Source organism: Hippocampus guttulatus, chromosome 1, assembly GCF_054856545.1.
Source record: "Hippocampus guttulatus isolate MCC_2025c chromosome 1, RoL_Hgut_1.0, whole genome shotgun sequence".
Taxonomy (NCBI): Eukaryota; Metazoa; Chordata; class Actinopteri; order Syngnathiformes; family Syngnathidae; genus Hippocampus; species Hippocampus guttulatus.
In genome coordinates this window covers 14,571,181-14,779,400 of record NC_141261.1, presented here as the reverse complement: position 1 = coordinate 14,779,400, position 208,220 = coordinate 14,571,181, and the positions used below count along the sequence as shown (strand labels likewise).

General features: G+C 46.3%; 22 protein-coding genes, 3 long non-coding RNA genes and 1 pseudogene across 40 annotated transcripts; 16 read left to right on the top strand and 10 right to left on the bottom strand.

Annotated features, from left to right (window-relative positions):
• The first annotated feature begins 3,113 nt into the window (after positions 1 to 3,113).
• On the top strand, positions 3,114 to 9,785 carry bcap31 (B cell receptor associated protein 31). Its single transcript, XM_086112578.1, has 8 exons — positions 3,114 to 3,272; positions 4,180 to 4,275; positions 5,212 to 5,312; positions 5,415 to 5,559; positions 7,204 to 7,339; positions 8,015 to 8,141; positions 8,425 to 8,525; positions 9,028 to 9,785. Exons 2-8 carry the CDS (start codon positions 4,184 to 4,186, stop codon positions 9,052 to 9,054), a joined length of 729 nt encoding a protein of 242 aa, XP_085968704.1. The 5' UTR covers positions 3,114 to 3,272; positions 4,180 to 4,183; the 3' UTR covers positions 9,055 to 9,785.
• A 252-nt stretch (positions 9,786 to 10,037) lies between these two features.
• slc6a8 (solute carrier family 6 member 8) lies at positions 10,038 to 25,893 on the bottom strand. 2 transcript variants are annotated; one of them, XM_086112568.1, is made up of 13 exons: positions 25,089 to 25,893; positions 20,383 to 20,514; positions 19,454 to 19,721; positions 18,537 to 18,669; positions 16,399 to 16,533; positions 15,299 to 15,402; positions 15,079 to 15,203; positions 14,819 to 14,931; positions 13,842 to 13,979; positions 13,665 to 13,767; positions 13,005 to 13,105; positions 12,606 to 12,776; positions 10,038 to 11,608 (listed from the first exon to the last, which is right to left on the bottom strand). In XM_086112568.1, the coding sequence occupies exons 1-13, from the start codon at positions 25,405 to 25,407 to the stop codon at positions 11,474 to 11,476; spliced, it is 1,977 nt and encodes a 658-aa protein (XP_085968694.1). In that variant the 5' UTR covers positions 25,408 to 25,893; the 3' UTR covers positions 10,038 to 11,473. The 2 variants fall into 2 exon arrangements, with proteins under 2 accessions (XP_085968694.1, XP_085968695.1); XM_086112569.1 differs by lacking the exon at positions 25,089 to 25,893 and adding an exon at positions 20,603 to 20,790.
• On the top strand, positions 18,207 to 20,099 carry LOC147210563 (uncharacterized). 2 transcript variants are annotated; one of them, XR_015101076.1, is made up of 4 exons: positions 18,208 to 18,377; positions 18,486 to 19,501; positions 19,577 to 19,785; positions 19,915 to 20,099. It is a non-coding gene; the product is annotated as an uncharacterized LOC147210563 (long non-coding RNA). The 2 variants fall into 2 exon arrangements; XR_015101075.1 differs by having other exon boundaries at positions 18,207 to 18,377; positions 18,486 to 19,785.
• A 1,547-nt stretch (positions 25,894 to 27,440) lies between the features above and the next one.
• On the bottom strand, positions 27,441 to 37,214 carry slc35a2 (solute carrier family 35 member 2). The gene is made up of 6 exons (XM_086112571.1): positions 37,067 to 37,214; positions 35,609 to 35,791; positions 34,740 to 34,891; positions 34,284 to 34,406; positions 32,396 to 32,949; positions 27,441 to 27,608 (listed from the first exon to the last, which is right to left on the bottom strand). Coding segments are annotated over exons 1-6 (1,041 nt in total). The 5' UTR covers positions 37,068 to 37,214; the 3' UTR covers positions 27,441 to 27,580.
• A 15-nt stretch (positions 37,215 to 37,229) lies between these two features.
• LOC147210560 (uncharacterized) lies at positions 37,230 to 39,964 on the top strand. Its single transcript, XR_015101079.1, has 2 exons — positions 37,230 to 37,366; positions 39,732 to 39,964. It is a non-coding gene; the product is annotated as an uncharacterized LOC147210560 (long non-coding RNA).
• Positions 39,965 to 41,037: 1,073 nt separating this feature from the next.
• Positions 41,038 to 54,620, bottom strand: otud5a (OTU deubiquitinase 5a). Its single transcript, XM_086112570.1, has 9 exons — positions 53,726 to 54,620; positions 49,636 to 49,729; positions 48,591 to 48,655; positions 47,704 to 47,860; positions 47,101 to 47,249; positions 46,021 to 46,206; positions 45,493 to 45,697; positions 44,841 to 44,912; positions 41,038 to 42,976 (listed from the first exon to the last, which is right to left on the bottom strand). The coding sequence occupies exons 1-9, from the start codon at positions 54,332 to 54,334 to the stop codon at positions 42,840 to 42,842; spliced, it is 1,674 nt and encodes a 557-aa protein (XP_085968696.1). The 5' UTR covers positions 54,335 to 54,620; the 3' UTR covers positions 41,038 to 42,839.
• Positions 43,402 to 44,708, bottom strand: LOC147210559 (uncharacterized; annotated as a pseudogene).
• A 691-nt stretch (positions 54,621 to 55,311) lies between the features above and the next one.
• Positions 55,312 to 57,914, top strand: creg1 (cellular repressor of E1A-stimulated genes 1). The gene is made up of 4 exons (XM_086112591.1): positions 55,312 to 55,662; positions 56,694 to 56,813; positions 56,961 to 57,074; positions 57,155 to 57,914. Exons 1-4 carry the CDS (start codon positions 55,384 to 55,386, stop codon positions 57,227 to 57,229), a joined length of 588 nt encoding a protein of 195 aa, XP_085968717.1. The 5' UTR covers positions 55,312 to 55,383; the 3' UTR covers positions 57,230 to 57,914.
• A 1,449-nt stretch (positions 57,915 to 59,363) lies between these two features.
• Positions 59,364 to 62,012, top strand: LOC147210556 (high affinity immunoglobulin epsilon receptor subunit gamma-like). Of its 2 annotated transcripts, XM_086112602.1 has the most exons (8): positions 59,456 to 59,847; positions 60,251 to 60,351; positions 60,423 to 60,461; positions 60,559 to 60,621; positions 60,811 to 60,843; positions 60,936 to 60,989; positions 61,607 to 61,636; positions 61,736 to 62,012. In XM_086112602.1, the coding sequence occupies exons 1-8, from the start codon at positions 59,754 to 59,756 to the stop codon at positions 61,799 to 61,801; spliced, it is 480 nt and encodes a 159-aa protein (XP_085968728.1). In that variant the 5' UTR covers positions 59,456 to 59,753; the 3' UTR covers positions 61,802 to 62,012. The 2 variants fall into 2 exon arrangements, with proteins under 2 accessions (XP_085968735.1, XP_085968728.1); XM_086112609.1 differs by lacking the exons at positions 60,811 to 60,843; positions 60,936 to 60,989 and having other exon boundaries at positions 59,364 to 59,847.
• A 1,211-nt stretch (positions 62,013 to 63,223) lies between these two features.
• Positions 63,224 to 67,270, top strand: dnajc27 (DnaJ (Hsp40) homolog, subfamily C, member 27). The gene is made up of 7 exons (XM_086112538.1): positions 63,224 to 63,847; positions 64,374 to 64,456; positions 64,532 to 64,601; positions 65,664 to 65,828; positions 65,897 to 66,019; positions 66,099 to 66,259; positions 66,595 to 67,270. Exons 1-7 carry the CDS (start codon positions 63,761 to 63,763, stop codon positions 66,725 to 66,727), a joined length of 822 nt encoding a protein of 273 aa, XP_085968664.1. The 5' UTR covers positions 63,224 to 63,760; the 3' UTR covers positions 66,728 to 67,270.
• A 2,490-nt stretch (positions 67,271 to 69,760) lies between these two features.
• On the top strand, positions 69,761 to 89,982 carry LOC147210554 (xanthine dehydrogenase/oxidase-like). Of its 2 annotated transcripts, XM_086112512.1 has the most exons (36): positions 69,764 to 70,088; positions 70,374 to 70,544; positions 71,377 to 71,434; positions 74,057 to 74,153; positions 74,263 to 74,371; positions 74,586 to 74,712; positions 75,627 to 75,688; positions 75,995 to 76,081; positions 76,143 to 76,223; positions 77,344 to 77,488; positions 77,588 to 77,680; positions 77,775 to 77,926; positions 78,178 to 78,271; positions 79,162 to 79,271; positions 80,069 to 80,253; positions 80,327 to 80,489; positions 81,401 to 81,490; positions 81,588 to 81,757; positions 81,909 to 82,032; positions 82,108 to 82,227; positions 82,739 to 82,835; positions 82,984 to 83,108; positions 83,175 to 83,308; positions 83,373 to 83,460; positions 84,598 to 84,684; positions 84,759 to 84,950; positions 85,031 to 85,176; positions 85,241 to 85,322; positions 86,052 to 86,147; positions 86,225 to 86,428; positions 86,499 to 86,551; positions 86,626 to 86,740; positions 87,812 to 87,877; positions 87,954 to 88,142; positions 89,160 to 89,327; positions 89,424 to 89,982. In XM_086112512.1, the coding sequence occupies exons 2-36, from the start codon at positions 70,464 to 70,466 to the stop codon at positions 89,472 to 89,474; spliced, it is 4,041 nt and encodes a 1,346-aa protein (XP_085968638.1). In that variant the 5' UTR covers positions 69,764 to 70,088; positions 70,374 to 70,463; the 3' UTR covers positions 89,475 to 89,982. The 2 variants fall into 2 exon arrangements, 1 of the variants encoding a protein (XP_085968638.1); XR_015101046.1 differs by lacking the exons at positions 87,954 to 88,142; positions 89,160 to 89,327; positions 89,424 to 89,982 and having other exon boundaries at positions 69,761 to 70,088; positions 86,499 to 86,555.
• A 1,052-nt stretch (positions 89,983 to 91,034) lies between these two features.
• LOC147210553 (xanthine dehydrogenase/oxidase-like) lies at positions 91,035 to 99,219 on the top strand. The gene is made up of 17 exons (XM_086112527.1): positions 91,035 to 91,226; positions 91,983 to 92,079; positions 92,228 to 92,352; positions 92,419 to 92,552; positions 92,617 to 92,704; positions 93,842 to 93,928; positions 94,003 to 94,194; positions 94,275 to 94,420; positions 94,485 to 94,566; positions 95,288 to 95,383; positions 95,461 to 95,664; positions 95,735 to 95,787; positions 95,862 to 95,976; positions 97,048 to 97,113; positions 97,190 to 97,378; positions 98,396 to 98,563; positions 98,660 to 99,219. The coding sequence occupies exons 1-17, from the start codon at positions 91,146 to 91,148 to the stop codon at positions 98,708 to 98,710; spliced, it is 1,974 nt and encodes a 657-aa protein (XP_085968653.1). The 5' UTR covers positions 91,035 to 91,145; the 3' UTR covers positions 98,711 to 99,219.
• A 989-nt stretch (positions 99,220 to 100,208) lies between these two features.
• Positions 100,209 to 103,792, top strand: LOC147210552 (tetraspanin-7-like). Of its 2 annotated transcripts, XM_086112550.1 has the most exons (7): positions 100,209 to 100,463; positions 101,318 to 101,506; positions 101,934 to 102,008; positions 102,110 to 102,205; positions 102,660 to 102,815; positions 102,918 to 103,001; positions 103,173 to 103,792. In XM_086112550.1, the coding sequence occupies exons 1-7, from the start codon at positions 100,383 to 100,385 to the stop codon at positions 103,239 to 103,241; spliced, it is 750 nt and encodes a 249-aa protein (XP_085968676.1). In that variant the 5' UTR covers positions 100,209 to 100,382; the 3' UTR covers positions 103,242 to 103,792. The 2 variants fall into 2 exon arrangements, with proteins under 2 accessions (XP_085968676.1, XP_085968685.1); XM_086112559.1 differs by lacking the exon at positions 101,934 to 102,008.
• Positions 103,793 to 104,981: 1,189 nt separating this feature from the next.
• On the bottom strand, positions 104,982 to 108,598 carry LOC147210551 (uncharacterized). Its single transcript, XM_086130427.1, has 4 exons — positions 108,080 to 108,598; positions 107,598 to 107,828; positions 106,737 to 106,835; positions 104,982 to 106,310 (listed from the first exon to the last, which is right to left on the bottom strand). The coding sequence occupies exons 1-4, from the start codon at positions 108,332 to 108,334 to the stop codon at positions 106,200 to 106,202; spliced, it is 696 nt and encodes a 231-aa protein (XP_085986553.1). The 5' UTR covers positions 108,335 to 108,598; the 3' UTR covers positions 104,982 to 106,199.
• An 843-nt stretch (positions 108,599 to 109,441) lies between these two features.
• Positions 109,442 to 117,336, top strand: LOC147210550 (uncharacterized). The gene is made up of 11 exons (XM_086112500.1): positions 109,442 to 109,579; positions 110,476 to 110,678; positions 110,859 to 110,918; positions 111,593 to 111,685; positions 111,765 to 111,863; positions 112,050 to 112,173; positions 112,258 to 112,531; positions 112,604 to 112,739; positions 113,571 to 114,090; positions 115,373 to 115,828; positions 116,769 to 117,336. The coding sequence occupies exons 1-11, from the start codon at positions 109,576 to 109,578 to the stop codon at positions 116,972 to 116,974; spliced, it is 2,175 nt and encodes a 724-aa protein (XP_085968626.1). The 5' UTR covers positions 109,442 to 109,575; the 3' UTR covers positions 116,975 to 117,336.
• Positions 117,337 to 117,915: 579 nt separating this feature from the next.
• On the bottom strand, positions 117,916 to 124,801 carry f2 (coagulation factor II (thrombin)). Its single transcript, XM_086112489.1, has 15 exons — positions 124,639 to 124,801; positions 124,391 to 124,471; positions 124,235 to 124,314; positions 124,133 to 124,157; positions 123,871 to 123,936; positions 123,671 to 123,779; positions 123,463 to 123,599; positions 122,009 to 122,302; positions 121,809 to 121,925; positions 121,573 to 121,699; positions 119,821 to 119,988; positions 119,549 to 119,722; positions 118,551 to 118,729; positions 118,386 to 118,456; positions 117,916 to 118,281 (listed from the first exon to the last, which is right to left on the bottom strand). The coding sequence occupies exons 1-15, from the start codon at positions 124,697 to 124,699 to the stop codon at positions 118,135 to 118,137; spliced, it is 1,836 nt and encodes a 611-aa protein (XP_085968615.1). The 5' UTR covers positions 124,700 to 124,801; the 3' UTR covers positions 117,916 to 118,134.
• Positions 124,802 to 126,973: 2,172 nt separating this feature from the next.
• fbxo3 (F-box protein 3) lies at positions 126,974 to 134,666 on the top strand. Its single transcript, XM_086112434.1, has 12 exons — positions 126,974 to 127,109; positions 128,039 to 128,128; positions 128,734 to 128,897; positions 129,416 to 129,530; positions 130,590 to 130,794; positions 130,904 to 130,949; positions 131,044 to 131,128; positions 132,223 to 132,345; positions 132,414 to 132,529; positions 132,616 to 132,723; positions 133,757 to 133,836; positions 133,915 to 134,666. The coding sequence occupies exons 1-12, from the start codon at positions 127,024 to 127,026 to the stop codon at positions 134,050 to 134,052; spliced, it is 1,356 nt and encodes a 451-aa protein (XP_085968560.1). The 5' UTR covers positions 126,974 to 127,023; the 3' UTR covers positions 134,053 to 134,666.
• A 760-nt stretch (positions 134,667 to 135,426) lies between these two features.
• LOC147210547 (uncharacterized) lies at positions 135,427 to 139,658 on the bottom strand. 2 transcript variants are annotated; one of them, XM_086112446.1, is made up of 3 exons: positions 139,632 to 139,658; positions 137,259 to 138,191; positions 135,427 to 135,889 (listed from the first exon to the last, which is right to left on the bottom strand). In XM_086112446.1, exons 1-3 carry the CDS (start codon positions 139,645 to 139,647, stop codon positions 135,528 to 135,530), a joined length of 1,311 nt encoding a protein of 436 aa, XP_085968572.1. In that variant the 5' UTR covers positions 139,648 to 139,658; the 3' UTR covers positions 135,427 to 135,527. The 2 variants fall into 2 exon arrangements, with proteins under 2 accessions (XP_085968572.1, XP_085968581.1); XM_086112455.1 differs by having other exon boundaries at positions 139,532 to 139,650.
• A 1,386-nt stretch (positions 139,659 to 141,044) lies between these two features.
• nhsl1a (NHS-like 1a) lies at positions 141,045 to 154,180 on the top strand. 4 transcript variants are annotated; one of them, XM_086112392.1, is made up of 11 exons: positions 141,045 to 141,885; positions 145,569 to 145,679; positions 146,373 to 146,518; positions 146,789 to 146,863; positions 147,497 to 147,725; positions 147,898 to 148,035; positions 148,437 to 148,723; positions 149,219 to 152,459; positions 152,536 to 152,602; positions 152,684 to 152,714; positions 153,067 to 153,216. In XM_086112392.1, the coding sequence occupies exons 1-10, from the start codon at positions 141,267 to 141,269 to the stop codon at positions 152,706 to 152,708; spliced, it is 4,938 nt and encodes a 1,645-aa protein (XP_085968518.1). In that variant the 5' UTR covers positions 141,045 to 141,266; the 3' UTR covers positions 152,709 to 152,714; positions 153,067 to 153,216. The 4 variants fall into 4 exon arrangements, with proteins under 4 accessions (XP_085968518.1, XP_085968511.1, XP_085968503.1 ...); XM_086112385.1 differs by having other exon boundaries at positions 152,681 to 152,714; XM_086112377.1 differs by lacking the exon at positions 152,684 to 152,714 and having other exon boundaries at positions 141,050 to 141,885; positions 153,067 to 154,180.
• Positions 154,181 to 154,520: 340 nt separating this feature from the next.
• sh3yl1 (SH3 and SYLF domain containing 1) lies at positions 154,521 to 160,586 on the top strand. The gene is made up of 11 exons (XM_086112466.1): positions 154,521 to 154,630; positions 155,943 to 156,053; positions 156,504 to 156,617; positions 156,809 to 156,873; positions 156,966 to 157,078; positions 157,875 to 158,003; positions 158,106 to 158,250; positions 158,465 to 158,543; positions 159,123 to 159,182; positions 159,305 to 159,337; positions 159,676 to 160,586. Coding segments are annotated over exons 1-11 (1,044 nt in total). The 5' UTR covers positions 154,521 to 154,629; the 3' UTR covers positions 159,870 to 160,586.
• Positions 160,587 to 160,718: 132 nt separating this feature from the next.
• LOC147210543 (solute carrier family 22 member 6) lies at positions 160,719 to 170,216 on the bottom strand. Of its 2 annotated transcripts, none has more exons than XM_086112412.1 (10): positions 169,875 to 170,216; positions 168,020 to 168,117; positions 166,689 to 166,843; positions 165,552 to 165,720; positions 165,336 to 165,462; positions 165,138 to 165,265; positions 163,931 to 164,142; positions 162,877 to 162,985; positions 162,557 to 162,790; positions 160,719 to 160,913 (listed from the first exon to the last, which is right to left on the bottom strand). In XM_086112412.1, exons 1-10 carry the CDS (start codon positions 170,109 to 170,111, stop codon positions 160,871 to 160,873), a joined length of 1,512 nt encoding a protein of 503 aa, XP_085968538.1. In that variant the 5' UTR covers positions 170,112 to 170,216; the 3' UTR covers positions 160,719 to 160,870. The 2 variants fall into 2 exon arrangements, with proteins under 2 accessions (XP_085968538.1, XP_085968546.1); XM_086112420.1 differs by having other exon boundaries at positions 165,336 to 165,438.
• Positions 161,531 to 168,108, top strand: LOC147210544 (uncharacterized). 2 transcript variants are annotated; one of them, XR_015101041.1, is made up of 3 exons: positions 161,531 to 161,738; positions 166,693 to 166,857; positions 167,976 to 168,108. It is a non-coding gene; the product is annotated as an uncharacterized LOC147210544 (long non-coding RNA). The 2 variants fall into 2 exon arrangements; XR_015101039.1 differs by having other exon boundaries at positions 167,270 to 168,021.
• A 2,468-nt stretch (positions 170,217 to 172,684) lies between the features above and the next one.
• Positions 172,685 to 174,811, bottom strand: LOC147210542 (uncharacterized). Its single transcript, XM_086112365.1, has 2 exons — positions 173,971 to 174,811; positions 172,685 to 173,019 (listed from the first exon to the last, which is right to left on the bottom strand). The coding sequence occupies exons 1-2, from the start codon at positions 174,133 to 174,135 to the stop codon at positions 172,882 to 172,884; spliced, it is 303 nt and encodes a 100-aa protein (XP_085968491.1). The 5' UTR covers positions 174,136 to 174,811; the 3' UTR covers positions 172,685 to 172,881.
• Positions 174,812 to 175,343: 532 nt separating this feature from the next.
• Positions 175,344 to 178,976, top strand: lipt1 (lipoyltransferase 1). 3 transcript variants are annotated; one of them, XM_086112343.1, is made up of 4 exons: positions 175,344 to 175,414; positions 176,148 to 176,698; positions 177,177 to 177,398; positions 178,029 to 178,976. In XM_086112343.1, the coding sequence occupies exons 2-4, from the start codon at positions 176,170 to 176,172 to the stop codon at positions 178,439 to 178,441; spliced, it is 1,164 nt and encodes a 387-aa protein (XP_085968469.1). In that variant the 5' UTR covers positions 175,344 to 175,414; positions 176,148 to 176,169; the 3' UTR covers positions 178,442 to 178,976. The 3 variants fall into 3 exon arrangements, with proteins under 3 accessions (XP_085968469.1, XP_085968460.1, XP_085968478.1); XM_086112334.1 differs by lacking the exon at positions 175,344 to 175,414 and having other exon boundaries at positions 175,544 to 176,698; XM_086112352.1 differs by lacking the exon at positions 175,344 to 175,414 and having other exon boundaries at positions 175,544 to 176,698; positions 178,099 to 178,221.
• Positions 178,977 to 180,378: 1,402 nt separating this feature from the next.
• On the top strand, positions 180,379 to 192,942 carry eif5b (eukaryotic translation initiation factor 5B). Of its 2 annotated transcripts, none has more exons than XM_086112321.1 (26): positions 180,379 to 180,475; positions 182,060 to 182,170; positions 182,250 to 182,313; positions 183,337 to 183,492; positions 183,627 to 184,116; positions 184,195 to 184,328; positions 184,415 to 184,492; positions 185,556 to 185,706; positions 185,797 to 185,892; positions 186,784 to 186,870; positions 186,947 to 187,006; positions 187,088 to 187,386; positions 187,469 to 187,576; positions 188,372 to 188,482; positions 188,596 to 188,663; positions 188,793 to 188,934; positions 189,009 to 189,140; positions 189,288 to 189,470; positions 189,542 to 189,703; positions 190,448 to 190,579; positions 190,671 to 190,802; positions 190,911 to 190,987; positions 191,065 to 191,229; positions 191,311 to 191,449; positions 191,909 to 192,070; positions 192,369 to 192,942. In XM_086112321.1, exons 1-26 carry the CDS (start codon positions 180,441 to 180,443, stop codon positions 192,474 to 192,476), a joined length of 3,582 nt encoding a protein of 1,193 aa, XP_085968447.1. In that variant the 5' UTR covers positions 180,379 to 180,440; the 3' UTR covers positions 192,477 to 192,942. The 2 variants fall into 2 exon arrangements, with proteins under 2 accessions (XP_085968447.1, XP_085968439.1); XM_086112313.1 differs by having other exon boundaries at positions 186,781 to 186,870.
• Positions 192,943 to 197,386: 4,444 nt separating this feature from the next.
• Positions 197,387 to 205,201, bottom strand: bco1l (beta-carotene oxygenase 1, like). Of its 2 annotated transcripts, XR_015101017.1 has the most exons (12): positions 205,054 to 205,201; positions 204,223 to 204,351; positions 203,339 to 203,468; positions 202,788 to 202,935; positions 202,561 to 202,708; positions 201,011 to 201,231; positions 200,676 to 200,942; positions 200,171 to 200,276; positions 199,304 to 199,398; positions 198,191 to 198,302; positions 197,903 to 198,108; positions 197,387 to 197,766 (listed from the first exon to the last, which is right to left on the bottom strand). XR_015101017.1 is itself a non-coding variant. In XM_086112297.1 (11 exons), the coding sequence occupies exons 1-11, from the start codon at positions 205,142 to 205,144 to the stop codon at positions 197,954 to 197,956; spliced, it is 1,602 nt and encodes a 533-aa protein (XP_085968423.1). In that variant the 5' UTR covers positions 205,145 to 205,201; the 3' UTR covers positions 197,789 to 197,953. The 2 variants fall into 2 exon arrangements, 1 of the variants encoding a protein (XP_085968423.1); XM_086112297.1 differs by lacking the exon at positions 197,387 to 197,766 and having other exon boundaries at positions 197,789 to 198,108.
• Between the last annotated feature and the right edge of the window lie 3,019 nt (positions 205,202 to 208,220).

Sequence of the window (208,220 nt, the reverse complement as noted above, 5' to 3'; positions counted from 1 at the left end):
ACAGGTCGTCAGACTGGACCACTTTTCATACTTGCTGCTTTGCCCAAGAGCAGAAACCGCAAATATGCGACTGAGGAAAAACTGCACAGAGAGCAGCGCTCCGACTTGTCGTGCAGTTTTTAGCAAGTGTTCTGTCCCTGGCTGTGGCAAGTGCCATGGGTGCTAGTTTTGGCTTTGGCCTCTCTTGCCCTCGTCACCAGCTCATCAGTCAATCAGCTGTGACTCCATCATTTTGATTGACTTAGCAATGGAAGTAATTTAGAGTTTGAGAACGAGCCATACTTTTGAACGGCTCTTTTGGGGGGAACAATGAGAATCGATTCGCAGATGTTCGAGTCGTTGGTTTCTTTTGTTTGATTGTTTGTTTGTTCTTTTTGTCAATTTGGTATGGTATCTGGTAAACATTGAAACAATTTGGTTAAATGTACAAAATATTACGTACAATTGAAGAAAATAACACTTCTCCAATTCCTGGGGCGGTGGACTTTATTTGTGAATGTTATGATTACTTGACTCCTACTGTAGCAGATGAAAAAGTCCTGGGCAATAAATTAAAGCAAAGAATGGGAACCCTGATATATGCAACAAAATAGATGAGCCTAATACATGTGACCTCCCCCCCCCCCCCCACACACACACACACCAAGGCAGAGATTGGATTGGGAAAGAATGCCTACATGTGAATGGCTTTAATTCATAAATCAATAAGTGTAGCCCCGGTGAACAGTAAATATACGGTATCTTTCCACTGATTTTTCAATCTTTGTGACAAACCTGTAACCCAGCAAATAGACAGTGTCACTATTGACATCGGTATCAGAACTTCTACCACAGCTGCAGTCCAGCAAATAGGCAATGTCGCTGGATGCTGACATCATCATCATCCTCTCAACAGAGCGAATCGGTTACCATAGTAACCTGTAATCCATGAGGCATGACATCATTTCAGCACAAAATACTGACGTTGCCGAGATCTCTCACTCGGGCAGAAAGTTACACGGTACTTTGACACAATGACGTCATTGTGGGCTGACGTGTTTTGGGGGGGGGGGGGTTAAAAAACTCCCATCCTTTCGAGGGATTCAAGTGAAAGCATGTTGAAAGGATTGGCTACTTTCTTTCAGGGTTGTTCAGGGTTAATCCGCCTGGCAACAGCCAGCCGGTCCATCTTGTGCATCATTTATGATTGGGTGGCGGCCAGTCACATGACCACAGCTGCCATGTTTAATAAATGATAGGCAGCCTGCTTGGAAATGGAGAAACAGAAGGCCAGCAGGGCTAATATCGTTAGCTTGTCAGCGGGTCTCCTGTCTGTGTGTCCTTCGGATGTTTCTTAATCATTTGAACCAAGCACCGTGACACCCCCGAGCTCCACGCCCCCTCCCCCAACACGAAGCCATATTAGCCTAAGAATGAACTGCCAGGATTGGGGTGCTGCATGTTGCTGATAACAGCACTCTGGGGAGGTGGGGGAAACGGATTATGGAAGGATTGAGGGGGGCGGGGAGGGGGTTGTTGAAAAGACGCCAAGTTAAATAAAAGTGGGGCAGCAACATGGCCGCTGCTTCACGCTGAACAAAATGTGTCCTAAAAAACACTACCCATCCTCCCAACACACACACACACACACACACACAGTACCCTGTAGATCAGGGTTGGCAAACCTTTTCTTTTTTTGCAAAATAAAGATAAATATAAATTATCATTTTTATTTGCATTATTTATGTATTTATCAACAAAGCAACCATTTCACAGACAAATGCTTAAGAAAATATTACTGTTTAATGTAGATATAAATTTGTTTGTTTTACTATTTTTATATTTTATTATATCATCATGAACTTTATATTTGATAATAAAGGAAGCAATTAAGTACAGTACAAATGTAAACTTGTTTATATTGATATTTTGTTGTTTATTTACAATGAAAACATTAAGCAATTATGTAATTCGCATCAAAATTCATATTCCAGATTCTTTATTTTAGTATTTTATTGCGTTATTTATCCATCCATCCATCCATTTTCCGAACCGCTTGATCCTCACTAGGGTCGCGGGGGGTGCTGGAGCCTATCCCAGCCGTCTCCGGGCAGTAGGCGGGGGACACCCTGAATCAGTTGCCAGCCAATCGCAGGGCACACAGAGACGAACAACCATCCACGCCCACACTCACACCTAGGGACAATTTAGAGTGTTCAATCAGCCTGCCATGCATATTTTTGGAATGTGGGAGGAAACCGGAGCACCCGGAGAAAACCCACGCAGGCCCGGGGAGAACATGCAAACTCCACACAGGGAGGCCGGAGCTGGAATCGAACCCGGTACCTCTGCACTGTGAAGCCGACGTGCTAACCACTCATTCATAAATTAACCAATTCTTGAAAGTAATTTACAATGCGAAATATGAATACATTTGATGAATAGGAATTTCATCAAATGTATTTTGAAGACGATTTGTTTAGCTGTTTTTGTTTAGAATAACGGCGGCACGGTGATCGGCTGATTAGCACGCACGCCTCACAGTGCAGAGGTGAAGGGTTCGATTCCAGGCTCTGTCCTTCCTGTGTGGACTCTGAATATTTTCTCTGTGCCACCATGGGTTTTCTCCAGGTACTCATGTTTCCTCCGTCATTTCAAAAACATGCAACTCTAAATTTTCTAAAAGGTGTGACTATGACTGTGAATGGTTGTTTGTCTCTGTGTGCCCTGCGATTGGCTGGCAAGCAGTTCAGGGTGTACCCCGCCTACTGCCCCAAATCAACTGGGATTGGTTCCAGAACGCCCGCGACCGTCGTGAGGAAAAACAGTTTTAGAACATGGATTGGTGGATGGATGGATACTTACTGGATATACTGGATATGTGTGGACTGTGGCTCCCTCTGCTGATCGTCAGACGAATTTAGTCCCGTGACGCTCATTGACGCTCTCCAAACGTCGACTCAGTGTCATGTGACGTAATGTAAAAGCGACGCGTAAGTGAACAAGTGAAAATATCCATCATGTTACACGTAAATTGTATTAAATCGAAATAGCATCATTGCAATTCTCATATTGACGCAACACGAACGCAACAATTGTTGTCGCGTGTAGCCCCGCCTCTTTTCCCGTACATAACCAATTACATGGCTCCCTCGGGATGAGCTGGCATTTCTCCCGGAAGTAGGAAGTGTTGACTCCATAACAAGCTCCAATCCCCAAGCTGCAAAAGGGCTTGACCACTCGTATCACATTTGATTATTACTTATTAGCGAGTATTAGTGATACAACTGCAGGTGAGTGTCAGAGATTAATCTTTGCTTTTTTTTTCTATCACCGTCTTCTCCTGTAGCAAGTTTAGGGGTTTTACCTCCACTCTCTTCCAGTAAATAGACGGCGCCCGTTCAGCGCAACTCAGCACGTAGATATTTTTAAAACCAGTTCTTAGTTGTGGGCAACATAGTTAACATTTTATGACAACTGCTTGTGTGTACGACGGAGCAAAGAGAGAGCCTGTTTCGTGGCTTCTCCATTTTAACTGGCTTAGCGAGCAGGCTGTAATCGCTTCTGTTGACTTTATTGACGTTGGGACTCAAAAGAACACAATTTCCTCATGTTTGTCTTTACACAGCAACACAATATAAGCGTCTCTCGAACTGACTAGTCTCAAACGAGTTTAGCTTGAGTTTTAGAATGAGTTTGCTGAATTGAATTGAATACAACTTTATTGTCAAATGTGCTGTACGTATGTGTAACATACAGCACAGATGAAATTTCTTCACTCTCAACATAAAACAAGAGGAGCCGCTGCGGGTGTCCGCGCCGCCATCAAAAGAAACGGATGAAGACCGGATTTCAACTTAGTTTTTATCTGCCCTCAGATAAGTTTGGTCAGATCAGCGTGGACTCGAGTTCAGACTGAATTTCAAATCATTTTAGATCACATTTACACTACATTTAGATCAATGGCGTTTCGAGTGAGTTTTGATCTGAAGTCAACCATATTTTAAATCAGGTCTAGACTGTATTTCAAATGCCTTTCAGATCAACTTATGCCCCAAATGAGTTTCGATCAGGTTTACACTGCATTTAGATTAGATTTAGACGGCACTTCAAATGAGCTTGGCTCAGGTTTATGCTGAGGTTTAGACAAAGACATTGATGACACTTCAAAGTTAAAGTGTGTGTGTGTGTGTGTGCCAGAGTGATGAGTCTCCAGTGGACCGCAGTGGCCACCTTCTTGTATGTGGAGGTCTTCTTGGTGCTCCTCCTCTGCATCCCCTTCATTTCCGCAAAGAGGTACGCGCTTCCACACATGTTAACGGGGTGCGATGTTAAGCAGTTTTTGGTGGTGTCCTGCGTTTATATTAAGATAAGATAAGAAACCCTTTATTAGTCTCGCAATGGAGAAATTCCCAATTAAGCAAATGTGAATGGAATGTCACCAAACATTCTTGTCCTAACTTGACAAATTGTGGCGAGGGTAGGAATCATGTGAGCCGCCGTCTTTCAGGTGCTTGCTACCATTCAGTACGATTTTGATAAGATGACCAGAAGATTCACCCTGACTGTCATCCGATTCACTTCAATACAATACAGTTATGTTTTGAATCTGATGTGGTGGACTATCTTTCCAATAGAAGTCACTGCAGTTACCATGCAAGTTACTACTAGATGATACAATTCCCAACGATTATTATTTCATGTACGGCAATTTGACCGACCACGACGACCCTAATACGGTTCACTACCATTACGGTCTGATTCAAGGACCATAATGATGAGTCGGCGATTACAAGTCACTCTTATTGTGATCCGGTTGATTTTGATTCTGTTGCCATTTTCTTTATGATTCACCACAATTCCTGTCCAAGTTGCTGGGATCACGATACAATTGGCTCGGCAAATCATCCGCTTCACACCACGATGATGAGGAGTCACCGACTGCTCGCAGCAATTGACAATGCCATCACCTCCAGTTGCGCTACAATTGACTCTGATTGCAGTTCACTGCAATTACGATTCGATTCACTGCCGATTATTTTTTCACTCCAATTGTATGATGAGTCATTGAGATTCACTGCAGTGACTCAAAGTTTCGCTCTTGGTATAATTCACTTCAGTATGACTCCAAATTCACGCTGAATTGGATTCACTCCAATTATAGAGCAGCTCACTCTGCTCACAATCCTTCATGGCTCCCTTACAAACGTGTGTGTGTGTGTGTGCGTCCAGGTGGAACAGCATCTTTCGATCTCGGCTGGTCCAAACCATTGCCTTATATGGCAACACTTCCTTCTTGGTGGCCATGGCCATCCTTGTCTTCCTGCTCATCGGTGAGTGCGCGCGCGCGTGCGTTTCGTTGTGTACGTGACAAGAAGTCGCAGGAGTGAGTCGGTTCTGTCCCCTCTGTGCTTGGGCTTTGTCGCGTGGCATAGATGCCTTCCGCGAGGTGAGGAAGTACAGTGTGACCGAGAAGGTGGACCTGACCAACAATCCCACCGCCATTGAGCACATTCACATGAAACTATTCCGAGCGCAGAGGAATCTCTACATCGCTGGATTTGCACTCCTGCTTTGCCTGTGAGAGCACACCTACACACACACACACACCGAGTCCATCTTTGTTTTTGCAATCTTTAAACGCATTCCAAACCGAATTTAAATGTATTTGAAACCCACTCCAAAACTTGGTTTAAACCAGATCCGAACTCATTTCAAACCCAGTCCAAACTTGGTCTATGCACAGATAAATCTGCTCTACTCTCAGTCCAAACTGGACCGAAACACCCCCCCCCCCCGATCCAAATGTGATCAAAACTCATTTGAAAAGCCGTCTAAACAAGATCAAAATGCATTCTAAATTGAATCTGAATTTCGTCTAAACCGGATGTAAATGCTCTCTAAGCCAGATATCTAAACGTGGATGAAACTGTGCAAAGTCAGGTTTACCGTTTTTAACTCCGTCCAAACTGTCTCCAAACTCGGCCTAAACTGGATCATCACGAGATCACTTCTCTTGCTGCAAAACGTGATTCATTATTCCATGGAATTCAATTAATACGTTTCGAAATGGGCTCACGATGAGCAAAACCGAGCCCGACATGATACATAATGGCAAGAATCGGTACCTGGAACACATGCTAGTGTACTAAGATGGGCTTCCAGTAGGGGGCGATGTACGCTCACACTCACAAGCTGTGCTTGAATGGACGGCGACTGTTGGATTTCCATGTTGGGAGTCACACAAGTTAACGGAAAGTGCCGGCAGCTGATCGGATATTTCCGGACCGTCTATGACCCTGCGGCCATATTTGGACGGCCTGAGTCACTTCCTCCCGACTGTTTGCGTCTCCTCGATAAACGTAACCCAGGAACGCGTCGTCCCGCCGCGCTTGCCCTTTTTTGTTCCGTCTGTGACTTGACGTGGACGACATTCGGTCAGGTCACGTTACTTGAACCTCACCAGCACCACGTGTTGACACCACGAGCTCCGGCCACGCGTCCCGCTAAATATAAGTTGACGAGCCGCACGACGTTTCGTCCGGAGCGCCGTCCTGCCTGTGCGAGCACGTCTCGCTCATTTTGGACTCTCCTCGTTTCAAGTGCAGCTGAGCGTTGATCTCAACTCATTTGAAACTCTGTCGAGGCCTCTTTCAAATCATTTTCAAGCAGCCCTTAAAAAAAAAAAATCGAAACTCATTTGAGATGCGGTCAAACCTTGCTCTCAACTTTGAAATGCAAACTAAAATGAGTCAACCCAAACCTGATCTCAACCTGCGGCCGACCCTGTTCTCAAACACGGTGTAAACCCAAACCACGGTTGAGCTAAAATCCGTCGGGCGGATGTCGGATCCGTGCAGACCAGGACTTCTTAACGTCGTTCAAGGTGCTGCACCCCAAGTTTCACAAATGTGTCATCTCACCCTTCATAATCGGAAAAACAGAATGTGATTTTTATTTTTTTTTTGGGGCGGGGGGCGGCACATAAGATACTTGTTAGCTCAGGGGCCAGTCTAACGTTTGTTGTTGCCTCCCAAAGGGAAGTTGAGGAATGCTCGGCTTCACTTTGGCCAGGCAAATTCCTTTTGCAACGGCTTTCGATGATCGCTCGCAACGATACCTTGTAAAAGTTGCAGGAACTTGACGGTCCTGCGATGCCAAAATGCCGAGTCCCAAATCGTACTTAAGCGACTTCGTGTGTGTGTGTGCGTGCGGCCCGCGCAGGTTGCTGCGTCGCCTGGCCACTCTTCTTTCCCAGCAGGCCTCCCTGATGGCGTCCAACGAGGCCTTCAAGAAGCAGGCGGAGGGCGCCAGCAACGCCGCCAAGAGCTTCATCGACGAAAATGAAATGCTGCAAGAAGTGAGTGGGGGGGGGGGCGCTTTATTTTCCGCCACTGCTCGATGCTGCGCGTACTGCTACCTCTACTTGCTTGTTGAAAGATGCTCCGCCGAGGTGTTGTCGAATGATTTCCGAGTGACTTTTCAGCAGGAAGATGGAGAAACCGCCGAGCATGTTGGCTTTCAAAATAAAAGATTTCGCTTTTCGCTCCGGTCAACACCTTTTACTTTTTCATCCTTTCCCTCGCTCGTCACTTTCTTTTTGCAGTCTTGTAAATTGAACTCTCCACTTTTTTTTTCCGCGACCAACTTAAACTTTATCTTCTCCTCTTTCTTTCACGACCAAGTCATTTACCGACAGTTAACTGTCCACTGGTCCGCAAATAAACACGCAGAGTAAAGGGGGGGGGGGGGGGTTGGGGGGGTGCTGAGTCCCGGTGGCGTCAGTGCAGGAAAGTGAGATGATGCTGAAAACGACGCCTTGGCAGCTGTTTCGATTCCGTCGCCGCTCAGCTGCTCTTGTCACTCGTCCGCGTCGCCTTCGTTGACCTTTTCTTTGACACTTGATGACGACATGGCCAAATCACACGTGCCCATTGTGTCGCAATAACGCGTCGCGGGCCGTTTTGCTTTGAGGCTTGCCGCCATTTTTCTCGCCCTCTTTCAAACATGACCCGGGCTCCTCTTCTTCCGACAGAAACTCCGAGAAGCCGGTCTGGAGGTGCCGGAGGCGGGAAAGAAAGGAGGCGGAGTCCACCAAGAGAACAAGACTCTGAAGGAGGAAGTGAAGAGCTTGACGGAGGAACTGGAAGCCACCAAGAAAGGTGAGGAGGGGCTCAGGACCTGAAAGGTCCGCACTCGGAGGCCTCGTCTTGCGCCGCGTGCTGACATTGGCTCCCTTTTTCAGGAGTGAAAGAATACGCTCATTAAAGTCCCTCCGTTGCGGCTTCAGGGTTGGTGGTCCGAGTAGTTTGCGGATTAGCGTTGGGGCGGACACGGAATCCTAAAAAGTCACTTTTCCGACACGTGCGAAATTCTCCATTGTGAAACAAATGAAGGTTTTCTTGTCTTATGGCCTCGAATGAAGTTTTGTGCGTGTGTTTGCAGCCCTCCGCAAGAGCGACGGCGACGTTTCTGCCATGAAGAAACAGGCCGCCAACTTGACGCTGGAATATGACCGACTGCTGGACGAGCACAGCAAACTCCTGGTGCGCGCTCCTTTGCCTTTTGCGCCTGGCGGCCATTTTGTCGCACTGTTCAAATGTGTACAGTCCAGGTCCTCTTCTCAGTGTCGTGCTCTTTCTTGCCTTTTTTTCTTTTCTCTCTTTCAATCTCCTCGTCTTCCTTCCTCCCATTTACTGTTTTCCTCCTCTTTTGTCTTTTCTCTTGACTTTCTTCTTTCTTTTTTTACTCTCTTCACTTGTTTCCCCTCTTTTTGTCTTGTCCAACTCTTTCCATCCTCTTTTGGTTTTCTTATTGCTTGACTCTTTGCGTTCTTCACTCTTTTTATTCTTTCTCACCTCTGCTTCTTTTTCCTCCCTGTCCTCTCTCTCTTTTTCATTTTCTTCCATCTTGCCCCTTTTCTTTCTTGACTCTTTGTGATCCCTTTCTTCAGTCTCCCTTCCACTTGCTTGTTGACTCATTCACATGCACGCTCACACGCCGTTGGGAGTGCTCCAGCCTTGATATTTTTTGTTTTTTGGTCTGTAGGCTAGTGGTGACAAGAAGTCCGACTGAGGATGATGAAGATGGACGCTCTTCATATTCGTGGGCCTGCTTTGCGGTGTGATGTTACGTCCTGTTGCCGCCTCAAAGTTTTTGGTTTTTGTTTTGTCTTTGTTTTCTTACAAATATAAGGTCATATTCCTGTTGTTGAAGGTCCCAAAAAAACTCCAATAACAAACAAACAAGTCGGGGTTGCGCAAAAAGAGCACGAGCCAAGCGGCCCATCGACTCAACAGGTGTTTCGCTCTCTCGGCTTTCACGTAGCCTTTAGCATGAACTGTTAGCCACACTCATTTCTGTGACGCTTTTGGGTGACTTGTGTGTCACATTGCCATGGAAACAGCAAACACGACCTGTAATGTGTCACCGCCAATACACAACTTGACACAAACTTGTGTCTTGTGTGTGTGTGTGTCATTGTGAGTCTGCGTTTCTACGAGAGCGTACGTGCGTCCAACGTGCACATGGTGGCTGGAAAAGGGATCGGGGTGTTGAAAGGCAGCTGTTGGCCTTCTTTTAGAAAGGCCTTTTTTTAGGCCCCCCACCCACCCGGGATCTTGTTCCTCAAAGTGCTGACTCGAACCGGCCAACGGAGTTATATTTGGCGTCGTCATCCCCCTCGCCGGTGACAGCGGTGCCATATTGGGAAAGAAAGCGACACTCCGGGGTGGACATTCAACGCTCCCGGACAACTCGACTTATTTGCCTTGATTTGCTGAATAAAACTGAAATCACTTCTGCAATACTGACGTGATAGTGAGTTATTATTATTAATATTTGGTAGCCTTGTGGTGAGCGTGTCTGCCTCACGCTTCTGTTTTATTATTTATATTGCTTGATGGTGAAAACCAAATATACAATGAAGCAATATCGCAAGTTTTGAAAAGGAGCTGGTTTTTTTTATAAGTAACTGATGGCCATTGAAATGCGTTGGGGGGGCCATTTGTTTTCCATGAAAATTTGAGTTGGCGGGTTTGTTCAACAGTAACAAGAAAAAAATCAAAACTTGCTTTTATTAATAATATGAATTTTTACTTGTTGATTTAGTTATCGATACAATCTGTTAAGGTTTTCATTGTGGTTAACCCTCCTGTTAAGTGCCGGGAGTTTTTTGAGTAAATAATGTAAAAGCTGTCCAGTTGAACCTGGCTTCAAAACCCGATGACAACGTTTTCACCGCCACAACGTTCACATTTCAAAGTCCCGATTTCACGTCATTCATTTTCCATTTGCCGATTTCTCTTGTATGTAAATGTAAACTTAATGAAAACGACAGGATCTTCGTTGCGACGAACCGCCGGCGCGACCTTACGAACAAAATGTTCGGCGCGGGATTTGCCTCCGTTGCTACGTTGTAACGAGTTTCTACTGTATTTGTTATGGCTTGGTTAATGTAATCATCTGTAATTATTGCTATTAATTGAGTTAATCATGAAATGCAAACAATGTTTACCGGGACTTTTTTTTTTCTTTACACTTGAGGGTAATTATTAGCACGGCCCAGCAACATTATTGCTGTTCCTGACATCCAAGAGGGTTAAACACCAATTCCTGCCAGTCACATTTTCACAGTAAAACAACATTATTTACAACTTGTTCACACTTTCTTTTCTACTTACGGATTTCAAGTATTTTTGTTATAACTGCCATACCACTTGCTGGTCATGTGTAAAAACTTTGAACAGCAAAAAAAAAGGGGGGGGGCTACTAAACGTCATCGTGACGTCATTTACAGACACAAAAGGTGACCGGAAGCATGAGGTGATTGCCTCTCCAATGTGGAATTAGAGTAGATCCGACATCGGTCTTTGGTACACTTTCTGATTTTGGTGACGGGCAATTTACAAAATGGACTGCATGAAAGAAAATTAGCGAGCTAACATTATTCAAATACTGAAAAAGTTTTCACCATTTTGAACGCTAAGGAAAAAACTGTTTACTCAACAAACAAACCAAAAAATTCCCTTTGAGTCAGTATTAAAGAGGACATATGGAAAAGTGCCCTATTAATGTTACCATCCAAATAGTTGTAAATAAAATATGTCTCTGATTATTGTTTCAAGGGGCCTTTTGACAAATGTTCTTTCAATTCAGAGGAACACTTTTAAATTGTGTGTGTGTGTGTGTGTGTGTGTTGGGGGTTAAAATGTCTCCTTTAAACCACCAACAAGAAAATCCCTTTTTTGCATCAACAAAAGAAAAGTCTGCTGATTGGCTGGTGAACAACGAATGGCATTAAGACAACATCATAAGGCAACGCGCACGACCACTCTTTTTGTCTTCCAGTGCTGGTATTTTCTTTCTGGGCTGCCGGGTGGGGGTCCCGGTCCTGGAGCAGGACCAGATGCTTCACAGTGTTTTCAATTTGGCGGGTCAGACAAGAAGACGAGCGTGATAAAGTGCGAGTGAGCGAGCAGGCTGACGTTCGGGATCACATGACGCTCTCGAAGATGATGACTTTGTTGTCATCGCTGGCGGGCGAAAGCGAGCTGAGCGGCTTGACGTCGGGCGCCATGTACTCCAGGTGGTGGCTCCCCCACACCGGGCTGGTCAGACGAGCCCAGCGCTGTACACACAAAACAGGAAGTCAGGGGGAGCAAATCCGCCAGTGCGCGCAGTCTTCCGGATGTCACGTGACTGGTCACCCGCGTGCGTGTATTTGTTTCCACTGCCGTGCTGGCAGAATTGTCGGGGTGTTGGCAGGCGGAAGATTTACAATGAAGAGCAGCGATAAAATTCAGTCGAGATTCCGTGCAAGTGAATTCTCGTCTCACTCTGATGAAAAGGTCAGAATGAGACACAGGTGGAAGACGGGACAGGTTGGATACCAAAATCCGCAAAAAACAAAACAAAAAAACAAAAAAACATTTTGATTAAAATGAGATAAGCGGTTGAGATTTTGGATGGATGGTCAGTGGAGTGCACTTTTCCAGCGCTTTTATCTTTTACAAAACCATATCGGCTTATCCCATTGAAACGTATTGGAATGTTTCAATATTTCAACGTATAGATATCAGCCTACGCCGAGGTTTTTCGTTTTTTTAGTTTAAAACAACTTACTTTCACCTCCAGGCTCCCGTAACAACAGCTGACTGAATCTTTTTTCAGTTGTGTTCCATTTTAAATCCATCTCTGATGTGCTGTATTAGCCTCATGCTAGCTTAGCACTCAGCTTAGCTTAGTTCGTCCTAAACATTCCTCTTTTGAAGACAATGTGCCGTGACCACTCTGACTCCAAGGGGAAAATTTGGACCTACGTTTCCAATGTCAAACTGAGGTCGTTTACATTTGGCGCAGTGCATTGTGGGATGTCTGACTTCAACTTCATCAAAATGACACAGCGCCACAAAACTTTTATGCACCCATTTTCTGCGGTGCTTACCGTGAGGACCGCTTTCGGGTGACCGACTCTCGATGAGGCGCAACAGAAAACGAGAAGTGTGTCCAGTCACTTGTTCCGAAAAGCGCCGCGGCGCTAAAGTCACATTCCAACGAATTGCCCGACGCAGGCCCCGCCTCCAAAAACACGCGATTATTTTTGTGACCCGGTTGCGAACTCTGACCTGTGCGAAGGAGCCTTTGGCGCGGAAGAGTTTGTAGGCCAGACTGAGCGGGATGCACAACATGGACGAGAGCGCCAGACACCAGCCAATGACTTCTCCCCACCACGGGTACACGTACGTGTTATTGTACGTCAGCGCCTTGTAGTTGACCAGATGGAACAGGAAGATGCCCTGCAAAGCACACACTTTGCATTCGCCCACGTTTTCTAACCAGCGAAGGCAGATGTTTGACGCACTGCCGTCTTCCTTCGCACATTTCTCCCACAGCTGATTCCGACTTCAAACTGTTCAGCCCGGCTCACGGCCCGATCGGAGGCCGTTGGCAAAATTCCAACATTTGCGGTGAACTCCCGATCGGAGGCGCGCTCGGAATATTTCGTCATCCCGGCTGTGACTTACCATGCACACGCACGGCGTGATGAAGGACCAGCACCACTTCATCCAGGGCAGCGGCCTGTAGCCAATCATACGCGCGATGTCGTCCATGAAGCGGTCGGCGCCTGCCGCGGGATGACGACGTCGTCAACAATCGTGCCAAAACATCAGCAAATTTGCACAATTCATTGAAAAAAAAAGATTTAGAATTAATAGAGTATGTACAACATGCCTAAACTTGTGAATTTTACCGATACATTTTTATTATTTAGAAAAAAAGGGACACATTTTAGAGTCTTCAGAGACACAAAATCATGGCATAGGCCAGTGGTGTCAAAGTCAAGGCCCGGGGGCCAGATCCAGCCTGCCAGGTCGTTTTATGTGGCCCGCGAAAGCGAGTCAACTTGCTAAAATCTGCCCCTAAATGTCAAATTAAAATATATCTTTTTTTATTATTTATAATAATAGAAAAATATATGATATAATTAAATATATTTATATTTAATTTTTAAAAGACTAAAATGAGTTTGACACCACTGGCATAGGCATTCACGCTCGGAGGCAAACGATATGCTTAATCATTTGGATGATGGCCTCTGACTCCCCAGAGCATTTAAAAAAAATAAATAAATAAAAATAAAAGGTATCCTGTGTGTGTAACGCCATGATGTATTGCGCTCGTACCGTAGACCCACGACACCACCATGCATTCCCAGAAGGCCTGCCACAGGAGCGTCATCCCGCTGGCTGAGTAGTAGTCAAACAACTGGAAGACGTACATTCCTCCCTGCGAGCGCAGCAAAGTCGACTGTTGGACCGGCCGGGCCGACGCGGGGCGAGGCCGACGTGCCACCCACCCACCTGCGTCACCATGGAGATGTCGATGATGAAGCACAGCAAGCAGCAGAGGGCGACGGCGATCTCCCTCTTGTAGCGGTGTTCGTATTTGCCGGGGAACAGATCCAGGATGCCCGTCACGAAACCTTCGACGCCCACGAACTGAAATCACGCGCACACGTACACCAATCGCATTTTAGTGTCGTGCAGGGGTGTCAAATTCATTTCCCATTGTGGGCCACAAACGGCCTCAGTAGATGTCAAGTGGGCCGGACCATTAAAATTATACTCTGCTATGAATAACCAAAATAAGATGGCTTTCCTTTGTTTTGGTCTAAAGAAGCACAAGAACATTCGAAAAATGTTGACATTTAAAAAACACGTCTTTTACAAAACATTTCATGAAGCACCTTAGATTTCCTTCGACAAATGTGCAATTTACTTTTATCATTCACATATCTGCATTGCAACGGATTCCCACTGATTGTACAAAGGCACAAAACCTTAACAAGTAATTTGTATTGAAAAATATAGTCATGCAATTTAAGATTAAATGAGATTTACAAAGACAGGAATTTTTAAACCATTTACACACGTGCATATGAAATCAAAATTTAATCCCCGCCGACACCTTACCAACTACGGAGAGTGCTAGTAAATGTGTAAAGAAGATCATGTCCTTGATAGCGTCTGCTGTGTTGGGTCTGTCTCCGTGACAGACGAAGACTGTTGTTGTCTTCTTCTCTGATCAAAACAGTGTGTCCCCCTAGCGGATACTCCACGAATTGCACCTTATTAAAAATATTCATTCCGTGTCTTATATGCATTTTTTCACTTTTGAATTATCCTGCGGGCCTGATCGAACCTCCTTGTGGGCTGGTTCCGGCCCGCAGGCCATATGTTTGACACCCCTAGTGTAGTGTGTGTGTGTGTGTGTGTGTGTGTGTGTGTGTGTGTGTGTGTGTGTGTGTGTGTGTGTGCGTGTTGTGTTTGTGTGTCACCTGACTGTCCAGACCAAGCAGCAGCAGCATGAAGAAGAAGAGTCCTGCCCACAATGGCGCCACTGGCATCAAACTGACCGCCTTTGGATATGCGATGAATGCCAGACCAGGACCTGGGGTGCGCACACACACACACACACACACACACACACACACACACACTTTGAAACCCCAAACTCGGCTAAGTTAGCCCCACAAGGTGAAAGCTTGACCAAACATTGAGCCTTTAGCATTAAGCTAATGTGCGAGCAAGTGGTCACCTGACTCGGCGACCTGCGAAATGTCCACGCTCTGCTCGGCCGCCATGAAGCCCAGGATGGAGAAGACCACGAAGCCGGCAAAAAAGCTGGTGCCGCTGTTGATCAGCGCCAGCACGAAGGCGTCTCTGAAGGGGCGGGAAACGGCAAACGCTGAGCGGCGGGCCGCTCCCCCGTTCCGCCCCCCCCCCCCCCCACGGCGCACGCTAGCGCCAACACGTACTTGTAGCAGTCGTTGTTGAAGCGGTTGTAGCTGCCCAGAGCCGTCAGCGCTCCCAGACCGATCGCGTAGGAGAAGAACACCTGCGTGCCGGCGTCGATCCACACCTGCGTGGTTCAAGCCTCATAGTTGAGCAGCTCGGCAGCTCGCTAACTTTTCCTGTGCCCTCACAACTCAACACAGACTTTAGAATCTGAACTGTCCTCAACAAAAATCAGGACACCCCCCAAGTGAAAATCTCCATATTGGGCCCAGTGAACCATTTTCCCTCCCTGGTGTCATCATGTCAATTGTTTAGACTTCAAGAGTCCCTCTGGATTAGAACCTTCTCGCAACGGCTAAGACCTTCTCGGGACGAGTGTCTTCTCATTGGACTGGAATCTCCTTTCAGGAAAAGAAGCTTCTCTGGCCACTAGTAGCTCCTCCCTGGACTCAAACTTTCACTCGGAACGACATCACCCTCTCCGGCCAAGTCCTTTCCCCAAGTCTTGGGATACGAGGACCTTCTCAGAAGAGTGCAACCTTTCCTGGGGACTCTCTCTCTCTCTGGACTGTAAACCTTCTCACAGGACTTGTACCTCTCTGCATTAGATCATTTGAGGACGAGAACCTTCATTTAGGCCTAGTTTCTCCTCTCTTGATGAAGTCTTTGATTGGGACAAGTACATTCACTTGAGACTTCAAGTAGTACTACATACAACCTTCTTTAGGATGACAACCTTCGCTTGGGACTCGTATTTTTTTTCTCTCAGAGTAGAAGCCATACATGGGGCGAGAATCTTCTCGGGACTAGAACCGTATCTTGCAAAAAAACAACAACCTTCATTTCAGACTAGAACTTCTTCTCTCAAGACCAGAACTTTGTCTCAGGACTACAACTTTCTCTTAAGACCAGGACTAGGACCTGTCCCCTTTTGTTGCTTTGGCGCTTGGTAGAAAACATTGGCGATCATCACGCCTTCAAAAATGAGAGGCGTTCACTCTGAGCGCTTTGCAAGTTGAGGCAGTCCTTTGACCCGAGTGAGTTGACGAGGCGGATCCGCCACATCCAAGATGGCATACGGCGTTCACGTCACAGAACGTCCGAGTGATCCCGGACTGACCTGGGCCTCCTCCAGCTTGGACCAGTCGGGCTTGATGTAGTACATGATGCCGTCGTACGCTCCGGGCAGCGTGACTCCGCGGACCAGCAGGATGATCAGCACCACGTACGGGAAGGTGGCCGTGAAGTACACGATCTGAAACGCAAGCCCCGCGCGCGCGATCACATGTCTGCCTGCAGAGGGTGACTGCGGAAAGCGGCGAGGGAAAACCAAAACAAGACACGCGGGGAGTTGAGGGGAAGGCAAACATTCTTCCCGACTCTCGCCATCCGACCCCCCCCCCCCTCCGAGAGCAACGGGTGAACGCTTGGCTGGGAACCGGAGCAAATGTGGTGGGAACGCAGCCGGCCAATCAAATGACATCATCTTCGATGGCGGGTCGATTTCAGGGTGAGCGACGAGAGGTGGATTTCCATTGGGTAAATGGGTGAGATTGAACGAGCTGCTTACACGGTTTACTCCTTTATGACTTTCTTTTAATTTTTTTTTTTTTAATCAACATTCAATTTTACTGCTTTTGTTGTCGTGTGGGCTTGAATGAACCCAGTCAACTTGAGTGCCTCGTGTAGTTTTGTGCCGCCTGCCGCTGAACGCCATCAGGGATGTTTGTCTTGAGAGCTGAGCCCCGTGAGAGTGCGCGCGCGCGCACGCGCGCGCGCACACACACACACACACACACACACTTACACGGCATGATGTTGTTATCGGAGGATTGTCTTACTCACCGTTTGACGTTCTAGATAAGGCCGCTCACACCCGGCCCATTCTTGGATTCACTCTGTCCCACTTCGCATTTGCACCTTTTCAAAAGTTGCGAAACTTGCATTCGTTTGACAATTTTTGAACCCTGAAAATGTGTTGATGGAATCACATTTACAATTCCTTAATTTAATTGTTGGAATGCCAGGGAAGAGTTGTGTTCTGGTCTGTGATTTTGTTATTAGTTCTGTCAAGCGCTTTTTGATACAGCTGCAGCGGTTGTGAAAGCGCTTTATCAATACACTGATCCCTCGCTATTTCGCGGTTCGTTTATCGCAGCTTCAGTGCATCGCGGATTTTTTTCAACATATTCATAAATAAAATAAAAAATTCATATACATGGAGTTCATATAAATGGGATATTGGTCAATTTGTTAAATACATTTTATTATTAAAATAAACAATTCTACGTCTGCATTTTACATGCTGGTGTTAATTTTCTTTCATCATTGGTTCAATGAATTATTTGGAAGTACAGTACATCCTTTTAAAACAAGAATGATGATTTTACTTCCGAAGCCACACACACACATTTAATATTGTTTGTTTTGTTTACTCAATGATTGGTAAATTGATTGAATCAGAATTTACAACCCCCGGGTGAGGACGGCACGGTTGGCGACTGGTTAGCACGTCCGGTTCACCGTGCGGAGGGGCAGCGTTGTGTGGAATTTGCATGCTCTCCCCGCGACTGTGTGGCTTTTCTCCGGGTACTCCGCTTTCCTCCCACATTCCCCAAAACATGCACAGTAGGCGAACTGAGCACTCCAAATTGTCCCTTCGTGCGAGTGTGAGGGCCAAACGGTTGTTGGTCAAAATGCGCATCCTCCGTGCAGAAGTCCAAGCTACTTTGTGTGATGCGATAACAAAGGCGGACCACACTTACCATCTTCATGTGACGCGTTATGTAACACACACACACCCGCACACTCACACACACACACACACACACACACACACACACACACACACACACACACACACACATCTCTCGTCACGTCCCACTGCAGGGTAAATGACCCCTCCCCCTCTCTACAAAGGACAAATCACAGGCCGCCACATCACAGCCTGGCCGTGTCCCTTCTCAGGCCTCCTCCCAGCATCATTGGTATGTGAACGCTTAGTCTGCCATGTGACCGCGTGCGCAGCGTGTGTGTAAATGTGTGTGTGTGTGTGCGTGCGTGTGTGCCTGTGTGCGGACGCTGGGACACCGAGACAAGGTGAGCATGATTTAGGCCCTTGTGTTCATTGAGTCTGACTCAAGACATGCCTCTCTCTCTCTCTCTCTCTCTCTCTCTCTGACGTCGCTCGCTGACGATGCGAGCCAGTGGCGAGTCTGCGTCATGTAGTCGTGTGAGCGTGCGGTCGACGTGCTTTACCTTTCCGGTCGATTTGACGCCTTTCCACACACAGAAGTAAATGAGCAGCCACACGGCCATCAGACACAACAGTAACTCCCAGTTGATTTGACCCGGATCGTCCAAGCCGGATGAGATGTTCAGAACCTTGTTTCTGCAAGCGCACGCACGCAGACACACACACACACACACACACACACACACGCGCACACACACACACACACACTGATATTATGTGCCACATCACCTTCGATATCATATCACTTGTCACGAGGCAGGCAGCATGTTACAAACTGCCACACGCAGTGCATTTGACACACTACATGTGACGTGTCACATTACACGTAGCGCGCCACGTGACACGTTACACGACACGTTACATGACACAATACCCGAGGTGACACATTACGCCACATGTCGCATCACACCGCGCGCGACGTGACGCCGCGTGTCCCGTTACGAATCGCCACATCATACGTGGCATTTCATCTCTTGTCACATGACACACACTCTACGTACTGTAACGTACTACTCGTAACAACACGCATGACACACTACACGTCACTCGACACACATGTTTGAAATGCTACTTGTAGATCACGTGACACAATGATCACATGCCACGCGTGACATCAAAGTGCAGGACAAGATGCGTGACACACTACATGACACATTAACTCACACGACACGTGGGACATGACAGTACGTGACACACGACATGTCGCGTCATCCCACACTACATATCGCACAGCGCGTCGCGTGTCGCGTGTCGCGCATCAACTGAGACATTACGTGCCAGGTGACATCTTACGCAATACACGACGACACAGCTAGGTGACACTACGCGACGCACTGCGTCACACGACACACACGCGGCGCATCGCGCACTACAGGTCGGGCGACGCATTCGAGTCGCAGGTGGCGCGAGCGGGACTCACTCCCAGAATTCGATGATGGGCGATCTGGCCTGGGCCACGTGGGCGCAGGTGAGGTTGCTGCCGGCGAAGGTGGCGTTGTCACTGGCGTTGTTGCATTGGTGGAGGCTGAAGGCGTCCACGCAGCTGTTGGTGTTCCAGGGGTTGCCGCAGGAGGACCACGGCAGCTGGCTGCTGAACGACTTGATGAGGTAGTAGAAGGCCCATGCCAGCACCATGATGTAGTACGTGTTGCAGAAGAACACGATCACCATGGACGCATAGCCCAGACCTAAACACCACAAGCACAGGACAGCGGTTCTCCAACTTTTTACGCTTCCAAAAATGTTTGCCTTGTACGTACAACCTCAATGATCAATTTTAGAAGTGACCGAAAAATCCTGTGAGAAAACAGGCATTCAAATCAACCTGAAAAATATTTTTTAACCCCCCCCCCCCCCACCCCCTGTCCTCTTGCATTTAAGACAGACCCCCGATTGCTGGTATCACTTCTGGTCAGAACACGGACGGACGAGGTGGCCATTGGCAATTTTAGGGAACAGTAGTGGACATCACGCCCCCCCCCCCCCCCCGCCCTCCCACGCACCCCTGCCAATGATTACGCTTCAGCGCATGTTGGCCGAACAAATTTACCTGACTGCATATAAAAATAAATAAATCTAAGCCATTGTGACATTTTGTACAGTTTGATGATTTAATTCAGAGATTCTTTTACCTACCACTAGGGGGAGCCCACATGTCACGAGTGGGACTCATACCACATTTTGCTCACCGGCGGTCTACAACATTTGTGGCTCTTTATTTTCACCATGCACAGCACCCGGCGAGTCCTCTTTATGGGAAACAAACTTCAACTACCCGATGACATGATGATCTCCGGAAGTGTGCGTGTGTGTTTGACGGCTGGGGGGTGTGTGTGGGGGGGGGGCTACCTTTGAATAGCGGTGCGATGTTCCACACGTTGATGCTTCCCGCCTTCATGAACTGACCCAGTGAGATCTCCAGGAAGAAGATGGGCACCCCGCCCACAAAGACGATCAGCAGGTACGGGATGAGGAAGACGCCTGACCGGGAAGGCGGAAGAAGCACAAAAGAGATCCTAAGTGACCTCGTCGGGTTAACCATTAACCTGCTCTACTTTTGGTCACGTACGCCTTTTCGGCAGTCGCCCACAACGGTTACGGCACGACAAACGCATGCACTTTGTACACTAATAGACAAAACATGATCGTTAGCGGAGCTGGTGTAGTAATAGTGCCGCCGTTGCGATGAACGGAAAGACATCGCGTCGCTGGTCAAGTGCACGAGTGGCGCTCTTGGTCTTGAAGTTAGTTGCGCAAACGGATCACGTGATGGTGGAGTGGCCTTGACTCGTTGACCAACGCTCCCAGTTTTGAGACCAGCTAAGAAGCAGCAAGATGAAAATGAGGACAGGACTATGGAAATGAGGTGGTGGCGCTGATGTAAGCGGTACGCTATTGATGTATGAAGAGTTGAAGTTGAAAAGGACAAATTCAGGCAAAACAAAAAGGACGCAAATGGCCAGCTCGCAGCCCAAGCGGACACCTCGTCGATATCGATGACACCACGTCGACGGAGTTCAGCCGCTCGCTTGGCTGAGAGCAGAAAATGAGACGCATCGGCGCGCTAAGCCGCGGACGCTGCTACAGTTAGCAAGATAATCTGGCTAATCCCAGCTAAATGGCTGTGCTCATTGAGTTTTTATTTTTAGAAAAACACCATTTACAAGACAAAATGAACAACCGGACGTCGTTACAACCTGACCAAGACAAGCCACCTCAGCGAAAAAAAAATCTTCAGATGATGAAAATAAACTGGTGGTGGGTAAGAATAGCGATTAGCCTAGCTAAATTCTGCTTCCGGTTGCCTCGATTTGTGAAAGATAAATAAGGACCGGCGGCGGACGAGGGCAGCGACGCAAAAGTGAAACGCTGTCGTCGTCGTCGCCGTCAACAAAATGTTCTGTCCGATAATGCGTCGATGGCTACGTGCTAACGAGAACTTTAGTCATCACATAATGCAAAGGATGGCGCTACACCAGGGAGAGAGGCGCCCGCCTGCAGCCAGTTTAGCCCCTCCAACATTTGATTTAATATGCCATAATATAGTTCGAAATTATTTTCTCAGCCCCCCCGCCCCCCATGGATCCATGATTCAGTCAAGCTCACCGCCGCTTAACCCCGGGAGAGAAAAAAAAATCCTGGAGCAATCTCTGGATAGTTAGGTAGATCACACCTCAACATCGCAACGTACACAGCACTGACGTTAGCGTCCAAGCGTACAATTTGACCAAAAGGGACATTGATCCTCAAGTAAGAAAAAGCACAAGTGAAATGGAGCAATTCTTTTTTTTTGGGGGGCGTAGGGGGGCTTGTCCTAAAGTGATATGAGCAGCTTGCAGCGTTAGTTTGTGTTTTAGCAAATAACGTCTATGAGCAACAATGTTCCCGTTAGCACACAGCGCTTGTCTGTGAACAACAATTAACAACTTGACAACAAAGATGGAGTTTCACTTTGTGCCCCCCCCCTCCCACGCGCTGGTCTGAATATTTCAAGATTAGCAGCGATCATCACATCCGCCGCTATCAAAGCTAACGACAACGTGCACAACAACAACAACAAAAAGTCGTACGTTCTTCAACTTCTATGTTGTCATGCACATAAGCTAGCTGGAATAGCGCTAGCCTGGGCGCCGGTTTGGAAACAATTGATCCAATTTAATTAAGTGGGCGAGCCAACCTGTGTGACGAGTCAGCGATAAGCGTTCGATCGTTGCGATTTTTCGCCACCGGCCGGATGATTCCCGGAAGTAAGCAGATAATTTGATGCATCCCGCTGAGCTGTCATCGATGCCATTGGACGTCGACGTCGGAACTCCCCGCCGGCAGGTGGCGCCGGTCGCCCGATTTGCGGCGGCGCCACCTGGGCTCTGCCGATAGGATTAAAGGATTATTGTCAACTGGCGCTAAACTGCGACGCACGTGGCGTCAGGGATAACCGCGTCACGCTCGTACACGCTGAAAATATCCTACGCCTTTGAACCCGACAACATCCCGGGCCGCGTCACCACGGCAACGGACCGTCAATTGACGGCAGAGCGGGGGCAGGGCAAGAGACGGGTTACCCTGGCAACCAGACTGATGACTCAGCCGAAAGACTCCTGGATCCTGGAATCTCTCCAGAAACACGCCGGGCGCACGCGCGTACACACACACACACACACACACACACACACACAAACAACCCACAATTGCGCACACCAACATCCACAAACAAGTGCACAAATGCAACATCAACTCACAAAGCACACCCACACAAATACAAACACACTTACACCAATTTTTACATAAAACACACAGCACATGCCCGAACAAACACGGCTACCCCCCCCCCCACACACACAGACGCACGTACCCAAAAATAACACGCAAATGACAAAAGCGCATGCAGCACACACAACGCAGAGATTATTTCATGATCTGCAGGCTTCAAAACTGACTTGAGCTACATCATCCAAACTGTGTGTGTGTGTGTGTGTGTGTGTGTGTGTGTGTGTGTGTGTGTTTAGCGGACGAGAGAGATCCTTAGAAGAAAAAAGAAAGGGAAGGAAACGAAAAGGAGCGCAGAGTTTTGCTGCTACCAAAGGTCCGAGCCGATGCGGCCACGCAGAGTCGCTGATAAATGGCAGCGTGACCTTCAAAGGCAGCGTGACCTTCAAACGGCGCCAAAGTCAGCAGGAGTGCGGTGACGCGCGGCAACTTTAGGCCTCATCCAACTGACCTTCGTTGGCGTGAACAGGCTGTAAACGACAGCGGAGACGACGGCTACAAAGAGAGCAAAGAGTGACCTTCATCTTCGTCCTGTGAGAGCGAGCGGACCTTTTCATCTGCCCCTCCCCCCCACACACACACACCCAGTCATCCCGTAACACCTTTCTTGTCAAACACTGCTGCTGCGTCAGCACATTGTGTGTGGATGTGGATGTATTTTTATGTGACTGGTGTGCGCACGCGCGTGCGTGTTTGGGCACACACACACACACACACACACACACAAAGCATGAGATGAAAGTAGACGAGTAGAAAATTACATCAGATGGCAGATGCATGCCCCCCCCCAGGGTGTTTTGTCATCCCCTGACCACCCTGCTGAAGAATGCTTTTTGAGCATATGTTTTTGTCCACGCTTGCGTGTGTGTGTGTTTATATGCATGGGGGGGCGGGGGTGGAGCCGATGGGGGCGGAACAACTGACAACTGACTGTGGTCACTCTCTGTCAATCAATCACCCAAGTCCTCAAAGATGACATATGACCAAAAATGGCCACCGCTGGTGGGCGGGATTAAACGTTTTTGTTAAATTCCAACACACACTAGAAGTCTTTATGACCTCCAACATACGCTTGGCCTTCGGCTCTCACTTTTGTCCAAACGTGCATGTAAAGATGATCCTAAAAGGTCATATTGTAAACGTTCAACAACTTAACACCCTGAACCGGTCGCCAGCCCATCGCAGGGTCCACATTGACAAAACATTCACAGTCTCAGTCACGGGACAATTTGAAGTGTTCAATCAGCCTGCCATGCATGTTTTTGGAATGTGGGAGGAAACCGGAGCACCCGGAGAAAAGCCACGCAGGCCTGGGGGAGAACATGCAAACTCTACACAGGAAGGCCGGAGCTGGAATCGAACCCGGTACCTCTGCGCTGTGAGGTCGACACGGTCACCACTCGACCAGTGGGCCGCCCGCCATGTTATTAGTGAAAGCAACCAAAAAAAAATCAGACTTGATTTTCTTTTGCACGTCCAATTATTTGCTCATCATCTTCTTGATATTGTTCTTGTTTTATTAAAAGTCTTTATTTTGGGGGGGGGAGAGAGTGGTGTCTGGGAAAAATATGACGGCTTGTCTTGTTTTATTATGAATTTTTATTTGAAAAAATGTAATTTGATCGAGGTAGCATGATGACTTTTGTCTTGTTTTCTGCTCACTTTTTATCTTGGTGAAAAAAAGGGATTTATTCTCTTAATTTTGATTTTATTTACAATGAAGTTTTAATTTTTTTTATTAAATGCAGCTGTCGTGGCAATGTATTTTTTTCCGGAGAAAAAAAAAATCCTTGATGAAACACATGACTTTATTCTCTTCATACTGAGTTTCTATTCATGCTTTACTATGAACTGTTCTTGTGATAAAATACATTCTTGTGTTGTCATCACTTTTTCCTAAAAAAATCATTTTTCTTGATTTTGTTAAAATGTATTTAATTGTTTAATTTAATATGAATCTTTAAAAAAAATCCAATGTCGTTTTGGTCAGACTTTTTTTTCCTTCAATAAATCTATGTCTTCATCTCTGCTTTTAGTGCAAACTCTTATTTGGAAAAAAACGTGACTTGTTTCACGGAGCATGATGCTCTTTTTCTGCTCTGTTTTATTTATTTATTTTTTTTGTTTCTTGGTGAAAAAATATGACTTTATTCTATTCAGACTGACTTTTTCTCATCTTGTAAAAAAAAAAAAAAGACACAACGTCCTTTGGTAAAGTTTCTGTTTGCCTCTCCTGCCACCGTCACTGTTTGCAGTGCGGTCGGCGAGCGCTCGACTTTTTCGCTCACCTCCTCCGTTCTTGTAGCACAGGTAGGGGAACCTCCAGACGTTCCCCAGGCCGACCGCGAAGCCCACGCACGACATGATGAAGTCCATCTGTCTGCTCCACGTCTCGCGTTCCTGACGCACCGGCGGCGGCGGCCCCACGACCACGCCGCCTTTCTTGCCCTCGGCTCCGGCTCCGGCTCCGTCCGTCCCGGGTCCGTTCGGGCTGGCCGCCGCAGCCGCCACCGCCATCGGCCCTCCCCCGAGCTGACTCCTGCTGGTCTCCTCCGGGGGCAGCAGCGAGCAGGTGGGGGAGACGGGCGGCGCAGTCTGCCTGTCCATCAATTAAAAAGGCGCTCGGTCAAAAATATCCAAAAGCTTTTCTTTTCTTTTTTTTTTGCCCCTCTCTCTCTCTCTCTCTCTCTCTTTCTTCTCTCCCTCCCTCTCTCTATCTCCTCTCGAGTGTCAGCCGTCAATCAAATCAAAGTGGCAACGTTCCAGAAGAATCAAACCAAACAAAACGTCCAAAGTGTTCCGACGTCGAGATTCAGAAACAATCCACAAAACACTTGAACGTCAGCTTGAAGAATCTCATCGGCGGGCAGACTGATGGGAAGGAAGGCGGGCGGGGGGGTGGGGTCACCGCTCGACGAGCATGGGGTCGCCGAGTCTTCCTTCCAGTACGAATGGGGTGAGGGGCGCGGGGGTCCTTCACCGGAACGCGCACGTCTTCACCGAACGAGACGCAAGCAGGGTGGGGGTTGGCTTATCCCGCCGCTGATCCTGTGAGCGGCCGCGCGGCCAGCGCGAGCCTTTTAAAGGGGGGGATGCTGCGCAAGGTGGCAGTCGCCGCGCCGCGCACGCCCCGCCCCAACCTTTTTTTTCTGACGTCACAGTCAAGGGTCTCCCTCGCACGGTCGCGCTCCGGAATGAAGGGCAGCGTGAATGAATGAGCCTCATTATGAATGAATGAGCCAGGATTGTTGTCATGCGCGTAGTGGAGCATGTTTGGATAACACGCGCGCACGCGCACACACACGCACACAAATCAAGTAAACATACAAACAACGTTCACAAGCGGGCTAATACCCATGCACGTTCAGACACACGCATGCACCCATTACAACAGTTCACTGGCGCAAACGCACTCAAACCATCACACACACAAACTCACACTAGCACGAAGACAAACGACTCCCCCAGCACACACACATACACACACACACACGCACGCACACACGCCTAACAGTCGTGGAATCATACACTGCACACAGTTGCGCACGCACGTGAAAAAAATCACTCGCACACACTCTCTCACTTAGATTTAATCACCCGCTCATGCGCAATCACACACTCACGCACATGCACTCACAGGCTCACACGAAAGACACGCACACACACGATACACAAATACGCGTGAAAAACTACTCAAGACGACTCAAACACAAACACTCTCACTCACGCGCACACGCAGACACACAAAACACACACACACAGACACAAACAACCCACAAATGCACACACTAACATCACTAAACAAGTGCACAAATGCAACATCAACACACACACACACACAATCGCATGCGTACACGCACACACACACACACACACACGCGCACTTTTTTCCAGCTGCGTGTGTTGGTTCTTGTCGAAACCTTTCCACTTTGTCCTCAGGTCCCTTGAACGACGTTACATAAATCGATTTTATTTCAATCTGGAGCACTTGATAAACATTGAATGACTGTAATCGTGTCACCAGCCATCAAAAGCGCAGCCAGCGACGTAGGGGCGGGACTTAGACATGACGCTAGCACTAAATGGTTTCGCTTTCCTCGTCCTTCAAAAAGTGTTTGTCTCCCTCGAGTGGTCCGAAGTGGAAACTACAACCATGCGCTCTGATAATATGACAGGAGGTCTTGCCAGGATTCAAAAGGTAACTTGAGAGCCTTCGTTCAAACCCTAAACTTAAGCCACGCTTGAAAAAATAAAAATAACTCATAACCCTTGTTCGGCTTGAATCCCTAACGGCAACTTTTAGCCTATTTGAAAAATGTATTCCTTTTTTAAAATCCCCCAACCTACCTGAAAACATTGGCATTCGTATGGGGAATTTGCGCTTCCTTGTGGAGTCGCCCTGTGTAGAAGAGACGCGTGATGAGATCGAGGATGTGAGGGGTCCTTTTGGGGAATGACAAGTAATGTAGTTACAACGTTAATCATATGCATGGAGGGAAAAGGGGAAAACCAGCACTGGGTCCTTGACGAAAATTTGGGTTATTTTAAAACACGAACTCCAAATGTGCCATGTCAGTACGTGCTTCTGTCATGTGAGAACCTCAAATATAAACACATCTATCTCAACACAGAGTCGTGTGTATCAAAATATTACTTTTAATTTCGTTTTGAAATGGTGGCGGAGCTAAATATTCAGTCATTTCAAATACTGTATCAAGTGAAAAAATGTAAGACAAGTCCTACAAAAGACCACGAGGGGGCAGTGCTCTCGAGTCTCGTCTTACGATCCTTTCTCCTTCGTGTCGCACCTGCACGATGGAGACAGAAGAGGAAAAAGAGGAACGAGAGGTTCATAGTTAGAATCCTGGAGGGAAGCAGGTCCAGGATGTCACTACTTTATGTTAAAACATATTAGTAAGCAGTTTCTTGTGACTTGATGGGACGTGCGAGTTCAGTTGGACTGGAAGAAAACAACAGATTATTGACTTCTACCAGGAGTAACAAACGTGCAAAGGGTGTAACATGACACATTCCTGCCTTTTTATCTAGCGCCCTCGCTCCCTATGTGTGTACAAATCCAATTCCAATCAAGTTGGGAGCTTGTGTTAAATAAAATACACTGATTTGCGAATCATGTTCAACCGATATTTAATTGTACACGCTACAAAGACAAGCTATTTCATGTTCAAACTGAGAAACTTTACTGTTTTTAGCAAATATTGGTAAACTTGGAATTTTATAGCGGGAACATGTTGCAAAAAGTTGTGATAGGGTCATGCTAACCACTGTGTTCCGTCACCTTTTCTTTTCACAACATTCAATAAACGTTTAGGAACTGAGGACGTTAATTGTCACAGCTTTGTCGGTGGAATTATTTCCCATTGTTGCTTCATGTTCGGCTTCGACTGTTCAACAGTTCGGAGTTTCCGTTGTCGTATCTTACGCCTCATAATGCGCCGCCCATTTTCAATGGGAGGCGAGTCGGGACTGCAGGCAGGCCAATCTAGCATAAGCGCACCCTTTCAACAACGAAGTCACGCTGTTGTAACACGTGCAAAATGTGGTTTGGCATTGTCTTGCTGAAAATAAGCAGCGGCGTCCATGAAAAAGACATTCTTTGGATAGCAGCAAGTTTCTTCAAAACCTGTATGTGCCTTTCAGCATCAATTGTGCCTTCACAGGTGTGTAAGTTACCTATGCCACACGAACACAGGCCCATACCACCACGAATGCTGGCTTTTGAACTTTGTTTCCTTAACAGTCCGGATGGTTCGTTTCCTCTTTGGCCCAGAGGACACGACGTCCGCAATTTCCCAAACCGATTTGAAATGTGGACTCGTCAGACCACAGAAGACTTTTCCTCTTTGCGTCAGTCCATCTTAGAGGAGCTCGAGCCCAGAGAGTGTTTCTGGCTGGTGTAGATGAATGGCTTTTGCCTGTCATAGGAAGTAGAGTTTCAAGTTTCACTTCGGGAGGTCGTGGCGAACTGCATTTACTGACATTGGTTTTGTGAAATCTTCCTGAGCACACGCGGCGAGATCCTTTGCAACAGGTTGGTTTTGGGGGATTTAAAGTTGGTTTTTGGCGTTGCCGCTTACATGCGGTGATTTCTCCAGATTCTCTGAACCTTTTGGTGACTGTAATGAAATTCCTAAATTCCTTGCAATTGTACACTGAGGTACATTGTCCTCAAACAGAATATTTTCTTAGGCAGTTGTTGATAAGGAGGTGGTGAACCTTGGCCTATCTTTGCTTGTGAATGACTGACTAATTGATGTAAGCACCTCAACTCTCAACTCAACTGTATTTCTGGAGCACTTGAAAATAACCACCGCTGTATACAAAATGCTGTACATGGAGCAAATATCACATGTACAAAAATATACAATCAATGAAGAGCGAAGACAGTAGAAAGCACAAAACAGTCAAACTCAAAATCAAGTCTCATGTTGAGTCAAAAGCCAAAGAATAAAAATGAGTTTTGAGGTGAGTTTTAAGTTGGGCATCGAAGCGAGGGGCTTGCCTAACGTTCAGCGGGAGCGGCAACGGAAAAGGCTCCATCCCCTCGGAGCCTCCGCTGAGTTCTTGGTACCTCTAATAGTGTCTGGTCCACAGACCTGAGGCAGCGGGCAGGTGCCTCAGGTCTGCGGAGAGAGGTAAGGTGGGGCCAGGCCAATTCAAGATTTGAAAACAAATAATAGGATCTTCAAACTAACTCTAAAATGTATCGGGAGCCAGTGAAGGGATGCCAGAGTAGGAGTTATGTGCTCCCTCTTACGAGTAGCAGTCAAGAGGGGAGCAGCAGCATTCTGGACCAACTGGAGACGCTTGATGGAGGATTGTGGCTGACTCCAAAGTAAAGTGCGTTACGGGCAATCCAGCTGGGATGTGACGAAGGCGTGAATTACTGTTTCAAAGTGCTCATGAGAAAAGAGGTTTTATTTTGCCAGCTGCCTAAGAAGAAAGAAGCTGGATTTCACAACGGCACCAATTTGCCTTTTCCCAGTTAGCCTGTTCAACTGTGGGATGTTCCAAACAGCTGTTTGATGAGCATTCCACAACTTTTTGGGAACGTGTTGCAGGCATAAAATCATAAGTTCATTTTTCTTTGCTAAAAACAATAACATTTGTCAGTTTCAACATTAAATAACTTGTCTTTGGAGGGTATTTAATTAAATATAGGTTGAACATGATTTCCAATTCATAGTATTCTGTTTTCATGTTGAACACGTCTGCGTGTGTGTGTAAGAGAGTGAAAAAAGTTAAATCAAGTACAAATTCATTGATCCACCTTCCCACAACAGCATTCAACATTGACAAAATACGTTGATCTCTGCGACTTCCTCAAGAACTTGTAGGTGGCGACCGGCTTTTGTCCATCTGCAATTTGCTCGTGTGTCACTCCAAAACATTCGACACCAATTGTGACTTTTGATCCGAATTCAACAGGATTCATTCCCTTCAGCAAACAACCCGTTGCTTGGGCTGGGCGATTCGACAGATTATTATTATTTTTTTTTTTTTAAATCAAAGTGATTTTTTTAAAGCCGCTTCCACTAAAATGGCTGCCAAAGAAACTGGTACGAGCAGGACTTTTTTCATATTGTTGTGGGGATGAGAACAAAGGAGCCCAGCGGAAGGCAATCAGCCATGACATTGCGGAAGCAGTCGGTTGTCTACATTTCAAAGATTTGACCCGAGGTATGTGCAAACAAGTCAGAAAGGCCAAGGCCATCCATCTTGCCTTACTTGTAAACTTCATGGGGGGCGGTGGAGGGTTGAAGGGGTGCATGCAACGTTCCTTTTTGATCCATTCAGTTTCAAGCGGGAACATTTAAAATAGATTCAAATCGGAAAAATTGATTAGTGTGTGTGTGTGTGTGGGGGGGGGGGGGGGTTTCAGGTTTAGGCCCAGTCTGATGTGCGCTTTGTTCTTTTCACCCACACACTGAAACACGAGCTTGCATGAAATGCAAATCATACACTTACAAAAATCATAAAGAATCCCTCCTCCTTCAATGACACCATTTTGAGATTTAACCTTCTGTCAGTCACTTGATAGAGATTAGTTGTATGAAAATAAATCAAGATTTTGTTTGATCGACGCATCCATTTTTTTTTTTTTTTAATGTCCTCATTTGGGTCGTAGGTGAGCTGGAGCTCATCGCAGATGATTGCGTGACAGGTAAAGGACTGGTCGCCATTCAATGTTAGAGCATATGAAAAAAAAAATAACGTGGTCGGCAGATGCAGACAAAACGGGGGGCAGGTCGCTGGCCAACGTAAGGGCACGTGCAGACAAACAAAATGTTTGCCAGTAAACGTCACATTCAAACAAATGACTGGTCGGCAAAATATATCAAGGGCACAGAAATGAGGATTTCATGCGGACAGCTGCTGGCGCGCTCAAGTTCGTCGCCACTTCATGCTGTGGCCGGAGATCACGTGACTCAACGGGTATAGCTCGCGTCCGGACGAGAAGGCATCAGTCTCAAGTCCGCAGGCGGTGCCGCGTTCTTCCTTCTTCGGTCCAACGAGCTGCTCGATAATCAAGCGATCGATCCTTGGCGCGAGCTTAGTGCATCGAGTATCAACAACAATAAGGCTTCTTCCTCCACGTAAGGAGCCTTCTTCTGCCACACTTGTGCTTTCTGCGGCCAGTTAGTGGGTTAGGCGGAAGGTCAAGAGCAGGCAGGAAGTGAGCGGGCTGTGATCGAAAATCACTTTCCACATTTCCCCCCCTCCAAGTTCCCCGTGAAGAGCCAAACCACAAATTCACATGCAAGGTTTCCAACTTTCTGGGATTTTTGCTCCCCTCTAGACCAGGGGTCCTCAACATGGTGTCAGCGGCTACCAGGCGACCCCCACGGATCCCATGTGTAGCCCATGGGCCCATTATTTAAAACAAAACAAAACACACACACACACTGACTCAGAAGAGAGGGGACATTGTAATTTGCAAGAAATGCTGTAGAAGGGCTCATCTGAAAATGTAAACTCAACACTTGCTTATTTAGCCGTCTCTTTCTTTGTTCAATCTTTTAATTATTTGTGAGAAATCGTGATCACGATTACTGTACGCTGTCATCAACGACGTAGTCAAACGTGGCGACAGAATCGGCGAATGAGTGCGTGAGTAGAAACACCAAATAATTTCTCATTTTATAGTTAAGTGCACGACATCCAAGTCGCTACTCTGTGTTCCCCTTGCATATCGAGGAGTCGTTTCATACTCACGGTATCACCGATACCTGATACAATTTTTTGGGACTCGCGGGACCGGGACCGATCATCTACCATTTGTTTTCAAAACTCACCTATTTGCTCTTTTCACAGCCAAGAGGAATATAAAAGTATTGCTTTGGCGCCATCACGCGGCATCTATACGCGACTCGTAGCTTCTTTGGCGGAGGGTGTGAATTACTCGCATATTTGAACAATCGACAACACGGTTCGGTCGCCCCCCCACCCCCATCTAACACAGGCTAGCGATGAGGGACGAGGGAAAGAGTGAAGGTTTTCCGAACACAGCCCCGCGAGAGAAAAAAGTTAGAAGAGGAGAGGGGGATTCAAGAGTCACTTGAGCACCACTGACTTTGTCTGAAAGGTCTCCGCCACGGCTCCGTCCTCCGTTCTCGACGTCGAGGGAGACGAATTGAGGTTGGGCGACGATTTCGGGAGGCTGTACATGTAGACGGCCGCGATGACCAGCCCGGCGCCGGCGGCAAACAGCCCGTCCACGCGGAAAGCAAACAGGTAGATGGACATGACGGTGGAGATGATGATGGAGAAGGAGGTGGCGAAGCCTTTCAGGATGTTGTCGGCGTACTTGACCACCACCGCCACCAGGAGGCCGCCGAACGCCTGGTTGAGGATGACGCCCCACACCATGTAGGTGTAGCCCGAGAAGAAGCCGCGGCGGGCCACGGCGGCGCCGTCGTTCAAGTACAGCGCCAACGTGCCCAGCGCCGTGCCGAAGATACCCAGCTGCACGTTGCGCACCCACACCGATGCCGAGCTCCCCTTCAGGATCTTCTCAAAGTAGACGCCGGCGAAGCCCGACGACAGGCAGCTGACGATGACGGCCGTCAGGCCCGCCACGTAGTTCTGATCGGCTCTGTTCGTCTCCTTGCTGGCCCCCTGCTGCACCTGCCGAGCGAGACGTGGCGAAGAGGTCTGGGTCATATAGGACCACCCACCACAGCCCCTTCATCCCCCCCCCTAGAAATTAATGGATAAACTCTCATTCAATCATTTCACATCTCAGTCTGTGTTACTTCTCTACTTTTCTAGCCAAGCTGCTTATAACACACAGCTCACTTGTTTTCTGCGTTTGGTCATGTGACGTTCGCGAGCCAAGCTCTTTGGACACTGTGATGTCATTTTCAGATGGGCAGCAAGCGGAAAAATGGCTGAGAAAAAAAAAAAAAGGCCGATTTGACTACTTGATTCGTATTACTACTGCGTTTAGATTCGTGAGGGCACAAAGCAAATACTATGGTGAAGGATTTTTTTCCCCCCACTTGAATTCCCATTTACCGGTAATAGGCTCGTGGCGGGTGACTCGACTTCAACCGGAGGCTGACCTGACCGCAATCACGCCGAGCGAGCTGCAATACGCTTCATACGGAAACGCACGCCGACATCGTTGAATCCGTTACACACAAGATGGTTTTCATAAATATAGTGAAACTCCTCTACAACGAAACCTACATGGGCGAAAAAAATATGGGGGGGGGGAAGTCATGCATGAAAGCCATTCCCACTTTTCTGCTCCCCCTACAACGAAAAATCCCCCTGTTCCGTGACACGAAATCTTTTTCTCTGCTCTTGCCTCGCGACGGGATTCACTACAACGAAAATAAGACTTCCGCAAAAGTCTAATCCAGCTGCTTCGTTCGGAAACGGCAACAGACAACACCAAACTGGTTTACACCTGCACAGTAGTCCAGGAACTATTTGTTAGTTTTAGACGCAGCAAGAACGTTGCATTGCTAAAATGGTAACAAAACGGACCTTTGGATGTCAAGCAGCTAAGACAAGAAGAGTTCTGACGCCGGAAGAGAGGGTAAAAGTAAACAAAATGAAAGACGGAGGAATCAAAATAAAAGACATTATCCAAGAAATTGAGAAGTGTTGGGAAGCAAAAGAGTATAAATGACTTTTTAAAACCAACAGACAAAGTGGAGTGATTAATATAAAACAATTGTATGTTAATGCTAAACAATATCAAATAAGTGTATGCTCATATTTATGCACTATGTACAGTATTGAAATAGAAATAAAGAGGACATATATACGTTTTGTGTGTGTGTGTGTTTACATCTGAGATCAAATTTGCTACAGTGAAAAACCCCCCGTTGTGAAAAATGACTTGCTGCAAACATGATTTCGTTGTCGAGGAGTTTCACTGTACCCGTGCGCTGCTTATGCCCCCCCCCCATTAGTGGAGTGTCAGAAGACGAGGGCGGGGGTTGGCCTACCTGTACAATCGCAACACCAACGAAGAGCAGCAGTAGTGAAAACCATTGCACTTTGGACAAAGTCTTCTTGAGCATCACCACACTGAAGAGCGCCGTGGTCAGGATCTTCAGTTGATACGTCACCTGAGAACCCACCGCCAGATTGACACCCATCACCATCAAGTGTTATACTGTTCCTTTGTATACCTTTGTTATTCGTTGAGTAACTCAACTTCTCTCTGTTTTGTGTGTAGGCCAATCTCCGATGTGATATAAAATCCATCTTGGGGTAGTTTGTTGGGGAGAGTATACAGTGATTTGCTGCCATCTTGCAGCAACTAAAGGCTATTATTCACTTTTTTGGAGGAGAGATGAAGAAGAGGTCTATTCCTGGCTGATTTTGACGGAACGGCGATTGTAGCAAACCCATTTTCATTCATTCGTTTGCGTGTGTCTTGTGGTCGTTCATGTAGTGACCTGGAAGGTGGCGGCGGGCAAGTTGGAGATGGCGATGTACTGCAGGTTGTTTTGCAGCGTGTAGATGAGAGACGGAACAGCCAGCTTCAGCGTGTCCCAGTATTCTAAGAAGATGGTGTCCACCAGGAACAACGCCATCTCCTTTACGTTGACTGATTGACCGCATGGCGCGGGCACACATGAAACGTGAGACATTAGTTTCATGACTTGACAGAAATAACAACAACAACAACAGTATTTATAGAGCACTTTCAAACAGCCATCGCTTCACCAAAGTGCTGTACATGGAGCAATTTAACATGCACAATAAACAGTAAGACATGAGTTATTTTCAAGATCCTCTTATTTGTTTTCAAATCTCTGAATAATCTCGCGCCACCTTAACTCTCTGAGCTCATCCGCCCCTACACACCTGCCCGGCGCCTCAGGTCTGTGGACCAGACTTTATTAGAAGTACCAAGAACTAAACTGAGGCTCAGAGGGGATCGAGCCTTTTCTGTTGCTGGTCCCTCTCTCTGGAATGACCTCCCACTGAACATTCGGCAAGCCTCCTCGCTGCCCATCTTCAAAACCCTCCTCAAAACTCACTTGTATTCTTTGGCATTCTACTCAGCATGACTTAGATTTGTTCTTGGTTTTACTGTTTGGTGCTTTCTACCGCCTTTATTACCGATTTGTCTTAAAAATAAGACCATTTCCTTAGAAAAATAATAATAAAGCGGGGTTTGCCGATTTTATATTTTGTGGCATTCAAAACCCAGTCAAATGTTCTGCAATGATTTTGCCAAATGTACCTGCAATTTTTCTCGGTGTACACTTATTTTCAGTGACAAAACCAATAATTGCGATCAAAGGGACACGAGACTTACATCTCTTCTGCAGCAGGATGATGAGGAGGCACGCCAGCACCTTGAGGACCTCCGCCATGACCACGGCCGACGTGGCCAGGAAGCGCTCGCCCGGTAGAGTGCGCACGTAGTGGATGCTAAGGATGAGCGACGCATTCTGGACCACCAGCACAGCCAGACTGATGTACTTAAGCTTGTGGTTCACTGACACACCAAAACACACATACACACACACACACACACAAACATCTGATCACTGTCTCATCACCGGGACACCAGCTGTCCTCATCAAAAATTCAGTAAATTCAGTGACATCCAGACTTTGATTTCCAACACACAGGACTAAATTGGTCTTGAGGAGAATGCATCCTTTTTGCTCAGCGGGACATCAATCTTACTGTCATCCACAAAGCGGTGGAAGGAAACACCACGTTTTTGTAGGATGGAACCGAGGGGAAGTAAATATAATGAAAACAGCAAGGGCCCCAGAACAGAACCTTATGGAACATGAAGTGTGTCTTCTGCCCATATCTAGTCTAGCCTGTATAACTTTCTCATGCCCGCAGTAAAACCAGGTGTGTCCTTGTCGCAATCTGTTCAGCCTTGATACGCTGCTTACTGGAGACTTTGTGGAGAATGCACAGAGTGTAGCAATGCGGCAGTTGATACAAGCCAAGAATCGGTTTGGGAGAGACCAAAGTCCCGATGCCGCACCATAAGTTTCAGTACCGCCCTTTCTGATTATATAAATATGTTGTGAATGCACTTGTGATTGGTTTTGTGTATTTTTTTGTCTGTAGTTAATTTGTGCCCGGAATATTCTGCAAGCCACCTCTATATATATATATATATATATATATATATAATTCTAATTGGTGAGCATACATGTCTATGTGTATTTCTATCCTGGCTTGAGAAAAATCCGACGCACGTTTTTTTTTTCTGAATGCATTGCCTAAGTATCGGATCGGGACGAGTTATTGGCAGATACTTAAAACCAAAGACTGGGTAATAAAAAGGGTTAGCCCTAATAACTACGTGAAAGTGTTGTCGAAAGCCATGTAGTGTTCGGCACAGACTGAATGGCACCGTGTTTCAAGAAACCGTTGAAATGGGGTGACACAAAAGGCCCTTTATAGTAATATTGACTCAGCCCATGTTTGCACTGGGAAAGCGACGGCAGCAACTCGCGTTCACTTCCGCGACACTCCTCGCTTGCGTGTAGCACGTCACACAACTAGTACTGTACTAGTAGTACCTGTTCCTCGTCCGCACCTGCTCACGGCACTTTTTTTTTAAAATGCGAACTTCACGAACACTTAAGTGACATTCAGACTGAGCCACTTGTAAAAGTGTTACACCAACAACGGGCACAGCTAGTCACTCATGCCCCTGCCTCACTTCTAAAAGGGGGTAAAATACGACTAACACGGCTTCTATAGGAACAGCAAAATCTTTCTTCACACAACCTTCTCTTACTTTCAACGTGTCGCAGTCTCGTCGTCCTGTCTTCGGCCACTAAAGGTTTTCCATCAGCTATGCTAGCGCTTGCCCGGCTAACGCCCCGCTAGCAGGGACTCACGGCGATAAGACAAACGCAGAGCCTCAACCGGGGTAACGGACGAGCGTTGGGTCCAAGAGACAGCGTCTTAACCAGGGAGAAGACCAACAGCAGTACCAGGGAAGTCACCGGGTCTGCCGGAGGGAGAAATCCCGCCGAGGAACTCTGACGTTCGGATCGCAGACAACACGTTGGACTGCGAGACACCCGATGGAGAGGTATCACTTTAAGTAAAGAAAGCCTTTGGACAAACCTAGGAATATCAACAAGGTGGGCGAGTTCTGTACAAGAGTGAGATCTCTTCTCTGATCCTACAAAAAAAGCGTTCCTTCTCCGTCTCAGGGAGGAATTCTATTGGCTACTGACGTATAAAGGAATTGTATTGGCTGCCCGGCGGGTTCACCTGACTTCTCTGATTTCCGACTAGGAAACGTCTTTAAGGGGGAAACATATTAGTGATGGGAATTCCGGCTCCTTTTAGAGAGCCGTCTCTTTTGGCTCGGCTCCCTAAAAAGAGCCGGCTCTTTCGGCTCCCAAATGGCTCCTCAGTTTTTTTGTTGCTTAAATTAATTTACTACCAAAAATAACGTAATATTATGTGTAAAACGAATTACTAATGCAAAAAAATTGACATTATATCAAATATTTATTATTTATATGGCTTTATTTATATTCGTCTGAACATACTCAACATGGAGTTCAACATGGAGTGCTACAAAAATAAAAACAAAGTACAAAGACCCATCTCAAAACAAGGTCGTGAAAAAGTTCCAATCTCTGCATGTGTATATTTATAAGCTTTTAACTATTTACAGTAAAACAACATAAGTAAGCGTTGAATACCACACAACAAATTATAAATTAAAATTTGTAAAACAAAAAGAAAAAAGCAGTATCCAGGTAAAGGTTTTAGCTTGTCTTTAGCGAAGATTGGCATTAAGAAAAAACAAGTGCCTCAGCTTTGAGGGGTTGATCCTGTTTCTCCTCTCTGTTAATATTTGCCCTGTTTTGGAGAAGATTCTCTCTGAGGGGACAGACGTTGCGACAACACACAGCCAACACAAAATGGCTGAAAATCACTTGCAATCATTTTACCCAGTTCCTCGTCAATTGTGTTCTGTTTTGCTGGTTTTATAGCTTTTTGCATAAGTGGCTCATAGAGCTCTGGGTTGTACATCTAGGCAGTTGTGACATCGCAGCAGCAGCAACAGTTGCAGACACACTAGCACCTTCATTAATAGCTGGTTCCCTTGCTTGTCATTTCTCTTCAAATTGTACTGATGGGTGGACTTTTCTGATGTGCCTGTGCAGGTTATTTGTGGAGCCTGATCTATGGGATATGTTAACCATGCACAGTCTACACGCTGCCTTTGAACTATCAATTAAATTGAAATGAGTCCAAATTTCACTGCGTTTCCTATCCATTTTCTCACCTTTCCGCTTTCCACCGTGGTGTTTTTTTTTCGCTAACTAGCTCCCTCGTCTCCTCGTCTGTCTTGTTCGCGTGCTGGTCAGTGTGCTGCTGTGTGTCTCTTCTCTAACCCCTCCCCCTTCTCTAAACTGCAGCGTGTGTGTGTGTGTGTGTGTGTGTGTGTGTGTATAACCCTCCCCTTCCTCTTCTACCACGGATCTTGACCAATCACGTGCGGCTTTAACAGAAGGGGGGAAAAAACAGGAGAAAAAAAAAAGTCGGCTCCTATTCGGATCGGCTCCCAATCAGGAGCCGGCTCCCATCGTTCACTTCAAAGAGCCGGCTCTAAGAGCCGGCTCGTTCGCGAACGACACATCACTAAAACATATGGAAGAGACACAACATGGCATCGACTACCACCATTTTAGGTTGGAGTTGTTATTTACGCTGGACGACAGGTGCAAATCCGCTGCAAACAGGAATGCTGCAAAAATAATAAGAAAAAATGCAAATAAAGACAAACACACACAAAGCGACTGCAAAACAAAAACGCCTCAGAAAGAAATGTTCAAAAACAAAATCAAAAACACATCAACTCGAAAACGCAAGAAAACATGAAAGTTCACGCCACTAAACAGAACTTTAACCATGCCACTAGGGGGCATCACAGGACCAGTCATGTGAGACCAGGCCCTGCCCAGTTTCTGGTCTCACGTGAACTTCCATTTGCTGTACCACCATCCTTGGTCTATCGTCTAATTGTACTTCCAGTATGTCTTGCGTTAATTAGATATCTCCAAACTTTAATAAACAAACATGTTTCAAGCCATGTAACGATGCTGCTCTATCATAATATCATGAAATAATAAACGACAGCGTCCATGTTTAAAAATACAGGACGGATCCCTCAGTGGCCTGGCAAAACGTCCATTTTTTGACGTGAATTTGCCTCACTTTTTTTCTTGCCGTACTTTTTGAGTTGGTGTCTTGGATTTCCGCAATGGGTTTTTTTTTTGCATTTGTTTTGTGATTTGTAATGTTTGCTTCCACTTGGTTGCTGTGATATCAGCAGTTCTTTCTTGCCTTTTACTTTTTTTTCTGTATTTATGTGTTTGCATCATTCGTGTATTTGCAGCATGTTTTTCTTCACCTTTGTTGGATTACATCATTAGGTCGAGGAGATGGACGAAGTGGAGCTGGACGAAGTGGCTCGGCTGGAGAAAGGGAAGTCTGGACTTCCCTACTAAAGCTGCTGACCCGAAATGACCCCGAATAAGCAGGGGAAAATGGAAGAACGGACAAAGCCAGAATTTATTAACCTTTACATCATAGAATGATGATTATTTTTGGCATCTGAAAACTATGCCACATTTATGCTATTACATTAAATGGTGCAAAAACTGTTTCAGATGAATCTGATATATATAAATATATAAATTCAAAATATGCAAATTACGGCAAACTGGTCCGGAATTAAAACTTTCTCTCGGTTGTCATCTCTGTGTACAGTATATGCATGATAAAAGCAGATATTATTTTCGTACTCACATTTCATACTGCAGTATCTAAAACAGGGGTGCCCACAACCTTTTTTGACCGAAGATCTACTTTTCGATCAACCAACCTCCAGCGATTGACCCGTTACCGCGCATGCGCGCATACACACGCATGCCATGATGAGCAATAGCCTGACCCTGAGGCATGCGACGCATTTAAGCAGCCTGTTCACGATCGTAGCTCACACGTACCGTTTTAATGGCTAAAGCGTTAGCCACCGCGTGTAGCCTCTACAACGCGATTGAAAGAGCACCGGCGGCAACTATCCACCCTCCCTCTATCCTAACCACCTCTTGTGGTTTGCAATTCATTCTAACTTGCAATAGGAAGCGTTATTTAGTAGTTGAGTCACTTAAACCGGTTCTACTTTGCAGTGGCACGTTGCACTTTAGCTCTATGAAGCGTGAGACGACCCCAAATTTAGGGAAGTTCTCCGTCGTCTTACTCTTGGCCTCCTGGCCCGCGCTTATTGCTACAGTAATGAGTCAACAGTAACACACGGTGTGTGTGTGTTGGAGTAGGGGGGGTCAGCACAAAATCCTGCAATATACCGTAGCGAATAAATTATTTTAAGTTGCAATAAATAAATAATAAGAATCGAAAATGGACTTAATCTGCCAAAAGGGAACCGCAATATAGCTATGTGTAGTTTTCCTGTGAAATTTTTGAGGAAATTATGAAGGGCAGGGGCGATTCTAGGGTCACCAATTTAGTTTCGATTGGGGACAACCCGTATTACACACTCGGCACACCAAATCGCAATAAAGCTACAAGGCACTTGAAAATGAGCAGGTCAGGGAGTGATTCCAAACACAGCCAACGACTCGGACAGGATGAAGCAGAAGGCCTTGAACAAGTTGTTCCATTTAAGTGGCACACCCGCATCTGTCATCGTGCAGCTTTTCAAGAATTAGCAGCTCATTCTGTCTGAAACAATTTTCCTCTTTTTATTCCAAGAAAAAAAAAACTGATTTTTTTTCATCCCAAGAGATAAAATAAAAGCAAACTTATATTATTAATAATAACAATAATCAAACATAAAGAGGATAAATGTGACAATTCTGTTCTTGTCTCTCATTTGTCACTTTGTCTCCATGGCAATATTGGTCATGATGAAACATGCAGCTAAGGATGATGATGATGGAGGTAAGAAGAGGAAGACAGACATTTTTAAAAAATAGATATCCAAGCTATCAATGGAACTCAAACACACTGGTTGCCAACAGGAAGTCCTATCAACTTGTACAAGTAGACTTCAGGCGTGAAGAGTGTAGCATGAGGCCTTGCTGTCTTTTATGTCCTATTAGCCTTGCTCACTTTGTTGTGCTACATGTTCAAGAACAATCTTTCTCTACAAACCAGAAGGGAAACTTAAATTTGCCTGTCAGCGGATAACATGCTAATGCTAAGTCGTCAAAAAGAACCGCTACAACTAAGCGATGACATTTTAACATTGCAGTTAGGCGAGTTACGCCAGCTCACTGAAGTAGAACGTCAACGTCTTGAGCGTTGAAAACATTTCAACCTGCAATAAATTTCCCTTTGTCCCAGCAAGCTGATATCAGCTCACACGGCGCCAAGAAATCTCATTTTCACCAGCAAAAGACTAGCGAAGCAGGTAATTGGCAACTATCCTTTTTAAACGATAACCTCGTGAGCTTGCTCGCTTTTGTGTTTTGGCTACTGTGGACGAAATAAACTCGTAGTTGGGCTGACAGCCAATCAGAAAGAGGCGATCGCCGTGAGCTCCTCTCGAAATATATTTACACAACTCACAATAAAGTTTGAGATATTGGGCTTTCAGCCAAAATTTAAGGATGAACCTCAAATACGCTCGAGCTTTTTCTGGTGAACTTTGACCCCTACGCTTTTAAAACGACTCAATTCAACTGTTTAATGTTTCAGTACTTACGAACTTGCTGTTCTCAAACTAGAAACCGAAGGGCAACGTTCACACGCGTTTTCTTATTTTTAATTTCCAAGGACATCGACTTCTTTGCCTTTTTGTGACACTTCCAGTCTCTCTGCTGCAATTGACTCTAAACTCGGTGGCTGTTTGCCATTTAAAACCTTGCAATGGCGAGGTACACAATTGCGAGGTGTTGTTAGTGCGATAAAGAGAACCGTTTGAAGATCAATTCTAAGGAAACGTATAGGTCCATTCTGCATCTAAACAGCTGCCAAGTTTGCCTGTCGTACGAGGAAAAAGTTGTGCAAACAGCACTGAAGATCAAATGCAATTTCACCTGGGAAGGTTAAGAGTGGATCTCAGGTTCTTCCTGAAATTGTAGCCAAACGCCCATCACTCCGAAATTTTGTGAGTGGTGTAGTTTGTGCAAACCAGAATAAATTAAAACAAATTCAAAAATCAAAAGTGATGTCATGTGGCAACATTGTTTCTTGCGACAAGAGCTGGCTTGTGGTCGTAGCCGCTCAGCGGTCAAATAAAAAAAAAAGGCGGAACATGCGAGCAGAAGAAGTGTGCGTGTTTTGATCCCGTGGATTAGATCTCTCCCGTGATTTGATGCGTGGTTAGCCCATTTCTGACTGCCTTGTTTGAGACAGAATCCGCTCAAGTTCCCGCTCGGAGGAAAAGACAAGAGTGAGGGAAGGATGGATGAGATTTTGAAAGGGGGAAAAAAAAACTGCATTTCTTTCTTCTGGCTTTGTCTTCAGTGGTTCACGGGGGCAGTGGGGGTTCATTTGTGGCTTATGTGCGTCCATCAGCTGCTGTCTGGCGATGCCTCTCGCTCTCGATGCTGAACGGAACCGCTCTGATGTTTCATGCTGTCCAAATATTCCTGCTGGGACACAGCCAGGACTGATGCCAGGATCTCGTCATCCTCCCAGTCGCTCAGACCTGGGGGAGCAGGGGGGGGTCAACACACATTTACCATTTACATGACATATAAGCAGCCTATTTTATATCCATCCATCCATTTTCCGAACCGCTTGATCCTCACTAGGGTCGCGGGGGTGCTGGAGCCTATCCCAGCCATCTCCGGCAGTAGGCGGGGGACACCCTGAATCAGTTGCCAGCCAATCGCAGGGCACACAGAGACGAACAACCATCCACGCCCACACTCACACCTAGGGACAATTTAGAGCGTCCAATCAGCCTGCCATGCATGTTTTTGGAATGTGGGAGGAAACCGGAGTACCCGGAGAAAACCCACGCAGGCCTGGGGAGAACATGCAAACTCCACACAGGGAGGCCGGAGCTGGAATCGAACCCGGTACCTCTGCACTGTGAAGCCGACGTGCTAACCACTGGACTACCGGGCCGCTCTATTTTATATATAGATATATATCTGTGTGTGTGTGTGTGTGTGTGTGTCTCTCTCTCTCTCTTTCTCTCTCCCCTACAACCCCCTCCCCCTAGGTTAGAGGCCGGTAATTTGATAGAGTTGCTCCCATGATGAGGACTGTCCGACCTTGGGTTAGCCATTGTGAGTTGGTCCCGGATGCTAACAGCTGGTTGGTCCCTTTGTGCTGCCGAGCGTTCATGAAGAGCTGTTAGCTTTTTTTTTTTTTTTAGCCAGAAGCCATGAATGATGTCGGGCCCCGGTGCTGTCCACCTCTTCATCTGCCAATGTTATATGATGATCGGTTCTTGTTCTGGGACATTGCTGTGCTCCGTTTGTAAAAGTGATATTTTGCGACGCTTCCCAGATACTGTTTCAGTATTGCACGGTCTCGGCCTTGGGTGGGTCTGTTTCGGTGTTGCTACCTTGCCGCTGAGAGGAGAGCTGAGCTGGGCTGTTGGAGAACATCAAGTTGATTCTCCTGGCTTCGACCGCTCTCGTGTACCTCTTCAAGCGAGCAGCGAAGGCTGTGAGTCGTTGCTTGGTAGTCTCAAGTACCTCATCCGTGGACATCCTGGCTGTATTTCTTGGACAGTTCTTTCTTCAGTTTCACACCTTTGCTTCGCTTTGTTAGGCTAACTTCTCTCCGGGTTAGGCTAAGTTCTCTCCGGGTCGCCCTTACTTTTACCTCATGCCTTCTCTTTCATGCAGGTTGTCCGTCTCAAAAGTAAAACATCACTCGGATAACTTGTTTGGGTAGGGATGGAAAGGAGGGGGTTCCGCATTGTAGAGTTTTCGTCTTTGAGTCGAAAATCAATAAATACATTGAAAGTAATATTCATCAAATTAACAAGAATAATAATAAGCAGGCGGCCCGGTAGTCCAGTGGTTAGCACGTCGGCTTCACAGTGCGGAGGTACCGGGTTCGATTCCAGCTCCGGCCTCCCTGTGTGGAGTTTGCATGTTCTCCCCGGGCCTGCGTGGGTTTTCTCCGGGTGCTCCGGTTTCCTCCCACATTCCAAAAACATGCATGTCAGGCTGATTGGACGCTCTAAATTGTCCCTAGGTGTGAGTGTGGGCGTGGATGGTTGTTCGTCTCTGTGTGCCCTGCGATTGGCTGGCAACTGATTCAGGGTGTCCCCCGCCTACTGCCCGAAGATGGCTGGGATAGGCTCCAGCACCCCCCGCGACCCTAGTGAGGATCAAGCGGTTCGGAAAATGGATGGATGGATAATAATAAGCATCCAAACATGTGGAGTGACCAACAGTATCAATTTGTGAAAACATACGAAAGTCAGAAAATTGTTACAGAATGGGGGTCCGGCGTGTCGGCAACAAAAAATGCTTGGGGGGTAAAAAAAGAAAAGGAAAAAAAAAATCATCCCTCCCCAGATCATGGACACATTTGATCTTTCTCACCAAATGCCGTCGGTGACATCTCCTGCATAATGGCTCTGTACTCTAAATGATGACGACTCTGATTACTGGGACCTGCAAACATACAAACAAATTGTAACAAACATTAAAAACATGCTAACAAAAAGGTGCGTCACCTGTAGGGCTGCAAAATCCCTGAGATTTTTCAAGTCGGAAACTTCTCATGGGATTGAATGGAAATTGACGACACAACATAAAAATAAAGCAGGAATTTACCCAATTGAAAGTTGCCTCTTGAGCTATTCAACTGCGCGGGGGTCGACATTAACAGTGGCCCGATGGCCCGTGGCCACCACGTGTCTGAGGTGGGCCACTGCAAGTTTGCTAACGGTGGCCCAAATCGTCCAACAGTAAAATTTTATTATTTGGACAATTCTACTTATCTTTATATACTCGAACATTTGCAGCAGCTGCAATCTTTGATTATTTGCCAAAATTGTTAACAAAAAGTCAAATACAGCTATGAGTAGTAATAATGATGATAACATGCATTCATTTATTTCAACTACACCCAAAACTAACATTTGCTGGACTGCTTCTTGACTTTAATGTTGTAATCTTTTAATTACCCAAAAAATGAACCCGTCATCTGACTTGAATTGACCAGACTAATCAGAACTTTATTAGACATTACCTGGTGCACAAGGTGAGGGCGGTTTGTTGAGGATGAGTGCGGCACCGGCGGGGGAAGGCGGCTTGATGACAGTCGACGGGGCGCTGGTGAGGTCCGAGTGGGAGGGGTCGGCGTCTCGTTGCCGCGGCGACCGAGCCGCCCAGTCCTCCGGGCCACTGGAGGCCGCCGCTGTGGCTGAGCTGCAGGTGGCGCTGGCTTTCCTGGGCTGGAGAGACGAAGATTACAATAGGTAGGTGTTCCTCCACAGTTGCATCTTTTTTTTTTTAACTTCAATTGAGTGATGGGGTAACTAAAGCGCACGCGTACCTGACGTCTAGCTCATAACACAAAGCAAGATAATTAAAAAAAAAAAAAAAAAAAACCCAAACAAACAAAAAACATCCAAAGGATGACTCGAAAAAGTCATATGTTGGGACACTCGTTGATCAAGCTTCCACGGTAATTGTCTTTTATTTGACCTTTGTTCTCATTCTGTATCAACGTAAAGCCGTTGTGTCAATCAAACATGACAAGCAAAAATGCACTAACCTGTCGGGCCTGCTTCTCCTGGTCCCGGAGCCACTGCAGGTACGACTCCCTGGCCACCTGCTCCTCGATGGCCTCGCACGTCGCCTCCCAGTCGCTTGCTCGCTTCTTGTCCTCCAACATCTGCTGTTCGATCCACGATTCCTCGGACGTCTTAATGGCCGATTTCATCAGGGATTGGTCCGCGTACTAGGGATGTGATTTAAAGGCATCATAATATGGAAGGTGAGTTTTTAACGTGTTTTATTTTCATAGTTGGGTGTCAAGAATGTCTGCCCACTCATTTATAAAAATTAAAATAAAGATGGATTTAGTGACGAGTCAAACAAGTCAATCTTTAGTTAGCAGACTCTTTCCCCAGATGTGTGTGTTTTCTTTTTTTTAAATCAGCCAATTCTGAGTTGAGGCGAGTGAGTGAAATACTGCCAGTACAGTTAATGAAGGTGACAACCTGGATAAAATGAATTACAAAAGTTAAATGCAGATTTTAAAACTTTTTTTAAAAATTACATTACCTGTTAGTTGTTTTTTTTTGGTACAGCAAACACTTCAAAGGAAATTATGATATGGCGAGTGTTTAACCATTAATTTTTATGAAATAATTGGATCAGTGAATTTCGGACAATACCATCAACCACTGAAGAAAAAAAAAGGTGGGGGGGCAGTAAGGCATTTCTGCCGCCCTTCTTGCCTATTGTGTCACTGCTGGATCAATATATTAATATAATGCAATTCCTAATATATATTGTGTATATATAATACAATACTATGTACCTGTATATATATTTAAATATATATATTTGAAATATACAGTACATATACACACACATATATATATACTGTATATATTTTTTTAATCTATAAAATAATTGGGCACTGCACATTTGTTTAAAATGCTTTTTTTTGTTTTAAATTAATCTATCTCCAAACATGCTGGCTGCTCTGTTTGAAAACTCACATGCGGCCCACTCTTAGCCACGGTAAACCGCGGAGTAATTTGTCTATAGGTGGCGTCTTTGTGCAAGTGCACCTATTAGAGAAGAAGCAAATAAATAAATGGCGTGCGAGCGTGCAGGTTCGTACCCCCGGTTTGAAGGCGGGCAGGCCGAGGCCCACGCCGATGGTGGCCTTGTTGGGGTTGACAACAGAGTTGTAGTGGATGTTACGGTGGTAGCTCACTCGGATGGGCTCGTCGTTATTCTGTTGGATGCCGTGGAAGGTGTTGATTGGCTCTGTGAAAGGAAGAGGCGGGGCTTAGCCTGGAGGCAGCTGATTGTCAGTTACAATGAGCATAATGAAATTAAGTTGGGCTGCAGATTTTGGATATTGTTCGAATAAAGAATTTCACCGATTGTACCACTGATTAATCAGAGAAAGACTGATTTCGCATGAATAACCAGAATCAGGTGCATGCGAAATGCAAGTACGATTTGTGTCCACTTGATCAGTATCCTCACGTTCTACAGCAGTAACTGCGTTTCTGAGTGCGTATGGCTTAGAGAGGAGGGCCTGGCCTGGTGAGTGACGTGGGCATCAGCTGTTATTTTGTGGTGGTGATTGTAGACGTGCTGTTGTGGTACAAATTGGATTTTATCTTCATGCTAACTTATTTCGACATGGACTGGTGAGTCATTACAGCCCTAAAAACAACAACTTAGGAACAAGGCGAGAACGAGCAGAGGACACCTGTGCCGTACTGGTACACCTCCACAGGCCGGTTGTACATTTCTGCCATGGCCTGCATCTCAATGTGGTTGCCATGGCAATTGTTTTTCCTTTTCCGGTTGATGTATGTGGTGAAATCCTCCGTCACATAGTTGGAAAAATAGTCTGCGTTTTTCATCTGCGAGGGAAAAGCCAGAATAAAAAAAAACAACAATGCTCATAAAATGTGTTTTTACACACACACACACACACACACACGCACCTATCTTACTTGAAGCTTTCTCCCTAAAAATAAGTTAACTCATTCACTCCCAAAGACGTTTTTAAACGTCTTTTCAGACTAGGTCCAGAATTGGCTGGTACTGAATGTGTTAATAAAAATGCATTTATTGAATGAAAAATATGAGTAAGATAATACACATTAATTTAGCCATTTCTTCCTAAAATAGTTTTAATTATTTGATTCATTGTAACTAAAAAAATCCATTTAAAAAATCACCCAGATGTAACAAGTCTCAATTTGTTTCAATAAAATTGGTAATTAAAGCAGATGTCAAGCCTAACATTTTCTTTGCAATAAGATGTCGGCCGCAACTAATCTCAACGCGGCATTCTCGTTAATATTGTGTTTGTGGAATATGAGTTAAGCATATTTCTGCCTTTTTGTCAACCGAGAAGGACAAAAACAACCGCAATATTAATTACAATGCCTTTCGTGTTTAGACTTGTGGGACTGCATAGAACACATTATTTCATTGCATTGTCCATCGTTCCATTATCTGAACATAAATAAAACAACATTTTAATATCCAAATGAATGATCTTATTCATCAAAGTATTTGGCAAAATTTACACACATTGATTTTAGTTTATTTTTTAGGAATGACAAGAAGCTAAGTGCCACTCACCAGGTAGTCCATGCAGTGTTTTCTCACCACCTCGTGCATGTCCTGATCGCCATAGACCTGGTCAGCTGACACACACACATAGCTGCTAAATGGCGTTGCCAATTCCGTGGTAAAATATGAAAATGTGTTCAGATGACTTTGTCATAGCGCATTTTTCGGCTCAACTTTGCTTATGGAGCACTTTGAAACAACCACAGCTGCCTACAAAGGTTTCTGCGCAGTATCCTTGCTGTTCCCAGCACTGCACATTTCTGGACTGAGATGTCCGATGTTGTTCCCGGGATCTGTTGCAACCACTCATCTAGTTTGGGGGTCACTGCCCCGAGTGCTCCGACCACCACAGGCACGACTGTCACCTTTACCTTCCAGGCTCTCTCCAGCTCCTCTCTGAGCCCTTGGTATTTCTCGAGTTTCTCGTGTTCCTTCTTTCTGAGGTTTCCATCACTTGGGACCGCTACATCCACTACAACGGCTTTCCTCTTCCCTTTATCTATGATCACGATATCTGGTTGGTTCGCCATTACCATCTTGTCAGTCTGGATCTGGAAGTCCCACAGGATCTTCGCTCTGTCATTCTCCACCACCTTCGGAGGTGTTTCCTATTTTGACCTTGGGGTTTCCACTCCATACTCCGCACAGATGTTTCGGTAGACTATGGCAGCCACCTGGTTATGGCGTTCCATGTAGGCTTTCCCTGCCAGCATCTTACACCATGCAGTTATGTGTTGGATCGTCTGAGGTGCCTCTTTGCACAACCTACACCTTGGGTCTTGTCTAGTGTGGTATATCTGGGCCTCAATGGCTCTGGTGCTCAGGGCCTGCTCCTGAGCAGCCAGGATGAGTGCTTCAGGCAGTACAATGCCATAGCTACTGATTCTTTTTTATTTTATGTGAAATGTTGTGGTCAGCGCTTTGTTACAGCTGCAACTCATGTGAAAGCGCGATACGTAAATAAAGATGTATTGGCTCGTAAGAACTTGTCAAGTGATTCTTTCCACGCACCACAGTGACACCTGGTGGCCACCGGAAGAAGCATTTGACTCACCGACAGCTCTGAAGAGACACGCACCGTCCTCCTTCATCTTCTTGATGACGAAACCTTTCTTGTCCCGCAGAGTTTTTTCAAACCAGTGCTCTTGCTGGGCGCGCACACACACACACACACACACACACACACACACACACACACACACACACACACACACACACACACACACACACACACACACACACACACACACACACGCACGCACGCACGCACACACAGTCAGAATGACAGCTGTGCGGAGTGAAAACACTGTACAAAAAGTCGTCGGTTCACCAGCGAGTTCTGTTCCCACAGCGGCACTGTTCCCACAGTGACACTGTTTCCACAATTTTACCTCCTAATACGAAAAGTCGAAACGCCTGGCTCGGGGAGGCCCGTATGATTTTCGCAAGCTCTCTCACACACACACCTCTCTAAAGTGGAGGAGTTGTTCAGGTGAAGCAAGGGACATAGCTTGGATCAAGGGCGATCAATGAAAAACTGTATGTACGGGGCAAAGGACCAACGTTGCCTATGAGGCCGACATGCCTTTTTTTTTTTACATTCACAGCAACGACATGCAAATTGCACGTAGATAAGTACACAAGTGTCAATGCAAGGCAGCAAAAAATATGGAAATAAGCAACTAATATTATATATGTCTGTGATTGGCTGACAACCGGTTCAGGGTGTCCCCCGCCTACTGCCCGAAGACGGCTGGGATAGGCTCCAACAACCCCCACGACCCTTGTGAGGATAAAGCGGATCGGAAAATGGATGGATGGATATTAAATGTAACATGGCAATGAGTCAGCCTGGCCTGACTTGTTTTAAATGAGGGGTACCTCAACATGACTCTGCATTATTTATTGTACCATACTTGCACCTTATTTAATGATCAGTATAATTCTAATAGAACATATTTTGGGGAATAATTAATTCACACCGTTTTTTCATAGTTTGGCTGTTTCTGCAATTTATACCCAGGTATGACTTGTGGGGAATAAAAATTAGACTTCCACCGTCACCCACTTTCTGTGCATTACTGCCACCTTCAGTCCACCGTTGGTAATGCACCAAAGATATTTGGTAATTACCAAGATAAGGAAAGAGAAGAAGAAAAGGAAAAAGGAAGAGAAGACAAAGGGCGCATCTCATTCCTCGAATTGCACATTCCAAAGTCCTCGCGCTATTTTTATTACCGGTACATGCGAGCACCTCCCACCAGAAATTCCATCGAGGAGGGAGGAGACTGACAAAGGAGCAAGCACAAATGTTTTGGGGTAATGAGACGTCCATAATTTTATGAAGATGTCTTCTTAAAATGACATTATATCACTGATGTGTGTCAGAGGTATTCCCATCACTACAAATGTCCACTTTATGCTTTCGGTGTCAAGTGGGATTAAATTCAAATCACACAACCACACTGTTCGGCTTCACAGTTTTGCAGACGCAAAGATGAGTGCGATTGGTCTGTGCCAAGCGCCGCCCCCTTCATCCCCAATACGCGTAGTGCAAAAAATGTAACGTTTTCAATTTTCCGTATGCGGCCAAATGCGTTTTCGAAATAGCAACCTAGCGTGATGCAAACTTTTAAAAACAAGTTTGGTTCAGCATAGTTACCATGAGCCATCATAATCAAGTCTTTTTGGTATGAAGCAAGCGTGGGCAAGATATTTCCTCATCGATATCGTCAATGTTGCTTTCACGATGAGCCAGATCACATTAGCGAGTGTTAATACTGGCTCGACCAACGAGTCACTTGATGGCGGCAAAAAGGGAGGAAGTGATGGAATCCTCATTGGGCAAATTAGCGGGCAGGATCCAGTCACGTGACTCTGCGAGAGCAGCTGAGCGAAATGATTTGGGGTTGACACGACTGATATCGGTTGGAATACAACTGCTAGCTGCGCCGAAACGGTCGCCCGTGAAGAGCGTTTCTGTTCCACCGTGAGCCATACGAATCACGAGGAAAACTTTGCGTCACCACAAGCACGCTTAAGAAAAGCTAAGTAAACACCCACACTTGGAAAACCCTCGTTCAGCAAAACACACACACACACACATACACACACGCTGTACTTTAGGGGAGCAACTAAAACGTGACAGCCAGGATATCGGACATTGGCTTAACATTCAGATTCCACACTCGTAGTCCGCATCATAACTGCAATTGCGACTATATCGCGTGTGGTATGTGTGTGACAATTTTGAGAACTGTCTTGGTTGTCACGACAAAGGTATCTGGAATAACAACGCTCGACGCTGTATGTCCCTTACCGTCTGCGTTAAGGACCGCCCACAAATTACAAGACCTGCATTCCAGGGCGACGCCTGTAGTGCAAATCATCATATATTGAATTAAAAAAGATTTGTTTTCATTCTCACGGCGATGGTAAACATCTTTTCTCCTTCTGATTGCTTGTTGGCAGTGATAGACAGACGGCTCGAAATGCGATGATGTCTGTCAATAGGGAAAAATAGGAGCTGTAAATATTCCCCAAAATCAATGAAAGTTTCGACATAATTGGAAGTTCTTCACTGTTAAATATTGCCGTAGAATATCGTTGTACACGGTTTTGCAGATGTACGAAGCAATTTAAAATACAATTCTGTGAACGAAATGCAAATTTACAACATTTTTGGGGGGGAGAATATCATCAAATTATCTATGACGTATGTTTGGTCCCTTTGTTCCTCTTACTTTTTCTTTACTGCTTCGTCTTTCATTTCTTGGCGGATTCTCTCAATTTCAACTTGCAAATCAATGTTAGAAGGGGGGACTCCGATCGGCTCGAGTCGCGTACATTTCCACCACTGATGGAGTCAATTTGCTGACTGTCTCCGTGCGGCTCGGTCCCAATAGGGCCGTGGCCCGGTACCGGAAGTTGCGGACCATTGACTGACACGGCACATTAACTGGCGGATAACCAACACGTATCAGATGTTTGTCCACATTTGGAAGAATAATTAAGAGTCAATCCAGCCCAAGTGACTTTCAGCAGTGCTACAAGTGGGTGTGAAGTGAGCAATAATTCTTGGGCCTGTGTGTATTTTGGCCAAAGAATACCAGAGAGCCTTGAAGACTCCTGGTCAAAGCTCACGCATAAACAAACGTCAATGTCATTTGACAAAGGCAGCCCAATTGAGACAACACGTAAATGGACCGAATGATCAATTTGGCCTTCTTCTCGACCGGCGTAGGTTGTCAGCCAAAAAGGAAATTGCTTCAAGGCGAGACAGACCGATGGCACTGATTTACATTTTAAGTGGAAAGTTGGTTCAAAAATAGAGGTGGTGGAAACTCGGAGACCGTTAACTTGACCATTGAGAGAAGTGTCGAACTGATTTTTCCACTGCTCTGACGAATTGCACAGATGTGCAGGCTTACCATTACGTTTTGAAATGACTCAATGACAATCAAACCAAGCACTCTATGCATACCTGTGAGAAAATACCTGAAACGCCAAACCTGTTGATGGATGCTTATCCCACTCTGTCACTTATATAAATTAATTTTTTCAGGAAATTGGGGGAGAGCACACACACACACAATTATTTTCTGGTGTCTACTCTATATGTGTTAGTGTTATTAATTTGTGTTTGAATAACTGTTTTCACTTTTTATTGTTGTATTATGATTGTTATTTTACAATATATGTAAAGTGCTTTGTTACATTTTAGCTGTTGTTCAAGGCGCTATACACATAGAGCTGTATTGTATTGTACCGTGCATGTTTTTGGAATGCAGGAGGAAACGAGAGTACTCGGAGAAAACCCACGCAGGGACGGGGAGAACATGCATACTGCACACAGGAAGGCCAGGCCCCAAAATCGAACTCATGACCTCCTCACTGTGAGGCAAATGCGTTAACCAGTCGAGCACGTGCCGCACATTACTTCAATAGAGTACTGTGGTATTTATATTTCATTACTGGCTATCAGAAGTGTCTTTGAGTGATGGCTAGCCCAGCCATGTTGCCATGGCGACGACGTGATTGACATGAGCCTAAAACAACCTTCATTGACTCACTCCCACGTCCCGGAGCGTCCATTTTAGACGCGATTCAAGACCCCTACACTGTATTGAATTTCCGGCGCTTACCTGCTCGGCGGTGGCCGGGTCAACTGCCTGCAGGCGGGCGGCGTTCTCGTACTCGTCCTCGCTGTTGTTGCCGCCGGCTCCCTCGTCCGGTTCTTGGCTGGAGCCCACGCCGCCGGGACCGCCCACGCCGGCCTGCCCGCCTCCGGCCAGCGCCGCCGAGCCGGAGCAGGTGCCCGCTTGCCGCCGCCTCTTACTGAGTCCGGGCCCGGAGCAGCAGCCGCCGATACTCCCGCCGCAGCCCACCACACCGGCCTGCACCACCAGCTCCCCGCGGGAGGTCGCCACCAGGCCGCCGCCGCCGACTCCGCCGCCGCCGCCGTCCCGACCGTCGCACGGCCCCGCGGAGGCCACGGAGCCGCCAGGCGGAGGAGAGGCCTGTTGCGGCCGGGAGCCCGCTTCGATGCTCCGCCGCTCATCTCTGGTGGAAGGCGGCGCGGGCTGGTACGTCCACGGCGGGGGAGAAGCACGGGGCCGGGCTCCGGTCCTGCCCGCGTGAGGGTGGGGGTGCGGGTGCTGGTGAGGGTCCGCGACGCTCCGCCGGTCGGTGTCATCAGCGTGATCCGCGACCCCGACCCCCGAGCTGGGTTTCTTTTTGGGCAGGATCGTCATGGTGGGGAGGAGGAGGGGTGGGGGTGAGGTGGAGGGGTAGAGGGCGACGAGTCGGTCCGCCTTTTTGGATCAAAAGCTTGTCTGTGTTTGGCGTCGAGCTACGTGGCTAGCCGCAAATCATCGAGCGAATGTTCCCCGTCGAGAACACGACGATTCCCATCGACGTTTGGACGGAACACAACATACAAACGAACGAGAAAAAAACCTGAAATACGTCTCCTTCTTCCCGGGCGAGAGCTCGTGCACAAAACATCAACACAGTCTGACGGGCCCAAGCGCGTCACTTCCGGGTCAGACTTCGTGCTTACGTCACCGCGTCGACGTAAATGCCGCAAATACAAAAAAGATTTAAAAAATAAATTACTGATATCGCCCAACGTGGGTATGCCGCTAACCGCGCTGCGACCTATTATTTAGAGCTGAGGGCATTAAGATTTCTAGTTATTTTTATTTTCATTTGTGAGTACCTGTAGTTGTTTCTTTTTAAATTATTAATGTTACGTTAAAATGAACAGATAATAAACAACTACGTGATTAAAAATGTTCTATTCTTAAAAATTATTTGAAAAAAGTAGAATTGTGTTCACACCGATAAAACGATAGATTACATTTACACAGACAGTAGTGTTAATACTTATACTTAATATATATCTTTTGTTCGTATATTTTATTGCATTAGCAGTAAATACATCTGAAGGTGTTTGTGAGTAGTTGCTTCTTTTAAATCAATGCTACAATAATATTAACAAATAGCAAATCACATCGTATAAAATGTTCTGTTCTTTAAAATGACCTGAAAACGGTAGTATTGATACTCGAAACTCATCCAAACATGACAAATTTACATACGCGCGCGTGCGCGCGCACACACACACACACTTCCACTTTGGTTACGTGTACGTTTGTTAGTTTGTTTGCGGAAGTAATTGCTTTCATTTTATTACTTTGAAAATCTGCACCGGATCTTCCCGTGACTCCGTTGTTTACATCTTTGTCCTGCGCTTTCTTTGCTTACGCTTCCGACTGGTGGTTGAATTCTACAGTCGACCATGAGAGCTCTCTTGCCGGGTGTTTTCCTGCTACTTTTTGGGCTCGCCGTGGGCTCTTTCCGGGTCCGCGTGCCCCCACACGACCAGGTCGCCCGGGTCGCCCGCTTCGTCGCCCACCAATGCGACTGGGCTTCCATGGCCACCATCAGCAGCCACAAGCCGGTGGTGGGGCAGCCTTTCTCCAATGTGTTCTCGGTGAGCGACGGGCCACCAGGCTTCGGCTCCGGCGTGCCGTACATGTACTTGACCCGCATGGAGATCTCCGTGCAGGACCTGGAGGTAATTTTTCGATTAAATGTGGCACATAATTTCAATTGTTCCTAAATCACATGTGGCCTCAGCTGTCCTGTGCACGAGACTGATGTCATTTGTTAAATTTGGGAATTCGATTATAGTCGTATTAAAGAAGGCAAATAAGAAACAAATTGGAATAACTCTTAACTGTACGCCAACTTTTGCACCCCCCTACATGGTTTAATAATTTATCATTTACGTCATATATCAAAAATGGCATTAAAAATGAACATTTGTTGTCTTGTAGCATCACACCCCTCATTTTAACTTCGAGTTTCATAGGCGTGCTTTACACTCGTGTAAACGTGCGCCGTTTTTGCTCACGTGTGTACGAATTACCGCGTCAACATGTTACATGACTTTATGCAACTGCGCAAGTGTCACCATGACTCAGCAGCTTTTCAACTGTGCCTCAGCATTTTTGCCGTAGTCACATGCTTGAGATGCAGCCATTTGCCTTTAAATATGACCCTCCCGCTGATCAGATGACTTTTTTTCGTTTGACTGCCCAAAAATATAGGAGGGGTCAAAAGTAAGTCAATATTTCATGTGATCCAAACTGTTTCACAAGAGAGCAACAAAGGTGCATCTCAATAAATTAAGATAGTTGCCTATTTGTTCATTTTTGAATGGGTTGGATAGGGGAGATGAGCCATAGTTAACGCAATATTCATGTTTTAGTTCTTCAATGAAAGAAGTTAATGTCCCCAAAATGTTTAAAACTTGTTAGAACAAAGTTTAATTCCGATTCAAATGTTCTTATAACTTTCAAGTCCTTTGCTGTAATTCATATCTTTATTTTTGTAGGTGCTAAAAGGCACCCCCAAAAAAACTGTTATTTTATTTATACATTTTTAAATTTACGTACCAATTAATCAGTTGTCCCAATTTTATTCTGCTGGAAATTGAAATACTGGATGTGCCCTAAATCAAATGGAAGTGATGCACTTTTATTTTTAGTTGTGCGTCCTGTTTAAAGCTTGAGAGAAGTGAAATGAAACCTTGTCTCCGTGCAGGTGAACCAACAGGCATCTTTGTCAATGTCTCTGGCTCAGACGGCCTACTGCCGCCAGCAGGGCTTGGATCCTCAGAGTCCTCTGTGCGCCCACATCATCCTGTCCGGATCTGTGCTGGAGGTATATCCCCCCCACACACACGACACTAACACTCAGAAGGCAGAGCAACAGGAGCATTTGCGAGCATAATGGTGGCACCGTCGAGCCCCGCAAGTTGTTGGTGTTTTATTGTCAGACCATTAACAGACACCTGCTCATCTTCTTCAGGTGAATGGCACCGAGGCAGAGTTTGCAAAGAAAGCCCTCTTCACTCGACACCCCGAGATGATCGGCTGGCCCTCGGACCATGACTGGTTCTTTGCCAAGTTCAACATTACACAGGTAGTTTGGACCCCCAATAGCGCATTTGTCAGGTCCTGGGCTTTTATCTTCATCGCCATGCCGCCTGCGTTGTGTTACAGGTGTGGGTGCTGGATTATTTTGGCGGGGTGAAGACAGTCAGTCCGGAGGAATACTACCAAGCCTCTCCCAACTAATACGCGCAAATGACGTTCATGGGGGCTTAGTGTGTTTTTTGCAGTGAATCATATTGTGAATTCCTTCCAGTGAATCCACTTATCAGCTATTATTTCTGAGTGCCATACATAAAACAGCAACAGGAGTGTTTGGATTGGCTTGCTATAACTATTGAAGGACCGTGGACAATTGAAATGAGGTGTTGTTGGAGTGGAAAGTGATAGAGGCACGCAGGGACGCCCATGGACAGTTGCACTTCTCAGGGAAGTTTTTTATCCATGTGAGTTGTCTCCCAATTTCCTACAAATGTACATTGTAGTGTGTAAAGCATATCAAAAAGTTGCTTTTTACTTGAATTGACTAGTCTTGTGCCTGCTGGTATTATGATTGTGTTGAGCAGGGTTCTGCACAAGTGTGCATTTTATTTCATGAAACCCTGACTGTGGATGATATGATAAGCAATGACTTCTCAGTTCTAGAGTGGGTTATAGGAATGCAACCGTCCAGGTTCACACGCTTCTGGCCACACATCGGTAAAACATTGTGTTGCTCTGGCCAACGCAATGAAAAATGTCTCGCTATACCCCTGCAGGCCCATTGACTTGATGATTATTATATATTTTTTCAGAAAAATAGAATGATTTATATTTTTCGGTAGAACATGAATACAATTTTTGTTAATAAAGTTTGTGTCATGCAACAGAATGTCCACACCTCCTCTGTTTGTAAATAATATGAACATGAAGTTGAGATGCTGTGATTGGAAGACAATCATCATGGTGCCATTTTGGATACTTTGTAGAATTCAAAATAGCACGCAACACTGCACAGACCCCAACTAAAAGTGTAAAAGAACATTTTGTAGCGCTACCTTTGTCTTTGTTGATTTGTACAATCGGCAGTGTGCGTTCTGACAAGAAAAAAAAGCAAGGCACTTGGTGGCAGTCAATGACCGGCTCACCTGTTTTCCGCGTTTCGTCATGTGACATTCACAACGCTAGCTGGAGGGCACTTTGACCTCAATTTCAGTCGACCAATCACTGAATTACTTAAACTTGGAGTACAGTGAAACTCCTCTACAACAAAACTTACATAGGCGAAAATGCCCCCTAGTGTGAAAAAATGTTCATGCATGAAAGCCAGTCCCACTTTTCTGCTCCCCCTACAACAAAAAGCCCCCCTGTTCCGTTATACGAAATCTTTTTCCCTGCTCTAGCCTCGCAACGAGATTCACTATAACGTAAACAAGCCTTCCGCAAAAGTCTAATCCAACCTCAGCATGCCACAGCGAACTCTACTGCTTCGTTCGGAAACGGCAACACCGACCACCACACTGGTTTACACATGCGCAGTAGTACAGGAAGTATTTGTTTCATACGCAGCACGAATGTTGCATTGCTAAAAATGGCGACAAAACGGACCTTTGCATACCAAGGAGTTAAGAAAAGAAAAGCTTTAACGCTGGAAGACAGGATAAAGGTAATAAAAATGAAAGATGGAGGAAGCAAAATAAAAGAAATTCTGCAAGAAATTGATGTAAGTGAAAGTAATGCTGATCGTAAATACCGCAATTTCTTTCCCTTTTTTTCTTTCTACGCTGGCTATATGAACTGTCAAATAAGTGTATGCTCATACTTATGCATGATTGGAATAAAAATAAAAAGTACACATATACTGTACGTGTTGGTGTTTACGTCTGAGATAAAATTTGCTACAGTGAAAAGTCCCCTGTTGTGAAAAATGTCTTGCTGCAAACATGATTTAGTTGTCGAGGAGTTTCACTGTACTCAAGTGCGCTCAAAGTTTAAAACCCAACTTCAGACTCCTTTGCATGCGCTTTCATTTTGTGGAGCTTCTCTGTTGGTCCTCCCCCCTCCTCCCTGATCTGGAGAGGGGCCTCGGTGATGAGGATTCAATTGGATGTCGCCGTACCGATTCTGCTCCGATCGGCACAGACGTGATTTGCACCGACTGAGCTGGACAAGAGCTGGCTCGGCCACTCAGGGGCTCTGCTATGAAGATCTCTTCATTGACCAGGTTCAGAGGGGGGCTCCCTCTCCGAAGGCGTCGCCCTGCAGCGTTTTCATCTTGTTCAACGGACTTTGACATCATTCTAACGAACATTGTTGACCAATATTGGGTCAGATTTTGTCCACTGGGCATCCATTGCAAGCCTGTTCATCGTGGAAGGGGGATTCTCCCATCTGCGGCCCCTTTTCAAGCTTTCTCATTTTTCACCCAGATGGGGCTTTTTGGGGGTGTTTTTCCTTGCCCTGCTGTGGGCTGAGATCAGGGGATGTCGTGAATATTTGCCAAGTGTGGGCATGTGAAGCGCTTTGAAACAGTTTGTGATTGAGTGCTATCGAAAAAAAATGTGACTTGTCGTGACAGGACTCTCCCCCTCTGTTCTTGAGTGCTTGGAGGCAGTAATGGTAATTTCAGTCAGATGCTTCCACGACTCCAAAACGTCTTAACTGTGTGTGATTTGACGCGGGTGCGACGTCACCCATCACAGCAGCTCCTCACCACTTCCTGTCCCACTTCATGGCCCAAAGACTTTGTTTGAGAGACTCCGAGGAGTTCAGGATGGTGTTCTGGTGGACATCGGGTCTTCTAGTGTTGTTGGTGCAGCCTGCAGGTAAAACCAAACCATCAAACTCAAATTGTCGTATTTTGGTGCTTGGCTGTTATTTGAAGTGTTTCAGATGTTTCTCTTCGTGGGTTAAAAAAAAAAAAAGAGACACCCAACTTTTTTGGAAAATCTGTCCACATTTTAAACTGTCCACATTTTAAGAACGCAGTCCAAACTGATTCGTTTGAGTTGAAATCGTCTCAAATAATCATCAGACTATGAGATTGCTTGTTTGAGGCGACCAACCAGGAAGCGACTTTGTGGTTTTAAGCACCTCGGCTGCTCAGGAACATGCTTTCGTCTTCGAGAAGTAGACCAACACCTTTTGCGCAGACAAAAGAAGGCAAACAAACGAGCAAGGCGGGAGTTTATTAGCAGCCATGTTTGCTGACCGCCACTTCATCCGCAGACGCCATGTTGACGCTGTACGACCCCAGGCTGTGCTACATCCTGGACGGCTTCCTTGGTCTGTACGGCCTGGTCATCACGGCCATGTTCATCAAGGAGAAGGTCAGTCTGCTGATGACACAACCCGCACGCAATCCACTCCATCCATGTCACCTCTAAACATCCCTGCACAGTTCTTCAAAACAAAGACGGCGGCTGGCGGCGCCGGCACGGTGAGACTCACGCGAGCCGCAGCGGAGCGTCTCCTTGCTCTCCGCTCGCCATTTTGATTCGTGACAATGTCGGTGCTGTCTCGTTCACTCGATCAAGGGCGGAAGAGGCCAAAGGGACGACGGTGACTTGCAGTTGAGAGGAGACCCGGAGAGAGAACGTGTAAGTATCGTGGGGAAAGTCATCGGAGGAATATTCTTGAAAATGCCGGGGGAAAAAAAAGAAAGAACGGTTCCAATGTTCAACGTAAAATAATGCAGAAACCTTTAAAACTAAAGAATTCGACTTAGGAGTGAATAATGTATATGTCGATCACGTTTCACAAAGTTCCCCCTTTCATCTGTCCCACAGAACCGCTGGAATAATGATAATTCGACATACACGGTACAAGTACATCTGAGTTCGGTTTGGCGTTTGAAAACAGAACAAAATAAAACAGTGTGTGTGTCTGTCTGTCTGCACAAACTCTGTTTTAGCACTTGAACAGAAGAACAGAAGATGAGTACAAAGAACTTCCTGTAAAAAGAGAAGTGCGTCTGCGTCGTTGTTTCAGACTCATACGCGGCAATCCAAGTATCATTCGTTCTTTCCATTTTAAATCGGCATTTAAAAAAAAAAGATGGTAAATTTTTCAAATAGTGATTATTTTGTTGTTGTTGTTTTATAATCTAACACTATAAATGGCCAAAATGTCAGGTTTTTCGTCAAATTGGTGACTTGAGATACTCGGGCCTTTCAAAATACGTTTTTGTTGTGAGATCCAAGCAGAAATGTGAGACATGAGACTGCCGCCAGTTTACGTTGGCAGCAAACATCTCCATCTGGCCACCGTCAAGTCACATTGGTTTCCTTGGAGAATCAGGCCAATATCAGTTGGAGGTGCGAATGCACTTTGAAGCTAGTTTGCCAACTGCCACTGGATAAAACATCCAAGACAACAGTCTTAGTGGGATGTGGCGGAAGCAAACGTGACTGTTTCTGACCACCTTTGTCTTTTGGTGTTACATTAACAAACGCAAAACAAAATAATCAGTCATTACTCAATGTTGTTTTCATTTGTGAACGAATGACGCGGATTGTTGATTGTTGAATGCCAAGGTGTGACTCAAATGATGTTAACCATTTACGTTCGTTTGCCGCTTGCCAGCGACCCAGAAAAAACGATCAGGTTTACCAGGTGAGCACAATCTCCATCTCAGAAAGAAAGCGAATGTCATTTTCATCAACATTCCCACCACGGCCAAACGCAAATAACCTCCTTGAAATGTGACTTCAGGGTCTCAGCAGAGCAACCAGAGAGACCTACGAGGCCCTCCAGATGCAGCCGTTGCCAACCCGCTAGAAAGATGGCGTGCTCGCCCCTTCCCATGTCGAAGCAATCAAGTTCTCCTGTTTTATGTCATTTTATGATACATAGGATGGATTGCATCATGAGCATAATAAACATTGGCCTTATTTCTGTTTAATCTTCTTTTCCTCCAGCGTGTATACAAAACAGAACAGTCAAATTAATGTATACAATTAAATGTCTTGCTTTCGGTCAACAACAACAATGGACTCTGTTTTTTTTTTCATTGAAGCTTCATCAAAGAAGGAGAACTTTTGCTGTCGGTGGAATTCTATTAAGTCAGTGTACTTCCTTGAGTTTGTAGGGGAGAATCCTCTGCTGACGGAAAACATATCAGTGAGGGGAAAGGGGACGGAGTCATCGACACGCCAGTATAGTGGTGACGTCTATGACCTCAACATGCAAAACAACACCAATTCGTTCAGAGTGCTTTTTTCATTTACTTTATTCGCCAAAATGACTCATTGAAGCCCGCTGACCAAGTTGATTGATAATGTACAGGCTTGTTTTTTTTAAGATACTGTAGCTTTATGGTGCTGAAGTTGGACTCCAACCATAGTTGGTCTGTGTTTTCGTGTAATCAAGTTTGTGCAGGAGAGCAAAAAATTGTGAAAATGGCAGGAAATCCACAGGTATCAAAGATTTTCCCCAAAATGGGGGCGACCAGAGAGTGTCTAGGGGTGGTCATGGCCACTGCAAGCCACCACGTGGCTCCACCCCTGCATATCTGCAGCCAAAACAAGTAAACAACAAAAAACATATTTACAACTCTCACTTTACCGCTAACATGCTTTCTCAACCCAGAATATCGAGCTTTTGGAGAAAAGAGTCACTTTGACAAGCCAGCAAATACTACGTGTGGCTGCCTGGCTCAATTTGATTGGTGAAGTGGAGGCAAACGTCACGAGTTTCATTTGTGAACAGCGCCAGAGCAGTGAATTGTCACGAAGACACACGCACACACACAAAATTGATTGGACAATCAAAAAAAGAGAATCAATAGAAAAATGTACTGGAGTAAAAGTGCTGTTTCTTCTGAAAATATGTAAGAAAAAAAATAAATATATTCTTAAGTCAAACTAAAAAGTATGTTACATCAAAACTACTAATTTTTTGAGGCAATTACAATTCATTTCCAGTTACTTGTGCAAATGTAATGGAGTAAACCCCGCCTCTGCTTATTGGTCTTTGTACGTGGAAATTAAGTGTGTACGTGTCATGGTTAATGACATAATTATTGACACGAGCCCATGATACATTTAATCAATTGTTCAAAATCGGTTTTTTATCGTTTAAATTTAAAATGAAATACACCTTTTAGTAACTACTTCATTAAATTTTTATTACTTTAAATTTTGCACGGTTGGTCCTCAACATCGTTTTATTGTGAAAAGAACGAGCGGAAGTACGTCTACGACAGCTGCTCACGGCGTACAGTATTTGGATTTAGGCTATGGCGCTAGCAAGTCCCCTCGCTCTGTTTATGCCGCCCTTGGTGACAGATTGCCAAATCATGTCACTCATGTCCAATTTAATCGTGATTACATATTATTAAAAATAACACAACGGTAGTTGTATCGTAGATCCAGTCGCGCGTTCATGGATCGTGCTAGCGTTCTCCGTTAGCCGCAAGGGTGTGTAGTTACGTAGTCTTCATTCCTTCCTTCTAAAGTTTTAAGTTTTCCATCCATTTTCAATAGCGCGCTTATCCCGAACAGGGTCGCGGGGGGCGTGTTGGAGCCGATCGCAGCCATCTTCGGGCGAAAAGCGCACTACACCCTTAAGGTCGCCAGTCTGTCGCAGGACACAACATAGAGAGACAAACAACAATTCACACCCACATCCACACCGTCACCGTGTGGAAACCGATCCCACGCTGCCCGCACACGAGTCCGGCGAGTGGACCACAACACCGTCAGCCACCTCTTTTAGTTTTCAAGGATTAAAAAAAAAATGGAAACAAACGTGCCGAAGAGACGAGACAACAAGAAGCCGCTCCGTGTCAAAGTCATAAGCCTCGGCAACGCTGAAGTCGGGAAGGTAAATTCTCAACTTAATTGTCAACATTTAGAAACGTCGCATCATTTGACGACGTATTGTTTGCATGCAATCAATTCCTAATTCAATGCCAGTCGCCTACCCCCCAAAAAGCCACCAATTTAGTTTCGTAACGTGTTTTTAATCAAGGACGCTATCACTATAATATACGAATAAATTTTTTTAATGGAATGGTTATTCTGCGTGTGAGCGACTGGCCGTCAGTTGTGGCTAACAGCAGCTCTTTGCATGTACAAAGTGTTCTCATTTTGTGTTTGTGTTTGATTATTTACCGGATTCAATAAATGGTTGACGATATATGGGTGAAAAAAAAAGTGTCATACAATGAAATTGCAGTGCCAGATTTACAGTACGCAATTTCAAGCCTCCTATTGTAACTATGTGGTGTATTTTTGAATATGTTGTATTCAATAAACATCAATTCTACTACATTTTGATGTCAATTAGAATTTGATTAGTTGTTCATTTTTGGATTTAAATGTAATGGCACTCTCATTTCTCCCTGCAGAGTTGCATCATCAAACGCTATTGTGAGAAGAGGTTTGTTCCCAAATATTTGGCTACGATTGGAATTGACTACGGGGTCACCAAGTAAGTGTGTTCCCTTTTGCAATTACGCATTTGTATGTGTCTGCAATATGACCCTATCAAGGCATGTGTTGTCAGGGTGCAGGTTCGCGACAGAGAAATCAAAGTCAATATCTTCGACATGGCTGGGCATCCATTCTTCTACGAGGTGAGTCTGAAAATGTTCATTGGGAATGTTTATTTCCCAGAAAACGGTAAAAGCAAGTGATAGGGAACGAGCTCCGCTGGAAATAGCGCAAAACCTTCTGTAATTGATGTTTTGAACTGCCAATATTAACTCATTCACTCTTATGGAACTGGAATCATCATCATCAACATCAACTGGAATCCTGGCATTTTCCATTGTAGACATCTGGCGATGTGAAGTACGTTTTTATTAATCGGTAGGTGTGGAGAAGGGTCTTGGCTTGTCTGTGAATATTAAGTTTGTCAACTGTGGTGACAAAACATGCCTGTCGGCGCCGGCATTCCGGTGCTTTGGATTTGAAATGAGCACAGCTTTTGCGTCAAAGATAAAGATCAGAGGGTGAATTTCAATTTGTCCCATCAACTATGAGTGGGAGAAAGGCCAACATATTGAAATTAGGTCAAATTTAGGCACGTCGCACTCAAACAGTATGTGTATTTATGTCATAAACAGAGTATGAAATCTCATCTGCGCTGTATGTTACACATTTGACAATAAAGCTTATCCAATCCAATCCAATCCAATCCAATGTGTCACGAGAGGTAAAAGGTAGTGGCGAAATGCAAATAAGGAAGTCGTGTGTCAGTGGTATATATGCATAAGATGCACCGGGTCAGAAGGTCCGTTGTTTTTGGAAAGTTTTTAATCATAGTTTATTCAAATTTTACCTTACGTTTATTTGAGAATTAGCGGTTTTATGCTAGGTTCAGACCGGACGTGAAACATAGGGCAGCGCTGCATCTCTCGCTTGCTTTTGTTCGCCGTGCAACTACACAACCAGAGAAGAGGGAGGCGATCCTTCAATAGACAAAAAAATAACTAACCAAAAAACAAAAAAAACAAAACAAAGTAAATCTCGTCAATCTGGTGACGGAAGGTTGTGTTATTATGGTGGCTAATGCTAAATGCGATCTTGGTTGACAGTTCAACAGCCTTGAACAAGTCAATGCACTCATCAGGAATTTGTAAATAACGAACTGCAAATAGTTGTGCTCTGATATTAATCCATCTCTTCTCGTGCAGGTGCGGAATGAGTTCTACAAGGACAGTCAAGGTGTGCTGCTGGTGTACGACGTCGGTCTCCGGGACAGTTTTGACGCCCTGGATAGCTGGCTGGGCGAAATGAAACAGGAAATGGGCTCGCAGGCCAACATGGACAGCATCGTGTTCATCGTCTGCGCCAACAAGGTCCCACTTCCCTCGGGCCGATTGGCATCGACCTCCCGAGTCAGGAAGTGACCCGATTGTGTCCGCAGGTGGACCTGTTGAAACGGCGAGTGGTGGACGAGGGGGAGGGCCGTCTGTGGGCCGAGTCTCGAGGGTTTCATTACTTTGAGACGTCGGCGCAAAGTGGAGAGGGGATCAATGAGATGTTCCAGGTGGGAAGTCGTACCGGCGTCTCGCCTGATCCCCAACCGGAACGTCGACTCAATCTGTGGTGCCTTTGTGTGCGTGCAGGCCTTTTTCTCCTCCATCACCGACATGTGTGAAAACGGCGGGAAGCGCCCCGTTTCTGAGGTCAGCGTAGGCTTCACCAAAGAGCAAGCGGACACAATCAGACGCATCAGAAACAGCAAGGACTCCTGGGATATGCTGGGGGTCAAACCCGGCGCCACGCGGTAAGTTGACGAGCGAGGGCCAGACCGATGAGAGGTTCACAAATGTCTTAATATTGCCATTTTTTATTCCTCACAATTCCCAGCTGTCCTGGTGGCTGTGGTCTGTGACTTGATTTTTGTCAAAATACCCCAACAATCAACAATTACAGGACGCTTTCACGCCATTTTTCTTGTCGGGCTGACAAGATTAGTAGACTCATTTCGGCGACGTCGACAAGCAAAATTAATTTCATCATTGATGAGTCGTTCATGTATTTATTTATTCATTTTCTTGGAAAGATGAGTGGATCAAATCCTTTTTTTTTTTTCCTCCCTTCCCACACGCTTGTTTCCAGGGAGGAGGTCAACAAGGCATACAGGAAACTGGCGGTACTCTTGCACCCAGACAAATGTGTGGCCCCCGGGAGTGAAGATGCATTCAAGGCGGTGGTGAACGCGCGCACCTCACTGTTGAAGAACATCAAATAATGGCAACTCACGTCAAACATCTCACGGCTCTTCTCTCAGCACTTTGCGTTCCACCCCTTGGGTGCCGTGTTAGTCTCCGTCAAACCCTTTTGACGACGTCTCTGAACACATGGGTGTACTTACATTTTCACATGAAATCATCTCACTATATTATGTAGGATTGATAATGGGGAGGAGATTGTTTTTTAAAATTTTATTTATTTATTATTTTTTAATGTTTGTCACTTCTATTTGTCATATATATATATATATATATATATATATATATGTATATATATATATATACACATACACACACACAGCAAAGAAACAAAGTATTGATAAAAAAAGTCATTTATGAAATAATGATATATCTTTTAGTCGTCCTGCAAAAAGGATGAGAAGTCAGCAAATGGTTCCTTCTGTCCAAATGTGTTCGTGTCGCTGTGCACCTACCTGTGAGCAATGCATGACTATGAAGTTGCGTCGGCATCATGTGAATATCATTTGATGTACAAATGTGTTTTATATTTGAATCAAAAGAATAAAAGCTTTGAAGGTCAAGAGATGAATAGATGCTTTTATTCTGAGGACAAATGTAATCCGTTTACTGGGAGTCACTGGCTTTCTCCAGACTCCAGACCAAATGACTGGCTGTTGTTCATCTTTATTTGATTTAAAAAAAAAAAAAATTGCAGATTATTTGTGCCGTGATAACTCGCAAATTTTGAAGCAATCATCTGATGTGTTTTTCCAGTTGTCCAAAAGTATGCCACACCGCACCGAGCTCTATTGGATGCAGATTTTAAGAGCAGAGAAGCAGAATGCTTTGGTTGATCTTTTGAGAGTTTAAGTATGTCATGTTTAATTCGATTGTACGCGATGCTGCTTCGTGTATGTCACAGTAGCAATTGTTTGAATGTTTACAATTAGCATCAACGCTCTTTCCCGTCAGGCCGATGATGGCATTTTGTATTTCTGTACGTTAGCATTGCGCTCGCAGACGTAGGTTATTTTCCTATTTCAACATACATTTGATTCTCTTTTGTTGAATGTCAGAGTAGACCTCAGCTGGGAGCTACAAATCCACAGCCTGAAGTCATTTTCATGGCAAACTTCACCTGAGAGATACTTGAAGCACGCACGCTTCGCACCTTCTTTGGGAGAGTGACAACTAAGGAATACTGTATCTTTATTGCTCAAATGATTACTATTACGACTAATGAATACTTTAAAAGTGCTTTATGTGTGTTTTTAGGAGTTCTAAGGGTGTGGAAATGTTGAAACCATGTAAGAGATTTTTATCTCCTCTGTCCTCTCCGCTCCTATCTTGGATGCTTTTGGAATAGGAAGAGGCGTGTCTTATTCGCCTGGTCACAAGCTGAGCATGGGTTGCCGCAACAATATGCGTGACTCGATGGATTTGGAGCGAGGACGTGATGCAATGTGTGACGTGACGGAAGATCATTTCAAGTCAACGCCATGGCGCATGCATGAACCCTTTCGGCTTGAAACCCGAATGCGAAATGTCATCGGAATCATGCGGGCCGCCAAAGCGTCTCGTCCTTTGCTAGTTTCCACAATCAATGGAAGCGGTCGTGTTGGCAGGGCTCCATAACTTGACTTAACTATTCAATGGTGCTTGCGGAACTGTTGCGGCCTCTTATCACAGCTGTGTTAAACTGCACATGGCACGACATCACTCGACCGACTATCCCATGAACTGTTGCTTGTTGACGTTGGTGTTTTGGAAAAAGTGGCACATGGTCATGTTGATGAGGCAACCCGTGCTCAACTTGTGACCGTCCTGATTTCGCACACCTCCGAGGCGCTTATTCGCTGGCCTTGAAAAACCCGGACGTCGGTCGCTTGTATCTCAAGGCACCGCTGTTTTTTTTTCATCCACCCACATCAATTTTGTTCCTGAGTCAACCACAGGCTCATGAATTATTTCATCCTTGAAAACCATTTTGAGGTTTCATTGTACAGTCAAGACTTTTGCTAACAATTCAGCCCTTCCTTCCAACTTTTGTCAGCTGACCTTTTGACACCTTTCCTATGAATTAAACAGTGGAGGAAAAAAAGTGCATATGAACCATGTGATGGTCTGACTGGGCGGCGACTGTGTGCAACGTGACAAAATGTCATCCCCGCCTTTGTTTGTTATAATTGCTGAGGAACACTGTTTTCTTTTCACTTGAACCCTTTCCATACTGTTCGTTTTCGACGCACATATCCTGCTCATATCTTTATGGTATCAACATCGTTCTAATGGTCTACATCCATTCGTGTAGTACGGACAAGATGTGTCTGCCATTAACTCACTTGACTGTTTCAGGAAAAAGGGAAAGTGTATTTTTTTCGGCTTGACGTCACTCGTTTTGGGACAAAAACTACAAACAACGCGGTGTCCTATTTTGCCTACAATGTGCAAAATGACGTCACGCAAATCTGACTTCCTCTGTGATCGCATTGATGCTGTTTCACTCTTTCATTGTTTCCAGATTCCCCCCCCCCCCCCCCCCCCCCCCGTCAGAGACTAGCAGGTGCATGCTTTTGTGGGACCCTTTATAAATGTGGCGGGAACGCAAAGGGTTCTCAAAAATGTTTGAAGCTCCACTGTGAACACCTTCCCCAATGTCGCCTAAAACTGTGCACATTTATGGCACATCAAGTTGCTGGTAAGTGTCACATCCGTTTGAGTACACATGGGTCACATTTGACCCCAAATAACCCCAGAGTGCAGAATCTTTGTTGCTGCTTTCGCAAAGAATGACATTTTAAAAGACTTTTGTGTTGGTGTATTTTGGGTCGCTTGGAGAAACGTCCCGCCATTCTTCCTGCTGCAAAATGTCAAAACTGTGATGTTAAGAATTAACTGTACTTTGACTGGATTCTTTAACTTTCCCCGCCTTGACTATAAACAGATTCACAGTAGAGAGCCGGCGATGTTTTTGGACCTTTGTCTCCAGACACGGGGCCAACTGTAAATAATTATACAGTGCCCAACATCTTCCAGGTGTCAAAGTTCTCCTGCAGCGCTAGATCAGTTTTACCAAGCGGTGAGACGGATTCCAGGCGACGCTCTTCTTTGTGTGTGAGATCTGCTGGGCCCGTTCAAGCAAATAATCCTCCCTCATCCCCGGAGCACCCCAAGGCTGTGTACTGAGCCTCCTGCTGTATTCCCTCTACCCCCATTGCAAGGGCAGCTCAGACTCCAAAATTATAATCAAGTTTCCCGATGCCGCAGCTCGGTCACGGCTAAGATCACCCATCCATCACCTTGCGTTGAACACCAACAAAACCAAGACGCTCGGAGTGGATTTCTCCACAAGCAGAAGAGGAGCTTGATTCCTCTCATCATCGTTTGGAAATCTTCCAGGTAAATCTGCATCAACATCTTCCAGGACCTTTCTTGGTCATGCCACCTCAGCACTCCGCTACAGAAAGCCTCCCCCCCCCGTCAGACAACTGACAGGGTGAGGAGAACTTTCTTGCCATAGGCCATGAAGCTGCTATTATTTGATGTGGGTCATTTTATTTTTTATTTTTTGCATTGATCTTTACCCTGCAATGATACAAAAGCATTTCAGTACGGGCCCTAACTGTACATAACTGAGCCTGTGACCGATAGAGATGAAACTTGAAACTTGTTGGGTTGTTGCAGGGGGGGCGGCGCTAGAACCACACGCCCCCTCCTGACGCCCGACGCCGAGAATCAGTGAAGACTCTGGAGGGGACAGAGACGTTTCACAACATGAGAGACCTGGACGGAAACATGACGACGTGTGGCCAGTCCTCGTCCGACGACCTCGTCTTCTTCGTGAATGGGAAAAAGGTAAACAATGTCATTTGTTTAACTTGAATAATATTGACAACAGTTTACTCATATGTAAGATGTTGAGTGTATGCAATTACTCGTCAGGGACCACGTACAGAAAACATTCAAAAGGAGAGATGCTTTTTACCAGGATGATAGGGAAGAAATTTAATCTGTGCCGTATGTTACATGTTACACATACAGTAACATTTGACAATAACGTTTTATCCAATCCAATCCAATCCGATAGCTTTCTAGCTAATTTGCATCTGCAAATGAAGAGCCGAAAAGTTCAATTAGTATAGAGGCATAGCATGACACGCATCACATCACGCAACAGTCACGCATGTATCACGCACATAGATGACATTTCTGTCTCTGAGCCCTTTCAGGGACTACAGTGGACAGTTTATCATGCAATCCGGTTACAAGGTGCATGAAAGGGTTCATAAAGTGTATTTGTCAAAGTATGTGCAAAGATGTCAAACTGAATGACATTACTGTCCTCTCATCTCATACGTTACGAAATGTAGTCATCAGTCAATGCTGACAGCCAGTTTCTTCAGATCTTTTTTTTTTTTAAGTGCTTGTTTGTAAAGTGTTTTATAACTTGTGACGGTTTTTAACTCGTGAATGAAGAATACCGAAGACAGTAAATGCGACGGTGGTTAAAGAGCAGGCGACAGTGTGATCCGCACACAGGCCTGTGGCTGTAAATGAATAACTGTTCACTTTTTGGGCCGGAACGTCTGCTCAACGCAATGTCGCCTTAAATTTCATTTCATCGCATGTCAAGCTAAATGTGTTATTTCACATGTGCAAGTTTTTGTTGTTGTTGTTGTTGTTCCAGGTTGTGGAGACAAATGCAGATCCCGAAATGACCTTGCTCACCTATCTGAGGAGGAAGTGTACGTCTCACACACACACACACACACACACACACACACACACACACACACACACACACACACACACACGCACACACACTTAGGATCAGACCAAAAGCATCAGAAGTACTCACGCTCTATGCTTCAGTAGAACAGGTGATTGTGTAAATTTGAAAAAAAAAAATTTGTAATCGGCTATAATGAAGTTGAAATCAAGTAGTGGATGATTTCGTTGACATTTTTGTTTTCAGCGCACTACGGCATCCCCAACTTTTGTGATGCCATAGATTGGATTCTCAAATATCAGGACTCACCTGTTGTCTGGGTTTGGTCAAGTGAAATCAATTCACAGTAGAGGGCGGGATAGGACAAAATGGCCATGCCATGACAACGGACGGATTCTTCTGCTTAATTCAGCCGAGATGCGACAAAGGCGTAGATTACTGTTTCAAAGTGCTCTTTGCAATAAAGAGACTTTACTTCAGCCAGCTACCTAAGATGAAAAAGCTGTCTTATATAAGTAAGTAACTAAGTAAGAAAACCTTTATTAGTCTCGCAATGGAGAAATTCCAGATTCACAGCAGCAAAGTTATGAAAGGAAGAAGTAGAACAACAAAATATAGGCGCTGCTGGAAAGGCAGCCACTCACGCGGCGCCATTTATACAGTATCACAACAGCACCAATTTGCTAGTCCGTTTTAAAATCACCGTCCAGTTTTTGAGACTGTTGGCTTTCGATAAGGCGCTAGCGGGCACAAGTCAGCAGGATGGGATGTACAAGGGCCACTGGGACCAAACACCATCACTTCTCTTTTCATTTCATTCAAATTCAGGAAATTCAGTGCTGTCCAGGCCTTTTTTTCCTTCAGACAGGACAAAATTGGCCTCCATGAGAAAATGTGGTTTTGCTCAGCGGGACGTAGATCTCACCGTCCTCCGCAAAGCAGTGGAAGGAAACAGCATGGTTTTTTTTTAATATCAAAGGAGAAGCAGATACAATGAAAACAACAGAGGCCCCAGAATTGAACCCTGTGGAACACCGTATGACAATGGGGCAGTGCGAGGCTCAGAGCATCCAAGGCTAACGCAAAATGTTTTTTCAAGCAAAGAGGATCTAAGCCACTCGAGAGCACGACGACGAATGCCCACCTGGTTTTGCAAACGAGCCAACAGAATACTATGCAACACCGTATCAATCGCTGCAGTTAGACCCAACAAAGCAAAACATACATCGTCTCCAGTGTCATGAGCCAGGAGGATGCTATGAAAAACTCCTAACAGGGCTGACTCTGAGCTATGCATCATTCTAAAACCTGACTGGCAAACCTCCTTGATGTGAGAGGAGCGGAGTCACAAGTGGAGCTGGATGGCTTCGTCTGACAAACCACTTCTTCAAAAAAAAAAAAAATTCAAGGAAACAGTCTCAAAAGGATTTAACACAGACGATCAAGGAGAGAGCTTAACATCTGTCAATGGCAATCCGGAGCGGCAGATTTAACATCATCAAAGATTACAGTCATCTGATCAGAAAATCACATTGTCCAAGACGTTCAAGTTTGACACTGGTACACCAGAGGCAAGAAGTAGGTCTCAAGTATGTCCTCGTTCATGTGGCTCGTCTCATATGGCGCCAAATTAAATAGGTCGCTAGGGCTTAAAAAGTCCTTTGCCAATCGGTTTGTCAGGACAGCAGACATGAATATTAAAATGCCATCGAACACCATGCGAATACTGTGAGAATCGCCGGGGGCCCGTAGAACATACGAATACAAAGAAGATTTTTGACTTGGGTTCACCTATACTGAATGCAGGCAGACCGTTTCAAATAAACATTGGTTAGCTAACTCATGTTTACTTAATCAAGTCAGCTCTGCTTTGCGGTAGACCCGCTGAACTTCATCCTCTTTTTATGCGTGACATGATCCCAAAATTAAAAACAAAAAAACATTCTCAGTCTTTTACACAATCTTTCCTCCTGGTTCACACTTATTGTTTTGTGAGTCTACACTGTAGACTTTACAGTCATGGAAAAATGCTGCAATACAGCAGAAAAAAATATCCATACTATGAAATTTGATTTTTATGATTCCTTCTCGGAGATTTTCGCTTTTCTTTTTCCTCACATGATGTTTTTAGTTTCTCCTTCCCTGGTTGGTTGGTTTGTAGGTTGGTTGGGATCGCTGATCTTTGTCAGCTGTAGGCCTGTGAAGCCCTTTGAGATTGTTTTGGGCGATGCAAATCAACTTAACTTTAAAAATCTGCGATATGGTGAACTGCGATATGGCCAGGGGTGAGTGCGTCTGTTTTCAAATGTATTTATCAGAAAAGAAAACAAAAAAGCAGACACTTGAAAAAGCTTTCGGTACAATCACTAAGAATGACTTGCCATCCCAGGACACATGTGCGGCGTCACATGACATCTTAATTTGAATGCCGTTCTGCACATTTTAGCATTTCGGCAGAATTAACGTGCCACTCGTTTGGTCTCACACAAACCTTTCACGTCACGCCGCTTGACTTCATTGCCAGCGGAAATCGATCCGTCCTACTCGGACACGACATGAATCACTTGTTACCTTGTGACCCTTTGAGGACTTTGTCATGCCTGGTGGCGCACGCCTCTTTCGATGTCGTCTCTTTCAGTGGGCCTACCAGGGACCAAGCTGGGTTGCGCCGAAGGTGGCTGCGGCGCGTGCACAGTGATGCTGTCCAAATACCAACCTCACACGCACAAGCTGCTGTATCCTGCCCCGCCCACGCAGTCGTATGTTGCCCAAATGACGTGGGCCGCGAAACGATTTCAAGCTGACAGATTGTGGCGCAGGTAACGAGTCCTTAGCTGCGCTCAGTCATTATGCCGTCAACGCCTGCCTCGCCCCGATCTGCTCCTTGCATCTGGTTGCTGTGACCACTGTGGAAGGAATCGGCAGCGTTGCGAGGCAGCTGCATCCCGTTCAGGTATAGGATCCGATCCAGATCAGTCCAAAATGTAAACACTCGTAATAAGTGTTCATACTTAGTCTGTTTCCTACCTTGTTAAACATTTAGAGCACCTTTGTTATGCTACAAAGTATGGATCAAACTGGAAGGCCCTCATATTGATCAGTAAACGAGAAGTAGCAGCGAGTTTTGAAGAGGTTGCTGACCCCCCGATTTCTTGTGTCGTCTTCAGGAGCGGATCGCAAAGGCCCATGGCTCGCAGTGCGGTTTCTGCACCCCGGGTATCGTCATGTCCATGTACACTCTGCTCAGAAACAACCCCACCCCCAAAATGGCTGATGTGGAGGAGGCTTTCCAAGGTAGGGGATAGAGAGGATGGCAAAATCTTGAGCGAGAACAAACGATGCTCTGGCATGTCATTTGTCCGAAGTCAATGAGAAAACAGGCCATAGCTTCAAGGTTATTTTAGCCTTTTTCTCTCCCGTCGTAGTTTGAATGTGTCAAGCGTCAGTCGAAAGCAAGATGGTACATGAGAAAATGGCGGCCATGATGGAAATAGCATAGTAGGAGAGCCCTCCCAAGAGAGATCAGCAAGGCCCAATCCCTACCATACGCAGTGTTGATGCTGCATTGCTTCCCTGTCCTGAGACGCCAGAAGGTGGAGCAGAAAACTCCTCCGGTGTCCAATTTTTTGCCTGGATGACTGCCGAAGCTGCGTTCCTCTTGGCCAGCCGGTACCCGGCGGCTGACATTCCACGTCTTCCCTCCAGCCAGCTTCTGGAGCTGGGAATAGGATCGCCAAGATCCCGGTCATCGGCCACATCCCAACACCTGAGCACTTTGGCTCCTCCCACTGGCTGTGAGCCAATGGGAATGAGGACCTAGGTTACCCTTCCATTGCCGCATGGGTGCGACCCCAGAGGGGGGCTCGGTGATTTGCGTTTGGGCAAGTGAAAACGGAGCCCAACATTTTTAGGGGTTTCCGAGCTGTCCTTAGTCCGCTCCCTATTTGCCAAATGGATTTCTGTTTGAATTTTATTTTATTATTGGCAGCAGCTCGGAAGTGCGCAGCCGGTTCGCTTTGGAACTTCATTAGAAGATACACGAAATGAGCTTTCATCAAACAAGCTGACATCAGTGAAAGTATACACCCCCTCTATCCCTGCAGGGGTCGTGTGTGGGTGTACGAGAGGAAGTGGGGGCACGGCTATGTAATTACTGGGCCTGTCATTATCTGATGTGTGGTTCATTTTAACGACATACTCATTTTTAGGAAACCTTTGCCGCTGCACTGGATATCGGCCCATCCTGGAGGCCTACAAGACCTTTACTGTGGTGAGAAACTGTCCGATTAGACCCGAGTTTCCCGCTATTTTTTAAGCCAAGGCACACGCAGCGTTGCCTCAAGAAACAAATTCAATTTGTTCTATGATCACGCTCCTAACTCAAAACACCCGCATCTCACATCATCGTTCCCCATTGAAGTGATAGATGAACGATTTGGAGTAAATCAATAATTTTCCAGTCAATGAACTGAAATTGGCGCACGTGATGATTTCTCACAGCACAGTGGTTGAAAATCACGGGTTTGGACTTTATCCCACCGTCTGTCAATCACTCGGTTTATGATGTCTCCCGTAGGAGGGCGGATGCTGTGGGGGGAAGGGACGAGAGAACGGCTGCTGTATGACCAATGGGGGAGCCGAGGAGAAGGAGGCGGACGTGGACGTAAGTGTGTCTGAAGAAGGCGCGTTCTTGCGAGGGGAGTGACAGCGCGCTCCGTTTTCAGGCGGCCTCGAGGCTCTTTAACGCTGCTGACTTTGCGCCGCTTGACCCGACGCAGGAGGTCATCTTCCCTCCAGAGCTGATGGTGAGAAACAAATCACACACGTGCGGCAGCGTGCATCCAGAGTCGGCAAAAGTACTCTGTCCTGAAGTAGAACTACAGACACTTTTATTACAAAAAAAAAAACAGACAAAGAAAAACTCTACATATACTAATTCAACTCATTATCTGAAACAAAGGCAAAAGAATTTCGGACTTTGGAATGTACTTCAAGGAGGAATTTGCTTTTTTTTTTTTTCCCAAGAATCACTTTTTTGTTATACCGTATTGGCCCAAATATAAGACGGCCCTGATTATAAGACGACCCCCTCTTTTTCAAGACTCAAGTTTGAAAAAAGACTTTTTGAACACCAAGTTAATTTTTATGCAGAAAATAATGACAGTACATCTGAAACAAATGATTCTAACAATATATTTGAGAGAAAAAGCATGTCATTTTGCCTCATTCAAATCTTAATATCTGAACATTTAAATATGTAAACTAAAGTGCACTCACATTCGTAAATGAATGGCTCCTGGTTTTTTAAATGTAAATGACATCATTTTCCTCAGCTGCCGGTTAACCTGGCCGATATTCGACCCACTTTTCTCCAGATTGTCACTACGTTTTCCATTTTCTGTTATCTCTACTATTATTTTATTCTCTTTTCTTTCTTACTGCTATTTTTTATTTTTCTTCTTCGTGTTACCGCTATTTTTATTTTTATTTTTTGTGGCAGAGGTTCACTTTGGCTTGGGGAGTCAAGTTCAGCATTCGCTTCATTGACATCTGGCGCCATCTAGCGTCGTGAATGGGTATAATGTCTAGACCCCGAATATAAGACGACCCCCACTTTTTCAGTCTTATTTCAATGCAAAAAACACCGTCTTATATTCGGGCCAATACGGTACATTTTAAATGGTCAATATGACAAGACTATTTAGTTTGTGTTCAAAGTTGTTACCCGCTGAGTATTCTTCAAAATGTTACTCGAAATTGACTTCAACTCCAGTACCCAACCAGAAAAAGGGCGACCGGCTGCAGCTCTTCAGCCCACCCAAATCCAATTTTCATCATTTCCCCAGGTCCAGATAATGAACCCGACCGCCTGTATAAGTCCTGATTCCTTTTTCTTTTATGTGTCTACGCTTTTGCTCCATGTAGTCCCTGAGCAAAAGTCAGAAGACTCGCTCGCTGCATTTTTTCAGCGACAGGACAATGTGGCTGCAGCCCGCCGACTTGGACGAGTTCCTGAGTCTGAAATGGGAACATCCTGATGCCCGAGTGGTGGTGGGAAACACTGAAGTGGGTACGTGTTCACTCCCGTGCACTCAAACACACACAGACGCAGTCTCTCAACCCCCTGCTCACTGCGTGTGTTCGTGCGTGCGTGCCTGTGTGTGTGTAGGTATAGAAGTAAAGTTCAAGAATATGTTGTATCCGGTCATTCTGGCTCCAGCCTTCATTCCGGAACTCCACAGAGTGACGCACACCGATGAGGGTGACTGCAAAGGCGGATCTTGACTTTCAACTGCTTAAAAATGGAAGAGGGAAAGGTGGTCATAAAAACCAGGCCGTGCGGGTCCTGTTTGCAGGTATCGTGTTTGGCGCGGCGTGCACCCTCACCCAAATGGGTGATGTACTGAAACAGGCGGTGGATGAGCTCCCTCTGGACCAGACCCAGTTCTTCCTTGCCATCCTGGAGCAGTTGCGCTGGTTTGCGGGTCAGCAGATACGCAACGTTGCGGTGAGCCCAGGCGGAGCCCAATGCTCAGCCTTTCATTGACACCGCTGGTGCTTTCTGGTCTGTGCGTTGTATGCGGCCACTTAGGGTGGCATAGAGGGGCAGAAACGGGTCATAAAATGAAAAAAAAAAACACAAACCCAGCGTGAACTACATTGAAATTGTCATTTACGGGTACTTTTGAAAGCCAGACGGGGTCGTACCAGTGGGATTTTCCGTGCATATTTTAAAAGGGTGTGTTGGATGCATTTCAGGCTGTCGGTGGGAACATCATGACCGCCAGTCCCATATCAGACCTGAATCCCGTTTTCATGGCAGCCGGCTGCAAAGTCACACTGATGGACAAAGGTAAGACACAAGAGCAAACACGCGAGATGAAGTGTCCTTGTTAAAATGACGGCGTGCTTTGAAAGATGTTTGGAGTATTTACTTGAAATTCTGCTTCAGATTTGTGTCCTCCCGGATAGGGCAGTTCGGTGAGCTTTTCTTCCACTTGTGCCTTTTACGCTACTGTGTGACATTCCGGCACAGAGGTAAAATGGCCAATGTGCACTAGTAGAACAATAACAGCTCACTAGTAGAACAACTTTGTCTTCCTCAACTGCCTCGCACTGTTGCCTGACTGTGCACGAGCAGAGCGATAAGGTCATGCAGTGCACTAATAGAGAGACAAGGGCACACAAGTAGGAAGATGAGCACACACTATACTTGGACAAGCATTAAGACAGACTAGTAGAACAATTGGTCGGGTGGTTAGTGCATCGACCTCACAGTGCAGAGGTCGTGGTTTCAGTCCTGGCTCCGGCCTTCCTGTGTGGAGTTTGCACGTTCTCCCCGGGCATGTGTGGGTTTTCTCCAGGTACTCCGGTTTCCTCCCACGTTCCAAAAACATGCATGGCAGCCTGATTGAACATTCTTAATTGTCCCGAGGTTGGAGTGTGAGCGCGGATGGTTGTTTGCCCTGCGATTAGCTGGCAACCGGTTCAGGGTGTCCCCCGGTTACTGCCAGAAGACAGGCTGGGACAGGTTCCAGCACCTCCCGCGACAATTTGTGAAGATAAAGCGGATGAGAAAATGGATGGATGGATAGTAGAACAATTACAATTACAATTACATGTATTCGTAAAGCAGCACTTTGCGCTAGTTGACGACTGCATGGTTCTTGTACGCCAAGTGACATGAAGACTACATACTGAAGCCTATCCTGTGACCTATCCTCTCCCCTTCCCGCTCATTAGATGGCAGCCGCGTGGTTCCGATGGACGACAGTTTCTTTGTGGGTTACAGGAGGACCGTGCTGCGACCACAAGAAATCCTGCTGTCCATCGAGATTCCCTATAGCAGGAAGGTAGATGCATCGCTCAAGCTAACCGCTCTCCGTCACTCTGAAACCAAAGCCTTAAAAAACAAACAAAAAAACGGAAAAATGAGAATGCGGACTTTGTATCGGTCTGTCGCGGTGAAGAAGGAGCTGAGCCAAAAGGCGAAGCTCTCAATTTCCCGGCGAATCTACGTTCCAACCCTCATCTATGATCACAAGCTATGGGTTGTGACCCAAAGAACGAGATCCCGGATACAAGCGGCCGAAATGAGTTTTCTCCACAGGGTGTCCAGGCTCTCCCTTAGAGAGAGGGTGAGAAGCTCTGTCATCCGTTAGGGGCTCAGAGTTGAGCTACTTCTCCTCCACGTCGAGAGCAGCCAGATGAGGTGGCTCGGGCATCTGATTAGGATGCCTCCTAGACGCCTCCCTGGTGAGGTGTTCTGGGCGTGTCCCAGGGGATGACCTAAGACACGCTGGAGAGACTATGTCACCCAGCTGGCCTGGGAACGCCTCGGGATCTGCCAGGAAAAGCGGGAAGAAGTGGCTGGGGAGAGGGAAGTCTGGGTTTCCCTACTAAAGCCGCTGCCCCCGCGACCCGACCCCAGATAAGCAATAGTGGATGCCTGGATGGACAAACAAGAATGCTATTGAAAGAGTAACCAGGTATCAATTGGTCACCTAGCAGGGCTATACTTCCACTCACACTCGGGTCCTGTGAAAGTAAATGACTCGCAAAGTAAAAACAGAACAAGTACCCTTCCACATCATTCCCGTGATTTCCCCCAAGCATTTCTGTGGCGACTGTTTCTGCCTGTCCTCCCTAGAATCAGTTTGTGTCAGCCTTCAAGCAGTCACCTCGCCGAGAGGACGACATCAGCATCGTCACCGCCGCCATGAGCGTGACTTTCACACCCGGGACGTGCGTCGTGGAGGATGCCAGGCTGAGCTACGGCGGGATGGCGGCGACCACGGTGCTTGCGAAAAATACAGCGGCCAAACTGTTGGGACGGTAAAAAGCGCGTGCCACAGAAACGAATAGCGGAAGGAAGAGTCGGAAGGTTCCACCCTCCCATGTCATCCAGATGCTGGGGGGAGGAGCTGCTGGCAGAAGCTTGCTCCTCATTGGCAGAGGAGATGACCTTGGATCCCTCGGCGCCGGGCGGCATGGTGACATACCGACAAACTCTGACCCTCAGCCTGTTCTACAAGTTCTACCTGACAGTGCTGCAGAAGCTCCGAGGGCAGGTACCCAACGTTCCGCTTGGCAGACGCACCTCATCTCCGAATTGTTGTTGTCAAGTGTCGGAGCTTTACCCGGACAAATTTGAACAAAAGAACTCGACTCAGGGGAGGTTGTTGGTGCAGTCCGACGGGAATGAATCTCTCGGAACGAACGGCAGGCAGTTGCTCCGTGATCACATTCAAAGTCCCTCGTGTTCCTCGCCGGTCTTTTATTGTTTACATATGCAAAATACAAGCAAGACACTGCCCCCGATATTTGCATACTCCGCCCACAGTCCGGCCCCTCGGTCGGCGATGCGACTAGCTTTTGTCGAGCTTTGAACCACAGATACTTGAACACCGTCTCTCCAAATAAACAAGTCGCAGACTTCGCAGATGACAAATGGTCGCCGGGGCTGCGACCAGTTCCCAGACTGTCCTTTGATGTTCTGTAACACTTCGTTTCTAAACTGTTGACGGAGTCTAGCCTCCTTCTATCTGTTCGCACTCTTGCGGTAATGTGGTTACTGTGGTTTCAAAGATCCCTCCGTTCGGACGGCCCGACACCCTCGCGCAGACATTTGGGGGTGCTAAATACACAACCCGTCTAGACAGGCCCAAATGAAATGGAACTTTAAACACGATATCATTCTGTTTGTAGATTCCTCTAACATCAAGAAACCTTCATTGTCTTCTGGCATAAGTGACAACTAAAACTGTGATGCCAACTATCTTGCTGGGATTTATTAGTTAGGGGTAGCGGTTGCTTCGTCGGACATCGCCTAAAATGGCTTCAGCCAAATACGACTCAAGTCTGATCCGACTCAAACCATGTGACTTGAGTCGCCTCTCCTCTCATGACGCGTTTCCAAGAAACGGTATCAGTCTACTCGATCATCTTTCAAAGACTGAACTTGAGCTCGGTCGTCTCTCAGGGTCTGAACGTGGAAGAGGTCAGATCTGATCTCTTGAGTGCAACAGAGCTTTACCATCAAGAGACGCCATCCAGCGTTCAGATCTACCAGGTACAAGCAAGCAAACACCCGTGGCCTGATTTTCCCATTGTCCATGAAGCACATAAAGTTTAAAAAATAAAAAACAAATAAATGATTTCATCTGCAGGAGGTGCCACAGGCCCCGAACCAAAATGACGTGGTGGGCCATCCCATGATGCACCTCTCCGCTCTGAAGCAGGCGACGGGCGAGGCGGTGTACTGCGACGACATCCCGCTGTTTGAGAACGAGGTCTACTTGGCGCTCGTGACGAGCAGCAAGGCGCATGCTCGCATCCTGTAAGACTCCCTTCATTCACAGAGGCACACTCATGCTCAGACATGCTGTACGCCAGCTGCCCCCGACCGTTTTTGGCAATAGTTTTGACAAACTGCCATCGAAACAACTAAAAGTGAATCAGTGAAAGTCGACCTGGGTTTTGCGCCGCAGCTCCGTCGACTCGTCAGGAGCCGAGCGTTCGCCCGGCTTCATTTGCTGTGTCTTCGCCGACGACATTCCCGGCAGCAACGCCAGCGGGGTCAAGCATGATGAGACCGTCCTTGCTGATGGCCAGGTAAGCGTTCGTCTTAGTCACTCGCGAGGCTCGCGTTAAGATCTGGCCGTTCGGTTGACACTTCTCACGACGCAGGTCACATGTGTGGGTCACGTCGTTGGCGCCGTTGTGGCTGACACTCAGCTTCATGCCCAGCGAGCCGCCAAAGCCGTCAGGATCCAATATGAGGAGCTGCAGCCTATTGTCACCATTCAGGTGAGAGCACCTGGGATCCGATGGCGCCAGTTGTTGTCGTGCGCAGAAATGATCGAGACGCGAGCAAACGTCGAGTTGAAATGAGTTTTGGCAACGTGGCTCCTTCTGGTTGACTGGCTACATGTCAGCCGGAAGATCGTTCAGAACAGGGGTGTCACACATACGGCCTGCGGGCCGATTCCAGCCCGCAAGGGGGTTTGATCAGGCAAGGTGCAATTCGTGGAGTATCCGCTAGGGGGACACACTGTTTTGATCAGAGTATAAGACAACATTTTTTTGATCAGAGAAAAATACAACAGCAGCCTCAGTCTGTCACTGAGACGGACCCAACACAACAGACGCTATCAAGGACGTGAACACTTTCTTCTTTACACATTGAAAATGAGTTTGACACCCCTGGTTCAGAAGCTGCAAAATTGCATTCCCCAACACGCATTATGTCGAATGACAGATTTTTTTTTTCTGGCCTCTCAAAAACGTTCTTCTGGAAAACTTCTGGTCTGCTTGACAGGAAGCCATTGCCGCCCAGTCCTTCTATCAGCCAATCAGAACACTTCAGAAGGGGGACCTGGAGGCAGGATTCAAACAGGCAGACCACATCCTGGAAGGTGAAATCGTGAGCCCGCAAATGCAAAACAGACTTGATCCGGCTGCTCATATTACCTCATTCAGTACCAGCCAATTCTAGACCAAGTCTGAAAAGACGTTTAAAAACGTCTTTGGGAGTGAATTAGTTGCCGTCTGACTATCTGACAGGTGAGATGCACATCGGCGGTCAGGAACATTTCTACCTGGAGACCAACGTGACAGTGGCTGTCCCTCGAGGGGAAGATGACGAAATGGAGCTCTTTACCTCCACTCAGAATCCCACCGAGGCGCAGGTGAGGGAAAACTTTGGTGAGAACCTTTGACCATTTGACCGAGGCTTGGATTGTTTTGCACGGCAGTCTCTGGTGGCCAAGGCTTTGGGCGTCCCCGCCAACAGGGTGGTGGTCCGGGTCAAAAGGATGGGCGGAGGTTTCGGCGGGAAAGAGAGTCGGACCACCTTACTGTCCACGGTGGTCTCCGTGGCAGCACGCAAGTACGTCCGTCGGTCTCTTCTCGTGCAGCCTCGTTGCTTTCACGCCGACACGTTTTTCTGTTAGACTGCGACGACCCGTCAGGTGCATGTTAGACAGAGATGAAGATATGTTGATCACCGGAGGAAGGCACCCCTTCTATGGAAATTATAAGGTACAAAGGCACCGTTTCAAGGCTCCTAACAGATTGAACAAGTTCAGAACCGCATTTCTTCACTTATAAAGTTTATGCACATGCGGACAACACTGTTGGCACTACTCTGTCAATGAAAAAAAAATACCACAGTGGTCACAGATAAAACTTCTGACACAAGTCCATCCATCCATTTTTTGATCCGCTTATCCTCACAAAGGTCGCGTTGAACATCGGGCATTGCCGGACAAAATTCACGGTAGCCTTCACTTTCACAACCTTGTGAGGCAATCGCTGGAATCAAAGGATTTTTGGAAGTTTCAGTGATCCTGGTGTGTGCACCTTGTGGCGATAAAACGCTCACATACAATTGCAGTCCAGATGGAGACAGAGGCGAGTCAGCAGTAAAAGTCTTTTTTTTTTTTGCACAGGATAAGAAGCAGGTGGCGGCGCGGTGGGCGACGGCTTAGCTTGTCCGCCTCACAGCGGAGAGGTGCAGGGTTCGATTCCAGGCCTCGGCCTTTGCGTGTGGGGTTTGCATGTTCTCCCCGTGCCTGCATGGGTTTTCTCCGGGTACTCCGCTTTCCTCCCACGTTCCAAAAACACGCGTGGCAGATTAATTAAACACTCCAAATTGTCCCGCGGTGTGAGTGTGAGTGCGAATGGTCGTTTGTCTGTGTGTGCCCTGCGATTGGCTGGCGAACAGTTCAGGGTGTACCGTGCCTACTGTCCGAAGACAGCTGGGGCAGGCTCCGGCAACCCTTGGGAGGATAAAGCGGATTTGAAAATGGATGGATGGATAAAAAGTAGGCCAATTGTTATTTTACTGTATATGTCTACATGTGTTGCTTCATACTCCATTTGCATCAAAGGTCACAACTGCAACACAGGCCTTCTCAGCTAGCCAGCGTCTACGGCGTTTGTCATTAAGACTTGAAGCTAATGGAGGCTATCTCGTTGTTTGAAATACATGCGGAAGTCACTTTTTGTTTCATGTCCAGTTTGACAGCAAACGTCAACTGCGAGTGACGTGAAAAACATCGACAAAGAACAATAGCCTTTGATCCTAAATTGAGCCCCCCCCCCCCCACACACACACGTCTTTTCCAAGCTCATCACTAAAGTGAAAGCACTGAAACCACGCCTTCCTCCCTCAAGGTGGGCTTTCTGAAGAGCGGGAAGTTGGTGGCCCTGGATGTGTCGTTCTACAGCAACGTGGGAAACTCCCTTGACCTCTCTCTGGCAGTGAGTATCCCTCGCCACGCACGGTTGTGATGACGCATCGACGTCGTTCCCTCGCTGATGCTTTTGTCGTGGAGGTCATGGAGCGAGCTCTGTTCCACATGGAGAACTCGTACAGTGTCCCAAACGTGCGCGGTCGCGGCTTTTTATGCCGCACCAACCTGCCGTCCAATACGGCCTTCAGAGGCTTCGGAGGTCCCCAAGGCATGATGATTGCCGAGAGCTGGATCAACGACGTGGCTCAGAGCCTGGGCTGGCCGGCCGACAAGGTCTGTCGATTTCCTGCTGATAAACGGCAAGCTTGTGGGAAGGCGGTGTTGGCGGGACCGTCCGTCTCTTGCTCTTGCAGGTTCGACGCCTCAACCTTTATCAACAAGGCGAAGTAACACCGTTCAACCAGGTCCTGGAACAGTACACTTTGGATCTCTGCTGGGATGAGTGCCTGTCCCGCTCGCGGTACCAGCAGCGGAAAGCTGCCGTCGAGCTTTACAACAGGTGGGAGGCGTTATTGCCACTTTCAAAGTTTTCGCCTTCAAACAAGTCGCTACCTTTCCTCCAGGCAGAACCGATGGACCAAACGAGGCCTCGCCGTCATACCGACCAAATTCGGCATCAGCTTCACCGCGACTTTTCTGAACCAGGTATGTGCCGCTTGCACGTTCGAAGCCATCTCTGCCGGCCCAAACGAGATCAGACGCGCGGAATTACATTTACAACTTGAAGAAGTGCAAAGAAATGATTTCCAACAGTCTTTGGTCTTCATTTCATAGCGTCTCACACACACACACACACACACACTGAGAAAGAGAGAGAAAGGCGGCCCGATGGTCGAGTGGTTACAGTCCAGAGGTGCAGGGTTCAATTCAGGCTCTGGCCTTCCTGTGCGGAGTTTACATGTTCTCCCCGCTCCTGCGTGGGTTTTCTCCGGGTACTCCGGTTTCCTCCCACGTTCCAAAAACATGCATGGCAGGCTGATTGAACACTCCAAATTGTCCCTCGGTGTGAGTGTGAATGCGGATGGTTGTTGGTCTCTCTGTGCCCTGCGATTGACTGGCAACCGGTTCAGGGTGTCCCCCGCCTACTGCCCGAAGACAGCTGGGATAGGCTCCAGCACCCCCCGCGACCCTTGTGAGGATAAAGCGGATCGGAAAATGGTTGGATATACTGTGTATATATATATATATATATATATATATATATATATATATATATATATATATATGTATATAGAGAGAGAGAGAGAGAGAGCTAGCTATGTGTTGAATGATACAACACACGCTATAGATGGATGGTCAGATGAGGAAACAGCAATCGCATGACGGATGCACAATAAAACGACGTTTTGATTGATATTTGTATTGTGTGGACAGGCCGGAGCGCTCGTTCACATCTACACGGACGGGTCGGTCCTCCTGACTCATGGCGGGACCGAAATGGGACAGGGACTCCACACCAAGATGGTTCAGGTCGTTCAGAGACAGAGCAACCGCGGTTATGACAGTCGTTTCGGCACCAGAGTTTTTACAAAATTCGGCTGTTCCAGGTGGCCAGTCGGGTTCTCGGCATTCCTTGCTCAAAGATCCACATATCGGAGACCAGCACCCAAACGGTCCCAAACGCAAGTCCGACTGCTGCTTCAGCCTCCTCGGACCTCAACGGAGCTGCTGTGAGAAATGCCTGCCAGCTCCTCAACGAGCGCCTTGAACCCTACAAGATCAAAAACCCCAAAGGATCGTGGGAAGACTGGGTGAGCGTCATTCCGAGCGTGACTTGGCCGAAAGCTTTGCCGCCATTGAGCGGCTGCCTCTGTGTTTCAGGTCAAAGCGGCGTACTTTGACAGAGTCAACCTGAGTGCCAACGGCTTTTACAAGTGGGTCCGTGTTTGAGCCGTGCGCTGTCGTCGTTTGGACGAGGCCGGTCTCACTGTTGCCTGTCTTGTGTCAGGACGCCAGAACTGGGATACGACTTTGAAACCAACTTTGGCCGAGTGTTCAACTATTTCAGCTACGGCGTCGCCTGTTCTGAAGTGGAAGTCGACTGCTTGACCGGAGCTCACAAGGTCACAAGGAGAATGCTTTCTGAGATGCATTTCATTGTCGTTTGTATACTACAGGGATATGGTGTTACATTTTGCGTGATGGTTGTGTAGAGGAGGACCCCAAAAAGCAGCGTGGAGCAGGGTGGCTGACCGAGATGTATTGAACAAAAAAACGCAAACAGGAGAAACTAACTCAAAAGACTCACTCAAATAAAGTCCAGAAAATCTGAGGAAACAAAGTAGCAAACAAACCTAAGACAGAAAACAAAAACATGACACATGCACAGAGACGCACACGACTGCAACAATGACCCGACGCCGACCGGTCGGGCAGGGGGTGCTTTTAACACAACATGAACTTATGACGCAATGACCAGCAGGTGTGACACTGCAGGAGGAGCCCTACAGTGCCACCTGTTGGTCACAAACAGAACCACCTGTTTATATCTTGTGTCAATCTTCCACAAATGTATGCAGAAAACTTGTTGGCTAGTAGGGTATAGCAAGATAGAGATAGAGCCATCAGTCTGCTGATTTTTTTTTACTTCTTGCTTGGATTCGGGAGCAAACATTTGAGATACATTTACACTTTTTGTTATTAGCCTCTTATTTCACGAGCTGAATGATAAAGCTAATTCACATTTATGTTGTGTTGTAATGCTATCATCATTTCAGCAATGCGTTGAACACAAACGGTACAGCTACATATGTAGATGGACAATTTATCAGTACCCATTCATATTCTTTGTCCTCTGCCAAGAACAGTAGTAGTAGTGTCATACTAATTAGCTGGGAGGAGTTGAAATGTTTCAATGACCAGGACAATGAACCCCGGCACATGGTTCCGCACCCACGGATTCACCTATTTGCAGTTTTTTTTTGGGTCGATATTTTCAAGGGATTATTTTTAACCATTTTTTCATGGGAAACACATATTGGAGCCTTATTGGGGTTTTTAAAACAGTTTAGGGGGTTTAGAAAAACAAAAGAACAACTTATTTCCATCTACATTTCGACAGGCGTCGATGATACGTGAATTTTCGATATTCCTGTTGTCCACTCAGTCTGACATTCTACTTGTGCTTGATTTAGAACCTGAGCACCACCATTGTAATGGACGTTGGTGTGAGCCTCAATCCCGCGATAGACATCGGACAAGTACGTTAGCAAGTCGACAAATTCAAGATGTTTTATTCTTTGCGGGCGGCTGCGAATGTTGTCTATTTGTGTCAAGGTGGAGGGGGCGTTCATGCAGGGTCTGGGTCTCTTCACCCTGGAGGAACTTCACTATTCCCCCCAGGGCGTCCTCCTCACCCGCGGCCCGGGTTCTTACAAGATTCCAGCCTTTGGTGACATACCCACCGAGCTTACTGTGTCGTTGCTTCGTGACGCAGCCCACGACAAGGCCATCTTCGCCTCCAAGGTAACTGTCACCAAGAGGTGAGGCACTCGAGCCAAATGAGTGTCGTTGCCGCGACTCAACGGTTTTATGTCTTGAAACTTTCTTAGCAAATCACATATTCCTCATCGAATGTGCCGTTTGTCCTTGAAATAAAAGTCATTTTATGTCTCATGGGTGCCACCGGTTGGCTCAGGGTCACTCATTGGGCAATTGTCACAGACGACGCGCTTAAAATGAATCGGAGAATGGATGGGCGTATTATCTCAGTATATGAAGATGATCGTAACGCAAGGTTTGCCACTCCAAGGTACACAACATCTACATTAAACTTCCTGTCAGACGCAGGTACGCTAGCTGTTTCAATGGTGAAGCCAAGCTAGCTAGCGGGCTTATCTTGACAGCTTAGCTCATCAATAGCCGGTCAAATATGAACCAAACTTTATCTATGTCGTTGCATTTAATTGAGAAGACCATAAAGCGCTCGAAATTATGTAGACTGTAATCTTGAAACTCGTCCAACCAATAAGCGATCATGAATGGAGCATAGACGTGTGTCCTGGTTCTGACTGTCTCCGCCATATTTGATGTGGTCGGACACCCATGAACTCAACTCATCTGTATTTCTAGAGCACTTGAAAACAACCGCCGCTGTATACAAAGTGTTGCATGTGGAGCAAAAAGAATTTGGACAGCAACAAACAATAATACACTAAATTAATAGCGAAGACGGTAGAAATCAAGTCTCATGCTGAGTGATGAGTTTGACACCTCTGTACCAGTGCAACCTTTTAGTTGTACTAGCCGCATGTGTGTATTGCACCAAAAAAAAAAAAAAAAGTCTCCTAATTGCATTGGTTCTTAACTCATTCAGTACCAGCCATTTCTGGACCATGTCTGAAAAGACGTTTAAAAACGTCTTTGGGAGTGAACGAGTTAAATGTGAACTGCAAATGATTTGAACTGAAAGGTCCAATGGAGCCCAATTTTACGTTCACTTGCTGGCCTAAGATGATGAATGTGATGTCTTCTCTTGGTCAGGCTGTGGGTGAGCCTCCTTTGTTCCTGGCTTCATCCGTTTTCTTTGCCATCAAAGACGCCATTAGTGCAGCGCGGGCCGAGTCGGGCATCACCGGCCCGTTCAGGTTGGACAGCCCCGCCTCTGCAGAGCGGATACGAAACGCTTGCAAGGACCGCTTCACCAAATTGGTAAAAACAACAACAACATGTTTTTAATCCATCTGCAGACAGAACGGATTTTCTGGTTGTTGTGGAAATCAGCAACAGTCCATCTTTGTGTGTCAGTGTCCCACTGCAGACCCCGGGACCTTCCGACCTTGGTCAGTCCAAGTCTGAATCTTTTGGAAACCTGAACCGCATGCCAGCAGATGGAGGAGAGTATCTTCAGGAACCCACCAAAATATATTGGGCAGAGGATGGCGACATGAGCGGACGCTGAAAAGACCTTCCCGTCACACCACAAGTGATTGCTACGGCACCGTTTATCGCAGCGCTTTAAAATCGCTCTGACTAGAAATGTGTGATTGTCAATGAAAGAACAAATCCTTAATAGCAGGAGCAACTGCGGCTTTTGCACCTCTCTCACTCTGGCTACCATTCCGCGTAAAAGTGTGACTAAAAGTAATTCCGTGTCACTGTGCAGGTGAACTTTCACCACCACCGTTTTTTTTTTTGTTTGTTTTTTGGTGGAAGGTCGTTGACATTTGGAATTGTCGCTCGCCCGCACAGTTGTCCAAATGAGAGGCGAACGTGCTTCGAGCTGTTTATTTGTCATTCTTACGTGATGTTTACTCAGAAACTGACACATAAAGCAAACAAGAATTAAACACATTTGAGATCCGCATGCTGAATTTGTGGCAGTCAATTCTTTGAAAAAACCCCCAAAACAAACAACTTTTGTCGGTCAAACTAAACATTTAACAAGGAGAATTACACGTATTTAAGAGAAAAACGTAGAGTTGCTTAGCCTTTAGCCCCCTAGCTTGATGCTCATGCTAACACATAATGGCCAACGCTTATCTAACCCTTTAAGCAACAGATTTTTTTAAACAAAACCGGTGCAGCAACACAGTGTGGAGGACCCAAGTACATTGAAGCAGTGAGCGCAGTAGTCTCAAAAAGTATTTATTTACAAAAAAAGAACAAAAAACAAAAAGGCAACAAGGAATGTGCAATTATGCAAAATGCTACAGGAATGAAGTCAACGACAAAAACAAAAAATAAAAAGAACGAACACAGGGAAAGGACTCACCAGACCTCTTTTCGGACGACGCCCGTGCCTCTGTGAGTTAGAGCAGGAAGTACAACTACAGTATGTACCAAGTCGATCAGGAGCGTTGGTAAGCAACGCAGGCGAATCCCGCGGCGAACATTTTGTTCATAAGGAAGGTCGCGCCGGTGGTTCGCTTCCTACGGTTCGCCGCAATGAAGGTCTTTTCACGATTTTGTGGAGAAAACCCGGTCGCTATCATGAAGTTCACGTTCTAAAGGTGTTTGTTGTAAGCAAAATCGGCAAATGGAAAATGGATTCGGTGAAATCGGGACTTTGAAATGTGAATGTTATCGGGGTGAAAACGTAAACTTGGTTCGTTGAAGCGAGGTTTGACTGGATGGTATTTTTCTTCTTTCCCCCGCCCAAAAAAGAACAGATTCCAAAATATTTGGGGTTTTTTGGGTGTGTGGAGCTACGACATTTGACTGGCATCTCGTTTCCTGAAGACAAAATGAATTGAAATCTCGTAAATCAGGATGCACGTTGGCGCCCAGTGGCCGGAGATGCTTGGCGTGCTTCACGCCGATGCTAATTGTGTGGTCTGGGTGTGAAGTATGAGCTCGTCCAGCATATGAAGCTTCGTACGCCACCGGCGTGCTCAGATGTGAGCATGACAGGCGAATGCGCGCGGCTGCCAAACGGAAAGTAGGTCCCAGTTACTCTTCGCTTGCGGTTCAAGTCTGACGGCCAGAGAGAGAGAGAGCGAGTGAGAGAGAAAGAAAAAAAGTGGAGCGATGGCACCGAGGAGGATGGAAACCAAACCGCTCATCTTTTGCGTGAAGATCCTGCTACTCTTCTACTCGTTCATCTTCTGGGTGAGACAAAGTTCGCAATCCGTCGTTTTCATCTTGAGCTGAATGCTTCAAAGAAACGTTGGCAGTTGACTGATCGAGTTTTGGCGAGCGATGTCGTTTCTGGTGGGGTTCAAGCGGTTTATGAAAAAGCCGAGGTCAGAGTTCAGCCATGGAATCATCTGAGGAATGACGCGAGACGGGGCGAAGCGATCTCACCCACTTGGTAATGAAGCCGGCGTCTGACACGGGCGTGTCGCAACTTTTGGCTTCCACGGGCCGTATGTGAAATGGAAGGATGCGGGGGGGGGCCCACTTGGACATTCCTGACCTTTGTCGTACCGATCCACCGGTACGATGCGGTTTTGATCGCGGCTCATATACCAAGTCGGTGCTCTATGCTTGGCGTAACCTGTAAAAAGATAAATAAATAAAAATCCGTGGCGCTTCAACTCTAAACGTCTTTAACCCATTCACTCCCAAAGACGTTTTTAAATGTCTTTTCAGACTTGGTCTAGAATTGGCTGGTACTGAATGAGTTAAATACGGGCAGACTGAAAATGGATTTGAATTAGAAAGTTGACTTTGATGGAAATGAAATGTCTTGATCGCAATACCGCAACGTATCCGAATCGTCTTTGACGAGATGTGCACTCCAGGTATGAATTGGTATCAGTTTGACATTGCCGATGATGTGTTGCCATGTTACGGTTTTGACAGATTTTTTTTTTCTGGCCTCTCAAAAACGTTCTTCTGGAAAACTTCTGGTCTGCTTGACAGGAAGCCATTGCCGCCCAGTCCTTCTATCAGCCAATCAGAACACTTCAGAAGGGGGACCTGGAGGCAGGATTCAAACAGGCAGACCACATCCTGGAAGGTGAAATCGTGAGCCCGCAAATGCAAAACAGACTTGATCCGGCTGCTCATATTACCTCATTCAGTACCAGCCAATTCTAGACCAAGTCTGAAAAGACGTTTAAAAACGTCTTTGGGAGTGAATTAGTTGCCGTCTGACTATCTGACAGGTGAGATGCACATCGGCGGTCAGGAACATTTCTACCTGGAGACCAACGTGACAGTGGCTGTCCCTCGAGGGGAAGATGACGAAATGGAGCTCTTTACCTCCACTCAGAATCCCACCGAGGCGCAGGTGAGGGAAAACTTTGGTGAGAACCTTTGACCATTTGACCGAGGCTTGGATTGTTTTGCACGGCAGTCTCTGGTGGCCAAGGCTTTGGGCGTCCCCGCCAACAGGGTGGTGGTCCGGGTCAAAAGGATGGGCGGAGGTTTCGGCGGGAAAGAGAGTCGGACCACCTTACTGTCCACGGTGGTCTCCGTGGCAGCACGCAAGTACGTCCGTCGGTCTCTTCTCGTGCAGCCTCGTTGCTTTCACGCCGACACGTTTTTCTGTTAGACTGCGACGACCCGTCAGGTGCATGTTAGACAGAGATGAAGATATGTTGATCACCGGAGGAAGGCACCCCTTCTATGGAAATTATAAGGTACAAAGGCACCGTTTCAAGGCTCCTAACAGATTGAACAAGTTCAGAACCGCATTTCTTCACTTATAAAGTTTATGCACATGCGGACAACACTGTTGGCACTACTCTGTCAATGAAAAAAAAATACCACAGTGGTCACAGATAAAACTTCTGACACAAGTCCATCCATCCATTTTTTGATCCGCTTATCCTCACAAAGGTCGCGTTGAACATCGGGCATTGCCGGACAAAATTCACGGTAGCCTTCACTTTCACAACCTTGTGAGGCAATCGCTGGAATCAAAGGATTTTTGGAAGTTTCAGTGATCCTGGTGTGTGCACCTTGTGGCGATAAAACGCTCACATACAATTGCAGTCCAGATGGAGACAGAGGCGAGTCAGCAGTAAAAGTCTTTTTTTTTTTTGCACAGGATAAGAAGCAGGTGGCGGCGCGGTGGGCGACGGCTTAGCTTGTCCGCCTCACAGCGGAGAGGTGCAGGGTTCGATTCCAGGCCTCGGCCTTTGCGTGTGGGGTTTGCATGTTCTCCCCGTGCCTGCATGGGTTTTCTCCGGGTACTCCGCTTTCCTCCCACGTTCCAAAAACACGCGTGGCAGATTAATTAAACACTCCAAATTGTCCCGCGGTGTGAGTGTGAGTGCGAATGGTCGTTTGTCTGTGTGTGCCCTGCGATTGGCTGGCGAACAGTTCAGGGTGTACCGTGCCTACTGTCCGAAGACAGCTGGGGCAGGCTCCGGCAACCCTTGGGAGGATAAAGCGGATTTGAAAATGGATGGATGGATAAAAAGTAGGCCAATTGTTATTTTACTGTATATGTCTACATGTGTTGCTTCATACTCCATTTGCATCAAAGGTCACAACTGCAACACAGGCCTTCTCAGCTAGCCAGCGTCTACGGCGTTTGTCATTAAGACTTGAAGCTAATGGAGGCTATCTCGTTGTTTGAAATACATGCGGAAGTCACTTTTTGTTTCATGTCCAGTTTGACAGCAAACGTCAACTGCGAGTGACGTGAAAAACATCGACAAAGAACAATAGCCTTTGATCCTAAATTGAGCCCCCCCCCCCCCACACACACACGTCTTTTCCAAGCTCATCACTAAAGTGAAAGCACTGAAACCACGCCTTCCTCCCTCAAGGTGGGCTTTCTGAAGAGCGGGAAGTTGGTGGCCCTGGATGTGTCGTTCTACAGCAACGTGGGAAACTCCCTTGACCTCTCTCTGGCAGTGAGTATCCCTCGCCACGCACGGTTGTGATGACGCATCGACGTCGTTCCCTCGCTGATGCTTTTGTCGTGGAGGTCATGGAGCGAGCTCTGTTCCACATGGAGAACTCGTACAGTGTCCCAAACGTGCGCGGTCGCGGCTTTTTATGCCGCACCAACCTGCCGTCCAATACGGCCTTCAGAGGCTTCGGAGGTCCCCAAGGCATGATGATTGCCGAGAGCTGGATCAACGACGTGGCTCAGAGCCTGGGCTGGCCGGCCGACAAGGTCTGTCGATTTCCTGCTGATAAACGGCAAGCTTGTGGGAAGGCGGTGTTGGCGGGACCGTCCGTCTCTTGCTCTTGCAGGTTCGACGCCTCAACCTTTATCAACAAGGCGAAGTAACACCGTTCAACCAGGTCCTGGAACAGTACACTTTGGATCTCTGCTGGGATGAGTGCCTGTCCCGCTCGCGGTACCAGCAGCGGAAAGCTGCCGTCGAGCTTTACAACAGGTGGGAGGCGTTATTGCCACTTTCAAAGTTTTCGCCTTCAAACAAGTCGCTACCTTTCCTCCAGGCAGAACCGATGGACCAAACGAGGCCTCGCCGTCATACCGACCAAATTCGGCATCAGCTTCACCGCGACTTTTCTGAACCAGGTATGTGCCGCTTGCACGTTCGAAGCCATCTCTGCCGGCCCAAACGAGATCAGACGCGCGGAATTACATTTACAACTTGAAGAAGTGCAAAGAAATGATTTCCAACAGTCTTTGGTCTTCATTTCATAGCGTCTCACACACACACACACACACACACTGAGAAAGAGAGAGAAAGGCGGCCCGATGGTCGAGTGGTTACAGTCCAGAGGTGCAGGGTTCAATTCAGGCTCTGGCCTTCCTGTGCGGAGTTTACATGTTCTCCCCGCTCCTGCGTGGGTTTTCTCCGGGTACTCCGGTTTCCTCCCACGTTCCAAAAACATGCATGGCAGGCTGATTGAACACTCCAAATTGTCCCTCGGTGTGAGTGTGAATGCGGATGGTTGTTGGTCTCTCTGTGCCCTGCGATTGACTGGCAACCGGTTCAGGGTGTCCCCCGCCTACTGCCCGAAGACAGCTGGGATAGGCTCCAGCACCCCCCGCGACCCTTGTGAGGATAAAGCGGATCGGAAAATGGTTGGATATACTGTGTATATATATATATATATATATATATATATATATATATATATATATGTATATAGAGAGAGAGAGAGAGAGAGCTAGCTATGTGTTGAATGATACAACACACGCTATAGATGGATGGTCAGATGAGGAAACAGCAATCGCATGACGGATGCACAATAAAACGACGTTTTGATTGATATTTGTATTGTGTGGACAGGCCGGAGCGCTCGTTCACATCTACACGGACGGGTCGGTCCTCCTGACTCATGGCGGGACCGAAATGGGACAGGGACTCCACACCAAGATGGTTCAGGTCGTTCAGAGACAGAGCAACCGCGGTTATGACAGTCGTTTCGGCACCAGAGTTTTTACAAAATTCGGCTGTTCCAGGTGGCCAGTCGGGTTCTCGGCATTCCTTGCTCAAAGATCCACATATCGGAGACCAGCACCCAAACGGTCCCAAACGCAAGTCCGACTGCTGCTTCAGCCTCCTCGGACCTCAACGGAGCTGCTGTGAGAAATGCCTGCCAGCTCCTCAACGAGCGCCTTGAACCCTACAAGATCAAAAACCCCAAAGGATCGTGGGAAGACTGGGTGAGCGTCATTCCGAGCGTGACTTGGCCGAAAGCTTTGCCGCCATTGAGCGGCTGCCTCTGTGTTTCAGGTCAAAGCGGCGTACTTTGACAGAGTCAACCTGAGTGCCAACGGCTTTTACAAGTGGGTCCGTGTTTGAGCCGTGCGCTGTCGTCGTTTGGACGAGGCCGGTCTCACTGTTGCCTGTCTTGTGTCAGGACGCCAGAACTGGGATACGACTTTGAAACCAACTTTGGCCGAGTGTTCAACTATTTCAGCTACGGCGTCGCCTGTTCTGAAGTGGAAGTCGACTGCTTGACCGGAGCTCACAAGGTCACAAGGAGAATGCTTTCTGAGATGCATTTCATTGTCGTTTGTATACTACAGGGATATGGTGTTACATTTTGCGTGATGGTTGTGTAGAGGAGGACCCCAAAAAGCAGCGTGGAGCAGGGTGGCTGACCGAGATGTATTGAACAAAAAAACGCAAACAGGAGAAACTAACTCAAAAGACTCACTCAAATAAAGTCCAGAAAATCTGAGGAAACAAAGTAGCAAACAAACCTAAGACAGAAAACAAAAACATGACACATGCACAGAGACGCACACGACTGCAACAATGACCCGACGCCGACCGGTCGGGCAGGGGGTGCTTTTAACACAACATGAACTTATGACGCAATGACCAGCAGGTGTGACACTGCAGGAGGAGCCCTACAGTGCCACCTGTTGGTCACAAACAGAACCACCTGTTTATATCTTGTGTCAATCTTCCACAAATGTATGCAGAAAACTTGTTGGCTAGTAGGGTATAGCAAGATAGAGATAGAGCCATCAGTCTGCTGATTTTTTTTTACTTCTTGCTTGGATTCGGGAGCAAACATTTGAGATACATTTACACTTTTTGTTATTAGCCTCTTATTTCACGAGCTGAATGATAAAGCTAATTCACATTTATGTTGTGTTGTAATGCTATCATCATTTCAGCAATGCGTTGAACACAAACGGTACAGCTACATATGTAGATGGACAATTTATCAGTACCCATTCATATTCTTTGTCCTCTGCCAAGAACAGTAGTAGTAGTGTCATACTAATTAGCTGGGAGGAGTTGAAATGTTTCAATGACCAGGACAATGAACCCCGGCACATGGTTCCGCACCCACGGATTCACCTATTTGCAGTTTTTTTTTGGGTCGATATTTTCAAGGGATTATTTTTAACCATTTTTTCATGGGAAACACATATTGGAGCCTTATTGGGGTTTTTAAAACAGTTTAGGGGGTTTAGAAAAACAAAAGAACAACTTATTTCCATCTACATTTCGACAGGCGTCGATGATACGTGAATTTTCGATATTCCTGTTGTCCACTCAGTCTGACATTCTACTTGTGCTTGATTTAGAACCTGAGCACCACCATTGTAATGGACGTTGGTGTGAGCCTCAATCCCGCGATAGACATCGGACAAGTACGTTAGCAAGTCGACAAATTCAAGATGTTTTATTCTTTGCGGGCGGCTGCGAATGTTGTCTATTTGTGTCAAGGTGGAGGGGGCGTTCATGCAGGGTCTGGGTCTCTTCACCCTGGAGGAACTTCACTATTCCCCCCAGGGCGTCCTCCTCACCCGCGGCCCGGGTTCTTACAAGATTCCAGCCTTTGGTGACATACCCACCGAGCTTACTGTGTCGTTGCTTCGTGACGCAGCCCACGACAAGGCCATCTTCGCCTCCAAGGTAACTGTCACCAAGAGGTGAGGCACTCGAGCCAAATGAGTGTCGTTGCCGCGACTCAACGGTTTTATGTCTTGAAACTTTCTTAGCAAATCACATATTCCTCATCGAATGTGCCGTTTGTCCTTGAAATAAAAGTCATTTTATGTCTCATGGGTGCCACCGGTTGGCTCAGGGTCACTCATTGGGCAATTGTCACAGACGACGCGCTTAAAATGAATCGGAGAATGGATGGGCGTATTATCTCAGTATATGAAGATGATCGTAACGCAAGGTTTGCCACTCCAAGGTACACAACATCTACATTAAACTTCCTGTCAGACGCAGGTACGCTAGCTGTTTCAATGGTGAAGCCAAGCTAGCTAGCGGGCTTATCTTGACAGCTTAGCTCATCAATAGCCGGTCAAATATGAACCAAACTTTATCTATGTCGTTGCATTTAATTGAGAAGACCATAAAGCGCTCGAAATTATGTAGACTGTAATCTTGAAACTCGTCCAACCAATAAGCGATCATGAATGGAGCATAGACGTGTGTCCTGGTTCTGACTGTCTCCGCCATATTTGATGTGGTCGGACACCCATGAACTCAACTCATCTGTATTTCTAGAGCACTTGAAAACAACCGCCGCTGTATACAAAGTGTTGCATGTGGAGCAAAAAGAATTTGGACAGCAACAAACAATAATACACTAAATTAATAGCGAAGACGGTAGAAATCAAGTCTCATGCTGAGTGATGAGTTTGACACCTCTGTACCAGTGCAACCTTTTAGTTGTACTAGCCGCATGTGTGTATTGCACCAAAAAAAAAAAAAAAAGTCTCCTAATTGCATTGGTTCTTAACTCATTCAGTACCAGCCATTTCTGGACCATGTCTGAAAAGACGTTTAAAAACGTCTTTGGGAGTGAACGAGTTAAATGTGAACTGCAAATGATTTGAACTGAAAGGTCCAATGGAGCCCAATTTTACGTTCACTTGCTGGCCTAAGATGATGAATGTGATGTCTTCTCTTGGTCAGGCTGTGGGTGAGCCTCCTTTGTTCCTGGCTTCATCCGTTTTCTTTGCCATCAAAGACGCCATTAGTGCAGCGCGGGCCGAGTCGGGCATCACCGGCCCGTTCAGGTTGGACAGCCCCGCCTCTGCAGAGCGGATACGAAACGCTTGCAAGGACCGCTTCACCAAATTGGTAAAAACAACAACAACATGTTTTTAATCCATCTGCAGACAGAACGGATTTTCTGGTTGTTGTGGAAATCAGCAACAGTCCATCTTTGTGTGTCAGTGTCCCACTGCAGACCCCGGGACCTTCCGACCTTGGTCAGTCCAAGTCTGAATCTTTTGGAAACCTGAACCGCATGCCAGCAGATGGAGGAGAGTATCTTCAGGAACCCACCAAAATATATTGGGCAGAGGATGGCGACATGAGCGGACGCTGAAAAGACCTTCCCGTCACACCACAAGTGATTGCTACGGCACCGTTTATCGCAGCGCTTTAAAATCGCTCTGACTAGAAATGTGTGATTGTCAATGAAAGAACAAATCCTTAATAGCAGGAGCAACTGCGGCTTTTGCACCTCTCTCACTCTGGCTACCATTCCGCGTAAAAGTGTGACTAAAAGTAATTCCGTGTCACTGTGCAGGTGAACTTTCACCACCACCGTTTTTTTTTTTTGTTTGTTTTTTGGTGGAAGGTCGTTGACATTTGGAATTGTCGCTCGCCCGCACAGTTGTCCAAATGAGAGGCGAACGTGCTTCGAGCTGTTTATTTGTCATTCTTACGTGATGTTTACTCAGAAACTGACACATAAAGCAAACAAGAATTAAACACATTTGAGATCCGCATGCTGAATTTGTGGCAGTCAATTCTTTGAAAAAACCCCCAAAACAAACAACTTTTGTCGGTCAAACTAAACATTTAACAAGGAGAATTACACGTATTTAAGAGAAAAACGTAGAGTTGCTTAGCCTTTAGCCCCCTAGCTTGATGCTCATGCTAACACATAATGGCCAACGCTTATCTAACCCTTTAAGCAACAGATTTTTTTAAACAAAACCGGTGCAGCAACACAGTGTGGAGGACCCAAGTACATTGAAGCAGTGAGCGCAGTAGTCTCAAAAAGTATTTATTTACAAAAAAAGAACAAAAAACAAAAAGGCAACAAGGAATGTGCAATTATGCAAAATGCTACAGGAATGAAGTCAACGACAAAAACAAAAAATAAAAAGAACGAACACAGGGAAAGGACTCACCAGACCTCTTTTCGGACGACGCCCGTGCCTCTGTGAGTTAGAGCAGGAAGTACAACTACAGTATGTACCAAGTCGATCAGGAGCGTTGGTAAGCAACGCAGGCGAATCCCGCGGCGAACATTTTGTTCATAAGGAAGGTCGCGCCGGTGGTTCGCTTCCTACGGTTCGCCGCAATGAAGGTCTTTTCACGATTTTGTGGAGAAAACCCGGTCGCTATCATGAAGTTCACGTTCTAAAGGTGTTTGTTGTAAGCAAAATCGGCAAATGGAAAATGGATTCGGTGAAATCGGGACTTTGAAATGTGAATGTTATCGGGGTGAAAACGTAAACTTGGTTCGTTGAAGCGAGGTTTGACTGGATGGTATTTTTCTTCTTTCCCCCGCCCAAAAAAGAACAGATTCCAAAATATTTGGGGTTTTTTGGGTGTGTGGAGCTACGACATTTGACTGGCATCTCGTTTCCTGAAGACAAAATGAATTGAAATCTCGTAAATCAGGATGCACGTTGGCGCCCAGTGGCCGGAGATGCTTGGCGTGCTTCACGCCGATGCTAATTGTGTGGTCTGGGTGTGAAGTATGAGCTCGTCCAGCATATGAAGCTTCGTACGCCACCGGCGTGCTCAGATGTGAGCATGACAGGCGAATGCGCGCGGCTGCCAAACGGAAAGTAGGTCCCAGTTACTCTTCGCTTGCGGTTCAAGTCTGACGGCCAGAGAGAGAGAGAGCGAGTGAGAGAGAAAGAAAAAAAGTGGAGCGATGGCACCGAGGAGGATGGAAACCAAACCGCTCATCTTTTGCGTGAAGATCCTGCTACTCTTCTACTCGTTCATCTTCTGGGTGAGACAAAGTTCGCAATCCGTCGTTTTCATCTTGAGCTGAATGCTTCAAAGAAACGTTGGCAGTTGACTGATCGAGTTTTGGCGAGCGATGTCGTTTCTGGTGGGGTTCAAGCGGTTTATGAAAAAGCCGAGGTCAGAGTTCAGCCATGGAATCATCTGAGGAATGACGCGAGACGGGGCGAAGCGATCTCACCCACTTGGTAATGAAGCCGGCGTCTGACACGGGCGTGTCGCAACTTTTGGCTTCCACGGGCCGTATGTGAAATGGAAGGATGCGGGGGGGGGCCCACTTGGACATTCCTGACCTTTGTCGTACCGATCCACCGGTACGATGCGGTTTTGATCGCGGCTCATATACCAAGTCGGTGCTCTATGCTTGGCGTAACCTGTAAAAAGATAAATAAATAAAAATCCGTGGCGCTTCAACTCTAAACGTCTTTAACCCATTCACTCCCAAAGACGTTTTTAAATGTCTTTTCAGACTTGGTCTAGAATTGGCTGGTACTGAATGAGTTAAATACGGGCAGACTGAAAATGGATTTGAATTAGAAAGTTGACTTTGATGGAAATGAAATGTCTTGATCGCAATACCGCAACGTATCCGAATCGTCTTTGACGAGATGTGCACTCCAGGTATGAATTGGTATCAGTTTGACATTGCCGATGATGTGTTGCCATGTTACGGTTTTGACCTATTGATCGCTGTTTTGTTCATCGCCATGCTAGTGTAGCATCTGTCGTGCCATACCGTTGCACTTTTTGAATCGCCAACACATTCGCCAGTGGTCTCAACTTTCCGTCTTTCCGCTTTCGTGCATGCTGTGAGAGGACTTTGCACGCCTCTGTTGACAGGTGACAGGCGTGGTCCTGCTCACGGTGGGTTTGTGGTGGAGGTTCATGTTGAGTCCTTACACGCTGTTGATCTCCAGCGCACCGTCCAACGCTCCCTTCGTCCTGACCGGCACCGGCGTCGCCATCGTGCTCTTCGGCCTCTTCGGCTGCTTCGCCGCGTGCAGGGGGAACCCTTGGATGCTCAAACTGGTGACTTTGATTTTCCCATGTGATTTTGGTTTTGTTTTTTTTCAATTCAGAGTTTTGTGAATGGATTAATTCCGCAAAGCAAGAATCCAAGCAAACTTGGCCTTCAAAACACCATTTCCTGATGATTTCCTTGACGGTGACAGTCAAGCGCTTGGTGTTATTTATTTGCGTATTGGTCTGTTATTGTCGATATCAGTCATCTTGAGCGGCGTCGCTCCAAACATCGCAGTCTGACGCACGACCACAATCATTGAACTGATGCATCGGCCATACTTGAGCAAGGACAAAGCAATTTGAAAATCAGCGCAGTCGGCTTAATGCGTCACTTTCCAACGTTTGAATTGTTAAACGCACAGGACCAATCGGAGCCGTTGTGGCCATACGTGTCGTCCTAACCTCTGCCTGCTTGCGCGTCTGACCCCAACAGTATGCCGTCTTTCTGGCTTTGGTCTTCCTGATTGAGCTCATTGCTGGAATCTCCGGCTTCATCTTCCGCCACGAGGTTCAAACTCCGCAACGGAAATCAAGCGTTTTCCATTTGATAAGCCGGTCTTGCCGTGAAAGTGAGCGATCGTTCGTTTGTTTGTTTGTATGTGTGTTCAGATCAAAGGCACGTTCCTCACCACGTACAGCGAGGCTGTGCTGAGATACGACGGACGGAGCGACAGGAGCGTGGCTGTGGACGATGTCCAGCGTAAAGTTCGTGCTTGCGCACGCGGCAAAACAAAGCAGTAGAGTCGGTTAGATATACTTGATGGTGAAACCTCATTGACCTTTTCCCAACCAGACGTTAGCTAAAATCTGAAGGTGGCGCTTTGGTTTCCCCAATCCGTCCATCCCTCTGTGAAGCAATCTTCTCTGTACAACTATTGACAAAAGACTCATTCACAGTTATCGCAAAAGCTTTCGTTTATTTCGTTGGTACATCCAATGAGTGGATCCAGGGTGCGATTACTTTTTCACTTGTGAGACAACATCACACCGCTACTAGCTCTCATGCTAGCTGGCCAATGCTAGCTTCTTTTTTTTCTTTCTTTCTTTTACATTTTTCAAAAATGTTGCTGGCTAAACAGACCTTCGATCCTGGAATGACCGACATGCCACCGACAATACGTCAACTCGCATGTCATTTTGCTTTGTCGCGTCTGTGCAGTTGCAATGCTGCGGTGTTCATAACTACACCATCTGGTTCGCCAGCGACTACTTTGCAACCGGGGGCATCCCAGTCAGCTGCTGCGTTAGTTTCTCCGACTGCAAAGAGGGAGACTTGAAGAACGCCACTCTGGCGGCGCGCAAAGTCCACAAGCAGGTGATGGGTGATTATGTCACAGGTTCACCCTGGTAAAATGAACGAATGTTTCAATAAATAATCGGTCTGAATGAACACGCGTGCGCGTGCGTGTGCCTGCAGGGCTGTTATGAGCTGGTGACGTCCTTCATCGAGAGCAACATGGGAATCATCGCCGGGGTCACCTTCGGGATCGCCTTCTCTCAGGTGCTCTCTCACATTAGCATCGTATCAACAACCATGCTAACCAAAAAAAAATCTCGATGCCTTGAGATACAAACTAAATATTTCAGTGACCAATCTTGTAAATCAAAGTTCCACTGTCAGGAAAATATCGTATCGAACCAATTGTGACAAACAACATTGTCTGCGCCCCAGCTCGTCGGCATGTCGTTGGCCTGCTGTCTGTCTCACTTCATCAACACTAACCAATACGAGATGGTCTGAAGAAGCAACGATGTTTCACCCTGGAAGCCTGTGGAATCACGTACGACAGTGTGTAGAACAAAGATGGGGTCAAGTTGAGGGAAGGAGCTGATTGTTGACTCTTTTGCCAAGGCCAAGGAATTCACCTTACATTTTAACAACAACAAATGTTTTCGGAGTGTCTTGAGTGCTAATCTGAAAGTCGTGCTATTTCACAACAGAGTTATAGTATCGTAAATTTACCGCGCAAAGGACTCCATTTTAGTGTGGAATCACCATGAAGTTTCTTAAAGTCATTCTTTATTTTTGTTTAACTGTGAGCTAAGATCTGGTTCAGTTATGTCTCACATAACTGTGGAGCCGACATTGACACGAGGGGTCAGGGTTTAGGCTGATTTGCAAACTGACTGACTCTATTGTCGGATAAAGTAAGGACCAAAAGAGTCTATGACAAGAATGGGTGTATTTTTTTATTTTTTTAGACCCCATTTGGTATAGAATGTTGGCATACAGCTGTCTCCTATAAATTTAATCTGGTACTTGATGTCAATAAAGAACCATTTGTTCATCAAGCTTGTGTTAGCACTTTTCCTTCAGCACGTCGCTCGTTTTCTAATCCAGGAAAGGTAGATCATGTAAAGTTTCGCACCATTTAGTGGCACTGATAAAGAAGGACGAACCATCACCAGGTTGTGGTAAATGAGGTACATGGCCATGAAATCCACATTGAAAACTAAAATCTGTTTTAAATGTCGCTTTTGGTTTTGTTGCTATATTTCAGCAGTTTTTGTGTTACAATTTCGATGCTTATATTCTCAAAGCTCATCTCCTCTTCTACCTCTATTTTAGTCTTTGGTATATTTGTTTTCCAAAGGGTATGCGCTTCATCATTCCATCGTCTCGCCGCGTGTTTGAAAGTGTGCTGCCACTTATCCTCTAAATAGCATTAGCGGGCTAATTTTAGCCCGCCATAATACAGACGTGACTCCCCCAGCATTCGTCATTGTGGGGGGTGTTGTTTTGAGCGGCGGCGTGAGAGTTGGAGAAGGATGGCCTGGAGGAGGCTTTCCACTTTAAAATAAGCGCACAAAGCAAGTTCATGACAGAGCTAAACGACTATTTGCCACAATGGCAACTTAAAAAAAGAAAACTACCAATGCTGGATTTGAACCTGCTTTTGTCAATTGGGAATTAAGTGTGCTAACTGCTATCCTACCACCACACCAACAAGTACGCGCCGAACGTGCTAGCTAGTGAGGGTCCCTAGCTAGCATGCTGGCATTGTCATGATTCGGTTTAGGGACCAACAGGTGGCACTGTAGGGCTCCCCCGGCAGCTGCACACCTGTTGGTCATTTGGTAATTAGTTGTATAAAAGGACTCCTGCCCGAACACTCGGTGTCGGGTCATTGTTGCTTCTTGCTACTGTCATGTGTGTTGCTGTTTGCGCTTAGTTTCTGTCATGTTTAGTTCATTGTTATGTTTTAGCTTTAGTCATGATTTTTGTTTGATACTTTGGACTTTGTGTGTTTGGGATTTAGTTTTCTTTGTTTTAAATACAATTCTTCAAATACACCCTGCTCCTCCCTCCTGCCTGCTTTTTGGGGTCCACCACCACCTCGCAACGTGACAGGCATTTGCTCAGAAAACGTGACATTTTTTGTCAAATATAATTTTTTTTAAGAACGAGTGATGTGACACACACACACTTAACTGTGAGTAACCACACAGCGTCAGAACATTACCATGCTAGGAATCAATGTTAGCAATCTTCACTTTAATAATGTAGTGGTACAAGTAGATGTAAAACAGAAACAGCACATATAGCACTGCAACTTTGCCCCGCTTGACCCAAACGGGAATTTGAAATGTTAGCACCGAACACAGAAATGCCGTATGCAGCCAGCTTGGGCGCTGTAATGTTGATTTTATCACTCTGGGGAGGAGCTACTGCACATGTCAAACTTTGAGCGATCGAGAGTCAATGGGAAAATATTTTTGTGCCTCAGAGGGCGTGTGTACCTCATTAAAGCAAACACAGAGATGAATGAAAGAACTTTCCTCATCATGACATATGTACTATTTATCCTATTTGACAATATAGATTTTTTTTTTTACTTCAGGCGGTGTAATGCGGCGCCCTCTGCCGCAGAGACTGACTTGATACTTTCACATCCAACCAGAACCACCTAATTCTTTAACAGACACATCAGTCATTGGTTCAGAAACTCGAAGCCAAGTTTCAATCTCTTATACAGGTTTGCGATAAGAATCCAAATTTGGCTTGCCTTTTTTCAACAGAGTTGATCAAATTTGTGTTTTTGTGTTTTGTGTTTTTTGTTATTGTAAAGTGTCCTTGGGTGTCTTGAAAGGCGCTTATAAATAAAATCTATTATTATTATTATTATTAAATGTTATTAAAATAATGATCTCACCAACAGAGTGAAGTTCCTGCGGTTGTGAGCTTGAACGCACCCCATTTTTATGTTTTTCCTTCCTCTGGTCATCCCAGCTGACCGGTCACGAGGTGAGGTACAACCAGGGCTCGCTGGCCACATACAACTACTACATTAATACGATCACACTGTCATTCGTACCTATGGACAATTTAGAGCACCCATGCATGTTTTTTGCTAGGCAGTTTATGCGGTGACAGAATTACTCTCCCTGTTTATTTACACAATGTGCTCACAGCAGTTTGCGATAATGAGCCAACAAATCAGAACAAATTAAATGGAAGCGCGCAACTATTATTAGAAACAGTCATGATTAAAAGTGGTCATCTATATTCTTTAAATGTCCATAAAATAACTGTCAATATCAAGGAAGTCTCCCAGTGCCCACAGAAGTCTTGTATATGGTTTTCATCAAGTCCCCCCGCCGCTGACCCTGTGACTGTGACTTGATGTGTGGGAATTTCGAAGGCCGCTGCAGCCTTGACGCCTTCCTGGTGGAGCTCCAGCGGGTGTGGATTTGTCTCTCAGGGCACGATCACCCTGGTGGAGCTCCAGTAGGCAGCCTGCTGCGGCGTGAACACTTGGACGTGACAGGTCGGACATGACTGTTTCCTCCATAACCATTCCTCTATACACTGAAACACAGAGACGCCCATTTCACCCAACAACATCAAAGATACCATCAGGCGAGGTAGTTAAGACATGAATCATAGATGGGGGGGGGGGGGGCATGATCTTTAACCAGAATTTAAAAGCATTGACACTTGGGGGTAATTTCACCTCTGTTGGAAATGTATTCCTTTTGCGTGCAGCATAACAGCTCAATGCTGATTCACCATGTTTGCCTTATTGTGTCAAGGCACAACAGGAAGCACAAATTTGTCTTTTTGGTGAACATTTGCGACAGCCTCATTTCACATAAGAAGTGGCAGTTGCTGACTTCCTTTGATCATTACCTTCTTTCTTCTTCTACCCACAATCTTGCTGCTGTAGACTATAAATTTCCCCATTGTGGGACAAATAAAGGATATCTTACCTTATCTTATCTTATCTTATCTTACCTCTCTGTGGAAGGTGTGTGTGCACTGAAGCTCTCGGACCCCGCCGGCTGCTCGGTTCAGGTCGTGGTGGCAGATCAGACACATGCTGTCTGCATCGCTCTGCAGTACACACAAGCAGACGTCTGTTCTTGTACGCAAAACAATTCGAACGTAAGAACATTTAAGCAATTTCAGCCTCGTAAAATCGCGCTTTCTCTCTTTAGTTGTTTCCTCTCGGGCGTAGTGATTTTTTTTTTGTTTATAAATTTAGAGGGACATGGTGGGGCCAGAGACAGCTTATTTTTTCTGGACATCTCACTTGATGTTTTTTTGGGGGAGGGGTGCAGGGGGGTTATCTATTCAGGTGGGAAGTTTAAAATAAAAACCTGAGATACACGGCGGTGGACATTCTCATAACTGTGGATGTGGATTTAAACTCATGTTAATGTGAGTCTGCACACACCTGCCCCCCCCCCCCCCATTTAAAAGTGCCTTCAATTAACCCCAAATAACATTCAGCTGTTCTAGAAGCCTTTTTGCTGATATATATATATATTTTTTGTTGCTTTCTAGCAGGCTCCAGTTACAGCTGAAGAAGAAACGTTGAGCTTCCACCACCCTGTTTATGCTCTACGATGTTCTTTTGGTGCTGACCAGTGTTGTGTTCGGGCCAAACACACCTCGCCAAATTATGGCCAAAAAATTCAGCATTGTCTTCATCAGGAACATTTTCCAACATGCGCATTAGAGATTAGTTTCTTTTAAAAGGTGGCAATAAACCCAAAGTAGATCTTTTTGGACATCATGACAAAAAAAAAGGCTCGGTAGGTATCACCTTGCAAATGTACTCGGGAGCCAGAGCTCTCTCTCTTTCTCACCCACCAAAGACATGACGTTGCGTCTCCTGAACTGGCTCTTTCTCTCAGGCATGTTGGCCTCGGGGATGGTAGGGATGAGAGATGATCTTCTCTCGGCGGCAGGGGCGCAAGCGGCGCCCTCCTGCTGCGATGGCAGCAGGCGGCGAGAGGAGGAACGGCGCAGCAGGGTCTTAGCCGTCACAGGGGCCCGGGTGCACGAGTGCAGACGAGCGAGCTGCATGGTCGTCAGGGTCGCCTGCGCACACCAATCATGGTGGATCTTGTTCACTGGAACCAACCACTCATTACTCATGCTATGTACTAAAGATGGTGGTAGAAGTATTGATGAAGGAGTGAGGAATAAGTAAATTTTGTTTTTAAATGAAGCCAGTTCAGGTAAAAAGCTGCCTGAGAAATGAATTATCAAGTCAAGTCGGGCCACAGATACATGAAAAAAAAAAAATCCACTTCAGTACGGCAACGGAGATTCTACGGGTTGCATGTTACCGGACACGGCAGCGATGATCGTCGCTCGGTTTGAAGACGTGCCGCAGGCTCGGCGCCGATTGTGCTTTCAGCGTTTCCTTCTTGCCGCTCCTCGTCCGTCGTCTTCCGCTGCTCGCCACCTCTGTAGCGCTGCATCCAGGCGTTGAAAATCTTGGCATCCTCCTCCTCCTCGTTTTCCTCCTCCACGTCTTCCTCCTCTGAAATCAGAGTGGTCCGGTCCACTGCAAAGACCTCGCCTTCATCTTCAGAATCCATGAAATCAAGAAAGGCTCTGGTCACCTAACTAGGGGTAATTAACAGGCCAGCCTTCAGGTCCTATAATATGGACATGCCTAAAAGGTCCCGGTAGCGGTAACTTGGCCGTAACAAAGTCATACAATGCGCTACCCCTGCTTCAATCGCTTTGCTTGTGTTGCTTTCGCCAAAAGCCTGATAATCCATTTAGGCAAAGACGGATAAAGCTGGTTTAGTGTATCTGTGTCAAAGTACCCCAAAGGTGAGAAAGGAGCGTCATGTGACAGTTTGCTTGCCAAAATAATTGTATATTGATCCGCAAACCCAAATTCCAAAGAAGTTGGAACACACTTTTCAATATATTCAATTGAATACGACAAGTTATTGAATTTTCAAACGGATACATTTTATTCATTTTTTTAAAATTTTCGTGCAAATGTTGACGTCTTATCCTCATGAGGGTCGCGGGTGTGCTGGAGCCGATCCCAACTGTCTTTGGGCAGTTGGCGGGGTGCACCCTGAACTGGTTGTCAGCCAATCGCAGGGCATACATAGACACAATCAAGGCAATTTAGAATGTTCAGTGAACCTACGGTGCATGTTTTTGGAATGTGTGAAAAAATGGAGTACCCGCAGAGAAGCCACCGAGGGATGGGCGGACACGCTCACAGGAAGGCCGGAGCCGGAATCGAACCCTGCGCCTCTGCTCTGTGAGGCGGACAAGCTAAACCGTCGCCTACTGCACTTCAATGTCGACAGTAAAAAAAAATGCAATTTTGCTGTGAAGAACGGGGTCATCCTCTTCTAACCATGGACAAGAAACACATTTTTCGTTTAGAAAGTTGAAGTTGCCTCATCGGGCTGTAGAAATACTGTCCTGTATAACAAAAAAACAACAACAAATAAATAGGAATGTCATATCAATGACAAGAACTGACATTGGAAGCTTCATACAGTAAAAGAACCAAAAAATATTCAAGAATCACACAGCGCATCTTTAAAAATGTTTAAATTGGACAAGGTTTTTAAAGACGCGCTGTGTATTATAATTTTATTTCGGAAGACCAGCCTTCCGCTCAAGTAATGTTCCGGGCGGTCCCATAACGTCATCACGTCGACGTACGTCGGGCCGGATGTGAACGCTAACCACATTTTAAACTTCCGGTATGATGGCAGTGCAATGTTGGGCTGTATGATAAAGCGAAGCGAACTTGGCAGCATTATTTCTCCCTTGAATTTCCAGTCTGTGACCTAAACGCAAAATGGGTTCGTGTTGATGCGTTTATATTTCTTAATGTATTTCCTGACATTTCGCCACTTTTCTGGGCTAAGTAGCTAGCCAACTAGCATACAACTGTGTCTGCTCGCTTGTACTCACGGGCCATCAAACAAAACATTAGACATCAAAAAGTTTGGTGATTTTTACATTCAGTTTGTTAGATATAGGATCGGTCATACTTTGAGTCATCGACATGTCTGTTAAATAATGTCTCATTTGTTTGCAAGCACATTGATTGTTTGCCATATTCACCCATCCATCCATCATGCGAGTTGCTTTTCCTCACAAGCGTGGCGGGCTTGCTGGAGTCTATCCCAGCTGTCTTCGGGCAGCAGGCTTGGCACACCCCGAATTGGTTGCCAGGCAAACTCAAGGCACTCGTAGACAAACAACCATTCACACTCACAATCACACCTAAAGACAACTTAAGAGTGATCGAGTCACCTACCACAGATGTATTTTGGAATGTGGGAGGAAACCGGTGTACCCGGAGAAAACCCACGCAGGCACAGGGAGAACATGCGAACTCCACACAGGAAGGCCGGGTCCTTGAACCGAACCCTGCACCTCTGCACTGTTTGATGGCCTTGCTAACCAGTCAATCATCAGTCAATCTCCCAAAGAAACATGAGAAAATGTCTTCAGTCAACAGTCTTTGCTTCAAAAAAACAGCATGTTTCGCATGACTGCGCTATTTTGAAAACTCTTTCTGTGTGGGAGGGGTCACAAAGGTTTTGGATGTGGTCATGTGATTGTGGCTCCTCCGATTGGTCAAATGGAGTCAAACGTCGGCGGGGGTGAAGTTACAATAAAACTGCCCCGCTTCTCACTTGCCTCCTTTGACTCGCCTTCTATTTTCTATTTTGGTGCTCCGACTCTGCAGCCGCTGCGCTCTCCTCCCCCTCGCTGCGCCTCCTCGTCCCCCCTCTTCGTCTGCTGACGGCGGCAATGTGGCAGGTGGCGCGGCAGAAGAGCGTCAAGGATTACGGGATTCTGGAAGACTTTGTGTCTCTGATGACGGAGGCAGTTCCCCAGTTGCTGACGGAAAAACAGAGGAGCCTGCTGCTGCTTGCGCTCAGGGCCCAGGTGTGTGTGTCTCGTCATCGCCCGGTTCTTATTTACAAATTGTGTTTGTCTTCTTTCTGTTTTTCCTTTTCAACAAAAAGCAGCGGTTGTGATTTTTTTTGTCTTTATCACAACACTGAAATCGCGCGTGCGTCTTAATTTCAAGAAATCCAAGCCTCAACATTTCCTCTTTTACCACAGGTGAGCCTTTACGATGCGGAACCGTACCAGGACAGGATTCGCTCCATCTCCACGGCACCGGTGAGCGACTCACGCACTCTGCTTTCAGCGTTCACTTTCAGTTCGTGGCAGGTTTTTTCAGCTTTTTCACAAACTTCAAAAAGGCTGTCACTCACAGATTTATCCCCGTAACTCTGGGCAGAATTTTTTTTTTTTGTTGACTCATTTTTGTGGTCTACTTAGCCTATTTAGATGAACCCCCCCCCCCCCCCCCAGCCCAAAAACTAAACTTTTTAAGTGCATGTAAACGTTTTAATCAAACTTGGAAAACTGGGCCCCCCAAACTATTTGTAGATAAAGTCGCACCTTAACTTAATTGTTGTCTTCATTCCATGGTCATGCTTGTAACTCACATCACTCATATCCCATTGAAATGAATGGATATGCCACTAATCTGTTCCAGCCGGCCAAATAACCCTGCACACTTTCGTGATGTGTTTTAATAAAGACAAACAGCACTGTATTGGTCACATATACAGTAAGTATAAAAAGATAGCAAAAAAGACAATTTGGAGAGTCTACCCCAGTGCACGTCAACTGGGGCTTCACAAAAAAGTGTGGGGAAAAGCAGAGAGACCAATGTGATTGTGTAAAGTAACCTGATTCATTTGTGTTTGTGAACGTCGCTATTGTGAAGTTGGCATGACTAAACTGTGCTTCGCTTTTGTGATTTATTTATTTTTTTTGTATCCCAGCTCAATGCAGGCACCCAGCTGCTCGACTGTGATTCCGCCTTATTGACTCTAAGTGAAAAAACGAGCCCGGTGGATAGACAGGGCCTGTTGCAGGTCAGAGTCGCATCAAGAAGAAGATGGCGCAGCTTAAGATGAGTTCTTTCACGCTCTTTTGTTGGCTTTGCTCTTGAAGGATGTTTTCAACCACACCTTTGACGAGGCCCTCCAGACTCTTCTCTCCGACTTCCTGGCCCGACTGGAGCATCTTTTTCCGGTCCCTGACTTCAAACAGGTACTCTCCGATTCTTGACCTGGGAGCACTTTTTGTAAATTCGGAATCTGTGGGAAAAAGTGGACGGAATAATAACTGCAATGGACTAACAGACTTCATGGCCTCTCACCATTCGCACAAAAACTGTGAAGAGATGCTGCTCATTATGACCCACGCAGACAAACTAAGGGCAATTTTTTTTTTCAGGCTGCGTCATGGCTCAGTGCTGCCCCCACTGGCCTGGCTGACTATCTCAGTCTGGCTGACAGGGAGGACCTGAAAATACTTCTGAGTCATCCGAGCTGTCGGTTGGGTCAAGTCACTCCCGCAGGTAGGAATCCTCCACCCGGCGGTGCGTCTTGTTTGTTTGAAGCCACGTTTGGAAAAACACTGGTCTTTTTTTTTTTTTTTGTAGTTGATTGTGACAGTGAGACCATCCTCCACTCTGTTTGGTCCCACCCTCTCCTCACAAAGCTGACCAATCCTGAGCCTCCTCACCTCGGCGAACAATCAGATTCCCACAGTGACACGGGGAGTCCCGCCCTGGATGACAATGTGGAGGAAACTGTGATGATGGAAGGTGAAAAAGTGGAAAGTGTGGCGAGCCAGACGCCATCGCCGGCTGAACCCAAATTGGACCTCAGCTCAGCCGCCGATTCGGTCACTCGTGTGAACCCGGAGGCTGACGGGTGAGACCTATTCATGCCCGATGTCACTCCTTGCGCAGTTGACAGGTCTTTCTAATCGACTTTCCCAACCAGAGCAAAAGACGCAAACCAATCGGGACATGCGTCAGATCAGCCGCGCTCTGATGCCATCTACAGTATTTCCCAACATTCCCAGCGAGTGGCTCACAAATGTCCACAGTGTGGGAAATATTTCATCTACCGCTCTCACGTGAGTGTTGCTCCCCACACTGGAAGATTGGGCGGTATGTTTTCCACACACACCCGATTCAAATGATCGGGATGGTTACCAGGCGCCTGCAGAGCTTGCCGATGAGCTCATCATTTGAATCGGGCGTGTTACAGCGGGCAGAATGGAAAACATGCCGCATAACGGGGTTTGACCCCGACGTTCTACATGATCGTCAATTTCTGCATTCCGCAACGTCAAAGAATGTGGGCGCCGCTCTTGCGCTGAATTTAAAGAGAATGAAGGTGGAGCCTCTTTCATTGGCCAGAGTTGTCTGTGTTCACTCCCACAATGGCGTAAATGACAGATGCTTTTTTTTTTTTTAACCTGTAAACACATTACAACACAAAACACAGATAATGACATTCAACCCCCTCCATCCCCAAAAATGAATTGGCAAAATGTTGGCCAAAGCAAACAAATGCGATTGTAAAACTGTCAAATATTCTGCCTGGAATTGATACCTTCTATATACAGTCATACCTCGGTTTTCGACCAAAACCCATTCCAGAAGGCTGTTTGAAAAGCGAGTTGTTCGAAAACCGAAACCATGTTTCCCATTATAATCAATGTAATAAATTTTCATCCGTTTTGGTAGAGAACAGAGACGTTCGAAAACCGAGGTTTGACTGGATATTGCTGTCAGCATTACGGGGACCCAAAAATAATGAATTCTTTTTCAGTAAATGTGTTTTTTAATTCATCAGATGATCTATCTCTTGTGCACAATGTCAGCGTCGGCCACTGTAAAAAAAAAACCCCATATGGGTCGGGCACTCGCCGCGACAGAACTCATGAGCTGTTTGTCCGCAGGTGATGCGTCACCTGAGCACCAGCAAGTCGTGCGGCTCCACCTTAGCCAAAGCCGTAACGGCGCGCCAGGCTGAAGCGCACGCCGACGACAAGGCGCCCCCCTCCTCGGAACGCCAGCACAAAAACCTGCGCTGCGCCAGAAGCCACATGTGTTTCCAGTGCGACGATGTCTTCGGCACCAAAGCCGAGCTGCTGTCGCACCAGCGCAGCCACCGTGCGCGGCCCGTTTTCCGATGCGGCCGCTGCGACAAGGAGTTCCTTCACCTGTCCAGTTTGACCAATCACAAGCAGACGCACCGGGGCAGCGGCGCTTACGTCTGCGGCCAGTGCGACAAAGACTTCGGGTCGGCCAAAGAGAGGGACGCCCACCGCCTGCGTCACCGGCCGCCGGACCTCACCTGCACCGTGTGCTCCAAGACGTTCGGCTCCCAGTCGCAACTCTTGCGACATCTTCAGACGCACACGGTGGAGGGCGCCAAGTTGTGCTACCGTTGCCGTTTCTGTGAGCAGACCTTCTCAGGTAACTTGGACAGAAGTGCCGAAGTAGAAGTACGGATACTTTGGTAAAAGTAGGAAAACAGTGGTACCACTTGCGATACGCTAAAAAGACAAACGGTGGTTGAACTTACTCAATTTTATTTTAATCATCTGTACCCAGATACAATTTTAAAGTACATATACAGTCTCCTTCCAAAATATATCTGAATTTTGATGATTTTAATGTAATTTACACTTCTCGGTGTGCCAATTCATTCGCATCTCAAATCATCTCTCCTGCTTGAAATGGATGAAATTGCAGTTGACCCCCACTATTCACTTTGATTTTATTTGTTGTTTTTCCAGACAACCCGCCAAAATTAAAAAAAAAAAAATGCTGCTGAACATTCAATTAGAATTTCCATGTAAAAAAGAAATCCTAGGAAAAAAACGGCAACAAAAAAGAAGTATTAAAAAGTGCCGAACTGCAAGTATGCAACTGTGATCTGTTCTAGCCTTCCAAACGAAAAAAAAAAAACTGTTTTGTTTTTTTCTAATTAAATTGCCCCGCATACACTAAACTTTCTAAAAGAATACAGCAATGACATCATTGACTAAAATTCAACAGTTTTTTTCAAAATCTGCTTCATTTCAATTGACATGACGATTCTTCGTCTGGTATGGCCGCCTTGGGCAGTATAAGGTAGACATACAAAATGCATATTTATAGACAGTCTCAGCTCCTCAGTACGACACTAATATTAGTCATTCTTTGGAGAGGATAAATAATACCTGACTCTGAGTACTGTCATTTGCACCCACACCGCAGATGTTCTTCATTTGCGATCCAGCGGTGTTTTGCGTAAACATGATTCACGCAGAATTGAAAGCAAAGTGGTTGTTTGAAATACCGATGTCAATTTCTTTGCCGTATTCTGCGTTTGACCGTGAACTTCAACTGGGAGTGACACTAAAACGGCTTTTTTGAAGAACCGGTTGCTATTTTCCAAAGTCTTACTCATTTGAAATGAGTGAGCGCCACCGAACACAGCGCTAGCACTCAAAGCAAAAATATCGTCCGGACGATATTTCATATCGAAAAAGTTGTGTCACACGTAGCTCAAGGCACCACTACTATTACTATTTCATTAATCGTCCACTTCGCTGATTCTCCAAATGTGGTAATCGTGCCACTAGTGGCACTCGCTCACTCAAGTGGCCCTTGAAAGAATCCCTTCTAAGGACAGTTCATTTCTGTGTAACATTTTAACGTTCAAACGGGACGTACGGTTCGTTGACGTTGTACCGTGTCCGATCCTCCGCAGGCGTGACTCTGCTTCGTATCCACCAGCGCTCTCACACGCCGCGCTCTTACCGCTGCAACAAGTGCGACAAGATGTACGCCTCGCTCACCGGCCTTCAGTCCCACCGGGCGAGTCACAACAAAGACAGCCGCTTCCTGTGCCCTCAGTGCGGCAAATGCTTCAAGACCCGCGACGGGCTGGAGGGCCACCTGAGGACGCACAGCGGCGAGCGACCGTATCGTTGCCCCTACTGCTCCAAAGATTTCACCGCGCTGGCCGGCCTCAACGTGCACGTGCGGCAGCATACCGGCGAGCGGCCGTACGTGTGCACGGTTTGCGGCAAGGGCTGGCCGTCCGGAGGCGACCTGCAGAAGCACATGAGGGTCCATACGGGCGAGCGGCCGTACACCTGCCAGGAATGCGGGAAGTCCTTCGCCAACTCCGGCCACCTGAGCGAACATCGCCGCATCCACACCGGTATGTTTGACTGCGTCTCGATTGGCCTGATTTACGCACATTTTTGCACCAAACCGATTGTCGGCGCCGAGACTTGCCATGTTGACGCATAGCTACATTTTTTTTTTTAATCTGCCGGCCGATAAGAGATCGTCTTCAAATTGGGTAAACCTTAGGGAATTATTTGTTGATTTAAATTTTCCTGCCGAGCCTGGGGAACTTCCTGCACGTTTTGTTTTCGTTGGAGCTCATCGAAGTGAAGTCAAACATGAACAGTCCGGTCCTACCGAAAACTTTATTTCCCGTAAAAAACTTCAGTGAGCTATTTATTGTTTTACGCTTTCAGTGAAATCCTTTGAGAAAGTTTGGATGCATATCAAAGGATTAACATTTTTGCGTGACTCATGATGAAAAATTTTAAATGCATATTCGCGCAATTGGGGCATTCCCCCCCCCCCCCCCCCCCCAAAAATTAATGGCCATCGGTCCTCACACCTCAGCCCCATCGAAAACCTGTAAAATGAACAAAAGATGCGAGAGAGCAGAGCGCGGTGGATGATTTCGAGAGATTGTGTCGAGTTGAATGGCGGAGGATCCCTCTCAGACCTCAATGCGGTCTTCGTGGAGCTGTGGCTCACGGGCTCGCCTCAACTCCCCCGACATTATGATGTCATTCGCATCGCACGAGCCCGTACTTTCCTTCGAGCTGCCGCTCACCTCCTCGTCCTCATTGTAAGTCAAGCCAGGGATTTCTGTGGAAATTGTGACAGGTAAATATCGCTGAGCTGCGGCCGACTTTACGGCCCAATCAGAAGAAAAAGGCAGCAGGCTACTTCCTGTTCGGTTGTTTGGAAACCGGCGCTAAATATGGGCTCGCTTGCACTAGCTAGCAGTCGGCACTGCGCAAAGTCCCGGACGTCAACGCGGCTGATTGGTGTTTGCGAAATGTTTTGTCGTCCAGGCGAGAAGCCCTACTCCTGTCCCGAGTGTGGGAAATGCCTACGGAGGAAGTTCGACTTGAAGAAACACTTGTTGTGTCACAGCAACAATCGTCCACATGCCTGCTCTTTGTGTCCCAAGAGCTACACGCGCAGGACTCACCTGAACAGACACCTGCTGACGCACGGGCCGGCCGGCGGCGAAGCCACGGCACCCGACCGAGCTTGAAGCGCTTTTTTTCCGCTTCGCCGTCTTTGAATGCCATGCGGCTTTTTCATGAATTCCTTCCTAAATTATATTATTTTGTTGTGGCATCAACAACTATATTCTTGTGTGGTATTCAGGAATTTTACTTTTTTTATTTTTTTAAACAAAGCTGCCCACATTGCAATGACAACAGTGTCCTTTTGGGACAAATGACGAACAATTCATTCATCACGCACAACTATGCCACAAAAAAAAAAAATAATAATAATAATGATAGGTTGTTCAAATGTGCAATTTCTGGAGAGATCTTTTCCACCGAAAACATCTTTGCCAATCAAATTCCATGTTGAAAACTCAACCATTAAAATTGTAAGTCAAAGTTGTTTCTTTCTGTCATTCGTTTGAGGATGCAAGAATCGTCTCACATCAGTTTGGAGGTGCGCTTCTCACCGCCCGTTCAATCTCTTCATTTTAATGACGCCCCCCCCCCCCTTTTTTTTTTTTTACACCAGCACGGTTCCGTATGATGTCAAATAGTTCATAGTTGGGGAAGGTGCGGTTCTTCTTTTTATACCAACGCATGTAGTGGTCAGTTTTCAGAGGACACTAGCCCCCCCCCCCCCCCCCCCACACCTCCTCGCAAAAAATGAAAATTAAAAACGTTGCCACATCTTTGCTGATTTCGTAGCCATGTTGAGACATGGCGGCCATCCACCACGCTTGGAAAACATGGTCCATCTTGATCATCCAAAGTCACATGGCGTTCGTCAGGAGATCAAAACTGGTTTTGTTTCACCTTGTGTGCCCGAAACAGATTTATTTATGAAAGGAAACACTTTTGAAGAATCCTGCATTTCGAGGCGATTGGGACTCCAGAGACCCCCCCCCCCCGCCTTCAAAGATTCCCTCCTAACCGAAACTCGATATTGGAGAATGACAATGACCAACTACGCGCAGAAACGTACGCAGAAAACAAACTGTTTATTGAACAAATCGCGCATCATTTGTAGCGCCAAGCACATCAAACCGCCCTCAGCCAGTCTTGAGACGGCTTTCATAACAGCATGATTGCTCTTCTGTTTGAATTGAAACGTGCACGCGCCGCCTCGGGTTGTGTTCGATCAATTGAAGTCATTTTTGAGCGGGACAAACTTTTTATTTGCCTCAATTTGCTTCACAATCTACTTGTCATCGGAGTTTTCGATGACTTTCCTCATCCACCTGCTCATCCTGAAAACATGCGTGAAGAAGCCGTACTTCCCGTCGCGGTCGCAGCCTTCGCCCCACGACACGATGCCGATCTGGTACCAACGGTTTTCGGCGGGATGCTGCAGCAACAACAACAATGGCAACAAGGAAGCGTTCAAATCATCTCTCTCCATAATCGCCGCGAGTGGGTGGATGATGATGATGATGACGATACTCCTTTCACCTTCATCACAAAGGGTCCACCGCTGTCTCCCTCGCAGGCGTCACCTCGCTCCGAGTCTTCGGGTTTATATCCTAAAAGGGATCAGCGTCGTTGGCCCGGCAGATTCCAAAAGAAAGCAGAAAACAAAACAAAAAAAACGCCGGAGTGGCCCAAACAAATGAGTACCGGCGCAGAACATGTTGTCCGTGATCCTGACGGAAGTGGAGCGTTTGCAGGTGTTCTGGTCTGCGATGGGCAGATGGATTTGCTGAAGAACCGTCGGCAAAGCTCTCTCGGAGGGGCTCCAGGCTTCCTTCAGGTTTCCCCAGCCGGTCACTCGGCCTTTGAAGCCTGCATTCATCAGCCTGTTTGAAAAAACACCAGTCTGTCATTTCTGATCGGACCGTGAAAAGCAGCCGCGCACGCCGTGGCACGGGCATTCTTCGGTGATTCAAATTTTGAATTTTTTTTTCCCAAGATGGCGCCCGAGTAGGCAGCCGTCGGCGAGTGCTCTTCAAGAGCCTTGGTTTGTTTTGTCTTTGTTGTTGTTTTTTTCTTTTGTTTTGTCACATGGTGGTGTCGTTACGTCGTGTGGACCTGATATGGACTGTTTTCAGCAATTTTGGCGACGGCATTCGTCAAAGAAGAATCTGCGCTTGGTGGTTGCACGTTCTCGGCGGCATGCATGTACCAGCACCGATTTGGATTGGGAGGAATGTCGGCGCCGGGGCGCTTGTGTCTTGCGCCTGAAGTAGGCAGCATTTTCACAGCCCCGCTTTGTTCAGCGGAAAGGTCGGTGCTAGTGGACAGTCTGCGGCTGGATGGATGCAGAGCTTGAGGAGCCGACGATGAGAAGAAAGGGGCGTTGGCGCAAAGCGCCGATGCGTATGTGGAACTGGGAGTCGAAACTTGGAATTGAAGCGGATTTACATGGGACACGAGATGACAGCCAATCTCTGGTTTTCGTTCATGGATGCTACAGCTTCTTGTTGCTTCAAGCTTAGCTTGTAGCGGACGCGTGCACATTGCAGCATGACGTCTTTGATCCACTGGTGAAAAGGAAATTTCATCTGTGCTGTATGTTGCACAGACAGCACAGATGAAGTTTGTGAAATGTGTGTATGTTGCACGTACATCACATTTGACAATAAAGTTGTACTTGACTCGTGTGTGTATGGTCTCACATTTTGGCCACCTTCTTGTTGGGGAGGCAAACGGGGTGGATCTGGTCGGTGAAGGCGATCGGCCGCCTCATGTGCAGCAGCGCGATGTCTCGGTTCAGATTCACCCTCCAGTCGTACTTGGGGTGGACGATGATTTTATCGATCGCCACGATCCTCTCAATGTTCTGCTCAAACCTGCAAGAAGAAAGACGCGAAAGGCACACGGACAGGATTGCCGAGGCGCCGCCCTCAAACGGTCACGCGTGGCGGCAAAGGGAAGGCGCGGTCGTAACTTGGCCCTGTTGTGTTTGCCCAGGCGCACTAAGATGTCCTTGGTGGTGAAGTTCTTGTTCCAGGGCGGGTACAGGATGCAGTGAGCGGCTGTGAGGATCCACTGGTCGCTGACGAGGCTGGCGCCGCACAGTAGCTCCTGAGGGCTTCGTTTGTAGAGCATCACCTGCCTGAAGGGCACGGAAACGTTTCACCTCCGATGGCACTCGGGACCGTTTTAGTCAATCAAGGGCCCAATGCAAAGCTAATTCTGGGGCCTGCCGCGTCCGTGTACTGCAGAAATTTAGCCCGTCTTTGTGATCACTCATGTCATGTCTGCACCTTATGTCTACTACGTGCTCCTCAGCTGACACGGACAGCTGTTGGTTAGGTTCAAGCGTGTCAGTGCTAACGGCTACAAAAAAAAAAAAAAAAAAACGGGAGTCGTCATGAGATCTGTTTTCCTCTCACCCTCACTACTTCGTTTTCCACACAACGGACGACAAATTTGTTGTTCTAGTGTCTATCCTCTGGACGTGCCCAATCCGACGGAAGAGTTCATTGCATGAGAAGAGAGGCCGCAGCACCAAACACTCCTATTTCATTGTGCATTTTGACATGCTGAAGTAACGAAGACATTTCCTATAATCGTTGCGTGAAATCCAAGAAAACTTAAGGAAACGTTTTTTTCCTTTGACATTTGGGGGTCCCGGGCTCATGGTGATTTCGCCCGCCCCCAAGTCAGACTTGCGGCCCGGTAGCCCTGCGGATAGCGCATCGACCTCACACTGTAGAGGTACCGGGTTCAATTCCGGCTCCGGCCTTCCTGTGTGGAGTTTGCATGTTCTCTCCGTGCCTGTGTGGGTTTTCTTCGGGTAACTCCCGGTTTCCTCCCACATTCCAAATACATGCATGGCAGGCTGATTGAACAATCTAAATCAGGGGTGGGCAAACTTTTTGGCTCGGGGGCCGCATTGACTTTTAAAATTTGACAGAAGGGCCAGGTCAGCACGAGCTATGGTACATTAAAAAAAAACTGCACTTGTTGACAGTCCATATCAAACATCAACAGAACAAAAGCATGCAAGTACGGTATTAATATACTTTTTTTTAAATGACAAAAGTGTTGTTGATGACCTATTTTAGCCTGTGCATCGCTGCAGATGGGTTGTGATCAGACCAGTAGAAGTAGAGCGATACGGAGGTACTAGGTGGTCGAAAAGATTGCCCCGCCCCCCCGTGTTCTGCAACTTCAAGTCAATGCGCCACCTGGCGGTGAAATGCCTGTCATTACAAGTCCAATTGAAATGAATGCAATCATTCACATCGAACCTTAATTGTGGACCAACCTTCGGCGGGCCGGATTAAAAAGACCAACGGGCCGGATTCGGCCCGCGGGCCGTAGTTTGCGCACTCTGATCTAAATTGTCCCTCGTGTGAGTGTGAGCGCGGATGGTTGTTTGTCTACGTGTGCCCTGCGATTGGCTGGCAACCGGTTCAGGGTGCCTACTGCCCGAAGACGGCTGGGATAGGCCCCCCCGGCAACCCCCGCGACCCTTGTGAGGATAAGCGGATCGGAAAATGGATGGATGCGTGGACAAGTCAGACTCTGACAGCGGTGTGACTTGATTGAGGTCAGAAGAAATTCTACTCAAGATCAGTCATCGCGTGCAGCGGACTTCCCACCACCAACTAAATGGAGCCTTAGTAATTTGGGCAACGGGGCCGTGATTGTTAATTCCCTCCGATTTCAAACGTCATTCAAGTCCGGTTACCAGGGCGCAGAGGACACCTGGGCGTCTGTACCCCCAACGATGCGCTGTTGCTGGTAAGATTCCACCAGCTCCTTCTCATTGGCATCCTCCTTGTTCTTCTTTTCAAACAGGGGCCGCATTCCGCATGCTGCAACACAGCCAGCTCAGGAATGTCAATTTTGCTGACAGATGTGAACCCGCGTCATTGTGCCTGCTTAAGTCGTTGCTGGCAAAGAAGAGGAGGAGGAAGATCTTACTGGTCTCCCCTTGCCCAAAGGTCCGAGGGTTGAAAAAGGCCTTCCTGGCGGGTGCGTGGACAGAGCGCTCGCGGCCTTCGGACTCTGGCGGCGAGTCGTAGTCAATCAGCTCCTCTTCTGCATGCGGAAAAGACACAAGGGCGAGAGCCCCCGTTGGAGCGCTGTACCGGTTCCGGCGGTGCCGCCGGGATGACAATTACCACACAGCTGGAGGTTGCAGTAATCCACCGTCACGTTCCCAGATACATCAACGTAGCACCACGGGCCCTCGGGGTCGTTGTCGGGGTTACGACACTTGTTGCCCACGAGACTGACATCAGGTAAAAAGTCCTTGTCCTGGCTCAGCTTCTTGACTTCCGGCAGGGACCATTGGAGGCAGGCGTGGCCCCCCAGGGAGACAGCCAGGTCGCCAGTGTAGTCCACGCCATTTTCCAGTAAACAGTCACCCGCACTCTTTGGTGCCGGGGCCACGGTGGTGGGGACAAAGGTTTCCCCTAGAAGGCAAAACAATACGTGTTACGGCATCTGGCCCTAATATTGCGAACACTACAGCTCTGGAGCAGGGGTGTCCAAACCTTACGGTGGATGCAAATGCACCCCAACTACAGAGGCACCATCGAAGTGAGAAAATCAGAGAGAAGGCACTCCCGAGGCACACAGACGCAACGTTGCGCACAGTCTGACGCACTAAGACAAACTAAACTGAAAAGCCACCATGCCTCCTGGTCCAGCGCGTGACTTACAAGTACCGTATTTTCCGCACTATAAGGTGCACCGAAAAGGTCTTCCATTTTCTTAGAAGCTTCCAGCGCGGCTTAAAATCCGGTGCACCTTGTGTGTGGTCATTACGGTAATATGTCGACCCCCAAGATGGCTCCTTGCTGGAAACATGCTTACAATGTTATAACTTGCTGTTGGTTCAGTGAACCCTGTGGCCGCTTTGCTAAATACGTTTTTGTTGCATCTCCTTAAAAGGCAGAGCTGTGGTGTTGTTCTTTAAAACGCACACTTCATTAATGGTTTTCACAGTCTCAACAAATACAGGTACGTCTTTTGTCCGTCTCCGTGCCTTCTCTTCTTCCGTTTGACTCGAGAGGCGTTCATGACCGTCTCCGAAAAACGTAAATTAACGATTCCTTCGATGAAACTACGAACATTAAAAATAATGCAAGAAAACAGAAAATCAAGCGAGGAAATCCATCGATCCATCCATCCATCCATCCTCGTTTGTGAATACAGTGCACAACAAAGGAATAAATGACAAAACACTTCTGCATTTGACTGACATCTGATCGTTCTGTTGGAGCTACGCTGAAGAAAATGCCAAAATAAATTCTGTAGGGGGCTATAGAATTTATTGTGTGATTTCCTCGCTCGGGTTATTGGGTTTTTTTTCAATTTTCTGAGTTTCATTGAAGTACAGTAATCGTTAATTGACGTTTTTCGGAGGCGGTCATGAACGCCTCTCGAGTTGAGCGGAAGGAGCCTAGCTCCATCTAGTGGATGCATTGTAGATTGCGCTTTATAATCCAGTGCATCCAATATATGAAAAGAAATAGGCCATTCATTGAAGGTGCACCTCATAATCCAGTGCGCCTTTTAGTGCGGAAAATACGGTAAACTGTACTTGTCATCCTTCGCTAATGAGACTTGCCACATATCGGAACCCTGCAGGTCTCCTTGGGCACCATCGGGTCCTGCGTGAAACACCAGGGCCCTTCATCTTGTCCGTCCGGGTTGCGGCAGTAGTTCTCCTTTAGGATGCTGTCGGGTTCTGAAGCGTTGAATTCCCTGCGGGGAGACGCCAAAAGCGCTTTGAGCTCATATTTGTGTTTGCGGGACTCACTCGATTGAGCCGATACCTTATGATGGGATGCGGGAAGCCGCTAGTCCATCTTTGACAGAGTCTACCAGATTTAGTGATGTGGATTTCTCCGTTGTAGTTGAGTCCTTTGCTGGAAATACACCGACCTGGGCCACCCCCCCCCCCCCAAAAAAACCCCAAAACTGACGTCATGGTGCTTAAATCACATGAACCAGCCTTCTTGATGTGCGCTTTTACCTGTTATACAATCTTTGACCACGTCGATGTTGGACTGTGTCCGTTCCAGTGTTGTTCCCTTGCAGTCTGAAGAGAGTTTGTGCGCTTGCGTGAGTTCAGCTGCTCTGGACTTTGTTCGTGTTTGATTAAACTTCTCGACGAGTCAAAGAACTTGAATCGAACGTAACCAGAAACTTGTGCCGCCGAGCTAGCTTCATCTTCCCGGTGTTTTTTACGCAAGTAGGATAAGACCGGATGCCAAACGCTACAGTGTACTACTCACCCTGATATTTCTGCCAGAAGAGTTCCTGAGGAGGAATACGGACTCATCGTTAAACTCCGAGCACCTCTCACAGTCACCCGGTCGAAATGAGTGCAGTCGTACCGTTTTGTCTGGTTGTTCAAACACTTCTCTGGCCTCTTCGTGGTCACAGATTTCCTCATAGCATTCTCTCTCCAGGTTCCCTGAGCGCAACAGTCAAACACGGGGCCCGCATCAGTTGGGGTTGTTTCTTTTATCTCGGGGAGCGGGACGGCTTACCCGGTTTCATTTCCTCAAACATCTGGTTGGCTCGTCGCGTTCGGATCAGAACCTCTGAAGCCTGTTGGCTGTCAAGAAAAACTACACAAACAAATTGCAAAAGTTGCCTTTGAGTACATAAACCGGCCACTTGGTCTTGAGTCAGCATTCGTGAAATCGATTTCTGTTGGACCCGAGGTCCGAGAACCAGCCAGCCATTTTCACTTGACTAGTGCTAGCAAAGGAAGCACAAGCATCGAATACCGTACCATGTTCTGCCAGACAGCCTTGCACCAGGAACAGAAGTAGAACAGCCGCCGGTCCCACCATGATCTGTACCTCCAAACAGAATCTCCCAAGCAAATCCAATACTTTCCCGTGAAATCGCTTTGTATACCCGAGTCATCTGGTGGGCGGGAATATTGACTGTCAGGTCAAAGTATGATTCAGGGTGATGAGGCACACTTTTTTTTTTTTTTTTTACTCAAACTCATCCAGCTCCATAGACCTGATGTTAGCGCTCAGACTCGCACCCAAATTGTCCATTCGCCATTTGCGTTAGCGTCGGCGAATGACATTCGAAATCGATTCGCGTCTTGTGCTTTTTGGAGAAAAAAAACCCATCATAGCATCATTTGATCAAAACGGGATCCAGTGGGCGTCTGGGTAGTACGCTGGCCTCACAGCGCAAAGGTGCGGGTTTCGGTTCCGGCTCCAGCCTTCCTGTGTGGAGTTTCCATGTTCTACCAGTGCCTGTGTGGCTTTTCTACGGGTACTCCAGTTGCCTCCAGCGTTCCAAAAAACATGCGTGGCAGGTTAATGGGACACACTAAATTGTCCCGCGGTGTGAGTGCGGAAGTAGTTGGTCTACGTCTGCCCTGTGATTGGCTGGGAAGCAATTTAAGAGCTGGGATAGGCTCCAGCACACCCACGACCCTCCCGAGGATAAGCCGATTCGAAAATGGATGGTTGGATGGTATCTGGCTTTATCTTCATCAAATGTTTACAAAGCCAGGTTCCCTTTTCTCATTCAACTGGATCTGAGAGTATAGGCTACCGCGGCACATTGCCCAACCCACTTCCAACGAAGGCTGAAGTGACAGACGAAACCATCAGCGAGAGTTTTTCTCAACACCCAAAATTGTCTGGAAAAAAAGGAAACCACACAGACGGCTTGCAAAATGATCTTCAACCTGCCGCCCCCATTCTGTCATCCCGGTGACCTTTCTGAACTTTTGTACTCGAGTTCTTTATATGTGCCAACAGTATAAGTGCTCAGCTTCAGAGGCCCCTCTTATGTTCTCATCTTCACTTTCCCATCAAGCAGCCAGGTGATCTCCATCATTTATAAACCTTGGTGAAAATAAAAGACAGAGTGGAGAGCCTCCGTTGTCTCACTTGAACCTTAACAACTTTATCTCGAGTGTCCGATCAGCCCACGTAAGAGCAAATATTGACGGAAAGAGGAGAGCATACTGAGAGCAAAAGGCAGGAAGGACTACACTTCATTCAAGTGGTTTATGTGAGCATTCAAAAGCCACAAAATCAGTGCGTCCCACAGCTCGAAAATTTGGCCAATGGTTGCAAGACCCAAGAAGACAGAGGAATCTCTTCAGTGATCATTATTTCTCACGTATCATGAAGCATTGTGAAATAGTTAGCCTCACAGCCAGTAGATTCGGGTTCTAATTTTCCTCTTACATCCCGACAACAAGCTTCTTGGGTCAACTGAAGATTTGACTTTGAATGGGGAATGGTTATGTTATGCAGGAAATCCAGGCGTTTTTCAGTTGTTTTTAGAAAATGTAGCTTTTGTTGTTCCTCTTACTCAATTCGAACAATTAGCAAATGGGACTAAGTTATTTTAATAACATCAAAAGTCAAGCTCAGCCTCGGCTTGGGAAAAAAAATTTAAATACACAAAGTGTGTTTTTGCCGACGTCATTTTTCAAAACCTCAGTTCCCAACATGAGCATAGGTATATGAACAAATTGTTTTCATAGCATGACCTACGCGTGCCCTGCGATTGGCTGGCACCCAGTTCAGTGTACTCTGCCTACTTGCCCGAAAACCGCTCCAGCACGCTCGCGACAATCGTCAGGATAAACATTTCGGATAGCAAGTCGAGCTAACGCGTGCTCGTGACTGATTATAAAAACACACGTGATGTAAATTAATAAAAGAGGAAAACCATGTCATTGCGCCAAGTTGTGAAAAAAAAATGGTATAACTGGTATTAAAGTTTCGTTTTTATTTTTGTACTTGTACTGTTTTTGTTCGTGTTCAGGTGTTTACCAAGAACTACTTGTTTTACCCTTTTTTTTTTACATCGTACATATGCTCAAGTGTGAGTATTTTGACACATTTGATGCTAAGTATTAAAACTACATGAAAAACAATGCCGCCTTGCGCTTGCTACGGTTATCTTCGAATTCGAAGGGAAAGGGACGCTCTCTCGCAAGGGGATTATTTTTTCTAATGGGCGGCGAACCTTCTTTTCACCATCTGCCATGATAAACTCCAGACCCATCTGTCGTCCTGTTTTTTTTGTAGGTGGTTCTATCGTCCAGATGAGGGCGACACCGCACCTTAAAATGATTTGCCAACAGTTGACTTGGCCGTGGAGGAGGAGAAGAAGAAAAAGATTGTCAACAATGGCGACCGAGTTTCGAATGGAGTTGCTACCTTCGGACCCGCTGCTGCACATATTGTCCTTCCTTGACTTTCGAGACTTGGTCCAGTGAGTATAAGATACCGACCGCTTCTTCCGGCCACCGCACATACAAGGCGGTAGTGATGTTTCTTGCCGAAGACGAGCGGAAAGTAAAGAGGTCCCGTGCAGCGAAGACGGCTAACAACAACAGTTAGCATTTTGCCAGCCAACTTGTCAAGTTATGAAATCAGCAACGACAGCGGTTGATTAAAAGAATGTTTGTGTCTTATTACAACAAACAGTAAAAACGGAGCCGATTACGAGGTGCTGAACTTTAATGCAAAAGACGAACATGTCATGGTTTCATTACTTTAGCCAGCCATGACCGACTATGAAGAGGTTGCAAAAGTACTCCCACCCCTACTGCAGTTGAAGTAGATGCTTGTGGAAACGTCTGGACTGGTTTGTGTGTTGACTCAACGCTGATATCATGTTAAATAGAAAAGTGGTGTAGTAAACGCAGTGAATTTTAGATGCAACCCCACGGAATGGGACTATCTTGCTTCTCCCACTCCAGAAAAGAGGATAATGTGTCTTACTGTAAACTGCCTTACACAACAACATTCCTATGCAGACTCAATTTAATTTAATCATTTTATTGAACAAAAGCCAAAGGCGATAAGCATAAACAAGTTTCTATGGCCCACAAATGTTGCTCAGTCATTCTGACTGGCTAAAAGTTTGCCACTCTTATGCTGCATTCGAGGAAGGTGGGAAGTCGGACGTTTCCCACTTCTGACTAGGAAAAGTCTTTGAACTGGGAGCTCTGAGTTGCGAAGTCGGGGAAAAAAAGGACTCTGAGTTCACAGTGCTATTCTGAAGCAAAGTACAGATATTAGAAATGCGCACTCAAGTACAGTTATGAAGTTGAATCTTATTGCGACTTTTTTACCACCACTTTGCTATTCAAACTAATGCAATTTCTGAATGTGTTTGCATGTGTGCTTGGTCTACAGCATCAGTTCCACCAACAGGAGGCTGAATGAGTTGTCCAAACACAATCCGCTGTGGAGGTCGCTGTGCTCCAAACACTGGCTGCTCACAGAGTAAGTTACACAAGCTTTGAAAGTTTTTTTTTTTTTTTTTTTGCTGCATCAACTTGCATCAACTTCCAGAGAAACAATATGAACAAATACATACTTGGGTAATTCCATGCCAAATTACTCAGTGGATTTAACCAATACAAATCTTGATGTTAATGAAACTTGCTGTACTGGTTGCCAGTCATGGCGCAATGCAAAATCTCATAAGGTCAAGTTACTAATTTATGCACCAATCTTCTAAATGATTGCCGATTTGGATTCCTTGTTGAATTCCCTTTCCAATGACACTTTCTGAAGAATGACCTGGAGTAGTTGTAAGGGTTTGAAGCCACGCCCCTTTTTGCCAGTCTAATTCAAATTCGGTGGGCCCTGCTCCGATTGGCCTAAAATTTGAGATTTTGTGTTGCGCCATCACCATCAACAAGTACAGTAAGTTTCTTTCAAATCAAAATCCGCCTGGTTGTATTCCTCAGATTTTTTTTGGGGGGGGGGGGGTGCAATGAGGCATGGTATCAGCCACTTAGGTTTGGTAATGTGCTAAATTGTGCAGCCCTACTTGGTTGTTGTTGACCTGCACAAGTTTTGTTGAAATGTGCTTCGATTTTTAGCTCGGAGCGGGTGCAGAGCGGGCGGTCCTGGTTCAACCTCTTCAGGGAGTACTACGATGACCTGGGCCGCTACATCCAGTACTACTCTGTGTTGAAAAGAGCCTGGGAACAGCTGACCAATTTCCTGCGGCAGAGATGTCCACGAATGATCGCGTCACTTAAGGGTGATGTCATGAGACGCTCTCATTGCATTCGCACCCCCATATTATTCAAACTTTGCAATCTACCGCATACTAGGGCTGGACCATTCATCAAAATGGAATCGTGATTTCAAGTTTTCATTCTCTCGATTCTTTAAAACACCGTCGTTGGAAAAAAAAAAAAAGCAATGAATGTGCGGAGCGGTGCGGCATGTTTCCCGATGTTATGAAAGTACCCTGAATGCAAGCGTGTCGACTATGTGATTCTGTGTGTGAACAAAGCGGCAAAAACACACGAAACTAAACTCATGACATTCACATTCCTGTGACTGTCTCACAAAGTGTCTCAGTTTGTTTTTTTCTAACCCACCCGAAGACTTATTTCAGCATGGGCGACCCCGCCGGGCGGCATAAAGCCCCAGGCAAGGTGGCTCCTCGGCTCATCAGTCATCGCCGACGGCTTACTGCAAATCCACCCTTAGCGTTTGTCGTCCTTGCTACCTCATGTTGGGTTCCCCCTTTCTGTTTGTTTGGCGGTCCAGAAGGTGCCACCGAGGCAGAGCTGGGCAGCATCGAGGCTCAGATCGGCTGCCGCCTTCCGGACGACTACCGTTGCTCATACCGCATCCACAATGGCCAGATGCTGGTCATCCCAGGGTCAGTATGTTCGCAGCTGCGTCGTGCACGTGCGCATGCGTGTCCTTGTGCATATGTCGCAGTACAGTGAAACTCCTCAACTCAACTGTATTTATAGAGCACTTTCAAACAGCCATCGCTGCATACAAAGTGCTGTACATGGAGCAATTTAACATATACAACAAACAAAATCTACAACAAAATCATGTTTGCAGCAAGAAATTTTTCACAACAGGGGGCTTTTCACTGTAGCAAATTTTATCTCAGATGTAAACACGAACACACACCAAAATGGTATATACAGGTATGTACTTTTTATTTTTATTCCCATAGTGCACAAGTATGAGCATACACTTATTTGACACTTCATATAGCCAGTGTAGAAAGAAAAAAAAAAGCGAAAGATACGGCGAAATTTACGATCAGCATTCACTTTCACTTACATCAATTTCTTGCATGATGTCTTTTACTTTGCTTCCTCCATCTTTCATTTGTATTACTTTTATCCTGTCTTCAAGCGTGAATGCTTTCCTTTTCTTAACTCCTTGGTCTGCAAAGGTCTGTTTTGTCGCCATTTTAGCAATGCGACGTTCGTGCTACGTCTGAAACAAATACTTCCTGTACTCCTGCGCATGTGTAAACCAGTGTGGTGGTTGCTCTTGCCGTTTCCGAATGAAGCAGTAGAGGTCGCTGTTGGATTAGACTTTTGCGGAAGGCTTGTTTTCATTGTAGTGAATCTCGTTGCGAGGCAAGAGCAGAGATAAAGATTTCGTATAACGGAACGGGGGGGGGGGGGTCCTTTTCGTTGTAGGCGGAGCAGAAAAGTGGGAATGGCTTTCATGCATGAACATTTTTTCACACTAGGAGGTATTTTCGCCCATGTAGGTTTCGTTGTAGAGGAGTTTCACTGTATGTCCCTTTTGAGTGTATGTCTGTGGGTGTGAGTTCCGGTCCGTATGTTCTGGTGCGTACGTCTTCCTGAGCGTCTGCGTCCTGCGCCGCTTGCCTGGATGCGCGCGTGTGTGCGTATTATGGCTGCGTGCGTCCTCATGCCTTTGTGTCCTTGCGTGTCCCCTTCAGGCTGATGGGCAGCATGTCGCTGTCCAATCACTACCGCTCGGAGGTGCTGCTGGACGTGGAGACGGCGGCGGGGGGGTTCCAGCAGAAGAAGGGGATGAGGCGCTGCCTTCCGCTCACGTTTTGCTTCCACACGGGCCTCAGCCAATACATGGCCCTGGAGCACACCGAAGGGCGCCGCAAGTTTGAGAGCTTCTACCCCTGCCCTGTTTGTACAACCTTCATGCCAGCAGGACCCCCCCCCCCCCCCAAAAAAAAGGGAGGGGAGTGTTACATCATGGCTGCTTGTGTCATTGTCACTTTTCTCTCTCTGTCAGGATCAGACAGCCCAGGATCCCTCCGTCATAGACATGTTTATCACAGGTGGGTTTCATGTTACTACGCCCTCCCGCCCCCCCACACGTGTCCACACGCTGTTTTTGTGAAAAAGAAACAAGTGTGTACCGGATGTGTTCAGGTTCCTCCTTTTTGGAGTGGTTCACCACCTACGTCAACAACGTGGTCACGGGCGAGTACCCGATCATCCGAGACCAGATCTTCAGGTACGCAATCTCATGCTATCTGGAGGTCTTGGGGTCTGCGCTCTGCTGCGAATAGCAACCCCCCCCCCCCCCTAAAAAGTCATTGATTCCCCCACCATCCCCCAAAAGCTTAATAATTGCCTCCATTAATTCATTGTCAGCTGAAAATATATTCGATTGTGAATCACTTTTAAAATCATTTCAAACAAGATGCGTCACTTCAACACGGACATCCTTGACACGTCTTCGGGTATTCATTCATTCATCTTCCGAACCGCTTCATCCTCACTAGGGTCGCGGGGGTGCTGCAGCCTATCCCAGCTGTCTTCGGGCAGTAGGCGGGGGACACCCCGAATTGGTAGCCAGCCAATCGCAGGGCACACAGAGACGAACAACCATGCACGCCCTCACTCACACCTAGGGACAATTTAGAGTGACCAATCAGCCTGCCATGCATGTTTTTGGAATGTGGGAGGAAACCGGAGTACCCGGAGAAAACCCACACAGGCCCGGGGAGAACATGCAAACTCCACACAGGGAGGCCGGAGCTGGAATTGAACCCGGTACCTCTGCACTGTGAAGTCGACGTGCTAACCACTGGACTACCGGGCTGCCCCGTCTTCGGGTACTACTTTCCTATTTCGACAGGACTGTGGAGGCATTTTAGAGTGTTTCAGAGACAGCACAAAAAAAAAAAGCTCCCAATGGGTACATTTGTCAACACTGAACCCAGGTGTGTGTTCTTTCTCATCTGGAGGAACAACAACGGCAATTTAGTGGAGGACCTTTTCCACCTCTTCTATAATTTAGGATGCATTTACATCCAAGAGAACTATTGGGAGTTTTGGGGAACAGAAAGAGATCCCCCCCCCCCCCAAAAAAAAAACGGATTCTCTGCAGCGTCCGAAAGTACAATCCTACCGACGTGCCCTGCTTAGACTACAAATGTCGCAGGTAGAGAGATGCTATTTTCCAAAAGCGAGAGCGATGTGTCTGGAGTTGTTTAGAGCAGTGAGTGTACCGCGAGAGTAATGTGACGACAGGCCCCCACGAGTGCGACACGAAAGAATTACTGGCTAGTTCGGTTGTGTTTAACTTTAAGTCACTCCCCGCAGGTACGTGCACGACAAAAGCTGCGTGACCACCACCGGGGATATCACCGTCTCCGTTTCCACCTCCTTCCTGCCCGAGCTCTCCTCCGTCCACCCGCCGCACTTTTTCTTCACTTACCGCATCAGGTAAGGTGCGTCAGCTCAGCGCCGGCCGCCCCGCCCCGCCGCTGACCGGCCAAATGTGTGCCGCTCAGAATCGAGATGGCGAGCGGCGCGCCGCCCGAGGTGGCCTGCCAGCTGGACAGCCGCTACTGGAAAATCACCACGTCCGACGGCAACGTGGAGGAGGTGCAGGGGCCCGGCGTGGTCGGTACGCTGCTCGACTCGCCGGGGGGCGTGGGTCGACTCTGCTTGGGGGAGGCAAGCGATTAAGTGTGCGTTTGTGTATGAGAGCAGGAGAGTTTCCGGTCATGACGCCGGGAAAAGTTCACGAGTATGCCAGCTGCACGACTTTCTCCACGCCATCCGAGTACATGGAGGGACACTACACCTTCCACAGACTTGGTAAGACAATTCGAGAAGCTCACGCAAAAAAATATCTCTCTCACGTGCACAACGAAATGCTCTCACATTCGGAGAAAACATTTGCACTCTGCAGGCTTTTTGGACTGACTGAAATTGTTCAGTCTTATAAAATGCTGACGCACTCTCTCTCACTCTCGCGCTCTGACTGAAACACTCTCATGCTCGATTTTGAAACGCTCTCATATACACAACGGAAGTGTTCTGTCACGCTCTGGCCGGATTTTTGTTTTGCTTTTGCTTCCATTCATGACTGAAATACTCTCTCACGCGCTACGCACATTGTTTTCACCTGAGAGACTCTTGAAACGCTCTCTCACAAACTACTGAAATTAAAACACAAAAGCAACTGATAGGCTCCCTCACACGACTGAAACACTCACGCACGATTGACACCCCCCCCCCCCCCGTGTTTCACAAACACTCCTGCGACACTCGTATTAATGAATAGTTTTTCACTCACACACCGATGAAATGCTTCCATCCTCCCAAAACTTACACACCTGAAATGCTCTCGCACATGACATTCCTTTTGCTCACCACACAACTGAGCCACTTTGACATCCGACTGAAACGCACCGAATTGTTTTTCACTCGCAAATAAAACACTCTCAGACTGACACAATTAAAAGTGAAACACACGCAACTGAAATGCTCTCATACACGCCACTGAAAGGCTCTCACGCCACTGAATTGTTTTTCACTCTCACACAACAGAAACACTGACGCACGAGCGAAGCGCGAACAGTACTGACCTTTTTTTTTTCCCCCCACTGGCAGTCTGTTAAAACATTCGGTTCACACAAACGCGTGATCTATTTCTGCCCACACGCAGCACGAAAACAACTACAAGACCCGACTGGAACATGCACACGTATCCGAGCACGCGAGAGTATTTCAGCAGGCTATGAGACTTTCCGTTCGACCGGCAGGCCTTGTGTACTTGCCAGCGAGTCCATAAAATGTTGAGCTATCGCTATTTATTTTCTTCCGTGTATTTTCTTTCTTGCCTCAGACAACAAGGAAGTCTTCAACGTAGCAATCCCTCGCTTCCAGATGGTGTGTCCGCCATTCAGAGAGCCCGCGTTGCGGACAGTGAGTTAACAGGAAGTGACACACAGGACAGGAAATTGAATATTCATCAAAGCCCCGGCCCCTTCATTCCTCCGTCAGGAGTCGAGCGATTACGCGTCGGGCTTGAAGGGCCGCGACGGGAGCAACCGCGGCAACGGCGATGAAGACGACTATCCCGGTCTGAGGGGACTCAACATGGCCGCCCTGGAGGGAGCGTGGTGCCCCCGACACGTTTGAGGTTTGCGGCGCGGCGTTGCTGCGGAAACCAGCCGGACGCTCGGTCATTGTTTTTGGCCGATGGTGGATTGTGTGTGTGTGGGGGGCCCCCCCGGAGCCATCGGGGCGATCTTGTCGCCTTGCGGCTCGTCTCATCTCGCACAGCTTTGACGGCGCTTGTTTGACGTTTGAAAGATTTCGAGCGAAGGAGATGGTGTAGCCTCACTTGTATTTTGGCCCGTCTGAACTCTTTGGCTTGCAGCAACCGGAACAGAATTCTGTTGTCGCCGCCGCGATACGCCAAGTCCTTTTGTTTTGGGGAGGGGGGGGGCAATCCCGCAATGCTTTCGTGTGATCCGAGCTTTTTATTGCAAACCGGGGCTATTGTCAACCGTGTCAATTTAGTTTCGAGCGGCGGAACAAACGTTGCACTCGATCACGTCGTCAGCGGCGGCTTAAACGGCTCGTATCTCCGCCCGCCGTGACTTCCTTTTGCTAGCGAGAAGCGCGGTGAGATCATTGCAGATTTGTTAGCCTTTTCCGTGGCCGAGTGACATCGCTTTGCGATTGGTGGCTTTGGGTTTTTGTTTGTTTGTGATAAATCAATAAATCTGCATCGCTGCCTCGCCTCAACACCAAGGCCGGTCGTCTTGACACACTGGCAAACGTTTCCTTGTCACACATGCAATACAAAGGAAGGAGGAGGAAATGTTGGCGAATGAAAGCAAAACAGGTGGAGAAACTCAAGTGCTCGAGGGCCACATTCGATTTTTAAAACGGATGGGACAGAACGGCACAGTGGGCAAGTGTCCGCATTACAGTTTGAGGTTCAGGGTTTGAATCCGGCCTCTCTGCCATGCGCGCGGATGCTACGGCATCCTCTCACAAGATTTGTGTTCTCGATTGAGAGTCCTACGACTGGTACTGGTGGGCGACCAATCCAGGGTGTATACCACCACCGCTTGCCTCAAGTCAGCTACAAAAGGTCCAGCTCACCCGTGACCATCATGAGGAGATGTGGGTGAGGGACCGGATGGAAAAAACGGGGGGCTCGGGTCATCCCAATTCATTAGAAATTTCGTGAATTCATGCTCATTTTCGATTGGATTGCTGATTAATTCTACGACTCGCTTTACTTAATCTTACTCGCCGGCGACCTCCTCCTTCCTTGTTTTGCTCTTTCATCTCAGAAATTCGATGCGCCAGCTGACGCAGAAGCGGTCACCCGTTCTTGTCTCCCTCTTTTGGTCTTTTTATTTATTTTTTTCTTTTTTTCTCTCGATTGGACGGGTTGAAACCGTTGAGTTTCGTTGTGCTGTACTACAAAATTTGATTTCCATTCCATTATTTTTTTTTCTTTACCTTCACAAATGCAACCAATTATTGAATGAGATAAATGATTAAATACACTTTAATTGTAGAAAAAGTGACGGCTAAGGAATGCATCAATTGTGCCTGTCGGCGGGCTGTATGTCCAGTCTTTTTCTCGCCCCGCGTTAGAACATGAGCTCATCTTCATCCCCCGCCTCTTCAATCAGCCTCCGCGCTCTCTTCCGGCCTGCCCTGGTCTCCTTGCTTTCCTCCTTGACCACCAGGGCCCCTCGCCCCTCCTCGCCCATCAGCAACCCGACTCCTCTTTCGCCTTCCTCGCGGGCGGTGCATCGGCTGCAGTGTCTCCGGAAGCCAGCCAGGAAGTGGGACCTGAAGCTGCAGAAGGGGCAGGCGTAGCGTCCCGGCCGGTGAGCCGCTCGGATGTGCTGCTGGAGTCGGCTGGGCAGGAAGAACGTGGCCGTGCAGTCTTTGCAACCGTACGGACGCTCCACGTCGTGGCAACGCACCACGTGACTGATGGCAAAACCTGCACGGCAAACACGTCGGTGAGTGTCACGTTCAAGTTGCGACCTTTGAACTTACACACAACGGTGCGGAGGAATCGAACATTTAAATCAAGCCTCTCCTTTCTTTGGTGAGCACTTGGAAACAGCCGTTCATGCTTTCGTCACATCTCGGCTCCATTACCGTCACGCATTTTACTTTGTGGAGTCAGCCAACCCTCCGTGAAGTGTGTCCAGTTGGTCCATAATGCTGCTGCTCTCCTCTTGACTGATAGTCATTTGATGAAAATACACGCCGCGTGTCTGGCGTTTTTTTGTTTTTGTTTCCACGCGGGTGAAAAGATAGCGGGGTTGCTTCAAATGGACTGCATTGACTATGGGGGCTCCGCTCATTCCTCTCTTGCATGTTCCCAGGATCCCCCGTTTACATGCTAGCACTCGTCACTCGAAATTCCATCCAAGAGGGAGGAGGTTGAAATATTTTGCGGTCATGATGGACAGCATTATTACTGCTGCTAAATGGCGTGAGGTCATTTAGCAGCGTCACAAATGCAACGTCTGTCTGCCACAAATATGCCGATCACGACAAATGTACACTTTATGCTTTGTCTCCAGTGGAATTAAAATCAAATATCAACACTGTTTACACTTCACAACTTTGCAGATGCGCTGGCGCTTGGTTGCTGTGACAACAGAAATCTACAATCTTTGTGGGAGTCTCATATTTTATGTGTGTATCGATTTGTATATACCGGTAAGCCTTCAGGTTTTCTGTTAAATTTTGCAGATATATTCCAGTTTGGGTCACAAATGCCGGACATACTGTATATGAGACAGAGTGCGATCTTTGTTTTAGTTTAGCTTGTGCTGTGACGCCGTAAATAGTCCAAAAAGCAGATCTGTCGATCCTAAAATTGTGGGTGAAAGAGGCACGGTTTAAAATAACGATGACAAAGTGACGATGACGGTTTGGTTTGAAATCATAGCGTACTGCCAAAAAAAGTATGATTTGGACATCCTTAAAACTGAATACAGTGATCCCTCGCTATTTCGCGGTTCGTTTATCGCGGCTTTGGTGCATCGCGGGGTCCGTGAGAAGCAGTGAAAGTCCTTAATTGACTAATCATAAACACGTCTGCTGCAGCTGTGGGATCCTGGCCTGTGTGTATGTGTGTGTGTGTGTTAGTGCGCTCTGCTCAAGCGCAAAGGCCCACGTGGGGCTTTTTTTTTAATGTATATGTTAATTGGTCGCTACTTCACGGATTTTCGTTTATCGCGGGTGGTTTTGGGCCCATTAACCGCGATAAACGAGTGATTACTGTAATCAGTCACTTTTTCCCCCCAATTGAAAATGGAAAGAACGGATGAGAGATCCCCACTCTGGGGCCTCACCTTTCATTTTGGTCTTCCAGCCGCATAGGACGCAGACGTAGCGATTGGAGCGAAAGTGGACCACTTTGTCCATCGCCTTCATTTCTTCTTTCAGAAGGTCGGCGCTCAGGCCGTCCTCTTCCTCTTCCTCCGCACCGCCGCTCGGATGCCGTTTGGGTGTCAAGGCGGAATTTGGAGCGAGGTCATCCAGTCGGATCCTCTGGGAGGTGAATGCCCTGGGGATGCTATGTTTTCGCACCACGTGGGTGATGGCCGAACCTTTCAGCTTGTTTTTCCAGCAGCCGCAAATCAGGCAGTGGTACATGTCGCCATCGAAGAGCAACACGCTTTCATCCGCGTCGCTGATTGACCTCTCAGACGTGCCGTCTTCATCCTTCACCTCCACGCCGCCGATGGGTCTCGGAGGAGTTGCCTCATCCTCCTCGTTGGCTTCCTTTGGGTCCTTGTCTACTTTCTTGACTTCCTTCATTTCCTCCTTTACTTCCTCATCTGCTTCCTTCGCTTCCTCGTCTGCTTCCTTCGCTTCCTCGTCTGCTTCCTTCGCTTCCTCGTCTGCTTCCTTCGCTTCCTCGTCTGCTTCCTTGTCCCCCTTTTCGCTCCCGTTGTCCTCCGTGTCGGCCGCTCCTCCCACCGCGGCCGCCACTGCCGCCTCGTCCAAGCAGTGTTTGGCGATGATGTGCTGATAGAGTTTGTTGAAGTCGCGGCTGGTGAAGAAGCACTCGGCGCAGTGGAACAAATGGACGCCGTTCTGGTACATCACGACGTTGCCGAGGCGACCCATCGCCACGCCGTCCAAGTAGGTGGGATGGGCGAAGGCGATGTGCGACAGCTGATAGGCGTGACTTTTGGCAAAACTGCCGCAGAGGGGACACTGGAGGTGGGCGGCCACGCCGCCGCCCGCTTCCCCTCGAGGTTGTTGGATGACTGACATGGCTGCATGGTGGGAAACAGATCCAGAAAGCTATTTTGAGAATTGATTTCATATCCTACGAGTGCCTTTCATTGTGCAGGCACGAGTGAGCATGTGCATGAACCACGAGGTGATATTGCTAACTCGTAGAACTTTAGAATGACAACAGGTGCTTCACAGCTGTGAACTAGTGCAGTTTGCCTCACGAGTAAGACGTCATTCGTTCAACCACAACGCCCTCGACTCTACTAGCGCCCAGTGTCTGTGTACTAGTATCCTCTTATTCGTCGCTGAAAGACACTCGAGCACACTGGTAGAATGAATACATGTTGCCAGTGAGACAATACTGAACTACTTCATGCGTGCTACGAGTACTAACAGTGAAGCACTAGAGAACTACCGGTAGTAGAATGTTGTCACAAGTAATGCACAGATGTCAACGAGTACACAGCTTGAACTCACTAATAATCTACTCACTCAAAGGCAGTAGTGAAACTTGTATAATAGTTATTCTATTAGTGCGCTGAAATGGCTTGTACAATTCAGCGTACGAGTAGGATTTAAAAAAAAAATTCAATTCTTAGTCAAAACAAAAAGGGGGACAAAGGGTCAGACCAGAACACATTGTCCCCGTTCAGGTTTTATTTTTTATTTTTTTTGAAACTTTCTGGCCCTGATTCCAAACCGTAAACAAGATGTTTTTTTTCAGCTAGAACATAGTCAATGTGGGGGAAATTATGATTGGTTCCAAACGGCAGTCAAACGTTAACACAAACCCTTATTTTGGAAAGCAGAAAAACATGTCAGGGAAAGCCTACTCGAACATCTTAACTTGATTTGGGGTTATTAAGAGGCACTTTCAATCGCGACGGGTGTGCGCTCACAACCATGTAGCACGTGTTTGCATGTGATTGTTGGTTGATTCTGAACACAGCCACATTTGCGGTCATACTAGGTGTGCACACTTATGCAACCAGGTACGGGTTGTGGGTCAAATCAATGGTGGAAAAAGTTTAGAGAGGATTTATATTGGTTCGTTCTTTTAACAGTATCACCAAAGAAAATGCATTTGGAAAGCTGGGGAGGGATATTGATCCAATATTTAACAAAAAACTGAACCTGATTGCAGAACTATTGATCTATTACTAACACCATCAATGTGTACTTCCTGGCCAAAGCTTGATTTATTGGCCGAAACAGAACACGGTGTAATTATGATTAATCACCCTGTGAAATCGGAATGAATAAAGCAATCCAGTTACAGTCGTTTCCCTTTGAAAACAATGATGCGGCTAACAGCGAACAGGCTAATTGTATTGCTTGTTCTTTCACGGCGACGTATTCCAGCCTCGCGTCAACCGACCTGCCCCTGGCGGATGTCAAATCTGTTGTCCCGTAGAATCTCAGCGCAAAAAGAATGGAAATTCCGTTTCCCCCCACAACAAAACATAAGGCGAACCTACCACTTCGGCAACGCATTCCAGTGACGTCACGACTTGCCTCTGAATGACCAATCGGACCGTGCGTTTCGTGCGATCTCCCTTCAGCTCTTCCCCAATCGTAGCGTCGCTTTGATTTCGCTCTAGCCAATCACAACTCCATTCTCGTCGAGCTCTCGTTCGAAATGATACCGCGAGAAGTCTCAATCTGCCGATGGGTGTCTCGTTTGTTTATTAATTGAACATGCAGTATAAACAGATAATACTGTATATTGTAATACAAAGTTAAAAAAAAATATTTAAACAAAAAAGCACATTAATCGTCATCGTTTAAACATAGTATATGTTCAAAAGGGAGTAAGAAGTAATCAAATATATGGATCGAGTCTCGCGCTGTTTCCACACAATAGGTCAGGTATGAACCACATAATGTGCATGATTATTTATTGAAGGCAACCGTGGTTTTGTAGAGGATCCTCATGATGTTTGACATTTTCGTTTGGATATTATAGACTGTGTGATTTCCAATAGAATTTTGCATAAATTAATACTCCAAGAAATTATTTTCATCCACTCTTTCGATGTCAATTGAAATGATCTCAATTCTGACTTGGTGTGTCTCGCACCAAATTCGACTAACTTTTTTTTTTTTTTTTTAATTTGATGATAATTTGGTTGTATCAAACCAGTGTTGCATGTATTCAGTTCATTTTCTACAGAAGTAAAAAAAAAAAAAAAAAACTCCAATGAATTCAACTAGTATTTTTGTAGTATTGACTTGTAGTGGTCACATTTTGATTATTCCGGTACAGCAGAGAGACGTACTATGCTACCAGATGGAACAATTTACTAAGCGCCAGGAAGTGGCGCGAATTCACTCCACAAACAAACACAGTGCAGCTTAACCCCTGGCTGGAGGACAACATGGGGTGCTGTTTTTTTTTTTTGTGGTTTGTTTTGGTTTGGTTTTTCTTCCATGATACGCTATGTGATTTTGGTGGTGCATCAAACTCATTTGAAATCTCCGAAGAACACTGACCACACTGCCATCTGATGCTTTGGCGGGTTATCACTTATCACAAATGAACAGAAGGTGCGTACCCGTTGGGTGGAGTCAGTGCAGTTTGTCTGGTGTCACTTTTCCAGCCAAACTGGATGTAAATTTGGTGTGTCCAAGCCTCAAATACAAAAATTGAGCTACGTTCACCACCTCTGTGAGCTGCTTTGAATTGATTTGAGATAATCAGAAATGATTTGGGTGGCGACGACTCATTTCCAAATTTTCGGTCTGACATGATGCACGGTGTCAGGGTAAGTGGCCACATCGAGGTCCGAGATCCAAAGAAGGAACGATGCAGGGTGACTCCGGAATTTAAGACGCAGCAACATGTGTTAAGGTCAGTCACCATCTGCAGACCTGGATAATCCTCATTAGTAGATTAGCAACACACAAGCGACACTCAGAGGAAGATCCCATTTATGCTCGGATGCTTCTGGGCTGCGGCAAGGTCGGACGAGTCGCTTTCTGTGCGAGAGGAGATTGTAGTTTTTTTTTCACCTGATCTAAAAATGTCAAGAGCCAGATTTTGATTTTGAAGAAAGAAGTACAATACATTGTCGGTGGCCCGGCGGTGCCATTCTTCAGACGTTCACGACAGGATGATTTCCTACGTGGAGTGTTTGGGTCGAGACGGGGCAGCGGGGAACAGCGTGGCGTCGCAGTGCTGGAATTCGGAGCCCGATGAGGAGCAAGACCAGCTTCTTCCTCGTAAGATCGTCCCGCTTCAGCCCAAGACAGAGGGCAGTCTTCGGCGACGTCTGCTGACGGCTAAAATCCACCAGCACCAGGAAGCCATTTGGGGACGAAATGCAGGAATGGCTGGCTGGCCGCTCTCCGGGCACCAAAAGCCCCTCCCGCCTCAGCCGCAATATCCCAAACCTTGTTACGACCAGCACCGCTCGCCACAAGCCCGAATCTACGCAAGCGTCCCGCCGGAGGCACACGGCAAAATGTCGTTGGCTGAAATTCACAGAAAGCAGCCTGTGCAGTCCCATCAGGTTCCCCGCCCCGCCCTCCCGCAGTGGCGACGGACTAGCTCCTGCCCTCCCACCCCGGAGCCTCGCCTTGGCTACATACCTCCTGACCCGTCACCTCTGAAAGTCAGGGAACTAGGGGTGCCGCCGCAGTACAGCTACCGGCCCGGCAAGAAGCGTAAAAGCAAATTCTTCGGCTTTAAAAAGCAGCAACGGAGGGAGGCCACGCCCCTTTTATGCAAAGGTATTCTGTTCAGAAAGTTTGGAGTTCTGTAGTAAGCTGTTCTTTATGGAACTTGGGGGACGACATGAACGCATTGTCGACATGAACCCCCCCCCAAAAGTGCAAGGTAAAGAAGCCTTTGGCCCTAAATGATTCCCAATGAGTCCCAAAGTTGTCTCTGCTTCGCTTCAATGTAGGTGTCTTCACATGCCGTTTGGTTCATGTGTTCCCTCAGTGTATGCACGGTCATATCAGATACTGGATGTATCACATAAAATGTGCACGGAAATTGACTATAATTCGAAATGAAATCTGAATCGGGCAATGACACTTGACACGGGAGATTGTGTGTGTGTGTGTGTGTGTGTCTTGTGAAAAATGTCACTTTTTGGTACTGTGAGGAGCTTGTTGGACAACATCATTTTGGACATTCATGAGTATTGGGCAGCACTGGTTAGCACGTCAGCCTTGCAGTGCAGAGGTCATGGGTTCGATCCCGGCTCTGGCCTCCCTGTGTGGAGTTTGCATGTTCTCTCCGTGCCTGCGTGGGTTTTCTGCGGGTATTCCAGTTTCCTCCCACATTCCCCAAAAAAATGCATGTCGGGTTAATGGAACACTCTAAATTGTCCTTAGGTGTGAGCGTGAGCGCGGATTGTTGTTGGTCTCCGTGTGCCCCGCGATTGGCTGACAACCGGTTCAGGGTGTCACCCGCCTACTGCCCGAAGACGGCGGGGATAGGCTCCGGCACACCCCGCGACCCTTGTGAGGGTAAAGCGGATTCGAAAATGGATGAATGGATGGATTTGTGTGACAACGGCAACATTTTAAAACAGGTTTCCAAATCGCACGTTTGATACAACGGATCTGTCCAACCCAGTTCTCCCTTAATTAACGCTGCTTTCTGTGACCTTCTGGATGTTTGCTCAGGATTAGCTGCAGCTCCATACGCCAGGCTAACAGCTCGTTGTGACGACAGATGGCTTTAGCGTTCGACAACTGCTACTTGGCAGCCTCACCTGTGAGCCTCGCATGCCTTCGCGAAACTACACCTCAATCGAGGGCGGTAAAAAAAAAAAAAAACAGCGCAAATGGCCGCTTGGGGCAGGATTTGTATAGCCCAGATCTATGAATAACGAATCTAGGTGACTGTGCGGCCGCTTTCCTGCTGTAACAATGTGACCTACTTCCTGTCCAATTATTAAAACTAATTAAACGCGCATGGAAGAAAGACGAGCTGTAAGGCATCGAGAAAGAATGAGTTGCTCCACTGGCCTCGATAGCTGGCACACTTCCCAACCGGGTTGTAACTCAAGTTGATGGTGCGATTATGGTTCACTCCACCGGTGTCAAATTCAAAGGCCGAGGGCTAGATCCAGTCCGCCGCATCGTTTTATGTGGCCCGCTAAAGCAAGCGCAATATGTCTCCTTGATGCTTCTTGTTGAATATATTCATTTTGGTCGACCATCTGGAACAAAAATGTATCGTCCATTTTAACCGGTTGGACGACTGGTTCCCGCGTCCGCCTCACAGTGCAGCGGTGCAGGGTTCGATTCCGGCTCCGGCCTTCCCGTGCGGAGTTTGCATGTTCTCCCCCGTGCCTGCGTGGGTTTTCTCCAGGTACTCCGCTTTCCTCCCACATTCCTAAAAACATGCACAGTAGGTGATTGGAAAACTCTGAATTGTCCCTCGGCGTGATTGTGACTGTTAATGGCTGTTTGTCTATATGTGCCCGGCGGTGGCAACCGGTTCAGGGTGTCCCCCCCCCCCCCCCCCCCGCCTGCTGCCCGATGACAACTGGGATAGGCCCCAGCAGCCCCCGCGACTTTTGTGACAATAAGCGGATTAGAAAATGGGTGGATGGATATGATCTCAAATGCAGGGGAAATTCTGCATACCAGTGGCACCTTGGCTTACGAGTGCTCCAATCTATTTGGTTAATTTTCTTACTTTGGGTTGCAGGCCAAAACGTGATGAAAGAGTGAGCTTCAAGCCATTCGGGCCGTCTCACACGCACACACACACACGCACACACACTCCAGCGTTGAGAGAAAAATAAATAAATAAATGCACGCTCACTATGCCTTTATCTTTACAGACCGCTGTGTGTGTGTGTGTGTGTGTGTGTGTGTATAACCTTATCACCTGGTGACAGACGCAAGGGCACACTTGCATATTGGCTGACTGCCAATATGTTTATGCTCTTGTGTGTGTGTGTGTGAGAAGAGAGAGGGGGGTGAAAAGCAAAAGATGGGAGATAAATGGAATAGAGAGAGGAAAATGATAGAGACAGATGGAATAATGAGAGAGAAGACAGATGGGAAAGAGGGAAAGAATCAGTGTGGCCACAGTTACCTTGAAAAAGTCAAGTACTGTACCGATTACTTGATTTATAAGAAACCGAGTTCGATTACAAGTTACTTTAAGAATTATATTCAGCAGATACATAGTACAAAACGAACTCTTCTAAAAACGCCACTTTCGAGTCAGCAATCTGGCCACGCCCCTTCACTCTTCAAAAAGTGCCCACCGCCAAAAGAAAGCTGCGCAGCACGCCCGCGACCCTCGTGAGGATAAGCAACTCAGATAACGGATGGACGGATGGGTTCATGAGATGCAAGTTTTGTTGTTTTTTTTTTTAAATAGAAGAATTAGATTTGGGGAGCTCCTGCGCTAAAAACATGACACGACGAGTGCGTGATGTCACTTCCTGAGCCAGGAACGTGAAGTTTCCTAGGTCTTCCAAAATGTTATTTGTAGACACCCTTCAGTGTGATCGCAATCAAGTGTACTCTTGTATTCTAAGAGTCCTGGACTGTTACTCTTGTTGCTGCGGACACAATATACATCCACGACGGATCTCCGTGGCTGGAAATGGTGTGCGATTTATTTCAGTGGGTAATCGGTGGTGACGCTTAGTTTTGATTTTTTTCTCAAAATCCGAACATTTACCTTCAGGTGAAAGTAGAAATATGCCATAAATTATGTAAATAATGTTCTGCGACCTTGATGAGTTGCTGTAGTCTGATTACTTGACTGGAAAAAGTAGCGAGCGAGCAAGGGAGAGAGAGAAGCGAGAAAATATTGAGCGAGGGAGAGTGAAAGAGACATCGGAATCTAGAGGGATGAGAGAGGGAGATAGAAAGAGCGATGGGATTTCGGGAAGATAGAAAGATGCGATCGAGGGAGAGAAAATAGAGAGATTATAGACAGGAAGTAATTTAGCGGAGAGAGGTTCAGAGTGAGCGAGGATGTTGAGTTGAGAGAGAGAGAGAGAGAGAGAGAGAGATGAGGAAGATAGATGAAGAGCAGTGTGAGGATCACTGAGTTGCGCTGCAGTGGTGTTCAGCTGCATTCGTTGCGTGTGTGCGCGCGCAGGTGTGTGTGTGTGTGTGCGTGTACTGCAGCCTGCTGAGGTTGTATTTGTGTGCGTGTGTGTGGTGGGGGGGAGGTGTTGGCGCAATGGTTCTGATCGGCGCAGCCATCAAATTTGTCTTCAGTTATCTCAGAAAGAACACAGGTGAGTTTGTTCTCATCTCTGCATGCTTGGTTCTGTGTGGCGTGTGCGTCGGTGGGTGTACTGTACGCACACAATAGCTCGACCACTTTTGGAAAGGACAGCTTGAGGTGTGCGACATGCCGGTTGCCATCGCAAGCATCGCATGCAGATCCGAACCAAGTCCTGATTTCTTCCTCCTGTCCGCAGCAAAGGACTGCGACCGCTGGTCCATTCGCTACACTACCCAGAAGAGCCAGCAGGGTCTGCTCTTCATCCCTGCAAAAGGGCCACACGCGAGCGACGCCGAGGACTTGCAAGGTCAGAGTTGTTTCAAGAATGAATGCATCACTGGGTTGCAAAAACCTGGGTGGATTCGTTGAGCAGGATTCTTGTAATTTGACACCGTCTGGTTCAGTCAAAGTAGTGCCTTGAACTGTGAGCCAAATTGCAGTAAGCTGCCGTAATATTTGCCATTTTTTACAGAGGATGAATAATATATACCCAATGCGAATTGTTATATTATCTGTCTAGATGTCTTGTGGTCAAAAATGTGTTGCTTGAACTGTACCAAACTGATGCTATTTCTTAGCCTGTCAATGGCATTTTACATTATTTGTTAGCATTCGAGCTAAGAAGAGACACATGAAGAATTCCAAAACGGACGCAGTAAGCTGCAATCATATTAGTCCTTTTTTCAAAGGGTAAAGAATATATCCCTGTGAGTATTGCTCCATTGTCTGTCTCTGTGTGTTGCGCCACTCTTTGTTTTCAAATATTAATCACTTGAAGGGTTAAACGCCGTTCCACAGATGCTACTCGTTAGCCTGTCTATGGTGTTTTGCATTGTCGGTTAGCCTTAAGCTAAACCAACTTCATTAGCTTTATGCAGTAAATGATGTCACAAATATCTCAAAGCATCTTGGAACATACTGACATTGTGTCCACGAGGAAGACTTTGGACCCCCAAATTGTTTGTTTTTGTGCCTTTTCTCGACGTGGACGCGTGTGTAGCATTTTGCAAAGTGACCCAGCATGGAGACAGCAAACCGACCACCTCTCTGCTCAGCACACCGAGCCCCACCTCCTGCACATCACCTGGACTGCGCCAATCAGAGGGCAAGGTGCGCAGGCGATGGCGGGACAAAAGCAGAAAGATGGTGAGAGCCTCCCCTAAACATTTTACAAGGCTGCAGAAACTCAAAACCTAATTTAACAAGCAAATATTTGACTTGGGTGATTTCAAAACTAGTAAGCCATCAATTTGTTGTGTACAAGTAATGCGAGGAGATGATGCAACATTTATTCGGTCTCACTGTCGTAGCGGCCCCCCAAAGTGGCCCGCAAGAAAAATGAGTTTGACACCTCCTGTCTAACTCCTCTAAGTGGTCTCACTGTCTCTTCTTCTGTCCGTCCTTCTGTCACTTCAGAGGTCCACATTTTGGGACTTTCTCTCTCAGTCATGCTTTTCTCTTTGTCTCGAGTGGTCAGTTTGGCAGAGAAAGGTAAAAACACTGCCCCCTAGACTAGACGATAGAGTACCGGTAGAATAGTACCCTGACCCAGAGTTGTTCCAACATGACGACAGCCGCAATCTAAATCCTCGTATCTGACAGAGGTGTCAAATCCATGTTCAGAAAGTAAACCCTGCTGCAGTTTGTCTTCTACAAAAAACAGGCAGATCAAGGAGCTTTTGAGTAGAAGCACCTGCGGCTCAAGAAACTGTGGCATGGGTTTACTTTCTCGACCTGGATTTGACACTTTTGTCAAATAAGATTAGTACTTTGGCTGTCAATCATATGTAAAGTACCTAAATCCAAGTGTGTTCTGTTTCACATCGCGATCACGGCACCCCCTCGGTCCCGCCAAAGTCAGTGGTGACGACACATAAAAGGGATTGCAATCATAAAAACAAACAGGTTGAAAGGTCAGGCTTGTTGGCCAAACTGCACCGGGAGGGAAACCTCGAAACACACCCAGTCCCAGTCTCGTGTATTTATTTTTTTAGAGACATCTAAAAATTGGGCCTTACTGACTGGAAAGGGGCTAAAAGATTGACTCTTCTAGTGAAGCCCTGGTAGATCATACAAAGCTGAAAGTAGACGCACCCAGGCGAGTAAACCGAGATGTTGTCCCAGTCCTCAGCCTCCTCGGATGAAGAGGAGACGGTCATCCTCAACAACACACGTCCTCTGACCCCACTCATCCTCAACCCTATTGATCTCACCTCCTGCTGGGACGTCTTTGGTTATGAGACGGACCTCGGGGTGAAGGCGGAGCCAAACCCCCGACTCCCGACCCCGGAGGAGAGGATGAGGCAACAGGCAGATGCGGTAACGACTGAAGTAGTTCCCATCAACATAACAGGTGGGCATCGAGCCCGGACACTGGTCGGAATGCCATTTTTACCCTCACTTGAAATGGCGAGTGAAGCACAGTTGAAGTCGAAATCTTGACGAATCACTTAAGCTTCACACTTGTGTTTTGGACCTGATGAGGCTTAATCTCACAAGTTGTATCTTCAACACCTCGGCGACAGGTCAGAGTTTTGATCGGCAGGCCAGCTTCCGAAAAGCGGCTTGCAACCTGGACTCCTCAAGCTGTCGCCGTCGGAATCCGAACCACCGTGTAACAGTCCCCGTGAACCATGTGGGTGTCGTCAATCGACAGGATACAGGTAACACGCGACAGATACGGAATTCCTCAAAGGTAGATTTCTTATCACCGGAGTACCCGAAGAAAACCCACGCAGGCACGGGGAGAACATGCAAACTCAACAAAGGAAGACTGGAGCCTGGAATCAAACCCCACTCTCAGAGCTGGGAGGCGGATATACTCACCACTCGCGCACGCTGCCACCTCAATTCAAATTTTTGTCTTGACCTCAAAAGTAAAATCCAACTGAATTGTACTCGCGAACTGGTCAGGGATTCTTATGTATGATTAAAGGAACCCACATGGCACATTTTGACAATCACTCTTTTAACGATTATTGAGTTTAGGGAAAACACAGCCCGAGTTCTTCCGTCAACGGAAAATCAGCGACTCCATCACATTTCCTCCTATGTTCCACTTCAGATTCGCCTGCTGATCAGCGCTCCACAGCCTCTCCGCTTGGCCAACGGGAAGAGGAGGAGCTGGTCATGAGGAAGAGAGAGTCGCTGGCGAGGAAGATCCGAGCCCCGAGGGGGGAGGGGCTTACCAGCCTCATGATGTCCCTCACCACACCGCGTATCGACAGCCTCTCTTGCTCCTCGAACGTCCGCAGCCTGCCCCGCATGGCCACCAGCTCCTCTCTGGACTCAGACGCCAGCTGCAACAGTGTCTCTTACAGGACACTCAGCGCCTCCTCATCCGGTTCCCAGGTCCGTTTCCATAAGCCATCGTCACGGGGAATACTTGAAGGAAGATGAATTAGGCAAATCACTGCCCCTCTTGAACTACCTTCATCATACAGATGATTGGGAAGTACAAAACCATTCTCAAAATAGCCGTTGACTCAGTGATGTTTTCGTAAAACAGGCACATGTGCATGCGGCGTAAAAACCATCGGGGTCTCATTTTCGTGCCGGGGCATTCCGAGTCGATCATGTTTGGGAACTTGGTAGTAGTGGGCATTTCAGCGGACCGAGGGCATTTTCAGTTACACGCCCCCGGCACACCAGACAATTTGGTGATAGAAACTAGACCAGACCTTAGACCAGGTAAAAGCAATTGAAGCAAAGGCTGACAAATGCTGTTCTCCCTTTGAAAGTGGAATCAATTTATTGAAAAGTAAATAAGTTAACAGACAAGTTTCCCTCTGGGAAAATGAAGTTTTGATGAACAGGACTGAACAAAGTCTTTGTTTCCATCTCTAGGATTTCTCTCCTGACCTTCAGCCACTGGTACCCTGTGGTGTGAGTGTAAGGGCCAGTCCTCAGTGTCCTTCCCCCTCTCTTCTCAGCGCCCATTCCTGTTCCTGGAAGTGGGGGAGGACTTGCTCCTGTGATCTTGGAATCAACTGTGGCCAGTCTCCAAACTGCAGCCACTACCGCTCCTCTTCCACTTCAATAGCAGATCCAGAGTCTCTGGATGGGGGGTCCATCCTCTCCCGCTGCGTGAGCCATTGTTCCCTCCAGCCCACATGTCGCGCTGGTGGCAACTGGAGTCCCATCAACCAGGAGACAAGTCCTGTTCCTGCGGTCTCTTCTGCTTGCTCCTCTTCGAGTAACTTTGTGTCGGTGTACTCGGAGGATGTGATGACCTTGTCTTCCTGGCAGAGTCGAAATAGTTTGTCCAGCACCTCCTCCTCCTGCCGTAGCATCTCTCTCCGCAAGTCCAAGCGTCCGCCTCCGCCACCTTTACGGACCGACTCCCTCGGGCGCCGAAACAGCTGCAGCAAGCCATGTCATTCATCATCGAGCCCCGCTATGGAAAGCAGTCTTCGCTCGTCAGCGCAGGTCTTGGATGATCCCTGGGTACCTCGGGACCGTACCACACAACGCCAGAGTAAGCTCGACTCTGGCACAGTCCTTAACTTTGAAACTTTGAGTGTAGACCAACATGCAGCGTCATCCGACCAAACCCCCTCAACCTCTGGCCGCAATCTTGGACTCACCTATTATTCTCTGGTCTCAAAAGAGGAGGGACAACTTCAACATCTCACTTCCCCCTCGAGCGGTTACTCCAGCCAGTCCAGTACCCCCGTAACGGGCACCTCCCCGGGAGCCTTGTCTCTTTCCCAAAACTCCCCTTTCTTCTACCCTTCAGTAACCTCTCTCCCCCTGTCTCCCAAGAAGTCGAAGCCCCTCCCTCCGGATAGGAGGTCCTCTCTCCTCTCCTCCTCTTTTTCCTCCTCCTCTTCGTTGTCATCCTGCTCCTCCTCCAACTCCTCTGCCCAGCGTACCCACCCCCCTCCCCGCGTGCTTCCAACTCCCCCTCCTCCACCTCCTCTCCCTCTCCAACTGTCATCTCTTCAACCCACAACTCAGCCACCTTCTTCTCTTCCTCCTCCCCCGCCTCCCCCGCCTTCTCTTCATCTGACTGCGCATCTCCAACTGTCGTCTCCTCCTCTCCAACGTTCCTCTTGTCATCCCTCTCCACTGTCACCCTGTAGTCTTCTCCCTCACCCTTCTCTTAGCCCTGCACCTTCGCTATCACCGTCATCTCTTCCTCTTTGGCCGATTCATCTCTCACCATCTTCTCTTCCTCTCCAACAGTCATCTCTTCATCCCATTCCTCCGCCCCATACTTCTCTTCCTCCTCCACCTCCTCCTCCTCCTCTCCCACCATCAAATCTTCCTCTTCAACGTGCTCCTACAAAACCATCACCCGGATATCCCACTCCTCTTCCAAGCTCCCCGCTTCCTCCTCACCCCTCTCATTTCTCACCTTCTTCGCTCTATCCCCCAACTCCTCTTCCATCATCACTTCCGCTTCAGCCCACTCACCCCCTGCCGTCTTCTGTTCCTCCTCCCGCTCCTCCACAGCCATCATCTCTTCATCCCAGTCGTCTGCCAACTTCTTCTCTTCCTCCTGACTGCCCTCACCTCACATCTTCTCCTCTTCCTGCTCCCCCTCCTCTGCCACCGTCATCTCTTCCTTCTCACCTCCCTCGTCGCCTGCCTTCTTATCTTCCTCCTCCTTCTTCTCCACCCTGTCCTTCTTCACTCCTACCTTCATCCATTCCCCTTTCCCTACGGCCATCGTCAGTCCCCCCACCTCTCCCGCCTCCCTTGGCCTCTCGACCCCCTCCTCCTCCGTACTCCCATGCCGTCAAGCAGTCCTCCCATCACGCCGCGCTGATCTCGATGTCTCCCGCTGTCGTCGAACCACGCGCCAGCTTACACCAGCCACCAGGCTTCGACAGGCCCCCAAATCGCGGTGTGAACGGTTTAAACCTATTCACCCCTCCTCTTGTCACTGCACAGGCTTTGCAGAGCGTCAAGCTTCGCTCCATTACGAATCAGGAAGTTCTCCCCCCAGACAACGTGATAGCTGATGCCAAGCTTTCTGACACTCCTCGGCGAGATGTTGCTCCGAGTCTTCATACCCCTGCCCCTGTTAATTCAAAGCAACAACAGCCTGAAATATTGCCTCGTTGTGAGGCGGTGTCCAAGGATACGTCTGTTTACACTCACAGCCACACGGCGAACCAAAATGATCAACTTATAAATGGCCAAATAGATTCAAGGGATTCTCAAATGGACGCCAGACTGGTGAATAATCGGCTACGCGAAGGTTCCTGTCTGAAAACGTCTGATGTTACCCCGACCCAAGTGCTATCAGAGGCCAAGTTAACGGAGTGGTCATACGGGCCACAACATGATAACCATCAGGTCACCGGTGATTTCGCGTGCCATCCATTTGAGATCGCGAGACTGAAGAAGAAGCCCATCCTTCCAAAGAAGCCCACTCTTAGTATTCTGGGGGTGAGAGCATCTCCAGAGCCAAAAGGGGACTGTGGCTTGGCGTCAATCGTATCTGACCTTGTAAATCCACAATGCTTCCCGGAAACCATGAATTCCACAGGATGTGTCGGTGGACCCACAGGTAACAAGTTGCACGGTGACACTTCATCAAGCGATAAGGGCTGCCATCCCTCCAGCACGGCGGGTGTTCTGTCCCCTTTCGATGGCAGCCCCGCCGGACCTTTCGAGACTTTAACGCGTAGTTCTTTAGCAGTCCAAATCGGTACTGGGACATCCCTCCAGCAAGCAGTGGACAGACAATATCATAGGAAGATGATGAGGTCACTGGGTGAGGATGAGCAAGAAGGTGAGGAGCAGAGCAAATCAACTCTGATGTTTGCCGCCGCCATAAATGACAAACCAAGGAAGAAGAGAAGGGCAACAGGAAGACGCCTGCTAATAATGGCGTCGAATAGAGTATCTTCATCCTCTTCATCATCATCTTCATCATCCTCAGAAGAAGAAGCTGAGTCACAGACAAAGGAGAGCAGTTTTTGTGCCGTCATGGGTCTGAGAAGCTGCTCCCTGAGCCGCGTGCTGTCGGGCAACAACCTGCAAGGCGCACTCTCACTGACGGACCTCCTCGTGGAAGAGGATAAAGAGGAGGAGGTTGTGGCCAGGAAGATAGATTCCGGCCGGCGTTCTGAAGGTAAGCCGGTTCCCGCGGTCAATGTTTGATGCGAGCCGCGTGTTGTCAGTAAACAGCTTCTCTTGTGATTGCGCAGCTGGCCTCTTGACGGGTGAATCTGCGAGACCACGAACAACCGAGGACCTCTTTGCCGTCATCCACAGGTAAACACCACACACACATACAACGAACGACACGTCCATGGGGTTGACTCACGTGCTTGTTTTCTCTCCCGCGCGAAGCAGTGCATTATGGGAAGGAACGGCTTGATTGGCAGTAAGTGAAGGCAAGCAGGTGGAATGTAGACCCTCAAGCCTTAGACCAGGGGTTCTCAAACTTCTTGTACCCTTTACAGAGGTTTTGTAAATGTCATTTGTTTGATGTGTCAATCCCCACATGTAAGTATGCACAAAATCATAACATCCAAGTTACGACTTGCGATGGTCCCCCAACCACAGTTTGAGAACCCTTGCCTTAGGGTTCTGCCTTAGGCCCCCTCTACGGTCAACTTTTTTGCCAAGACTATTCGAGTCACCTTCCTTCCCTCCTCTGTCCTCATTGTAACAAAAGACTGCAAAACCCACCATCCAGAAGACGTGAACATCTCTTATTCGTGCGTCCGTCTCAGGTCAAAGCGAAAGATGTTTGGACGAAGAGATTCTTCCGGTCTGACCTCAGCCGATCACCGACCTCGACCAAGACCGCAACCCTTGGTATCCCTCAAAGGTAAAAGACCGTCCAAAAGTGAGAGCTTCAAGACACTCCTGCTGAGAAAGGGGAGTCGCTTGCAGTCATCCTCCCGGATGTCGGCTGTTGAGCGTCTTCGCGTAGCTGCCGCTCCTGCTACCTCTGTCCCTCTGCGTGCGCGGGTCCAGGCCACGTGCTTGTGTTCCGCAAACACTGACGCGACTCTTGATGTGTCACAAACATACCAGAACATGACCGCACCCTGGGCCCTGAGGCAAAGAGCCTCACGCTGGCCACTCTTACCCTCGCCGGTCTTTGTTCCTTCTTCCCTTGCAACGCAACCTCGCCCGCACACTGCTCCTCGGTCAGCAAGTCGGCGGTGGCCTGCTCGCCACCGCCACTTTGCTGGCCACATGACTGCCATCTATGAGAGGGAAGGAGAAGAGGAGTAACATGTAAATTACTCCCAAAAAAAAGATTGGGTCATTCAGGGGGTGGGGGGGGGGGGTTGCGTGAGATTTTGGAATGAAGCTCTCATCCTGTTGTGACTTTTGACATTCAGCTCCTTGTTAGAGAGCAGCAAGTTGTGGGAAAAACAATTATTTTAGAATTGGACACAATTTCACCTGAAAACCAAAACTTTCTTCTGTATCCCGAAAGGCACAGAAGACTCATCATCATTTTCCATCAAGTTTTTATGTCGTCTTTTCTCTTTGTAACATATGGACATGAGATCATGTTTGACCACTATCATCATTATTTTCTGAAACATGCTGAAATAAATTCAGCTGTAGTTTAATGTCATTTCAACATGTCATTTCAATCTCAATGTGTGTGGAAAAAATAACTTCTCCTGGGTTTATCATCTGCTGTGCTGTAGTCCAGTTGCACAAACTGAACCAGCATGGAATCTGTGATCATGTTACTAGCAACAAATCCAGATTTTAAAAGCAATAAACGAGATGAATATGACGTAAGAAGTCAAGCAAAGTGGTGAAAGGTGAAGGTGTTAAAAAGAAGTTTTCAAGTGCTAAATAAAAAAGAAAATCATGCAACGTTTCTCTCACGAGTTATTTGTCAAGCAAAAAAGAAACATGAATTGCAGAAAAAGAAAAGCAAGCACACAAGAAAAAGGAGTCACAAATTTTAGTAATGATAATTTTGTTTGTGTTTGTGACTTGCATTTCACGGCCACTATACTGTACGTCACTAATAACATAAATACAATTTTCATAAGAGTGTGCAGTTGATGATTGATTCGGATGAATCAAACTACATTCTTGAAAGCAACCGAACAAAAGTTCCGTTTTTTAAAAATTCTGGAATGACCCGCGATGCGTCAGCGACCTCTCATGATCATCACGGGTCAGCCGCGGCCACCTGGCACGTGACTCTCAAGCTCACCTGTGATTGGCTCGTGCGAGAGCAGACGACGGGACAGGTGAAACGGAAGTGAAGAGATACATTTGTCGCGTGGTTCTACCTGACGGGACGCCGTTGAAAAAGTACGTTTCTAAGAAAATCAGCTTGGCATATTTGTTTCGTTATATCCGCTCGCCTTGTCTTTTTTTTAAATGTGCCGTCCGAGGGCTGCCGAGGGGCGTTTGGCCAGCACCACAACTTGACGAACTTATCGGTGCCTGACCGCAGGCAGGGTAATTAGTATGCTCTCGCGAAGAAACATTCCCGTTTGACAGGCTGATTAAGATATCAGAGGGATTTCCGAATTGTTTGATGCGCAATAATCTTGCTTTCACGAGTGATGTTTTACTGAATGTTTACCACTGTCGCCGTTAATTAATTCACCGGTTGCTCAAGCTTCACTGTCATCGTATTTTTTTTTTTTAAACGAAGCTGAGTTTGACATTGGTTATTAATCCTTCGGTCACTTCGGAGAGAAGCATTTTGGTGTTAGGAGATGATCATTTTGTTATTTCCACAAAATGTAAGCTCCTGTTCCTCTTTTTGTGTGTGTCAAATGATTTCTTAAGCTTTATGTTAAGGAGGTTACAACTACAGCGTTGTTCAGCGAAATATTCTGCTCGTTAGAAACTAAATCAAACCTTCACACACGCACACAAAAGTACGATTCAACATTGCTCTGATCCAGACGCAAAGTTATTTTAATGAAATGAGCCTCTGGTCATATTTTGCTTTTGATCATTTTGAGGCTCGTCGGCCACACTTTGGCGGTGCCTTGTGTTGTTGACATGCAAAAGGTTGTCTCGTTCTCAGGAACACGATGAACCACAAGGCCAATTGTTGTGTTATGTAAATATGTAATGGGCTGATTATGCTTTTGTTCTGCCTTCTGAATGAAACTGTGTCAGAAATTGAACACACCCTCCCTCTAGAATGAACTTTGTTTACCTGACTTGAAACAGCCACGCATCAGTAACCTCCAATGTTCGGATCCAGATGTGACTAGAAACACTAGAACGGTCCCATAGACCCAGACCTAACTCGTCCCTTGGGACGGGAAGTACGCCGTCGTGATCTAGCGCTGACGGACTCCCGCTAGAGCTTTGACAAAACTGTCGATCCTGCCCAGCCAGTCTGCCACCATTCCGCATGTTGCAGCCAGCAGCACATTCCTCTGGAACATCCATAAAGTCTTTTTATTCGGAAAGATCTTTGTCGGCGGAAGTAAATGTCTTGCCGTTACAAGAGTCTAGCTTTTTTTTAAAAATTAGTTTAAAAAAAAAAAAACTTTTTTTACTTCGGTGTGAATGACTTTTGTTGGGAGGGGGGGGCAACATGGTGTCAAACCTTCATGTGCAACTGAAACCAAATTGACAGCAATTCCACTGTGTGCAGTGAACAGTCTCCTTCCATCTGACTTAACATCTGAGGTCAAGAAAGCCACCAAGATCCTCAAAGGATTCACTGAAATCTCCGCCGGGAATGGGCTGGACAAACTCATCCCAGGTTTGGGTTTCACCGCAACAGTTGTCGAGTCCGGTTGTGACGCTTCCAATGAAACGTCAAAAATTAGAGGCAGAAGCAAAGCTCCTAAAGCGACAAACTGTACCATCCAACCTTTTGGGTGTAAGGCTTTGAAATTTGAAGCCGCCTCTGGCAATTTTCAGTCTCTTTTCCACAACAACACTCATCAATCATTCTCAATAATTGTTTATAATTACATTGGTCAACACATTTTTGTTCTTTTTTTATAAAAGAGACTCAAGTAAAATTTTCAAGATTTTTTTTTTTGGGGGGGCAAATCTGAATAACACTTGCACCTCAGCTGCACACATTGTAGTTCAATAACGACAAATTGGATTTTATGCAATTCATCGATGGATGATCAATTCTTAAAAAAAAGCGCTATTTGTCATCTGTGTTTTTTTGTCGTTTGCGTTCCTGCTGCATGCACAGCAAGTGTGATCGCATCAGCCGAGGGGCTGGCCATCATCTCCGTGGTGAAGGCAGGCTTCGTGATCACGGCAAGAGGAGGCAGCGGCATCGTCATCGCCAGGCTGACTGACAGACGTAAGTTCAAGGCGCCGGAGTTCTGCCTTTGACTTGAGAAAGGCGCCGTGCACTTCTTATTTGGCTGCCGACGGACTCGACATTGATCCAAATCACTAATTGAGCATTAAAAGTTTGTGAGAGACATGCGCCATATCGCATTGCTGACGTCCAAATTTAAAATGAAGCGTTGCGTATGTTTCTGTGCGCAGGCTGGTCGGCTCCTTCCGCCATTGGTATCGCCGGACTGGGCGGCGGCTTCGAAATTGGTGTGGAGGTGAGTGCTTTGAACGGCACTCCTAAAATGATTGCTTGCGTATGTTGAACGGCGACTTGAACGCGTTGCTCACTTCCCCCCACCTTCCTCAGGTTTCAGACCTGGTGATCGTCCTAAACCATCGGCGGGCCATTGACGCTTTCACCAAGGGCGGGAACTTGACGCTGGGTGGGAACTTTACAGTTGCTGTGGGTCCGATGGGCAGGTGGGTTGTCTTGAAGTGAAAGAGAAGCTGCTGATCTGCTTCACTGACTTTTTTTTTTTTTTCGTGTTCTGCATCCTGATTGGCCAAGTGGCTGTAGACCAATGTCAACAGTCCTACATCTACTTCCAAAAATTAATAAGTTCCGGAAGAAATTTCTTCACTAGAAAATTTTGTAAGTAGAGACGCGTTTTCCATGTAAATGCCCTAATCCGTTCCAAATCCCCAAAATTCAGACATAAATGTTTTCTAAAGCATAAAAATGCCTCGAGCTATGTAACAAATACATGTTACCATTAGATTATTCCACAATAAGTGAGATTTGCGCATAATGTGAAAAACAAATAATAGTGTAAAGAATAATTTTGTAAAGAACTGATCCGAGGATGTTGGCTTTTAACAATCCTTCCAAGATGTCCAAGGCAAACTTCAGCATCGTGAGCGAGTCCGACTGGTGAACACCTTTTCTGGGTGATTCACATTTACGTAAAACTCGGAGCTGCGAGTAGACGTAGTATTTCTACCTCTCGTATCTTGAAATTTCTTTCGTAACAAGAGGCAATATTTTCCTGTTGAGGCGTTTCGTAACTTGAAATCTTCGTATGAAGAGATGCTAGGAAGTAGAGGTACCACTGTATTTTGGTTATTGTGCCCCCTGCTGTTACATTTGAGGGTTGCATTGTGCGGACTGAGGTGGTTCATGTTGATTCGGAGTGACGTTATTTTGAGGAAAGAGACGAAAGCGTGAGGTGCCTAAGGCAAGAGTCATGACGAATCCTGATCATTCTCATCCCTTCAGGAACATGGAGGCCGACATTACCCTTCGCAAAATGGCCGCTGTCTACACTTACTGCAAGTCCCGAGGGTTGTTTGCAGGCTTGTCTCTGGAGGGCTCGTACCTGATTGAACGCAAAGAGACCAATCGCAAGTGGGACGGCTTGACAGCCAACACCTTCAAAATGTTTTGTTTCTTTGCTTTTTTAAAAAAAAAAAATTGAATTCCAATACAGCTGTTGGCGTGATCTTTCAGGTTCTACTCTCGGGATTTGCGAGCGTCTGGCATTTTGAATGGCGACGTGGACCCACCAAAAGAGTGTGACTTCCTGTACGATATGTTGAATTCTTACGCGGAGGGCTACGGCACGGACTCGAGCAGCAAGAATGTGACCACAAAGGTAAATTGTTTGAAACCCAACAGTGGCCCAATTAGTACGCGTGTGAAGGGCGACATTGCGGTTTTCTTTCAGTTGCAGTTCAGCACTTGGCAGCAGAAGAGACAAGAGTCCTTGCATTCTATATTTCAAGTCCCTGTGAAAGCCAATGCCCGCTGCCCCCCCTTTTTTTTTTCTTTTGAGCATTGACAACGTTTTCTCATTGCTCCGTTTTCAGTCATCCCGTCCTCCTGCCAGACCTCCAGCTCCTGCTCCTTCGCGAGGAGGGAACACCTCACAGCAGCCCGATGATCTTGGTAAAACTACCAAAGTACCATCTCAGTACTCGAGTGCATGTCCATCACGTAGACCAGGGGTGTCAACCTCATTTTTGTAATTACGGTTTCCCTGAAGGGGGCCATTATGACTGTGAATTTTGTCAAACCGTATAAATGTGTGATCACCTCCACCTATTACATACACAGTGCGCAACCAATTGGGGGATAACTAGTTTTGAAATCAGAAGTCAAGAATAATGATTAGTTAAGCCATTGTTTACCTTTATGTAATAAGTACGTCATGAGATCATGCTTGCAACATCTCCATGCAATGATGGATTACACACGACAATTTGAAATTCTGGTTCAGACTTTAGCAAGCATCATGGAAAAGTTGACATGCTTGATTTGCGCTCGCGGGCCACACAAAATGATATGGCGGTCCAGATCTGGCCCTCGGGCCTTGAGTTTGACATCGGATGTTGACGCACACTTGCTTCCTATTACGCATTTTAAGAAAAAGAACATTTGTCTCTGAATGTCAGCAGTGCGTCATCACCCTAACCAAGACTCTGTGTGTGTGTGTGTGTGCGTGTGTGTGTGTCCGTGCGTCTGCAGGTGCGGCAGGTAGAAGGTCACTCTACCCGAATATCTCCGTCTACAAATCGGACCCTTCAAGTAAGTTGGTCTTTGTTGAGGTGCTTTTTTTTTTTTTTTTTCCTGGCTGTGGCACCCTGGTGGATGCAGTCCATCATATCAATAACTTGATTTATTGTGGGGACGGTGGTGTTTCCTTTCAGATCAAATTCCTCCCAGAAAACCTCCAAACTTGGGTAAGACATACACGCATTGCGATGCATTTAACAATCTAAACTGAAGCGATAAAGCGTACGTTTCACAAAGGCGTCACGCTTCCCGGTGACAAAAGACGGAGTTTTCTTTGATTGCACGGCGAGTTAGCAAACATGTCTGTCACCATGACTGAGGCAGAGGCAGGTCCATGTGCATGGTTTCAAATAAAATAAATATAAACCTTTATCTGGTTCTGCGACCCCAAAGACAACACATCAATCTCATTGTTTCATTTCAGCCGGCAGTATCCCAACGGCTATCTTTTTTTTTTTTTTTTTTTTTTTTAAATTAATTGATTTACAAACTTTCTTTTCATAAGGAGGAGGCGGAGCGAGCGAAACTCTGGTGGTCACTGCTGTCCACGCGTTTGCGGGCCAACAGCCCGGCGACCTGAGCTTCAAACCCGGCGACCGCATCACCATCATCACCAAGACCGAGAACCAGTACGACTGGTGGGAGGGGCAGTTGGATGGGCGAAAGGGGATCTTTCCCGCAAACTATGTCACTTACTGACCGCCGTCGCTCGGTGGGCTACATGAGGAAAGCAACCGCACATTGGTGCGGTTACCGCGGCAAGGGTGTTGGAGCCTTCCCCCCCCAAAATACAATATTTAGCTTTGGCTTTATGTACCAGTTCGCTTATTGTTGTTACTTGTAAGACAGAGGTACTAGTAGAAAGACTGTCTTACTAGTGCCACTTTTGGCCGACTAGGTAGGAAATTAACTAGTAAGCGATGGAAAGCCGTTTGAGCATTTGTTTGATAGCCACTTTAAGGTCCATGTTAGTCTGAACTAGTTACGCAATTCAGTGCAGTAGTAGGATGTAGTAATCGTTTTCTCACTGCTACATGGCATTTCGGGCACGCGAGGAGAACAATTGCAAGTAAAATTGTACTAGTTACCATCTGGCCCATCACTAGTAGTGTGCAGATATCAACTCATGCACAGTTTTGTCTCACTCGTAGTAAGTTGAAGTGCACAAAATTGCCATACAATCGTGGACGAAACACTACTAGCAAAATGTGAGTTTAATATGACTAAGAGCGTACTCGTGCATGGATATGGAAGAAAGGCTCAATCGACTTGCCATACTGGTGCATAACTACTTCCAGGTCAACCACGTATTATTATTATTATTAAGTCATTTCGCTTTGGTTGTTTGGTGGCTTTGAAAATGTAGTATTTTTCTCTTTAAAATAAAGCAATGTTTTTATTTTAAAACTTATCAAAGTGATGTCGTTTTTAAACACTTGCACGAGCACACTTTGTTTATACTGTATTGAGCAACTTTGTTACACGTTACTGTTCCACTTGCAACAAATGAAGCGTTGAATCCCTTGAATTCAGTGCCCAAACTCACCATTCATGCATGCTAGCTTCTTATTAAAAATAAAAAATAAAAAAAAAGTGTTTTAAGACTTAAATCAGGCAAAGAACAAAAATAAAAGTGGAGTCATTAAAAAGGAAATGTGGCTGTTTCCACGCTGCCCGAGAGCTGTTGTGCGTTTGCGCCTTCACTCTGATCCGCCAACGACAGCCATCTGGCTTTGCAGCTTCCTGGAAAAACAGGAGATACGCAAACTTGATATTTCACAACTTTTTCAAATGGTTTTCCGATTTTCTTTTTTTTATACCTCTATGCGATTGTTTTGTTTTTCCTTGAGCTTTTTTTCTCCCGTTTTTTATTGCAGAGTTCAAAGTGCTGATGTACGCCATGTCGAGCTAATTTAATGTGACTTCCGTCCGCTTGAGCGACTCCATAAAAGGGTGAATAGTAATTTTTATTCCTGCTAAGAAACAGACATGGCCTGAATGAGTTTGTATGACAAAAGAGCACGGGGAAGGAAAAACAACAGTGGGCATGTGGTGCCCATTCATATATCGAAAAAGAGACCATTTGTTCACACGTTGGAAACTTTTGACCCAAGGTCTGTGTTTCCAAGCTGTAAATATTTTCCTGTTGGGCTCATAAAAGGGGTTATAAAAGTTTTCTTTCATTTAAAGCAATTTTTTGTTGTAAATTCACACACCTAAAAACACAATGAAAGGCTTTATCTGTATTGATCGTTTTTTGACCGCTCCTCCAATTCAAGCAGTTGATTGACTCCTCCATTTTGTTCGTGCGCATGTGCAGACGTGATTCAGGAAGACGGCGACGAAACAAAATTGTCGCCGTTACGAGAATAAAACGAGATACTAATTACGCCGGTGGAGCAGAGAACGTAATTGGAATATGTTTTTTCTCAACTGTAAAATATTTCGGACTTCAACGCGGTTGCAAATTGTGTGTACGCCAAGCGCCAGCTGCTCTGGCAGAACTGCACTTGGCGTTAGCCGAAGAGGGAGAAATCAAGTCACACAACCGGTGCGTTTCATCATGATGTGAGTATTTGTGTAAGCTTATGTTATATTATTAATTATCATTTTATGTTTGAGCATCATATTTCATGTTAAGCATACCTAAATTATATTCTGTTGTTTAATAATTGCTTAGACATTTTTTTTATGTTGATAGGTTCTGATTGGCTGTTAAAGTAAGAGAAGCAGGAAGTGATTTTAGTTACGGGGGTTGTGTTCTCGTACGTGCTGCGGTGCAGACGTTTTTTTTTCCTCTTATTAAACTGCATTGAAGGATTCCATCTCCCCATCTGTCATTCGCAAAGAAGAGCCATCCACTGAAAAACAACGAACCCCTCAACTTACATTTGTATTAAAGTGGTTGAAATTAGGGTAGAATGATTTTGAAAAGTAATCTTAATTGGGACCACCCCCTCCCCCAAATATGATTGTGATTTAATGTGCGATTTTTTTCAAGGTCACGGTCCCAGATATTTTTTTTGAACAAATCAAACTAAACTAACCCATCACAATAAACATAAGATGTATTCTACATGAATGATTCAATCGTTTAGGTTAGTTTTAAGCTAAAACAAAGACAAATGAACCATGAATTAATATGAACTCAAACAACAGAAACCCCCTAAATGTAAGAGAACTACTTTAATTCAAAGAGTTAGCGTTTTTTTCTGTCACTGTTCTTCCTCAGTGGGACAGGCTCTCTTGACTTAAGTGCTCTTGGGTGTCCCCTAGTGGTCGTGTGGTCCTAGGCAAATGCTTCGTTGTCTTTCCCGACCCTTCTGGCAGCTGCGCAGACGAGCTTGTGCTCATCACAGCTCCAATTGGGACAGTCGTGTGCTCACCTCGTCCTTTTGACGGGGTGTTGCGTTGCCCTGAGACAGTCGTCCACAGAGTCAGGAAGCGGGATGCCGATGGTCTCCGGAAGCAGTAGACACAATCCGCAGCCAATGATTGGCCCGCCGCCGTAGACGAGCATGGCGGCCAACGAGAAGGCTCCCTCAGGGTTGGGCGGGAACAGAGTGCTCACCAGACAACCGAGCCGGAACCACAAGTTGACCAGCGACATGCAACGCTGCCTGCAGGTGGAATACACAACACATTCAAATGAGTAAATCCGCTTCGGCGCCTGGTGAATTTTACCACCCGTCGTCTAACGCGTTACCTGACCACTGTGGGAAACAGCTCAATGCTATACAGACTTGAGATGAAGATTGTGGCTATGGTGCAGAATTTGCCCAGCAGTGCCAAGCTCATCACGAGCATTGCGTCACCTGCCGAACAGACTTGTGATCATCATCGCATCACTACCCTGTAAAAGGATGCATGTGAAACAGGTCCAAAATTTGCAATGAATTAGAGCAAGATTATTTCAGTATTCAGGTCTTTCAGAGATGGTACGAGACAGTGGCAAAGCAAAGCAAAGCGCTCTCTTTACCGAAACTCCTCACCTCACTTCAGTGGCCGCAACTTGGCAGCAAGTTGCCACGAGTTGATGCCAAAGCGATAAAAGTAGTCAGTGGTACCTTGTGAGGAGTTTAATTCATTCCCAGACCACGCTCAAAGCTTTTCACTTGAATTGCAATTTCATTCAGTTCAGTTTGTTACCAGCCTATCCCAAAAACAAACAAAAAAATGTGTTTTTGAGAAAAATAGTACTCCATAATGTATTTTGTCAGAACATAGAGTACTGTATCTGCAAATACAATGTAAAGACTAACTTTTTTTTTGTTCAAGTCAACGTACATTGTGCTGCTCCTTTGGGTGTGTGCACTTTGGCCACCTGGGGGCAGTACAGTGCAAGATTTGTGTGACTATTATACTCTAGCCGACATGGAACTGTCCCAGCTCCTCAGCGAATCGCAGTAATCTTAGTTGCTCTTCGCTGACGATAAAGAATGTATGCGTATTGTTAATATTGTCTGTGTTGCTTCAGCGTTTGTGTTCAAGTATCTGGTATGACACTGACGTTATTCATTAACTTGTCTTCAGCGTTTTGCATTGTTTGTTCGCATGAAGCGATACAGACCATATGTATCTCAAGCAAAGCAAAGTGGATGTTTTAAATCCACATGTAATTAATTCTCTTTATGTTAAGTTTGACTGTAAACTTAAACTAGTGCTGGCAATTAAGTTTGAAAACATTTCATCACTGGAGAGAAGTTGTCCAGAAACGACTGGCGCATCACTGAGCAAACATATATGTGCGGGAGCCTCACATTGGTGTCTGGAGAGCAGCAAAGACAGAAAGCAGGCGGCGCCGCTCAGAAACAGAGTCAGCATGCTGCTGGGACGCCGATCCAGGCGGACCAGCGGGATGAGCAGGCAGGGAGTCTCGGAAAGGCCGGAGAAGAACTGGGCCGAGTAGACGTTCACGCCGAAGGAGCCGATGTTCATACAGATGCCGTAGTATGTCAACGCCGTCGCAGCACTGACCAATCACAGCACACATCACAATTTGAGCACGTTTCTATTTCACCTAAACAAGGGGGAAAAAAATGTTGGAATTGTTGTGAGATTTCATATTTAAAGGACAGTCAGCCCCCGCTATCCGAGCCCTGCCTTGAATAGTGAAAAAGCTTGAGTAGGTGACAACCTCCCAAAATGTTTAGAACTGCTTCGAGTATGTTTATCAATCAATAAATTACCGTATTGGCCCGGATATAAGACGACCCCCTCTTTTTCAAGACTCAAGTTTGAAAAAAGACTTTTTGTAACACCAAATTCATTTTTATACAGAAAATAATTTCAGTACATCTGAAACAAATGATTATAACAATATATATTTGAGAGAAAAGGCATGTTATTTTGCCTCATTCAAATCTTAATATCTGAACATTTAAATATGTAAACTAAAGTGCAATCACATTGGTAAATGAATGGCTTCTGGTTTTTGAAATGTAAATGACATCATAAATTCTCCTCAGCTGCCGGTTAACCTGGCCGATCTTCGACCCGCTTTTCTCCAGATTGTCGCTCCGTTTCTCCATTTTCTGTTTTCTCTTCTATTATTTTCTTCTCTTTTCTTTCTTACCGCAATTTTTTATTTTTCTTCTTTGTGCTCCCGCAATTTTTATTTTATTCTTTGTGACAGGGGTTCACTTTGCCCTGGGGAGTCAAGTTCAGCATTCGCTTCAATGATATCTGGCGCCATCTAGCGTCGTGAATGGGTATAATGTCTAGACCCCGAATATAAGATGACCCCCACTTTTTCAGTCTTATTTCAATGCAAAAAACGGTCTTATATTCGGGCCAATACGGTAATTACTAACTGTAGTCCTCAAACACTTTAAAATTCTTTCTTTTTTTTCCCCCTCTCTTTTCGGCGACGATAGACTTCAAAATAAATTCACAATGTGACAGAAAGCGCAGAGAAACTGACGAGGTGGGGGTTCACTGTATAAAAAAACAACAACAATGCGTTACCCCAGATAGCTCATGACGGACAGCCGCAGCAGGACAGTGGGATGTTTGAAGGGGAGCAGGCCACTTGTTCTTTGACCTTTCTGAGCCTCGGCGGCTTTCTGCTTCTCCGCCATGTTTGATCCCAGGAGCTACGGGTGCACAGACGAGCAGATGATTCAGATAGCAGGATGTCGTGTCTGAGTCTGCGTCTCCGTGTACCATGTCCACACACTGTTTGTCGGCCGCATTTCCCGTGCGGTAGCGGAACAGAACATCGGTCCTCCCCATTAACACCAACCAGCTGGGAGACTCTGGAAGTGAACTGTGCGGACAAACAGAAATGCGCCTGAGAAGGACAAATGATCAAACGGTTGGACAGAAAGACACTGCGGGTGGAGACGCAGCGTCGTGACACACGTGCGAAGGAGGACAGACCGGTAGAGTGGCAGGCAGATGAACTGGGGCAGAGCGAGAGACAGGTGAAGCTGTGTCCAAGTGGGACTAAGCCAGGCCAGCAAAGCTCCGGCCATTGTTCCGAGACTGAAGCAGAAGCCCAAAAAGGCGGGCGGCCAGAGGCGGGCGGAGGGGGCGGTCCACTCCACAGCTGCAACGCCCAAGCACAAGATTTGGTGGTCGTCAAAAGCCGGGAGTAGTGATTCTCAGCAAAAGGGAGCCGTTGTTGTCATGCCGTCTTTGACTACTTTCACAATATCGCAGTGCCGCAATATCGGGAACTTTGCTGTCAACATGCAATTTTTTCCCCACTAAAATTTATCTACCCCCCCAAAAAAAAAAACCTCTAAATAGATTTCAAAAGATGTGGGTAACCAATATTTTAAGGTAGGCGTGTCAAACTCATTTTTGTCATGGGCCACGTTTTAGTTACCGTTTTCCTTGGAGGGTCGTTATGACTGAAACCATATCAAGAAGTCAAGATTCACGGTTTATTCATCTATTTATTAAGTGAGTGTCATGAGAGGTTAGGTAACAAGAAAATGCTTACAGTGTCACTCTTATTAATTACAAAGGAGAATTTGAAATTTTGGTCGAGATTTTCGCAAGCATTGTGAAAGTTGCCATCTTTGATTTGCTTTCGCGGGCCACATAAAATGATGTGGCGGGCCAGATCTGGCCCACGAGCCTTGAGTTTGACACCAGTGTTTTAAGGCTTGTTGATTTTCAAAGGGCAGCCCGGTGATCCAGGGGTTAGCGCGTCAACCTCACAGTGCAGAGGTCGTGGGTTCGATCCCGGCTCCGGCCTTCCTGTGTAAAGTTTGCATGTTCTCCCTGTGCTTGTGTGGGTTTTCTCCGGGTACTCTGGTTTCCTCCCACATTCCAAAAACATGCATGGCAGGCTGATTGAACACTCTAAATTTTCCCAAGGAGTGATTGTGAGCGCGAATAGTTGTTTGTGTATGTGTGCCCTGCGATTGGCTGCCAACTGGTTCAGGTTGTCCCCCGCCTACTGCCCAAAGACAGCTGGGACAGCCTCCGAGGCAACCTGGTCGATCCTGCCTGTGTGCTTGTCTCAAAAATTAAAGCCATGCGATTCGATTTTTTTTTTTTTTTTACCCAGACTGAAGGAGCAGTTGTTGATGCAGCAGCAGCAAACGCCCGCCAGGCAACGAACGGCAAGGAACAGAAACGGTTGAGGGAGAACGGCGGGCAACAGGCCGCACACAGCCTGCACGTACACGCTGAACAGCAGCACCAGACACTTCCCGTACCTGCACACGCAAAGGTAAAAAGTGTGGGCGCAGGTTGCAACACAAGAACACTCACATGTACAAGTGTGTGTGTGTGCGTGTGTGTGTGTGTATGTGTGTGAAAGGTTATCGCACAAATACAGCGGTGCCTTGACACACAAGTATGTGCCTGAACTTAGAAGTTTTGTAGGGCTGCAACAAATTATTTTCATAGTCGATTAATCGATCGATTATTTTGGTGATTGTCAATGGATGGGATTCAAAATCATGTTTCATTTGCCACCCCATGATTCAAAAACGGGACATTTCAAAGTGCAGAAAACTACTTAGCTTGCAAGTGTGGTCCATCAAATGTGATAAAATGTCACAATTTTGATCACTCTTTCCAGCCTATGTTGGTTAATGTTTTATTTTCATTCAGCGCAAACATAATTGGTCTGCTTTCAGGGAGGACTGCTCGGAATCTGAAAGTATTTACTGTGAAGAGGCTGAGACTCTGAGGATTTTGACATTCTTATCTGAAACAAGTTCTCTCCACGATGAATCGATGACCAAAGCAATTATTGAATGAGTTGAATTGATTAGTTGTCGATTAATTAATTGATCGTTGCAGCTCTACGCTGTTAAGTGCAATTTTTGTTGTCAGAAAGAAACTGTAGAAAAAAAGTTGGTGTTTTTTTTTTTCGTGGGAAGGCTAAAATGGATGAATTGCATTTCCATTCATTTCGATGGGAATGATGATTTGGGGTACGGGCTTGGTCATTGAATAAATTAAACTCTTCTCTTCACACCAATGTACTTGGTTACCGTACTTAAGTAGATTCATTTGGTATCTGTATTTATTTTCTGACAACTTTTTAGGTTTACTCCCCACATTTGAAAAGAGATACCTGTATCATAGTGCCTTTTTTTTCTTTCCAAACACTCATACCGCAAATGATCTTTCCCTCTTTGAAATGCATGGCAATAAAGGTCATCAGTTCCAGCACACACAAAACTAAAAATTTAAATTGAAATTTTTTTTTTTTTCATGAGAATAAATTAAGAACGGTACGGTACTTTTGTTTGTTGACAAGACTTTTTTTTTGGTTGTTATTATTGGTTTTTTTTTTTTTTTTTTTGTCCAAGTACCTTTACTTTGTCTTCTCCGTAGGTAAAGTGTGCAAGTACTTTTGCCACTTCTGGTAAAAATTGTACCTGTCAGACAGAGCTCCGCCCACCAGCGATCCAAGCAGTAGACCCACCATGTAGACCGTTTGGCCGTAGGTCAACCATGAAGACCAGCCACACACTGACTGATGCACACAAGAAACAAACGGTGGACTTTTTTTTTTTTTTTTGCAACAGTGGATTATACTGATGAATTAGTGTGCGGATCTTTAAATGTGGCGCATGCAGCGGACACACCCAAACACAAATACCCCCTCATCCTTTGACATGATTGAACTAATTCAGATCAAGTGTTCTGGACCAGATAGATTAGATTTTTCCCTGACTTTTGTTTTATAAATTCAGTCTCTCTCTCTCTCTCTCTCTCTCTCTCTCTCTCTCTCTCTCTCTATCTCTATAAGTATTTGTCAGGTCCAAGGTAAAGAAGGTCACTAAGACTTGTGGTATAAAAGAAAGTCCAATTCCCAAACGACTGTTCAACCTTCCTTCTTCCATACGGCCATAGCGCCGAGTAATCCTGAGAAAAAGGCAACAACAAAAAGCACATGAAGGAAATGAATTGGCAAAGATGAAAATGAAGGACATTTATGCTGTCATTTTAATTTCATTAACATAACATTTACGGTAGTGACAGTTCTTTTTTTTTACGCACTCTTGTTTTCATTTTATGACTGATTATTATTATTTTCCCCCCAATTTTAGTTTTAGTTCTTTCATTACTTTTCATAAACTACAAGAACCCCGTTCTGGACCCGACTGATCCCACTTTTTCAAGCTCAGAGGGATTCGACTCAAAACTCAGGTTTCGAGTAGACTCAAGCGCGTATACCCCTTGGTACACGCCACCGAGGTTGGGAATCATTGCTCTAAAATATGAAATGCGACAGTTCATTTGATGTACACTCGTTGTTACTTGTTCCTTCACAATCCAATTCAAAGAAATCAATGCCTGAACATGTGGAGCACAAAGCGCAACAATCGTGTTGTTCTGCCTTATCGAGCGTTCAAAGGGGGGGGGGGGCTGAATGTATAAGAGTGTGGCCTGGGTTATTTGTTAACTCCAAATGGGTTTTATTGCTGATGGGCCTTTGCTCTATCTGCAGTGAGAGGCATTGAGTTGAGAGCAAGCAGTTAGACGTATTCTCAACGACCGCACGCTGAAACACTTAAAGGCAGTACTTTGTTCTTTTATCTGATCGCACCTATTAAAACTCGACTCTTCTGTCTATCCTGTGTGTTCTTTTCTAATGTCACCGGTTTGCGTGGAACTGTTGCTGTTGTTGGACGCGCCACGGCTGCTCGTGTTGTGCAAGGTCGTGAGCTAAAATATTCGACATGAAAAACAAAGCTTCACACTGAGGGTTGCCTGCCACCTTTCAGATGTGGAGATATGCGACACTCCTGACGTCGTCACACGGGCGAAAGAAATTTGAGGCTTTGGCTCCCCCAAACCCTGAACAAAGCCTGTCTGGGGACACTTTTACTGTAATAAAGGTAACTGTCATAAAATTAAACTCTTGTGTGAACCCAAATCATAAGATGAAAAAAATGGGTGTGGGGGCACAAAACAAGCCTCTTCCTCAACCCCTTCATGTGCTCTTTGATGCCAGATCAGGACCAATCTGTCAACAGCTTTCCCTCGCTTCTTCGCCGTGCTACTTTTTCCAAGAGTACTTGTTGTTACTCTACCAAGTGACTCTACCAACCTACTGATCTTTACACCACTACGGACGGAACTTATAATGCAAACAAATAAAATAAAATACTTCAAAACATAATCAAAACTTTCACTCGTTTGTTTTAAATACTTAAAGTACATCGAGTGTGAGAAACTTTAAGATTTGTACTCCAATTATTGTTATTATGAATCTTATTCACTCACATCTCGGTCGCCGCTTTTAGTCACCCAATCAGATTCGTCTCCCAAAAGATCCTCGACTTCTGATTGGTTTCGCCGGAGCATACTTCCGCGTTTGGTTCCCGATTCGCTCGTGGCGTTGCTGGCGTGACACTTCGCGTCCACCACCACGGCCAAGAAAATGTCGAGGAAGAAGAGGAACGAGTTGAAGAAGAAGGCGAGCGACACACGCCAGAAAACGGACAGCTGAAGCGGAGACATGGCGGTCCTCGCTTCTGGAACTATTTTTATTCCCGCGGTGTGGACTTAACTTAAATAGCCCGGCGCCATGTTGACGGCCCGAGCCAAAGGTCCGTTATATGGACTTTGAACTCTTGTGACCTGCAAAGGTTTTTTTGTTGTTGTTGAAAATTCAACTTGAGCTTGTCTTGACACTCCCCTCCTTCGCCTTTTTCAGACAGCGTGAAGGAGGGTCAGGAAAGGTGTAACCATGCAAAGGATTAAAACAAAATGGTACAAGAAAGCCTGCCAGTAAAGAAAATCTGATCAGTCTCAACGAGTTCTTCCAAATGTTTCAGAAAACAGACTTTTCATTTTAACCTGAAATTTGACTGCATGTAAACGTAGTCAGTGTTGTGACTGGTTAGATTCGTCACACGTGTGCATACTTGTCAACTTTTCGGAGCGCCAACCTGTATAAACTACCCAAACAATCCTTATAAAGAGCAAAAAATGCTTATAACATACCAAAGCATTTTATATGTCAAAATAACGGCAGAAAAAAACCCCACGAAATTTTCAATGATATTTATTGTAGATCTCCTTAATACAATGTCTGCTTAATGTCTAATCATCATTCTACTTAGTGGCATTACTGTGTTCAGAGTTGTATTCCTGCGTTACTTTTTTCACCAACTCCAAAAAAACGGAAATTTTCAGAATCCGTATGATTTGTGCCATACGGCCATATACGTAAGATTCACCACAAAATCCGTATGAACTATGGCTAAACCGTATGAGTTGACAGGTATGCGTGTGAGAGACGAAGCAAGTGGCTCCTCGGGCTATTGAATCATGTTGCGTTATGCTAAATTGATTTCTATATGTTTTTCACACGCAGGGCGTGTATTTTCTCTTATGATCTGTTAAATATTTTCTCTTCATCATCTGTTAAATAAATGATGACTTCACAATTGGTTCTCATGAGAGCCATTTTTTTTAAAGAACTACCCAACTGAATGGTTTTGAGATATACATTCACTGTATTTTGGGATTGTTTTTGATACTTTTTTCAGTGAATGGCAATATTGCAGAAAATATGAACCATGAGCATAATGACTATTTCTAACTTCATCAATTGTGTAGAGATGCAACAGCATACTTTGCCATACATGCTAACTCAGGCCCAAATATGTCAAAAGTGCAGTTTAGCAATTCTCGAGGAGGGGGAACAAGATGATGAAAAACAGTTTCACATTGTACCTCCAGGAATGCGCAACTTTGTCTTGTTTTTTTTTAGGGCGGGGGGGGGGGGGGGGGGTATGATTATGTTTCAGGTCCCAGGGCAAAAGCCCACAAATAATACCCTTGCCACATTTTACTCAATGGGTGTTCGTTTATCTTCAAGGGGGGAAGTCACTCTGAATCAAAAACCACACAAGCGATTCAACTTGCTCGTCAGTTACTTTCAAGCTCTGGAGTTTGGGAATTACAAGTCACCACAAAACCACTTGCGAGCAAGACGTGTCAGCAAAAGGAGCATAACTAAGATACAGCCTTCACAATTTCTAGCGTCCCGAAACAAATCGAGCCCCGAAGGGAATGTAGCTTCACGTCATCTGGCTGTTCCTCTTGTTATGTGGACTCCTGCTGTCCTTGGTCCACATTCCGGTTGGGCCCAGCTTTTTCCTCGCCCTCCAAGATGCTTTGGGAGGCCATCGTTGGTAACTTCTTTTTTTTTTTTGTTTGTGTACATTTATACTCCACTTTTGAAGACGGATTCACATACTAGATCAGTGGTGGGCAAACTACGGCCCGCGGGCCGAATCCGGCCCGTTGGTCTTTTTAATCCGGCCCGCCGAAGGTTGGTCCACAATTAAGGTTCGATGTGAATGATTGCATTCATTTCAATTGGACTTGTAATGACAGGCATTTCACCGCCAGGTGGCGCATTGACTTGAAGTTGCAGAACACGGGGGGGCGGGGCAATCTTTTCGACCACCTAGTACCTCTGTATCGCTCTACTTCTACTGGTCTGATCACAACCCATCTGCAGCGATGCACAGGCTAAAATAGGTCATCAACATTTAAAAAAAGGATATTAATACCGTACTTTCATGCTTTTGTTCTGTTGATGTGTTTGATATGGACTGTCAACAAATGCAGTTTTTTTTTAATGTACCATAGCTCGTGCTGACCTGGCCCTTATGTCAAATTTTAAAAGTCAATGCGGCCCCCGAGCCAAAAAGTTTGCCCACCCCTGTACTAGATGGATCACTGCTGTTTATCTGAGTGACCTCAGACAAAACTGTACGTGTGTCTGGGCGGCTACACGGATGCTAACATATGAGATGAATTTGTATCTTGTTAAGTGTCATATGGCAGTTACTGTAAACACCATGTAGTCGTTAGTACGGCTATAATGTAGTAGTTATTGTAGCTAGATAACAGTTAAGATGTGAATATTGGTTAGCAGTCTACCACTCCAGTTGAATTGATCCATCAACACGTTTTCAGAAATCATCTTGGAATTTACTTTCTGGTCCTCGATTTGACACCTCCGTTCACTTTTCAAACGGAGTATTTGCTTTCTTAATCGTGTGCTGATTGATCAGTGGGTTTCAAACATTTTATTTGACACAATCCCATATCAAATATCTTGTGAACCAACTTTATCTAAACCGCGTTACGATCATGAAACACAAATGTGACAACAATTGCTGTGTGGTACTGTACAGGAAGTAAAATGGACAATTACATCTTCAAAACATTGGACAGAAAGAGTTTTAGCGAGGCTCCATCCACAGGCCCGTCACGCTTGATGGGCAGCTTCTCGTTGATGCTCCATCACGACGACCACAGCTGACAGCGGCGTGGAGAAGGAGCCAGCCAGGCTCCGCAGGCCGTACACCAGGGAGCGCCAGCCGAAGGTGCAGGCCTTCTTGACGTTCTGGCGAGCAGAACGTACCTGAGCGGTGAGTCTCTTCAGCTTCACTTGAACTGTACCACTCGACTACGTTTTCTCTAGTTGTGACATCGTGCACATTTGTACGTGTATTTGTTCCATTACAACATTGAAAAAAATGGTGTGTTGAATTTCCTCAACTTTATTTCATCGAGTGGTTGCGCAAATGACAGGCATCTGGATACAGATACATTTTTTTAAAGAGGTCTACTTAAAAAAAAAAGATATATTGCAATTATCGACAAAGTATTCTTGCTAATTTTTGATGTGTTTCAGCAATGTGACCCATTACAAATACACACACACACACATATATATTCATTAAAAAAACAAATATATATATCTATATATAGATATATATACAGTATATATATATATAAAATCTGAATGAGCGCAAAAGGCTAGCTTTCACTGATTTACGTAGCAAAATACGGAGAATCTGTAACTTTTGATAGCTCTGCCGGTGATCATTTTTTCATTTAAGAGTACGGTAATATATTTTTCTTTTTCCAAGTTCACCATCGCTGTGTCATCGCAATGGCGCTGTAAAATTTAATGACAACGAGTCGATTTAATCCACGTTAAATGATCAATTCTATCCTGTCTTGCTTATGTGATATTATCTTAGTGGTGCAAATTATTACGCCAAACTAAAGTCACACAGCTATTTGTAAAAGCACTGTTAGTTAATTCATTCCCGGGGTATTTATTTATTGATTGCCAACTCCAACAGCGCCTAGCCGCTTACAGCTCCACATTTTCTCCCACTGTACCCGCCGCACCAAAGGAATGACACTGAAGTACAGAGTGACGGCTTGATTGCTAACTAAAGGCATGCAACCTATATTCATTCTTCCAAGATTAGCCATATTGCTAAGAAAACAAATTCAGGACATACCGGTAATTAATCACATCAAAAGTTGATCTTACTCTTACCCGAATGTACTTTTTCTTTCTCCTCTTCCTCTTCTCCTTCCTCCTCAGCTTTTCCTCTGGCGTCCTCTGGTTCCCTTCATCTTCGATCAGAGGTTCGTATTTATCTGGCAATATGGCAAAATATACTTGCTTTGAGGTTTTCTGCTGCGCCTCCTCGGTTCCCATTGCTCGTCTTCGTGGGTCGAGTTGGTGTTTGTTGTCTTCCTCAACCGAGGACCTTTGGAACGGGGAGTCCAACTTTATGAGTAGCCCAAAGCTCAAACTCTATTGGATTTTAAATAAATGCAGGATTAGACAAAGAATGCACAAATGATTGGGGGGGTTTTCTACCCCCCTCTGACCCGTAACTCGACATCCTCTCAGCTCATCTCTAAAACATTTGTCCTTTGTGCAAGAACTTCTACGTGTTTGTTTTATAAAACAAACACAAAACTTGTCACTGAGTCAATAGGAGTATTATGGAGGTGATCTTGGAACCAGAACAGCTCTTACTTCAGTGCGCTTCATTGAAAATAATCTGGTCAGATCTAAATGCCGCATTCCTCCTTGAGGGTCAGCAATTTGATTGCAAGTCAAAACAAATATGCATCAGACTAAGAGATCATTTTATGAGAAACAAATTCCTTCTGCTCGAGGCCAACGATCAAGTGAAGTTTCACAAACACAACTCTTATGAATGTACATGAAATTTGCGATGGATTTTCTGCAAACAATCGCGAGCGGTTTCCTTGTGAACCGACTGCCGATGTATGTGGGGGACCGTGACCCCATGCGGTCGTGGGAGGAGCTGCTGAGTGCACCTGTGCCAATAACATTGAAGTACAGTTTTGTTTTTACTTTCGAGTGACCGTTTGAACCACAACTTGGGCCTCTGGGAATCAGCACCTGCTGGGATTTGTTCTCTTCAGCTCGCTATCAGGTTTTGTTTTGTTTTGGCCTCATTGTTCTGACAAAGTCACCGGAAGGAAATCTGTTGCCAAGATTCAGTTTCTTCCAACCTCTGAACTCATTGTGGCACGGAAGAGCCCAGTTTGTGTATTACCTCATTCAAATTTGTTTTTCAAGCTTTCGTTTAGATCAGATAGAGTATAGGCGGCAAAGGTACTTGGCGTCACGGCCACCCACAAAAATCGCCTCGCCACGCCACTCTCCAACCCTGCGATGCTCAATTCATTTTTCAACATTGACAAACAGGACAGCGCACATATTTTGTCGTGATTCTTCGGATTGTTCTTTTCTGTCCTTTATACTTCTGATTATATTCGTGTGTGTGTGTGTGTGTGTGTGTCCAATGGCTTTCAGTTCAAAACATTTTGAGACATAAGCCCAGAAAAGTAAACTAATGTTGGTCGGAACTTTTCGCTGAGCATTTGCATCTACACGTCGCGTCACGGTGACGGACAAAACGCGCAAGAATCAACAGCGACATCTACTCCTTGCCTAGGCACGTAAGAACCCGTTTAGTTATATTAAATAGCCTCTCAAGAAATTGCGCGTTTCTGCTGTTTGTGGAAAATGCACTCGTTAAAATTTGCCTTAGTTTTCGCTCTCCGAATTCAGCGACGCAAATGCTAGGCTACCAAAGTAGGAGTCGGCAAGGACGAGTCAGTGACGTCATCTAGCCGCGCCAAAGAAGAGTCCAGCCATTTGATCATTTATTTCATGTCATTAACCACTGTTTCAAGGTCCATGTACAATTATTGCTAGGATAATAGATTACTTGCTACTGCTCATGGCTTTCCATAGTGTATGCCATTTGTTGCTAGTAACTCAAACATATTAGTTTACATTTCTATATATCTTATCTATGGTGTGAGGCGAACTGAATGCTAATCTATCTATCTATCTATCTATTTATCCATCCATCTATCTATCGATCGTGTGAGGCAAACTGAATGCTAGGGTCATTTCCAGAAATGTTCATTCAACATCCATGGGGAGTTAAGCTGTGGTATTTGGGAAATTCTAAGTAATATCAGCATCGTTTTGTCGTAAGGAGAGCTCTAAAAAAAAAAAAGAAAATGCATTTAAACCCCTGCTCTGAACTGCTCATCAGTCACGGGGTGATTGCAAGGAGCATATTGAATGGGAACTGCCCTTGCCAGCTGCACAAATCAGCTATGTGAATCACTGCACCACAAACAGCTCACTTGTGTTCTCATTCCTGGCCGTTTTAGAGCACAACATCATGCAGAGGTGATGGGCATTTTGTTACACATCAGAGAGACATTGCCTTACCTTAGAGGCTCCTCAGGGACGTGCATTTGTAAAACGGTCCCTGGCGTGGCTCGCACCTGCAGCACTCTGTTGACTGACAGCAGCAAGGGGGGGCTTGTCCTGTACTCCAAGTCCACCGATGTATATGAGAACCTTTCCCTGGAGGATTGGATCGAGGCCAACGTGGACCTGCAGCATCGCAACATCTTGTTGCTTTGGCGCAACAAGCCAGCCGTGGTCATCGGGCGACACCAGAATCCATGGAAGGAGTGCAACCTCTCGCTCATGAGGCGTACCGGAATATGTCTCGCCCGCAGGCGAAGTGGTGGAGGCACGGTCTTCCACGACCTCGGGAACCTGAACTTGACCTTCTTTGCTTCTAAGAAGGGGTATGACCGCCAGAGGAACCTGAAAGTCATCACCGAAGCCCTTAGACATCTGCGGCCCGGGCTGGAGGTTGAAGCCACCAAGCGGTTCGACATTTTACTCAAGGGGCACTACAAAATCACAGGTAGGGTTGCAAAAGTTGGTGAATTTTGAAAGCTGGAAACTCCCCATGGGAATTTGTGAAATTTATAACATTGAAGATTGGCTCTTTCTAGGAAACTTAAATATAGGAAAACTATATGTGAAAACATGAATCAGACTAAAACAACCACAATACATGCAAGTAGAGTATTACCTTGGTGGATGACTGCCTCAACCAATCACTTTTGCTGGTAAAAACCAACAAGCCTTTGTAGATCAATTTCTTTGGTGTTGTGAGCCCAAATTTGATACATGTGCCTGCTCGGGACACACTGTCAGTTGAGTCAAGTAAAAAAAAAAAAAGGCATAACAAGGATTGTAATGCCATTGCATGTGGGAAAGGAGAGCCATTTTCAAATTTTCCTGAAACTTTCGGGAAATGTTCAACAGGTGTTGCTACCATTGACCGCCGTGGCTCGAGGTGTTACTTAGCCACGGTATCCTATTGTCGTTGACCCCAGGAAGTGCCTCAAGAATCAGCCGGAAGTCGTCCTACCATCATTGCACTCTGCTGCACTCGGCCGACCACGCCGCGCTCTCCCCCGTCTTGCACTCCTCCTGCCAGGGTGTCCACAGCAACGCCACGCCCAGTGTGCCTTCGCCTGTGGCCAACCTGGTAGACTACGAGCCCACATTGACATGGGAGCTGCTACTTGAGGCGCTGGCAAAGAAGTACAGTGCAGGTGCAGTGGAACGTCACTTCATGATGTTTGTTTCAAGACTCTTTTTGCAAATTAAAATCTTTTTAAATCCAGGATTTTTTTTTTCCAATCGAAATGAATGAAAATGGAATTGCAGTCATCGCCCCTTCGGCATGAAAGCCAGATCATTGAAATACCTGTTTTATATACTCTCAAGGCATGTTTTTCTCGCCTTTAGGACACTTATTGATTTACAGGTGTTCAAACATGGTTCTGAAACAATACAAACACATTTAAAAACATACATTGAGAGAGAGCAAGAGCAATGGATGACACAAAAATATTTACGGTGTATCCGACCCCTCATGTTAACAGTAAGCAAATCCCATTTCTAAAAACTAACAAAGTTATCCGACAATGCACATCAATAATCACGTCCAAAGATGTCCATTGTAAAATGAACCTCAAGTTGTCATATTTCCGTAGGCATAAAAAGCAGGATGGCGGTGAATGACCTTTCAATCATTTTCAACAACAACGGGGTCATGAAATACTGGCTGTTTCGCTCTTCTTTCAATCTTTGGGGCAACGTCACATGGTTAGGAGTGAAAGTTTGAATTGATGTGATCCTTCACCAGTTGTCTTTTTCTTCTGTCTTGCATGCCTCTCCAGAGTTTGGCGGCAGCGCCGCAATGAATTTGGTGAATCCCGCTGACGACTCTGCGTTTCCCGGTCTCCGCAGCATGTTGGCAGAGCTGCGAGGATGGGAATGGGTCTTCGGAAGGACACCAAAGTTCAGCATCCAAACACTTCTGAAAATGACTGACGACCTCTCATCAGCCGGACGCGAAGTCCAGCTGTGTTTAGAAATCAAGCACGGAGTGATTGAGAGTTGTCGCTTAGACGTTCCCCCAGACTGGCTCCCGCAGCGTTTGACCGGCGAGCTGAGCGACGTGCTGGAGGGAGAGCGATTTTGTCCGCAACGCACCGCCGCGGCTTTTGCGATGCTGTTGCGTTGCGAGCGTGGCGAGAAGCAGAAGAAACTGCGCAGACTTTGTGATGCCATATTGGCAGTCATGGGCTAAAAAAAAACAAAACGCAACAGGTCATAGGGATGAACAGTTTTTGGAGAGAAAAAAACCCTCAGTATTGCGATTGCTATTTAACATATGATTTGTTTTTTTCAAGGTCCTCTTCTCATGTTTTCTTTTTTTTTTAAACAAACAAGCAATCAATTCATCTGTATTATAATAAAAAATATTCAATCTGATATACATAAAAGATTGGTCTTGCACGTTTGGCTTCGGCTAAAATAATGGCTCACAAAAGATGAATGAATATGAAAGACATCTTATCTACTTCAGTTAGTTGTTAACTGAGACACTTGCAGTCTATTATCCACAAGACGATATCAATAAATAGAATAGGCATATATCAAAAAATAGAGCCTTCTGACCGACCAAAATTGGAGCAGAGTGTTCATTTAAATGTTTTTAATTGCAGTCTTTGACATTTGACACAGTGCAGAAAAGACTCTTGTTAATCACTGACCGCCATCCCTGTTAGAATCCTTATTTGGCTTGTAACCGTAAATGGCAGCAAATGGAGGAACCCTGCCAAATTTGAACGATTAAAAAAAAAAGTAAATAAAATGAGACTTGGTCATGGTGAAAATCAATCTGTTCTCTCCGCTTTTGAAACATTGTGGGATTCCCACGACACCCGACGACTGAGAAAAATGGATGGTACTTTGTCTAGCATCTTTCACATGCATACACACAGCTACATGTTTGACGTGGCTGGAAAACATCCCATAAAATCAACATACCAAGGGATTTCGGACAATTCTATCCTCACAGCATTGTGGGAATAGTTTGGAGCTAGCTGCATCCTCTTTCAATTTGGTTGTACACCAGTGCACGAAGCAAGGTCCATCAAGACATGGACTACAGACTTTGATGTGGATGAACCCGACTGGCCTGTACAGAGTCTTGTCCTCAACCTGCTAGAACACCTTTGGGATGAATTAGAGCGGAGGTCTTCTCGTCCAACTTCAGGGTGACCTCACAAATGTGGAAGAATGGTGAAGAGTTCCCAGAAACACTGCTAAAAATAGGCGGCCCAGTGGTCGAGTGGTTGGCGCTTTGACTTCGCAGTGCAGAGGTCGTGGGTTCGATCCCAGCTACGTTTGCATGTTCTCCTCGTGGGTTTTCTCCGGGTACTCCAGTTTCCTCCCACGTTCCAAAAACATGCATGGCAGCCTGATTGAACAATCTAAATTGTCCCTTGGTGTGAGCGCGGATGGTTGTTCGTCTCTGTGTGCCCTGCGATTGGCTGGCAACTAGTTCAGGGTGTCCCCCGCCTACTGCCCGAAGACAGCTGGGATAGGCTCCAGCACCCCCTGCGACCCATGTGAGGATAAAGTGGTTCAGTAGATGGATGGACTCCTAAAACTAGGAGGGGAGGAGGTTGCCAGCGGGTACTAGTTAGCCCCAAGGACAATATGAATAGTGCAAGGGACTGTTCTAAAAACAGTCACCAGAATATTATTTTTTTTAAATTCATTTCAACTTACCTCTGTATTTAAAAATATTTTGTCAAGACAGGTTCGTGAATACTTTTGGTAATTTAAGTGTGTGTGCCTCCTGGAGTCAATAAGGATTCGGAAACACCGCTTATATTGTTAAAATACTTTAATTGTGTTTTCTCCAAAGACTGAGAGGAACTTAGTCATGACGTGCGTGACATTGGACGCAGGCGGCCATGCGCAGCAATAACACACGACATAATGTCTCACTTTGTACGTTTTCTAGGGACCAAACAACTTGTTTTGTTTTTTTCCCCCCTTCATTTTATCGTACCACAACTTGCCGTGTATGATCGCGCTTACCACTGTGTTAACTTGCACTCGACTCCTTCGTATCCATTTAAAATGACCCGATTCTCCGCTTCTTTCTCGTTCGATGATCAGGAAAAGCAAATGTCGTATGACCTCCTGTCCACGCAATTAATATGCGATCTTTGGTCGATGTGAGCCATCCGTGTGTGCTGTGCGTGGAGAAGCGGAGAAACTCGGCTTGAAGAATGGGGAAGAAACAGAAGAAATCCGGGGAGGACAGGTACAGAAAGCATCCGCGGGGGGTCGACGCAGGCTTTGCCCTCGCTGACACCCAGTGGCACTGAGCGCCACGACGAAAACGTGCGCGTTTGCGACCCAGAGTTCCTCGGTTAGCTTTAGCAGCTAACGAAAGCTAACCACGAGTTGGCTGCGAGAGTGGAGGCAGGTACGAAGTACATTTGGAAATAGGGCATGTTAAATGTTGGCCATATAGCCAAGGTGGTCACGCTTTGTGCTCTTCGGCCGTTCACAGCCGGTCTCGGCGCTCTGCTTGTGCGTGCTGGCTGAAAGTCGGTCATGTTAGCCGGCTAGCATCCAGCTGGCTATCAAACGAACCCAAGAGTCCCCTAAAGATTACAGTGGCACCTTTATCTACGTGGCTAATTCATTACGTGGTCATTGGTTTTTCCAGCGTACCAAAAAGCACCATAACATTTTTGTTTCATGTTTTTTTAATCACGAAAAATAGCACCGTTTGGCTAAATACAATCATTTAAACTTTAATGAAGTCTAAGTGCAAGCAAGGTGACAGTCACACATTAGTACATTTGTGTCATTTAGTGACCCTTTAAGGGGAATGGCATTGTAGTGAGTGACGTCAGTACTTGGTGTTGTCCCGATAAGTTTGCTACTCCACCAGATGTGCAGCAATTCATTTTAACGCCCCCTCCAAGAAGAAAATATTTTGCGCCCTCCCCAACTCTCCAATGCGACTGTAAAAAGTATCATTTGTCAATAAATTTGTTATAAGTAAATCTGTGCCTTATGAACATTCAAGAGAATAAAAAAGATTTGAAGTAAATCAATTTGCCTGAACGATGAGAAGGGACACTGCCACCTACTGTTGTGGATGTGCAATTACACTGACTATGTGAAGTTGCCTGACACTGGCGCATCCAGATCAGGACAAATGTTATAAATGAAGAAAATTAAATCGACATGCTCTTATTCAATATTTTGCATTTTGTCCACTTAAATTGATCACTTATTAGTGATCTCTTTACGCCATTCCACACGTTAGTTTTTGTATTAGTTTTTGTACGTCAAGTTCAATCCTTCTGTAATAAAATGGCTTTAACAAGGTACAAAGCCCAGAAAATGTCAAAAAGTCAGATTTTACATTGGGGAAAACCCACAACATGCAAAAAAAAAAGGAAAAAGGATTTACGCAGTATTATTTTCTTCATTGCTTAGATAACACAGCCGAAAGATGCAAATATGAAGTAGTCATTAAAACTTAGGCATTTAACATGAGTTTGAATGGAATTGTTGAATTCTGAGCACAGCCACATGCATCCCCGTTAATAGGTGGGTGTGAGCACTTCCTGTTCAGAAAATATTTTTTGACCCATTGTTCCTGAATTCTGTCGTTGGGAAGCTGTGAATACACCTGTTGCCATTCCTACAGCAGAATAATAGCTTGAACTAAACAGGCCCCAGATTTAACACTGAGTCGGTGAATTCTGCTCGGGACTTGGCGAGTCAGCAGGGCGCGCTCTTGTTCCGACGGCGGCACCGCAGAATGAGCGGGTTTATGCCCCCTTTGCATGTGTTTGTTTGACCGGCTGATTTTGACTCCCATCAGCGCTAAAGATGACGACATCGATGCTCTGGCGGCAGAGATCGAAGGAGCTGGTTCTTCAAAGGAGACAAAAGGAAAGAAAAAGAAAAAGGGAGCCAAGAAAGACGACTACGAGTATGTGACGCTGTCATTTCCCCCGGATCTCGCCCCTTCTTCACTCAATCATCCCTAACATGTTTGTTTGCCGTTGCAGTGAGGATGACATCTTAAAGGAGCTGGAGGAATTATCCTTGGAGGCACATGGTGGACAGGGGAAGGTAACTCACTCCAAAAATGCTCATCACATTTTTCAGTAGGGTTGCAATTGGAAGCCTCCCGTGGGAACGTATGGGAGGAGACCAGGAATTTCCAAAATTGGCACTTGGGCTACGAATAGGGAACTTAACTAAAAAGTGGGATCCTTTTTTTATTAAATTTTTTGGGTAACAGGAGTTTGCCCGCTCATTTTGTATGTTTGTTTTTTCATTGTGTTAGGTGCAGAAGTTTATTTTACGATGAAGCTTTTTCTGCATCATGCGTCTTAATGGTCATATGAGAGGACCGGCATGTTGACTTCAAAAAACGGTCTATCAGCCCTGCGTGCCAAAGGGCACTTTGGTATCGGCGACCGATGGGAGTACCCGATACATTGAAATCAGGCCTCTGATACCTGGCATCGGTACTCGCGCAGCCTGATAACCAAACCACAAAACTTGTCTTTACATGCCTGTGAATGTTCCCCTTCATCCAGGTCATTTTACTCTCACCTGAAAACGTTGCCTTACGAAAGTCTGCTGGCTTACAGCTAACGCTTCGCGCAAGACGCCTTTGACAGGCGAACTCAGGCTAACTTGCATCAACGTTGCAGCAGTAGTTTCAAACTTTAAACAAATATTTGAACACACTGGTGTGGCAACAAATACATATAGCAAACTGTATTTTTATTACATTTATTTATTTTTGTCTGAGTTGAGCAGATGATTGTGAATTTTTGAATGGGTCCAGTCAGAGAGAGAAGTAATATTGAACCCAACATTCATGAAATAATTAACTGTCCGGTTAAATACTTCAAACTTCATATACGCGAACACCATTAATGTGTTGAAATGAAATGTCACGCTTTTCAATTGGACTTTTTTTGCGATGAATCTGGTCTTTATCCTGATACTTGTCGATGACAATGATACCTTTTCAGAATAGCCCGCCTGCATTTACCATGGAAATCATCCTTTGCCAACCGCCTTTGTCACAGGACGCAAGTGCGTCTTCGCTGAGCTGCCTCCAACTTTGTTTTTATGCAGAAAGACGTCGTCCCCGTGGAAAATGATGTGGACCCTCCGAAAGCAGAGAAGAAGAAAACCAGGAAGGGGAAAGTGCAGGATGCCAGCCCCGAAGAAGTGGAGGGCAATCAACCTGAAGGTGCAAATGATGAGCTGAGGAACGGACAGCAGAAGAAGGTGGGACAGAAAAGGAGCCATTAGTCATTTAGTCTTAATTAAGAAAAAAAAAAAGAATTATTATTTTGGTTACAATTCTGATTGTCGTCGTTAAAACCTGCCTGTCGTTAATAATGTCAGTGTTGCACCTCAAGGTGGCGCCCGCTGCTCCGTCCGAGTCTGATGAGGAGAGCGGCTCGCGTTCTCGTTTGAAGACCAAAGGAGGTAAGAAAGGCGCCAAGAGGCCTTCCGGTTCCGACGAAGATGACGACGACGACGACGAAGGCGCCGCCAGAAACGCGAAAGAGGCTGAATCCGAGGAAGATGAGGAATTCAGCTCTCGGAGGGACAAAAAAAACAAAAGCAAAGGGAAAGCCGCAAAGAGCGAGGACGAGGATGAACAGGAGGGGGACAGCGGCTTCAAGATGAAGACCGCCGCGCAAAAGAAGGCGGAGAAAAAGGAGCGGGACAAGAAGAAGAAAGAGGAGGAGAGACTCAAGCAAAAGAAGCTGAAGGAGAAGGAGATCGGCGCCGATGTCAAAAAAGAACCGGAGAAGACCCCTGCGGAGGCTGCACCCCCGCAGGCGGTCCCCGTAGCAGACGCGGATACGGACGAGCAGGAAGGAGCAGAGGCGGCCGGTGAGGGTAAGCTATCCGCCGCCGTGCTCGACTCCCGCGCGCAACGAAAAAGTGAGCCGAGTTTGTTGCTGTTTGATGCCTCAGATGACGGTGACAAGAAGAAGAAGGACAAGAAAAAGAAGAAAGGGGAGAAGGAGGAGAAAGAGAAGGAAAAGAAAAAGGGTCCGAGCAAGGCCACGGTCAAGGCCATGCAGGAAGCTCTGGCCAAGATGAAGGAGGTGTGCTGTTGAAAGCGTGGGGAGGGGAACAACAGCGCTGGGTGTTGTGGTCCTCCGACAGCAGATCCCTCTCTTCTCCTCTGTAGGAGGAGGAGCGCGCCAGGAAGGAGGAGGAGGAGCGAATTCGAAAGCTGGAAGAGCTGGAGCAACAAAGGTTGGAGCAGGTAAACGCCACACAACCCACCTCCACTATCGAGCCCGCTTTGCACGCGATGTGCCGATGAAGCACAGGCGTTCTTGATCTCCACTTGGGCGTGGCCGTTCTACACTGGAACAACATTGATTTCTTTTCGCTTGAAAAGGGGCGGGGCCTGACACGGCGAGTGACGTAAGAGTCAGCAAATGAGCGTGTACAGCCGTAGGCGAGAATAAATGAGGTGGCATTGCATTCGCTCAATTAGCTTCGACCTGATGTTGGCAAAAAATGACGCAAAAAGTCCCCAAAAGGTCGGCGAGAGGCAGTGTAAGTCAGCAAAACAACAGCGAGTCACATAGAGCAACATATACGGTACTACATGGATGTGTTTACTGTACAGTAATCCCTCGTTTATCGCGGTTAATGGGGACCAAAACCACCCGCGATAAACGAACCGCGAAATAGCGAGGGATCACTGTATTTCATTATTCATACACTAACCTAACTTAAACATGTTTAAATATATTAGTCGAGAGCACAGGTGTCAAAGTCAAGGCCCGGGGGCCAGATTCGGCCCCCCCACGTAATTTCAGGTGGCCTGCGGGAGCAAATCATATGTGTCAACTTTCATGATTTTTGCTGAAATCTGTACCGAAATGTCAAATTGTCATGGCTAATATATAACGTTGAGATTTTGCACCGGCCCTCCGAGGGAAGCCGTAACTCCGAAGTGGCCCGCGACAAGAAATGACTTTGACACCCGTGGTATATAGCATTAAGTCATGTTAATTACTACAAACATGCATGTATACCATTAAATTTGGCCTTATAAATATTATTTATACTCATACACATGTACATATACAATAAATGAGGGATTACTGTATTGCCGTTGTTTTTGCTTTGCAGGAGACAAGTTGCACTTTCTTCTTCTTGCGGTGTCAATGATTTTGCTTCCGCTACATTTTTTTTTCCATCGTTTCAGCCCCATAAATTCCATTCGTTTTTATTTTAAGGTCACAAACAAATAGCTGTAATTCATTTCACGGTCTCTCCGCGTAACTCACGTTTTACCCCCCGACACCCGGCAGGAGCGTCTTGAGCAGGAGCGCAAGGAGAAAAGGAAGCAGAAGGAGAAGGAAAGGAAGGAGCGTCTGAAGAAGGAAGGGAAATTAATGACCAAGTCCCAGAAGGAGGCTCGGGCTCGGGCTGAAGCCACGCTGAAACTGCTGCAGGCTCAAGGTCTGTTTTGCAATCGGCTCGATTCTCTCTTGTGGTTGACGGTCAGCAGTTGCTTGCCCCTGTCATCAGCTGATCTGTGTCGCTGTGCAGGAGTGGTGGTGCCATCCAAAGACACTGTGTCAAAGAAGAAACCGGTTTATATGGACAAGAGGAAGAAGAAGCAGCCCATCACTCAAACTCCTGAAGGTAGGCTCAACAAGTTCGCTATTCAGCTTTTAGCGGGTGGTGTTTTTTTTTTGTTTTTGTTTGTTTTTTACCTGCGGAACCTCAAGCGAATAGCTGAAAACTCACCTATTTGCATATTATAGCCGCTCATAGTTCCTGCTGCGTTCATAATTTCAAGTCTTGTCTGCGGTTCAGTAATTGCGGGTTGACTCCATTGCGAGTTTTCATTTTCCACCATAACTTCGTCTGATGAAGTCTTGCATTGCTATTTGACGGGCTTCGAGCTTATTTTTCTTCCCTTCTCAGTTGGACCAGCGCATAAATGTATTTCTTGGGGAGGGGTGGATTGTTTTTGCGAAACTGAGACCATGAACTTTATAGTGGGGGGGTGCTCCTAAATTCCCATTCAGGCGATACTCTGAGAATGCGTGTGTTCGGAGAGCCAGAGCACGCTCCCCTCTCATTCATATCCACTCAGTAGTTTGTGCTTGAACAGTTTGCACCTGGACCGCCTGACACACTGGCTGTCGTGTCCCCAGTTGGAGTGCCTACAATGTACACCGGTATTCTTTTTGGTGCACTCGAAATAACGGAACAGCACATTTGAACACTCTGGCTTTCCCAATAGTGCGCTCAGAGCGTATTTCCGAAAGCGCCTTGGAACTTATCGCCCCCAAAATCTCCCTTCCCCTCTCGTGGCGTGATGCATTCTGGAAATACGGTCCGATCGCACCGCTTCACTCGGAGCGTCGGGGAAACTCTGAACCTTGTTCAAGTGTGTCGTTACTCAGAGTGTCCCAAAAATCGAGCCGCTTCAAGGAAAGTGAACAGCGGTGTTCATCAATGAAAGTGAGCGCAGCGTCTAACTAACTACACAGAACAGTGTTCATGAATTTGTTTTCTGTGCAGCAGAAACGTCGGCGGTGACCTCACCAACATCAGAGACGGCAGAGCCGATTGCCCCCGAGCCGGAGGCAGCGACGCCGCTAATAGAGCCAGGTGAGAGGTAGGAGGGTGTGTACGCGTGGAGCATCGACAGCGGCAAGATTTAACTTTGGTGCCAAAAATGTTTTAGAGGTGAAGGCAGATTTCGCCGTGGACGACTGGGAGGCGATTGCCAGTGATGAAGAGAAAGGTTGGTGCTGACGCATGCTTGGCTGGGGGAGTCTCTGCCGCCCGTCGCGGCTACTCATCGTTTCGAGCGACTCTTTGGCAGAGTTAAAGAAAGTCCACATCGAGGTGAAAGAGGAGCCAGTCGGCCCGCCTCAGCCCACCGGCAGCGACGAGGAGGAAGAGGACGAGGAGGATGAAGAGGACGAGGACGACGACGAGGAAGAGGACGAAGAGGAGGAGGAAAGCGAGGAGGCGCCAGAGGAGGAGATGGCGAAGGGCGTGACGGGAGCTCGGGGGAAGAAGCAGCCGGCGAAGGAGAGCGACGACGAGAGCAGCGAGAGCGACGACGACGACAGGACCAAAGAGGAGCGTCTGTACGATCGAGCTAAAAGGCGCATCGAGGCGAGTGTCCCGAGAGCACCCGGGGGAGCGAGCGCTCCGCTCTTTTTCACTCAATTCTAACCGGCGATTTTTGTCCCCGTAGAAACGCCGAGCCGAAAACCTCAAGAACATTGACATAAACCGGCCGAGAGCGCCGGTCGTGTGCGTGCTCGGACACGTCGACACCGGGAAGACCAAGATCCTTGATAAGGTGCACACTTGGCTGACTTGACACTATCTTTGACTTTTCGCTGACTCCTCCACCGCTTCTGACAGTTGCTTTGGTATTGAGCGATCAACCGGACGGCCATCGGTAACGTAGCGGTTCGCGTAGCTCCGGCGAAGCGCCATTGCATCGTGTCGCTTTCTGTCAATGAATTGGGATAATCGGGTCTGTTGCAGGAAATGATACAATTGAACTTCATTGGGGAGAGGAAAAGAATTACCGTATTTTCCGCACTAAAAGGCGCGCCTAAAAAAAAAGCCTTCCATTTTCTTAAAAGCTCACAGCGCGCCTTAAAATCCGATGCGCCTTGTGTATGGTCATTACGGTAATGTGTCGACCGCCAAAGTGGCTCATTGCTCGAGACATGCTGACAACGCAGAGTTCAAACTTAGGGCGATCGGTTCCACAGTTGAACACGGAAATAGAGCGACGGCAAGAGAGTTCAACGTTAACGAGTCAATGTTATAACTTCCTGTTGGTTAAGTGAACTGTGTCGCTGCTTTATTAGATACGTTTTACTGACATCTGATCGTTCTGTTGGCGTCTCCTTGAGCATAGCTCCATCTAGTGGATGCATTGTAGATTGCGTCTTATAAGCGGCCCTTCCCAATATATGAAAAAAATGACAAAATAGGCCATTCGTTGAAGGTGCGCCTCATAATCCAGTGTGCCTTTTAGTGTGGGAAAAAAACGGTTATCTGTCTATGCCAGCCACATATGGGTGACGGATGGGTTTCTGGTGATTGACCTGCTTCTGGTTCGGTTTGCTCATTCCCACAGCTGCGACACACCCACGTTCAGGACGGTGAGGCAGGAGGGATCACACAGCAGATCGGAGCCACGAACGTCCCGAGAGAGACGATTGAAGAGCAGACGAAGATGGTGAAAAATGTACGACCACGATGACACGCGCACATACACACACCTACACACATATACTCCTAAAGACGCAACCAGGCAAGGCAGGCTCACATGAAGACACAACGTTGTTTGTGCACATGCAGTTTGACAGAGAAGGCATGAAGATTCCTGGCATGTTGATCATCGACACACCGGGACACGAGTCGTTCAGGTGCGTGTTTGTCCAAAGTGATGAAGAAGCGATTGGAGCTCTTGTGCGGATTGCCAAACAACAGGCAAGAACGATATCGCGTGGACCGAACGGTCCGAAGTGCCTAACGCTTGTCTTGTACTTGATCAGTAACTTGAGGAACCGAGGCAGCTCCCTATGCGACATCGCCATCCTGGTGGTGGACATCATGCACGGTTTGGAGCCTCAGACTATCGAGTCCATCAACCTGCTGAAGGAGAAGAAGTGTCCCTTCATCGTGGCGCTGAACAAGGTGACTTCCCGCCAGCCGTGGCGTTGCGTCGGTGTCTCGGTGAGAGTGGCTCACGGCTCTCTCCTGCTTTGCAGATTGACCGTTTGTACGACTGGAAAAGGAGCCCCGAGACGGACGTCTCGGCGACGCTGAAGAAGCAGAAGAAAAACACCAAAGACGAGTTTGATGAGAGGGCAAAGGCCATCATCGTGGAGTTCGCTCAGCAGGTGAGCGGCGGCGCTCTCGATTCCGTTTCCAAATGAGAACCTCGGACGGACTTTTGCGAGCAGAGTCTTTGCCCATTCATTCGCCTCCCGAAACGGAGGCCGGGCTTCACCGGTGCGTTGTCTTAATCCGCCGCTCTTGACCCGCAGAGTCTCAACGCCGCCCTCTTCTACGAGAACAAGGACCCCAGGACCTTCGTGTCGCTGGTTCCCACGTCGGCTCACAGCGGCGACGGGATCGGAAATCTCATTGCGCTTTTGGTCCAGCTCACTCAGACCATGTTGGCCCGCCGGGTCGCGAGCTGCGATGAGCTCAGGGCTCAGGTCATGGAGGTAAACGAGTCGATCGGACGCAACTGAAACCACCGCGAAGACGGACGGACACCCGGTGATTTGTGTGTCAGGTCAAAGCCTTGCCTGGCATGGGCACCACCATCGACGTGATCCTGATCAACGGGCGTCTTCGGGAAGGCGAGACCATCATCGTCCCCGGAGTGGACGGACCAATCATCACGCAGATCAGAGGGCTGCTCCTGCCGCCTCCTCTCAAGGAGCTGCGGGTCAAGGTAACCTGAACTGATAACTAGTGGTGGACAATGAAGCTTCGTGAAGCACTTGTGTACGTTTTTGACTCCTCTAGAGGGCACACTTGGTTTAAAGATGGAATTTTAATACATTTCCATTGCACTAACCTTTATATTTAAACCAAGAGCACCATCTAAAGGTGTCAGAAAGTATCACTGGTGCTTCATGAAGCTTCGTTTTCCCATCATTACTGATAACCTTCATATTCAGTTTTGACCCCAACTCTTAACTCATTCAGTACCAGCCAATTCTGGACCAAGTCTGAAAAGACGTTTAAAAACGTCTTTGGGAGTGAATGAGTTAAGAGGCATTACGATCCAAAATAAAAGTGGTGGGCCTCGCCCGCCAATAACAAAAAAAGGAGTCATGGATGACCCCGGGCCCCCCAAAAAAACACCATAATTTCAAATTCATTTTCTATTACGCTTAAAAATAAATGTCTCACAAATTATTAGATTTAAAAAAAATGCACCAGCAATGTATCGCGTGTATTACTCAACTTGGACACTGATGACTTTTTTCTTATTAGCCAAGAATTGAGCACCGTTTTGTGACATCTGAGAGGAATGGAGAATTTTTTTAATTAAAAAAAAAACAAAAACACTTTAATAGACACGATTGTAAGCTGATCAAAGGCATTTAATTTTGTGACGCATGTTACTGTGCCCATTTGTGTCATAATTCTTCAGGATTTTTTTTTTGTTTGTTTGTTTTTGAATCTGTAGAATCAATATGAGAAGCACAAAGAGGTCTCCACATCTCAAGGTGTGAAGATTCTCGGAAAAGACCTGGAGAAGACGTTGGCGGGGCTCCCACTGCTGGTGGCACACAAAGAGGACGAAATACCTGTCCTCAGGGTAGTCCACTCTCCCTCCCAACAAACACACGCACACACACACACGCACGCAAACCTAGAATCGACACGTGATATCAACTGCTGTTCTTTAGGATGAACTCATCCACGAGCTCAAACAAACGCTGAGCTCCATCAAGCTGGAGGAGAAAGGCGTGTACGTGCAGGCGTCCACACTGGGGTCACTCGAGGCTCTACTCGAGTTTCTGCGAACATCTAAAGTTCCCGTGAGTTCTAGTCATGTTCTATTATGTCAGCGGTCCTGAAACCTTTTGGGCCCCGGTTACACATTCTGAAATATTTTAACCCGTGCGAATGTTTGCGTGCGTGCGCAGTACGCCGGCATCAACATTGGTCCCGTCCACAAGAGGGACGTGATGAAGGCCTCAACCATGCTGGAGCACGACCCGCAGTACGTCCACCTCTCCTCACCTTCCCGCTTGAACGCGTTAGCGATGTCGCAACTCTGATGTTGCCGCGTCGCCGCAGGTACGCCGTGATTCTTGCCTTCGATGTGAGGGTGGAGCGAGAGGGCCAGGAAATGGCGGACGCTTTCGGCGTCCGCATTTTCTCTGCCGAAATCATCTACCACCTTTTTGACGCCTTCACCAAGTACCGCGACGACTACAAGAAATCCAAACAGGAAGAGTTCAAGTAAGGCCGCGAGCAGTTTGCCGCTCGCCTTTGCCGTATGGCCGTTGACGGACAGCTCGGCCGTGTTTCGTTTGTGTTCAGACACGTGGCGGTGTTTCCGGTGAAGATACGGATCCTTCCTCAGTTCATCTTCAACTCCAGAGATCCCATCGTCATGGGCGTCTCGGTGGAAGCTGGCGTCCTACGGCAAGGGACGCCGCTATGCGTTCCCAGTAAAGGGGTGAGTCGCGTTGCAAAGAGGTGTCAAGTTTCTGGGTCTTTTCTGGGAGAATTTAAAATGGGGGATTTTACAAATGTTCCATCTGGCTTAACCGGGCAGCACCGTATGGTGGCGGGAAACTGAACACGGGTCACTTGTCTCAATAAGCAGCACCTACAAATAAGAGGCGTCGAGCTATTTATTCCCAATGTAAGTTCACTGTCAAACTAAACATAAAACTAAAAGAATTGCTCTTTGTCTCATACGACCACATAGCTAATTAGCATCTGCTGTGGTTGCATGCAAACGGTGCAGCCACACGGGGGCCGACGCTCAATTTTGTAGATTCCTGCTCTATTCCCATCTAGTCCTATGGAAAGTTTCCAAATTTGAAAATTCCTGGACACCCTCCCATTTGGGGGCCGTTTGTGTTAACATGGTCAGATGTTCTCGTTCATGACTTGTTCTTGCGCGTCGCAGTTTGTGGACATCGGTGTGGTCACCAGCATCGAGATTAACCACAAGACGGTGGACAGCGCCAAGAAAGGTCAGGAGATCTGCATCAAGATCGAACCCATTCCTGGCGAGTCACCTAAGATGTACGGCCGCCATTTTGAGGCCACCGACATTCTTGTCAGCAAGGTGAGTCCGCCTCAGACCGTTTTTTTCTGTCATCGCGGTGACCGTTAGTCAGGGCAAAGTAGGAACTGCTTGTAAGTGTGGAGGTCTCGCTTCCTTTCAATGAGGGCGGTGCGGGCCACGTAAGCATGGGCATCTGACTAATTTGAGCTACTACAGGATACATTATCATCAGGACATCCATTTCGTTAACTTTTATTTAGAAGTACTCCAACTCAAAAAAATCCAATTAATCAAAATAAACGCTGCAGCAAAATGTAATCGTCAGAGCTAAAGGCTGATTGAATTGACATTGTTCCAGATCACGCGGGCGTCCATCGACGCGCTGAAGAACTGGTTCCGGGACGACATGCAGAAGTCGGACTGGCAGCTGATCATGGAACTGAAAAAGACCTTTGAAATCATATGAGCAGTTGGCACATCAAAAAATGAGGCACCTCTCTTCCTGTCATGACACGGAATGAAACGTTTTTACCTGCGAGAACACTCTGGTCCGGTGTGCCCCGGGTGAAATAATGCCACGCTGAAACATTTCACTCTCAGTATCCCAACGTGCCTGTTGTCTTTCTTGTTCTCTGCTCCGATTCGTGGCTGCCGTTGCTTCCTGTCTCTACCTCCAAACAGATGAACGTTGACGAGTTTAACCAGCCCCTACTCTTTGGGTCTGCCGAGGTGCGTTCCGGGGACCGTACGACACACAAGGCGAGCGGCAGCGGCGACAGTCGCCGGTTACAAAGACAACTCCGTGTTGATACTTTTTTTTTTTTTGCGGTGCGCTTTCTTGGCCATGTTGGTGACGAGGGTCGTGGACAAAGGACGACCCTCGAAAATGTTTTACTGAAGTGCTGATGTAATAAATTCCCATGAAACTTGAACGGTGATCGGGTATGTGTGTGGCTGTGCGTTGCTTCTCAGTCAGTCGGCCACCCGGAAGGTGAAAGTGCTACCAGTTTATTCGAAATTCAACTGGAAATCGAAATGCATGACACATCCTCTTTTCAAGCACGAGACGGCTGCCTTGTGACATTGTTTTGCCGATGATTAATGGACAATGTGATGTCGTGTACCGCTCGGAGTGGTAGTGGTGTTTTAAAATAAGCCTCACTCCCAATACAGTAATACTGTACAGTACTACACATTTTAGAGTGACCAATTTGGATCGTGGCAATGCATTTTTGGCCGAAATAAAATGACCATGTATATAGTAAGGCGTTTTTAGCCCAAAAAAACGACCATGTATAGTTAGGAATTTTTAGCGTCAAAAACGACCATGTATAGTAAGCGTTTTTGGCCGGAAAAAAACGACCATGTACAGTAAGGCATTTTTAGCCCCCCAAAAACGACCATGTATAGTCAGGCATTTTTAGCCCCAAAAAACCGACCATGTACAGTAAGGCGTTTTTTGCCCTAAAAAAAACGACCATGTATAGTAAGGCATTTTTGGCTGAAAAAAAAGACCATGTATAGCACGGCGTTTTTAGCCGAAAAAAAATGACCATGTATAGTAAGGCATTTTTAGCCCCCAAAAAATGACCATGTACTGTACATACAGTAAGGCATTTTTGGCCGAAAAAAATGACCATGTATCGTAAGGCATTTTTGGCGGAAAAAAAAACGACCATGTAAAGTAAGGAGTTTTTAGCCCAAAAAATCAACCATGTATAGTAAGGCGTTTTTAACCCCAAAAAACGACTATGTATAGCACGGCGTTTTTAGCCGAAAAAAAACGATCATGGATAGTAAGTCGTTTTTAGCCGAAAAAAAAGACCATGTATAGTCAGGCGTTTTTGGCCGAAAAAAAACGACCATGTATATAGTAAGGTGTTTTTCGCCGAAAAAAACGACCACGCATAGTCAGGCGTTTTTAGCCGAAAAAAAGACCATGTCTCGTAAGCCGTTTTTAGACGAAAAAAACAACCATGTATAGTAAGGCGTTTTTGTCCGAAAAAAAAACAAACGACCATGTATAGCACGGCATTTTTAGCCTAAAAAAAACGACCATGTATAGGAAGGTATTTTTGGCCGAAATAAAATGACCATGTATAGTAAGGCGTTTTTAGCCCAAAAAAACGGCCATGTATAGTTAGGAATTTTTAGCGTCAGAAAACGACCATGTATAGTAAGCGTTTTTGGCCGGAAAAAAAGGCCATGTACAGTAAGGCATTTTTAGCCCCAAAAAAACGACCATGTATAGTAAGGCGTTTTTAGCCCAAAAAACGACCATGTATAGTAAGGCATTTTTGGCCGAAAAAAAAACGACCATGTACAGTAAGGCGTTTTTAGCCGAAAAAAACGACCATGTATAGCACGGCGTTTTTAGCCGAAAAAAAATGACCATGTATAGTAAGGCATTTTTAGCCCCAAAAAAACGACCCTGTACTGTACATACAGTAAGGATTTTTGGCCGAAAAAAAATGACCATGTATCGTAAGGCATTTTTGGCCGAAAAAAAACGACCATGTATAGCACGGCGTTTTTAGCCGAAAAAAAGACCATGTTTATAGTAAGGCATTTTTGGCCGAAAAAAAAACGACCATGTATATAGTAAGGCGTTTTTAGCCGGAAAAAAAACGGTGCAAATGGTTTTCTTGATTGGCTGTCAGCCGGGTGAGGGTGCCCCCTCCCCTCTGCCGATGGCCCGAAGACAGCCGGGAGAGGCTCCAGCACACCCCCCCGACCACGACCCTTGTGAGGACAAGGGGATGAGAAAATGGATGGGAGGGTGGATGGACAACACCCATGCCAGGAAGAAGAGAACACGCAAGCGCGACAGGCCGGAGCTGGATTTGAACCCTGGACCTCTGCGTTTGCACTCCAACGCACTAACCAGTGGGCTACGGAGCCAGCCCAGCATCACACTCAAATGTATAAATGACAGCATAAAACACTTTTTTAAAAAAAGATCAACACATTAAAAGTCACGATACTCTTCATTCTCTCTGTGTTGTCATTTCTTGCTCTTGTGCAGCTTTCTTGGCTTCGATCTTCTCGAAAGGGGAGAAAGGGGATATGTCATCTGACCATGTCAATCACAATAGGACATTTCTACCAATTCAAGTGGAAGGGTTTTTGTCATTGGGTGCCAAAGTTTGGCACTTTTGTGACTGAAATGTCATCAGCCATCTAAGTCAGAACAGGACATTTGCGTTTTCGGCCCAAAAAAACCACCATGTCTCGTAAGCCGTTTTTAGCCGAACCCCCCCCCCCCCCCCCCCACCATGTTTAGTAAGGTGTTTTAAGCCGAAAAAAACGACCATGTATAGCACGGCGTTTTTAGCCGGAAAAAAAAAACGACCATGTATAGTAAGGCATTTTTAGCACCCAAAAAACGACCATGTATAGTAAGGCATTTTTGGCCGAAAAAAAACGACCATGTATAGTAAGGCATTTTTGACCGAAAAAAACCGACCATGTATAGTAAGGCATTTTTAGCACCCAAAAAACGACCATGTATAGTAAGGCATTTTTGGCCGAAAAAAAACGACCATGTATAGTAAGGCATTTTTGACCGAAAAAAACCGACCATGTATAGTAAGGCATTTTTAGCCCCAAAAAACGACCATGTATAGTAAGGCATTTTTGGCCGAAAAAAAACCGACCATGTATAGTAAGGCATTTTTAGCCCCAAAAAAACGACCATGTATAGTAAGTCATTTTTAGCCGAAAAAAACGACCATGTACAGTAAGGTGTTTTAACCCGAAAAAAACAACCATGTATATATAGTAAGGCATTTTTAGCCCAAAAAAAACGACCATGTATAGTAAGGCGTTTTTAGCCCCAAAAAAACGACCATGTATAGTAAGGCATTTTTGGCCGAAAAAAAACGACCATGTATAGTCAGGCATTTTTGGCCAAAAAAACGACCATGTACAGTAACGAATTTTTAGCCCCAAAAAACGACCATGTATAGTAAGGCATTTTTGGCCGAAAAAAAACGACCATGTACAGTAAGGTGTTTTAACCCGAAAAAAACAACCATGTATATAGTAAGGCATTTTTAGCCCAAAAAAAACGACCATGTATAGTAAGGCGTTTTTAGCCGAAAAAAACGACCATGTATAGTCAGGCGTTTTTGGCCGAAAAAAAACCCGACCATGTATAGTAAGGTGTTTTTCGCCGAAAAAAACGACCACGCTTAGTCAGGCGTTTTTGGCCGAAAAAAAAGACCATGTCTCGTAAGCCGTTTTTAGCCGAAAAAAAAGACCATGTCTCGTAAGCCGTTTTTAGCCGAAAAAAAAGACCATGTCTCGTAAGCCGTTTTTAGCCGAAACCCCCCCCACCATGTTTAGTAAGGCGTTTTAAGCCGAACAAAACGACCATGTATAGCACGGCGTTTTTAGCCGAAAAAAAACCCCCGACCATGTATATATAATAAGGCATTTTCAGCCCCCAAAAAAAGACCACGTATAGTAAGGCATTTTTGGCCGAAAAAAAAAGACCATGTATACTAAGGCATTTTTAGCCCCAAAAAACGACCATGTATAGTAAGGCATTTTTAGCCCCAAAAAAACGACCATGTATAGTAAGGCATTTTTAGCCCCAAAAAAACGACCATGTATATATAGTAAGGCATTTTCAGCCCCCTATAGTAAGTCATTTTTGGCCGAAAAAAAACAACATGTATAGTAAGTCATTTTTGGCCGAAAAAAAACAACCATGTATAGTCAGGCATTTTTAGCCCCCAAAAAACGACCATGTATATAGTAAGGCATTTTTAGCCCCAAAAAACGACCATGTATCGTAAGGCATTTTTGGCCGAAAAAAAACGACCATGTATAAGGCATTTTTAGCCACAAAAAAACGACCATGTATAGTAAGGCATTTTTAGCCCCAAAAAAACTACCATGTATAGTAAGTTATTTTTGGCCGAAAAAAAACGACCATGTATAGTAAGGCATTTTTAGCCCCAAAAAAAGGACCATGTATAGTAAGGCATTTTTGCCCTGAAAAACGACCATCTGGTCTTTTTTTGGTCGAAAAACGCCCGAAAAACCTCGTTGTATCCAATGACCGGCAACCTGAGGCCAAGGCCAATGACTTGACTCCGAGGCCAAGGCCAATGACTTGACTCCGAGGCCAAGGCCAAGGACCAAGCACTTGACTCCGAGGCCAAGGCCGAGGACCAAGGACCACCCTTCGGTCCTCGAGCCGGTCCTCGAGGCCAAGGACCGGCTCGAGGAACACATCACTGATCAGCGAGTGTCACGGCCAACGAAATGCTGTCCAACAGCAACTCCACAATCGGACAACAAACGTGGTCAAGAAACACACGGACACATTATATATACTGTACACTGGACAAAAATCAAAAGGCAATATTTAGGTTTGTGCTCTCGTTTTTCAGGAGCTCAATTCAGACACTGAACTTATCTGTGTCTACGTTGGTGTTGGTGTGCGCTTCTTTGCTGACATTGGCCATTCACCTCACATTTGTGGCATCTCGACATGCTAATAAGAACAGCATCATTATTGCCCACAAAAGTCCACGCTGAAATGTGCTCTTTTACTGTATTGAGGAGACGTCAGAAAACCAGCCATTTTCTGGTTGGACCACACGCATCTCCTTTGCGACTGGAATGTCGGTCCACTCTTCTCCAATGACTGTTGGAGTTACTGGATATCGACGGAAACTGGAGCATGCTGAAGGGGATGTGTTGCATGAAAGTACACGCCAGATACTGACTGTTTTTCTAAAAGTCTGTAAAAAAAAAATTTAAATGCACCTTTTCAAGAGGCCTTTTATTGTGCACAGCCAAAGGCACACCTGTGCAGTGGCGTTGCACACATCAGATACTGATGTTCTTTTATTTTTATTTTTTTTCCAATATCTTTACCTGTTCTTCTAAGTACAGTAAAGAGTTTGAGCACTTTTGGCTGTTGGGCTTTCAGTTGGTATTGGGGATGAAAAGTCCATGAAGATCCAAGTGAACGCTGACAGGAATGGCGGCCCGTGCCAGTTCCTCCAACGTCTTGGCGTTGAGCACAAGCATAAAGGGTGAGGTGTTAGGGTCCGGAGAGATAACGGATGACAAGATCACGCCTGCAGAGAAGAGACGGACTTTAAAATGTATTTCATGATCGCAAAAAAAAAAAAAAAAAAAAAAAAGATGGTGCAAGCTCACCGTCGTCTTCATCCACAGCTCCGGGTGACGCCACAAACACGGGTTCTGACGGGTAGCAGTTGTCCTGATGCCATTCCACATGCGTCATTGCTACTGTGTCAAACTTGATGATCTGGGGGACAAAAATCGGGACATCACGGTTATGCCTCCCTGCTTTGATATCTTGGGATGTGTTTGCTTCACCACATTGTGGTGGAAAGTAACAAAGGATACGATACATAATGAATTACATCCAAAAAAATGCGTATGTACACTTTCTACTCCGAAAGGCGATCCGTCATTTGCAACATTTCTACTCAACTGGTGTGTGCATCACCTATGTTTGATTTTTCATTTTGCTTTTCAAAAAAAAAAAAAAAAAAAGAGAGACTTCCAAGTGATAACATTTCCTATTGTAATAACTCTCCATTATGAATACGTCATGCTACCCATGTAGCAACAGTGGTGAACTGCGGCTTATTGAGTGCTAATGCTAGCTTGATGCTATTTTGTCAACCTGGATATGTGTTCTCTGACTATTTATCACCACTGCGTACTTTTATGATTAGATGCCATCATGACTGGGGGTGATTGGGCAAGGCAGGCTACGTTCAACTCTTGCTAGCTTCTCCTTTAAGACAATTTTTGATGTCGACTTCAAGAATGATTTGTGACAAATGCGTTGTCGAGTGTCAGGTGAAACCCCCCCACTTTCTGCCGTTAAAAAAACTGTCCATTTCATCCAAAAACCACCAGACTGAGGTTTATTTTTTAAATTGTCATCAATAACTAATTGAGCATTTTTCGTTCATCATTTATGTTACCATAGCTATCAGCTTTCAGAACATGTTTTGATAGCGTAAAAGTCAAGCTAAGACGAACTAAAACAAACTGTAATGCGATTTTTTTTCTCCATCTCTGTAATAGCACCAAGTTAATAATAGGATATTTTTTATTTTTTTAATGAGGTACTTTCCTACATTTGTAACTTAAAAAAAATACTCAAAATTATATTTCCATTAAATCAGTAATACTGAATGTCATAAGTCTTTTTTTTTTTTTTTTTTAAAGTCCAGTATCTGTACTTTTACTCAAGTACCAAGTGGGAGGACCTTTGCCACCTGTGGTGCGGACCTTGTTGGGTTGCGGTGACCAGTCCACTCTGGAGCCATAGAAGTATCTGTACTTCTTGCCATTAAACTTGTAGTTGATGTTGGGCAACTCCAGACCTGGCGAGAGAATGGACAATTACGGCAAGCCATTTACACTATCCATGCACTAGTATAATCTTTGTCCTCAATAGTAAGACTAAACTAGATGTTTACTAGTGAGGCAAAAGTGCCCTACTACCACTCGTGAAGCACAAGATGTTTGTTTTGTCATCAATTTTTTTTCCCTGTGGAATTGTATGTCCCACATGGTAGGAGGATCATCTAGTTGTCAACTCGAGGACAGTTTTGCCACACTAGGGCGCTCTTGTGAACCAAGTACATTGCGACAAACCTGCAGTAGTTGACATCTACAGGTTACTAGTACTACTAGTGAAGCATTAGATGTTAACATGTAGAATTCTATAAGATTACTAGTGTGACCTAGTTGTTCTACTAGCGTGCAGAAATGTCATATAGTAGTGGGGTTAAAAAAAAAAAAGTTCTACGAGTGTGCCCGAGTCATTCTGCTTCCTCGTGAGGACAAAGAGCATACTAGTACATAACGATGGACAACTGAAGCTTCATGAAGCACTTGTGATAGTTTTTGACTCCTCTAGAGACACTCGTGGCTTAAAGATGCTGTTGAATTTTAATGCATTTCCATGGCACCAAACAAAGAGCACCATCTGGAGGAGTCAAAAACTATCACAAGTGCTTCATGAAGCTTCGTTTTCCCGTCACTACTAGAACAGGGCCAATTTAGCGCACCAAAGTAGGGTATTGAATAAAAGGCCAAAAGGCTCAAACACCTTGAGCGTTGTACAACTTATTTGTGGCAGCTAAGGCTCACCTTGGAACAGAGTTTGCGGCTGGCAGTAGACTTCACCGTCGTCCTTCATGACTGCTGTAGCCGTCGTGTCTGACAGAGTCACAAGGTTGGCCCCTTTCGATGAGTCCTGCACAACATAAACTTGTGTTTGTAGTTTCAACTGTAATAGAACGGCCCTCCGAGGGAAGACGGAACTCCGAAGTGGCCCGAGACGATAAATGAGTTTGACACCCTTGAAATATCCCGTTAAGAAAATTGAGCGTTTGGCTACACTCTGGCCTTGTTATTTTGCTTCCTGAGACCACATACTTAACCCAGTTAGGGACGATCAAAGGGACGGACAAAAACCCACCTCCGTTCTTGCTTTAAAAACAAAAAACTCCTCATTGTCCGTCCCAAAAATGGATGTCCGTCCGAGACGGACAGACGGACCGGTGCGTCCAGGGACGGCACGTCCATCTCTGTTCCACAGTAACTGAGTGCGTCACTCAAAGCATTTCTACTTATCGATGCCCTTGCGCCTCACCTTGTTGACATTCAGCGGCAGGACAAAACGCTGGCTGACTGGCGGCGACGAATTGGAGTTTGCCTCAATGAAGCTACTGGTATTCATCCTCAGGTTCTTCATGTAGAACATGTCGTAAAGATTGCTGTCCTTGTAGGTAATGAGGTCGAACACCACGTGGTCCTCGGTCTCGTAGGCGTTGATGTGATGAAAGACCACCAGGGCGTCACCGGAGAAACGAGTGGAAACCTTCTTCCCAGTCCGGCGGTTGAACAGGTGAAAGAAGGTCTAGGAAAGAGCGGAGGGTCAAACGCTGACCGGCGAGGGCAAACGGCGTCGGCGCGCGTCCACAATACCGCCTCGTCCTTGTCGAACTTGAGACAGCTTCCCCAATTGATGCCACGGAAATAGGCGGTCGCCAGTTTGACCACGTTCACTTTGAACGGTTGCTCCACGAATACGATGAAGTTCTCGGTCATGCCAAAGCTGTGGAAGTAGCTGGGGAACAGCGTGGAGCGGAAGGGAAGCGAGCACACCTGTTGCGTGTGCCGCAGGGCGGGTGTCTTCTGCTCACAACCTGAAACAATGGACTCGTGTTCAAGTTGTCCAACAAATGGTGAAGCTCCATCGGAGAGCTTGGAGCATTAGCCAGGGGGTGTCTCAACTTTTTTGTCCCACGGTCAATCTTCACATAACTCAAACCGATCCATCGGGGTAAATATAGGCTGCTAGCTTAACGTTAACACCCATTGCGAAACACTATAGAATGGCTAATGAAACTAGCACCAATATTGCAGTAGCTTTAAACTACGTAACTAAGAGTTGAACACAAACATACAGATAGACAGCATATATACTAAGACTCACAGGTCTATTTATGCTGTAAAAAAATGGCAACCATTACTGCAGTTTAGTGACGGGTTTTCAGGTTTCACCATCAAATCTTTTGCTGGTTGTGTAAACTTATGTTATGTTATTAATGATCATTTTATGTCTGAGCATCATATTTCATGTCAAAATGACCAAAATTGCATTCCCTTTCAAGTTCGGGCGTCCCTCCGTCATCTGTCAAAACAAATCGCTGAAGCACGTCGTCACTACATGCGTGAAGATGTTATACATCTTTTGAAAGCTGGGTTTCTGGAGATTTGAATGTTGCCCAACATTTTACAATGCAATCATATCTGCAGACTGAGTGAGCATTTATGTTCGACAATCGTAGATCTCAAAAACAAAATGGCGACTCACCATAAAAACGTCATAAATGTACACGAAAATGTCCAACTCCATCAAACATGGTCCCATTACGTCGACAAGGGTCCAGTCAAAGTATTCCGGTAAAATAGTGAGTCCATGCCAAGCTTTACATAACACAAACGTTACCAAATGCCATCAAATATCACTATTTTTGATGCATTTGCGATCGTAGCTTCACCTAGCATGAGCTGATTAGCCACATATTTTTTTTAGGCGTTTTTGGCAAAGTTGCCCTCAGCCTTAGACATGTTTTTATGTGGATAGATTCTAATTGGCTGTTGACGTAAGGGAAAGCAGGAAGTGATTTGAATGATTTTAGTTGCTGTTCTCGATCGTGCTGCGGTGCACACGTCCTTTTTTGGTACTTTCAATAAAGCTGCTTTCAGACGGAATCCATCTCTCCTTTTGCCGTTCGTAAAGTAGAGCCAGCATTTAAAAACAACGAACCCCTCAATTGACAGTTGTATGTACAGTACAGTACTTCTGTATTCTACAGCCCCCTGGTGGTCAAGTCACACGCACCACGAGGACCAGCATAATATCCATTCAATTAAGGGAAAATGGGTTGCAAAGCCTGAAAAACGGCGGGTGGGCCCCTGTCTTTGGTTGGACACCCCTGGTCTAAGCTGTCAAACGACCTTAAGACTACCTGAAGCATTAGCCGGGACCTTAAAGATGACATACTTTGGTGGACCAAAGCCTACGATGGATGTGCCCATGTTGTACGTGTTGCCTTCGTCGTCATAGTGAGGGTGAGCCGTCGCCAAGTTGATAGCAATGTGCTTTCTGTAGTTAATCTGAAACGAATGCAGATTTTAAGTGAAAATATCGTACAGTGTCGAGCAAACTTTGCAAAAGTCCTGGCATAACATTCACCCTTCCGACGGTGTCCAAAGTGACGGGATCAATCTGGTTAATGTAGTTGATCTCGGACGAGGCGTAGTAGTCCTGACCGTAGCGGATGATATTAATCATGTTGTTGTCGGTAAAGTCAGGAATGACGTTGCTGAGATGCGTGAATGCTCTGGTGAGGGGGAAAAAAAAAGACGTCAAGTGTGAAAATTACAATTTGACAACCGAACCGGCGAGGCCACGCCCTTTAAAAGGCAGACATCCATCCAGTCTTTACACTGCTTATCCTGTTCAAGGTCGTGGGGTGCTGGAGCCTATCCCAGCAGACGAAAAGAAGCCAAAAGCGGACTCGACCCTGAAATGGTCAGCGGTCAGTCGCAGAGTGACGGACAGCCACCCGCACCCGACATTCACACTGTCGCGGAACCCGCGCTTTCCGCACAGAACTCAGGCAAATTTCAGTTCAAGGTCTTCTTTCATTATTCCAAAACAATATCTACATATATAATCTTTTGTAGACTAACTTCAGTTCAGAACAAATTAAATCTCATGAATCAATCTCTTCCGTACGGCACCTGGAGAAGATGTTTTTGCACGGGTCAGGATAGACCATGGTGCCGAACTCGGAGACGACGATCCGGTCAGCCTTTGCATTTTTCTCATAAGTGTGGCTCTTCAGGAACTTACTTCGGTAAAACACCTCACCTGGCGAAACAAAAACGTTAACATCAAGGGGAGCAGCAGCAGCAGCAGCAATGATGGCGGTGCAATATTGCCAGAAGGACATCAGTGCCAGGGACGTGGTGGGCCCGAAATTCAGCCGGGGAACCTGACCAAAGGCCAAACATTTTTGGTTTCTCCTCAGGTGCGCGTGAGACTCCAAATACTGTATTTTCACGGCCCTACGACGCACCGTATTAAAAGGCGTAGCGTCAGTTAGGGATGCTATTTCTCTATTTGATACATCCCTGAGATGCGTTGTATTATTGGACGCAGACATGGAAAACGTACGCTAGCTTAAACAATACGCTAGCATGCATGCACGCTAGCATGTGTTTTTAAAAAAAGACAGTGGGAGCAAAACTGAGTTGGGTTGTACTTTATTGAAGTGTTTCACAATGTACTCACATTATTTTTGGATCGATCCTCATTCTCAAATCTATCAAAGTCCTCAATTTCTGGATGTAAAAATGAACAGATGGACACTTCTCTGCTTTTATTCCAATGTTTTGGTTTGTTATGTAATTTTATAACTATTGATTCTGAATTGCCCCACATTGCACTCGGCAGGGTTGCGTTTTATTTATTTTTGTTGTTGTTGTAGTGGTAGTATTGATGTTTTACTTGCAATTGTGACATGATCGCGGCGGTATCAAGAGGTGGATGAAGTCGGGCAAGTCACCACCAAAGGCCCCGATTCGCGAATGCACGGCCCGCCACTTGCGTCAACGTGACCCACCGTCTTTGAAAGCGAAACTGTGAATGAGGGACATCCCGTCGAACCAGTGGTTGTACTCGATGTCGCCCACAGAAAAAAGTGCGGGGCCGTTCCTCACCAGCGTGCCCTGCAGCCATGCGGGCACACAACCTGCAAAAGAGCGCAGGTCAAAGAGGTTCATCTGGACCATCACCAACCACTCGAGCCAAATCCAGTCAACCAAATCACCAGAGCAAAGTTGAGTGCTCATTTTGACAAAACCAGTCGCAGTTGCAGAGGTGGTTTTACAGGGTGGCAAGGGGTGTGCAGCTGCCACCTCCACCCCCGCTGCCACCCCTGCTCTTGCCAATGAATCCATCAATACCAAATTCAGAACTTTGTTAGAAATGTTCCCGATATTGTCTCCCGGAGATGGCCACTGCAGCCAAGTTTGACGTTCAGCCCCCCCCACCCCCACCCCAACAAAAAAAAGGCTCGTCGATGCCGCAGCCATATTGGATGTGGCATAATCAAGAAAATTCTCTATATGCTGTTTTTAAAAATCGCGCGTGATGAACGCTTACTTAGTGAGACAAAGGCAAGTGTGTTGTGAAAAAAAAACAAAAAAAAACAACAATATACAAAAACTAACGGTGCAGCCATAATCGTTTCATGATCAAATCGTAGCCCCGGAATCATGATTGAATTCTCCACCAATGACCACCTAAACAAATACTGAGATTAAAAACAAACAAACTATTCAATGTCTTGCACATAAAACCTCCATACAACTGTACCTTGAATGCTGAAAAACTGAAATGCAAATGATTCAATAGGAGACATCTTATTAATTGCCTTTGTTCTTTTGCTCACCTTTGACGTGAGCTTTCACAGGCTCCGTTGTTTCCTTCCCATTCTGAAGAAATAATGATTGCATATTCACAGCCGAACTGGACTCGTTCATTTTGTGGCCGCCCCTGCCACTGCCGCCGCTACTGCTGTCACGCCGCCATCAAGTTGATGAAACACAAGCAGGCAGTATGTACTTACGTGAGCCTTTATCTGTCAGTGGGCGTCCTGTAAACGTTACATAAGAGCCGGTTGGCCATTACGGAATTATAGAAATATGAGCTTGTGTAAATTGTAGTTGTCCAAAGTTGTCCCGTACGACAAAATGTGAACTAGCTATTTAAAAAAAAAAACATTAATTCAAATTCCCAATAGCTATTGAGGAGCCTCTAAAACTGCATTTTTTTTCCTCTTGGGACTCTTGATGACTGTCCAACTTAATTGTAAGAGATAAGTTTCAAAGTAGACGGTTTTAGCTATGATTCGGTTGCTGTATTTTGTAATTGTTCAAATAATTGGTTTTTACTAATGACTTGTTTTAAAAATGAGAATAATTGTCTTTTAAATTTGTTTCTCGTAACCCTGTCACGCAAGCCTTTTTATTCACAGTGAGAGGGGGAAAAAAATAGCTTATATCCGGAGCAGAAATGATATCAAGCTAATTGCTGTGACCATGTGCAAGTCATTTTTTTCCCGAACGTTTTCAACTTTAATGGAGTGTGTCACTCAAATCAGTGCAACCTTGCCACTTAGGAGAAAAAAGACATTCACGTCAAAAGTTTTCTTCTTTTATAATGCCAAGCTACATTGGTCCTGACCAGTTAGCATAGCCACTATCACACCTAGCATATACTCTTGAGCGAAAACTCGGCATTAGCATTGGTTTGCAACCGTGTTTCTGTTTTTAGACCGTACTAAAAAAAAAAAAATCACTAGTATCCACATAAAGTGGAATTTTGTTTAACTGTACATTTGTTAAGTAATATTTCTGAAATGTGTTTTTAATGTGCGTGAGTATCAGAAACTGGGTTGTGGCAAACGCATACCTGTCAACTTTTCGGAGCGCCAACCTGTATAAACTACCAAAAAAATCCTTATAAAGAGCAAAAAATCCTTATAACATACCAAAGCATTTTATATGTCAAAATAACGGCAGAAAAAACCCCACGAAATTTTCAATGATATTTATTGTGGATCTCCATAATACAATGTCTGGTTAATGTCTAATCATCATTCTACTTAGTGGCATTACTGTGTTTAGAGTTGTATTCCTGCGTTACTTTTTTTCACCAACTCCAAATCATTTGGAGTTGGTGAAAAAAAACCCCGGAAATTTTCAGAATCCATATGATTTGTGCGATACGGTCATATACGTAAGATTCACCACAAAATCCGTATGAACTATGGCTAAACCGTATGAGTTGACAGGTATGCAAACGGCAACATTTATATCGTGACGACCAACAAAAGAACTCATAAAACAGTGTGACTTGTGGCTCACTAATTAGCCGGTTGTCAAGTGCAACACGTCTCTCAGGTATCTTGAATATGTTTCATTTCCGTCATAAAGTCACTTCGATTTCTTTTATGTGGCTTGAGTCTATTTGTCCCATTTACGCAGATCAAAACTATGAGGGAAAAAAAACCCCACCTGCTCCTTGCTAAACTGCAGACACGTTACGTCGGCTACGTGTCGAAATGAAAGCGGAGAATCAGCGCCACTGACCTTAAGACTCTTTTATCTCTAATTGGTTAAATCAGTTTATGGCTAAATCGCTGCTCTTATCAATGGCACAGGCAACACTTTGCCCCCAGTTTCACGTCGAGGTGGCAAAAGTGCTTCAACTTTAAGTTAGACGTACAGATAGTTGTATAAAAAAAATTGATACATTCTTGCTGCCCTTTGTCGCCGATTCTCTTCATAACCTTTATGGACAGAATCGGCGCAGCCGAAGCGTTGAGGGGGTCCGTTTTGGTGGCCTCAGTATTGCATCTCTGCTTTTTGCAGATGATGTGGTACTGTTGGCTCCTTCAAGCAGGGCTCTCCAACTCTCAATGGAGTGTTTTGCAGCCGAGTGTGAAGCGGTTGGGATGAAAATCTGCACCTCCAAATCTGAAACGATGGTCCTGTCGGAAAAGGGTGGAGTGCCCCCTCCGGGTCGGGGAGAAGATCTTGCCCCAAGTGGAGGAGTATCTTGGGGTCTTGTTCACGAGTGAGGGCAGGAGGGAGCGAGAGATCGACAGGCGGTTCGGTCCAGCGTCTGCTGTGATGCGGACGTTGTTATCGGTCTGTCGTGGTAAAGAAGGAGCTGAGCCAAAGGGCGAAGCTCTCAATTTACCGGTCGAGCTACGTCCCAACCCTCATCTATGGTCACGAGCTATGGGTCGTGACCGAAAGAACGAGATCCCGGTTACAAGCGGCCGAAATGAGTTTTCTCCGCAGGGTGTCCGGGCTCTCCCTTAGAGATAAGGTGAGAAGCTCGGGCATCCGGGAGGGGCTCAGAGTCGAGCCGCTTCTCCTCCACATCGAGAGAAGCCAGATGAGGTGGCTCGGGCATCTGATTCGGATGCCTCCTGAACGCCTCCCTGGTGAGGTGTTCCGGGCATGTCCCCCCGGGAGGAGACCCCGAGGACGACCCGGGACACGCTGGAGAGACTATGTCACCCAGCTGGCCTAGGAACGCCTCGGGATACCCCGGGGAGAGCTGGAAGAAGTGGCTAGGGAGAGGGAAGTCTGGGCTTCCCTGCTAAAGCTGCTGCCCCCGCGACCGGGCCCCGGATAAGCGGTAGAAGATGGATGGATGGATGGATGGGCTCCAGAAACAAGGGCTGAAATTAAAAAACAAATTCCATCCGACAAAGAACGCTACCACTTGTGTTGGATGGAAAATGACGTTTATTACAAACATTTGACACAGAGCTGTTTGTGGTCACTTAGCAGCTGTTAGATTGGTAGAAATAACACCGTCCGGTTGGTTCGGTCTACTGCTCGTCAAATGGGGCTGACGTTCTAACAGCCGCGACGCTCGCTTCCCATCCTGAGCCGCCGCAGTGTGCTTTTCGTCACCTTTGTTACTGCTCTGGCGTCGGCCTAAAAACTGGATCGTACACTACAATCCAGTTGAAATCCTTCGCGGTGGACTCCATTTTAACTTCAAACCATCAAATGTAGCGAACTACGCGCTCCCTCA

Bases quoted from the DNA above. Each gene is read 5' to 3' on its own strand.
- bcap31 (XM_086112578.1), top strand. From the start codon at position 4,184: ATGAGTCTCCAGTGGACCGCAGTGGCCACCTTCTTGTATGTGGAGGTC. The intron at 5,313-5,414 runs GTGAGTGCGCGC...CGCGTGGCATAG, and splicing joins CCTTGTCTTCCTGCTCATCG to ATGCCTTCCGCGAGGTGAGG. The intron at 8,142-8,424 runs GTGAGGAGGGGC...GTGTGTTTGCAG, and splicing joins ACTGGAAGCCACCAAGAAAG to CCCTCCGCAAGAGCGACGGC.
- slc6a8 (XM_086112568.1), bottom strand. From the start codon at position 25,407: ATGGACAGGCAGACTGCGCCGCCCGTCTCCCCCACCTGCTCGCTGCTG. The intron at 15,204-15,298 runs GTACGTGTTGGC...CCGCCCCTTCAG, and splicing joins TTCAACAACGACTGCTACAA to AGACGCCTTCGTGCTGGCGC. The intron at 13,980-14,818 runs GTGACACACAAA...GCGTGATTTCAG, and splicing joins TGCTTGGTCTGGACAGTCAG to TTCGTGGGCGTCGAAGGTTT.
- slc35a2 (XM_086112571.1), bottom strand. The intron at 34,892-35,608 runs GTAAGTCTCGTG...GCGGTCAATCAG, and splicing joins CATCCTGCTGCAGAAGAGAT to TCAACGTAAAGGAGATGGCG. The intron at 27,609-32,395 runs GTCAGTGGTGCT...TCCATCGTGCAG, and splicing joins GCGGAGACCTTTCAGACAAA to GTGCGACACGAAGGAGAAAG.
- otud5a (XM_086112570.1), bottom strand. From the start codon at position 54,334: ATGACGATCCTGCCCAAAAAGAAACCCAGCTCGGGGGTCGGGGTCGCG. The intron at 47,250-47,703 runs GTGTCCTCTGCT...TTCCTTTCACAG, and splicing joins GGTGTACCAGTACGGCACAG to AGCCAATCAACACCTTCCAC. The intron at 45,698-46,020 runs GTTAGTGCATTT...TCGTCTCTCCAG, and splicing joins AGGAGAAGCAGGCCCGACAG to CCCAGGAAAGCCAGCGCCAC.
- creg1 (XM_086112591.1), top strand. From the start codon at position 55,384: ATGAGAGCTCTCTTGCCGGGTGTTTTCCTGCTACTTTTTGGGCTCGCC. The intron at 56,814-56,960 runs GTATATCCCCCC...CATCTTCTTCAG, and splicing joins TGTCCGGATCTGTGCTGGAG to GTGAATGGCACCGAGGCAGA. The intron at 57,075-57,154 runs GTAGTTTGGACC...GTTGTGTTACAG, and splicing joins CCAAGTTCAACATTACACAG to GTGTGGGTGCTGGATTATTT.
- LOC147210556 (XM_086112602.1), top strand. From the start codon at position 59,754: ATGGCCCAAAGACTTTGTTTGAGAGACTCCGAGGAGTTCAGGATGGTG. The intron at 60,622-60,810 runs GTAAGTATCGTG...TCTGTCCCACAG, and splicing joins GAGACCCGGAGAGAGAACGT to AACCGCTGGAATAATGATAA. The intron at 61,637-61,735 runs GTGAGCACAATC...ATGTGACTTCAG, and splicing joins AAAACGATCAGGTTTACCAG to GGTCTCAGCAGAGCAACCAG.
- dnajc27 (XM_086112538.1), top strand. From the start codon at position 63,761: ATGGAAACAAACGTGCCGAAGAGACGAGACAACAAGAAGCCGCTCCGT. The intron at 64,457-64,531 runs GTAAGTGTGTTC...ATGTGTTGTCAG, and splicing joins ATTGACTACGGGGTCACCAA to GGTGCAGGTTCGCGACAGAG. The intron at 66,260-66,594 runs GTAAGTTGACGA...GCTTGTTTCCAG, and splicing joins GTCAAACCCGGCGCCACGCG to GGAGGAGGTCAACAAGGCAT.
- LOC147210554 (XM_086112512.1), top strand. From the start codon at position 70,464: ATGAGAGACCTGGACGGAAACATGACGACGTGTGGCCAGTCCTCGTCC. The intron at 79,272-80,068 runs GTAGATGCATCG...TGTCCTCCCTAG, and splicing joins AGATTCCCTATAGCAGGAAG to AATCAGTTTGTGTCAGCCTT. The intron at 86,552-86,625 runs GTGGGTCCGTGT...GTCTTGTGTCAG, and splicing joins AGTGCCAACGGCTTTTACAA to GACGCCAGAACTGGGATACG.
- LOC147210553 (XM_086112527.1), top strand. From the start codon at position 91,146: ATGGCACCGAGGAGGATGGAAACCAAACCGCTCATCTTTTGCGTGAAG. The intron at 92,080-92,227 runs GTGAAATCGTGA...ACTATCTGACAG, and splicing joins GGCAGACCACATCCTGGAAG to GTGAGATGCACATCGGCGGT. The intron at 92,353-92,418 runs GTGAGGGAAAAC...TTTGCACGGCAG, and splicing joins AGAATCCCACCGAGGCGCAG to TCTCTGGTGGCCAAGGCTTT.
- LOC147210552 (XM_086112550.1), top strand. From the start codon at position 100,383: ATGGCACCGAGGAGGATGGAAACCAAACCGCTCATCTTTTGCGTGAAG. The intron at 100,464-101,317 runs GTGAGACAAAGT...CTCTGTTGACAG, and splicing joins TCTACTCGTTCATCTTCTGG to GTGACAGGCGTGGTCCTGCT. The intron at 102,009-102,109 runs GTTCAAACTCCG...ATGTGTGTTCAG, and splicing joins GCTTCATCTTCCGCCACGAG to ATCAAAGGCACGTTCCTCAC.
- LOC147210551 (XM_086130427.1), bottom strand. From the start codon at position 108,334: ATGGATTCTGAAGATGAAGGCGAGGTCTTTGCAGTGGACCGGACCACT. The intron at 107,829-108,079 runs GTAACATGCAAC...TGGTGTGCGCAG, and splicing joins GATCATCGCTGCCGTGTCCG to GCGACCCTGACGACCATGCA. The intron at 106,836-107,597 runs GTGGGTGAGAAA...TGTGTACTGCAG, and splicing joins GACGCAACGTCATGTCTTTG to AGCGATGCAGACAGCATGTG.
- LOC147210550 (XM_086112500.1), top strand. The intron at 111,864-112,049 runs GTACTCTCCGAT...TTTTTTTTTCAG, and splicing joins CGGTCCCTGACTTCAAACAG to GCTGCGTCATGGCTCAGTGC. The intron at 112,532-112,603 runs GTGAGACCTATT...TTTCCCAACCAG, and splicing joins GTGAACCCGGAGGCTGACGG to AGCAAAAGACGCAAACCAAT.
- f2 (XM_086112489.1), bottom strand. From the start codon at position 124,699: ATGGTGGGACCGGCGGCTGTTCTACTTCTGTTCCTGGTGCAAGGCTGT. The intron at 124,158-124,234 runs GTACGACTGCAC...ATTCCTCCTCAG, and splicing joins TTGAACAACCAGACAAAACG to GAACTCTTCTGGCAGAAATA. The intron at 118,457-118,550 runs GTACTCATTTGT...GATCCCTTTTAG, and splicing joins GGACAACATGTTCTGCGCCG to GATATAAACCCGAAGACTCG.
- fbxo3 (XM_086112434.1), top strand. From the start codon at position 127,024: ATGGCGACCGAGTTTCGAATGGAGTTGCTACCTTCGGACCCGCTGCTG. The intron at 128,898-129,415 runs GTGATGTCATGA...TTGGCGGTCCAG, and splicing joins AATGATCGCGTCACTTAAGG to AAGGTGCCACCGAGGCAGAG. The intron at 132,346-132,413 runs GTAAGGTGCGTC...TGTGCCGCTCAG, and splicing joins TTCTTCACTTACCGCATCAG to AATCGAGATGGCGAGCGGCG.
- LOC147210547 (XM_086112446.1), bottom strand. The intron at 135,890-137,258 runs GTGAGGCCCCAG...TTTGCCGTGCAG, and splicing joins CTGGAAGACCAAAATGAAAG to GTTTTGCCATCAGTCACGTG.
- nhsl1a (XM_086112377.1), top strand. From the start codon at position 141,267: ATGATTTCCTACGTGGAGTGTTTGGGTCGAGACGGGGCAGCGGGGAAC. The intron at 141,886-145,568 runs GTATTCTGTTCA...TCCTGTCCGCAG, and splicing joins CACGCCCCTTTTATGCAAAG to CAAAGGACTGCGACCGCTGG. The intron at 146,519-146,788 runs GTGAGAGCCTCC...CTGTCACTTCAG, and splicing joins GGGACAAAAGCAGAAAGATG to AGGTCCACATTTTGGGACTT.
- sh3yl1 (XM_086112466.1), top strand. The intron at 158,004-158,105 runs GTGGGACGGCTT...GTGATCTTTCAG, and splicing joins CGCAAAGAGACCAATCGCAA to GTTCTACTCTCGGGATTTGC. The intron at 159,183-159,304 runs GTAAGTTGGTCT...GTTTCCTTTCAG, and splicing joins CTACAAATCGGACCCTTCAA to ATCAAATTCCTCCCAGAAAA.
- LOC147210543 (XM_086112412.1), bottom strand. From the start codon at position 170,111: ATGTCTCCGCTTCAGCTGTCCGTTTTCTGGCGTGTGTCGCTCGCCTTC. The intron at 168,118-169,874 runs GTGAGTGAATAA...TGTGTGCATCAG, and splicing joins CTAAAAGCGGCGACCGAGAT to TCAGTGTGTGGCTGGTCTTC. The intron at 160,914-162,556 runs GTGAGCACACGA...CTGTTTTTCCAG, and splicing joins CACCCCGTCAAAAGGACGAG to GAAGCTGCAAAGCCAGATGG.
- LOC147210542 (XM_086112365.1), bottom strand. From the start codon at position 174,135: ATGGGAACCGAGGAGGCGCAGCAGAAAACCTCAAAGCAAGTATATTTT. The intron at 173,020-173,970 runs GTAAGAGTAAGA...TCTGCTCGCCAG, and splicing joins GAAAGAAAAAGTACATTCGG to AACGTCAAGAAGGCCTGCAC.
- lipt1 (XM_086112334.1), top strand. From the start codon at position 176,056: ATGGGAACTGCCCTTGCCAGCTGCACAAATCAGCTATGTGAATCACTG. The intron at 176,699-177,176 runs GTAGGGTTGCAA...CGTTGACCCCAG, and splicing joins GGGGCACTACAAAATCACAG to GAAGTGCCTCAAGAATCAGC. The intron at 177,399-178,028 runs GTGCAGTGGAAC...ATGCCTCTCCAG, and splicing joins GGCAAAGAAGTACAGTGCAG to AGTTTGGCGGCAGCGCCGCA.
- eif5b (XM_086112313.1), top strand. From the start codon at position 180,441: ATGGGGAAGAAACAGAAGAAATCCGGGGAGGACAG. The intron at 187,387-187,468 runs GCGAGTGTCCCG...TTGTCCCCGTAG, and splicing joins GAGCTAAAAGGCGCATCGAG to AAACGCCGAGCCGAAAACCT. The intron at 190,988-191,064 runs GTACGTCCACCT...GCGTCGCCGCAG, and splicing joins ATGCTGGAGCACGACCCGCA to GTACGCCGTGATTCTTGCCT.
- bco1l (XM_086112297.1), bottom strand. From the start codon at position 205,144: ATGAACGAGTCCAGTTCGGCTGTGAATATGCAATCATTATTTCTTCAG. The intron at 204,352-205,053 runs GTGAGCAAAAGA...GCTCTTTTGCAG, and splicing joins TGTGAAAGCTCACGTCAAAG to GTTGTGTGCCCGCATGGCTG. The intron at 202,709-202,787 runs GTGAATGTTATG...CATTCGTTTCAG, and splicing joins CTTTGGACACCGTCGGAAGG to ATTAACTACAGAAAGCACAT.